The 288358-nt window shown below is 32.8% G+C and overlaps 1 protein-coding gene across 1 annotated transcript; it reads left to right on the top strand.

The window, feature by feature from the left end:
- Window positions 1–5021: 5021 nt before the first annotated feature.
- Cog4 (conserved oligomeric Golgi complex subunit 4) lies at window positions 5022–229414 on the top strand. Its single transcript, XM_085955281.1, has 14 exons — window positions 5022–5145; window positions 7167–7364; window positions 10019–10121; window positions 11099–11291; window positions 12565–12685; window positions 14171–14596; window positions 16050–16183; window positions 16284–16397; window positions 17402–17624; window positions 18796–18928; window positions 20022–20155; window positions 20962–21147; window positions 22614–22822; window positions 227057–229414. The coding sequence occupies exons 1-14, from the start codon at window positions 5059–5061 to the stop codon at window positions 227097–227099; spliced, it is 2304 nt and encodes a 767-aa protein (XP_085811407.1). The 5' UTR covers window positions 5022–5058; the 3' UTR covers window positions 227100–229414.
- Window positions 229415–288358: the final 58944 nt, after the last annotated feature.

Here is a 288358-nt window from a genome sequence, read left to right on the forward strand (position 1 = left end):
ATAAAGTTTGGAAACCATTGACATAACATTTGAATTTTGTCTAAAAAAACAAGACGTAACCTTCATGGATATTTTGTCTAAAAAAAACAAGACGTTCCCCACGTTTATTTTTTTGAAAATGTAGAAAATTATTCGTCACTCAACGCGTACTATATTTTTTGCCGAAATACTATAATTTTGAAGGCACTGTACTATAATTTCACTTTCAAAATATGGCAACACTGAATGGACGTACGTACGCCCATTGTTGAATAGGAGGTCAGGTGACATGGTTATACCTAATAATTAATTTTATCTATCGGGAGAGGCCCAATGATCATGGGTATGACAGTAGGTACCTAATTATAGAGAACAATTTAACCTTGAGCATGTGCCGATGAAATTTCTTCTAGTACGCAGGATTTAGGCAGCATGCTGTGCAGGGCATGTAGGTATATCGATATTATTTTTGACTACATTCAGGTAGGCACCCTACCTACATCACACATTTTTTTTTATTTCCCTTTTGCTGCACCTAGGTATAATAATATGTTGTTGTTTTTCAAAACTATTGAACGTTGAAGTAGGTAAGCAGGTATATAATATTTTGGGCGATAATATTATTATTAAGTATATTTATTTTATAAATAGGTAGGTAGTTAGGTAGGTAGTTAGGTACGCTACTACCTATGTAACGTGACAGAGGAAAAAAAGGAGAACCATATACTTACCTAATTAAATCATATTAACGTTAAGAGTAAGGCCATCCTCCCACGGCGCAACTGAAGTCCGACGGTACTGAAACTAAAATTCCAGCCAGTATCTAGCTAATGTATTTCAATGGCGGCTCGCTGACGGCGAGACTGGAATCTCTCAGCTTCAAAACGGTCGCGAAGAGACGCGACATACTAGTCGCGCGGTCTCTGAAGTTTCCAGTCACCGTAAAACAGTGGTACCAACATCATTAGATTTCGGTGAAAAATCATATTTTATTACCAAAATTGGTTAAATATTAATCGGAAAATTAAAATAACCTTATGTAAACGCTGCAGCGCGCGTGTTGTCAGTTTTTGTACAACACAGCTGATAGTCCAGTTTGCCAGTTTGAGGTTATGTGATTATTATTTCAACTGGGTTTCAGTAGCGCCGTGTGCGAAGCATCACATTGGTCAGTTTATGAGTTCCTTCACAAACCAGTTCCATCAGATTTCAGTTGCGCCGTGGGAGGATGGCCTAAAAGTGAAAGGAGTTTTACCTACCATTAAAACTCTTATTATTCTTGTTGACTCTGAAGTCTCTTGAGATTTTGATCGTATTTTTTGCCTTGTGTTCTTCTGTGCTGGCCCCTTTTAACCCCCTTTTCTTCTCGATTATTTATCTCTCTGGTTGCTCATCTTGTTTAGCAGGCTGGCAGGACTGACGCTTCTATCGGAAGCGTCCTTTGTCTCTGCTTATTCAATTTGATATTTCTCAAGGAAACCAGGTAGGTGTTCTCTGGACTTCAGAGTCAACAAGAATAATAAGAGTTTTAATGGTAGGTAAAACTCCTTTCATTATTCGCTGTTGACTCTGAAGTCCCTTGAGATATCTGTTTGTTATCACCTGGTAAAGCAAGATAGATCCTGCAAGATAGGGTGGATGAACCTAACACGAGAGTTAGGTATAATATTTCCTTGCTTTTAGACTCAGTGCATCGGGCTGAACAGAGAGGTTAACATATTTTGTTCCCCCGCTGTAGAAGTCTGTGTGTCTATCGGTCTCTGGTAAAATGTTTTAAAAGTAGCTTCTTGGCGCCAATTACCTCTCTGCAGGATGTCATCTATGGGGTAATTCTCTAACCAATTTAGAGAGGCGACTGCTGATCGAGTACTGCCTGGTGATTCCTGTACCCCTGCATCAGCGAGTACCGACTTCACCCAATTTCCGATGACTGCTCGAGTCGCAAGTTTTGAGGGGCCTCTTGACGAGATAAATAATGCCGGAATATTACCACCCTCTTCTCTTCTCTCATTGGAAACGCAGATAAGTTTTTGTAGCCAAAATACTGGATCGATGTTTTGGCAACTGGAAGCGCTTAATTTCCATCCAGATTGGCGGTGCTTGATGTGTCTGTCTTGGAACCAAACACTGGCCATAGAATTATATGGTCGCCATTATCGACTAGGCCATTATCCGCTACACTGAGTAGGGTAAGGTCATGAACCCGTCGTCTCGATGCGTGCCACGTGGATTGGCTTTGTGTCCATGTACCTGATAGGTGGTACTCGTCTAACTGCGCTCCCCAGCCTGAATCGGCTGCGTCTGTGTTGAGGAAGTGATTGTAGGTTGCCCTGTGAATCTTTCCTGAGAAGCCCACCGCTCGAATCCACCATATGACGTCCTCTCGAGCTTGTGGTGAAATCAATGTTGTTTGGTGAGGGTGGCTCCTTGATAATTGAGCGCTCGTACGTTGTAGACGTTGGCAATGCAAACTCTCCTGTGGAGTGACGAAGGTTAAAAAGTTGAGTTGCCCGAGGAGGCGTTGGGCCTGCCTGAGCGACCAACTGCCTTTTTGGATCTGCAATTGCAGGTGGTGTCGAAGTGATGTGCACTTCTCTGTTGATAGATATTTCCGATTATTGTGAGTATCCCACGTGATACCTAAGAACTCCCGCTGTTGGCTTCGAATCAGACAAGATTTTTTCTTGTTGATTATTCAGCCTAGTGCCTGCATGAAATCTATCACATAAGTCAGTTGCGACAGAAGAATCTCTCTGGACTGATTTGCCATTAGAAAGTCGTCTAAGTAAGTGACGATTGTCATACCTTTTCCCCGGAAGTGTTCGGCCACCCAGTTTGTTAATGAGGCAAACAGTCTTGGTGCTGCCGATAGTCCGAACGGAAAGCATGTGAATTGGAGGAGTTCTCCTTGGTAAACTAGCCGAAGAAATCGGCGATGTTGTATAGCTATAGGTACATGTAGGTACGCTTGGCTTAGGTCTATTTTTACTAACCAGTCTTCCCTTTGCAGGAATGTTGGGACCTTGAAATGGTGTAACAGTTTGTACGACCTTGGTTGTAGAAAACCGTTTAGGCGTTTTAGGTTGAAGACGGGTCGTTGACTGCCGTCTTGCTTCCTTACTAAAAACAGGGTTGAGAGGAAGCTCGGAGATGGTTCTGCCGATTCTAATACTCTCGATTTCTTCAGTTCCGCGATTTGTGAAGTGACCTCCGGCGATTGTCGCGTTTGGAAATCCTTCTGGAATTGTACGGAAGGCATTATTAGAGGGGGTTTCTTTATAAACGGAATACGGGTTCCCGTTATTATTTTTAATAATGGTGGTGGTGCACCCTTGGCCTGCCAGATTTCCTGGAAATGCTGGAGGCGTCCCCTTGTGAACGTGGTGAGGGAGACCCGGTCACCTGCGTCTAGGGTAAGTGCCCCTCGCACAACCTCGGTTATCTCTGGGAAAACCTCGGTTAGATGGGCGTGGGCCTCTCGGCAAGCCACCCCTAACTTGGTCTGGTATTCTCCTCGTGTATCCCTGCCTCCTAAAGGTGTCCATGTGTCCACCTGACGAAGTGCTAGGTTGACTCTCCCTGCCCTGGTCAACAACTTTGGTGGTCTGATCAAAGACTTTCTCATGACCCCCCACCTCTTTCTAGGAACACCGACAGTTTATCTTTATTGAATATATGTTCGGCGCTAGGTGGGATCTTGTTAAGAGCCTCTCGCGTGAAGGTGTCTTTTATAACGGAGAGGATATTCTTCCGCCTCGTCTGAACCAACTTTAACCGTTTTCCACAAAGGATTCGGGTGACGTCATCAGACACTTTGTTGAGTGCTGAAGAGGTCCCGAACTCCTTTACGACCGTCTCAAAAAGAGCCGTACCGATGTTGTGGTCGCTGACAGAGTCGACCACTAGCTGTAACGCGTCCCGAATACACTCCTTTTGAGCGAGCATCGCATTTTGGAGGCCGGCGATCGTACGCTCCATTAGATGTATAGTTTGCGATGAACGATCGTAGGGGCGTAACTCATCGTTGAGTCCCAACTCAACGAAAGACGGGGCCGCCAAATATTGTTTTTGGGTTTCAGCGTAGCGAACCCCGCCCAATTATCTGTGTCGAAAAGTTGGAGTCTGGTAAGTTCCGCTACCCGAGCTTTGTCTGGCGTCAGAAAATCAGGCTCCTGTACTACGACACTAAATACAGGCAACGGAATTCTGCTGGGTTTTTCCGCTTTCAGGCCTTGCAGGCAGCCGTAAAAAATTTACCGGAGAGTCGATGTTTACCGTCTATCTCTGCGGAGTAGGTACCACTGCAGGCAGACCCTGTTGGGTAAAGATTGAAAAAATCTAAGATACCTTGTTATCCAGTGACATTACGATGCTCTCAGTTCACCTACTGGATGGTCCATCAGTAATTAAAACTCATTCGAGTCGGTCTCCATTGCCAGTCCCTCCGCGACGTTGTTTTCTTCATTTCGTTTCATGTTAATGCACAATTTTCACAATTTATTTTGTACTTTGGCTAGACAAAATTTTTTCCGCTTGTAACAAAGGAAAAATAATCAACCAATGAATTGAATAAGCACAGACAAAAGACGCTTCCGATAGAAGCGTCAGTCCTGCCAACCTGCTAAACAAGATGAGCAACCAGAGAGATAAATAATCGAGAAGAAAAGGGGGTAAAAAAGGGCCAACACAGAAGAACACATCAAGGCAAAAAATACGATCGACATCTCAAGGGACTTCAGAGTCAACAAGAATAATAAGAGAAGTTTGTAGAGTGATTGGTTTCTGTAAAATTACTACATCAATTATATATATATATATATACATACAATATATTATACCATATTATATATAATTATATATCATTTTATTTTATGAACATTCAAAATATAATGGAGGAAATATTGTAATTTAATATGGCAAAATTCTACTTTTATTTTTGCTAAAATATTAAAAAAAAATGTTTAGTTTAAATAGTAAAAATGGGGAAATGTTATTATTGTACACAAAAAGTAGGGACAATATTCCTTCCTGCCTTTATGTCAACTGTGTATTTTGACAAGTCAACAGTTTCGAAGTAAAATGTCAAATATTTTATATGAAAACAAATATGATTTATCCACTGACGATGGCATTCAGGAAGCCTGCGATGAAATTGAAAAAGAGGAAGTAAGTATGATTAATCTGATGTTGTTAATGTGCGCTTCTTTCATAAATTATGAAGATAAATACTTGTTGTCCTGCAACAGAGGTTAACTATCAATACTAGTAGAGTAATAAATTGCACAAGTAGTATATTTTTCTTATTTTAATGATACTATGCCCTAAATTATGGTTTGCTTTCATTGGCTGTTTATTAGTATATGTATGTAGATCTTGGCCGTCTCCCGGTGAAGAAATTTTTGACAGATCGAGAGATTTTTATTCAACAGATCAAAAGATCAACTTATTGTTGGGTCCATGTTTCGGATCGAAACACACATTGAACATGTAAATTTTCCAGATGTGGGATTCAAATTTGCGACAAACAGTTTAAGAAATAAACATTCTGTTACTCGTCCAAGAAATGTGGTATATATTATACAAGTGATGTGAATGGGGCATGGCCCCCACATCCTGAACTGGGCCCCCATGCTAAGGTCTTTGGCGGCCCCCCCTACCTATCTCTAAGGATAAAGGCAGTGTGATGCTCTACAGTAGTGTTTTCCAAATGGTGTACGCGGTAAAATTAATGTGTATATTTAGTGTTTTTTGTTGTATATTTTAATAGATCCATTTGAATTAAGGAGTTGTCGAGTGTCGATACACAATTAAAAAATTTATCGTACAACTACATAATTTTATGTAATAAAATTATTGAAGGAAAATAGCGCCGCAGGGGACTTTTTTTACTATTGAAGCAAATTTGTGTTGTGTGTTTATCTCACTTATCTGGTCGACTTGCCTCGCCGGGCCCCTCCTGAGGCCGGGCCCCCAGGCTAGAGCCCTGTCACCCCCCCCCCCCTTGTGGGGACCATGGAATGGGGTGCCCCGAGGACCAATAATTGTGGTACATACTGAAGTTTTTCAAGAATTAAAAAAAAATTGAAAAAATATTCCAACGTTAGCTGCTATAAATTTTACCAAATCATAAAAAGAATTGTTACTTTTCATGAATTATTTTGATGAATAAAATCAAAAATATTGTACTTACATAATATATGAGTCGCTTAGAATCATAACTCACATATTCCAAAAATCAAGTTTTGAGATAATCGCTAAAAACCAACAGAGCACTATTTTTTGTAATTAGAAGAACAGTATTGAAGTCCCTAGAATATTAATGAGTGAGAGAGTCGAATAACTTTTTTTTTTTAAATATATATACCTAATACTCCTAACGTTGCAGACATACAGCATACTATGAGAAATAGAGCTCCCCGATTGGTTAGGAATGCGTTGGTGACAAAACTCTATTCTTTGAAATATACGACATATTACACCAACAATGAACTTTGTTAACAATTTTCACATGGTTTAAATTGACTTTTAATACTCAACTATTTTTCGGTATATAGATTAATTCATTTAAAATCACTTGGCATATTTAACTAAAAAACGACAAAATTGCAATATGTGAGTTATGATTCTAAGCGACTCATATATTGTTTTACAGTTGGCATGTATAACCTACATGATATTTTTGTATTCCTAAAAGCATGACATGATGTATTTTTTATTTTAGTTTTATTACTTATTGTATTATTAACTCACATTTCTCTGTATTTTTATTTTAAAAATTGTTCAGACTTATTTTATGTCATGTCGTGAACACTTTAAATTTATAATTTGTTATGTTCATTATATGTAAAATAAATAAATTTGAAATTTGAAATTTTGTCTGGGATCTGGATTTTGAGATCACTGTGATAGATTGTCCACATTCTAACATACCGAGCTAACTAGACTATGCTTCGTGTCAAATAGATCACGCAAAACTTTTCTGTGATAAGCATGTTAACATGAGCGTTGATATGTGAAAAATTGTATTTTTTTAAATGAGTCAGTTCAAAATCTCCCATCGTCCCCGAGTTGCACTTTAGGTATTTTTTAACTATCTTCAATGAAATTTGTGCACTACTGTATTATAATTATAAATCTCTCTTTGGGTAGCAAAAATTTTATTAATATATCCATATGTGGTGTTTTAGGAGGAAGTAAATGCAGCCCTTGATGCCTTGGTGCAAAGACAATGTCACCTTGGTGGGAAACTTAGATCTATCAGCCAAGCTCTTCCCAATTTACAAAATCTGAAAGGTGATGCTGAGCGTCTTGCTGAAATGATTGCATTTACATCTAACCTTGCTGAGAATGTCAGTGCTAAAGTTCGTCAGTTGGATGAAGCAAGAGTAAGTATAAATACCATAATGGTAACATCTGAATATTCACACTTTTGCGGCCTATGACTGACAAAATATTCACACAGAATGACGGACAGAACCGTCAGCCGAACCATCCAAACCAGCCAAAGTCAGCTAAAACAGACGTTCGATGCATGCAAATGGTGGCAGATTGATGTCATAGTAATATCCCTGCAGAAAAAAAATCCTTCATCGAAACTGTCCTATATCAATATTTAATAGCACTTTGACCAGAATCCGATGGATACAAGTTCGAGTCAAGGTGTTTGCAAATTATGTATGACTATTATAGCTGCATGTGCGTAATATTTGTCTATCGTAAATATAAGTAAATTATTTGAAGTCGTCACAACATCAAAATATGCTATGACAGTTAAAAAGTCAATGGAGTGCAATCGAAATCTGACTATTTTGTATTTAATTCATTTAACAACATACAGTATAACCCCTATTTAACGTTTTTTAAGGGTCTGAAAAAAAAAACCTAATTGGAGGGAAAATGTAAAAGGGGGGTATTGAAAAAAAGAACATTTAAATTTTATGTTTCTAAAAAAATAACGTTTTATTAAAAAAAAAACATTCAATTAAAATTTTTAGTGAAAATTTTTTTATTTTTTATTAAAAAAATCATGTATATTAGTTTGTTGCATTTTTGTTTTTTTGTTATGTAATTCTCTTTCAAGACTATATAAACATTTAAAAGTGTCATCTTGGATATCAGCAAAGCTTGTAAAGTAGGTTTTTAAACCCTCGATGAACCTCATTGCTTCTTCTTTTGTTGGAATATCAACCTCTTCTTCATCAGACAGTTCTTTAGCAGACAAGTCTGTTGGTGTTAAATGACTGTCAACAATGTCATCAACTTCCACCAAGTCTGATGTCATAACATTGGAGTCAAGGTTTACATAATCCTCCAGGGGTTGGTCTGAAATCCTTTCCTAGCCTTCTATAACATCACAGGCCAATCACAGCGTCGCTCGCCGACCAATCACCGTGCGCCGTTCTAAAGACACGGAGTTTTCCCTCCAAACACCTTACGCCGTTCGAATGTCAAGACCCAATCATTGTCAAGCGCGCGTAACTCGCATATTTTGAATATTTCCGACGTAAATCGCTGGAAAGAAAAACGTAAATGTGGGTATTAAATGTACTGAAATACATCGGGACTGAAAAAATTACACGCAATTGCCGGGAAAACGTGAATTCCGCGCACGAGGTTATACTGTATTATATAATATACGTCTACATGAGCGTTTTCTATTTAATTACATTAAAATTACACGGCTATATGGGTATTTGATCATCGATTGAATGTATTTATTATTAGGGAAAAGACGGCGATATAATGTATATTAACCTTTTCCACTCGAAATTTTTTTTATAGGTACATACCACCCACTCGAGACTTTTTCCCGCACAAAGCATAATTTCAATATAAAACATTTAATTGGTGAAAAAAATGTAAAAAATTTTTTTTTTTTTTTATTCTGTAAAATAAATTTATAATGAATATACTGTACTTATTTTTAGTTTATTTATAATTCTTCATTGTGTGGTATTTCACAAAGCAATCTCCAATATGTAATCCTGGCTTATCACAGAATCGTAATGAAATAGCGGTATGTAGAGAACTGGCTATAAAGTGTAAATCGTCCATTATGACTGTAAATATGATACAAATGAATTGCCTTCAAATACACTTGTAATATAAGCGGCTGTCTCGTAAATTTCCTAAATTAGTTTCGGGCTCATAACAACTCATTCCCAGTGCGGTACACATTATCAAAAGATTTCTCAAAAAATAATAAATCGATACGTAATAATTTTCATTTGACTCATTAGAGTATTTCACAATATATAGGTTCCGAATCGGCATAATATACTAGTAAGTATTGTCATCAAAAACAGTATTCAAATATAAAACTGTAAACTATACGAGACGCCCCTGCGCAAGCGAGAACCAATAAAAAATATAAACACACTTCAAAATCATGCGTGACAAACACTTCACTCTAGTCTGGGAACGTTCAATAAATAAAATTTATGTGACAAAAAAACATTGCTTGCAAACGACGACCTACGAATAAAAAAAGAGAAGATTCCGATAAAAATACTATGTTGAAATTAGGCACGCAGTATTCTTTTGCCGACTTCTTTCTCAGATAAATGTAATAACCTATTATTATTCATTCTAACTTGATTGAAATAGCATTATAAAAATTTCTGAAAATATTACAAAAAATGACTGTATAGGCAGTGCCGCCGCTACGGCGGCACTCGAGTGTTAAGGGTTAATACGGTTATATCTATCATTTGTGAAATAGGTAATTTTTTCTTTTGTAATAAATCATAATTAAAGCTTTCTTATCAACATTAAAGCACTTAAGTCTGTTATGTGGCTATGTTGAATTGCTCCATTCCAAAAACCGGTGATAAGGCACAATATATACCAAACGGTACGAGAAGGCATAATGAATAGACAGGAAAAGTGTATCCCGTGAACATTAGAGAATCCAATGTGGTAACCTCGACATTTTTAACTCATGTATTTTTTACTATGTGAAATATTGATTTATGAATTTAAAAAGTCAAGGGGTTAATGTAATTTTTCAGTATAATGACATTCATTTATTAAATTTCAGAGCCGTGTATCAGAGTGTCAGCAGCGTGTTCACGATTTGATTGATCTGCAGTTGTGTAGTGAGGGTGTTCAAACTGCATTGAAAAATGAAGACTATGAAAAAGGTGAGATATCAAATATGGAAGAATGTTATTTATAGAGATTCTTCCAAAATTCTAATTATTCAATTAGCCAATCAGTTCACTAAACATTTATAACAAAATATTACAAGGTTCTTGCTCAAAACAGCTGTCAACTTCTGGAACTCCAAAATAAACAATATCTTCTACCTTCGATTATCACAGTAGATATTATGTTCCACAAGAATAGACAAAATCTTAATACGATTATTCAAATGCCAGTTCAATCTAAAATTTTACTCACTTTTATATGATTACGAAATTAGATATTATAGTTCGCAATATCAGATAAGGGGAACTAATAACGAATAATTTAATGCTGCCTAAAGTGTTGATACCAGATGAAGGTCTCCTACAGGAGACCACCTCAAAGGGCGGACCGAACCATCAACTTTCCCAAAACACTGCAGCCTGCATCCACCCTTCGCGGTTCTCGCAACCCTCGGCCGAGCGGAGCCCGCCTTTCCTCAAATCCGACTTTCAAATTCGTCCGCGCTCCCGCCAAAATACAGAGACACGGTCTGTCGAAAACGGCCATATGAGATAGCGCCGCCACTAGTCAATCGTCGATAAAACAGAGAGGTTCGTGACCGACAGAAGAACAGCGCCATGACGCTGCGTATCACATTTTAATGCGCACGGAATGCTCTCTCTTGCCTCGGACGTCGAACAGCCAGCGACACCGCGTCTGCAGCCCGCCAAATCGCCATTACCCATGACCGAATACTAAAATACCCTGCAATAACTTTCAACATATAAACTCCTGCCAGCACCGACAACGTGCATTTCTCTCAATTCCACCCCGCTTCTGGCCTGCTAGTGATACGGTCTTCACCATTCTCCTTGACAGTGAAAGGCCGGTATCAGTGTGATAGATTGATTCTCTCACAGCAATTTATAGTTTTCCGCTAAATATAATTTTTTGGTTTTATAAAGCTACATTAAATGTTGTACAACTCTAGGTGCTGCCCATGTTCATCGTTTCCTCTCAATGGACCCTTCCATTCTCAGACAAACAGCTGCAGATGTGTCTGATGCTTCTGATAGCGAAGGTGGGAAATCGGAAATCAAATCAGTCAGCAGTAGTGCCGTCAACCAATCTTGCATCACCTTGCACAATGCAGCTGATAAATTAAGAACGGCTGTAACTAACAGGTAAATTCAATAAGACTAAAAATCCATATGATTAAATTGTGTAGCGGCCATGACTTTAAAAAGAGACCCACAGATGGAGCTGCCCACTTGTCTGGATGTAGCAAGCGTTATGCAGATAGATTAGGATTTAACCTTATGTATCACTTCGTAATCTCCACTCAAAATCTCTCAGTTCAGCTTAGTCTGATTAGCTCTGATCCTTTTAATCATACAGGTCCTCTATTTTGAGACCAAGCACCTTACACTATTGAGATACATTTTTAGTGCCAAGTGTGGTTATCTAGTTGTCAAATGCGATACATACTTGAAGTGAATTAATCCTTTGGCAAGTTCATCTGCTCATTAGGTCGAGCGAGTCATCTTATCTTGTTAATATATTTCCATGTACCTATTGAAGTGAATTGTTAATCAATTTCTGTAAACTCTGAATAAATATTAATACTGGAGGTGTTTCTATTTTTTTAATAAACAATCTTATAATTGCACTTTACTATGACATAATAAAAAAATATGTAAACTAGAATTTTTGACTAAATTATTTTGGATTCACAAGATTTAAAAATGAACATTTTTCTTTGACAATTCTTAACTTTGAACAGCCTCAAAAACATCTTAAATTGAGTGGAATTAGAACTGATAACTATCACTTGCTAAGCGAGTGATTTTCCAATTAAGATACCGGCTCAAGTAGTATTCATGACTAACAACCACAGATCAGAATTAGTGTTTTTAAATTCCGTCAATAATGGCAAACCATCTTTTGTAATATTAAGTCAAGGTAATAAATATTACTCACTTTTATACGATGGCTTTAGGAGTGTTCAAAAATTAGTTTCGATATCCTTGCACTTGTAAATAATTTTTAATGAAATTATTATGTATCAAGATGTAATATTCTTCACTGGAACCAAGTACTTGGAACTGCTCCTCAGAAACATACCTTTTAATTTCTGACGCCTTGTCCAGACCAAGATAAGTATATGTTTGAACAAAATGAACAGTGTATAAAAACTTTTCAGAAGTTGTGTGAAAACTGTCTACGAACATTTAAAATGTTCTGATACAAATGTACATGTTTTCTTGTGTTCTGCCACGGGTGGAAAACATTGTTCATGTAAAGCTATTCTTGGTGTGGGCTAGGTATGAGGCTGATCCAAATTATGTGTTTTAATGAATATTTTAATGTCACTATAGTTCGGGAAGATTTTTTACTTTTTTTAAATCATGTGATTTTCGTTATATTTATAAATAATCCATTATGACATTCTTTCAGATTCAATGAAGCTGTCAAAAAGGAAGATCTGGCATCTGTTGAAAGATTTTTCAAGATATTTCCTCTTCTTGGAATGCACGAGGAAGGACTTCAAAAGTTTTCAGTATATCTTTGTTCAAAGGTAAATTTCTAAACTAAAATTTAATAATGAATCATGTATGAGTTGTCATTATACTATAATTAGTTTGATATCGATGGCCTAATGTTAATATCCCGTAAGTGACTTTTTATAAATTGTGCAGGAAGCTAAAAAAACTAAATATTTATATATATCTATCGTATCTGACTGTTAATAGCACACACAATAATTGTCATGTTGTAAATATATAGTATGCCAATAACCCGTAACATAAAACGTGGTAAAACAAAGCACATAACGCCTAATATAAAGATAACATCTAATAAAGCCGCATTTAGACCAAGCGGGAAAATGTTTGTTCTTCCCCTACTCCAGCGAAATTCTCTTGACGTAAACGTTTTTTGTTGAGCAAGCATAAGAAGAGAGCACGTGATTTAATGAAACATGTATATACCTACACGTAATATATATTATCAAAATGTCAGTGGTTGCTATTGGTGATTGCTAGCTATTCTGCTAGACCTAGCAGCCTGAGGTGGTGTCAGACGACATTCTGAAAGCCAATGTCCAGAATAGATTAGGCATATGACCCCAAATTTATATTGGCAGTGACGACTTGCAAATTGTAAAACTGACAAATCAGCGAAATGTCAAACTGTCTGAGATGAGTGGAAATCCATCCCGAAGGGAAAACTATGGCGCCATCTATGCATACTTCACAATTTTATTAAAATCCAACACCAAGTCATTAAGACGCCAAGCTGTCTGCAAGACCTAGCGAGACAGACTGGCGACAGCCAGCAGCTGACTCAGCTAGTATAAAGATAAATATCCAAATTTGTTTTATTACTTACTGTTTTACCTTTAAAATAATTCGAAAGTGACATTATGCAAAACGCTTGATATATCGTCGCTATAGGATTGGTTTGTCGATTATCCATTTTTGTCGAAATCGACCATTCAATGCAAAATGATTTTTTGTATCCAAATGGACCAGAACCATCCTTTTCTTTAAATTGCTTTGTAATAAAAACAGCATTTATATGCTGTAAAAACAACAATTTAAATACCTCCATGTATTTAAATATAGGATAATGAAATTTGTTTTTTCGTCTCCTGAACATTTGACATTTGGTCTATTCGACAAACCAATCCTACAGCGACGATATTGTGTTGCAGAGAGGCAAGATACGGGATATTCCAGGTTTATTTCTGTAATGTTCAGATATGGGAAATTACTAAAATGGATGTATCGTCTTTGTTAAAATAACTACCGATACAGGAATTTCGCAGTCGATGGGCAGTAGGTATTTTTGTTGTTTTTAGTACGTCGAAAAGTCATTTGCATCATATATGTCAGATACGGGGTATTAACATTAGATCATCGATATGTTGCTTGTGCACAAATGTGCCGCTCAGTTTTGCAATATTCTAGTGTGGTCAAAATTGTTTTAATACTCGCTAAAATTTCATATAATGTAAAATTCTTTGGCCAGTTACCTATTTATAATATTGATTTTATTTTAGATACAAGAGTCGTCTCAAAAAATTCTCCATACTGCCTTGGACACGAGTTCTACAGATAAACGCGCCAGTATTGTCTTTGCCGATACATTTACATCCATGTTTGAGTCAATTGCTAGAACCATCGAAATTCATCAACCCCTAATTGAGACATATTATGGCCCTGGTAGGCTGTTGTCAGCTATAAGTGTTCTTCAGAAAGAGTGTGACAGACAGGCTAACAGAATTATGTTGGAGTTTGCTAGACATCGTCAGTTGAATAAAATCCTTGCACAAATCAATGACTATGCCAAGAATAGCGGAACCACTTCAGGGTCGTCGGCTCGTGATAAATTGGATGCAAAAACTTTGGATGTTTTGATTGGCGAAGTATCTGTTATGCATTCCCGGATAGAGCTATTCTTCAAGTTTATCAAAAGACGAATTTCGGTACGTATTTCAATTAGTATGTATTGTTAGGTACATACATACTGAATAATTGGCTCTATTGATGATGTTGCCATCTTTTTTCGCACAATATAGTATATTTTTTTATATGTTGGTAGTGATTCTGATAAAATTTAATGTGTTCACAGTAAAGTTAGTACTATACTATATTTATAGTATGATTGGTAACACTGTCTCTTGATGAAAGAAATATGTTGTCTTAATAAAATTTCACTATTGCATTCTTTAGTCAAATGAAGTGGTTTTAGTGTATGAAGTTAGCGCACATGCCTTGCAAAGTTTCTAACTGAGCCTTAAATTGGCTTCAATCCATTATTTACCAGACTACTTTGATGAAGATAAAAGAAAACATGTCATTAAAAGTACAGGTAACCTCCCGTTGATCGCGGAAGATTTCAAAAACAAATCAATTCAAAATATTAAAACACTTTTTGTAAATTAAATACAACTTTGCAATAAACTGTAAAAATAACATTATTTTTATTCCACGTTGCAAAAAAGAATGTACACAGTATACCCTGCTTGGCCTATCTGCACTTATTGTGTAAAAGTTGTCGGTAACCGTCAAATGATTTGATCATATGTGCGTGATGCCATTCATTATGACGATTCCTGGCTTGCGGTACATGTCAAAATAAGTGCGACACAAAGAAAATATTATTATAAATTGATCAGGATATAGCAAATTCGCACTCACTGGGGTAGCGATTAACGAGGGTTAGTTGTACATATACACTTTCATTTGTCTGCAAAGCATATCAGTCTATCTTCAGTAATAATTGAGTTAAATTGGATATGTTAGTAATATGGAATATCTACCTGTGTATAAGATTCTTGTACCTATAACAGGTCTGATCATTTCAAAAATTCATCCACAGAGCCTTCATAGTTCATGTCCATACAACAAAAATTGGTAAACCTCGTAAATACCATGAATTATTGTCATTTTGTATACCTAGTGTTTGTTTTTCTTTTGGATTTACGAGGCTTACAAGATAGAATGATATGGGTCTTCACAGAGTTGAGTTTATAATAATACACTTACTTTATAAATAATAATTGTTAGCCATTCACTCAACCTATTGAAAAAAGTATACAATTTTTACCAGATACGGGTGCTTTACCTACTTCTCTATGGGATAGACGTAGTCATATATATCTAATAATATTTTGATTACTTGTAATTTTTTCTATTTATCATAATGGCAAATCCTACATTTCTTTTGTTAAGTTTATTTTGATATACCTGTCTAAAGCGTCGGCTGGACACTCATGCTTTACTACAAGTTTGCCTTTGCAAACCAGTTTGTATCAGGAAGCCCGTGTGTACGAGCAAACCGAAAAGCGCTGTAAAAGTGTTCCGTATTTTTATACCGCACATGCAAGTCGCTGCCGTCTAGCCGGCGAATTATATAAATATTTTGTTTTCTTATAGAACGATCTCGAAGTTGGTGTGAACGAAGCTGATAAAAGGTTGTTATTGCAAAACCAATTGACAGTAATGATTAACAGATCTGAACTAAGCAGAACAGCTCAAGATTTGTTGGGATATTATCTTCTTTTAGAACGGTAACACTATATTTTATATATTGTCATATTCTAATGTCAATACTTATATTTATTTACTCAGGAGCTAAATAAATAATTTTGCTAAATGTTTATGTTGTAGATATTTCATGGAAGAAAGCGTACAAAAGGCTATACAATTGGATTCATTGGAGGAGGGACAACTTACAACTAGTCTGATCGATGATGTATTCTTTATTATAAGGAAATGTATTAGGTGAGAATGCATGATTAGTTTTATTTGTATGTAAAATTTATTCAGTCTAGAAAAGAATATGATTTATTATCCTTATAAAGATATTTAGCATTTCCTAGGTTGGTATGTAGGAATTCATAAAAATTTATAAAATATACAGTATTGGGATTTATCAAGCATTGATACTGTGGTGTTTACCAAGTTATATTTTTTTTTCTATAAAAAATGTAAATATTGCCAAAATGAGCAAGTAAGGTATTGCGCTAGTAATACTGCTTTTCCCTATTACCTGCATATAATACATAATATATTACAATCTTTTATAGGATAACTTTATGTAGTTAATGGTAAACTTTACTGACGATTTAAGAAGAAACCAGAAAAGATTGACATAAAGTTGTTTGACTTTCATGTAGCCGAGAATGTAAAATAACATTATCTAAAAAAAAAACTTTTTCGTAGATAACGTTGTTTGATTTTAAGCACTCATTTTTTAATATAATAATTGGCTCAGAGCATTAGTATTTGTCATATATTTATTCTTTTCTTTATATATGCCCCACCTTCAAAATAAATAGGTGTAAATGGTTAATAAAAATGTAAAAAAATGGGTAGGTTATCTACGTGCCACATTGTGGGGGTCCATTTGCTGTCTCGAGAGAATATTATGATGAAAAAAAATTATCTTTCAAGTTATAATCATAAATAAATGTATTCTGAGTCACATTCTCGAAAACCTTTAATAGTCCAAACTTATGGATTGATTTTTATTAACATTGTTTTACTTTTATCATGGTCCACAGCGGTGTAGATGGTAGAGCGCCTGTTGCTGAAGCTGTAGGTTTAGATTAGATCCCACATCTGTCAAACATTGTATGTTATTTTTTAATGTGTGTTTGGTCCGGAGCCTGGATCCATTGGTTGGGCGAATGCATAGTTACTATTTCAATGTAACTGTAATTATAAAAACAACTAATTATAGTTATATCTGAAGTTTAATATTATTCATTGATTTACTATTTTAGACGAGCATCATCCACTGGCAGCATAGATGGCGTTTGTGCTGTCGTCAACATGTCAAGTGGTATTCTGGAAGGCGCGGTGTGCTCCGCTCTGCGCCGTGCTCTTCGACAAGGCTACCCTTGTGGCTATCTGGACTTGGCTCAGGCGTATTCCGCCATTCACACTACCATACAGCAAGGAAGACTCCAGCCAGGCGATACGGAAACTCAGAAAGCAATGTTCTTGGTAAATTAAATTTATCGATTTATGTTAATCAGCTAGTATTCTTACGTGTTTTAAATGTATTTTCATGTATAGCATTCTTACCTCCAAAACTACCATGTTCCTTATCATCATCAGCATAGGAGTCTTTAGTTTATGATCCGAAAATAGTCATGAATGTTTGTTATATATTTGAGAATGTTATGTGGGTTGAGAATTCTAGATAATTAAAATAAACTTATAAAATTACCATTACCCTTCAGTATTTAACGCGGTAAATTTTTCGACAAATAATTAGATATAATATTTATTAGAAATCGCTGAAGAGCACAATATAAATACATACATTATATGTTTGTTTATGAAACGACTATATTATAATGAATCTACCTCATTAAAATGATATTTTCATTAATTATTATTAATGTTAAGTGAACACTGTCAAGATTAGAAGATATATTTTTTGTATTGCAATACACAATTGAGAAGTATGGAATCAAAAGTAGATCTATCCATAATTCATTATTTAGACCTAAGTAACAATATGAAATGTTGTGTATCTTTATAGTAATTAAGTATCCTTATAAAAATAATAATTATATTATTCTCATTTACGAATTGACATTTTAGTGTGATATAAATATAATGATACACTATATTTTTCATTTATTGCTCTAAATTTTGAAATATATTTTTGATTACATAAAGCTATAGGTTTCAATGTCAGTTACCTCCATTTTAATTTGTTTTGATTATGGTTCTCTAAGTACTTTTCCATCGTAAAATAGTATTAATCCGGAGGTTTATGGCAATGTCTGTTATATTCATCAGTCACTATTTTATGCATATATTTTTATTAATTTTAAAGACTTCTGGGACATTTCATTTGCTATTCGCTGTTTCTAATTATTTGCTAATATGTTTATAAAATGAAGATATTCTATTTTCTAAATGAGCTTGATGCATTTTTGCGATTATCTCAAAATGGTGCAATATGTAGATAACCTACTAATTGGTTTTTCTCCATGATCGTTTACACACCTTTTCCGACCCTTGGTGTTGTATATGTTATTACGCAAAACATTTTTAGGGAACCGGGGCATTCGCAGCTTCCCACTGGTCTTCTTTCTTCTTTGGTTTCCTTGTGAGATCTAATATATTATTTATTACGATTAAAATATGTCATGTTTTCTAGGCTCATTTGAACAACAGCGATGTAAGCGTTGAATATGTGGAAACACTTTGTCAGTCGATGATGACAGAAATAATCCAACAGCATTCTTCCATGAGCGAGAGTGACAGAGGAAAACTGGAGAGTTGCCTATCAGGTACATATTTATTATGAAATAGTTCACCATAAAAGACATCGAAGAAAACCTTCTCTAGAAGAAGTCTAAATATATGAGTTGAAAAAAAGACTTCTAAGACTGATGGTTAGATAGCACTGCAGATTCAGTTGTAGCAAACATAACACTTAGGCTACGCCCACACTAGACGGAAGTTCTTTCGCTGAAATTACATCGCGGTAAATCCGTTACTAACCATTGCAGCCACATTCAATATTTGGTGGCAGATTATCAGTCGACTGCCAACGCTTATTTACTTGCACACGCGACGCCGAATATCCTACGAATATGCTGCGTTGCATTAAGTAACGTACAATGCGACGTTGCCGATCTGACGCTGACGGAAGCGCCGGTGCGCAGAGGACGGAGCAGACGCCGAAGTTGAGCGGCCCGCTAACGGACAACCGATCTTCCGCGTAATGTGCCCGATGACGGCAAATTATATGTAATAAAATGTATTGGCGTTCCGCCGGCGAATATCCACGTAATGTGGCGCTGGCCTTATTGTTCACATCTGTCAAGGATTTTAGATCCAGTCAATTACATGAATTATTAGATTTTTACAGATATAGCCAAGATAATCCTTGAAATTTGAATTTGTTATGAATGTATGGTATTGTTTATAATAATTACCATTCGAAATATGAAACACGTTAATTTGCACCGAAACTAAAGCATCAACATTATAATTTAAATCTAGCTGTAATTGCCTTTATAAGGTCAGACTGTCATCTATTATTCTAAATAATAGGCAGCTAAATGCACAGAACTATAGTTAATTAGAATATTTACATGAAAAATCACAAAAAAACGCTAATAATATCAAAAACAATAATAATATGTTATATACATAATAACAATACAGCAAAATATGCTGTCAAAGATGGCGGCTATAATATTACAATATATATTATCAGAATATAAATTTTTCTATAGCTAGCAATGTAATCACACTAAATATTTTGAAATCGCCAATGAGTGTTGAAATACATAAAGGTTATCTTTGTTCTAGATGCATTTTGATAATAATAATTATTGAGAAATTATATTATGTATTTCTTCTTCTTTCTTTTAGGTTTATCAGGTGTTACAGTAAATCTAAAGAGTGTGACAGAATATGGGCTTCAATTACTGAAGTCTAGTGCTGTAAAACCAAGATTGAATCCATGGATCGATGCTTTCAATCAGTTCAATCATCATCCAAATGAAGTAAGTACATTATATTTTGATGTTACCTATAATAATATAATATGTAGGTACTAGCTGTGTTTACATAAGCATATAATGTCTGTTCAAAGAGTATCCAGCCTTTGGTCAGGAAAAATACAATCACGTGGAGGTCTGAAACTCTAATCTTCTCCACAATCGTCTCCTAGGGATTGCATACACTTCTCCCAGTAGCGCCCCATCATTGTTGGAAACATTCCTGTAACACTTCATTTCTCAGTCTCTATGTGTTTGCAGGAATGGTCCTTCCTACATGACTAAAGTCTGTATTTGGTCTATAATCTCGTCATTTCAACTTGTTCAGGGTCTACAATGGAATATTAATATGTGTAATGACCATGGCGTAGTATCCAAAATACTGCTCAATTTTCCAAATGGTTTCCTGTTGGATAATGCAAAGCTTGAAATGAAATCACTACGGACACTAAGTGCACTCTCTCACTCACAGCTGATTGCTCTTTGCGGGTAGAAAAAGTTCACACAAACGCATGAAGATACCCTCCACCGCCACAACAGTGGAGGCCTTCCATGCTTCATTTGTTCATTTGTTTCCACAGGAAAAACAATTATCTAATACTTTTAGAAAAGCCTTAATCATAAGACGATTTTGTTTTCCTGAAAACCACTTCATACGAATTGCATAGATTAAATAAGTCATGTTTTATTCTAGCCTTCGTAATTGTTGCATGGAAAGTGAAATCGATATTGGCGAAACATTTCATAATTGAATTTTGTTTAGGTACTTTAACTTTTTATAGTATTAATGTTTTAACAATTATTTTTTGTAGGAGGATTTCGGGGCCTATGAATCGGAAGAGAATTTCGCTCAAACTTTGATAATGAACCTGGATGCATTGTTAAGTTCTTTCAAAGATACTTTGACACCCTCAAATTTCGATGCTTTGCTAACAATAGTCACCATAGATTGCAATCAAAGATGGGAAAAGCTGATTTTGAAGTCTACATTTAATAGGGTGAATATTTTTCTATTCTATATAATACTATTATAATATGCATTTTGATTTTGCATGTTTCGAATTTAGAAAATAGTCAAAAATCGCTAAATGATGAATGAAATTAGGCTTCTCAAAAAATATCAAAATCTCCAATAGAACCTCGATTATCCAAATATGGATTAAGATAGTCCGGAACAGCAAAAAATCTAGATAGTCAAAAGAAGAGAGAAAATATATCTAGTATGAATATTGTATATAGATAGCTTCACATAAATTAAATATTATGTACATGTAAATTTGGAGAATGGTGAGGGTGTGGATGTTGACGATGGAGGAGTGAAGAACTGAAGTCTGAGGATGAGTAGATTGCGTGCTTATTTGCGAGATTATCAGGTACAAGTACATACAATTACACAATATAAGATAGCCCGAGGCATAGTGACAGTTACACGATTCAGATACAATGAGAAGTGAGAGATTACGAAGTAAGAATATCGAGTGAGTGACTTATTCCATCGCAATAGCTTTTTATTGAACCCGTCACGATGGAAAATGCTTACACAAAGTATCTCAGGCATTTGGTGAGAAAATACATTTTTAATATAATAAACATTAATAAACTTCGCTGAGCTAAAAAAAGTGCTCATACTAAGTAGTAATTCGATTGTGTAAAAATATGCAAAGAAATTGCATCTACTAAACAATAATTTACCCACCGACCCACGGTGGCCGCGCGGCTTAAGCGTTGGACTATCACGCCGTGGGTCCCAGGTTTGAATCCTGGGTCTGGCAAGTACACATATTGTTTTTCAATTTGTGTGTGAGTCAGGGTATTGACCTAATAGGTTGAGCAAGTGGCTGACATCCATTTCTCGTAAAAAATAAAATCTGTTAATACAAACCTCTACTCTGTGGAGGCCCATATGATCCTATTAGGATCGGACATGGTAGAAAAAAAAAAAAAATTAAATGAATAACATTAATTTGAGAGCTATTCGTATGTCATGGATTCTGCTGACACTGCATGGTTCTCACGAAACCATCGAATTGCCATTGAGCTACTTTTGATTTTCCTATTATAAAACAATTTCTATTTTATTAATGTATTGCACCTGTTGCAGATACAAATTTAATAAGCGATTTTATCTTTGTCTGGTTATTCGAAGTATAAATAAAGTACATATCATATATTATTGTTAACACTACAACAAGCCACGAGGTCCAACAATAGTTGTGTAATGAAACAGTACTGTATTTAGTAATAGGAGAGAAACAATCACAAACGCTTAGACTTTGAGAAAATCACATAAATATTGTCATTCTTTACCAAAACTTCTTGATTAATTGGCAGTAGATTGTCTTTATACGTCTTAGAGATCTTCCTTCTACCTTCTACCTCTGTAACCTTCCAACCTTGTGATATTAACACATTCTAAGAATTGTTAGATTTTCCAGCTTGTGAAGATTATTTAATTTTTCTTTAGCTCGGGGGCCTGATAGTGGAACGAGAGGTGAGATCTCTTTGTTCTTATTTGGGTGGACTGTCATCTTTCTCGGCCAGGGACCGGTTTGGTCGACTAACTCAGGCCGCTGCTCTATTGGCGGCTGAAAGACCCTCGGAAGCAGCTGAATGGGCCGCTGGAGCTGCATGGAGGCTGTCACCACAGGAAGTGCGCCAGATATTGTCTTTAAGGTAGGATTTATAACTAAAGATTGTTTCAAAAGTTATTGTGTATAACATGTTTTTTTCTTGTAATAATTGTCTACAATAATTGTTTATAGTATCTGGCAGTAGCGAAGGGTGAAGGTAGGCTGTTAAGAACCGCTATAAAAAGTGCACATTAAACTTTGTTACTCATACATATTTTTTTTATTGAATTAAGACTACAATTTACAGATGGTATTGATTAGTTTTTGAAAATCAATTAAACCCTCCCTAAACCAAACCGTAATAGTATTGGTATATTTTGGGCGATAAGACAAAATTGTGCACACTTTTTCATTCATACTCATTTATGTTCGTTGGATTAAGAATACATATTACACATATTGTTGGTTAATTTTTTTAATTTCATTAAGCCCTGCCTAAACCAAACTATAATAGATAAAAAATATTATTATATCTATATTTAAAGTTATGTATGATTTAATTGCATAATTTTAGATATTTTATAGATAGAAGAGTATTTTTTGACTATTATCTATTATAGCTTGGTTTTTGCAGGGTATAATTGAACCTTAAAAACTAACCGACCACATCTGTAAATTGTTGTCTTATTTCAATAAAAACAAATACATATGCCCGATAAAAAGTAGTGTGCACTATTTATGGTGGATCTCAACAGCCTACCTCCACCCTTCGCCACTGGATCTGGATATGTGTGAAGTCATCGCACAGTCATTTTAAGCATCTCTTCTACCCATAGTCATGCTTCTTTAAGCATTCATGAATTACCCGAGTACGTGATTATTTATTTGGCTATATGGGCCATAATTCCATAATTACTATATTATGTTTTATTAAATTTATAACTGAGTAGAATAGATTAATGCAGACGGTTACAAAATGTATGTTGTATTTAATACCTAGGCGCTTCATGTTATTCAAAAGTTTTTATAAGTCCAACTAATGTTAATTCAATGCGCTGATGCATGGTCACAATGATAGATTCATTTGCTTTAGTGACTGTTTTCTTTTGGTGATAACTGAACCCTTCACTGAATTCTGTCTTAGAAATAGTAAAATTTATTAAAAGTTGGCAATTATAGTCACCCAAGACCCATACGGGGTATAATCTTCATTTTAAATAAACGGCTGTGAAATAGACTCTAATGTAACTCTATACTTACTAACTGAACAAAATGAAAATAAATGACAACACGACTATTGCAAAATACACTGTTAAAAATACAGTGCAAAATATAATGCAGCCTACACACTGCCTCGAGACCTTTTAATAAACCGTCAGTGAAGTGAATCAGCGCGAACATGTTCGGTACACCGTTTAAGGGTACCGGAAAAGTTCTGTCACATGCTCGGCTCGGACGATGCTCGCGCGTCTATAGGGCATAAGGTTAAATATCAGGAGAGACTCCACTTGCCTATGTTATTGATTTGTTCCAATTTAAAAAATAAGGTTTTTTTCCGTTAGATTCGTCGACAAATTTTAAAATGGCTACTAAGTTCACAAATCACTATCTAAATCACGCATCATGTTATCGTACCAGGGGTTTTTCAATTTGTTATTCTGGCAACATTCATGTACCTACTTAGCTATAAAAATATTCGCTTACATAATATAACAGAGCTTACCGCATTCATATCAAATCGTGCGGGCTGGATAAAATACAAAATAAATACTCTTTTTCAATCAACATGTATTGTTCTAATGTAATGTATGTAAATTACCGTAAAAAGTAGATACTATGTTAAATTTACACCTTTAACTTAATATCGTATCAAAAAAAATTGCACACCTTTACCAATCCGTATAAGACAAGTATTGATACTTGCTATCGGTTTCATATTAAAATAAAGGTATTAAAGTATAGATAAATCCGATCGGAGTTTGACACCCCTATTTGGACCACAACCACTGACATTTCCATACTGTTTTTATGGGACGTTCACACACGTTGCGTAGTTTTACTGAGAGAGCGAACTGCGCCGCAGTTTGTTGGTGCCACTGACATCCATTGATTGTTACCTCGCACACTATCACACTGTGCCCCACTGCTTCTACCACTCTATGATATCATCCCGATTTTACCCCATATACTTCCTCATATCCAGACATACTGTAATTTTAGCGATGAACAACGAGATTGCAGTTATGAACACTGTTGGGCATGCTCATCATGCTGTGACCTGTCACCCACACGTGACACCGTGTGTGCCAGCACTAATGTTCCGTAAGCCCGGTTGCACATACAAAAGGTCTCGACTGTGACATGGCTAGCCAAAACAAATGCGCCGACGAAACATTTTCCTATTCAACATGCGGCCCATGACGAGTAAAATTTAGTACATGCGACTACCAACAAAAATGTCACACCGACGCTATGTGCGGTAGTACATCAAATTGTTTTGTGAATGATAACATCACATCGACAAATTCGACGTATTGCACGGTATATGCGACCGGGCTTATGTTTGATTTACACTAATTGTTTTATATGTAGAAACTGTACGTCACCAAAACCACCACGTCTCAATTATTTTAACATGGTCAGAAAACTAATTGTTCAGCTGAATCAAAATAAACAGTAGGGCCCGCCAGTTTTGGTGGAGTTCGCCGTAACATTATTATAACACATTAAACTACCCATGTCTTCACTTTGAATCTGTGTAAAAATATATCACCGAGCTAATTTTGGTTTTACACCACTGATCCCTTTACAACCCGAACCCCTAATAATAATATCCCATTGAGGCTTATCCTCATCCGCATCCTCTCACGCCAAGTGTAGTGTGTTTTTCAAAGGCCTCTACGCTTTTGTATAAGCCATTATTATCATAGGGCTTGTAATTAATGATTTTTTTCCCCCGCCGCCCGCTGGTGGGCGCACCGTTGTTGTCATTGTGCTCAATCTCTAGCCACCTCCTTTGCATATTGTTTGAAAATGAATTGAAATTAATTTTGAATTATCCGCCCCGATAAAATAGCGCCCGTGATCGATCACCCTCCCGGGACTCAAGGGGTTGAATCCGCAAAGTTTGCTTTGCATATTTTACTCGTGAAATTTTGCACCCTTAAATTATTTTTATATATTTAATATTAGCTAATTTAACCATACTCATAATGCTGCTGCCTTAGAGGAAAAACAAATCGTTTAATATGGAGAGATTTTCTTTATTTCTTACCCGTAAGTCAAGCTTTTTAAAATCCCCTACAAGATTTTTTTGCTTACCTAAGTAAAGTTTCTGAGAGAAACATTTCAGTACAAAAAATCATGACAAGAAGTTCGTATAAATCTTGTTTGTCAACTTCTACATCAGGGATAACTTTCTATAGTTGAGTTCTTTCTCTTATCAAAAGAATATATTCACCAACTCACATAAGTTTATGTTTTATTTAGTATTTTGCCATTTTAGAAGTTATTTTTATTATTTAAAAATAAATAACATATTGAGTATATAGGTACATAAAAATGTTAATTCAAGACGTTCACAACTTGATATTTAGGATAAAAACAAAAGGTATGTGGCTGTCATCGGATACCTATAACCTAGATCTCAATTAATTATTTATTAAATATTCATTTTTCACGTACAATCAGTCAGTACTTACCTATATTTATAATATGATTTCGTAATGTTATGGGATAGCGGATCTGCAATTTCATAACATCGCGAATTAATATTATTTCATAATAATTTCAAAATATTATTTCATAATGCGGCCGGTCAATAAATAGCGGATCAGAATCGATTGGACATCTCACTCGATTACAAGTTTCCGTTAAAGATACATTGCACCGAAATACCGTTTTATTTATTATATTGCATCGATTGTACCATTGTAGTTTTTTTCAACAGTAAATAAAATCTCGCCTCCTCCATCATTATGAACAACTACTACCGTCTTCATTCCGTTCATCCGTCATCTTCTATACTTATCCTCCGCCGAACCAAAGAATACTACAGTTAAATCAAACGATAATAGAAAAACCAACCAAAGAATAATATTAAATAAAAAATTCTAAACAGAAACAACTTTAGATATCTTCGTCTCTATGAAGCGCATTGACAACTGCACACCTTTCGCTATTAGTGCCTGATAGGCCTGGCCTGCCTTGAGGAAAAGGTTTTCATCACGTGTGTAATTGACAAGTGCATACAGATTAAAATTTTTCAGAACATCAGTATTGTTGACGTCAGAGCAGGGAAAAATGGTTTAAGAGCAGAAGTGACCTGCGAGCTTCAAAAGAGTGAAAGACGAGCATGCATTGAAAAAAGATAGTCGGAAAATACTCGTTTGAAAGATTATCAAAAGGAGAATAGTTATAAAATACATATGTTGAAAAAAAAATAATGTCTTCTACATACGCTCTAAAATAAGCTTGTGGGGAACCTCATAACGACTCCAGATATTGGACCCATATTCAAGAATACTCCGACTAACGACACGTATATTGTATCTACGTGAAACATTTAGGTTCTTGCCGCATGATGAACTTGCAAGCTTAGAATCTTGCTTGCACGCAGAGCTTTAGTAATGTCGTATGAGTGAAAAGATAATCTTGAGTCAAACAATATGCCAAAATCTCAGATTGACGCTTCAGTAAGCTATTTGTAAAAAACCTCTATAATATAAATTTAACGCTATAGTACCAGAGCATAAGGAAAGCACAAGATGGCGGTATTTCCTTCGATCTATCAACACGTACCGCGCTTCATGCTACATGATTTTTGTAGCACGTAGATCGCTTTTGTAAGATCGCTGTAAGGTGAGGGCGGGTTAGTTACGGCGATAGAATCCATGTCGCGAATGAAAATAAGATATTTTTCGTGAATATCATTAGAAAACGATTTGTGTACAACCTCAATATTAAAAACGACAAGAGGGCATATATCTCTGTATCCTTTTTTTCTAGATTCGCCAATATATTCTATCCTGAATATATTAACAAAATGGCTCAACAATCTGATCTGTCTTCACGAAGAGATTTCTTAATATATTTGTATTTTTACGAGAAATGGCTGTTGGACACTTTCACTCACACTCAAATTATTAGGTCCATGCTTTGTGTCCAATTAACGTATCAATTTTCCAGACACAAGCTTCGAACCCGAGACCCGCGATTTTGTAAGCCGACATGTTATCGCTCGACCATCGCGATAACACATATCTAATATTGAGGTTTAATAATTAAATACCGATATTTAAAAAAAAATGTCCCCTTTACGTTATATGTAAATTTCATTATCATTGTGCTTTCTGAAAAAAAGCAACGATTTCTATGGAAATTTTTATATTCAGTTACCTAAGTAAATATTATACTAATACGCCAGTCTCGGCATAACCCTCGATATATACGGAACATCTCTTAGTTGTGATGGCACATCAATTTACTTTGTAATTTATATCAATATTTAATATTTTTGGCAACGGAACTTAAATTATTGAAGAGTCATTTTTTGCGATAACTACCTATCTATGTTTGTTGAGTTACTTATAACAATGTTATAATGTTCTCGCGCACTATTTTGTATATAAATCAATAGCTGTTTTTAGCCCCATCTCGTAGCAATTCTTTGAAATATGACAGACAGTATTTTCATCTCATTAATCAAAGTTGAGCCAATTTAGGTCATCTCATTTGAGCTTCGAACTTAACTTTCGAAGTGACTTGCTGATGTACCTACACTGCTTCGGGAAGTTCCCTTAAAAAACTTACGAATATTTGGCACAGCCTCGCGTCACAATGTAAATGTAAAAAGATGGCAACATTGTTATTTATACATTTCAATTTTATGAGGCAGTGGTTTCCATACTTTCTAGATTCACGCCGCCTTTGCATAAATTCTCTCACGGCGCCCTAAAATGTGTGCTCTGATCTGCTAATTGAAAAAAATTCCCTTCAGAATCAGACCCTTTTTGATTTTCCGAGTTGTCAATCTTCAAGATAGGTGGCTCTCGTGGTGCAGTGCGTAAGGCGCTGGCCTTCCATCCCGGAGTTTTGGGTTCGATTCCCGGCGAGGTTAAAATATATTTACATAATCTAATTATGTAAATTCCTCAAGCCTGGGAGTTTTACCACAATTATTGGGCTTCACGGCCTGTTATGGTGTTTAATAAAGAAACAATAATAAAAAAGATGTCAGAATCAGATATTTTTTCAACGTTTTTTATCTGTGTCAATCGATGCACAGTACTTGGTTTAAAAAAAATATATGATGATATGGTACGAATTTAGAATAAACCTAAAGGATACAGCGCTAAAATAAAGAACTCTTATCTAAAATAAAAGATTAATAATTGTCACTGTGTCGATAAGGGAAGAGCAGTTTTCATTATATTATCGCACGAAGAAAACAGCCACCAAAGCATTCGAACATGTCATAACGATCGTGCATTGGAGCTTTGAATTAGACTGTCTAGAATTTATTCTTTTTTGAACTGCCTCTCACACTGGCACACACGTTGCATACTCTGTAAATAAGGGAATGCACACTATATTGCTTGGTGTATAGTAGAAAATAAACAATATATAGAACCTCATACAAATAATATGTCACTATAAAATTTTCCTGAAATTCAAATATAGAACAATAATTTATAGTTCGTCAATACATACGAGATGTCGCCAATGACAATTTTTTAAAGGTTCTGTAATGAATTTGAATATTATTATTTACTGAATGTTATTTTATGTCTAACATAGTGTATTTAGAATTTGATACGTACGTAATGTGGCTGACGAAGTTACTGGCAATGTTTTGAAAACATCACCTTAGTTTATTCATTCACTCGTAAGGCGGCAGGGTATTGGCGACAGCATTGAGATATTCATTAGCAAAAGCATAGTTACTGTAACAGAAAATCACATTGTCAGCACTACAGAGGTACCGGCGAAGCCTCGATCCATGATTGCGCGTTTTCATCAGATTTTTGGATGGAGAGAAATCCTCCAAGAAAGGCATACTCAATACTGTATAATATATTACTGAGGTAATTTTAATAATAATAACAACGTTGCTTTAGTAATAGATATTGCGAATCAGTATTATTGGTTTTAAAGCATTGCTGCTCTATTCTATTAGCATAATCAAATAATGATATAATAGGTAGGTACATATTGTATGAAGTTGAAAAGTTAAGTCAGTTTGATATTGAAATTTTGCATGCGAGAGTGCCCTGGTATAGGTCAACGCTCGAAAACATTATTTTAGATATTTTTACAATTAATATACACTCCGGTTTAATTATATTATACCTACATACCGATACACCAGTTCAATAGGGGAACAACTCATAAAACCTTGTTCCGAGATAATGGCGTTTGAATTTTTTGCAGTAATTCTTATTTTAATTTTAAAGCCTTGATTTCGATGAAAGTGTAAATTTTTTGTATTTGATTTAGTGGAATTCATCAATGCACAATGAAATTGTACATTTTAATAACGAATTAACAAATAAATTTGATTATATAATGGAATTACTGATTAATCTTAGAAAGGATTATTCGATTTTATGACACATTGAAGAAATTTTTAATTATTTTTTTTTGCTGAATTATAAAGAAAAGACCTTTCTACATCAAATGGCATTCTTAACTCAAAACCTTTAAATTTTGAGTTGTTCCCCTATTGAACTGGTGTATCGATACATATAAACTCAAACGTTATAATTTGGTACATAAGTTAGATAAAGATAAAGATTACTATGACAATGAAATGAGTTTCATGTTAAATAATTATTGTATGTAATACCAGTGATAAATTTTCTAAAATCTAACACATGGCTTCCAACATGTTCTTCGAGGCAGGCGCAGGAAACACACGTACAGTGAAAAATGCATGGCGTGAGTTCGACGCCGGTCGTCTATCTCGGGTCTCCCGGGACTGGCTTTGCGGTGGTACCGAGTTCGAATCCCGGACCGGAGCGCCGGGTAGTTTTCCGCAGATCAGTCAGACCACGGAGCTCCCTGTGTGGCGGGGTACTTTCTGCTTTGTAAGTGCGGCAGGATTAGTTGAAGAGAGAGGGGAGCGGGACATGTCCCAGTGATCGGCGGGAGCTTTTATATTTTTAGCACAGTGCCACAGAGGACTGGTGTCGTATCGCATTAATATTATTATTGACATTTATTAAGCGATGTGGAACCTTCTTAAGGGCGACCGTAATGACTCTACGAGTAATGCTGACCGGCAATTTAATATATTTTCCTTATAACTTTCATTTTAAATAATTAACACGCATCTAAAAACATTATAAAACTTTTTTTAGTTGAAACATAAACTAACAATTAAAAAAAAAACATATAAAATGACGTGTGTTATTTGAAAGTCACCGTATCGTATTTTATGAGTATTTTTATCATTAAAATGTAGTACTTAACTATTTCAATAAAGCATTTATTTTATTCAACGAATAAATTAAAAAACACAAAAACTGATAGTCAACATTATGTAACTCAATTTGATAAGCATTTCATGTAAGAACTGCTAGTTATATTTGTCGTAATTAAGTAGGATGCCCGTCGTTTAATTGGTTAAAGCACACATTGGTGCGAATCCAGTGGTTACAGGTTCAAGTAGAATGTCGTATTTTTTCAAATTTTATAGTGGGGATATAGGTTTTCAAATTATGTATGTAGCGAATAATAGTCTGTGTTTTTTTTTATCTTAAAATATTGATAAAATACAAATGTGAATAACTTTTTTTTTTAAATTTAAATTGAACTGAGTTTTGTTGCAGTCAAGGCTTGAATCGATACAAATATAAAGGAATTCACATTATTCACATTTATATTTTATAGGAAAATAGATGTATTTTAAATTTAAACATACATATGTTAACGTTTTATATAAAAAATAAAAATGTGTATACATACATTGGAATTGTTTTCATTTGTATCAAAATCGAGCTTTAATATTGTGACTATGCCAAAATTAGATTTGATATAAATAAAAACGATTTCAAGTTAAAATACATCATTACTATGAATTAGTCAAAACGTTTTTTAACACATTGGAAAAAAAAACTTAATAACATAATTATAATATGGGAGATCCTTTGACGAATTTACATTTTAACGATAATATGGAAGTACCTAAGTGATTATTATTAAGAGAACCTATTTTTTGAATAAAGATTTTTTACTGCATACCCTTAGTATTGTCATAATCTTTTATTTCGATTGGTAGCGCTGCACAGTGGCGTCCTTATTCTGGATTGATGAGAGGACTTTGACTTTTCTGTTGTAAAAAGTAAGCCACGCCGAGAGGGAAGCTGTGCGGTGCCAGCTCTAAAGGGGTCGTTACGACGTATTTTCTATCCAGCTAATAAAGGATGGATGGCGCTAGAATGTGTGGGTTCAGATAATAAGATTTTTATATAGATATCTGATACCTGCATATTACTCGGTACCCGCCCGCAGTATTATGTTGCCTTTGTATACTACAATGGATTTTTATGTTATCTTGATAATAGGTGGTGTAAAAAAAAGTTACGAACTGGCGTTTTTTCACCCCGATAGAAGGTACAAATTAGATTTTTTTTATCTTAGTTCCAGAGTTCAGTATCAGTAAATTTATATTGAGAAAAATAATTCTAAAATTTAAATTAGTTTTGAATGTGTGTGTGGTGAACCATTACTTTTTAAATGAACTGTCACAAAAAAAGTATAAACCGGACATGCGTAAACAAAGCAAAAAATCAACCACTCGATTAATTTATCAGGGATGCACTCGTTTCGTATTAGTGTTACAATGCCATCATTATTTAGAATATTTCGAATTTAGATTTTATAGTTTTTATTGTATTTTCTTTAAAAAAAAATAGTATTTTTGCTTTCGGGTAGGTAGGTGGCCGCGCGGCTTAAGCGTTGGACTATAACGCCGTGGGTCCCCCCGGTCGAATCCTGGGTCTTTCAAGTACACACATTGTTTTTCAATTTGTGTGTGAGTCAGGGTATGGACCTAATAGGTTGAGCAAGTGGCTGACATCCATTTCTCGTAAAAACAAAAATCTGTTAATACAAACCTCCACTCTATGGAGGCCCATGTGATCCTATTAGGATCGGACATGGTCGAAAGAAGGTAGATGTTGAGAATTATTATTGTTTATATTTTTTTTTCTTCTTTTTTTGGGATTTCGGCCTTCGGGATTTCGTCCGGCACCCCGAATTCGCACCCTCGCAACTAAACTGCCACAATCCAAAAACGTCAAACAGAAAAAATCAGCTTTGAAGTTTTTACCTTTCGCATTGTTGTACTGTGTTTTTGAAATATGTTTAGATATTGAATGAAGTTTTGACTTGAATTTGATGACTTAGAGATATGAAATTTGCGGTACATATACTATGAACGATAGACAATGAAACGTAGTAATTAACTCAACACACGTAAATTTGGACTTGTGGCGGTTTAGTTGCGAGGGTGCTAATTAAGCTCTGCGAGATCAATAAATCGATTATATGTAGGCCGAAGCTTTTGTTTACATGAATCTTGAGGAAGCTCTTGATTAAAGAAATACACAATTTATAGTATTTCACCCAGGGAACATAAAATTAATGAGAACTGGCTTTTACCCTATTGGGTTTGGAAAAATATGGGATAAACTTAATCATGTGGTAAAAAGGCGGCTCTCGTGGTGCAGTGCGTTAGGCGCTTGCCTTCCACCCGGGAGTTCTGGGTTCGATCCCGGTCAGGAAACAATATTTATGTGTATTTCTCAAAGCCTGGGTGTTTGTGATTGTTCAAAATTACTAACAACCACCTTGTACGAAAAAGCAAGGACATAATTATTAATAATTCAAAAAAAAAAAAAACACGTGGTAGAGAATGTATTATTTTCAACAGTTACGTCAGTATCATAATATGTATTGGCACGTGAATATGAACGCCCATGCAATAGTTGCAGACAGTCGACTCACCTTGTGTCCCTTGGTTTTATGGGCTAAAATAATAAAGTGGACCCTTCTTCAAAACTGCTATTTAGCCTAGTCATTGTACAAATTATCTAATACTATGCACACGTCATATTATATATTTGTAATTTATATATGCAAATTTTTATCTAATATTTATTATAATATAGTATTGGGTAAGACTGTATATAAAAGGTGTTTTTTTTAGAGGTATAGAACTTTAAGCTGGCAGCACTTTTTTAATTGGCGGCCATTTTGTCAGCTGTTAAGTGATTTATGTTTAGTTTGGTTTGGCATTTCAACATGAATAGACTGACGCCTGAACAACGCTTCCAAATTGTGAAAATTTATTTTAAAACAAGATTGCCGTTGATCCCGATTTTCATAAGCGAATTTTGTTTAGCGATGATGCTCACTTTTGGTTGAATGGATACGTCAATAAACAAAACTGCCGTATTTGGAGTGATGACAATCCTCAAGTGTATGTTGAGACACCGTTACATCCAGAAAAATTTACTGTTTTGTGTGCTTTATGGGCTGGTGGAATAATTGGTCCGTACTTCTTTAAAAACGATGCTGGTCAGAACGTTACAGTCAATGGTGACCGCTATAGAGCCATGATTACTGACTTTTTCGTTCATCAATTGAACAACCATGATGTGCAGGAGCTGTGGTTTGAACAAGACGGCGCAACATGTCACACAGCTCGTGCCACAATTGATTTATTGAAGGAAACGTTTGGTAACCGCATAGTTTCACGTTTCGGACCCGTGAATTGGCCTCCAAGATCGTGCGATTTAACGCCGCTTGACTATTTTCTGTGGGGATATGTGAAGTCGCTAGTCTACGCCAATAAGCCCGAAACGATTGACCACTTGGAGGACAACATTCGCCGCGTTATTGCCGATATACGGCCACAAATGTTGGAAAAAGTCATCGAAAATTGGACCTCCAGATTAGACTACGTCCGAGCCAGCCGTGGCGGTCATATGCCAGAAGTCATATTTAAATTATAATGCCAGAAGAGCATCTTTCGAATAAAGTAAATTTCATGTCAATATAAAAAGTCATCTTTGTTTTATTCCATTTCAAAGTTCTATACCTCTAAAAAAAACACCCTTTATAAGCTTTCATTTTTTTGATAAGCGCGGGTCGAAATCCTTCTGACCCGAAGTTTGAGAAAACACGGGGCAGACAGAATGACAGATGCATAGACAGCTGTGGGGTTTTCTTCATAGGATGTTGTATAATACCTTGATAGACTAAGGGCCAGTGATAGAAATTGAATGGTAAACTATTCTGAATGGGTTGATTCGACCCCTCTTATCTACAATTAATTTATAGAATTACGAGTAGGTATATCATGCTACTGAGAATATTTACCTAGGTAGCATTATGTAATCACTACTTTGATATATATATATGTTACGCCGAATGTGCGAAATTGAATATTACATGAAATGGGCAAAATTTTGCCTAAATCATGAAAAATGCAAGCCCGTTGCCTTATTCATGAATTAGACAAAATATCTGGAGAGTGCGTGAAATCGGCAGTAATTTTTCTGCCTACTTCATGTCTTGGACAAATTAGATAGTAGCGTTACGGTGGTATTTTTTGCAACTAAACTAAATTTATCAAATGCTCATGGATTGGTCAAAATGTACATTTATATTATTATCTATGGTCAAAATAGATGATCGCGCTCCGTGGTGTTTTTTGCAACTAAACAAATGTGTCAAATGTCATTGATTTGAATGACGTTCATATCCATTTACTATGCGCAAAAAAATTCTAGAACTATAATATGATAACGGAAGAATTTTATTGAAAAGTATTTTCGCGATTTGATTCGTGCTTGGGTATCAATTGTGCAATGGTCGATTGAATGTTTGTGATAGTTTGTTGACACTTGATAGCTAACCTCAAAATGGACATTCAGTTGAATAATTTAATTCAGAATTACAAAACCTAACCTAACCTAACCTAACCTAATAATAATAATATTATATTATGTCCAATTATAACTAATAAAACCATCCGTATTAAATTTACTTTTTCTTCTGTCATGTTGACAGTTCAAGAATTCCATACCGTGGCGAATTCATGTACTCAGCAGAAAAATTACCTAATTCATGAATAAGGCAACAGGCTTGACTATTACATGAATTAGCCAAAATTTTGCCCATTTCATGTAATAGTCAATTTCGCACATTCGGTGTAACATATATATATATATATATACTTATATATAATATACCTTTTTCTACTAAACGACAGGTATAATAATAGTACATACTTTTAGTACAAAAGGTTTTCTCCAGTGAACAAGGAGAAAAAAATTCTTTTTAATGTTTGTTTCTTCACCCAGCGGATTTGTTTCAGTAGTTTCGCATCTACTGTTGAACCTAACAGTATCAACTGCGCATGCATATGATCACCCAGGGAACTCGGAAATATTGGGAATTGAAATACCTAACGGGTGTGGAGTAACAGGCAACCGATTTCGAGTGTGTAAGAATATGGGCTAAACTTGAACACGAGCCAAGAATACGCATGTCCCTCATTCGGACAACTGCTCTCGGTTTATGAACTGACGCTCATTCAATATTGATGTATTTGAAGGTTGCAACACACACTGTTGCACGTCTATAATGTGTTCAAAATATTCAAAACCCTGCGTCAACATTTAGTGTATTGGGGTATAGCCTATCGGAATTCTATTTATTGATCTGTTCTGTGGTTTTCTCTGATAACACTTTTAGCCAGGTATGAACACAGAAAGTTAATTTAAGGTCCGGACCGCCCCCTTAGATACGGTAAATATACCTACAATATATCGATTTACAATGTTTGCTGTAATTTTAATATATAACCTGTAATATAATAATGATATAACATCATGGTTTTCAAGTAGAGAGGTATATGGTTTATAACTTTGCACTCGGCTCTAGGATGTAAATGATATATATTACAAAAATACCTTTTTTACGTATATTATCTGTCTATCAAATTTATTGCGTGATAATCAGGAAAAGAGGTGTATCAGTATAGTAAAGAGTGCAAAAAAGTTATAAAACGTATACTATATTTATTATTAAAATTCTTACAAAATACCGCATCGGAAAATTGAGAGTTTTTATGCCATTTGTGAATCGGTCTTGTGGTTTCGGCAATTTTTCCTTTGTGCCGGTGTTTTCGTACATACCTACGTAATGGTTCTTAATTTTCGGAGCAATTAATCTCCCCTTCATGTATTGAGAACTTTGTCGTAGCGATTCGCGGTGCTTTGTCTCTACACAGATCGCGTTGAATTTTTTAGTGCATTCGCCAGTCGCAAGAAACTTTGCAGTGGGTATGTGGTCGCATACAAAGTATCTCATTGTATACCCTTAATGCAATGTAATTTGTATTGTTGAAAGTAAAGGTTTTGTTCGAAAGCTTTTAGTAATGTGATACGATTCGTTGAAGTTTATTTATTCGCGACGCTTTAGAATAAATTGCGTTGTACACCTCATTGTTTTGATAGTCATTTTCGCAAATTATTCTAAAAGCCATATTGAATATCGCTATATTTAAAAATTGGGAATATTTTGAAGGTTTTTTTCACGCAATACAATATTTCTCTTCGATACAAATGTTATCGTAATGAATATAATATTGTCATCAAATGCCTAATTAGATTTTCAATATACTTATTATATTATATTATATTATATTATAATGCATTAAGTATATTATTATATTAAGTGTATTATTAAGTTATATTATATTATAATCCCTAAGTTTATTTTTGTTAAAGCATCTTCATTATTTTTTTTTTAGCTTTATTGTAATTAATTTGTTCGACCTTTGATAATAATATTTGATTAAAAATTATATAGTGATTAAATGATAAATTTAAAAAAAATATGAGTACATAACCTGTATATTGAAGACAATGGACATATTCCAGATTTGAGGGAATAAATAGTTCACAACTCAAACTCTCGTCAAAACTATTAATACGTCTAGATGCTTTGCGCGTTCATAAGCTACCTTCGATAAATACATTGTAAAAATAATTTCAATAATATCATAATATATATAAACATATATTTTACTGAGACCCAGCGTATCATACCCTACAACTCTAGCGACAAAATATACTAAATATACCTCGCAGGACACAAAACATAGCACAGAACAACAAACACGTGTCGCTTATATTTTCATCCACAGAACAGTTTAATAAATATAATTCCGATAGGCCATTCCCAAGATACATCCTCTCCTCCTCTATCCTCTAATTCGAGAAATTTGCAACATCGTATGAGGAGCGGAATAGTCCCGACTCCTCTGTAGACTCATCCATTTCAATTCGTGACACTCAGTATGCGGATACACAGGGCGCTTAACGTCAGCGGACAGCAGAGCCAGTCAAAAAAAAAACTTTCTTCTATAAGCACTACGGTGCATGGTTGCAGCATCAGTCCCGTGCGGCTCCGTCTCGGGACGGAATGAGAACTTAAAATCACTTCTTTCAGACACGTTTAAAGCGTCATGGAAGCCGTGCATATCCACGGCTGTACATATATAACGGGTAGTGGTGGGAACTTTAACGTAGGCCATTCCCAAATACACTATATTTTGATGCAGGGTCTTGAATGTGTGACTGTCCTATGAAAATTAACCACACATTATAGAAGTGCAATAGTGTGTGTTGCAACCTTCAAATACACTACTATTGAATGAGCGTCAACGCATACACTGAGAGCAGTAAAGTGTTCAGAACAAAAGACGAGCGTATTCTTTACACGTGTTTACAAGGCGGATGTACGCGGTCACCACTATGTAGGAGCGACGTACGGGCTGTATGGCTCGTGTCTGGCAAATGTCGGCTGTACTTCGACGCAGTGTCTATGTTTCTACGTGCATCAAAGGGCGCCAACTTTCGCGACACTTGGCCAAACGTGCAATGGAGGCTCTATAATTATACTTGAAAAATGTGACCGGGCGAGACTATCAGAATTTTTGTGTGTAAAGAGTTATTGTTGCGAAAGTTTAATTTGCACACGATTACTGGCAGTAAATCAATGGAATGGAATCAATAAGCTTTTTTGATTTTCTTAACTTGTTTGAAGTCGTGGGTTGTTGTTTATTTTATTCAACTAACGCCTTCTGTTATTCGGTTGTTATTAGTAAAGAAGGAGGCCTACGACATATTTCATCTTCACGGTGGAAGTTTATGCTCAATGCACGTATTTGCTATTTTTTAATCTTGACAGCTCATTTTGAAGCAAAATTAATAATACAATAAAATTCGATGGTACTAAAATACAGCCCGATTAATGCATTTAAAATGATATTAACATTCATTCGACGAAACGACATTTTTTTTCGACCATGTCCGATCCTAATAGGATCATATGAGCCTCCACAGAGTAGAGGTTTGTATTAACAGATTTTGTTTTTTATGAGAAATGCATGTCAGCCACTTGCTCAACCTATTAGGTCCATATCCTGAGTCACACAAATTGAAAAACAATATGTGTACTTGCCAGACCCAGGATTCGAACCTGAGACCCACGGCGTGATAGTCCAACGCTTAAGCCGCGCGGCCACTGTGGGTGATATTAACATGCATTCAACGAAACGACATTTACATTGATGAAAAAGAACATTAAAATTCAAAAAATAACAAGCGCAATTGTTTTCCTTGCAACCTAATACACGGGCAACAATTTTACGCGCATTTCCATCGAAACTTGTGCATTCGCTTTTAGCAATAATCCCGTAAAACGGTAACGTAATTCATACTAAATGTGATTTAAACAGTATTGTTTATTTGAATGGGTGCACTGAATACAGATAAAGTGTACCGCTGTCATAGACAAGTCGTTAAACCCGAGTGTATTGTACCGAGCGTGGGGTATCCAGATAGTTTTTCCCATCGCTAAATTTAGCACAAAGAATAAACAATGGCTGTACAGCGAGTCGTAGAATTTATCGAGCCTTCTGAAAATACATTATCTAATATTATACAGAAACCTTCGATTACGTCCCCGTGAAATACTGATGTAAGATATATACGGGGATAAACAACTCAATCCGTGTCAGCATATTGATCGGCGATATTAAATAACTGGCGCAAATACAAATTCTTTAATATCCATTACGGACACTATGGTCCAATTGTGGCAAACTCAGTAAATAGCTTACTGCAATTATAATTTCCGTAATATCTGTTTTTCCATATAGTCAGCCATATCCAATGACGGAAACTCCATATAGACTAGCTGACTCAATTATAATAATTATTTCCTAAATTTTCTTTTCAAGATAGTATTTTGATTGTGAGTACCTACGTCAATAAATAGCGGAACATAATTCATTGGACATGACACTCGAATATAAGTTCCCGGTCTGTTAGTATCTCAGCATCTGTATCGCTCCGCACAACATCTCATTCTACCGAGACTCCGACCTCGGAACAGTATCATAAGTATTGTAACATAACTACTGTAACATACTCTGTACCGACTGTTAACGCTGCAAATAAAACTCACTCCTCCATCCATCGGAGCAACCATCAAATCAAGACTTCTTCATCCATTACACCATACACGAAACCCACTGTTGTGAAATCCACATATACATACATACATCACCATATTCGATCATAAGAGGTCTACATTAAAAGATTTTTATTTTTACGAGGTACGAGTCCATAATCTGGGTTCAAATAAATATATTGAAAAAAAATACAACATCTGAATTTTCCAGATTCGGGATTCGAACCAGAGTAATGAGAAACTGATTTTCTGAACCAAAATGTGACCCTTATTAATGATATTAAAATCTAGTGCCTCAACAATTACGTAAATCTCGCATACCAAATAGTTATTGACATATATAAGACAGGTTTTATCACAGAGCCAAACTGATATGTAGCGCATTTAGTCGCCTGCATAACTTGTTAAGTGATCTCCCATTGTGCGTAAACCGGTCAACCAATGTAAAGGCTCTTTATGTAAAAGATATTCAAAAACTATGCTTAGTGTAACGTGGCATGGAAAAGTGCATCCTAAGTATAAGGTGGACCACGTGGTCCAGTGCGTAAAATGGACGGGTAAATGCCATCGCTCCGGGTTCGATTCCCGATGAGGACACAATATATTTATATTTTTCTCAAAACCTAGATGTATAATATGTGATTGTTTCACTTTTACTTTACCACTACTGTTTACTACATTACTTTCATTAGACCTCATGGCCTGTTGTAGTGTTAATAAAAATATTTATGTATACATATGAAAGACTACAAAAAAAAACAACGGATTAGAAGGCAGGCAACAGTAAGCGATGTGATATGTCGCCAAACTGTTGGAATAGTGTTACGACTCATGCCGGATATAGTTATACAGTGGTGCCAAAGGGGTATTGGATGCCCACTGAACTGCGCTAAAACCCGCTGGATCGACGAACTCACCACGTTCGGCGGATGTACCTACGTAGCAGTGAGGAACTAGGTACTGATCGAGACGCTAGGTACATTTATATTAATACTTTGTATAGTATAAATACTATTAATATTCCTTCATTTAAAACACAAAAACCGATAGTCAATAATAACGAAATTTAATAAGCATTTCATGCAGGACAGTTTGCAGGTAGTTTAAATTATCGCAATTAGGTAGGAGGCTCATAGCTTAATTAGGTAAAGCATATTGGCGCGATACCAGTGGATATACGGGTCAAATCCCGTCAAGCATCGTATTTTTTTCAAATGTGATTTTTTCTAGTGGGTATAATATATATATATATATCTGAGGTGTTTTCAAGTTATGCATGTTCAATATATTATGGAATGTTACATTCTAAAATGTTATGAATTATTTGTTGAATAAAAGAAATGGTTTATTAAATTTAATATAAATAATACTTTTATTATATGATAAGATATTGCATCAAATGTTGTTTTATAGTAAACTTTAAATGAATGAATTAATACCTACAGAGTGTAGGTATTGACTTTATTCAAGTAAGCTTTTTGTACAGTATGGCTCACGTTACCTGCTCTGTATTTCAAAATATTCTCTTTAAGGACTCGTCTATTAGTTTTAGGATTCTCTGTATAACAATAGTAGTCTTTATCCACCACTGTCTCTCTCAATTCGCTTTTTGCCTCCGGGTTAACAGCCCAACAAATTGCGACGGTCAAAGGCTTTGTTAATATTTGGTTTGCGAAATGAGCAATTACTGTTTTGCATCGTGTGTTGCCGTGTTTATTTTTCAACCGGTTCTTCGAAATTTTCATACACAGAGTGAAAAGTTATCGCTGAAATCCCTCAAAGTGTGACGGGGTAGGCCATTTTGGGCTGACATAACACGTGGGCGCCGTGTCCCATGCGATATTAGTCCTCTATTTATGGACCATTCGGGAAGCCCTTGAGGGCAATTCATTTCCTTCCCCGTAAGAGCACGTGTCGTCGTTAGTTTTAATAAAAGTATTACGGGTTAGTTACAAAACTATACAGCTGGTTGTTAAGATTAAGTAGGTACTAAATCAATGTCTGTCATACGCAATCCACAATACATACATATTATTAATAATAAAGTATCATGTCACAAAATCATATTCATTAATTGTGAAATTATTTTTGTAATATTTAAGTATATTGGTTAAAAATTTCAGTGGTTCTCAAACTGTATGCCGCGGCGAGTTCTATTGCACGATCACAATGGTAGGTCCCATTATTGCACCTGTATGTAACTTCCAATGGTTTTTGTCTTCGTGGTCAAGTGCGTAATGCACTAGGCCAGGGTTGGCGAACCTTTTTACGTACACGTGGCAAAATTTCCCAAATATTATTATTCTATTGTATGACGTGCCAAACAGTTTTTCGTGGGGGAAAAAATGATAAACATGTTTTTTAATTAAAAAAGATTAAAAATTACTATTGCGTTATTGAGATTATATATTTCACCGTGTTTCTAGCTGAAGACACATCTTCTATTCTTTAAATATTTTTTCCTTGTTTTCATGGCTTGCCCCGCCGCCTGATCAGGTCAGTGCGACAATATTATGTGGGACGCATAAAGCCTAAAGACCGACCTATGCAATTATATATTTACATTAAACGTAGATACTTAATGCATATTTTTGAAGAGTATGTACCTGCTATTTTTTTTATAATGCGATCTGTCATTTAAGTGCACGAATTTCGTAGTTTCCGTTCGCGCATCGATTGGTAAATATTGTTAGTTAAAATAATGTTAAAAACCAAAGAAAATACGCATGGCTTTGTCGTCATTATTTTTTATTACTATATACCTATACATTTATTTGTAAAACTTTGTTGTAAAAAAAATATTTTTTGTATTGTATGGTATTTTCATATTCTATTATGACTCTTCGTGTTATAGCAAGTACAAATTAGCTGACCTCTGTTATGAGAAGCGTGAAATACAAATATATATATAAAAATATCGTGTTGTTACTAGATAAAAAAATACAATATGTATTAACCTAGCCTTCTGGATTATTTAAAAATTACATTATTTTTAAATCAAAATAGATAAAAGCTAGTGTAGTGAAAGCACATTTACAAACAGTGCCATTAGATTGTATTCTTGCGATTGTAATTCTCGAGAGAGATGGAAAAACCTTCGGCTGATTAGATCAGCAGTTTTTACAGTTTCATTAGCAACGTTTTTCTATGCCCCCTGATCTCAGACTCAGGAGACTTAGAAAGCTCTCGCGTGTGCTTTGAGGAGCTTTATACTTGTTGATATGCAAAAAATAATATCCTGAGATAATGTAAAATTATACTGTAACGAACAATTGTGTAGTTCTTAAAATAATACAAAAGGTAGCGCCTTTCGATAGCTATAATCTAAACTTAAGTGGTAAAGTTTTATATGATGCTATATAAATACATTTTTTATTCCAATATTTTCACTTGAATATACCTACGAGTCGCTTGAGAAATACAGAAATACATTGAGACATACCTGCGGTAGACTGTTAAGAACTGATTACTTTTGTACATATATTTAATATTCACATTTTTATAATGGCATGATATTCAGTGTTTAGTTTTAGTGCAGCAAAGTTTTCCATTATGTACTAATCGTCTTAATTTTAATACGAAAAACATTATATCTACGGATTTTTTCGGTGAAAACAAAATAACATACATAAGACTTTGATAATCCAATTGAAAAGAGTTTTGTACTATTTAGAAATCGGTTTTAACAATATAGGATAATGCAAGTTCTTTGCATTTCTGAGTACCTATGGGAAATATACTACCGGAAAACGTTAAGAGTTTTATAATTTTCATATACCTTCATACTAAATTAGCATACCTACCACCTAATCAATTAATATCTCGACCTAACTTTCGAATAATCTCTATTCATAAGTATTTAAAGGAATTTTCGCGGTATTTCCTGAACATGAAGGTTTCCAATACCTGGTCAATTCTTTTACTTATGAATCATGCCTATTTTATGACATTTTTATATAGGTATGTTAATTTAATATATATACATAATAACAAATTGTATATATATATACGTTGGTTTTATTTATAATAGATTGATTAGAATTTAAATTGATTTCCATTCAATGTAAGATTCAATGTAATTTAATTTCTCAGTCGATGGTATTAATTAGAACATCTAAAACTGAACATTTTTTTAATCAATGAATTATACACAACATTTGAAAATGTAAGTAACATTAATTATTTAATAATATAATATTTACTAAATATAAATAAATAGTCGTCAATATTTTGACATATATTTGGACGCATAGTTGTTAGTAATAATTTCGGCGTGATTATTAATTATAAGATTTATTGTCTGGAATCCGATGGTTAATGGTTCATGTCTCGGCACATATTTTATTATAAAATAGAGTTAAGTTAGTTGCATACTTATGTATAATAAATTTCTTCATGAAGTAAAAATATCTCTATATAAGCGAAGCTTTGAAAGTTACTTTATATCGGCTAAACTGCAGCTTCTTTGTAAAACTAACAGCATTATTTGCATTTAGTATCCACGCGGCTGCACTGGATGTGCATTTTAGAGCAATAAATAATGCGAATATGCTTTGAAACCTGTCGACCCATAACAACGACACATACAAACTATAAAAATACAAAAATTCGTTCCACATTCGTTTATAACGAGTGTGCACATTTTCTTTTTGATAGCGACATCACGACTCGATGTTGTGTTCAGTGTATTATCTTTGTAAGATAAATTGTCAGGGACACGAGAGTTACAACTTATCCCGAAATAGGACCTATTAGGTTTGAGTGTATTGTTATAGACACGGAAAAGACATTTTGCAGTGTCGTTGGCGATCTATATCATCAAATACGAGCATGTCTGTGATTCCCAACCTTTTTTATTTGGTGGAACTTTTTTTAGTATTCTATGAAATTTCGCTGACCTCCTACCTGGCTGACATATTAAGGTAATGCAGTAGTAAAGTCTAAAGCAGCTTAATATCGCCCCATACTGTTTTTAATCTCAAATATAATATATATTATGTAAAATAGTAGATTTTATTATTTCTAATTGAACGTAGCTATGCAGAATGTAGTCAGTCCATAATAATGTCGAGCTGAGATAATGGCACTTTAGCAACAACATGATTTAAAAAATGTATGTAAAATGTAAAATTGTAAATAGTATTTTATTTCAAGAATATTTTTTTTGCGGCTTGGCTATTTTCAGTAGAACGTAGAGAAAAACCCTTCTCGCATCTGATCTATATCATAACTCATTTTTTTTGTGGACTGGCTACTTTCTGCATAACTATGTCCAATTGGACTATTCCGTGTGAGAAAATCTTTAAACTTCTGATATACACATTCACAAATATATAATATAGTCTGTTAGCGCCGCTGGCGAAAAAGTGTCATTTCCGCAGTATCTACTTTCAAAAGTTAGATTATTTGCATTTTTTCATTAATTTGCCGCCCCTAAGAATTTGCTGTATCTAATTAACGTACGACTTACCAAGATAATTAACTAAAACGTCTAACTATTACATTTCGGATGAAAATTTACAGATATACGAGTCATATTAACAATAATTATTTCCACGCATTTCCACATTGTTCAAAATGAATTTCATCAAAAATTCAACTGCTAAGCGAAAATTTCGCTAGAAATTCCTATTTCAATAACAACTATGAAAAAAATGTAATTGATCTAAACATTCAAAAATGAGAAATATCGCTGAACCACTGACATGGCTCGCGGAACCGTGGTCGCGAATGACTGCTGTATAGCATGCCACTTTTATGTTACAAAGTGAAATGAATCGGGTAAATCACAGATGTTCAAGAAAACCTTCTATATATATACTGAGTCTAAAGCTGCTTTCGTGATGCAGTGTGTAAGCCGCTGGCCTTTCATGCGGGTTCGATCCCGGTGAGGACACAATATATTTATGTGATTTTCTCCAAGCATGGGAGTTTGTAATTGCTTCATTTATATTACTAAATACACTGCTGTTAAACTACACTACTATCATTGAGCCTCTAGGTAGGTATATTCATATTGTAGTGTTAAAAATATTATATATAGTTTCTTAAAATAAAAAAAGAAACATATACACTAGTAAAAGTAATGCTGATACAAAGGTTACTGAAGTTAATTATTAAATTCGTAGCAAGTAATTATATATTGTTGCAGATTCATTAGTATAAAACTTTAGCACGACATAATTTTTAGATGTAACATAAATACAATATATACCAAGATACATTGAAAAAATTATTTAAATAACTATTAATTTATTTCGAAGTGTAAAATACACCAAAGTTGAATTTTAGTCAGAGTTAGTCAGTTAGTGATGATTATTTTGTTCGTGAATAATAAATATATTCTAAAGCTTGTGCAAGTTTCATCAATATTGGTGAAGTAGTTTTTGAGTTAAATAGGCTGACAGATACCGATATTTAATTATTGGCGTAGATTGCTTTATTTCCACCTAGATATTTATATTTTTCCAAGTAATCATTTTATCTGGAACATTTCAAGATACCGTATTGACTCGATTATAAGACGCCCCGATTATAGGTTGCACATTTATTTTTAAATAGTACCACTAATACTGTATAAATAATAATCACATACCTACCTAATATCAAATATATTAAAAAAATTCAAACGACAGTAAAAATAAATACAGTGTAGGTATACCATTTTAATGTCGATTCTTTAAATGTTGACATAATATATCTACAATTGATAATATTCCATCAGACAGATTTGTGATTTAACAATGCCATCACTCTCGTTCTCTAAAGAGTAGTATATTATACTGAACATCCCTAATTCGCACGTCCAAATGTAGTTTGTCAAGTTATTGGAAATAGTTAAAGTATGAGTTTCTAGAATTTTCTTGATATCATTTCTATATTGAGGATCATAGTGTAATAATTTTGTGGTTGATACAATTATTTACGTTACTTCGTATTCGATAAGCCGTAATAGATTTAAAAATATTTCATATTAACATTCATTGTCTCTTAGTATAGAGTTGATTTTTTTAAAACTATAATAGTAAACATTCAAAGTTATTGGTTATTAATCTATACAAACATGTCTATTGTTTCTTTGATACAATCAAATTTTTGAAGTAAATGTAATTTAATGTTGGTAATGGTGCCGCAGATGCCCGCACTAGCTTTTATAACTTTATTTTTAAACCAAGCTCCACGTAACATAACATAACCTAACCTAACCTACCCCATCTTAATATAACCTAACATAATCTTAGTGTGTGATAATTATGCATGGAAATGTATGAAATTATCAAATTTTAAATTAACAATTATTGGATCGAAAAGCATCTGTGCCGACAGAAAGGTATTTAATATAATTGTCTACTATGTCTACATATATTGACTGTTTTCGTAAAAAAATATACAAACGCTCATGCGATCATCTGCGGCACTATAACCTTGATGTTTAATGTATCTTGTCACACTTCTTGAGAATATGCAAATTGAAATAATTAAATTAAAAAGAGCTTTTTATATACCACGTTTTAAAATTTTCTGTTGGATCATATAAACTTGACAATTCTATGTATTAATAAATACTTTTTTTTTGTACTGTTGTAGATATACTGAATAAATATTATAGAATATTGAAATGTCATTTTGACATTTCATATATATATATAGCAACGCACGTATATATTAATAATTTAGTTGCTAGGACCCACTTAGCAATCAATAATAGTGAGTAGTAAATATTACTTTTAATTTTTTTTCCCGAAACATACGAAACAGAATTAAATGAAAATGAATTCAATTCTGCTTAAAGATGGCTAAAAGTATTAAAAGAATGCATTGTCCTCGTGTTCTGATATTTATTCTAAAAGTTACAAATGTCTAGCTAGTCGGGAAGTTAGTTAAAAATCTTGGACAAACAAGAAAAAATTTGTACTGAATACACAAGAAAAAATCTGTACCGGACAAACAAGAATACGAGCTAATAAAAACGTGGTAATATTAATAAAATAGGATTGCAGAATTTCTATATTCGAAGCATTGATGGTTATATTATCTTAAAAATGGCAAATAATAATTATACTTACACTATAAGATTTAATATGTTCACATAATAGCCATAATAATATAGTTATAATTTCCGATCTATTAAATTGTAATTTAAAAAATATAACCATGAAATGATTTTATCTATTGTGGATATTATTAACTTTATTACAAACCAATTGGTAAAGAAGCGAACGATTTCCAAATTGCTGACGTGGAAATGAGCTGAAAATGTCACTTAGCGAATGGATAATCGATGGAAAAATACTGTCATTCAGTCTCTAGACGCGCCAATCACACGGATAGTCGTTCCAAAAAGCCGCTAGATTGACATGCTGATTAACTTCGGCGGAAATTCGAGGCAGCAAGAATATAAAGACTGAAAGCAGTGAGTGGAAGTGGCAGAGGCCTTAACCAAGATGACCATTGAGTCAAATAATATGTTTATATATAAGTATAATTAATATAGGTACATAATTCGAAAACAGATGAGAGAAATATATAACTATAAATAATCTTTTTGAAAAAATATGACGCCCAGCGGGATTCTACACCATGCCTCTGGGGCTCACGCCCATGTACTCTACCAACCAGTGGCGAAGGGTGGAGATAGGCTGTTAAGATCCGACATAAATAGACTATACTAAACTTTGTGAGTAAAACATATTGCTTATCATTCTACAATGTGTAGATAGTGTTTGTTAGTTTTTAAATTTCAATTAAACCCAGCCTAAAAATTTTAATCTTAAGGGGGGACATGCTCGTCGAAGGTCAAAATTGAGTTTTTATTGTATTTTCAAACCATGATCCTGGACACTCCTTAAACGTTGTAGATAATCTATTTATATAATTTTGAAGCCTTATTATCCTTTATAGTTATTTTAAACATTTGATGACTGCATGAAGTATTTTTGTTACATAAAATAGTATTCTTTTAAACCTCTCGCTCTAATGTTTTCGAATATAGTCATATTTCGGTACATAACTGTGCAGTGGTGTTAAGATTTTTTACATTTATTAATTTTTAAACGCATTTATAAAACCATTAGCATAATTTATTACGAGATAATTTTTGTAAAATATTCACGATAAAAAAATATTTTGATAATCTCTGTGATCCCAAATTTTACAAGAATTAGGCATTTTATTATTCAAAAAATCGGCAAGATTAACACATTTAAAGATAATTCTAAAGATACTTATCATAAGCTATGTCTTTGACCATTCAAGTGTGATAAACATCTTATGAATAATGATTGCTTTATAATAATTATTGACCTAAGAATAAGGTAGTGTTTTTTTGAAATACGCCATTTCTTTTGTCATTCCCTAGTGGTTAAGCTACAACATACGGCCGTAGCCATAAATTGACAAACTATAATTAAAGTAGGAAGAAAAATTATGTTAACGCGCGTGTTTGAACATGTACCTAACCGATTTTTTTTTTATTTTTTTTTAAACGGTACATGTTCAAAGACGCGCGTCAATATCATTTTACTCCCTACTTCAATTATAGTTTGTCAATTTATGGCTACGGCCGTACGCTGTAGCTTAACCACTGGGGAATGACATAAGAAATGGCGTATTTCAAAAAAACACTACCTTATTCTTAGGTCAATAATTATTATAAAGCAATCATTATTCGTAAGATGTTTATCACACTTGAATGGTCAAAGACATAGCTTATAATTAGTTTATTTACAATTATCTTCAAATGTGTTAATCTTGCCCATTTTTGAATAATAAAATGCCTAATTCTTGTCAAATTTGGGATCACAGAGATTATCAATATAATATTTTATCGTGAATATTTTACAAAAATTATCTCGTAATAAATTATGCTAATGGTTTTATAAATGCGTTTAAAAATTAATAAATGTAAAAAATCTTAACACCACTGCACAGTTATGTACCGAAATATGACTATATTCTAAAACATTAGAGCGAGAGGTTTAAAAGAATACTATTTTATGTAACAAAAATACTTCATGCAGTCATCAAATGTTTAAAATAACTATAAAGGATAATAAGGCTTTAAAATTATATAAATAGATTATCTACAACGTTTAAGGAGTGTCCAGGATCATGGTTTGAAAATACAATAAAAACTCAATTTTGACCTTCGACGAGCATGTCCCCCCAATTTAAGATATTTTATAGATAGAAGAATATTTTTTATGAATTACGGTTTGGTATAGGTATGGCTTAAAACATTTTAAAAAGCTAACCAACACCACCTATACAGACCGATAAACTTATCTGAAGAATGGGATGGGAGAGCCACTGTCGAAGACTACCCAATCAAGACTCGTAATTGGACAAAATCTGACATTCGAATGAAATTTTCAAAATGGCGTCCTATGGTAGTTTGTAGTTCCATTTTTGGCCATTCTACAGATAAGTTTGTAGGTCTGTAATATGTATTCTTAATTCTACGAAAACAAATAAGTATGACTGAAAAAGTGTGCACTATTTTTGTCGGATCACCCAAAGCATACCTAAACTGTTATGGTTTGGTTTAGGCAGGATTTAATTAAATTAAAAAAAAACTAACCAACACCATCTGCAAATTGTATTAGTTCAAAAAAATAAGTATAATTGACAAAGTTTAGTGTTCACTATTTATGTCGAATTTTAACAGCCTATCTCCACTCTTCGCCGCTGCCAGCCGATATCCGAGGAAGCCAGTCATTTCCTATATGCAGATGACCTGACAATTACAACTATGGGGGGCTCCTTTGATGAGATCAAGACAAATCTATGCCTGGCATAGCACTGGATAAATATTATTATATGGGTCCAAGGTCCAATGCATTGCGGCCCAACCCATGCAGGACCGTAGTAAGCATTTTTCATCTTAACAAAAGATTTGCAGGGAAGGAATTGAATCTCCACCCTTCGCCACTGCTACCAACTGAGCTATGTGTATCCTATCTAATTGCGATGAAATTAAATAGTAGTTTTTGCAATTATTTCTGTACCTAATGCTTTCTAAATTCTGTTAATTTTTGGCAGTCGGCTTTTGTATTTTAAACTAAAGTATGAATTTCTTTAATTACTAACTGGTATCAGATCTCTTCAAATTTTAGTTATACTTGCACATGCTATTTAATAAACTATTTTTGCTACGAGGGTGGGTCAATAATTCCTTAGAAAAAAGCATTAAAACAGTTTTTATTTTTGTATTTTTTGTTTATTTCTCAACATAATCTCCTTGGAGCTCAATACACTTGGTTAGACGTTTCTCATTTTTTTTTAAACCTTCAGAAAAATAAGTTTTCGGAAGGTCCTCAAAATAAGCATTTGTCCGATCGATGACTTCTTCATTTGAAAAAAAACGTTGTCCACTTAGCCATTTTTTTAAGTTTGGGAAAAGGAAAAAGTCACTGGGGGCTAAATCTGGCGAATACGGTGGGTGGTCGACCAATTCGAACTTCAATTCTTCAATTTTAGCCATTGATCGTAAACATGTGTGAACACGGGCATTGTCCTGATGAAAGAGGATTTTTTTCCTGTTTAAATGAGGCCGTTTTTCTTCAATTTCGTTTTTTAGCTGGTCCAATAAAAATGCATAATAATCCCCTGTTATTGTTTTTCCTTTTTCCAAATAGTCAACGAAAATAATTCCACGTGCATCCCAAAATACAGTAGCCATAACCTTACCAGCTGATTTTACGGTTTTCGCCTTCTTTGGACATGGTTTGCCTTTCGCAATCCACTGCTTTGACTGTTCTTTCGTCTCGGGAGTATAGTGGTGTATCCATGTTTCATCTACAGTCACAAAGCGACGAAAAAATTCATCCGGATTGCGTTGCATGAGCGACAACAGGGCTTTAGAGGCCACCACCCTATTGCGTTTATTGTCAACTGTGAGCAAACGCGGCACCCATCTTGCAGAAATTTTTTTCATGCCCAATTTGTCATGTAAAATAGAAATGACGCTAACTTTTGAGATCCCTGTAACCTCAATTATCTCACTCAACTTTAATCTTCGGTCACTTAACACCATATCGTGGATTTTATTGATCATTTCTGGTGTAGTCACCTCTACAGGACGTCCTGAGCGTGGTTCATCCTTTGTTGATGTACGACCACGTTTAAATTCATTTAACCAGTTATAAATAGTTGCAAGTGAAGGAGCAGATATGCCGTGAACTAAATCCAACTCATTTTTTATTTCCTTTGCTGTTAACCCTTTTATATTAAAATGTTTAATAACAGCTCTAAACTCAATTTTCTCCATTTTTGTAAACAAGCAAATTTTTTTTTAAATGTACGAAAATAAAAAACAACAACCCGACCAATCTGATTGAAACTTCGCAGCATACTGAATCGGTAGTGCCGCTGCATGAAAACAAACCGCTTACAGTACTAGTCGCGCCACCTGTCGGCTTTTCTAAGCACTTATTGACCCACCCTCGTATATTATGTATTGCACCATTCCCGATATGTAAAATTAACATTCTTTATTGAAAATACATATCACATAAAAAATATATATTATAGAAAAATCTTAAACAAAACCATGGTTCTAGTGAGATTTGAAAACACATCTTTTGCTTACCGTGCGAAGGCTCTGACCACTAAGCCACCGATCCAAGTCATTCTCAAATAATTAAAGATTTAAAGAATTAATTAATTGAGGTGTTTAAAATTCTAGTAACATAACGCGGAAAGTCTTAAGAATATACTTACAAGTTACAACCCACTGATTAAACACACATATTTTGCTAGATTACAAAATACGGTAGCCATTTATTGACGGTAATTGGAAACACCTAAGATGCATATTTATTTATAAATAGCGCAACTACCAATGAAAGAAAATATATATATTAATAAAACATTAAAACAAAGCACAGAAGATAATAATAATACAATATTAGTCTGGAGTAATTTATTCAACAAAAAATTCAAATAAAAATATAAAAAGTATAATAACACAATAGCAGCATATGGAAATTATTTAATGTAGTTCTTGAGTGTCTGAATGGAGGTATTGAACATGTTAATATAATAACTATTCGAAAGATAATAAATTTTTGGTATTGAGCTAAAACATCGAAGGTTGCTATATTATGTATGTAAGTAGCTATGTTTCTAACCTTAAAAGGTATGCAATATAATAATTATGATTATGTATATTTGTGGCACTATTAAATTTTCGGTGCGAGAGAGATTATTATTCGCCAAGTTTCTCTAAAAGAATTTTCCTTTGATACCATTTTCTTTTGAGGATATCCGTTGTTTCAAATAAAACTCTTTATTCAATTGATCTCAAAACGGACCGTACTTACCAGACACCGTTTTCGTTTAACGAAGAAAGACTGACTCGGCGAATTCGCACCTTTCCGGTTCATTCTAGCGAATGGAGGCTTTCGAGGAGATTCGGCTTTGTGCGAAGTACGTGCGTATTACTATTGCATTGATTGTCTGTCAGTAATGAAGATGTAAAAGATTCTCTCATTGTGTCAAGTGACTGATACGTGCTTCATCAGTGTCAGATCGGACGCAGAACCTTCGGAGGTATACTATAATATATCTTGTCTTATATGAGAAAATATAGATTTAGAACTTTTGAGCAGGTTTTTATTTTTACCTAGGGCCTATTAAATGAAATTGAAATAAGCAGGGTAGTTATATAGACGAAAGAAAAAGCTTGATATGTCTTACAAATTGAAAAGAAAGTTAAAAATACGAAATTGATCATAATGGGCGAGTTGAATTGGCGCAGCTGAATGAGTAAATTTCACACAGAAACACGGAAGTTCTTATACAAAGTTTTCCAAAACTCAATGTTCTTTTGGCTCTTTTGAAAAGTAGTGATTTTAGATTTATCTCCTTTTTCCTTTCGCTCACAGAATTTGTCTGAAGTCAAAGGTATGGCGGTTTTGAATTCGTTACCTATAATCCATTCTGACTACGATTGATCTAAAACGACTATAAAATTATTATTGACTACACAAATATTTAACAGCCATTCAATAATTGATATTATGTTTTAAACAATCTGCACGTATTTTAGGAACATTACATCATTTTATTATACTATAAAATATGCAAAACTTTAATTCTATCATTTTATCTGTCTCTGTGATTTTTGCTTACTATGGTCATTGTTTGTTATAATGACGTTAAAATAATGCCATAATATTGTTATTAGCCGGAAAACTTAAACAAAAACAAAACAATCATTAAATGTTCTATAAGTGACTTATAATACTCGTAGTTATAAGGACTATAACGAAACCTGAAGTTTGAACTCATTTTCTAATTCATATCTAAAATGACTCAACAAAAAATATGTGAGGTACAACTAAATGTTAACGCGTAGATGATAAAATCTGTAGTATTGAGCAGAAAGACTAGATGGTATAATGAAAAAATATATTCAAGTTTTGTAAAACAATTTTCATTTTATATTGTCTTAATTAGTGAATACGTATCTAAAAACATGAAAACGGAAAATATTTTTTATGTAATGTCAAAGATAAACTTGAAATTAAAAAAACGTTACAAAACCTAAATTCGTTAAAGGATCCTATATATTATTATCGTTACTTACATATTATTTTATGGTCATGTATATTATTAAAACTTTGATTATTAAGTTTTCTCTAATGTTGATAAAGACTTTTGACTAATTTATAGTTTTAATGTTTTAATTAAAAAAACATCGATTTTTATAAAAAAAATGAAAATGTGTATAATTTATTTTATTGTGTTAACTGTCGATTCATGGTGGAAATGCATTGTATTATTAATTTAATTTAATAAAACGCAATTTTTTTTAGTACTTATTACACTTTTAATAAATAAATCTGCACCAGTCTTGTCCGCCTCAGAGGGGCATTTTCAACTGAATAATCTTTATAAAACAGGCATTTATCAAAACAAATTCAAAAGGTGACACAAATAATCTATCAATACATTAAATTATCCGTCCAATAATACTTTGTCAATAACATTTAAATTAAAATGAATCTAATTGGATATTAATATATACACTAAACCAAATATTCTAAATTATTAACATAAAAAATCTGAATTATGAAGCGGACGAAACTGGTCCAAATTTATTTATTAAAAGTGGATTAAGTATATTTTTTTGCGTTTTATTATTTTAAATTAATAATAAAATCTGTATAACCTGAAATCCTTTTTATTTATCTTATGCTTAGAAACTACGAATAAAAATTTAGTTATTTTTGAAGATATTCGTTATATACCTACATTTTAAAACTAATCAGGTTTAAATGTGATTCTAATCTAGTCAGTAAATGTCTGCGACTAAATCTATAGTGTTAGATCTCGAAAAAATGGCGGTATATTTGTAGAACGGCGCCTCCACTCGCGGTTTACGGCTCCTGCAAAGTGTCGTTACCTCCTTTATGGTGTAGTTAATGACCCCAATAATGCCCCAGGTCGATAGTCGCTTCCGTTCGCCAGGCCACTTGCGAAGACGCCGTCATTGACTTTATTGAAGAAATCGGATACATTGTAGCAAACTGCGAGCGGCTCGCGCTCAATAGATACCGGCTCGTCGCTGTATCTACTACCGACCTATCCTACACTGTCGCAGCTTGAAAGCTCGATACATATTAGTTGTAACGGAATGGGAGCTTTTGGTTTATGTATTTGGTTTTATTACGATATCTGGGCGAGAGAGATACATCGGATATGAGAGTTGAGTGTAAAAAATGAAAACAGATGTTTGCAACAAATACGACAACGTTACACGCATTGAATCACGACTGTTTACTTTAGCTTTCTTTAATTTTGTAATGCCATAAGAGCCTTAATGTAAAAAAGAATATTATGTAAAATATTAGAGTACTTTACTTTATAACCAACATGACATGCCAGCGATTTTATGGCTCTATGTATAGTGCACAGAACGAAAATGTGGATCGAAGCATGAACATGTATGTGAAAGAACGGGGAGATTTGTAGTTCCGCAGATTGCCGGTAAGACGTTAGCAGACATAATGGTCTATATAGTATTGAAGATTATAGTCTAAACGTTATCCTTTTACAACTGTTTTGATTTCGGAAATGTGCGGATGTCATAAAAGTGCTACATTTAATTTATTTTTCTTTATCAATAAGTTTAAGACGGATGCTGACCGTATTATTTATTATTGTTATTTTATATGAGCTATAGAATATAATTAAAATTTAAGAACCATAGGTAGTATTAGTATTGATGCTATATATTGCCAAGTTATTATTACAAAATATACATTCGTAATTTATAAAGCCCTATTAAAAAATATATTTGAAAAAAATACGACACTGGGCGGGACCCAAACCCGTATTCATTGGATTCGTGTCAATGTGCTTTACCAATTGAGCCATCTGCGTCCTACCTAATTATGTCGAAATTAGCAAAATCTCCGTTTTTAGATTACACCGTTTAAACGTGAAGTGCCAGTTCAAAAATCATGTAATACATTCTGCGCGCCACCACCCTAATACTTATAGTGTCAATTGTTGATGAGATGGAACAATGATTTTTGATCAGGTTGTAGACAAATGTATTGTGCGTCGATTTACTAAAAACTGGCGTAATCGTGATTACGTTCTTTTTCCAATGAGGGGCTTAATTATTTGTGATGTACATAACGTGTCAAAATAAATAGTAAACATTTATTTGAACGCAATGCAAATGACCGAGTTGAATTAATTGATTTAGGTTGAAAACAATTCATCCAGTATTAAATTGATATTCCGCATCTATTCTATACACAAGGCGGCTATAGGCGGTTATCGAGGGTAGTTTATAATATTTATGTACGAGATATTATAATTGCTACAATAAGATATCCGTCTAAACTGTCAAAACTGTCTATCTCGCTCTAAAAGTTAACACAGCCAAGAGAGGTGCTGTTATAACAAACTTCAGACGGTTAACTTATTGTAACAATTAACCGCTCAATACATAAATATGATAAACTACCCTCGATAGCCGCCTATAGCTGCCTTTTGTATAGAATAGATGCGGAAGATTAATCTAATACTGGATAAATTGTTTTCAACCTAAATCAATTAATTCAATTTGGTCATTGCTATTTATTTTGACACGTTACGTACATCACAAATAATTAAGACCCTCATCGGAAAAAGAACGTAATCACGATTACGCCAGTTTTCAGTAAATCGACGTAACATGTAACGACATGTACTGTAATGATAATAGTAAAAAAAATGTTGCTTTTAGTTCTTTTAATATGTTTTCTCTTTTTAGTTATTCAAACATATAGCAGTAAATGGCGCACTATTTCTATTTAATAAATACGCATAAAGTGTATTGACGTAGGCTTTTTGCATACATATTTTATGATGGCATAACACCCACAATGTTGTTTCGCACAGTTTTCTTTAGAGCACATAAATAAAACCAAATTAACTACTTGAGACTAATAAAAATGCTCTATAAAACGCGTGCAGAGTGTCAAATGGCCGACATTAAATTAATGCCTGGAGTAGTGTCGATATTATATTCAAACATAGAATAACTTCGAACGTAAATACACATTTATAACGAAAACAAAAATAATTATGAGGGATTTTATCACGGTAGCAGTTACTCTATGACAGGGGTGGGGAATCTGCGGCTTACACACAATTAATTATTAAAACACAACTTTAATTAACATGTTAGTTACCTTTAAATTATCAAAAAATCCGTCATATATCATATAACTGATATATGTTTATTGGTCCTAGTTCAAATTATATCACACTTTTTTTGGATATTAGCTAGGACCTAAATCTCATTGACGTTTCTTAAATGCAATCATCGCAGATTATAGCTAACTTTATAAGGGCTAACAATATGAAAAGGTTCCACATCTATACTCTAAGACTTTATGTACGTTAGGTATAATTAAAAATGTACACGCTTAGAAACCGGTTTTTCATAATTGTGCAAGAAAATGTTTTAAATCTGCCAACGTTTCTCAAACTTCACGAGTATATTTTAGTATATTTTTTTATAGTATATACAAAGTAGATATTTCACTCATTATCTCGTCGAACCCAAAGCACGCTTCCAAAGACGCATACAAAGACTGTAGCCATATAAGCTTCGAAAACCAGGACATTAACTCCGCGAAATGAATATCGTAGACATTTTTTAAGAATAATTATTTCAGCACTCATGATGGACAATTTTACGAACCGTAGAGCTCAATAATTTTCGTCATATTATTATAGTTATCTAATTTTATGTATATTTTATAAAAATAAATGGGTTATGTTTTTTTTTTATTATATGGCATATTATGTAGCTCATATTGTCAAATTATTTTTTCCACGAAACGGAGCGATAGTTTTGCGGATTTCATGAACCCGAACGGCGCTCTGGTGCACTCCGTTCTTTTTGAGCCCTGAATTGTTTGCCATATAAATACGGCTAAGCAGAGTCAGCAGCAATAATTGGTGGAGAAGATACAGAGCTAAAAACTACGGTCTGTATGAAGATTACATCGCAGTTCAATTAATAAAGTCGTATGCCATTTATCAGCAGAAAAAAAGTGTATAGTGTGCGATATTTTTTCTGATGGAAATTTTAATACTAAAAATTAGAAATAAATACATTTACGTATACGTAGTATTTGCTACATAATATCATTATAATTAGAATCAGTTGTCAAACTGATTTATGTCTCGTTTCAACATACGCATGATGATGTTACAGTTTCACGTTTCGGAATTACCCACACCAACAGCAAAATATAACATATTTAATAAATATATCAATTTATTAAAAAATAATTTTTTTTTTGTGCGATCCGCCGCGTCCCACCAAATGGGAAACACTGGTATATGCCACGAAAGGTTGCATGACGTTTTCCCTTCAAATGAAAACATTACTATTCACTAATACCACAAATTCACAGTCTCCCACCACCGACACACGTAGGTACTAATTATTTATAATAATTAAACTATTCTGTAGTTAGAGCTACGTATTATTTTACCCTTAATCAGGTCTCGTTATTTTAATTATTGTTTCAAGCAAATTCAGTAGACTGTTTAATTAAGTCAGCGGCGTAATTATGTAAAAATCATTCTCCAGTTTAACTAGCTTTCAATTTACGCCGTAATTAATCTAATCTTAATTAGTTGCTAATTAATACGTATTTATTCTAGTTTGTACTTAAATCTATTATAGAGGAGGACACACTTATTAAAACTATTTTCATTATCATCATCAGCCGTGGTTTACTAACTGGTTGATATAGAAGGTATCTCCATAGCTTCTATCACTTCTTTCCGTTTTTGTCTATTTGTGGTACTAACATACAAAAAAAGAGTCACCAAGAGGGATTTGTGTGAGAACACATTTGTGTCATTATGGTGTCCTGTCTTTTCTCATAGTACGAATAAATACACTTGACATGACCGTGCTCGATCCTAACACGTTAATATGGATCTCCACATGGTGGAGGTTGTACCCATTCACTGCTGACCAGATAATTACTAATTAATTACCACATTTAAATATCATGCTAATTATATCTAATGGCCAACTAATGGTTACGCGCCTAGCGCGTCTTTAGCATTGTAAGACTTAACAGTCATTTTTACGAGAAATTAATGTTAGCCACTTGCTCAACTTATTAGATCCATGCTGTGACTCCAAAAACACATTGAGAAACAATATATGAACTTACCAGCCGATTCAAACCCGGGACCTGTGACATTATAAGCCGACACGTTTATTAAAAAATAATATGTTGTAAAACTATTTAAAATTTTGATGATAGCCATTTTTGATATAGGTACTTACTATTTAGAGTAGGTTCTTCATTATTACCGTTTTTTTAATGATACTCTTTTCTCCATTTCGTGTCTTGTGGATACGACTGTTTGACAGTATTTAACCATTAGGTTCTTTTGTGATCCTTCAATAATTATTCTCTGCCCAACATGCACTTTTCCATACCACCTTCCGCTCTTTTAGCTTCTGTTTTAGTGTTTTGTATTGCTTTCTTCTTCTTATCGTGATGCCTTCTTGTTTCAAGTGTTAATCCCCATATCCTGGGTCAGTCTATCAGAACACCAAAGACTTAGACATTGATGCATTTGAATTCACTATTAATTAGACTTAATCATATTTCGCATTACGGAATACGCTAAGATATGTCACTTTTTTGCGTTTGATGATTGTTATAAGATCCCTTGACTTATTGGTTCATTTGGGAAACATCTCAATGCTGAGGCGATCATTTGGTAAAATTGTCAGCCATATCCCGAAAGCCTTCAGTTAGCTTGACATTCTACACTGATGGATGAATATCTGCGTAGCTCCGTCTTCTTTTTTTATTCCTTGATTATCTCTGCAAAATATCCGCCGAACTTGGTAAATTCATCGATCTAGCGTGCTTGGTCGTTTAGTGCCCCTTGGGTACCACTGTATCACTGTATTTTTCCAGCGAGATTGTCTATTCACCGAATGACATGTCTGATCCTTTGGTTCTCCATAATCTTATAATTCTTTTTAATAATGACGTAATGTAATGAGTCGTGTTGTAATAATGAAGAAATTACAAACATCTAGGCCTTAATAAATTCACATAAATATATCGTGACCTCACCGGGAATCAAACCAGGTGTTTCCTTATAAAAAGCCACTGCCGTACGCACTGGACTATCAAATTATCCTGTAAATCATTTTGTTGTCTTTCCGTTGTATGCAAATGTGTGCCAGTATTAATTTCTAGATATCTCTTTCATTAATTCATGTCTTTACAGATACGGTGATTATTTTACGTTTTAGAAACAATGGCAGGTCATCTTTGAAGATAATATTCTAGCACACTAATTTGCTCTATGCTAGTTTGGTTTTATTAACAATTTCATCATATATATCTCCATTTAAAGACGTTACCCGCCAGCTAGTCGCTCATGCTTTACCAAAAGCTTACCTGCGCAAACCGGTTTGTATCGGGAAGCCCGTGTGTATGGACGGGAAAACTGTAGCTGGCGCAAACCGAAAATCGCTGTAAAAGTAGTTTGCACAAACTATAATGTAGCCGGCGGTTTAATTTGTGGTTTGATTGGCGCGCTGTTGATTGCCTTCGGCTCAACTAAGCATTGTATCATTTCAGTAAAAATTATCTATACAATTTTATATTTATGTTATGATAAAATATAGATACATGTACTTAATGGATTATAAAATGTTAGTAAAAACTACTTGAAAGTTTGTCAAAAAGTTTTCTTGTCTGTTGAAATGTACGTACCCATTCTTAAAATAAGTAATCAATTTTCGATTGCCGGAACTCGGCCGGTTAAGTTTGATATTAAAAAAAAATCCCTGTTGTCGATAACAAAAGGCTATCCATTATTTTAATAAAAAATAACGTTGATTTATGCCACTTCTTTCTTTGATCATTGAAAAGTTCAAAAGTTGCGATTGGTTTAAATTTTGAGTAACACCTTTCCAGTCGCCGTCTTATTAAAATCGCCAATCGACGATTTCTCAAGGCTGTTGACAAGTTTTTCCACCTTATTTTTTTTCAGAAAGCTCTCTCATAGGCGTAGAAAAAGTTTAATTTAAAGTTTCATGACGTATATGTTATTTGGTAATAGTTTTACATACTATAATATAAGCTAAGGTAAAATTTAAAAGAAAACGGAAAAGCAATTTCACAGTTTTTTCAGAAAATTCACACAACATGGAAACTAATCTATCGCTAGAATGCCTATATTTTTGTTATAAAGTAATCAAGTTTAATTTATTTGAACAGTTCGGAATTGGTAAAGATTTTTTTCTAAAATAATAATAATGATATTATTTAATAAACTATTTTTTTTTATTCAACGATGAAAATAGTTTATTAAATTATTAGCAAGTGCAACTACGTTATAACACAAAGTTGGAGTGATCTTGATATCGGTGAGTAATATTTTACTTTGTACTTTGATTTAAAATACAAAAGCCAATTACCAATAAGTAACGCAATTTAGAAAGCGCTTCAGAGATATTTTTTAGATAGAGATAGAATCAGTCGGAAGCCAACAGCGGTGGAGTGAGGTTGTACAACTTCGCTTGTGATGCGTGTCGCTAATCGCCTGGTTACTCGCGAACGGTTATAAATACGGGATACAACAAAAATAATATTGTTTGTAAATGAATTTGACAATAAACTCAACATGTGTGGTCCCATGTGATTTTGACAATCAGTGCCAGTGCTTGAGAAAAAGTGAAAAATATTTATTGTTGCACGGATAGTGCACTTTGTGCGGGGAGTGCGTCAAACGCTGTGAAGCGAGGGGTTGTCCACACTGTTTTTTGTTCACACTGTTGCGCGAATCCCAAGACCGCGTGAACGGCAAAAACAATAAAATGGAAAACACCACAATGGAAGTGAATGAAACCAAAAAAACGAAGAAGAAAAGAAACGATGATGAAGAGGAAGTGGTTGGAGAAAAAGAAGAAGAATGGCAGACGGTGACCTCTGGAAAAAAACCCAGAAGAGACTCTGGGGTCACTCCAAAGGGAAACCAAAACATCGTCATGATAGCGACGGGAAGTAAAATTCCATTAAAGTTGAAAATAGCGCAGATGCTGCATAAGGCAGGAGTAAAAGTACAGAAAATTTACAATAAAAATTTAAAGACGTACATCCAAGTAGAAGACGAAAAAGAAGCAGATAAAGTGAAACAAGCTGGAGAACTCAAAGATCTCGGTTTTGTGACCAAAGAGAATGACTCCTGCTCTTATGGAGTAATAAGAAAAGTCGATATTGATATGGACCTCCAAGAACTGCAAATGGAAATCAAAAGTGATGCAAAAGTAATCAACCTTAAGAGGTTGACAAGAAAAGGTGATACAGGAGAGCTGACAAAGACCTCGTCAGTCAGTATTAAATTTGGGGAGAAAATATTGCCGAGAACAATTTACATGTATGGAGTCTCTTTTGCTGTAGAACCGTATGTATTCAGGGTTATGCAATGCTACAAATGCTGGCGATATGGGCATATCGCGAACAATTGCGGACGTACAGTAGAAACGTGCCCTAAGTGTGGTGAAAACCACAAAACCTGCGAAAAAAATGAGGAAATTACGTGCATCAATTGCAAAGGTAACCACGCGGCAAACAGCCAAAAATGCCCAAAGTGGCAAGAGGAAAAGAATTGCAAAGAAGCAATGAAAAAAATGAACATACCTTTCAAGGAAGCAAAAAAAAATATGTTAAATAATAGCTATGCTGACATATTAAAACAAAAAAAAATCGTAGGAAGAGATGAAAGCGAAACAATTCAAAAAACTAAGGAAAACAAAAAGAAAGAAGAAGCGGTGGTAGAAGCTTCAGGCTCAACAATAATATCTACAGGTAGTAGCGTAAAGCCTACAAAAAATAAGGAAAATTCAAAGGGGAAGACAGAGGTTAACGCGATGGGAGAAATTATGAAAGTCTTGCTGAAAGGGGGAGACTGGCAGCAGATCATTAAACAACTAATAATTAAAGCAGTGGACTGGGTATGCAAACAATTCAAAGAAGGACACTTAAAGGAAATTCTAGGGGAGGTTCTGGAGCAAAATGGATAATAAAAAACAAATTAGGATTTTACAATGGAATGCCAGAAGTATGAAGCAAAAAAAGGATGATATAGAACTCTACTTAATAAGACAAAAAATTTCAATAGCATTAATCTCAGAGACTTGGCTGAGGTCTGAATTAGACTATCTGAAATTCAATGAATACACGATGTATCGAAAATACAGAAGGGATGGATACGGAGGAGAGCGATTCTGGTGCATAAAACACTGGCGTCTAAAGAAGAAAGAAAGAAAGACGGAAGAGCTAGACAAAATAATTATAAAGCCATTTAACAGAATAGGAGTGAGGACCTGATCGACGGATCCCCTTCTAGAAGAGAAGAGGCGATATGACAGCGAGTCGCAGTCAAAGCCTCGGTAAAATCACAAAAAAAAAAAAAAAAAAATAGAGATAGAATAATATTTGTCAAATTTAGTATGAAATTAATTATTAATATTATTGTCAAGTGGGTCTATTTCCATAATTTCCTTCTTACTAAAATGGCATTTAATATTTAAATAATATACTAATGGTTATGCCTAAGAACATTAAAACTTGCTAAATCGTGCAAATTATACAGTATTTAATATTATGTTTTAAGGCTATACCTCAGTTGAGGCATGGTCTAAAAAGATCGTGGTTAGGCGATGCGCGGATTTTGCAAATGACGCGTGCCGAACGAAATATAATTTGTCATATAAGTCCAACATGCGTCCATTTAATGTTCTGTTTATTGTTCTATTAGTAACAATAATAATATATTCATTGACATGTTTTCTTTTTCAAGTAAATAGGTAACGTTTTTTAGTCATCTTTACACGATTTAAGAATTAATACCCCCGTCGCCATCACGAAACAAATTGACGTGTTCAAAGCTCGACTTTCGCTCTCCGATTGCCAGCGAGTCCAAAATTTCGTCGCACCTATAGTTAAAAATTATTTGCCGTTTCATTGAAGTATGCTCTTAAACTTTTTGAAGTATTGTCAATGATGTTATAAGAGTTTTCAAAAACACGTAATATTGGGACATTTATTTTGAATAGTATATTTAGTGAACGAGGGAGAAGATCCCGATAAGTAAATACAGATTATTTATCTTTGTGGTCTTAATAATGGTATATCAAGCGAAATATCAATCGACGAATAAATCAACCTGCGGAATTTAATATCATTTTGTACTACTACCAAATAAATGCTATCTCAATAAATAAAACGAAATCAAAAAGTAATGAATAGTAACAATTAGTAGTAATTCCTGTGGTTATACTGCATTATGTTATGTTTAGTTTTTTGACCAGTTATAATTTGACAATAGTACGTACTGATAAATATTCTATACTTAAGCGGTTTTTAACACTACAACATACCACGCGGCCCATTTATAGTATCGCATCACAGAAACACCCACGTTTCAGAAAAAAAGTAGGTATATGTGTTGTGACCTGACAGGGTATATTAGATTACATTCAGGGTAATATTCTTATTTTTGTGTACATATTATTTGTATCTCAGAGCCAGTGTGTATCAACTCTCATTTTGCCAAAAATGAATATCTATGGATTTTCTACAGAAATATCAATACTATCGACTGAAGGTACTTGATGGAATTTGAATTTAAATTCTAATGGATTCAAGCTCTGTACTATTCCATTTAAGTCGTTTTTTGCGACCCGGGATTCGCCTTTCGGCATCTTCAGGCGCCGTGTATACTCACCAAAGGTAAACACACACTGACAACGAACTGTCTTTACTGTAGCTTATATAATAAATCAATACAATAAAGTAGGTAAAAACTCCATTACCTACCTATCAAGTCAAAGGTTACAAAAAAGACAATAAACAAATTATATAGTTGAAGTGTCAGTAAAAAACCTAATTAGTAAAAACCCTATCTTATTAATTACAATACACTCAATAGCATATTAAGCTAGAGTAAAGAGAGTTCGTTGTCAGTGTGTGTTTACCTTTGGTGAGTGTACACAGCGCCTGAGATATCGAAAAGCGAAACCCGGGTCGCAAAAAACGACTTAAATGGAATAGTACAGAGCTTGAATCCATTAGAATTCTACATAAATTATCATATATCTTAGATTTAATTCACTCTATTCTTAATATAAACCTAAAATTCTCAAAACTACTAAGCCGTAAGTCCATTAATATCAATGGCCTGAAAATATAAATTGGGTTTTTCTGAACGTGTTATTTTTGGGCTTAATATACATTGGTTCTCAGGTACAGTAAAGTTATGAAGCAAGTTTTTGAACTTTGCAGTAAAATATTTTTTTTGTACTATTTACCGTTGTATATGTTTTACCGATCCATCTACGTCGCCTTAACTGCATTACGGCGTAGCACTTATTATGATTACACCTGGAACGCATTAACATTCCAAGCGACAATGTGTTCTTGTAATAATGTCCACATTTTATTGTATTTCAAACGTATAATTTGATGACTGTATTATTGAATTGTCGTAGACCCAAATGGCATGTCTACGCCGCTGTAGCACCATTTCAGCGTAGCACTCCTTGATAACATTTCATGTTTATTTTTCGTGTAATCGGTAGTTCGCGTAGATGTAGATGCTTGTATATTTACTTTACTATAACACCGTACTATGCACTTCGCGTAGCAGTAATATAAATATACCTAATGTTAACCGCTAGTGGATATATAATTATAATATAGTATTTAGCTTTTAACAGCCATATTGCAGGCAGTTTCTATTATTATTTATCACATGGGGTACTAAGCCACAGACGATGTAAAGTCTGCAGATACCATTTCTTTCGGTGCGCACGAATTAAACGGGGCTTATTTCTATATATTATTCTGACAATGTTTACATCACTCTTATTTTATTGAATTGTCTCGCTCGCTCCCATCCTTCTCTGTGTCTCTTGTTACCTTTCCGAACTACTGAACCTTTTTAATATGTAGCAAATTTATCCTTATGTTTTTTTGTCGTATGCTCTGTATCGGTCATAGTATAACTGCATTAGCGTAACAGCAAGAAAACGTATAATAGAAAAAGGATTCGGTCTGGATCGTTTTATGTGCATATTAATGCAATTAAATTGCTAACGAAACGATGCACAATATAACCTCAATTAGTCGGGATGATCGGGAAGAACGTACCTACTCTAGATAATGATAAATTCAGAATGTCTAAATTTTTTATTGCAGTTTTAAATTTAATGTTTATTTGATTTTTATTTACCGCATACATTGTTAGTGCAAATAGCATAATCGAAGTCTGCATACTCGTGAATTTACTGTTATTAAAATTAGTATACTCTCCTTTTTTATTTGGTTTGGTAGAGCACTGGTAACTATGATCATACTTCGTCAATTTTAGACTGGGAAATCACACTGTACTATTTCCTGATCCCCAATAAATCAAACATCGACTAAGTGGTTTCACGGTAGTGAATTCTACGCTTACATTTCAGTTTATTTCATATACATGCCATTGTTGTTTATGCTCTGCATAGTGCACGAAGTTCAAATGTATTTCATTTAAAATTCAGGGGTCGGCAGACTACGGTCCGTATACCAAATCGAACTCCTCGCACCTTTTTGTATGACCTTAATTCTTAATCATGTCAAGCTTCCTTATTCATTTTCCATGCTGTGAAATTTGCATATTAAAATCACACAAATTTGCAACGGATGTATGTATTTTGTTTTTACAAAAGCGTTTTTCGGATCTTGATGCCAATGCAAAAAAATATTCCCAAGTATTGACTCACAAACTGTCTAAAACATTTACTACTTGAACCTTTACAAAAAAGTTTGCCGACCCCCAACTGAGTTAGAATTATTCTAATTTAATGTGGGGCGTATTACCGTAATATATGTAGAAGTATAATATATAGATAATACTGATTTTTGTATTCGCAATGCACATTCTTAAGAAATGCATTAACTAAGAAGTGGTTTCGTATAAGACACAATATAGCTTAATGCATTGCGCAAATACACTTTGCTTTAACAGTTGCATTCGTACTTTGTTTACAGTGCAGCGCTTGTATATTTAAAGAACGAATTTAATTTAAACCGTACCCCACAGTATCTCATACAATTCCTATATTTGTATCATATTCAGTCGTGTGCAATCAACTTCTTGACGAAGGCTTCTCCTAGTACCTTACATTATTTTATGTATCTAGTTCTTCGCTGATATACATTTCTACAAAACCTGTCACATCAGGTTTTCGGTCAGTACTCTTGGGTATCACTGTATGACTGCATTTATCCAGCGTTCGGCTCGTTAAATTTAATTAACTTGGCGACCTCTGTTACACCATGTACTTTCCCCTTATTTATTGACAATATGCACCTTTCCATGTTACGTTCTAAATATATGAATTTCCAAATAATACATGGATGGCTAATATAGTATCATTAACCGTCCATGTTTCATGAACGTTAGCACTGGTAGCGTCAGTTGGTTAAAAAATTTGTATGCGATCCATTCCATCTTGGTTTTGTAATAAATCTCATCTGAGATATTGTTTTACATTTTTTTTTATACAAGTAAGTGACATTTTGTTTTCCGAGGTGGTTCAGATGTTCGATTTGATCAGCTGACTTGTGGGTCAGCTATGGTCCCCACAAGGGAGGGCTGATAAGGGTCTAGCTTGAAGGTCCGGGCATAGTGAGATAAACACACACCATACATTACACAGTAAAATGTATGGTTGTATGATGCAATTTTATGCGATATGATTATTGATATAATTAAATGATAATTATCGTTCAGAATTTAGGAAACGCATACTGGCCCTAACCATAGCGATACTGCCGAGAGTCCTGGTACGGGGGTACGCTTCAGGATGTGGAGGCCATGGGGTCAGTTAAGTCGTTATTATACGCTGTTTACAGATTACCTTTATCTTTAAGACATTCATTTTTACATCTAATTTTCGGCTTTTATTTGAAAGATGCTGTATTCTATCCTGGGGGCTTAATCTCGTCTGCAAAGCGGAGAATCCATCTTTTCTCCCGGTCAAGTCATCTGATTATCTTATATGTGGAATAATTTAGGTGAATAATTGTGTATTGTTAAAGTAATACAAAGTAATAATTATTTTCACTTAGTATCGTAGACCCGTGTCTACGCCACTGTAAGTGCCTCATGGCGTAGCACTTATTTTGATAGCACCTGAAGTTCATTAACCACGTGATCGACAGCGTCGTCTTAATGAGTAAACCGATTAGTGCGGCGAGCGGCGTCGAGCTTTTCTGCCGCGCGGAAGACTTGCCTCTCATTACCCCCGGCGGCCCATTTCTCCCGCGTCGTTTTCTGCTAACCGGTTCAGCCCCGGGGAGGTATTCACTCAAGCATAATTAATAACTGCATCTATCATTGGCATAGGCGGCCTCGTCAAACTGAATAAAAGAATGTCCGCTTCTGATGCCATTCGTGTGGTTCGATTCCCGCATTTGGCAGATTTACATGAGTATGAGCGAATGGCTAGCAATATTTTTTTTTTATATGAAATGTCTATGTGAGGCGGGCTAAACTCACATCGTATTGTTGAATCAATAACTATATGTCATTAATAAATATGAGAACTTGGTTTTCCCGACACTATCCACTACATCTTCACACCCGTTATGCGGGTATTACAGGCGTTAGGCGCCCGTCAAAGTTATGCTGAAAGCTTCGTGAGTAGCTTTCTTGACTAGAGTGCATTGGAGGTTGCGTGATTTATATTATGATTTCTTCTAAGTACATGTTATATTCTAATTGTTTTAAGCTCTGTACTGTTCCGTTTGAGTAATTATTGTGACACTGACACAGAATACAGGTAATTGCCGTTTACACAAAATATTAAATATATTATAATTTAAATGAAAATGTCATCAAATATTATAAGTATTATAGTTTAGCATTGATCAGAACCTTCTCGTTCGCCGTATCATGTAGCAAAAGATCTGTAAGGTCTATAAACTGTTTTTATTTATCATGTATTTTTCCTATTTTTTAATATTGGAAAATGTTAATCCAGATAGTGGTCAATCTTTTATTGCATCCTCAATTTTTTCTTGATCGATGATTGCAATAGTCTTGACGTAGAGGCCGATGTTGAGTACGTAACTCAATATATTATATTTGTTGAAAAGAAAGAAAGTATTTTGTGAGTATTTATTTACATTTAGCTGGAATTTAAATGGAAAATAGAAAACAAAATAACAGGAAACCGAATTATCAATAATATGACAAACATGAAAATCAAAGAACAAAAAGAGAAATGCGCAAGAAAAAGATATAATATGCCAGTCTTTTGCATTCGCTATAGCTTTTTCAAGACAAAACAAAAATACATCAATGAAAATTGACCGGTCATAGATCAAAGACCAAAGAAACTTTTGTACTATATTCATTATTGAATACGTTATTATTTTTAGGTAGGTGTATTATATTATATTTTATTTCCATTGACATTTTAAATTCAGAAACAATAAAGTTATAAATTAATTATGTTTATACGAAATAATGAGATAGGATATTTTGATACGAACTTTTTGACTGGTTTATTTGGTGCTCAACACAATCTTGGTCGATGACCGACTGTCATCTCTATTCGGATTACTCTCGCCAGCATGTTACATTGACCCTCGCTATATCCTTCTTCACACCATCAAGCCATTTCTTGCTGGACGGCCCATGGGTCAAGTGTCTCGAAAGTTCCCTCGTGAACCCTGTGGAGATCATTAGGAAGAAAAAGATACCCATACACGATTACATAGTTAGACACATTCAATTAAGCTACTATATGGGGCTTCAGAGTATGACCTGTTTCTCCTAGCAACCAACAAATAACATAATGCCTTTCATTCTAAAATATATATTTCATAATACAAGTTTCTCAAGACTTATATTACCTCATCGTGAGCCCAATTGACGTCTTCCACGTTTTAAAAGCCTGCGGCCATCTTACTTTCTCCAATTTCCGACATGGTTTTATGAACATTTAATTAGGTGACACAAAACCGCGCGAAATATGAAATTAAAAATATCCACGAGTCTAATTAAATCCCGATAACAGTAAAGCTTTGGTTTACATCTCTTACTGATGAATATAATATAATATTAAGCATAGACAAGTTAATTGGGGTGGGTATTAACTACTATACTATTCTTTTATCTGTGACAGTAAATTTTGAAACTTAAAAGTCAAACTGATACCGTAAATTACAACTAATTGAGGTTTAATATTGTACTTTTTATATAAATTGAGCGATACTCTAATATAGTATTAAAATGCTGGCTTTTTAAAAATCATGTGGATTATCGTAATAATCAGCACTAATTACAAGTACCGGGACTCAGTGCGTTAATTCGAATTTAATTAAATATTTAAAAGTCCCCTTCGCGCTCAAATTAAATTCTAATATACTTTTATCGCGACGTTCCCGCGTCGCCAAAATAAAAAAGCGGGTGTCGCCTTTCTTTTGTCGACTTCTTTTTGCTCGTCTCGGCGGGCATTAGAATTTCGCAATCAGCCTTCAGTGTTAACAGTGAATTTAATTTGTTATAAAAAATCCCACTGTCTTAATTACATTTTTGTCTATGCCCCACTAAAGGAGGCATCAATGCCTTTTGGAATATGATCTTTTTGTTTTTTTCTCTCTTGCGATCTGTTTGGATATTCAAATAACCTTTGTTTTAAATAGAAGGGTACACTTTTTCATGGAAATGCAAAAAGATTTATAGGTACGTAACCAAATGAATATTTTTTTTTTATTACAAAGAAGTTTAATGAGTTGTAAAGAATCCTTATATATTTTGTTTTTTTTTTAAACCATTCTGTTAAACTTTGTGCAGTAATCTATTATGCTATCAATTGTCTGATTGTTGTATTATTTTCATTCAATTGGCTATATTACTTACATTGTATTTGTCAATAAATCTGTAATCGAGACGCCATCACACTACGTCTTCAAAACTGATTCAGGATAGACAGTCGTGGAGATCTCACGGAGGCGGCAGATAGTTGTTTTTAGCGTAAAATGTTTGTTATATTATTCGATCAACCTATTCGTTCTTTGCTACACAACTTGCTATACAACATTGAAAAAAGGAAAAATTGTTACACATGCGGCTTAGAAGTTGAAATTCTATCGTTAGTTAAGGGGGGACGTGCGCCGAGTAGGTCAAAATGAAGCTTTTATGGTATTTTCAAAGTATGATCCTGGATATTCCTTAAACGTTGTAGATAATCTATTTATATAATTTTGAAGCCTTATTATCCTTTATATTTTTTTTAAACATTTGATGACTGCAGAAAGTATTTTTATTACATAAAATAGTATTCTTTTAAACCTCTCGATCTAATGTTTTAGAATATAGTCATATTTCAGTACATCCATGTGCAGTGGTGTTAAGATTTTTCACATTTATAAAACCATTAGTAAAATTTATGTTAACATTATTATAGTGAAATATTTACGGTAAAAAATTATATTGATAATCTCTGTGATCCCAAATTTGACAAGAATTAGCCATTTTATTATTCAAAAAATGGACAACATTTGAAGATAATTCTAAATATACTGATTATAAGCTATGTCTTTGGCCATTCAAGTTTGATAAACATCCGACGAATAATTTTTATGTAATGTTTTATAATAATTATTAAACTAAGAATAAGGTAGAATTTTTTTGAAATACGCCATTTCTTTTGGCATTTCCCAGTGGTTAAGCTACAACATACGACCGTAGCCATAAATTGACAAACTATAACTGAAGTACGGAGTAAAATTATGTTAACGCGCGTGTTTGAACATGTACCTAACCGAATTTTTTTTTTTTTTTAAACGGTGTGTATTGTCAGTGAAAATGTAGTGAGCTACAAATCTAATACATCTAAGAATTCAAATTTTGAATGTAGTATAGGTACGTAAATCTTCCATCATAGAAATATTTATGATGGCAGAAATTGTAATTATTTTAATATTCCTACATTAAAAATCTAAAAATTGTCAATAATTTACAGCATAGGTGTTCAAGGATTTGGCCTTTCTAGGCCACATTTAGTGAAGTGGGATTGTCTTTTCCCGCAAATTATTTATTTAATATAGTTAATATACATAACTGATGAAATTTAGTGTATGATTGTATAGTTGTTGTTCTGAACTAAAAACGAAATAGGGAAACATTAAGTTAGTGGGATTGTTTTTTATGATTGCAGTTCTCAAAGTTCTCGTTAGAAATAAATTTTAGTTTTAATTTTGTTCTTTGTGTGCTTCATCCTTGAAATAAATTCCTCACAAATGTACTTGCTGCCAAAAACTAATGATATGAATAAGGCATGATTGTGAAGATAGGAATATTGTTTTCTGGTCCAGCAAAGAGACAAAATTATTTTTTTCTTTGAATTGAATAACTAATTGTAGTGTAATATTTAGCTACTCAATTTGTACGTATTTATGTCGACTATCGATTTTGTGGGTCGCATTGCTGCTGTCGTCAAGCTTGTGGGTTGGGCACTCCTGATTTACAGATTTCTTGTTCGTATATAAATGTTTTTTTCCTTCTTGTATGTTATTTTAATCTATGGGACACATTGCTGTTTGTCGAACGTTATGTTTCTTGGAAAATACCCGTTTCTGCCGAATACAATAAAACTGACCGAAAAACACACATTCTTTTACTAGCAATTATCGTAAGTACTCACAACTTTCGCGCACTAAAAAACTTTCACTATAAAATAAACACATTTATTGTCGTCTTAATCCTGCGGAGGGGTTCAAAAGGACCCGGAATAAAAACAAAAATAGCAGTCGAAGACACACATAAAAACCCTGCCTTATCTTCATTCTTCTTCGCTCTTTGTACTTATATACATAATAATTTCCACAGACATCATAACATACTCTCAAAAAGAACAACAATGTCTGCAAAGGCACCCTTTTAAAGCAGTGCTTTTCAATAAGTAGATCGCGGTAAAAATTCTGTAAATAATTACTATTTATTATTGTGTTACATTTATTGACCAAATTGGCGTTTTTAATAAATTTATAACCGATTAAAATTTTTGTCAAAAATATACAGTTCTACGTGCAAGATTCTAGGATTCGTCATGCGACAAGCCATTCAAGAATCCAAATGTCATACTTACATTTCTCGTTAGTGCGTATTATTTTTGAATATGGGTCTATTATCTGGAGTCTTTATAAAGTTTCCTACAAGCTTATTTTAAAGCGCGTCCAGAAGAAATTTATTCGATGACTTTATTTTAAAACGTATAATTATTATATTATTAATATGTTTTTTTTTTCATTTAAAATTGATCTCTCTTGTGAGAGTAATATTTGTTACAATGTAAATCTCATGTTGTGAAATTCCTGAATTTTGATCTGTTATATCTACAATGATTTGTTTTCTTAAATAGATAAATAATTCTAGTCAGATGCATATTTATTACATGTGAATATGCATAGTGCCGGCAGATGCCGAAAAACAAAACTTTGATCACTAAAAATGATTAATATAAAATAGTACAAAACTTTAATCAATTACAAAGAAGTTTCAACACTAATTACATAATATTAAATTAGGAATAAAAGTATTAACTATTGATCGGTAATACGGAAAAAGTAGACAAATATGCAATGAAAAAATAACCTCACCTGATATTGTTGCTGCGTGCAATATTGTGGAGAATTTTCTTTTGAGATATCGAGAATTCAGTGTGAGGAAATGTTCATCAATATTGTCCCACTAGTTATGCCTGAACAAATAATGTCAGACATTCCAATTTTGTTAATAGTATAATGGTAGAATGAAAATATAAATATTGTATTATTAAGAGTAATAGTATTATATAATATGTAACTAAAGTAGTTCGTGAGTAAAGAAAATGTTGAAAGTCGCTGATTTAGAGTAGAGATAAAAAGCAACATAAACTTGTATGTTTACATGCATTTCCTACTGTATGATGCTACATTAGAAACACCCGCTCTATTTTTCCGGGATTTTTTTCTCGCATAGAGAAGAATAGTTGATTTTCTTCAGACTGTGTCTGGCGCTTCGTAATTACTCCTTATAAATTCTGCTATGGCCGCGGGTATACTCAGTGGGAATTGCTTGCCGAGGTAGTTTTTATAACAATCGTTATCTACGTGTTGACTTCCTAGCCTACATTTTCTTGTATATTTTTCTTTTCTTATAATAACCATAAATTCCATTTAAAGCATGGGTATACCTTTCAGCGAACCAACAATATTTACCTAAATTATTTATCACATCTCATATTATCTACTATAGTTTCTCCAATAAAAAGTGGTATAATCTACATATTGCACATATCATTTCTGTAGAAACCAGAGATTCCCAACTGGTGTGCTATTGGAAAGTGTGCCGCAAAATATATACTACATTTGTATGGGACGTATGTGCACGTTTCGTGGCGTGCGTCAACCGGGTGTGATATGCTACGGAGTTCAGACAGTTCACAGCTAGCCGTGCCAGTAAAGCCGTGTGACCTGGAGTACGCCGATAACGCTGCCCTATTCTATACTGTTAACCGGCTCTCACAACTAAACTCGCCTCGTCTGCCGCATAGCCATAATTAATCGAATCTTCCAAGAACGACGCTCCGATGTTGCATATAAAGACCGCGCATATAGGCACCTAGCGACAGTCGCGCATAACCTCTCGAAGCGTGATAGATTGGGATGCCAGTATACGAATGACCAATTCGTAGGTGTGCATGTTCTGGCGGCTTCTACTCGCAGCCCGAGACGCATGAAACTTGTCAGTTGCAACAGTAGATGTTTTTTCAAACTAAAAAGTCGCATTTGACTAATGTGTGGGGCTCCATTTGGCAACGTGTGTTTTGTGAATAACGATGACGTCACATCGACTTATTCGACACGTTGCAGACATGACGAGTTTTGATGTGCGAGTCAATCTAAGGTTCAATTCAAAAGACATTTGTCATACTGTATTACATTTTATCTAGAGTTAGCCTGAAAATCAACGCAAGAAACAGCATTATGTGAAATAGTTTCCATTTATATCCAGAATTCGCTGTGAGTGATAGACAAAACATTGCGTGTCTGAGAGATTTTACTCTTATCAACTGCCGGGCATGCTGCACACCGCTTATCTAAAGTGGATTTATGCGATGAGAACTTATATTTGAATGTACAAAAATACTAGCTTGGCTATAAATAATAATATTATTTTATTCGATAAGGATTCAGCCAATTAATTTGATTTTAATGATCGAAACACAACGTTAATTTATTTACAATACAAAAACAATGAATAATTTACAAAAATTAAGATGAAATATTATTAAGATATATTTTCCATATTTTATAGGAACAAAATACAGGAATATTCGTAAGAAAAAAAGTATATTGTGTAAGTACCTATATTAAATTATTTGTTTACACAATTTAAATGCGATTTATGATTATATAAAAGCAGAAATTATTGTTGTCCATTTTACAAAATCAGAATAAAAAAAAAAATCAGTAGGTATTGAAGAAATAAATTTAATTGCGATGTTTGTTCGACTTAAGCAGTACATCATACATAATAAGAACTGTGGAACTGGATTTATTATGTGTAAGAATATAACTACATTGCTTTCATCTTCATACACCACATACACGACATATAAAATTGATTTTCTATACTTTAAATAATAACGAAGAGACAAATAAACGACAGAATTAGGTTTTTGAAAATTAAATAGATCTGATGGACAATGTTTTAAAATGAGTCCTTTATAATAAAGGATGTGTGTGTCACCAACGGCGATTTTTTTTAGATGCATATGACGTAATCAATTCGCCAGATGATTTAAAAGGGGGCCTTGAAACAGTTCGTACAATTATTATTAAATTATATCAAAATCTTTAAAATATGAATATAACGTGTCGAAAAACGCCTAATTTAACCCCATACGCCAGATGCAAATTTTGCATGTTATATTCCTATTAAAAAACATTTTAGATCTGGCAAAATACGCCAAGTTAGGAACGATGACTTCATAATGTAAGTTTCTGGTTCACTTAGTTACGTCGCGATATGTAATTGCATACATGTTTCCAGCTCCGCGGAAACTGTCATAGTTCTAAATTTTGTCTATTATTCTATGGCATTCGCAATTACGGTGACTTATCATGACTGTTTTTGGCCAGCGGGCTTGCAAAAATGATTGCATGTGTGCTCACTGCGCGTGTAAAGTGTAGCGTTTCCCCCTGTCAACATGGAAATGTTCGCCGCATAACGTTTTCGATGTAACCCGTAAAAGCCTATATTTTCCATTTTTTGCTCACATTTTTTAGTCATTATAAGAAAAATTTCCACGAAAACAGTTTTCTATTTGTTACCGCTGTTCCTGTACTTGTTTCTGTTCTCTTATCAAATATCATTGATATTTTACGAAGTACATCTACTGTTAAAAGGAAAAAGAACCCACACAAATCAAATTTTACAGATAAGTGCATGAAGATACATATTTTGGTGTTCTATGTTCCCAATATGATAATAATTATTGAGATAATTGAAGAAAAACCAATAAAATGATGGTTAAGTCTTTTTTCCCACTTTTTTTTTTTTAATAAGTATATGCTCAATTTAGATAATAATTCGGCATTTGTAGTAATCACCCTTTGGAAACAGCATATATTTAATGGTGTTCAATGTTATTATCCAATAAAACCCATTTACAGTCATTATGATATTACCTGTGCTAACTTAAAAAATCACACAGACACGGTACATCAGTATGTTGTGCTCATATAAACTTCTATTTTCAAATACTGGTGAACCCACGATGTAATATTTGTTGTAAAAAAATTATTATGATCAAACGTTTTTTTTCCATTGTTTTATATTTATAATAAGAACAACATGGATGACATGAAAGGCACGTATTCATGGAAACAATAATAAATACCCTACAGAAAATTAAATTTATTGTTTTAAATTACTACAGTTTTCAAGTATATTGGTATTATTCTTGAATAGTCCCAAGGTGAGTGAGAGAAATGATCCCGTCTCGTTATGTGAGTTTTCTACATAAGAATAGACAAGTCATTAATTTTTGTAGTCTTGATAATGGTGTTATAATCAAAATAGCTGTTGACTAAAACAACCTATAGAATTTAATATAATTAAATATCATTTTGTAAAATGGAATTATACAATGTAATTGCCAACAATGCAATTGATAAAACAATATTAGCTGATAAATCGTTTAATGCAATAATTAAACATAATATAGTAATCATGTTTTAAACATGTTTCTCGTATACTTTTGGGGAGTTTACATTTGCGAATTTTTTTATAAAATTTGAATGACTCGAAATTATTGACCATCGGAAGCGATATGATCAATATAATATCAACATCAATGATTATACTAATAATGATGATGATATCGTGTATTAGTAGGCATTATCTTCCCATTTTCAATATTGAATTTGGATTTTTAATATTTTTTACAGCATAAATGTATCGATACCCCCCCAGTTCAATAGGGAAACAACTCAAAATTTAAAGGTTTTGAGTTAAGAATGCCATTCGATGTAGAATAATCTTCTCTTTATAATTCAGCAAAAAAAACAATCAAAAATAACTTTAATGTGTCATAAAATCGAATAACCCTTTCTGAAATTAATCAGTAATTCCGTTATATAATCAAATTTATTGGTTAATTCTTCATTAAAATGTACAATTGCATTGTGCATTGATGAATTCCACTAAATTAAATATAAAAAAAATATACACTTTCATCGAAATCAAGGCTTTAAAATTAAAATGAGAATTACTGCAAAAAATTCAAACGCCATTATCTTGGAACAAGGTTTTATGAGTTGTTCCCCTATTGAACTGGGGGTATCGGTATGTTCCAGACGGGCGGTTTGTTTACAACTACTCAATTTCACTAAAAACTGTACACAATATCTATACCCTAACTAATAACGATCACTAACGATCAGAAAGGCATTGACCTGGATAAGAATTACCCTACTTATCATATTTTCGTATAAGCGATCCCTGTAGGCTTTGTCTTCAATATTTTACCATGTGTAATAAATAGATCAAGTTAAGAATTCAATTAACTTTATATATTTTAAAACACATTTTTAATTCTTAATTTTTAATTTTCAATTCTCTATTTTTAAAAACAAAATAAAATCATATTATGAAGTAAAACTACTACTTACATAGTTTCTTAGGTTCATTAGAAGATAGGTATTGAAAAATCCATGGTTTATTTTTAAATTGACAAGCTTTAAAATGATTTTTGGTACCTATGTATTGATTATTTCGATATCCACACATACCGAGCGGGTAACGTGTTAGTCTATAATGTCATGGATCCTGGGCTCGAATCCTGGGATTGGTAAAAAAATCACATGCTGTTTTTCAATGTCCGTTTGGACCTAATAGGTTGGGTAAGTGGCTAAAATTCATGTATCATAAAAAAGAATTTGTAAATACAACCTCCACTCTGTGGAGGCCCACATAATTTTCTTAACATCAAACGTAATTATTTCTAAATGAAATTATCAGAAGACGGATTAAATTTCAGTTTTTAAATTCACTCGTAGATGCATTACGGTCACCTTGTTAAATAATTAAGTGCGTTTTACATTAAGTGATAGTTTTGTGTGGTACAGGTAGGCAATAAATATGTAAGTATAGATAATAATATACTTACATTGTTATATGTGTATTCTTAGGTAATACATGTTTCGTAAAATATTCAGCATATTATCCGTGTTAACATGATAATAAATTGTATGTATCATAATAAATTGCTTGTATATACGAGGGTGGGTCAATAATTCCGTAGAAAAAAGCATTAAAACAGTTTTTATTTTTGTATTTTTTTTTTATTTCTCAACATAATCTCCTTGGAGCTCAATACACTTGGTTAGACGTTTCTCAATTTTTTTTAAACCGTCAGAAAAATAAGTTTTCGGAAGGTCCTCAAAATAAGCATTTGTCCGATCGATGACTTCTTCATTTGCAAAAAAACCTTGTCCACTTAGCCATTTTTTTAAGTTTGGGAAAAGGAAAAAGTCACTGGGGGCTAAATCTGGCGAATACGGTGGGTGGTCGACCAATTCGAACTTCAATTCTTCAATTTTAGCCATTGATCGTAAACATGTATGAACACGGGCATTGTCCTGATGAAAGAGGATTTTTTTCCTGTTTAAATGAGGCCATTTTTCTTCAATTTCGTTTTTTAGCTGGTCCAATAAAGATGCATAATAATCCCCTGTTATTGTTTTTCCTTTTTCCAAATAGTCAACGAAAATAATTTCACGTGCATCCCAAAATACAGTAGCCATAACCTTACCAGCTGATTTTACGGTTTTCGCCTTCTTTGGACATGGTTTGTCTTCGCAATCCACTGCTTTGACTGTTCTTTCGTCTCGGGAGTATAGTGGTGTGTCCATGTTTCATCTACAGTCACAAAGCGACGAAAAAATTCATCCGGATTGCGTTGCATGAGCGACAACAGGGCTTTAGAGGCCACCACCCTATTGCGTTTATTGTCGACTGTGAGCAAACGCGGCACCCATCTTGCAGAAATATTTTTCATGCCCAATTTGTCATGTAAAATATAAATGACGCTACCTTTTGAGATCCCTGTAACCTCAATTATCTCACTCAACTTTAATCTTCGGTCACTTAACACCATATCGTGGATTTTATTGATCATTTCTGGTGTAGTCACCTCTACAGGACGTCCTGAGCGTGGTTCATCCTTTGTTGATGTACGACCACGTTTAAATTCATTTAACCAGTTATAAATAGTTGCAAGTGAAGGAGCAGATATGCCGTGAACTAAATCCAACTCATTTTTTATTTCCTTTGCTGTTAACCCTTTTATATTAAAATGTTTAATAACAGCTCTAAGCTCAATTTTCTCCATTTTCCATTTTTCCATTTTCCACAAGCAAATTTTTTTTTAAAATGTACGAAAAACACATAACAACCCGACCAATCTGATTGAAACTTCGCAGCATACTGAATCGGTAGTGCCGCTGCATGAAAACAAACCGCTTACAGTACTAGTCGCGCCACTTGTCGGCTTTTCTAAGGACTTATTGACCCACCCTCGTATCATTATACTTAATGTAAATTTATCTAATATATGTTATATTTATATATCCGGGTACGTATACAGGGTTATATTAAGTATGTTACATCATGTACTAAGTCCTTGAATGCCTTCCTAGATGATTATATATTTATTTTTGGACAGGATATTACCATGTCATTAGACATGCTAATACAGTATCAAGTAACCGGTTAAACGCGAAATTGAGCTGATTTTTGATTTATCGTAATATTTCTACTGGTAATTAAATGTCAAATTGAGGTGAATTTGAAGTTTTAGATTTTAATACATTGTTGTTTGCTAAATCGCCACTTACCGATGCATACAAATTTACCGGTTAATTAAATTTAAGAAATTTAGAACTGAAATTGATATAAACATTTAAAAATTTATTTGGGAAATAAAATGTGGTTAGGCCTTTTATGGCGGCCCTAATATAATACAACTGTCTTACCCACCTGGATAATGTCTTTGCCAGACCTACTATTAACAGGCAGTTGCAGTCATTCTGCAACCGTGTGCTTGTAAACACATATAACCTGTAAAACAATCAGACTTCATTTACTTGCACTGGTTTTGACAGTTAAGTGCCGCGCACAGGGTGACTCAATAAACAGTAACGCGCGACACTGGTAGTGCGAGTGAGTTACAACCAGACGACGGAGCTAGCATCATCATCATAAAAGGCCAGTGCCTGGCATCCTTGATATAACTCCCCCAGCCAAGTTTAGTGTTATACATAACATACACAATTTTTTTCAATTGTTAATATATGTTATGCATCTTATTTCGTACTTCAGTAAATCACTTGTTATAAAAATTGTAAAATATATTTACTTTAATTTTGCTATCCAAAACTTAGAATATTACTGGTTTAACCTAGTACCTAAGCGATAAAATTCTCAGAAATATCCGAATACCCGGTTATAAAGAAATACGAGCAATTTACATGCTTACATGTTACACGTTCATAACATAATCGTGATTTTATATTTGATTAACCTCTTGTGGTTTATTGAAAATCCTTTAATATCTGCCTGACTATGAACTCCGTAGACAAGCCTAAACATAATGGATATTGATTACATATTTAAGTGAGTATTTAATTTATGAATTATGAGGGCATGCTGAGGTCGTAGTAGGTACAATTTTAGATTCTACACATTATGTTATGCACCTACTATACTTGTGAAAAATACTAGTAATAAGTAACGGTATGGTTTTAAAAACATATTATAAGAATTTTACATGATAACAAATGATACGAGTAAGTAATTCATATTTTAGTAACTGTTTCAGGAGCTCCAATGAATAAAAATAAAAAATAAAAATATTCGAAACATACTGGGCATAAAATTGAGAAGTTAAATCAGAAAAGCTGAATATGTTTTGAATATTGTTGTGACATGCGACACATAATTAATTTTTTCACACGAAAAAAAACGCACTCGATTGGATTCGAATCACCGATTGTTCGGTTATCAGCCGAACGTACTACCTTTACGCCACAATATGATACTGTAATCGTGACGTTTATACAGTATAATATTATAGTTTAGAATTGTTCTGTTGCGTAGGCAGCGAATTTATTATTGTCGGCCATTTGAAATTTCTTACGTAAATAAACGATTAAACGTCAGATTGAAAGTTTGTATTTTAAAAATAAAAACAACGAGAAACCATTATGTAATTTAGTAAAATAAGTTAAAGTGTATAGAAATAAACCAACGACGTTCCAATAAGCGGTCCTTTTCTTGAGTGTGTAATTTAACAAGATAATTAAGAGCTAGTCAAAGAATCTAGTTTATCACAAAGTTTGTTTTTGTTTTGTTACGCCAAAGTATAACTTCTAATGCGCGTACATAATTACACACACCGATTTTTTTAATCTTCTTATTAGTTTTTTTCAGCTTTACTTTCATAATATATTAAGGTTCTATGTTTTCTTTAACTTTTTTGATTAAGACTATGACAATTTATATACCTAATATATTTTATCAGTTTTCCTGACGAAGCGGGTTAAACCCGGTTTACGCTAGTGAACTCTACGAGCGTTTATTTTAGCCCGCAGTACCATCCTCGTACCCCGTTGCACTGGTTTGCCTATTTGAATGTTTGTTGTTTTTTTATTCGACACTGTATGGCACGTTTGATTTTTGTGAGTTAATATTTTTTTTACGGCGTACCATTTTTATGTTCGAAATGACTCTTATTAATTATGTTTAAAAATTTTTAAACATATGTAATTTGAAAACACTATGAGAATATATGTCTATAGCAGTGTGGTCAATGTGCGTGGGCGTGAATCCCGAGAGACACAGGTTCGATTCCTGCTGGGTGTTGTATTTTTTTCAAAATTCTCTTGTCATTCATCAACCGTGCGCTCATACACCTATAATCTAAACTAAACCATCTCTGACCGCCAAGTGCCGCGCACCGGATGACACAACAAACAATACCGCACGAGCCAGTGTCAACAGCATACAAGGTCAGTGCCTGGCAGTGATTCCAACCGTACTATAATTATAGTACAATACTATAATTTAAATTCCGCGAAAAATGTAAAATACTATAATTTTACGCCAAATATACCAACATACTATAATTTTAAAAAATTCAAGAAGAAAAATGTTCCTGTAATATATATTTTTTAGAAATACTATAATTTTTACGCCTTTGTACTATAATCACCATAGAAAAAGATGGCAACACTGGTGCCTGGAATCCTAACATAACCCCCCCCCCCTGCATCCATATCCACCATCTCAATCATTCCATCAAAATCAATTACAGTCCACTATAAAAAAACGCAACCAATATATTTATACAAGTTTTGGGAATCTATAAATTATTCGTAAGTGAATTATTCGTAAATTTATATGAAATGGTTAATAAATTATAATAATTATGGTGATAATGATTTCACGCCTGTTCATTGTGTGTACTGTTAGTTGCTTTTATTATAATTATTGAAATAAATACACACGTATTTAAATAATTAACGCTAAATACGAGCGTGATAATCTGAAATAATTTATTCGTCAGATAAATTGTTTAATTTAACGCAAAGCTTTTTCCATATCCGTTAATACTAATGAAACACGTTGACAGCGGATCGCAGGAGCTAATAAATTTAGTTAACTTGAATAATATCCGGCTTTATTACAAAACTTTACCAACATTAACAATATTTCATGATATTATTGCGATGTTAAGTACTGACGAAAGTTGGCTCCTTATTATTATTATCTCCGTATGTGACATATTCGACGTATTCCATCTACGAGTAGATTTTCGAAATGTCTCACTGCGTCTTTAAATTACCCCGGAGTAATTTTAAAACGTTTCTTCGCACAGTCTATTTAACACAATTTGCCTGAGTTATGTGATGTCATTTTTATTAATTTTGTAATAAAATTCTAGCTATATTATTTATGTATCTAAATTATTCTAAGTACATATATTTTTTGCTTCATTATATGGAATACTAAGAGCTGCTTCTAAGATAGTTATAGATATGAGATACGTATATATATGAAACAGACAACCGAATTGTAAATTGAGTGGCTTAGGATTATTCTCTTCCGGTATATTGAAAAATAACTGCTTGGGTGTATCTTCCATTCTTCGGACGTGGCCTGGCTAACGGAATCTACCCAGTTTTTAAGACAGGGACCACTATAAGTATTATTCATGGTTGTTCTATATCTATATGAGTACCTTGGTATCAAAGTGGGACATACGCCACCTCCCACTAAATTCATGTTTTAATTGATTATGGTAGTGCAAGTGATGCTCTTTTCAAAAAATCCACTAAAAGTATCAAAAACGGTAGTTTTCATAGAGATTTTTGAGTTTAAAGTTGGTATGTTATATGAAAAACAGTCACTTTTAACACATGTTTGTCAGTCTCCTGTAAAATTTTGTAAATGGCTTATGTCCAACTTTGATACCAAGGTACTCATATATTGACATCTACGTTATGGCGCTGGCGATATTGCAACGGTTTTTCGTGTAGGTATGCTTCGATATAGAAGTCACAGTCTAGCTTCCTCCGAACACCATTGTCTTTTTCATTTGTTTTAAAAACTTAGGGCTTCCTTTCACTATTTTTGATAATGAAAATAAGGACCTGTTAAAGGTTTTGTATATCTTTCTTTGATTTTAAAGCGCGAATCAAATTTAGGTGCATGTTACCTATTGTCACGCCGTCGCGGCGACAAATTTAGTCTATGGTTTCGTCATCTTACAGAATATTTTGAACGAGCACCATCTCCGTAAATTCGCTGAAGAATGAAACTGATGGAGAGTGCCAACTATAATGTATTAGTACTTTGAATTATTATTAATTATTCATGCTAATTTCAATTAATTTTAACAGTTTCTACCTGTGCGTGCGTTAAAATCACTTCTGACATGACATCTATAGATCATATTTTTAACAGGACCCAACCTGTATACCATAGATAATACACAACATTCTTATAGAAAATACATAGTGCCAAACGCTAAAAACAAAAAAACGTGATTTTGACATAACAGTCGAAAAGCGTAGGCATGTAGAAGATGATAAAAACTTTCATTGAGTCATGCAGGTGTCGATGCAGTGCAGTTCAACGTGAGGTGACCACATTACTGTTCTTGTGATTTCGGCAGATTTTGCCAACTGGCAATATTAGTTTAAAGGTTCAAATGTGCCATGGGACGGGAGCATCGGTCTGATAACGTTTTAAACACCAAGAAAAACGACATTACACACTTTTTTCTCGTAGCGGCAGCTTACTGTGACGTCACGTGATAGTCCGCGACATGCACCTCAATTTGTTTCGCGCTTAAGTGTCGCTGCAAACTATAGTACGACTTGTTTCCCAGAATATATCATCTTCTACTAATATTATTACTGCTGTAATTATATATTGTGTTTTATTTTAATTAATTAAATGTAACATCTCATCTTTTCTGTGGCGCTCTATAAGACACGGGCGACGGCTGTACTAAAGGCACGTCCCATCATATTAAGTTTAATAAAGCCGTGAATGAAGTAAGTATGTTCGTAGGTATCTAGCTTCTGCTACGGCGTCTAGAGCGATAATTAGCGTCGCACCACAGGATTGCCAGGTAATGGATGCGGCCGGAGATGATGGCTCGGATTCGCCGTGTGTGCTCGGGGCTTTACGTCCTGCTATCAATGCCTATCTATATCTTTGGATATAATTTTTGGAAAATCTTACGGTGAAATAAACAGGCATCCAAGCACGTATCATATCGACAACATGATTATATGAGGATATTAGTAAATAATTACACATCTTAATTATATTTGCATTACCCATTCTGCTATTTATAAACATTCTTATAGGTATCATAATGTGTTAAGTTATCAGTGACTGTATTTTAAAACTCGAATTTTTTAAGTAAACAAAGGCCCAAGCGCCAAATTTATTATGTAGACGAAAGTGTATTTAAAAATATACAACATATATTTTTTTTGAATGCATACCAATGCACTATACACTATCTTAAGACTAATAACATGAATTATGTCTGGAATTGCGTTAATGTTAGTGAAGACAATTAATTTAATTTACCACATTAAAATTACTCATACTGTTAATACAACAGGACTTTACACAATAGTATCGCTGACAAAAATGTGTACGGAAAGAAGATCTGCCCAAGTAAGTTCAACCAGTTGAACTGGACCATCCATGCGGTGCGTACACATTTTTTTTAATTATTTTATATAATCTGCGGTGTCATGTTATTGCCAACGTGAAGATCTCTTCATATAAATTGTTCAGCAGTTTTGTATTAGCTTTTGTTATTTACTACAATTTTTAATTTTGCCTCTACGCGCTCCTCTCTCCCATTGGTATTCTTAATTTAAAGTAATGTAAATTCAGTCAAATCACATTTGAGTGCATGGCGATCTCAATCTTGGGTAACTGCTCCTGATATACTTCCAGTCATAAAAAAATATATGCTTCACGGCCAAAAGTATGGTCCCATGATACGACCGATTACGACTGGGTGTGGCTTGGCGGGGCCATTAACTTAAATGACAAAAATAGTCTGATCTTGCTACAAAACGCATTGACCTGTCTAAATTTGTTTTAGTTTATAGCATACTTAAGTCTTGCTTTAATTCAATTATGAAAATATAAAATACAATCTTTCATAGTATTTTCTAAAATACACGGTTTGGTAAATACCCTTTCAACATATTATATATTGGAAAAAAATGGAATGAGTGAGATTCAAAATCACATTTTTTACTGACCGAATGAGTGCTATAATTCTTTGAGCTATCACTGAGGTTTTTATATTAAATTAATCTTAAATTTATAATATGATGTCTCAATTTATTATAAATACGACTGTGAAGCTGATTTAGATGTCTTTTACGTAACTAGGGAAGATAATAGTCGCAATAGTGGTTTACAGTTTTAGAGCTGGTTTATTTCTTTTTATCCATAAGTATAACTAGTTTAAAGGATTGGTTATCAACCGATCCCATAATTTATTTTTCATTGAGTGAGAGATAAACTACAAGTAAAGAACGGAGAGCATCAGATACCGTGTGACATGATTAAAATTCATCTAGATAATTGAAAAACAAATCGAATTATCTTTCAACAGGAGACACATGTTTCCTATAAATATCTTGAATATAATTTATCAATAATTAAGGTGATGTTTTACACAACATGCCTCTGCTATTGATGTAATATCCACTTATATATTATCATATATATTTTTTTCACTTTAGCCAATGTCATAAACACGAAGTATTAAAAAGTTATACGATTATTTTTATTATATTTTTGAATTAAAGAACCTAGTAAATTTTAAATGCAAATTTTATGGCTTAACTTTTAAAAGTTTTCTAAATATTCTAGTTATTTTTTTTCTTGTATCAAAGATTATAAGTTTTCTCATCAAATTTTTAGTACGTCTTATCAACGTTTAAACGGCTATGAAATTATATAAAAAAGTGAGGGTAAATTACTTTAATGCTTCTTGAATAGTAAGTTAATAGCAAAGTTTTTTTATCGTGTGGTACATGTTGAGAGTCTTTTAAAATACCTATTGAAATTTTCACCACTTGCCTAATGTATTTACGAATTTAAAATACGCCCTAGCAAAATTATCTGTAATAAATATAAACTAATACTCACTAATTAATTAAAAAAAATATATATTAATACTATCGACCGAAGGCACTTGATGGAATTTGAATTTAAATTCTAATGGATTAAGTTTTATAGTATTCCATTTGAGTCGTTTTTTTTGCGACCCGGGTTTCGCCTTTCGGCATCTTCAGGCAATGTGTACACTCGCCAAAAGCAAGCATACACTTACAACGAATACGATGAACTCTAGCTTATATAACAAATCAATACAATAAAGCAGGCAAAAACTTTCATCACCTACCTAATTAAGTCAAGGGTCACAATAATAAATATAACAAACAAATTATGAATAGTTGAAGTGTTTGTAAAAAACCCCCTCCCCTACCTTATCAATAATCTCTCGATTATTAATATTACTAATAATAGATCATTAGTATTTATTTATAAACAATAGAAAGCTATACCACTGATAAGTTATCTATGTTAAATACCTGATAATATAATTGTCTAATAAATTAATCCAAAAAAATAAAATTAATAAAATTAATAAGATAAAATCGTTAATTACTAATTTTGGCTAATTATAGCAGCCCAGTTAAACCGTGCTATAATATAAGGAACTCAAAAACTCATTACAATCGATAGTTGTCCTAGCTTGAAAAAAATAGTTTATAATATGTAGTAGGTATACCAAAAATTTAATTATTAAATTAAAATTTAATTATAAAAATATAATATATTAAAAATACGAGTATAAATATTTTAAGCATTATAGCGATTCTCTGAATTCTCCTATTCGTGCATTTGCGTCGGCGGCGTATTAAGGATCATTTCTCGACTAGTGGACAACCTTAAGTGGAATATAAAACAACAGTAAGCAATTTAAAAAAAAAATGAGAAAAAAGTAATTAAAAAGCAATTACATTGTACAAAGCTTTCTTTGAAATTAAGAAGTAAAGCGAAGAAATTAAAGTTAATCAATGAAAAAATGAAATGTAAATTTTAAAGATAACATTTCAATTATTCGTCGAGCTGAAATTTGTTAAAACTAAGAAAGCATTTATAAACACCAACGTCATGATCACAAGTATTTTTATCATCTTCTACAATGTATCAACGTTATTGTTCTGGTAAAAATCTAAATTTAAACCTATTTACTAAAGGTAAACCTCTAAATTTATTTCACAGTCTTGTTTTGGATGTTTTATAAGTTTCACAATATGTCATAACCGTACGATGTAGGGGATTCATTAGTAGTCGTTTACTTATCCTAGATTGTCAGATTTGGTAAGGGTAGAGCTCTGGATACAAATTCTATTTTGGAAATTGAAATTGAACTAATGATTAACAATCTATCACATAAGTCACTATTACCCTCACTTGTACCCATCACGTATCGCGCAATTATTTGTTTCGGTCAGTGAAATTCGTTACTACATTTGTTTTTATGTGGGAGGTTTAAATGAGTAACATACACATTTATTTATTTTTTGCAAAAAAATATATTTGTGTACATAACAGATTGTGAGTTTAGGACGTTCTCATCATGAAATTTACATTTAAAATGAAGGTTATGATAAACATAACGTCGCTGTAGGATTGGTTTGTCGAATAGACCAAATGTCAAATGTTCAAGAGACGAAAAACAAATTTCATTATCCTATATTTAAATACATGGAGGTATTTAAATTGTTGTTTTTACAGCATATGAATGCTGTATTCATTAGAAAGTAATTTAAAGAAAATGGTGGTTCTGGTCCATTTAGATACAAAAGATGATTCTGCATTAAAAGGTCGATTTCGAGAAAAACGGATATTCGACAAACCAATCCTATAGCGACGATAATATAAAGCAAAGATTGATCTCACACTGCATTTTACTAACAATGTCTGTCTCTGGGTAGTGAATTGATTAGCACGTAGCTCTCGCTATTGCAACCTGATATGCCCGTATCACGTATCATTAACTATTTTTTATAGTAGTTAATACAATTTTGCTTGCCCACTCCGCACGCAACCAAATGACAGCGATATTACATCATCGAGTATTAAGTAAAAATAATGTAGGTACTTATTTCAAAATTGAAATATCCAACGTTATAAAAAAAATTAATCTGAAAATACTCTTATGATAAGTGTATTTAAAAAAAAATGTCCACAGCAATAAACAAATAATTTATTATTTCGTATCCACTTAGCTAAATGTCAAAAAAATAAAATGCTCAAAATGCTAAGGCTTACTATCATTCCCTAGAATTTATATTCCATACGGCAAAATACAGTTTTTCATTTTGCGCACCTGTGCCTTATGTTTTCCTCAAAGCTGTCTCCGGTAAACCAATACGATCCACTTTAGACTTGTGAGTGGAATATTCTCCCCCCGTATTGCAAGTCAAGTAACGGCAACGTATAGTGCAATCGCGGTCAATGCTTACGAAAGCTTGGGCCACTATAACCGACGACACCGTCGACTTTGTACGTTCTTTTTCATGAATATTGCATAGTTGACTCGGCAGACTTGATATTTCACTTTTGAACAAACATTTGAATACATTTCCGGGATCTTAACTCGCGAGCTGTACAAAGGCAGGCAAACGTTAAGTACAATTTCCTTTTAGATGTTTCTTAGTAAAAATGTCGCCTTTCCTTTGAGACACAATGGAAATTGTCGCTCATTTATGTTTACGATATCTTGAAGGGTAACGGTCTTGGTAACTAGCCAGTATTGATGATGGTGCTTACGTTTTATTATGTCTAAGAGGTCCTTTTTTAAAGTCGGTCAGAATCTATGGGATTGAAAAAAGGTTGCGAATAAAATGTTTCTTTACCCCATTTAAATGATTCAGTTAAGATGTTTAAGTAATTTAGCGGAATTAATGGAAATGAATGGCTGAATGCAACGCGCAATGCGTTTTAAATTGAAATTGAACAAAATTACAGCTATATTGTTTTTTAAAGAATATTTTTGTTAATTCTATATTTGAGTATATTGACAGCTGTTTTGGACTATAAAGACATCTTTGGAACGAGTATATCATATTACTATTATAACTCATTCCAAAAATTCGGATAGCAAGTGTTAATCCAGAATTTTATGTACCTATATTAAATTACATAATTTACTAATATAAAGTTCAGTTATCTAATATATGAAAATTAATATTTGTTTGTTTTTTTGTTTGTTCGTATTGTATGCGCTGCCATACAGTTCATCCGATTGCGATAAAACTTTGTTAACTTATTGCTTGCACTTTCGCGAAGAGTATAGGCTATATCTTATATATAAAAATGAATGTCTGTCTGTCTGTATGCCTGTTTGTCTCTCTTTCTGTCTGTCCCGTATGCGTTCCTATACCATTCATCCGATTGCGATGAAATTTTGGTAAGTGGTTGTATGCACACCCGCAAAGGTTTCTGAATTAGAAAAATCATCATTTTCTTCTTCTTCATTATTCTATTTTCTTTTATTCGTATGGTTCCTATACCATTCATCAGATTACGATGAAACTTTCGTCAGTTATTGTACGCACACTCGCAAAGGTTTGTAAATTAGAAAAACCATCTTCTTCTACTTCTTCTTCATTATATCTTCTTTTATTTGTATGGTTCCTATACCATTCATCCGATTACGATGAAACCTTTGTCAGTTGTTGTGGTAACACCCGCAAAGGTTTCTGAATAAGTACAACCATCTTCTTCTTCTTCTTCATCATTCTATCTTCTTTTATTTGTATGGTCGCTATACCATTCATCCGATTGCGATGAAACTATCGTTATTGGTTGTGCCAACACCTGCGAAGGTTTCTGAATTAGTACAACCATCTTCTTCTTCATTATATCTTCTTTTATTCGTATGGTTCCTATATCATTTATCCGATTGCGATGAAACCTTCGTCAGTTGTTGTGGTAACACCCGCAAAGGTTTCTGAATAAGTACAACCATCTTCTTCTTCTTCTTCATCATTCTATCTTCTTTTATTTGTATGGTCCCTATACCATTCATCCGATTGCGATGAAACTTTCGTCAGTGGTTGTGCCAATACCTGCGAAGGTTTCTGAATTAGTACAACCATCTTCTTCTTCTTCTTCATTATATCTTCTTTTATTCGTATGGTTCCTACACTATTCATCCGATTGTGATGAAACCTTCGTCAGTTGTTGTGGTAACACCAGCAAAGGTTTCTGAATTAGTACAACCATCTTCTTCTTTTATTTTATATTCTTCTATTTGTATGCGTTTCTATTCCATTCATCTGATTGCAATAAAACTTTTGTCAATAATTGTGCCAAAACCCGCGAAGTTTTCTGGATTAGAATAACCATCTTCTTCTTCTTCTATTTTATCTTCTTCTATTCACAATGAAACTTTGGTGAGTTGTTGTGCGCATGCCCACGAAGATTTCTGAATTAGAAAATCATCTACTTCGATTCGTATGCGTTCCTATACCATTCATCCGATTGCGATGAAACTTTTGTCAGTTGTTGTGCGCACACCTGCGAAGGTTTCTAAATTAGTATTATATAAAATACAACGTTTGTTGTTTGTTTGTTCCATGTAATTTTGATTTTTTTTAACGCATATTAATAACATTAATAACGCTTGCATATTTTGGATTCGATTTTAATTTAGTGGTCTTTTGTTTGACCTTTACTCTTATTAGAATTATTTTCATATTACCATATTGTATAACACAGATATTTTAATATTAAAAAAATAATTACCCCATATTATTTTTTAAATATCTTAGATAAATATAACTACGATGCGACCCTGTGCGAAGCCGGGTACTTCAATTAGTCTATAGTATAAAAAATAAATATTTGTTTGTTTGTTTGTTCGTGTTTTATGTGCTGCGATACTGTTCATCCGATCGCGATAAAACTTTGTCAACTTATTGCTTGCACTTGCGCGAAGAGTATAGGCTATATTATATATATAAAAATGAATGTCTGTCTGTCTGTCTGTCCCGTATGCGTTCCTATACCATTCATCCGATTGCGATGAAATTTTGATAAGTGGTTGCATACAACCCACGAAGGTTTCTGAATTAGAAAAATCATCATCTTCTTCTTCTTCTTTATTCTATTTTCTTTTATTCGTATGGTTTCTATACCATTCACCCGATTGTGATGAAATTTTGACCAGTTGTTGTGCACACGCCCGCGAAGGTTTCTGAATTAGTACAACCATCTTCTTCTTCTTCTATTCGTATGCGTTCCTATGCCATTCATCCGATTGCAATGAAATTTTGATCGAGTGTTGTTCTCACGCCCGCAAAGGTTTGTAAATTGATACAACCATTTTCTTCTTATTTTTCTTCTATTCGTATGCGTTCTTATACCATTCATCTGATTGAAATGTAACTTTGGTGAGTTGTCGTGCGTACGCCCGCGAAGGTTTCTGAATTAGTACAACCATCTTCTTCTATTCGTATGCGTTCCTATACTATTTATCCAATTGCGATGAAACTTTTGTCAATTGTTGTGCGCACACCTGCGAAGGTTTGTAAATTAGAAAAACCATCTTCTTCTACTTCTTCTTCATTATATCTTCTTTTATTTGTATGGTTACTATACCATTCATCCGATTACGATGAAACCTTCGTCAGTTGTTGTGGTAACACCCGCAAAGGTTTCTGAATAAGTACAACCATATTCTTCTTCTTCTTCTTCTTCTTCTTCATCATTCTATCTTCTTTTATTTGTATGGTCGCTATACCATTCATCCGTTCATTCATTATATAAAAAACAAAGTTTGTTGTTTGTTTGTTCCATCCAATTGTGATTTTTTTTTTACTACATATTAATAACATTAATATCGTTTTCATATTTTGGATTCGATTTTAATTTAGTGTTCTTTTGTTTGACCTTTACTCCTATTAGAATTATTTTCATGTTGCCATATTTTAATATTAAAAAATAATTACCTCTTATTATTTTTTAAATATCTAAGATAAATATAACCACGAAGCGGCCCTGTGCGAAGCCGGGTACTTCAGCTAGTATTAAATATATTGACTATTAAACAGCTTCCAACAGATATTTAAGTTCATAGAAATGTAAGTTTATAGTCTAATAATTAATGTAGTTATCAATAAATGAATATCACACTACTGTTATGAACGAGGAGGAAAACGGATATTAAGATAATACACAAGCTTGTTATATCTAACTGTTTGAGCATGATCGCGTGTTGTCTCAATCTTTAGAAGTAGTTATCGTAAACCGTTCCGAGGATCAGTTTATAGCCCGACACAGTTATTAATATAGTTAATTCAAATATATTTGAATTTAGAAAAAAGTTATCACTTTTTTATATGTGTCAGATTTTATGGTAAATATTTTTGTATATGTGTTGCTAGATTTCAAAATCAGCCAAGTCCATAATAAATGAATAGGAGTAAAACGGCTTTTTGTTTTCTCAAGTATATAGTCACAAGAGTGAAATTTTATATTATTTTGATTATAGAATATTTAAAATTAATCAGTTAGACATTTCGATAATGCAGAAATGTTAGATAGCAGTAGTTCTTCAACAATTCACAAAAAAGTCAAAAATACCTAAAAGTAAACATGGCTGATTTTGAAATCTAGCCACACATATAATCTATTTTTTTCTTATTTCTTATTTTATATAGGTACAGTTACATGAGAGTACCACTTGTAGACACTTGTCACACACACATATATATACCTAGTCGCTACGTACATCCGCCAAACTTAATACTTTTATTGATCCAGGGGACCTATATTTTCGTATGATGCCCCTTGGATATCACAGTACAATGCATTTAACCAGCGGTTGTCAACTGCCATGTTCGGCCCATTGTCATTTCATCAGCTTTGCGATCTATATTACATCGCGTACTATTTTCTGCGTCAGAATACGTTCGTTTCTTGCACCTTTCCATAACACGTTCCATAACTTAAGTCGGGGTTGATTCACTGCTGGGCCTTCTGTTGCTTCTTAAGCTCGTCTAGGTATCTATGCATTCGCTGCTTATTTACATCCGCTGATTTAGTCGGTGAAGCCGGTTTTGAGATAGTGATTTTTCATATAAAAAAATGATTACATTCGATGTAGCTGAATTACAAATATGAGTATTTTCATCAGTTAAAAATTTGCTTTGCAAATGTTGGCTACACCTGATATAGTGATATTGAATTTAGAAATGTACGGGTATATCTTTATTATATATTATATATTTTTTTTCAATGGAAAACTAAATCGTTTTTCATGGAATCGTTTATATGGCCTCAACAATAACGCTGGATAACTAATTAAATGATTTTGAAAACAATGTTCTTATCATTTCAACGATTTCTTTTCAATTGCCTTTCTTTCAATCTCATACTTAAATTAAATTTTCACATTCCCCCAATTCAGAAAGCTCTGATTCTAGAAAGCTTAGAAGCATGAAAGCTTTGTTTTGATTGTTTTGAATGGTTATTAACGCTTTAAACTCTGAGTTAAAATGTTTACGCTTTGTGTAATGAATAAACAAAACTGCCCCGAACAATTTGGAATGTTTTGTTTATTATGTCCACAAATTACATCCAAGAATAACACTAGGTATGTATGTATATAAAATGGCTTTTGTATTGGTACGCATATTTTAATCGTCATTCAGTGCTTTCAGCAAAATACTTTATTCAGCTCTACGTATTAAATAATAAATTATATTATAAAACATCGCTTTCAACTTTGCTAGGCCACAATAATTGAAGAGAAATTCTATTAAGCCGCATATAAAATATATTTTTTTAGATCTTCCTCCCTACAAATATTCTCAATACAGTTTCAGTCAGTTTTCCCGCGAAAAGAAATCCTTTTAGAATCGAGATCCTTTTTTAGCTCTCCCTTCCCTACGAAATAATCCTCTTCGCCTAGATTTGCTATAACAAAAATTTTCTCTCTAGAATACGTCCATTTACTTTTAATCTTCTATATATCTTTCAAATTATACAAAATATCAAATGGTACTACCTACATATATTATATATTTCCGCGAGATACCATAAACAAAAATTTATTATTTATTTCAACTGTGGTGAGTTGAGAAGATTTAATTTCAACGTCAATACCAATTCATTGATGTGGCTAATTCCGAAAACACAATGTGTATATAAATATTATGTATATTTAACTATAACATTAATTCTAAATGCTGTTAGAGAAAAAGAATAATAATCTGTTCTTAAAGTAAATCTATAGTTTAGCTATAAAAATTCTTACTCAAACAATTAAAATACATCTATCTATAGGTACACAAAAACAAAGAATACGTGAGTGGTATACCATCTATAGATTGTATATATTGTACGAGTCTATAATCACTTTCCGATCAATTTAATTATCCTTTCAAACCAGGTTACTGATTTCGATATCAAATAAGTGAATACAATGTTTTCCCTAGACTGAGTTTTTTTATTTATTTAATTGGAAAAGATAGGTAGTGTTTTTTCTGTCTTTCAATAAATGCAATGCAAAATATTGAGACCCACCTGAGACTGTGATACCCAAAACGAGAAAAATATAATTTTTACGATAAGTGAAGAGCTTGGCTAAACCGGGTTGTATTTTCGAAATCTCTTTCATCTGGATAAAATGAAAGGTGAAAGTATATCTCTAGCTTAAGCACTGTACATATACGTTAATTTATTTTCAATCTACTATAATCGGTGACATGATGGGTTCTGGTGGGAAGTTAAATATGTATGTGATGCTTATGGATAATGGTACTAATTATTATAAAATTTAAAATATATTCATTATTTAAAATTAACAGTAATCAAATAATTTTAACTTCTGAAACATACGAATACCTATATTGTTTTGACATTATATCAGTGCATTGAATTAAGACTGCGTGGAGTTATTAACAAAATTGAAGCATTAGAGAATTAACTAGAAAACATATACGCTAGTATCAAATATATATAAAAGTAATTGACAACCAACGGGCAGCATACGGTTCCCCATTTCAGTCATTTAGGACTATGACTACCCACGGTGGCCGCGCGGCATAAGCGTTGGACTATAAAGCCGTGGGTCGCAGGTTCGAATCCTGGGTCTGGCAAGTACACATATTGTTTTTCAATTTGTGTTTGTCAGGGTATGGACCTAATAGGTTGAGCAAGTGGCTGACATCCATTTCTCGTAAAAAACAAAAATCTGTCAATACAAACCTCCACTCTGTGGAGGCCCATATGATCCTATCAGGATCAGACATGGTCGAAAAAAAAAAAAAAAATATGATAGGAGCAAAACTTATTGCAAATCACCATCAAAGTCTTATTGAAGATTTTCAATTTTGGTGAAAATTGTGTTTATTGATGCATTCAATGTCAGCTATCTTATTAACGCTAGTAATGAGTTAGTAGGTGTTATATTGCGGAGAGTAACTGGAGTATCTAGTGTGTACATATTTTATTACAAATAATAATATACAGTACACTTTCAGTAATCCGCGACTCGATTATCCGACAACCACTATAATCCGCCGTTATTTTTACTAGTCGAAAGCACAAAATCAAGCTTTATAATTCGCCGGTATTCGATTGTCAAATTCAGTAGTCCGCCGCGTATAAGTATATATACAACGCAGATGAGACGGGTTTGTTTTGGAAACTTACGGACGTTCATCGCGAAGAAAGTAATGTACCAGGGAGGAAAATGCCCAAGAACAACATCACAATTATGCCGTGCTCCAACACAAACTGAAGCTTTTGGTCATAGGGAAAGCCAGGAATCCTAAGCCATTTAAGAATATCTGCTTCACTGAACAACTGGTTGTGTCAAGTGATTTACTGTTTAATATTTAGTTTAATACACATATTTATAAACTTAGTTTATAAATATGTATAATTTAGTAAATACTTGATTTTGATTATAAATAAAACTGTAATTTGCTAGTACAAATTTCTCAAAAAAACTATTTTTACAAAATCCTGTTTTAATTTTTACCATATTTTGTATGTATGCAATATAATTCGCCGATTTCACTAATTGAACACTTGTCTGGTTTTTGGGGTGGCGAATTACTGAGAGAGTACTGTATCTAGACTGAGGAGAGAATATAACTATCAATGTAATATAATATAATTATTTTCATCGTAATTTTTTTTCTGTGTCGTCTGCTAAATTCATCCGTTTGATAAAAAGGTTATGTATCACTGATGTAGAAAAACAACAATTATTTTGAGGTCGGTATTTAAGAAACAGAATATTAATAAAATAATATTGATGAATTCAATTTTTTTTTAAGTAAAACCTTTTTTTAATGCAGTAAAGCATTTTCGCTGGTAGAGCGATTTCTGCTGACGTGTAACGAAAAATGTCGACGGAAAGTCTCAATATCATGACTCCTGTCCAAAATTCCCGACGAGACTCATGACGTGGTCATACGCCAGTCAAATTATATTTTACCATGCGAAATAATATTTTGGTTGACTATTGAGTTTCGCCGGTTGAATTATGGTGAAATCAGCCACACAACGATCTAAATAGTCTGCATTAGATTATTGAATTCGTGCTAACAAGGATAAGAAATTAAAAAACAAATAAACGATGTCATATAAGACAATGGAGAGCAATGAAAACGTGAACTTTGTGCGAACCTTGAAGTGATTTTTTTGTCTATACAATAGATTTGTTTAGTAGTTTAGTAATCAGTTTAATAACGGTGGATGGGCCAATTATGGTGGCCCTCATTCCTATATTTCCCTTGTACCTCAAATCCTCAATATTGACGCAAGATCAGGCACAAGGCAGGTACGAGTCAGTAGGCGACCGATTATTAATATAAAAACTTCAGTCTTTCAGAAAGCGTGCTTACAAACACCTATCACCTAAATCACCTTTGAACATCAAGTGCCACGCACAGGGTGACTCAACAAACAATACCGAGCAACCAGACATGGTCACCCTCCCCCAGCATCCATATCCACCATTTCACAATTCAATTACAGTCCACTATGAAAAGGGGCAACTAAACGGTAAAGTAAAAAAACATTAAACGAACGGTGAAAGTGGATTTTTATGGTATTTATTTAAATTACCGGCCACATAATGTTCAATAAATCAATATTGTTACATCGAATCGTTAGACTTTTTACCGCGTTTACATAATATTTTTTTTATAAAAACTTTTATAATTTTGATTTCCACCGAACCTACCCAATAGATTTTGTTATTCGGTGTTCTTACCCTTTGATATTCATCCGTACGTACTTCGATATATTATTCCATTGGAAAACCAAGTCACCTTGGTTAAACGAGCGGGCTTAAAAATTTCGGTTATTTTTTTTCATCGCAGATTTTTCTACAATGGAAGTTTAATTTAGCGAAAGAGTTTGTTTGAAGACAGCGGTGCCAGCTGTTCGTATTTCTGCGCGCCGTGGAAGGGAGACTAAAACCCGTCTTGATTTATTATACTATCGGAATTTGCTGGATTTTCCTACCTATTTTAGTATTATTATTTCGGCACCCTTTTCTTTTTATTTTCCCGCCTTATTTTGTATCGCGCATCCGGCCGATGTTTTGCCCCCGCAAGATGGCATCCATCATGCGTGTGTCGCTCATTTTGCATATTTCAAATGCCGTTCGTTTGCGGCGCTGCACAGTGTCTTTATCTGAAACAAATGTATATCATATATTATATATATTTTTTTAACCATGTACAATCCTAATACATATGGGCCTCCATAGAGTGAGGGTTTTTAAATATAAGAATTAGAATAAAACACAATATATAGTACTAATTCCACATGGTTTAATAATAATCATGACCGGCGTCGTCCGATTCAAAGGTCATTGTTAACTATAGCACCCACAATATAGTCTGTTAATTCGCGAATACACATACAGTATAACCTCGTTTTTACGTGCCCGGAATTCACGTTTTCCCGGCAATTGCGTGTAATTTTTTCAGTCCCGATGTATTTCAGTACATTTAATACCCGCATTTACGTTTTTCTTTCCCGCAATTTACGTCGGAAATATTCAAAATATGCGAGTTACGCGCGCTTGACAATGATTGGGTCGTGACATTCGAACGGCGTAAGGTGTTGTGAGGGAAAACTCCGTGTCTTTAGAACGGCGCACGGTGATTGGTCTTTACATAACAAAAAACAAAAATGCAACAAACTAATATACATAATTTTTTTAATAAAAAATTTAAAAAAAATTCCATAAAATTTTTAATTGAATGTTGTTTTTTAATAGAACGTTATTTTCTTTAGAAACATAAAATTTAAATGTTCTTTTTTCAATACCCCCCTTTTACATTTTCCCTCCAATTAGGTTTTTTTTCTTCAGTCCCTTAAAAAACGTAAAATAGGGGTTATACTGTATATCATTGTCGTTTCCTTACATGGATTTTTCGACATAACATTTACGATTATAAATAATAGATTTTATAGCACTTATATTATTTTATTATTAATATTATGCTCTCAGAGATAGACCATTCGTTTCGGCAAGTGACATACTATACAAATTTTACTTTAGTGCAAAATATAGTACAATACTATAGATATTTATATCAACATTAATTTTATTTATTGAAGTTATGAACAATTAAAATTCTCTGTTCAAAAGTACGTACTAATACAATTATTAATCAATTAATCATCAGAATTATAATGTTATCAGAATATTTGTCACATTTAAAGTGATACATATTATAACTTTTTCATTACGCTAAAAAAATCTATTAAATTAAATATGTGAATGCAATAGGACTGGCACTACATTTTTCATTCAAAGTATATCAATAAATTTTTGGTAAGTACATAACATAGTACTGTGTTCTCTTATCGGCAAAATCTTTACGCTTGAAGATCGTGATTACAATTTAAAGTACACATCTTTTGAATGAAAAATTCTTACTCCTTACGATAATCTGCTTCTCTATCTGTAGTAAGCTCCTTTACTTGGTTCCTCCAACTCTTATTCTGCTTTTTATTCCCTAAAGGTTACTCAAAAATCACCAGCTTTCAGATTCTGTGGTTCACGACAAAAATTATATCCGAAAACTTACAGAATGCTTTCAACAATTTTAATGCATTCTTCAGGCATACAGTATATGATATTATGTAATTCATATAGTATTTAAAATAGTTATTTCGTATTCAACTATAGGATGTGAGTCCAATTTTACAGATAGTTAGTAGTACGTAGGTACAATAGGTAGTAGGTAGCGACTGGCCGTCCTACCTGAAGAGGAACGATTGCTCACATGGGAAACGAATTAAGCCTACGAGGATGTCGAAAAATGGGTAAGACCAGCAAAGCATCTCCCCTTGTAGTCAGTCTCGAGTATTGATTATGAAAAACCCTCAATATACTAAGAACCGTAGTAACCACTCACTTTCATATAAAGCATGCACTTGCACAATAAAATGACATTTCAACGAGATGCTGCAAGTCAAGGAAAGTGATTTAGAGAAATATCTGTAGCCATTAAATACATGATACTACGACGAGGAAAAAGAAAGTATCTAATTAAAATAAACAGAGTAAATCAGGTCTACATTCATGTGTGTCAATCACGATTTAATCTATATAGTATCGCAATATTCAGAAAACCCAAAGATGTTGATGATGTAGTCTTCTAATTTGGCGAAGTAAAAGTTACTTAAATATTTATTTTAGGGACACAACAAAAGGCCAAGTGAAGGCAGAATAAGTTTTTGGGAAAACAGATCAGAGTGTATTTTTGGCGTGTGACGAAGTTGCGCGTGCCGATGTAACACGTTTGGCGTGTGACGGAAGTTGCGCGCGCCGATGAAACACATAATTTATTATTATGATTATATTCATTTCGGTCTCAAGGGTACATGCGCATGCGCATATTGTCATTTAGTTCAATACAACCAAGTAAACAGCACGTGTTGTAAACATAACCAATATTGTGTCATAATAAATATATAATATGTTTATAAACAAATTTCTGGAGACTAACATTCTACACTGTTTATTTATATTTATAAAACGTTATTTATATTGAAGTGTATATTTATTTTTCATTGTAAAGATTGTGTATCAAGATTTGAGGATATATTTATATTAGTATTATTTATGAGTAAAATTATATATCAATAAATAAATAAATTTTGTGAATGCTGAGTTGGTAAATAATTAAATAAAAATTTGATTTTTTATTAATTCATCATGGGCACTTCTGAATCGATTATAACCGCTGTATGGCAAAGATGAGTTTTGGTCCAATACAATAATTAAACTACAATTATCATGTCCTATATGAGACACAGATGAATCGCGTACGTTTTCAGCAACCTAATCCACTGTAATATTAATAGACTCAGGTAATTGTTTTGTTATTTTTTGTTTTGCTTTGGCGTAAAGAAGTATAACTTCTAACGCACGTAAATAAGTACACACGCTGATTATTATTATTAAATCTTGTAATTATTATATAAATGCCGAACTTAGTGTGGTTTACTACCCCCATTCAGTCTGTAAACACAATAGATATTAAACGTTTTATATTGATGAAATCTGATCGGTAAGCGGTGCCACTGGTATCAGTGAGCGATGTAGAATCTCTTAAAATTTATTATTAAACCAAATGGCGGGAAACCGCGGGGTATTTTATTTTCTTTTACCTGGCAACCCCGCCACTCCGAGAACAGCGGGAACTGTTCACTTATTTATATGCTTTGTCTTATTTTTCATTCGGCGCGAATACGATTCTCTCGCGCCTGGGGAGAAGTATCGAGATTTCTTACGGACGGGAAATACTACGAAAATATTTCGTGGACATTCTTTCGCGCATCGTTTCTGTTGGTATAATATCGCACGTACACCAACGCTGTGCATTGAATCCGGAAGGGTCGATTCAATTCCGTTGGATAATAATAATTCAGGCCTTTTCATATTCGTTGTATATTTTTAATGAAATCATAAATACGCGAACACATTTTGCTCCTACGTATACATCCTGTGGCGCCTTTGAAACTTTCCGTTCTAATAATGTACTAAGGGAACGTTGCAAAACTTTTTCTTTGATTACAATTTCTATTCACGGAAAACAAGCATTTATTCAATTTTTTCCGCAAAAGTTTCAGTCCGCTTACTTTAAAAATATACGTGCATATATTTATTTATCCATGTAAATACGAAATGTTTTTGCTAACTTTATATTAATTTTGTAGGGTTAGTTATTATTGGCTTTGCTTCTAAAGCCAACCATCCCACGTCATGTATTATTTGTTTTGTTGATCTAAGCCAGTGGTCTTCAATTTTTGTCGACTCACGGAACCCCTAGAATTATAAGTTTTTTTCGGGAACTAACTATTACTACTAACCTACTAACCTATCCTATACGTAGAAAAATATATCTTAAAATAATATTCAAGTAGATAAATGTGTTATAGTTACTTTATGTAAAGACATTTAAAGAAAATTATTGTATTTTTTATAATATTTTTTACAACGTTTTTATTAGTTCGTATTCTTGTTTGTCCAGTACAAATCTTGCAATCGATTTTTAACTAACTTCCCGACTAGTTGACATTTGAAACTTTTAGAATATATCAGAGCACGATGCCAATGCATTCTTTTAATACTTTTAGCCATCTTTAAGTAGAATTGAATTCAATTTCAGTTAATTCTGTTTTGTATGAAAAGTTATTTCGGAAGAAATCCGTAATCCAATCCACTATTATTGGTTGCTAAGGGGGTGGTCCTAGCAACAAAATTATTAATATATACATGCGTTACTATGGAAATCAAAATGACATTTCAGTATTCTATATTTGTTTGTTTTTTATTTACTTCATATCAAGTACAAGTTTGAACGCATATTGAGCATAATAATTCAACAGAAAATTTAAAAACGTTGTATATAAAAAGTTCTTTTTATTTTGTAATTATTTAATATAAAATTAATGTAATATTCACTCACTAGTAGCATCAACTCGTTCCCCAACTGTCTTCTACCCTTGCGCTACTATACTTATGAAATTACATAAGTACAATTTTTAAGACTCGCGTAACCCCCAGAGAGGTGCCGCGGAACCCCGAGCTTCCACGGAGCACAGTTTGAAGACCACTGATCTAAGCTAATACACCGGTTATGGAAATCGGGTAGAATACATATTAAAACGATGATCGTGATTAATTGCGTTTACTGTTATGCACCTCTGCATTGTACGTACTAGTGATACAAATTCTTAGGATATATTTGAACGGCCTGACATGTGTGACATTTTAATATCATTTGAATTACATGGACTGGATTGACATTAGAACGGAAAGTGATTAACGTCTGATCCGACTGAAGTTCGCCGGAATGATTTTATTTTTGAGTTGTTAGGTTGGTAGGATGATTGTACTGTTGTCATCTGGTGGTTCAAAGTCGTTACTTCAAAATACTATTAATTTATAAAATTGTTTAGTAGAGGGTGCTAATCATGGGGGTTGGAAATCATCAATATCCTTCTACGAGACCGCTACCGAAAACAACAATGTTTCGCTCTTATAAAGCTAAGCGAAAATATTATATTTATATATCTGTATTTAAACTTTCAACTGGTTTTCACCTGTAATAATGCTGTAATCATACAATGTACTATAATTTGGGGGCGATCTGGGTTATCCAGAAACGGGGGTCACTATAAAACGTTCTACCTAAAAAACGATCATTTTTAAATCTATCATATTTAGTCGACATTATGACCCCAATAAGAAAAGAAAAATCCTCATCTACTACGATGGAGTACTTACAACGTGTTTATATATATTCATTATCAATTCAATTAGAAAAAAATATTTGTTAGCTTAAAAACTTTTAACTTTATGATTTCTTAATTTCCTTATAAAGTATTTTTTTTAAAAGAAAACTTGTTTTTATTATTTTTTGTATCAAATATAATATATTATATCAAAGTAAAACTGAAAGATAAATTTATGAAACAAACGTTTGGTAAGCGACTCGTACATTCCAATACTTCCATTTGATTATAACCATTTCGCTGATATTATATAAATATTAAACCCATTGAAATTATGCTGGAATTTTCATGTAAGTCTTATAATAAAAAAAAAATATGATAAAAACGGGCTTAAAGGGATTCCACTTCCGTTCATTTTGGCTCAAATTTAATGTTAACGACCGAATACTTCGTTTTACGGAATTTCAACTGCATAATATTATTAGGAATAGCACCGTCACAATTTTATATTAGCACAGCTCGTAAAAAAGTGTTTTTGGATTAGTTTTTATCAAATAACATTTTTATGTACCACTAAATGACGGATTATTGTAGAAATATCTTATTTAGCAATATTCATATATTTTGAAAAATATTTAAATTATTTTTTCATTATCAATAAAAACTTAATATATACAAAATTCGTTTGTTAGTGGCAATAATTTTATAGTATTGTCTATACTCTATAATAAGATTTTCATCATAAAATCACAAAAGTGAACTTTATGAACTTTTAGTTTTACAGTTTTTTTGACCATATCCGATCCTAATAATATCATGTGGGCCTCCACAAAGTGGAAGTTGGTATTACCAGATGTTTGTCTTTACGAGAAATGGAGGTTAGCCACTTGCTCATCCTCTTCTTCTTCGGTGGAGCATATGGATACCACGTGGCGCCTCCAAGAATCCCTGTCGCTCGCCAGTCTTCTTGCATCGTTCCAGGTCATAACAGCATCCCGTAGCCCCGCCGTATAAAGTGTATATTATATATAGTATTTTTATTCGGTTGTCTTGAAGAGCAGGTAAGCTAGGTTGCTCAACCTATTAGGTTCATACTCTGACTCTAAACACAAATTTAAAATCAATATAATTATGTATTTGCCAAACCCAGGATTCTAACCTGGGACCCCTTGACATTATAAGCCGACATGTAAGCCGGTCGGCTATCGTGGGTATTACAGTACTTTAAAGATAATTCTGGAACGTTTTTAGTGTGGTAGAATTGGTACCCACAGAACAAAAAATATAAGTTGGCATTTTGAAAGATGCCACCATCTTTGACAAGTAGTTTTGTATGTTTGACACGTGAGTTTTAATCAGTGGTCACATTTATATGTTGTGTACTTGGTTCCTAATCTATCTGCAACAATATTCCTTTCACGTGATATATCGGTAAATAGTATATAAATGTACAGTTTTAGTAACATATTATTATGTAGTATAATAAATTGACTGTTCGAGGGCATCTAAACTCATTTCTTAAGCTGTATTCAAACACTGGCATGCAATATCTAAAGTCTACTTAAATCTTAATCCACTTTGTTTCTTATATTTAAATTGACCTAATTCACTACACGTCTTTGAGGCAACAGATAACAATATGTTCCACACGGAACGCAGAATTTATTGTCTCCACTCTGTGTGCTGTATACTGTGCTCACTATTGTCGACGTGTTAAAACTTCTTGTCCTTTCCACGTCCACGTGTTAAAACTGTGAACTAAAACCCCCCTCCAGTGCAACTAATCGCACTTCCGTTTTCAAATGAGGAACGCCTTCAAATTTATCATTTCATTTTACGCTCCCGTGGTGTACGGATCTATTAATTTACCTAATTTGAAACTTTTTATAATAAAACTATGTCTATAACGAGCAGGAGTGATGTTAGAATTATTATTAGTAAAATTTTGGTTTATTGCGAAGAAGAAAATAAGTCGCATCTAAAAAGAGAGGCGATATATTATTTTAACACACAAAGTACTTTATCGAGAAGTCTTTTATATGCGACTACAGCGACTTCCTGTTATCTCTGATTTCTTGCTGTCGGACAATAGTGCACCATACTCATGCCTGATATACAACTTGCTTGAGTGGTGCATACGTGTGTCCCTAGTTGAGGGAAGCTTCTCCATTGACAAGTCTTTTTCTGACTTCATTCACTTGTACTGCATCATTCTCTTTGCGAAGGTTGAAACGCTCTAGCAGTTTGAATTTTTCTTAATCGAATTAAACACTGCTTTTGTGTTCCGTACTCATACTTGCATTCAATTTATTATTGATTAAATAATACTATTGATGGCTTCTTGTAGAAAAACCACATATAAACTGGTTAAAAAGTCAAACATAGAGAAGTAGCGAATGAAATAATTATAATAAAAAAAAGTTTAAATAATAATTCACATTATTTCTATAATTAACTGTCATCTACAAATTCGCGATTATTTCTAGTATTAAAATGTATCAGATTATAGAAATATGTAGGTACCTAAATAAAATATAAAATTATGCCTTGCTTTTTTGTGTCAAATCCAACAGCACCATTCCTTTCGCCATCAACTTTTAGGAATCACAATTTTGACTTGTATTTTATGAATGCACAATATGCAAGTTTTAATTTACAAAAGATTTTCAATGGTTTGCTGAATGTTGAATGGGCTGCGAACAAAACGTGTCTATTTCGAAATTTTAAAAGAGCTTTCATGATGCTGCAAAATAGTTTTATGCCAGTCGAACAAATTCGCCGGCTCATTTTTTACCTAGTGAAAAGAGCTTTGGTTTGAAAGCCTTCCTTCCACACTAAAACATGCATGAACGCGTGCCACTTTTTGCAGGCTCTGGAAAAGCGGAGAGATCAGATCGAGTTAAAATGGCCAATTTCCCGTTACGCGAGACCGCAGAGCCTCTCACTGTGCAGCCTGCGGACATCTAAATAATTGCACGCGACTGCTAGGGAAATTCGCTCGCATTAAGATCAAATTTAATGTTTGTTGTAATTTATCCTTTCGCCGTTTTAGAATATAATTTTATCTGTAGGTACCCGGAAAATTTACCACGCGGGTTGATTTACAAGATTATTAAAAAAAACGATAACCTGTATAGTCACATTGATATTGAAAAAACATTATAACAGTAGATAAAAGGTCATTCTTGCTTATAAGTTTCGAAAAGCGAGTTTATTGGTCGATACAAGAATACAATAATACCTTAATAAAGATGACAGCGTGAGAGTATAATCGCGGGTAATGATGTACTGGTAAGATCGATGTGATCAAGAGATTGATTAGATTATATTAATGAACTGAGAGACTTCATTCGAATGGAACGTCGTTTGACTACGTCGAGTGATGGACTCTTGACGATAGTAGTGCGTCGCATGACGGACTATGAGTGAGTGAGGATTCATGGAGTATCTTTTTTAGAATTTTTAAATTTATAGAAATGCAGTAGGTACATATATTATAATAGATATTGTCGCAATTAACAAATCAAAACAGACCCTACTTATCTAGTTATGATTGAGGAAATGTTATATGAAAAATTATCGCTCTATGGTTTTGTTTTGACAAAAAAAAATACATATTAAAGTGTGTCACTCATTTAATGCTGAGCGGTATGCCAGTACCACAACCACCATGATTTCTTTTCTCCATTTGTTCAACAATCCGATGTGTACTATCCTGGCTGTCTCGCGATGGACTTGACAGATTGTGAATGAATGTTGGGCACTTACTCAACCTATTAGGTTCATACCCTGGATCTAAACACATATTGCAAAAATAACATGTGAGTTTTCCAGAAGTGGTATTCGAACCTATTCTACTATTTGTCCATCGCATATGCTCATAAAGTCATATAAAGTCATGGGTTTCGGGCTTGAATTCAGAATGTGCTAAATTCACATATTGTTATTTCAATGAGTGGTTCAACCTAATAAGTTGACCGAGTGTCCATTTTTTTTAAACAAAAAATATGTTAATACAACCCCCATTCCGAGGAGACCCAGAAGCTCCGATTACAATCGACAATATTATTGACAACTTTCTTTTACTACAAATAATGTTTAATAATAAAGATTTGAGTGGTTCCTTAATAGTGTTGGTAATCCAAGTTTACTGCCAACGAAATATGTTACACAGGTGAATTTTTCTTATAATTAATTTCTATATAATATAGCAACTTAAAAGAAGGCAAAAGAATCGTAATAAAGATTCTGTAATTAATGTATATTTTCTACGGCATTGGTTGCGCGTTTTGCAGTGGACTGTAGTTTGAAGATTCTTGTGGATTACGGATCTAGGGGGGGTAGAGATTTAGTGGAGCGAAGGTCGTACAGATGCACTTTGGATGAGTCACTCTGTGGTTAACGACGGCTTAGCTTTGACAAGCCTAGGCGCGTCCGCTGTCTTGAAGTAACTGAATGTAAACATCGTCGACTCATGACCTATGACTGATTGTCGCCTGGTCTTGCGACAATAACTGGAATTTTTGGTAGGTAGAAAAATAGGAATGAGGACCACCATAATTGGCCCAACTATAGTGGCCCTTGCGTGATATTATTTGGAAAGTATTTTTTTTATTATTTATTATAATAGTACCTAAGTACCTACATAACTAAAGGTATTATAATATCTAAAGAAAAGTAACGCATATTATCCAGGTATTAGGTATTACTGACAGAAAGAATTGATAATATTTTTTGTTTAATTATATTGTAGACATTTTCCAAAAGTTTTAATCGTTTCCGTAATTTTATTCAAATTTTCATATCGTTATAGGTATCATGAGTTTGGCTATTCTGTAAAATGCATATTTTCTACATAAACACTGTCTTTATCATTGCAGATGGCCATAATATCCCAATACTGTAGGTGTCCGTATTACCGTCGATTTTTTTAGGTTATCGTGTATATTGGATGTTATAGCACGGTTTGATCAGGCTGCTATAATTAGTTCAAAATAAGTAGTTAACGAGTTTATCTTATTAAAATACTTTATTTGATTCATTTATTTAACAATTGTATTAACAGGTATTTAACATAGATACGTATGTTCGGTATGAAATCAGCACCGTATTATATAGTAAATTTTATTTTTTACATTTTATTTGCGATATGTTCACACGGTCAATGCTTAGCGGAGCTCCCCTTAATTAAATAGATTTTAACACAAAGCATCCTAAATATCGACTCCAGGATATAACATCACAATTTATTATTATTTCCTACAACAAAACTGTGTGAACATGCCTACTCTATAAAATCTCACACAATACCTAAATCTTATCTATAGATACTTATTCTAAAAGGTATCCCTTATTCATTGATTGAAAAACATCCCTTGCGATATTGTGAATATAACATATTACTGTGGGAATCTGGTCAGCTATTGACGTACATTGTACATATTAATTAATTATATTGGTTCACATCTTATACCTAATAATATTTCCTAACATGGAGTTTATACAACACCCATCGTATCGTAGTTGGTAGATTGGCAGTATCTAAATCTAATCCGTATCCAAATATTTCTCATATTTCAATTCTGTTAATATAACCTGCACTCTGTAGAGGTACATATTCTCTGCTTAGTGGAGAACATGTTAATTAACGATTTCAATTTACTTTCTACAACTTATCGCTACACGGGTATAAATATTGTTTTCGCTAAATTACATATCGAATGTTTCAATTCCTTTTCTATTGCCACTGTGAAACATTTGTTATTTATCTTTCATAAAACAAGTAAAAGTATCTATCCAAACGTATAAATTCGATACAAGTCACAGAGTATTTTCCCACAGCTGTCGCCGTCTCAATTCTAGAAGCCAGACTTATTTTACTTCAACGCTCGCCCCATGATTGCAGTTGACAGTCCCTTGCGCCGGAGCAATTTACGGTCAGAGCGCATTTCCTTGAGCCGGACCATCACAGTGGGAGCTTGTTGCCCCCCAAGTTAAGCGTGCTCGTAGCATCACTTACTTACTTGCTTGCCCAGGGCGTTGACTGGTGTCTACGATCATCCTTACGCCTTAGTCGTATACCTCTTCGATAGCCTTTCAGGATAGCGTTCGGTTTAAAAGCGGGTTCACAAGAAACTGGAATGCCATTGATTTAATTTTGCTATTGCTCTTTGTATTACGTAGAGCTTTGTAACCTGTATAATTTGCAGCTAACGTAAGTTTATGAGATATTTACTATATGAGTATTATATCATCAAATATGCGGAATAATAAATTATAAAACCCAACTTCGGTATACAATTATAAACAATTGTAAATAAACAATACATAATTATTGATAACAACAAACATAAAACAAGAAAGATTAATAAAAAATTGGTTCTTTACTTATGTAATATTAAAGTTAAATAATGAAAAAAAAATACAAATTTAACCTATTAAACACGTCTACATATACGAAATAGTTTTAAGAATTTATCAACCCTTGAGTTGCCATCAAATATGCTAATCGCACGATACACACCATCATGAAACATCACATCCGTCCTGCTACGAGATAATAATATAAAGATCAGAGTTACGAATTATTTTGATGGGAAAATGAGCCCTGCTGCATTGACGAACTCATAAAGTTTGATGGATATACGTGTAATCAAAGAACTAGGACCCGGAAACAGTAGAAGGAACTAGGGGAGGCCTTCATCGAGCAGTGGATCGACCCCGGCTGATTATGATGATGATGATATAAATAAAAATTAAAAATTTAGACGTGCCTGCTATATAGATATTGCAGGTATCGAATTGGTTATCGTTTAAGCTGTGTAATTAGTATGTAATCTTTTCGACCTCTTGGTGACCAGCAATGACACGTGCAGATTTGCGAAATAGGTAGGTAGGTAGGTACATACTTCCGCAATTTTATATTTATCCAAATATTTTCGCCTGTCCCTCGCGGGTTTTAGAAGCTGTCAGGTGTATTTTTAAATATGTAGATATATCTAAATACTGTTCGTTTGTAAAATCATGAAGAAAGTGCCAATAGTTCAACTACTGCGTGTTTGTAAACATTAGCATCTCTCCCATATCTTATCTTTACCTATTTTTAAAAGTTTACATATTATAAAAAAATGTGCCTATTTAGGTATTTTTGCTATAAACTATTTATATTTTAAAGATATTTTTATATCCATATTAATTGGTAGATACTTCCAAATATTTCACGAATACCGGTATTCTATAGGAAATACCGAAATATCGGTTCTTCTTCTTCTACCATCCCCTAGCGGAGGTCGGCCACCATCAAGGCGATCTTATCTTTGTCGTCTGCTACCCGGAACAATTCAGTGGAGCTGCACTCGTACCAATCACGGAGGTTCTTAAGCCACGAAATGCGGCGCCGTCCTCTGCTACGCTTCCCATTGATCTTTTCTTGAATGACAAGTTGGAGAATGCTGTATTTTTGTCCTTTCATAATGTGGCCGAGGTACTGTAGTTTCCTGGTTTTGATACTACGTAGAACTTCTCGGTACTTACCCATTCGATTGAGTACTTCAACATTTGTCACCCGGTCAGTCCAAGGAATTTTGAGGATGCGCCTATACAGCCACATCTCGAAAGCTTCAAGTCTACGTGACATCTCTTGGTTTTGTCTTGATATCGGTATTGGTATTTTTATTCGGTATTGCAAACCCTATGTACAATGTAGCCGGAGCGAATTTTATAAAAGGTTATAAGAAGAAGAATTGCATTAAATTGTTGGAAAACCTCCTCAAACTTTTTTGTTTTATTAGCTAAAAGTATGTAGTGAAAGAATGCGGGATAGACTGATTGGTTATATAAGTTTTATCGCCTTAAGTGCAACTTTAAGGGTCAACGCCTCCCACGTATGCTGCACACGTTTTTATCGTCGACGATTCGTTAAACCCTATTTCTCTTTTTCTATGGCGAAGAATATCCTTTTTTTATTGTGCCTAATAGGTGTCCCATTTTTTAAATGATATCCCTTCAGTGGATCAGGTGTCTCGAAATAAAAAAAAGATACTGTATTATACTGGCTGAGTTATTGATTACCACACATAATGCCGTTATTTCTATCAATATGTACATAATATTTTGTGCTATATATTATTCATTCTTGTAAATTGATAAAATAAAATATCCGCATGTAAATGCATTATATATTGAACATACATACTTTGGAAATACACGTATTAGAAAAAAATATGGCGCTGGTTACGATCCGTACCTGCATCCATCAGATTCCAGTTGACATACTTTACCAATTTACCCACCTGCGCTCTACTTAATTACGACGTAATTAACTAATAGTCATGCATTTGAAACGCTTTTGGTTTATATTGGCGACTAGCTTTTGAACTTACCTCGACTATATTTCGAAATTTTAGTTTTAACGTACTTGCACTTGCTAACAATTTTATAAACTATTTTTCTGTTCAAAAGATTTGAGAATGTAACATTTTTTATTAAACATACAAAAAATCCTGCCCTGACCAGTGCCATTCTTTTTCATGTTTTTTGTTGTGAGGTGTTTTGAATGATTAATGTTAGAAAAAGAATTAATAATTAATCGTAGTCTGATTTAAATTTCGTTAAGTGCTATAATCGGATCACGTTTAGCAAGTTATAGATATGCTGTTTTTTCTTTCAATATTTGTTTGTTACAAGTCATTGTATAGAGCATTTAGTTGTATACATACCATATATAGCTGAAGCTGTCGTTGCTAAAATTGACCGTTATGTAATAGTATAAAACTCTTATCAATTAGATTTAAAATTCCCATAATGTACTATAAAGTCAATTATATTAATTTTTGAAACGTTTATTATTATTGTTTTAATAATGATGTTAAAACTGAATTGGCTACCGTCCTAACACTGTACGGATTTTATTTAGGGTCGTAGTCTGAATAAAATTATATTGTTTTGTGAATAGGTATGTTTATGCGGCTCCCAAATAGTTTTTAGTTTTTAATTTGGCTTTCGTAAAAAGAAAAGTTGCTCATCACTGATATGTAGAAATCTCCAACTGATTCGTTCTCTGAAAGAGACTGAAGACATTAAAAAGCTGATGATGTTCAATCTTTAATATAACTACTATTACTATTTAGACTTGTTGTGTAATAACATACAATGCTGAAAAATGCCTCGAATATTACAAGATATATTATTACACGACTGAAACTTTATAAGTATTTTTTTTACTTAGTATACTGGTATCATTCTACAGTAGATCCTGGGCCGATTCACTTTTATCGTAGCAACGGTGCCATTGTAGAACGTTTCCAGTATACGTAGCATGATATATTATATTATAATATGTATATTATAATTGAGAGTAATGTTAAGTATTATATCGTATACTTTTAATTAAGTCAAATAATCTACCTAGATACTAGCTAAGTATTTGCTACACAGCCATTTAATTAAAAATAATTTATATGTTATTTAATATTATTATATTATATTGCCTAAGTTTACTGTGATAATATGTTAATCAGGTGAAATTTATTGTGCATACAAGAAAATTACTCCAGTGTTATATATTGTGTGGGATCATTAATCGTAGATCCTTCATAGAATCACGCGAGATATTGCATCGCCCGGGCTTATTATTATGATTAGATAATTTGCAATACCGCGTAGTTGTCGGTAAATGCCTGGATTAAAGACTCCTTAAGAGGCGGTGAAAACAACTCAAGAATATAGCAAAGACGTGAGCATCCGAGAGGGAGAAGGGTTAGAGAGGTCGAGAGGGAATTACACCGTAGCAGTAGAAATGGAATCGTAAAAAAAACAACTGAGAAGAGGCAATGCTCTCTCAGAAAAACACGGAAAATAGAAAAAAAGTCTTACCCCTCAGCGTTAGACAACTTTTTATAGTGACTTTAGGTAGTTTTTTTGTATTGTAATAGGCATTACAACTTATTTTTATGAAATCTTAAATTTAACTTTATGCTTTGTAATAAATGCGCTTATGATTTTGTTGTCAGTAGATCTACTTATATTTTTCTGAAAATCTACTATATAAATTATATTGACAGTTAATTATTCGTGGAACGATATGTTATCCGAAAAAAACTAAAGATATTTTGTTATTTCTATAACGATTTATATAAAGATACTTCTGAGAGTACCTATAACAATATGCACGCTTTAAAAGCAACTTCTTTCAATTCCAATTCTTCCAATTTTCATCAGATAAAATCACAGAATAGATTAATAAATATAATTCCGATAGACTATACCCCAATACACTACATTTTGACGAATGGTTTTGAACGTATGAGTGTCAAATGATAGTAAAACACACATTATATACGTGAAATAGTGTGTCGCAACCTTCAAATATACAAATATTGAATGAGCGCGAGTGCATAAATCGACAGCAGTTGTCAGAACGAAATACAATCATATTCTTGACACGTGTTTAACACTCAATATCTGTTCTCCACATCCGTTAGGTATTTCAGTTCCCATTGTTTCTGAGTTCCCTCGATATAATCGTTGATTTTCATACATACATTTTTGTCAATTAATCAAAAATTATATATTGAATTTTGAATAATTCCTCTGGCAACACTGAATCGTAGCTAATCGATATTGGGGGAAGGCGAGTAGGCGAGGTACTGCCACACCGTGCAATCTTATTTACTCTACCAAACTCTGGTACTCTACTCTCCAATTACGTTTTCACTGGTAGCATATCTGGTAGGTACTTGCCAAAGTACTCTACCAATAAAAACTGGGCTTAACTATTCTCTATCCACCGATTTTCACGCACTCGTTGGTCCTTGATGGTTTTTTGTTTTGTTTTATTATCGCGCGTTTGAAAAATGAGTGAGGTAAACGATGCAAGAGAAATTCGATCTTCGATGACTCGACTCGACATTAATATGGCATGTGAGAGTGTATTCTATAGGTAGAGTAAAGAACACAGAACAGATAGTAAATAGAATTCCGATAGGCTATATACCAATACAGTGAATTTTGACGCAGGATTTTGTATGTGTGACTGTACTACAAAAATGAACCACTCATTATAGACGTGCATTAGTGTGTGTAATACACCAATATTAAATGAGCGTCAATGCATAAACCAAGAGCAGTTGTCAGTATTCGACGTATAACGTATTATTGACACGTGTTTAAATTTATCCCGTATTCTTCCTTACTCGAGATCGGTTGCCTGCTTCTCCTTACCCGTTAGGTATTTCAGTTCCCATTATTTCTGAGTTCCCTGGTAGAGAAGTTTGGGTAGTAAGTATGTTAGTGTACTCTGCCGCTAACTCTACCAATGAAAATAAGGCTGAATAGACCTAAACCTTTCATATTATTATAACGTGACGAAATATAACAGCAATTAACGAAACGCATATAAATCGTCGCTATAGGATTGGTATGTCGAATATCCGTTTTTGTCGAAATCGACCTTTTAATGCAGAATGATTTTTTGTATCTAAATGAACCAGAACCATCCTTTTCTTTAAATTGCTTTGTGATGAATACAGCATTCATATACTGTAAAAACAACAATAATTTAAATACCTTCATGTGTTTAAATATAGGATAATGAAATCTAGCCTATGTACCTAATATGTTGAAATGAGTAAAATACATTGATAAAAATTCCTCATTTTTTAATACTTAATTAAATAACATTCATTGTTTAATTAAATTTCCTGTTTATTTTGGTACTTACCGTCGAAGAATTAATATCATGACTTCAAATTGTATATTTTTTTCATTTCTGCGTTATAACTTCCGGCTATGATGTGGAAATATAAAAATGAAAAATACGCCATCTCCGATCATCTGGTCCCATAAAACCGCCCTTTCCAATAATCGAGAACATTACCGTACAAATGACCTATTTTGGCGGAATGAGTTCAACCGATCAATCCACTTATCTGCTAATGGAATGCATTAATCAGAAAATAATCATAGATTAGTAATAATACGCTTACGTTGAAATCTTTACAAGGTTCACGTCACTCAAACGGAAACACTCTTTTTTTCGTTCCGTCTTTCTCTCTCTCTATTCTCTTTTACACGTAAGTCCGTTTTCGGATTAGTTCTTGCGGGGATTTCCCGAATCATTTATTTAGAGTTAATTAAATATTGATCAGTCCGGGAGCATATGGACAAACGTGAGAGAATTCACGTGATGTATCGCCTTCAGTTATTCGTAAATATTGGCCACGTAAGATTGCTGTATAAATATGGAACGAAATCGTTAAATCAATTTAACCCTTTTGTTTATGACTATTTATATTAATTCTTGTAATAGTATTAACCTACTATAATAGCAATAAAATATTACTATTAACTGGTTTCGGCATGAAAGAAATTTTATATTTTAAATATATATTACTATGAATAAGGTCACCGCCTCTCTTCTACTTCCATCCTGGCCTTCTTCCAATTTCGTCTGCAGAACTTGGCCTCAAAATTATGATCTGCTATGATATCGCTATATTTATACCAATAATAAAACTGAAGTCTCTCTGTCATTCCAAAATTGTTACCTTTTGACTAGGCTCCGAGGTTACAAAGTAAACCTTCTAAAAAATGACGAACTTCCGATAATAAGCAACGCTGAAGTGGGGTGCGGGAAAATGGGCGCGCGCCTACACCCAACCGTTGTCAATCTCGGGTCTCATTCTAACTCTTAGTCGTAGTAGTCAACATACGTTTTATTGATTTGGCGTAGGGCTCAATTTTTATAGTTCCATTGTCCACGGAGAATTTAGTAAAAAAAATGATTTATAATGTAAAGGAAGAAGGAAGGTTTACTATAAGTAAGTTACCTATCCACAGTAATTTGTATATACCTACTTGAATAAGTAAATAACTACAGTTTCTGTTCTAAGACAACACATAGTATATCTATAATATATAACATATTGTAGATAAACAGTTTAGATAAAAATTTAGTCATCCAGTGGTATCCGAGAGGTACAAAACGTCCGCAATGTAGACCTAGAGGCCGCTGGATCGATGAAATGATAAAGTTCTGCGGAAGTACGTGGCAACGTACTGCACAGGACCAAGAGAAGTTGAATCAGCTTAGAGAGGCCTTCATTCAGCAGTGGATAAATTCAGGCTGATGATGTTTGTAGATATGTCTTGATGTTTACCGATATCGGTTGTTATTCATAGGCCAAAGCGCTGAATCGAAGTAACTACATTGAAGTTGATTTAAAAACAACAACATGTTTACATATTATTAATTTGCCACATTTCGGCCGCCGGATTCGAACCTGCGACCGGATTCGGGGCTACAGTACTTATTACAATTTGAAAATAACAAAAAAAGGGTTTTGTTTTAATTATATTAGGCACGTAGTCTTCTTTCACTGTTCTATCTATGGATGTACCGAAATGTCAAACTCGTGTTGGACGGTCCGCGTTCCCTGTCTAATTTTACGAGATTCTATGGAAATCGCTGTAGCCCGCACGTGTATGTATATGTATGGTATGACTGATTAGTACAAGTCGAGGCTTTTAGTCAAATAAGACGAAAAAGAATTTAACGTGGACAATATTGTTTTTTACCACAGTTAAATTAAAAAAAAAATAACGAGAAATTCAAAGGTCAAGGGCTGGAGAGTTAGTACAGATGGCGGTGTGTTTGTGGTGATGCGTATAATAGTGATTTTACGGGTGGTAATTCTTCAAATTAAACAAGGCTTTGCAGGTTTGGTTTAAGACAGAAAAATATTAGGTTCTATAATAAAAAAAATGTTCTCTTAATGTTAATCGATGAAAACTGACATTGGAAATAAAGGAGTATTATTAAGTTTATATATTAGTGGCGAAGGGTGTAGGTAGGCTGTTAAGATCCGCCATAAATAGTGCACACTAAACTTTGTCAGTCATTCGTATTTGTTTTCATTGAAATAAGACTACAATCTACAAATGGTGTTGGTTAGTTTTTAAAATTCAATTAAACTCAATTAATTAAAAATTATTAGCAAGTACGAGTAAGTTACATCATAAAATATTGGAGAAATCCGTGACGTCGGTTAGTAATGGAAGTAGTAGGTACCTACTTTGATTTAATAAACAAAAACCGATTGCCAATAGTAGCTTGATTTGGAAGATCGCTGATGAGTAGGTACTAAAAGGCCAATAGTTAAAGTTTTTCGTCATTAGTATGTCACCTCGTAGCATAGTGGATAATGCGCGGATTGGGGCGTAAACCCAGGAGATGCAGGTTTGATTCCTGCCGGGTGTCTTACTTTTTTCAAAAATATTTTTTCTATTGCTTATAATATATTTTCTCAGAAAGTGTTTTTTAAAGTTATGTATGTATATTATTTATTATCTTAACTTACATTTGGTGAGAGGCTTACAGTGTTGTTTTGATGCTCCTTTGAAGGTAGCTTTTCTACATAATATTAATATGCATTTATTAATACATTAAATTAATTATACATATTAATTAGTGTTGACAATAATATTTTATAACATTGTGTTTAAACCAAATCCGGTGTGGATATTTCAGATCTACTTATATACTGTTTGAAATTGAACTTGAAATTGTCCTCTTTTTACGAGTGTGCTAAGATTAAAGCTTTCACCGAAGTAGTTATATACGTCACATCCGAATTAATAAGTTATCGTTTCTACAGTGAATTTTGTGTCACTAGTTTCTCGTTTTTATTTTTGTCATTTTGTTTTCAGACATATTTTGCACGTGTTTTTTTTTTGTCTTGCTGTCGCCAAATGATTATACAACACTATATTGCAAAAGTTAATGCGCTTCTGTTGAAAACAATGAGTGTTTATGTTGTTGAATTATCCACTTCAGAGTAAGAACGAACAACAGCGAGCTTAAAGGATCCGACTATTTGCCAATCAGTTACGAAGGCTTTGCGTGTGACTTTTTCAATTAAGGCTTCGTTATCCCGGCCGTCTCGCCGCCTGTTTACTTTTGATTGTACAGCTTTCGATTCTTAAAGCCAATGCTTCAGAGTGATTCGTTTAAAATCTGCGAGCGGTGTTTTCACGCCGGCTGTGTTTTATCTTTTCTCGAAACATTGCGATATTGTTTATTGCATCATTTTCTCTTTACTTTACACATAGAGCTTTATATTTTATGACTTTAAGTATTAATGCAGTGCCTACCCACCCGTCTGTATGAAATATTACTTGTAAAGTATCTAATGCTTATTAAAAAGCATATTTCAAGACAGAAAAAATGTCAGGTTATCTATCATTCATGATATTTTTATTTTATATTGTTTTTAACAAAAAATGAGCATACATAACTTGAAAACACCTCAAACGCCTCCTATCTAATTACGACAATTTAATTTTGTTACTAGTAGGTCATGCATGAAATGCATATCAAATTGCGTTATTATTGACTATCGGTTTTTGTGTTTTAAATCGAGGAATATTTATTACCTTAATTGCTAACCGACGCCCGGCTTTCGTCGAATATTTTATATAACGTCTACTCTACTTGAACTTGCTAACAATTTTTAATAAACCATATATTTTATTTAATGAATTATTCACAAGATTTTGAGAATGTAACATTCCATATATTGATAATTTGAAAATATATATCGCACCTCGCAACTAAACCGCCACAAGTCTAAATTTACGTGTTTTGAGTTAATTACTACGTTTCACTGTCTATCGTTGATAGTATATGTACCGAAAATTTCATATCTCTAAGTCATCAAATTCAAGTCAAAACTTCATTCAATATCTAAACATATTTCAAAAACATAGTACAAAAATGCGAAAGATAAAAACTTCAAAGCTGATTTTCTCTGTTTGACGTTTTTTGGATTGTGGCACTTTAGTTGCGAGGGTGCGATATACCCACTATAAAAAATCATATTTGAAAAAAATACGAAACTCGACGGGACTCGACGCGCCAATCTGTGCATTAACCAATTATGTTACAACGCTCCTATCTAATTACGAAAATTTAAACTAGTAGGTCATACATGAAATGCTTATCAAATTGCGTTATTATTGACTATCGGTTTTCGTATTTTTTTCAAATATGATTTTTTCTAATGGGTATATATCTGAGGTGTTTTCAAGTTATGTATGTTCAATATATGGAATGTTATATTCTCTAAATCTTGTGAATTATTCATTGAATAAAAGAAATGGTTTATTAAAAAAAATAATCATTTTCAAGAGATCAGCGTTTACTCCGATTAGCGATACAGCGATCAGTGGCATGACCTTGCGCCAACACAATCTTTAACCACAGCCACCATTGGTAACTGCGCGCTACTTAGCCTACGTCAGAACTACGTTAGAGCAACCGGTCTTGCAGTTTGTTGGCATGACTGACCGTTGTTGTTACCCCAAATCATACTCATCGATTTAATCCTAAACTTACCCCGTATGGCGTATGCAATCATAATATCCAGAGGCTCTTTATAGTTTAGGCATGTTCGCCTACCAATCACTATGACCTGCCGTATTCATAATAATTTACATTATTTACAATATGCAGAAATTAGCTAGTATCCATTCATCAAGTAAGTATAACACTTATGTTACTTCACCTGTTTCATTCAAATAGTCAGTTTTATTAAGCACATAATAAAATGATCACCATTGGGTCTATTCTATACTTATCGACCGCTAAAGTGATAAAGTGATAAATATTATCAAACTTAAGTTAGGTTTGTATCGAAATATTAGCACTTATTGTAACAATTACACGAAGTTGGTTTTAATTGTTGCAATAAGTGCTATATTTTAACAGCACCTATCCTGCTGTTAAAATAAAGTACTTATTGCAGCAATAAAAACCAACTTATTGTAATTGTTACAATAAGTGCTAATACTTTGATACAAACCTACCCTAAGTTTGATACTATTTATCATTTTAGCGTTCGATAAGTATAGAATAGACCCACATGTAAGGGAAACACGTGTCCTAAAACATTATTTGTATATTGTGAATCACCAAGTGATTAATACATCATATAAAGCAGCCACGTTCCGCGCTTCTTGCCATATTATACACGAGATGCGTGGATCGTTCCTGTAGTAACTCTGAGAGATGAGGCAGGGACACTCTCTGGGTTTCATATACATTAAATTCATTACATTTCACTTTAGCACAATTTACCGTGAGCTGTATTACCGGAAAGATATGACCTTATAGCATTGAGATAAAAAATAACGCATTTTTCGTAGAGCATTGCAAACAGTAATGTTTCAGTTTTATTATATTTAATAAGAACATTAATTTGATAGGTACTATTTTCATACTTATGGCTAGAATTGTATATAAATATATACGGTATGATTATATTTCAAATTTACTGCCCATCTAATTTTATTCGGTCTTCCCCTGTATTCCGGTGATTTTTATTAGGTATTATTAAGTATTTTGTTTAGACATGAATTTGCTCTTAATACTATACGGTCATCTATTTACGATACAGCAGCTTATGATGAACTGTGATACAGCCAACTGCATAATTATGTACATATTTCTGGACACAAACTGTCGTGCGACAACAGGAATGTGATCACATGTGGTCATGTAGGTTTATATATAAAAAAAATATTATATAATATTTTCTTAGTAAGATATGAATTTTAAATATTCCAAAATTTCGATCAATTCAATGGAAATTAAATTTGTCATAATAATACAACATGGAAAATCCGATAACGGGATTATACAGGATTTGTGGTATCTCGGTTATGGAAATATTCATTTAATCCATATTAATACGATTTTCTATAATTTGTCAGTCGGTCTATTTTTTCGTTTTACTTAATACGTACTGTTCAACCGGAAAATTAATTATACGCATAAGGACTTCTATACTGGGTAAAATGTATACATATATATATATATATGTAAATAAATAATATAGTCGATGTATCAAACGTCGACTTGATAGACTATTTAAAGTACGTATTATATATTATGTGGGGTTATTATGTATGTGTAATAAGTATATCATCCAAAACGCGTGGTTTAGTTAATGTAATTCTCATTTTAATTAGAAAGTATTATATTCCTACGTACTAACATCATTCACAATTTAGTTTATGAAAATTAATTAAACTGTACAAAAAACGATCGTTTATTTAAACCTAATTTTATACTTAAAAATAAATGGCCATGCATAATTACTAAAAAAAATCAACGCTAAAGCTTTGAAAATAACATTGTTTTACTGTTAGATGATAATTTGTATTGCATTGCTGTGATACAAAAAAAAGTATGACCTTTGGTAATATAGGTAAACATATAATACATAATATATACGTATTTTACTTGCGTAATTTGAAAGCTGACTTTTTGAAAGTTAAATAGGTACACATATTCAATGTCTTACAATATACCTATTCAGAATTTTCAATAATAAATTGAAACACTTGAAAATAATCAACTCTTAATTAATCTGATTTTTCGTAACATTCTTTGATGTTTTATATTAATTGTTATCGGCTAGAAATTGGAAAAAAGTTAATAATCTATAGCCGTAGTTAATATATTATGTTAATGGCGGTGAGCATTACCTTTTAACAGTGACCAAGAACATTTATACGGGAATCCGCGACGAAATACAGAAATAAATATACATGTGTATTAGAATAATTGAAATATAGCTAAGCATATAAACGGTCCTAAATTATTTTTTACATAATGTTCATTTGTTCAAACACCGATGTAATTTGGTTTCGACTTGTCGTTGACGTTCTGTTACGTCCCCAAAAAGTGGAGTAGTTTAAGTAAGATAGTTAATCACTTTCACTAGTACTTTTAGGTTTCGTAATTTACGAATTTAAATGTTCTTTATACTTGTAAGGTATTATTTGCTATTTTATTATTATTATACAGAGGACTATGAAAATAGGACTCTGTTAAAGTCTCTTTTGTTTTGTCAGGAATAGCGAAAGAGAGCGGAAATGTTCACAGGAGATATCAAATTAAAATAGAAGAACTTTTGATAGATGTTTGATTTATTAAACGGAGATAAATTACAGTAATACAGATTTATTACAATTGACAGAAAGCCAAATTATATACTAGAGAGACAATGGTCGGCGGAGAACTAACAAATTAATTACGTGTGCAATGGTTCATATATGAAAAAGAATAATGTTCTAGAAGTTTCTAATTATCAACACAAATAATATATTTTATTGTTTTGTGGTTTTCTAGAATTAATTAGAATAAATTGAATCAATATTTAATTTGACAATATTATTGATATCAGAGGATGCTATTGTTATCAGAGGAAGTTGCTGTTTTTCTAATTAGAATCTCTTATCTACTTATTGATTTTGTGCATAACAGTTCGACTAGCCCAGGTCTGGGTAAACTTTTTGGATGAAGGGCCACATTAGTGATATAAAGTGAACGGCAGGTTGCAAGTAAAATACTATTTTTAGACATTCATTACTATCGTGAAAAAGGAATTTCAACATAAAAAAATAAATGATTCTCTAATAGCCAACAATTTAATGAGACGAATGTAACTGTTTTACATTTTTCAGAAATAAGATTAAAGCTCACGGGCCGTATTTTGCCTAGTCGTGGACTACCCGAACAGCTCTCACCCCAAAAGCTTTTCACGCCCTGCATTTTCTTTACCAAAATTTAATCTTTTCTAGTATTTATTTATCAAAATATTAGAATTAGTATTATGCTACATATTTTGGAGCACTAAAACAAACATCAAAGTTAAATTTTAAATGAATTTATCGAGTTAGTAGTTTATAAATTTATTTATTTAACCGGTTAAGTGCCCAAAGCGTCTATGGACGCCCTAATTACACCAATTCTTATGTTAATTACTATCAATTAACTAATTGCGGCATAGAAAGGATTAAGAATACAAAACATTGTGGACATAACAAATCTAAATTCAAGACGTACACAACATGAGATTTATATTATAAGTCAAATATTACGCTCACAAGAAGAAGAGAATATAGAAAAAAATATAATAATAATAACAAAAAGATAAAATAAAATCATAACATACTTAAGTACAATTTAATACAGAAAAATAAAGTGGCAACATATTTTCAAGATTTGCGTAGTCACGCAGCTGAGTAAATATAACATTGTGCCTAGTTCAGTTCAAGATACATCTGACTGTGAAAAAATTATACAACTATCTGTCCCAATATTAATATCCGTGCACACAATCATTGTAATTAATGCACACCCACACCTGTGAACATTGCTATCTACTTAAATATAGTTTGGACAGTGTACATTTAAAAAACATGCGCTTTCAAAAAGTATTCCGCGAGGCCACACGTCACTATTATCGATGAAACACTAAATTTTCTCCACCAAACTTGATTGTTTGATAGTATTTTTACATGTTTTCCATCAAAACTCGTGGAAACATCATAATTTTTTTATACAATGTACATTTGTTCACGGACATATTATATAATTATTATTATCTTGGTTAGACTAGGCTATACAAATTGTGTGGACAGGTGCATGAGCCTAACGTCAATAACTTTTCTGTGTAGTTGATCAATCGTATAAAATAAATAGTCCCATGAAAACTATAGAGCGGTCAAATGTGTCAGCACAGTAAACATTTGTTTGTACTTCAACATTCTATCAGATAAATGCTCAAGCTTGTCACCGGTTTAAGAAAAACAAGAATTTTCTACTCATTCTAAAGTTGTCTCCTTTGCAGGATAGTTTTAAATTTTAACACAGTCTAAAGTTTAGTGGTCTTGGCAAAGACGTTTAGCCTTTGAAGTTAGAGTAGGTAGCAAACAGGATACACAGAGACACTTGCTCGAACAATCCAAGTACCTAGGGTTGTGTAGTACCTGATACCTTCCGGACCCATTGCGAAATCTGCGTCCGCCGCGTGGAAAATAAAACGTGAATTAGGACACCTCTGAGCGCAAGCTTTTCAATAATTTTGGCCCGTAGCTGGAATAACCGTCGCCGAGATGTTGTTTTTCTCGGTGTCCCGCACTTAAAAGTTGGCATGGAAAGCGCATTTCCGGCGACGGTTAGAATTCACTGACAAAGTTACTGGAACATGTAAATTTTTCTAAAATATTACCATTCATTATAAAAAGGCAATATAATGTTGATTAAGTATTTGCAGTAACGGTGGTTTAATTTGTAGAGCTCTCGCCACCAAAGCCGTGAATTTGATTGCTTTTAATTAGTATTTTTGATTCAACCCACAGATTCAATGAGATGGGTAACCGGAAAATGGCAATTTTTATTGTAAACAATTTGTTAATATAACCTCCACTCTATGAAATCACATATTATATGAACAGACGTGATTACTTACGAAGTATTGATTGCAGATAACTTAGTAAATATCAGTTCTGTTTTCGGCCCTTTAGCAGAGAAGAACATAGTATTAAAATATTCAGTAGGCATTAAAACTCAATAAATATAATAAGTATTCTAAGACATTTATTTCTTCAAAAATAAATATGAATACTTTTATAGATTGTTTTATAGATTTATATTGTTAAAAAAACGTCATTTTCTCAAATTGTCTATAGAATAGATAAGCACTATTTTGGCAAAGTTCAAAATGAATGCATCTAAAATCTAAATGGTTCCTATGAAACATTCAATTAATGATTCCGTAAAAATATTTTATTTAATTCTTGGGTCCTAGATAAGATAGATAATTTGTATTTTGAGCTAGGCATCTAGCTATCTTTTAATTGAATTTTTAAACTAAAATATTTCGTAGTCATTGTATTAAATTAGTTTTCTTCTTTTCAGTTAATGTTGTCATTAAATTGTTAGTTTAAATATCTGTAAAATGTGTTTTTCGAATCTGTCCCAAATTTTTTACTAGACTGGCGACTACGTTTAATTTTAATTACAACATTGTCTTTCCACGTAGAATTGACAATAATTTATTAACATCATTAAAGTTTAACATTTTTATTATGGGGCATTACGGGGCTATAAATTACTGAATGACGGCCTTATTTAACTTAGTTTTTGGTTCTTCTGTCGTGTCCATGCGTGAGATGCTCCTGGACAATGCCTTGGTCACCATGAGGACTACGTCATTGACGTCAAGCATATCATCGATGGTGTAGCTGGACAGGCTATTACATGTTCCGCAGATTCATCGGCGCCACATTCATAATTTAGTTCACTTATTAAATTGTTTTTGGTCCTAGTTACTCCGGTTTTTATTCGATTCATTGTCTTCCAAACTACGAAGTACTATGCCTCAGGTGGCAGCTTCCTATCATGCACCATTGAGAAGGCTACGTTGTCAGATCTCTTGCTCCACTTTGCCAAGTTGACATAATTTATCAAGCCGATTGACATTTTAGTAGTTGGCGACGATACTTGCATCGTGTTTAGTTTAATATAATATTATCGTCTCTATGCGTCGTACTAATTTCTTATATATTTTCCGATGCAATTTATAGATTTGGATTTGTATACTGGTTGCGCACATTTACTGAACAATAAGTTATCTTCTTTCAAATTCTGTCCACCAAAAGATATTGAAGATCATCATCTTGCATAGAAATTTAGCCCAAACGCATGAAAGTGATGATATAATAGATTACTAGGAACAATAATTTTCTTATAAATTCTCAGTGTTACCGTGCTTGTTCTTTCTTTCTTCCATACAAAAGTGACACTTACGTCAAACTTAAATTGTATTCAGCAGTTTTTATAGGGAAAGATTAAAAAATTTTGGCTTCACCCTTAGTGATGTTCCATGGGGGTAGGCAGGTAATGCGTTGCTTATTGCTATGTGGTCAATTCGTTAGATAGTATTGACAGTTGTCAACGTAAACCACCGCTGTTTGAGAGTAGGTTGGGTGAGAGAGCTCTAATACTGTGTATGTCATCTTTTTCAAGATGATAAAATAAATAGATCGGTATGAATCGAATTTTGCATTTGAGAATAAATATGAAATTGGACAAGGGCGGCACTTTACACAGGGACGTCGCTCTTCTGATTCTGAAATCAATTTAATTTCACAGAAAATATTTGTATTTAATAATATGACTCGCACCTTACTTATAATATGTAGTTAAGGTAATAGAATTTTCTAATGTCCTGTTGAAATCAAATGACATATTCTAATTATTCAATTCTGTAACTACAAAGTGAAACCTTCCGGCTTTCGTAATTATTATAAAAAATTAAATTTTAGTTAAATTACCTAAGTATCTACATATTATAATTATATCATATTATATATTGTGATAAACGATTAATTCTAAAAATAATTTAAATAAGCTGTTTCGTGATCAAATTATAATATATGAATATAAGTTTAGTGTATTTGATCATTTCGTCTATTCTCCATTTACAACAAAGGGCTGTAACCCATTACGATGGCGAGACGCACCCACACATCGGAGAATGTACCTACCAGTGATGATATTTCGCAGAGTTGTTGCGGCTGGACCAAAACGCCTGTACTGGACAATGCGTCTGCAGCCGTATACAAACCATCCCTGAAATATTCACATATACTCTACTGCAACATCTTCTTGGCTACGCTTCTGGGCGCTGTTGTCGACTAAATGGGAGGAGCTTGTTAGTTTATAATGGAAAAGTGGGAGCAGCATGTTAATTCATAGTTTTAACACGTAGCCAAGAAGATGTTGCTGATGAGTAGTTCTTGCAATTTGTGGTTGCGTTTAATCGGCAGCAGGCTTTAATAGAACCCATAAATTTTCCGCAAAATTGAGATATGGTCACTATTACTAAATAAGAAAATCTGATTTGAAGAGATATGGAAACGTGTAAACCTAATGATTTGTAGGTGACAACCATTTTTTTTGATAGTTTTCATGTACTATAATTCTGCGGTTAAAATAATATGAATTTCAAAAGCGTGTACCATAGGTAATAATAATCACATCTTGTGGATTAAATATTTCCGTAATAATCCCCTGCGTCGCTCAACGTGGAATTTATTTAGTTTCCTATTTGTGGTAACACTGGTAACTTGTGGATACTGTAAATTATTCAGAGAATGCGGTTACTTGAACCAGCGAGTGATATAGCCACAAAATTATTTACCACGGACTAGCGGGACTAGCCTTTCGTAGCAGGCAGACGGCGTCTAGCGGTGAATAAATAAATTTAGTTTTTCTTCCCCACGACAGATGGCGCAGATAAATGGCCTGTCGAAGCGTCAGTATTTGTTTCAAACTACCGTGTATTGACTCCGTAAGAATTCAATGTATAGCTTTTAAAGTAACACCGCGTCCTATTTGTTATGTTTAACATTCGCATTACGTACTTTAATATGTTAGCTTTGAACTAGTCATTTCAGAAATATGATAACGACATTTTAATCCACTAAATCACTAAAAATAAACCCATTAACAAAGTGCTTTTTTATTAATTTTATTTTTGATAACTCTGTAAGTGTCCCAAATTTATTCTTTCTTTTTGTTCTGACCTACTGAACGTACTATTAATATATCTTTACTATAATAATTGGTACTGTTGAAAACAGGCCGATTTGAAACCGCATTTTCTAAAAGCTCTCTCTCTCTCTACCCTTCTCTCTATTTCGAATAAAATGATTGACGGTTATTGTGCTTCGATAAATTATATTCTGAATGTGTATTGCGCTTCTCTCTTACTTTCTCTCCATGGGCTGAAATATGTTTACAAAGTTCTCCGTATACTTTTTGGCAATATTGATAAATGATAACAGCTTGGCAATAGAAAAACAGACAAATATTCACATCTTATATTTTTTTTAGCGAGGCGTATTCCTTGCCAGCATGTTATATAAATTTTGATGGATATGTTGTCATATTATTAGAATAAAGTAAACACTTTTGGCATATTTGTTTCTCATATTAATATTTTACTATATGCGAATTGACGTGTATTTTCATATACACAATAACGCTAAAAACCTTTTCAAGATATTAAATGCTTATTTGGTGATAATTAATTATACAATGTGTATATCGTGTACTATTTATTATTCATGTAAGGGAATGTAATGGTAAAAAAGAGAAGGGAGTATTGGTAGAGAAGAAAAAGTAAAGCATGATTATTAAATTGATCAGGGCGTGCGATCGCGCTGTCACGTGGATATGACTATCAGTGAAACTTGAATCTATAAAATATATAAATAATGGATTTATGTAGAATGTAAAAGATGTTGAATAAACAAGTCTTGTAGATATATAATGAAATATTAATAATTGTGGCGCCAAGTGTGTTCTAAATATATGTACATGATGAATTACTGTAGATTTAAAGAAAACACTATAATTATAGGTAAAAAATAATTGTTTATTAGAAGCTACAATACATAATATATTGATTTAATTAAAACAAATGAACAGATAGAGAGACATGGAATTTACTGACAATGGAGACTCGTGATCAATGTTTGCAAAGACAAAGAAATTATAAAAAAACATTATAATACTTATATAAATGTGGATACTCATCTGTTTATCCGTAGATAATCACTTATTTTACTTCAAATGAAGCTACTTGCAATATTGAATTTAAGGTTGGTTACCGGCCGAGCGGTAACCCTCAGGTAAACTCTTTATCAGCAAGATTCTTTCATCTGTGCAGCCAAGGTTAAAGTGAAGAAAATGAAGCTCTTCTCCTCTGTCGCAGCGTTGTAGTTGGTGCTAAAGAGAAGACCAATATTGTGTCCTTTCCTACTTGCTTATCCTTATTACTATTTTGAGATAAGGTATATTTGCAACGTGACAAGGAATCAAAAAAAAAAACTATCCGACCGAACTAACCTAACCGCCTAAACTGGAAAGACTACAAAATAAACCAGTGAGTTAAGAAGCAGACAAGAGTACGCGATAACAACGACGTCTATCTCGGACAACAAATAATTTCAATTGACTGTTCTATGATGCCGAGATTACTCGCAGAACCAAACTGATATGTAGTGCATTTACGTACATAACGTTAAGTGCATAACGCGGAAAGATCACAAAATAAACCATGGATAAGGAAGTAGACGCGATGTAATATAGGTCGCTAATCAGTTCAAATGATAATGAGTGGACAACCGCTAGACAAAATGCCGTCATACAGTGATACACAAGAGGCACTGAACGGATGCCCTAAAATCACTGGATAAACGAATTCATTGGTGAATGTATGTGGCAGCGAAGAACTAGGGACCGAGAAGAAAGGACGTAGCTTGGGGAAGCTTTCATCCGGCAGTGGACCGAACCCGCATGATGATATTAATTATTCATCACATATTTTTGATTTTACGATGCGTATTTCACTCAGATTTATTGATAGTACTTAAAATAACGTTTGACTTATGATTTTTGTCAATGTAGTGAATTACAGGTTATATACTTACACATTGTATAATTACAAAAAATATACATGGATAATGTAATCTGACCCTTTTCTCTTCATCTACTTTAATTATATCTTCTTATATCTGTAAAGAAGTGTACGGTAACCATAAAGTTCCACTGTTTTCCACCCTATAAAACGAATTATAGTTAGTTACCTACTATCCACCTCTTCTGTTGGGATCGTCGCCTACTAAAATTACGGTTTATTTTATTTAAACCTCTTAAAATTCTCCGCTGCCTATATTGTATAATATATATATTTGTTTATGTGGCGTATATAGTGCTCAAGAGTTTGGACTTTAACTAGACTAACTACCAGCTGTGATTATAATTACCACATCAGTAGGTATTATTGATAATTCAAAGAAATACTTATACTTATACTTATACTTTTACATGGGTGGATTGAAACATGGTGTCTACAAACGATTGTTTACAGCCGCTATATTTTCCAGTCTGCATACGTTTCACTATTATCGTATTAAATGCGCAATTTTTAATATGTAACATGTTTTACTTATGATATCCGACGCAAAAGCGTTAAGAAAAATAGACGTACAATAACTATAGACGCGCAGCCCGCCCGCGACCCGCGCTCCGCCCCGTACTTACGCGCGCTGATTATTTTCATTTTACGCTCAATAGCCTACATTCTGTGCCACGTATTGTTCGTCTGTTATTATTACTTCTTTAGTTTTATTTTTGTAATTACATAATTTTCAGAAAAGTAAAATTGTTCGTATCCTTCGGATTCGGTTACTTTGACAAATAAATTTTCTTTCGAATTTGGACAACCAGCATTCAGAGAATCAGTAGGGAAAGCATGTTCCCTGTTTAATAATTTTAGCCGTCAGGGGTTAAGTAACCATCATCTGAGGGGCCCAGGGGGCGGAGCCCCCCACGCAAGGCGCAAAGCACCGAGTTTTTTTTGTGTACACATTAGGTTTTAATCTAAATATAAAAAAATGCTTCGGTGTATTTGGCTATCTATCTATGCACAGTAATTAGGGTGATCTATTCTATCAGAAAGCATTGCACATGACAACTATTAGACGTATTAAAAAGAAACAACTTATATATATTGTATGTACTGTTGTCTTAATTAGCAAATTATGTTGTTGTTTTAATTTAATAAAACGCAATTTTTTTTGTAGTACTTATTCCACTTTTAATCAATAAATTAGGACCAGTTTCGTCCGCCTCAGAGGGACATTTTCAACTCAATTTCAGTTGAAAATGTCCCTCTGAGGCGGACGACACCGGTCCTAACGTATTGATTAAAAATGGAATAAGTACCTACTACAAAAAAATGCGTTTTATTAAATTAAAACAACAATACAATGCAGTCCCACCATGAATTGGCAGTTAACAAAAAAAAAAAAAAGCAAATTATGTATCAAAGTAATCCATCCACTTTTTTTATTTAATTAAATACTGTATTGATTTTTTAATGTCTGAGTAAGAGTTAAATATACGAGAGTTTAAGAGATTTCAGTATTCAGCAGTAATTTTATTCGATATCTACCTAATTATAAAAATAAAGTATTCAAATGTATATACTTACCTATAATTATTGCTAAATAAAACCAGTGTTATTTATTCAAATATATGGCTTCTAATCCATTTACCCTAAAATAACCATAAAAAGTCAGTACCGAAAAACCCAAACAATTCTTTTTGACGTGGGTCCTTTAAACCCCTAAGCCACCGATGCATGTACCGGTAATGCCGGAAACGTCTCCCCGCGCGGTCCTGAAGGCGTGAACACACATTTTCCCGCGTAAACCTGCCGCCATTGTTCGCGAATTATCTGCCAGCCCATCTCAACGACGCTTAAATAAATAAACCGGGCGATCGCATCAACCGGCGAGTGTGTGATGCGACAGGATCGCCAACGTGTTTTTATTTTACTTGAGTGCCATTTTAGCATACATTAAGTGCCAATTCAACATACCTACATTATTTTCTACAAAAAAAAATAACGTGTTGCCGAACGATGTAATAGACTAGTTACAAGAAAATATTATGTTCTCTGAAATGCAATAGAGTTTGTAACAAAATATTTCATATAAAATATATGTGACAAACATTGAACGGTGGAGTACATTCTATTTGAGAGAAGTCTTTTTATATAAATTATACAGCAGCTCGAGAGTAATGTGTAACTATTAACGCTTAAATTCAGAATTATAATCATAATATCATAAATCATAAGATTCAGAATATGTACTTAATATTTTCAAGGTTTTTTTTACTAAATCGGCACTCTTTACATTTTGTCAAACTAATATGTTAAAACAGGTATTATTATAAGAGTAATTAAATATAACACTCCAGATTAATACTATCGACCGAGGATACTTGATGGAATTTGAATTTAAATTCTAATAGATTTAAGTTTTGCACTATTCCATTTGAGTCGTTTTTTGCGACCCGGGTTTCGCCTTTCGACATCTTCAGGCACTATGTGCACTCACCAAATGATAAATACACACCGACAACGAATACAATTAATTCTAACTTATATAATAAATTAATACAATAAAGTAGGTAAAAACTTTATTACCCACCTTTAAGTCAACAAATTATGAATAGTTGAAGTGTTTGTAAAAAACCCCTATCACCAATAATACAATCAATAGGCGTATACATCGTCAAACCCTAATAATAGATCATTACATAATAATCAATAAATAATACTGCATTCAAGAAAGTCTAAAATCGTCAATACTAGGAATTTAATGAAATTATCAGTTATTAGAGAATATTACGATAGAGACATTAATGACGCAATCGTGTTGGAATTAGAGGGACTTACTAAGAAGTAACAGAGGTAATCGTATGCAAATGAGATATTATTTACTTAGGTAGCCTTCCATGGTTGTAATTTGTTGAATTTTGCTGACGTATTGTGATTATTGTAGTACGAAGTCAGAATTGAATTTACATAAATTACCTTTTTGGTAAAGTCTCTTAGAGCATATTAAAATAATCCTAGCAATAATCTTCGACCGCATGAGATCCAAATACCTAGTTTATCGTTTAAATTACTGACTCAATTGGTAGGTACTACACAATAGTAAGATGTTTCTTAGCACCTAGTCACTCAATGTGTTTTAAAGGTCACTCACCCCACAAGCGATATAAATATGTTCGAATTTCACATATTTCTAGATTTTTTCTTATTGATAATAAATAATATGTTCTTAAATCTTGTGTATAATTCAGTCTTGAATAATAATAATATTAATTAAATTCTATGTCTAGTCCAGGAAGGAGAATTTGAAACAGAATTCACGATCTGTTTCCAATCGTCGTACCTACTTACGGGCTTATTCAATTGAGCACTTAAATGCCGTTTCACTTCTAAGTACTGAATTAGAGCCTCCATAGAGTGAAAATTATATCATTATATATTTTAAGCGTCAATTACATTGAGCTACTTTACGAGCTGTTTGTTGGCGAATTTAATAGCGGGCGATTCAGCTACTGCGATTATGATGATGCCACACAAAACTTTCCATTCGCTGAAAATCCACAAGCCAGCGACTATTTTGACAGAACGTAGTTCGTTTTTTTACCAGGAGGTTGCAATTACGCTCTACTGTGCAGACGCAGTAGGCCACACGCCGGCGTGTATCGTGTAAAGTTGACCGGCTTTCAACTTTTCTCGGTAGATTGTTTACAATCTGCTTGTTAGCTTGTTCGATGATGACACTGGGCGACTTTACAGGGAGATTGTAAATTCGCCAACAAACAGCTCGTAAAGTAGCTCAATGTAATTGACGCATTACGAAGAATTTTTGTTACCCATTGGGTTCTCGCTCTTAAGCAAACACATACATACTAAGCAGCATACAAAATGCTGTTTGGTTAAACAAAGTACTACGAAATGATGAACTTCATTTTGTGTAGATACTTATATTTCATTGATCTACTAAAGTGTAACACATTACTCTCGCGTGTCAATCATAATTTGTAAGGCATATGCATGCACGCGCATCTAGGTTCGTCAACCCCTACGCTGTGACGGGTCTTTCTTCTTGCTCTCTGCCGCTTTCGCCTTGTTTGCCGCGTTTTTCTCGGTCCGCCAGCCTTTGCGGAAATTGACTATCGCGCCATCTATCGGTGGCTCCGCTCTGTGACGGCTACGTGCGTGAATTATCTGACGGCCGGGGATTGCCCTCTTCGCCGTTATTTATATTAAACCCAATGTCTTACTGGGGATTATTTTGGCGAACAGATTTGACAAATTGAACGCAGCTTGCGGTTACACACGTCCCTGCAATACATTACGTCTTCAACGTCTCGCTACTATATATGAAACCATAGAGAAAAAGATTTTCGTTAATTGATTTGGGTCAAACGGGGAATGCGGTATTTTTTCAACCGACCATTCAAACCATAATGGATAAGTGCATTTACGATTTCGATTGATAGGTCAGAAGTTTTTTTTATAATAATAAAGTAATACATATACGAGTCCATGTCTTTATATTTTTAACATTATCAAGATTGCTATGCTGCAAGACTCAAATTTGCGGCTAGCAATTTAATAGAAATTGTTTTTTAAAGATTGCTTTACGACACACGTTTTCCTCCCATATTGTGAACTCGAAACTAATTTTATAAATTATTAATTACCAAATAAACGCTGAATCTATAAAATTAAGAATTTTATCGGTTTTATCATATCTTCCACCACTTATTATAACTCTACCAAAAGATAGTCGAATTTCGCTACGAAATAGCTCTTACTAATACAGGCTTGGGACGCCGAAGCTGACAAAACAATCTAACCCCATAAATAACAAATTTTTCGCAAATTAAACAAATTATCCCTTAACCCCTTTTGGCTTAGCAGCCTATCCGTCATCATAATTCGTCGCCCATCAGTCTAGGGCGGGTCGTTGCCTTCTCTAGTTATAATCACCATTTAGACCTTCTAACATTTCTCCTACTGGACGATTTCGCATCAAAACTTTCCGTGCTGGTTGATCCAACCCGTTTAGTTCATCGGACATTTTATTAACATCATCTCGGTATATAAGTTTTGAATCTTTAGATTATGTTGGGTTCATTGGGCTCTAACTATCGTGATTCTTTCTATAAAATATCAGTGGTTAATATTATTATTACAATGGAACAAATGCATATATTTTATTAAGTGGAGTATACAGACATTTTATTCGCGTTTATTTAAAGTAGAATATAGCTTAGTCCGACTAGATACTATCAATCATTGTCAAAATCTTGTGTGATGTCTTGGTCTTCATTTCGTTTTCAGCTTAAAGCCGCGTTGACACGATCCAAGTTGTCTTGGACCGAGCGCACTCGTATGAGACATCTTCATACTAATTATTCCTATCCAAGCTAGCTTGGATGAGCAGGATGCGGTCCGAGTAGCTTGAATAGGAGTAATTTGTATGAAGATGTCCCGTACGAGTGCGCTTGGATGGCGCTCGGTCCAAGTGTATTTGGATTGTACTTGGACAGTGTGAACACGGCTTAAGTTTCTTTGTCATGCTTTACTTATCTATCCTGTATACATGGACCAGCTATCTACGGTGACCAAATTTACCGCAAATAAGCTTATTAAAAAAATACACGCCTTTCGTTATTTTACCAAACATATGAATAATAAATTTCATATCTGGTAAATAGGCTGTGATTTAAAATTATTCGTACGTCAACGAATCTATTGAAAACAGAACTTTCTCAGTTGTGTCATTTGACAGTAAATGGTTAGGTAATGGTAACGATGGCCGCGTGGCTTAAGCGCCGGTCTATAGTGTCGAGGGTCCCAGGTTCGAATCCTGGGTCTGGTAAGTACACATACATATTGTTTTTCAATTTGTGTATGAGTCAAGAGTATTGACCTAATAGGTTGAGCAAGTGGCTGACATCCATTTCTCGTAAAAATAAAATCTGTTAATACAAACCTCCACTCTGTGGAGGCCCATATTATGATCCTATTAGGATCGGTCATGGTCAAAAGAAGATAATATGAAAAATCTCCTTCATAAATACCAAAATACCTCAATAATAGCAGCTTTTACACTTAAAGAACTTCCCACAGTTTGCGTTGTTTTTTAATGTAACGCTTCAAGGTTATGGCTTAAAGCTATCGATCGTCACTTGGGAGTCGTGGCTTTCATAATAAAGCTTCAGGTTTTCATTAACTTAAAATAACTGTCTTCCCGTTTTGTTTTTGCTGGAAGCTAAAGCTCCCGCCGTCTTGAAGTAATTGTTTACTTAGCTTCCTTGCGCCATTTTTAATACTCGTTTCCCCGATGCCATTATTACACGATGGGACGAATCCGATATGGATCATGGATTCAAATTGCGATTAATGATTCACAATATATCTATACTGAAAAAAAACTTGATTGGACAAACAAGTGAATGGCGATAATTATTTCCTTAGTATATCTCAAACATTCGAATCGAAATCGTCTTGTCAATCACCTTCAGCAAAACCTCTTTATTGCATTTGACTCCAAGGGGGCAGGCCAGGCTATGATTGTCATTTTGCATTTCATCATACTAACATGACACATTTTCACCGGTTAAGATATGTCTCTTTTTAGGTTTGTTTTGCATCTCCTTGGCCTATTGACCCATATGGACATACAGAGATATTTTGTATACCGGTCAGTCTTCCTCTGTTGACTCTGACCAAATATTAGTGGGATTAACTGACCATCGTGCGACTTATAAAATGGCAGTACAACCGTTGGTCAATTATCTCACCACCAGCGCATCTATTCTATACACAAGACTGCTTTCGGCCTTTACGGCAGCTAACTAGGGTAGAAAAGTATCGAAATATTAACACTTATTGTAACAATTACAATAAGTTAGCCGTCTGAACTGTCAAAACTGTCTATCTTACTCTAAAATTTATCACAGTCACAATCACAGTAACTTATTGTTATTGTTACAATAAGTGCTAATACTTGGATACTTTCCTACCCTGATAGCCGCTGAAAGCAGTCTTGTGTATAGAATATATGCGCAGAACATAAATATTAGTAATTGGAGATTATCCCAAGGTATGCTAGGTGTAGGTTAATATAATTATACAATTGTACCACAATAAGTAAATGTGTAAATGTACTTTAAGATTGTAATTAAGCAATATATTCAATTATCTATTGATTAATGAATGTAATATATTGAACATAAATATTTTGAAAACATCTCATGCATACACCTACTAGAAAAAAAATCGGAACCCAACGGGACTTGAACATGTAACAGCTGGATTCGCGCTAGCGTGGTTTTCGAGTTTCGTCAGGTTTCTTATTTTTGTATTTAAAGATTTTTTAGTGAGTATATGCATGAGATGTTTTCAAAATATTTATGTTCAATATATAGAATGTTACATTTTTAAATCTTGTGAATTATTCGATAAATAAAAGAAGTAGTTTATTTAATGTAATGTATGTATGTAAATATGAATGAATTGTGCTAGGTTATAATGAAAATATATATTTCTAAAAAAAAATCTACATTATGTATTAATTTGCTTTCATTTCATTATTTGTTGCAGTGTTAAATGGATGTTAGCAATATGTATTTCTATTACGTTTCGGTTTGAAATTTCGCTCGTATCTCAAATATAAGTTATGACTGAAAATTCTTGAGATCATTTTTCGAAATTTGTTTTGAATTTTCGAGGGACCTCACTGGACTTTTTTTTTGTTGGAAAGAATGAATAAAAATGCTCTTAATATTATAATCCGACTCTCACATTTACCAAGTTAATAATAAAACAATTTTCGTTTCCTTAATTACAATATGATATCTGTTTATGATTTAATTAACAAATAATTCTGTATAAATTGTATTTTAAATACGCAATAAAGTGTGAGTATGAAAAACATTCGTATAAAAAATACTGAAAAAATATGTAAATATTACGAGGGTGGGTCAATAAGTCCTTAGAAAAGCCGACAGGTGGCGCGACTAGTACTGCAAGCGGTTTGTTTTCATGCAGCGGCACTACCGATTCAGTATGCTGCGAAGTTTCAATCAGATTGGTCGGGTTGTTGTGTGTTTCTCGTACATTTAAAAAAAAAATTTGCTTGTGGAAAATGGAAAAATGGAAAATGGAGAAAATTGAGTTTAGAGTTGTTATTAAACATTTTAATATAAAAGGGTTAACAGCAAAGGAAATAAAAAATGAGTTGGATTTAGTTCACGGCATATCTGCTCCTTCACTTGCAACTATTTATAACTGGTTAAATGAATTTAAACGTGGTCGTACATCAACAAAGGATGAACCACGCTCAGGACGTCCTGTAGAGGTGACTACACCAGAAATGATCAATAAAATCCACGATATGGTGTTAAGTGACCGAAGATTAAAGTTGAGTGAGATAATTGAGGTTACAGGGATCTCAAAAGGTAGCGTCATTTCTATTTTACATGACAAATTGGGCATGAAAAAAATTTCTGCAAGATGGGTGCCGCGTTTGCTCACAGTCGACAATAAACGCAATAGGGTGGTGGCCTCTAAAGCCCTGTTGTCGCTCATGCAACGCAATCCGGATAAATTTTTTCGTCGCTTTGTGACTGTAGATGAAACATGGATACACCACTATACTCCCGAGACGAAAGAACAGTCAAAGCAGTGGATTGCGAAGCCAAACCATGTCCAAAGAAGGCGAAAACCGTAAAATCAGCTGGTAAGGTTATGGCTACTGTATTTTGGGATGCACGTGAAATTATTTTCGTTGACTATTTGGAAAAAGGAAAAACAATAACAGGGGATTATTATGCATCTTTATTGGACCAGCTAAAAAACAAAATTGAAGAAAAACGGCCTCATTTAAACAGGGAAAAAATCCTCTTTCATCAGGACAATGCCCGTGTTCACACATGTTTACGATCAATGGCTAAAATTGAAGAATTGAAGTTCGAATTGGTCGACCACCCACCGTATTCGCCAGATTTAGCCCCCAGTGACTTTTTCCTTTTCCCAAACTTAAAAAAATGGCTAAGTGGACAACGTTTTTTTTCAAATGAAGAAGTCATCGATCGGACAAATGCTTATTTTGAGGACCTTCCGAAAACTTATTTTTCTGACGGTTTAAAAAAAATTGAGAAACGTCTTACCAAGTGTATTGAGCTCCAAGGAAATTATGTTGAGAAATAAAAAAAAATACAAAAAAAAACCTGTTTTAATGCTTTTTTCTAAGGAATTATTGACCCACCCTCGTATATAAGTTTATTTAGTGTTTATTATTTTTATTAATGTACATTTTTTAAATTGTGAATAGAGGTTGGATTATATTTTATTGCAAACGATTATATCGGGAGTGGATCTCGGTATGCAATACGGCCCACTGCGCTTTTAAGCACCATGTAAAATTATGTTTATGTTTAGTATCGTACCGTTCGTAGATGCTGATAAAGTTATTTTAATTTTAAACCGATTATCTAGATTTACCGTACAACTAAGGTTAGTGCTTTAATATCGGTGGATCACCGGTTTGAATCACGATGCCTGGGTACAATTTACATGTTTTATTTTTATATAAGATTATAATATTTACATTTTATAACTTCACTTTTTGTTTGTCTTTTTTATTATACTGTTCATATTTTGTCTTATTAAAAAAATAGTGTGTTATTGCTTTATATTCTAGTAATTCGATAACTTGTTGACTGCGGACCATTTAATTACTTTTTAATTACCGCATTTAAATAACATGTTAATTATATTGAATGGCAAATTAATTAGTGTATAACAGGTGTACCGTCCGCGTGGAAAGGATTAACACTAGAATTCGTGAGTGTTTGGTGCGAATCGATAGGCATTGATTTTATTGAAAATCTAGGATCTGAATATAAAGTCTGAACACAAAATCCCGCCAAATCCTAATACGTATATATAATACGCTATATATACGTATACGTAATAAGGAACTGCCCTATCTACGAGCTATGTGTTCGGTATATCTCCATTTGAGGGTTTTGTCATAGTAGATTCTTGGAGGCGCCGCGTGGTGTCCATATCCTCCAATTAAGGGGCGGGTATGGCCGAAGAAGAAGAAAAGGAAGTGTGTAGAGAGAAGAATCGATAAGAGCAGGATTAGAATCTCTAACCAAATATCAGTGCATGTATTATTGGAGATGTGTTCTCCAAAAAAGCTTCCATTGTTGGTGGTAATGTATGTGGTTTTACTGTAAGTAATAATATGCTATGTAAACCTTTTATTGTTCAATTTTAAAAGAAGGTTGATGTTGTCAAGACATAATAATAAACCCTTCGAACAAAGTTTAATTTGGTTTTAAATTGAACTGAGAATTGCCAGATGTCAGTCAACTCACAAAGAAAATGTATTCGATTCTAAACAATGTTTCGTCTATGACCCATGGTCTAAGGATTTGTAACCGCAATTTCCATTCTCAATATTTCGCGGCCTGATTGACAGACTTTTAATTAAGCCGTGAGCGTGACAACCTGTTAAATAGTGATTGGTTTTCGGATATTCGATAATTCGGAGATTGATAAACCTTTGGAAAAATCGAGCAATGATTTTAAGGGCCTTCATTTTGTGCCGTTACTAAGCAACCTGAATGGGGTAAAATTATATATTTCGCACGGATCGCGTTACGAAAGAGGATTATATCGAAGGCGGAAGCTCAGATTATGTATTGAGTGATTTCGAGAATTAATACTTAATGCAAATATTTGTTTCATCCGTAAGACAATTCGACATCATATGGTTTCTCAAATTAACTGGATATCCCCCGTTAAGATAAAGACACCTTTATCAAGGTATTATATATCGATATATGAAAATGAATACATATTGTACCTACGACCAAAACAAATTGCTATTAAGTGAAGGCACTATAATAGTGCTAACAATAGTGCTAACAAGAAATTTAGCTTTGATGATATTTTCGCAAATTTTTAACATTTCGTGAAAAAGTACATATTTAATAATATATTATAAACTGTAGCTATTCTAAATTACATACAATTAAAATTCTAATGTATTTAAGTTTTGTACTATTCCATTTGAGTGGTTTTTTGCGACCCGGTTTTCCATCCAATTAAATTAATTTACATGCGAGAAAATTTACAAAAGTTATAAGTTTAATATATTCACAACATGAGATGTAACATTAGAAGCCGGCTTGAGAGTGCGTCGATTGTTTGGGCCCCGCATTAGTTGAAATACGACCTTTTAGTGGAGCGAATTTAAGAGAAAATTTTAAGACTCCTTTATTTGAGGTTGTATCGATACTATCCGTGGATTTATCCAACCGACTTTCTCTTAGGTATACTTACATTCTTAAAATTCTCAAAATATGGTCTACGTAGCTCTTTCGGTGTTCTACTTTCTACTTAAATTTTTTGTACACATTAAGGTGATGTCTCTAGGTAAAGTTGTTATCGAAAAATAGCTAGAAAAGTTTATTAATCGGTAAATATATATTCAAAAGTAATGAGAAAAATAAAATAAAAAATTAAGATGTATCGTGGAGTTCTATATACCAAAAATACGTGTCAAATTCGGTACATTTCTATCGGGTGGTAAGAATGAATGACATAAGATTTATTATCAAAATTACGATAAAAATGTACGTAAATCTATTACCTAGGGAAACGCTAAACGTTAATTGGAATTTATTATATCCTTATATCTTTTTTTTCAAATTTAAAAAACATCGATTTAGAGGTTAGAAAGCATGCAATTAAAATCGAAACATCTCGGTTCAGACGTAATTTATCGCAAAAAACGCTTAGCGTTTCTATTAAAAATATTATTTAATAATTTTTAGGCTAGTTATTTAAATTTAATCTTGTATTTTTGTATATTAACGAATCGATTGTAAATAAAATGAATATTTGACAAGACTTTATCGACATATGCTGCTAACGCGGAAATAAATCGAACTATTTTTGAAACAGTACTTGCATAGATTAAAAAATACATACACACACACATACATTGAAAATAAAGGTTCGCCAGGTACGAAGACAAAAACTGTGTTAATTCTGCTGTCAATAATTTTTGTTTGCGATAATGGAGCATATGTCAATGGACTACATATATCAACCTCCACTTTCTGAAATAGTGTTGTGTAATTATTTCAGATATTTATTACTGTTTTGACGTACCTACCTTTTATAAAGCGATTTTAAAATAAATATAGTTTCATAATAATATAAAGAAAGCATACGAGCGAAAATGCCTAAGATACTTCTGACACACATCAAATTTAATCTTTGTCTAGTAACTGTACAATTTATCCATATTTATGTTAAGTGTTTAAAATGTTATAAGTAAAAAAAAAATCGTCTATTCACGTGGTAGTCGCGAAAATTATGAACAATATACAATGTTAAAAATAATAAGAATTGTTAAAATTTCTAGTCACAATATTATTCAAAGACAAATTAACCCGATCAAAACAGCCTCGACAAACTTCCACTTCACTAACTTTTGTTCTATATGTTTATCCTGGATACAGCGGCAAACACATTTTGAAAATGGCCGATATACTGGATTATTTGTTAGTTTGGGTAAGTTTTAGTTAGATTAGGTAATCCTAACAAATAATCCAGTATATAGGCTATTTTCAAAATGTCTTTGCCGCTGTATCCAGGATAACCGACTTGTACCCAAACTTTAATTACATACATACTATTGTACTATATTTGGGCCATCAAACGTTCATTCCTGTCTACGGCCTTAAAATTATTATCTACGTGCCTATATAACTGTATGCCGTCCTGTCAAAAAGTGGAGGTTGATAATTTAGTATGTAGAAAATAGAAGTTATTATTAGTCTCCATAAAATATAGGGTAAACAATTCAGTGATTGAACACATAAGAGGTGAATTTGAAAATAAATTAAATTAAAAACGATTAAGGCCTATGGGTTCATTCGTAAGAATCAAATTTGACTTAAGCGCCACAACAAAATAGCAATACGCGGAGCGCGCATAAAAAAACAAAAACGCTTCGCTCGGCGTCTCTGTAAGTAGATACGAAATCAGAGGTTTTAAAAGTGTTGAATTAATAATATTTTTTTTCCTAACAAATTTTATAAACATTTTTGTGGTAGGTAGAATAAATTATAAGAATAAAAATAGTAGACCTCCAAATAAGAACCTCATATTATTGATATGCTGAATTTGTGAAGTGACACCTTTTCTTGAACCTATCATATTGTGGGTTCAAATTCAAATATTTTTCAAAAAAAAATCTAATACTTATGTATGTTTCTGAGGTGTTTCAAATTGGTATATTATTTATATATATCGGTGTGTATGAATACAAAAGTTATTCATTTTTTCATGAGCTCACATTACAAATTATAAGTTTAAAACATTCACAAGATGCATAAAAGATTTCTGTTATTATTGCGTTTTTATTGAATTATAAAAACATGACTCATAAAAGAAAGCAATTCAATGAATATTTGTCGAGGTACAATTTTTTTTAAATTTATTACGCAACAATCAAGATTTAAGAAACCATTATTATAATAACGTGTATTTGACGGCAGTACGTTTTGGTCGCCGCGGAGGATTTCGGAACATTAGTGTGTATAGAAAATTAATAATTGGTTCTTTAATTAGTGTACAGGCTTAAGAGGGGGCTCAAGAGAAGGAGATTGAAATATAATCTAGTATCAAAAGGACATCGGCGTCGTTAGGACGTTAATTTAAATCGATATTTTCGCAAAAATCACTAATCATCGGAGATTTTATTTAAAAAAAAAAAAAATATTATTGGCTTTGTCGGCCGTCTTACACATTATTATTTGATAAACAACTGCACGTGTCCGCCGATCAGACAACAGGGCTGTCAAAATATTATATGCATTAATATTTTAAAAATGTTAATTTCGTCATAGTTTTTAACCAAACCTGTATGTACATACTGATAACTTGGGTGGATATCGTAGTAAACATACTATTGATATATCTACGGGTATATTATTATTATTACCTAATTCAAATTGAGCTTAGGTTGATACTCAAATACCATTATAGTATGTTTATGATTTCGAGAAAATAATACGATGGTATATAATCCATATCAATTATTTGAAAACAATACATTTGCATGTAGGTACATGTATAATATAGTGAAAAGGTCAGATACCTATTTAATTTGCAAGATAACACCAAAATTTGTATATACTTACCTAAATGAAGAATGACATTCATGAGTGAGCACGACTCAAAGCTAGGAAAATGTGTTTTTTTCAATTTGAAAATATTTTAATTGTGTATTATTTTATTACAGATTCATAATACATTATATTACTAATAGAACATACTGTTTTTTTCTATGAATAAAAAAGACTGGAAGGAACATATTGTGTCACGGCAATCAAGAAAGACCGGAAAATATGGCTAACAATGCATGATACACAAACATAAAATACACAAAATTACCTATTTAAGTTTACCGCACACGTGCAGACCACACGATATTTGTTTTCGCAAAGTCGTCGCTTTCCAAAATGGCGAATTTGGTTGCCAGTTTTTATGGCGATGAATCAGTATGTTCCTTCCTGTCTTTTTTTATTCGTAGGTTTGTTTACTATGTACACCAAGAAATTTCCATTTATAAAATCGGAAATGAGTTTTGGAATATAATGCAACTAAAACTAGAAAAATTCTATCATGGGTGTTTACTTCTTGAATTAGTTGACCCCAGAAACAACATGTCCATGCCACTACGTGAACCACAGTGGATATTATGCAGGGTCCACATTGGCAACATGTCGCCGGCAATCTCGTTAAATTTTACGATAAGTATGATAATTATCGTAAAATTTATCGAGGTTGTCGAGCGACATGTTGCCAGTGTGGACCCGGCATTAGATGCACAAAACTTGAATAAAATATATTATAAATAAAATTTTAAAAGTACAATACAATTAATTGCGTCGACAGCCCTGGCGTCGCCCGCCAGTCGGATGGATTAATAAAAAAATAATGTGTCTAGTGACTGTATGTTAATAATTATTTTTAGGCACTCATGATATAAATTATTTCGCCCATTGCCTTTACATGCAATAATGGTTCTACCTACCACTTGTTTCACTAGTATAAAAGTGAAGTTGCGCAGTCAATAAAAAGTCACTTTCTTTTTATAATAGGCAGACACTAAATTCTACGTTTTAAAAAATATGCATTAGAATTAAACAATACCTATTATTCTTAATACGTAGGTCCTAAACATTACAAACAAACACTATTCATTAGTAATGTTTTTTGGATAGCACATGAAATAAAAATGTAGGTAGATATGTATGTCAACATCCTTCGTATATTTAGTTCTCGGACAATTTCAGGTTAAAAAGTTATTAATATATTATTAAGTTTATATCGTGGCTAACACATAATCAAAAAAGTTATCATATCCATCATATCAGTTGCAATACTTCACACCAAAGAACTGTAAACATATTGAATTTAGTAACATTTATTAGAAAGTACTATTTTTTGGTCACCCCATAGCTTCACTTGGAGGGAGTTTATTGAGACAACAAGCATTGGCGGCAACCTCTTTATATTAACTAGTAGACCAGTTATTATGGACCACATGTAAAAAAATCATATTTTCAATTCTCAAGGCCGATTCTGTAGAGCTGCCCCTTAACGGTATGTAATGTATTAGAATAACTATTATAAATTATTATTTTTTATTTTTTTTTCTTTTCTATTGATAGCATCTAATATAATTATGATATTGAGGGTTTCTTATATCCATCGACCGTGTTAGTCTAGGATCAATGAGTTCAGGCAATATACAATTCATATAAATCTTGTCAGTTGTGATGTAAAGAGTAATATTGTTTTTATTATTCAATGAACTAGGTTCTTACCTCAATATATTTTTTACTTGTGTTAAATAATTACTAATAAATGCCTAAAGTGATTCCATTCAATTCAACTCGGCATTAAATATATTAAATTCTAATGGATTTAATTTTTGTACTATTTCATTTGAGTCGTTTTATGCGATCCTGGTTTCGCCTTTCGACATCGTCAGGCACTATGCGCACTCATCAAATACACACTGACAACGAAAGCAGCTAATTCTCACTATACAATAAATTAATACAATAAAGTAAGGTAAAAACTTTATCACCTACCTATTAAGTCAAAGTGCACAATGAAAAATTTAACAAACAATTAATTATGAATAGTTGAATTGTGGCAGTATGAAAAAAAAAGATTTTACCACAAACCATCTGAAAAATACATACATCATAAAACATATACGTGATTTTCTGCCCCAAAACACTTATTTTATTATTATTTTGACGATTAGGAAAATTATGACACATGTTTCAGTGGCCATTACTATGACAGCATTCGAAAACGTATTTTACTTTAAATTTTCTACAAATTTACTATTTGTGACATAAACCACTTAAGATCGATAATAAATAGACCTTGAAAAATAATATTATTTTGTTTCTATTGATAATGCCAATAAACATACTCCTGGATACGTCCCTTTGAAAATAACAAAACATGGCGACCCAGGTACATAAAAACTGTATTAAGTACCTACATGCAAAGCTTTTCAAATCGTTTAAAGCCCAACCAAGTAGGTATTTATCAAAATAATTAAAGTCCACCTATATTTTATCTAAACTGCTTAAGTCCAAAATATTTTTTTTTATAAATGTTGCACCGAACGAATACCTTTAGGACTTCTTTGTAGCCATCGTGGTTATAAGATTCAGTTATCTTACAATATCTCACATGCTGCAACCATTTGTATTACAAGATAATAAATAATATAATATAACTACATTTTTCTCAGTTTGACATTCACTGGTATTTTATGATGTTTGATTTGTCAACACAAATTATAACACCTGGTCTACGTCATGTGGTCTTGCCAATTTGATTGTTACTGCAATGCGAGTAAAGGTCATTTTTCTATGAGTTAAAATACTGTTCGCGACGGATAAAAATTTGGAAAAAAAAGACGTCCTCACCCGTTGAAATTTAGAAGCCTACTAAGGTTAGAAATGAGAAATTAGAAAATTTATATGAATTAATCGATCAAATGGTCTCTTTTTGTTAATTTTGCAAAATAATTATATATCTAAATTGTCTGAAAATAGGATAAATACATGAAAACGTACGACGTGTTTTGGTAATATAGCGTCACTAATTGTACCGAATTTATAGGGTTTTATTTATTTTTTCATTGTTAATTATTATTTATAGTATTACGGAAATGTTATATTATAATAAAAAAATATTTTTATTGTGCAGTATATATTATTTTGTGAGAAAAAATCATTCAAAATTGGCTGATGTATACTCAAACTAAAATGGCTTTAAAATCTTTATTTTTCTGAAATTAAAAAAAGTACGTGAGTTAATCAATGAAATGTATTGTTTTACCCATTTCTTTCATACAATATATACCTGCAAAACTATTATTAAGTTCAAAAATTCACTGTGGCGTGACAGTCGTTTTGGCCAATTTCGAAAACAGGACCGACTATTTGTCATTTATTTTAAAAAGTAAAGCGAATCAGAAAATTTTAATGACACAAAAAGTGTTATTTGAATATTATTTATTAGATTTTAAATAAATAAAGTGTTTATTATGTGTCAATTCGTGTTAAACGTCCTTGCCATTTCCACGATTCTGAGAAGACAGGAAAAAACGGGTCCAATGGCCTTAAATGAACTAAGAAAATTATAACAATAGGTAGGTACAATAAATTGTGTATAACCGTGGTATTACTAATTTTATGCCGTGATGCTTTGATAGTTGAACTTTTCATAATATTTGGATCACTATTTAGTTGCTCATTTATCTGCTACATCATAAAGTCGTAAATATTGTTTTTTTATGAAGCAATCATAAATACAAAAAATTAAGATCTACTTTTCAATCATAGTAGATACCTAGGAATATGGTATAGGTGTTGATAATTTTTAATTATTTATTCGAGATCTTCAGGGAATTACAAAAGTCCACACCTAGAAACCTATGGGCCAATAAGGTTTCTTTTTATATCTCCAAATCCATTTCACTTAAACATTTATAGGTAAAATAAATAAAACTATCTTTTATTTTATCTTGCACTGTTCTTTAAAATCGACATTAGATTTTTTCAAAGAAATAACGTTCTGTCTTTTTATTATGTAATCAGTGGTGCACTTACTTCAAATTCTAAATTTTTTTCTTACGTTTTACAATTTTTTTTTTAATTTGTCACTTATTTTGTCCTTGGGTTTGCTTATCAAGATTTGTTCGCATGTTTATTTACGTTTTTTCTTACCTCCAACTTCTTTTTTATTCAATTCGTTGCGTGTCTTACTTTATTCTTATCTCAGATATAGTTAGTTAGTTAATACAAACCGTCCACTCTGTGGAGGCCCATATGAACCCATTAGGATCGGACATGGTTGAAACGAAATGAATTGGGATGTCTATATAATATCGACATTGTCATAATTATAACTACAGTCGAACTCGGTTATTACAATCTCGGACATAGCGAGATCTCGGATGTAATGAGGAAACAGTCGTTGACATTTGGTATATGATTTTCTCCGTACATATTTTTTATTCACTGTTATAACGAGATACTTATCGGATATACCGAGCTAAAATACTGGTAATTTGTTGATCGTTGAAAGACATTTCGACCCTAAGCAATAAAATCCGATCGGACAGGATGCCGCCGGGGACAGATTACGTTTATGACACTAGTTAAGTGTCTAATTGTTGTTTTCGCCGACAATAAAAATACCTATTCTCTGATATAACGAGTACCGCTTATAACGAGCACATTCAGCCGGTCCAACCATCCTAGTAATAACCAAGTACAACTGTATATTCCTTATTTTGTTTAATAATAATTCGAATGGCATTTGTTTTGCTATTCATTTCATATCATTCTTTTATTCCACCTCTAGTAGAAATTCGATGTAATTGTCAATTGTACAAGATTAAACTCAATCTTATAAACATTTGTACTTAAATGTTCATTTACTACTATAAATGAATTTTACTGTAGAAAAATATTTATATTAATTCGTATTGACAACGTAAAAAAATCTGGTTCATTGACTGGACAGGATACCCTTGTATTGCCACTGTAAAAAAAAACTACGGTAAACAAAATGTAAAAATCATAAACACTTTAAATCAAATCAAATAGACATGTTAGAATTGTAAATATTTTATGGGAAAAATATTAATTGTAAATATTTTTACATAGGTAAGTAAATATATAATAAATTTAAATGCATTTTTATCAAGCTTATGATTTTTAATATGTGGCGACACACAATATTTTATTTTATATTTTATTGCCATCTGGTTGCGATCGACGAAAGTTTTTAGTAACACATTTTTAGAAATTCATGGTAGATGCCTGTAGATGCCTTTAGATGGCGTTGAAGTCACATTTGATCGTAAATTGAGGCAAAGAATTCGCCTTAAACTGTTTTCCTTATAATAATTCTTTGTTATTAAATATCCTGTGTTTTAAGAATCCATTACATAACATCCACCTAAACTTAGGTACACTCACATAAGTGAAATATATTAATAACCGAAGCGGTTTAGTTGGCCATAGTTATTGCTCTCCTTTCCCTGTTAAGGCGAAGTCTTCACTGAGCCTTTTTTAAAGAGGCACCTAGCGGAAAAATACGAAGCTTGCAATTTGAGACATTTTTTTGATAATTTACAATTTCAACTATATTAATGAATAAATATGTATCTGAAAACATTAAAAATAAAAAAAAAAATATTTTAAGTCAAAGACAAACTTACAATTGTAAAAAATGTAATAAAATGTGAATTTGTTCTATCGGTCCGCACCCTATTATTACATATATTTTATGGTCATATTTATTATTAAAATTTAGTTTATTAAGTTTTCTAAGCATCACCTAAGCGATTTTTGACAAATTCATAGTTTTAATATTTTTTATATCTATTTTAAAAAACATCGATTTTTATAAAAAATATAAATGTGTATAACTTGAAATCCTTTTTATTTATATTATTATAAATATTTTATTTATATTTATGAAAATAATTGATTTGATATAAATAAAAAAGATTTCGAGTTATACACATTTATATTTTTTATAAAAATCGATGTTTTTTAAAATAGATATAAAAAATATTAAAACTATGAATTTGTCAAAAATCGCTTAGGTGATGCTTAGAAAACTTAATAAACTAAATTTTAAGAATAAATATGACCATAAAATATATGTAATAATAGGGTGCGGACCGATAGAACAAATTCACATTTTATTACATTTTTTACAATTGTAAGTTTGTCTTTGACTTAAAATAAAAAATATTTTTATTTTTAATGTTTTCAGATACACATTTATTCATTAATACAATTGAAATTGTAAATTATCAAAAAAATGTCTCAAATTGCAAGCTTCGTATTTTTCCGCTAGGTGCCTCTTTAAAAAAGGATCAGTGAAGACTTCGCCTTAATGTAACGATAACAGGCTAATTCTGAGAACTTTTGAGAACAAAAAAATTACTGATGTTACTGATTTCTTAGATAATTATCAGGGACACAACTTAATTCTAAGAAATTTGTAATTTTTCTCTAACACAAAAAAAAAATCGGTATGTGTACTTATGTACGCGCGTTAGAAGTTATGCTTCTTTGGCGTAATAAAACAAAAACAAAACTTGTGATAAACTAGATTCTTTGACTAGCTTTTCATAATTATTTTGTTAAATTATACACTCAAGAAAAAGAAACGCTTATTGGAACGCCGTTGGTTTATTTCTGTACCCTTTAACTTATATTACTAAATTATATAATGCTTTCTCGTTGTTTTTATTTTTAAAGTACCAACTGTCTCTGACGTTTAATAGTTTGTTTACGTAAGGAATTGCAAATGGCCGACAATAATAAAATCGCTGCCTAGGCAACGGAACAATTCTAAACTATAATATTATACTGTATAATCGTCACGATTGCAGCATCATACTGTGGCGTAAAGATAGTGCGTTCGGCTGATAACCGAACAATCGGTGGTTCGAATCCAGTCGAGTGCGTTTTTTTTTCGTGTGAAAAAATAAATTATGTGTTACATGTCACACGCCAAAAATACACTCTGATCTGATTTCCCAAACGCGTCTAAAGAAGTATAACTTCAAAAACTACCACAATATCTCTTTTAACTTTTAGACTATCCTAAATCATCTATATCTAAGAATTAAAAAGTGTCATACATTTAATATAAATTTTATATTAAAATCTAGAAGCACTCAAGCTTTAATATGGAAAAAACTACAATTTTGGCCGTTTCAGTCGAAGATCGTCGTCGTATAGTAGTACGAATATAGCTGATATCGTTCAGTCACGACGCTCTAATATTTTAGATTTTTCTCTTAGCCAATTTCTCTCTAAAGGCATTCCCCTGCCGTATAAAGCATGCCCTGAGATAGATCTGTGTCCGGGATTTATGTTAGTCTGGGTTCGCACGCGGCGCGAGTCTCTGTCACGCGTTACTGATATAATTTTGGAGCCTTTCCTGTTCCTTATAACGTCACCTTTTTATTTACTATCTCATTCTATTCTTCTTTCACCGTGAAGAATGAAGTATGGTTGGGTGTACTATGAACAGATTTAATCATGTTTATACGCAATATCTATCAGAGTATTTTCACCAGAAAACGAATAAAATCCGTTTGTATTAAAATGGTCGGATAAAAAATTAAATTCAATATATTATAAATAATTAGGCCCTAATTTGTTGGCAAACTTATTAATAGCATTGCCCGCTTCCTAGAAGGATTTAAATATGCATTTATTTCTCCAATATCAGATGCTGCAAATATGGGACTCCGAATAAACGGAAGTAAAGTAAAAATATTTGCCAGTTCTTTATAGTAGGTACATTAACAAATAATAATTGGTGTAATTGTAAGTGGCGATGCTTTTGAAACTGATTTTTTTTTTAAACTCAGATCTCTTTTCGCAGTCAAAAATAATACAAGTGATGACATAAATTGTTAGATAAAACTCGCCAATAGGTGTTATATTGGTATAAAAAATTAAAAGAACTATACCCTTAATGGGGAAAAATATAACGTGGTACCTATATAAAATGCAGACTGTCCTGGATCGACCACGTGCATAGCATGCCGGAACAGTTACCAGTACGAAATTCTATGCACCTACTTATATATCGCCTGAGAGAAGGAGAAGACCTGACCCGAAAGACCCGAAACTAAGTGCCGAGCCACACCGGGCGACTCTGGTCGGCAGACCAGTCGCCGAGACCAGACCGATGCATGCAGTTATATGGAGCATGCCACACCTGGTCGCCCAGTAGTCGCGCAAGTAATACAGTCAGGCGATCAGTAAAATCACGTTCATGCGCTCGGTCTGGTCTCGCAGTCTCTCTGGTCGGGCGACCGGTAGCGATGTATGAAAATTATAGTCATGTATTGAGTGCTGCGACACTGGGCGATTAGTCGCGAGCAGCTACGCCGCGGAGAGGACGTATTTTTTGCATAACTTGCGTGTACATTCATTATCAGCCATGGCGTTCGATACGGATATGTTCATTATAGAGACACAAATGGGACGTATAGACTTCCGTAGGATAGTATCTTGTTTGGTTAGGTCATTCTTGCACAGAGTCAATAATTAATAAAATGATGATATCGAAATTCTAACGTAGTTGAAGAATTTGCCAAGGTATTTTCTTAAATCATCATACAACGTGATAAACACTCCAGACAGAAAGCGAGCAGCGACGAAAGGATGAGTCCAGATCCCTTTTTTCTTCTTCTTTTCCAAGAATCTTTTATGCCGCAAATACAGCACGAGCGCAACGTCTTCGACGTCCATCTTTAAAGTGAGCGGCAGTGTTGCCAAGTCAAAATTTAAAATTTCAGTAGATTTTGACAAAAAATTCAGTAGATTTCATAAAATATCAGTAGATTTTGGAAAATGTAGTATATTAGATATAATTTAAGACTAATAAGGATAAAAATAACTAATAATATTAATTTATTGTAAACAATGATGATATTAATGGGTAAAATGGCGCTCTTGGGTAGAGTTACAATGCTTTCTTCGTCAATTTAGATGTGTAACACATTAAAAAAGATCGTGCGTAAATCATTTCAAGTTTATTATTAAAATAATCATCAGTAAACTTACAATTATGGAGAAACATAAATATCAGTAGATTTCTTGAATTTCGAAAAAAAATCAAAAATTCAGTATATTGGCAAAAAATATCAGTAGATCTACTGAAATTTTAGTAGATATGGCAACACTGGTGAGCGGATTATCTGCTGCCTCCCGGTTGCCACGCGCGGAGAGAACGTATTTTTTGCATACTTGCGTAGGTACGTACATTCATTATTATTATTATTTATTGGCTGCCTCTCTGGTCGCCTACAAGTCGCCCGAGTTAATCGCCCAGGAAGACCAGTCGCGCGACTGGTCTCGAGACCAGAGTCGCCCGGTGTGGCTCGGCTCTAAGATAGCTTAACTGTGCTACGGGGGGGAGACCAAAATGCTCGTCCAAAGGCGCTGAATCGTCCAAAACTTTTTGGAAGAGGTCAAGGTCCGCTAAGTGTCGTAGTGCCAGAAATGATGATGATTAACATGAAGGGACCACTATACATTTCGAAAATCGCCAAAGGCATTTGATGTAACGTATATATTGACTGGTGTGAATTATTAAATATATTAGGTAGTTAATAAATAGAACAGTTTGAATAATATGTTTTATAAAATTGCCTAATCGGCAACGGATAGAACATGGATAATATTGACAGTTTTATATACATGGGGTTACATATCACGAGTGATGACATAATCATGAATATAATGGAAACGGCTGGGGCAGCTTTTAACTCAGTGTGGAATATTTGGGACTGGTTATTCTCGGTCAGGACCAAATATCACATAATATTTGACGAGAAAACGATAGAATCCAATTAAAACAAACTAAACTCATGAAACCTATCCGAAAAGAGCTGAAAGCGTCTCTTATAAATACTATCTCAATGGTATTATATACCAAACGCTGGCTATGATTAGTATATGTTGGGTAATCCTTATCCAATAAAATAAATTGCTTTAATGTACTTTCACCAATTATATTCTGAGAATCTGTGCGACTAAGCAATTATCCAGAACACGTTATAAGAAAACACTCGTTTAAAAAAAATAATTTACGACCTTCCATTTGCACGGAGTGGATTAGATAAGCCGTTATATTTTTTACGCCCTTTCTCTTAACTTTTAAGCCAGCCCCGGAGAACAATAATGCGTTTAACGCTACCGCAATTTACTTGCGCAGGCGTATTAGATTTATTTGTTTTGTTTTTGTTTATTTTTTTTTGTTTCGCATTCCAAGTGAGTCTTCGGAACAAAGGGGAATAAATATAGAAGCCTAAACCTTCCCTCTCCCGGCGGAACTTTAAGTGTTCATTATACGATATTGCCCAGAGTTGGCCGGCGGTTTGTTGTTTGGATCTTGTTGCGTTCAAAAAAGCAATTAATACATCTGTGAGGAATGAAAGTTTAAAGTGCTTACATTTTAGTACCGGTGAGTGGCTTTGTGTATCTTCTTAATTGTGTTTAAAAATTTCAAACGCCCGAAGCCTCTTGTTTAATTAGACGAGATTCTCTTTTTGCAGTGTCAGTCGTTTTCCCTTTAAAATCGAACCGTAAGCTGCGTACTCTCTAAGAAAGTATAGCGTGCAATGTTCCCTTTAATTTTATATTGCATGCAATATAATACACGTTAGAAAACTAACGTGTGAGTTCTAATTATTTTTCAATTCACAAATCAAAATTTTGTTAATCTACTTTCCCTTAATAGCTTGTATGCTAAAAGCTAAGAGGTACCGCACACGTGCAGCAATTGCATGCCACACGGCGCTGCAATTTACAGCGAATTGATGCAAACCCTCGCCGCGTCGATGCACATTGTAGCAAGCAAGTTCAATGTTCAATATTTGCACAGAAAATGCAATGCACATGTGACAAAACCAAATACCAATGACGAGCATGATAGAGTACATAATATGTAATAATTTGTTATCTAATTAAAGTGACTTGAATAAATGCATCTTTATGTCATCTCGCAGGGCCGAACTAGGGTAAATACCAAGAGAAAAATTAAGTACCTATACTTATCTATTTTTTCACGATTCCTTTAATTTGAGGATAATATTGTTTTATATCTAATGCGCATATTTCAACAACGAATGTTTCGACTGATGTATGTAAAATTGGTGATTTTTACGTGCCGTAGTGTTTGAATACAACGGTGGCTTCTGCACGCAGTGACACTTCATCAATTTACTGTAAATTGCAGCGCCGTGTATCTAGCAATTGCTTCACCTGTGCCTTGGCCCTAAAAAGGATCACTGACGGTGTCGTATAGAATAGAATAAAACCAGATTAAAACTGATAATGTGGGAAAATGTTGACTAACATTATAGCGCCTGTACACGTGGATGGATTTATTTGCACCGATAGTGTGTATTTTAAACTATCGCGATAATAACTGTTTATACGTAAAAGTGCTAACTGCCTCTCTAATCTCACAGATTCGTCACTATCGTTGTACTGTACATGCGCACCGCCGTACAAGTACTAATTACTGCGTGACAATTCAGAAGCTTGTGAACTTTTTTAATCCATGCATGCAATCATGCAAGTTACACGGTAATGTGTTTACACATGTATCTTATTGTTATGGCCGCGATAATACGTACTGTCAGCAGTAAATCCATACGAGGTATTATGTTAACTTACTGTTAAATTATATTATTTCCTCCAAAGATGTTAAAGGAAACCTTCAGAGATAGAGCCTAAACACATAAACGTGAGGTAAAAAAGGACCCCATGTGTACTAACTTTCAAATATACTTTTAACTTTTAAGAGAATGAGAAACTAACTGGAACTTATTTTAGCGATTTTGGTGAGAAATCCCAGAATGATCTGTATTTTATATGCACCACCTTTGGTTCGCTCTCATTTAAATTCAAGATATTAATTACATCAATTAAGCACACCACAAATTATTCACCATTGGAAACTATATCATATGGACTTAATACAATCTTTCATGTTTTTAATTATTATTACTCCGGCCCCTGGTGGACCCTGGCTGCCAAAAACTTTTTCCGCCATATATTCTCGTTTAGGTACCTTAAATCGCTGGTTAGACATACAGTTAGTCTAATGGCCCTTTACCATTACGCCCAGTCCCCGGAGTATAGGTCTATCGTCGTTTTTAGTCTTTGGATAGCTAAAAACTTTACTATTTCCTAGTTATCACAATATTTGGCGATTAAGCCGGCACCACCCCTATGCCGGGACTCCTTTTTCACAGATTGGGGTAGAATTCACGTCTAGTTTTTGTGGTTAATTTAGTGACATAATATTGTATAATTGATCTATACTGAATCAGACGGTTCTTAAAAAGAACCATTGTTATGCAGTTTATCTACGTGTGGCGAAATTAAATTGTTCAACTTATGTGATTATGCGGGTACTGGGTAAAGAGTAACCTACCATGTTTGCTCACTTTGTACGCAGCTTTATATTCTGAATTCGACATGTTTATATCCTGTGGTATAATTTTAAATTCTTGCTATGCAATCAGAGGGTCTTTTCCCAGTCGGGTCATACTTATGTTGATTACGACCTGATGTATGTATATTAATCCAGGCATTGTTCTATTTTTCTTACTTATAATGAAAGTTCATTTAAATATTATGAATTAATTGATTTAATTTACTTGATAGAATTCCGTTTTACAACATGCTTATATAAATTATATTAAACTCATCAGATTGGTTTATTATTCGTAGATTATCAAAAGTATGATAATAATAATAATAGCACGATTAATGTAAATAAATCTTTTTTTAAATTTACTTATCGTCTTTAAGGTCTTTACTTCAGTTGAGGCATGGTCTGTAAAGATCGTGGCTTGACGATGCGCGGAGTGTGCAAATGACGCGAGCCGAACGAAATAAATATCATAAAAATCCAACATGCGTCCATTTAATGTTATGTTTTTTAGTCATCTTTACACGATTTAAGAAAATTTTCATCTGACGCCATGACAAAACAAATCAACGTGCGGACACCTCGGCTGTTGGTGTCCGATTGGTGGTGACTAGTGAGAAATTTCGTCGCACCTATTGTTAGAAAACTACTGTTGAAAATAATTTGCCGTTTCACTGAAGTACGCTCTTAATAAATTTAGTATTAAATTCACCATTAAATAGTAAGTTATTACTGTTAGTTGAGTTCAATTTGACAATTTTCTGTACCTAATAAGATTTTTAATTTAATTATTAACAAATAAAGAAACTATCATAGTCAATCATAATATAATATGTAATATCTTATTACAAGTAAATTTAATTAGTGTACCTACTGTTACCAAATATCATAATGCCTAAATCCCCCATCAACAATCCTCCAATCGACAGAGTTGAGAATATAATGATAATATTATTGTAACTGTAAATGAGTCAAGGCTAAACGATGATGCACAGCGAAACAAACAAAAAGTACGTTACCGTTATCTGTTTCTAGGCAAACGAGGGGTCGAGGGTAGGTACGGCCAGTCGGCTACCTACCCTTCAGCCCTTACGTCTCCTCCAAATACGATTCGCTACCTTTTTCGCGCCACAGCGCGCCTTTAAAAATGTTATTAACAATTAATTGTTTATCGTCAAGCGAAATATACTTACTTAATGTCCCTGAATCGGTGTTTTTAATGAGTGGAATAGTGTAAATCAACACCCTCCGTAAACCCATACTTATCACTACCTAATATGGTTTCCGAAGTATTATATATTCGGGATTTGTCCTAAATGTTAGAGAAAACGAGAGGGAGGAGAGAGGACTTCAGACAAATCGTCGTATTCTTGATCATGGTCCCGTAAGAGAGAGGCTGACAGGGCTCTAGTCTGGGGGCCCGACGGGTCGACCAGATAAGTGAGCTACGCACATCACAAATTTGCTATAATAGTAAAAAAATAGATACTTTATTTCAAGAATATTAAAATATGGGTTTGTAGGATGCAATTTTTGTGTATCTATACGCGATACTCAATAATTCAAGTGTATGTATTAAAAACATATAAAATGGCTAAGACTACACTGAATGCCCTTAATTAATTTTACCCCGAACACCATTTGGAAAACGCCACTGTAGAGCATCACACTTCCTTTAACCTTAGGGTTGGTATGGCGGGGTGAGAAAGTGACTGTAACAACTGGACGCCAGGACAATTGGGCGCCGCACTGTTGAATGAAATAAATAGACGTTCGTTACGATTTTATACAGAAAGTAGACGAGACATTTATTTACTACTTAGTATTTTTAATTCATTTTTATCTTAACGTCACGTTTTTTAATGCGGATTGAGAATTATTATGCCTGAGGCTTTATATAAAAAAGTTGGAACTTAAAAATTTGCACAATTAAATCATTATTTACTTGTTCATATTTAAATTCTCACAAGTATTAAATACTAATATAATAATTTAAATATAAATAATAATATTAAATTTCTATTTATTTTCGAATTTCATTCGATTGCGTGGCGCCCAGTTGTCCCGGCGCCTCATCATCCTAGATCTGTGGGAAAGTACCTGGTACGGGGGCCCGTTTCAGGATGTCCCCACGGTCTTGATAATGGTTTGACAACCGAAATAGATATCGACTAATAAACTGATCTGAAAAAAATCATATATGTTTTATGTAATATATTATTTAATGAGTTGTGTAATAAATTATTTAATGATACATTGTTTTTATTTATTTCATGTAAGAGTTTGTAATACTAATAACACAGGTTTATGGTATTGACCGAAAGTATACCTATAGCGATAATAAAACCAATATCGAATCATTATCTTGTGAACAAAAAGAGAACGCAACATTTCGAAGCAGCTTTGTTGAATCATGTAAGTAGTTTCTTCCTTTTTTCTTCAATAGAAAGTTTCAAGGGCCAGCGTGTCCTAACCTTGAACAAAAAAAGGTTATCCCGGCTTTACGGCCGGCGAAAACTTTCGCAACATATGCATGATTATTTTTGATGAAGTTTGTTTTAGTTGTATCCAGGGGATGTATTCATTCGCACGGTTCGACTTTTACAGTTTAAAAATCTACATAAAACAAAGGGATCCGATGATCACGGAAAGTTATATGGGCAAACTTTGGTTTACTGCCGCCGTATCGTCTCGGCGAGTGACTTCTTTTTTTTTATATTGTCGTTTTTACACGTTATTTTTTTATTTTTCTTTTTCATATTCGCATCGCTAAATCCCGCCACATCTATAAAGTTGTCGCATTCTACGGTTTTATTTTTCCGCACTTAACGGCGGCTGCAGTAACGTTGCTTCATGGCTTTTACTGCCGTATATATAATATGTTTTACTGATACGTGAGAATACGCTTATTACAATAAACAAGAATTCGCGGCTATTAAAAGTTCAACAGTGTATGCATCCCTTTCCGGATTATCTTTTATGGCAGATAAGTCTATTATAAATATAGTACGGATTTAAAATTTATGCCAACACCGGTATTTTGAAACAAAGTATCAAACGTAAAGAAGAAATGTTATTTAAACATTTTTGTATGGAAATCATTTTTAAAGCATACTACCAAGGGTTAATTCTCTTTATAATAGTTCGTATATTGGCATGTTAACTCCTATTTTGCCTATTTACATTTTTTATCTATTTTTATCGTATTACCACGTTTTTATTAGCTCGTATTATTGTTTGTCCAGTACAAATTTTTTCTTGTTTGTCCAATACAAATCTTATTTTAACTAACTTCCCGACTAGCTAGACATTTGAAACTTTTAGAATATATCAGGACACGATGACAATGCATTCTTTTAATACTTTTAGCCATCTTTAAGCAGAATTGAATTCGTTTCAGTTAATTCTGTTTTGTACGGAAAGTTATTTCGGAAAAAAATCGTAAATAGTAAAACACTATTATTGGTTGCTAAGGGTGTCCTAGCAACAAAATTATTAATATATACGTGCGTTACTATGGAAATTAATTTGAAATGTCAAAATGACATTTCAGTATTCTATATTTATTCAGTATTTCTATCAAGTACACAAAAAAAGTATTTATTATTACATAGAATTGTCAAGTTTATATGATTCAACAGAAAATTTAAAAATGTGGTTTGTAAAAAGTTCTTTTTATCTTGTAATTATTTTAATATATATTTATTATTTTACTGTTTATTTGTAGATTTATCGCGTTAACGCCATTGTCATTACCTAGAAAAATTACAGGTGGCCGTGCCACAATGTGCCACAATAATGTTGACATGTCATGTCAACATTATTGTCATTTGTCAATGCTCTCAATTTTAACTAACAATAGTATCATGAGCAAATAAATACATGATAATAATAGTTTAAGAACGCGTCGATTTTCATAGGTACCAATATAGATTGGTATGTATCTATTTCGATGAAGCCAGTGTATTTTAGCGAGTTTGATTGGTGGTTAAGTGCAGCTTGCATGATAAGGATGTCGGTGCTTTATTTATGGACACACACTTTTTTGCATGGACATTTACGTGCTTTAGAGAAAGACAGATGATGCGTTACAGAAAAAGTGACAAACAGATAAATCAAGCCAAATATTTAATGTTATTTATAACCAAACGAATGTTACATTTTTACATCTTATGGATGAATCATTGATTAAAACACATTTTAATTAAAAGCCTTTGAAGTTCTTATCTACGTTATTTTGAACAGAATCTTTAAGATTCTAATAAATTCAAATTCCATCAAGTACCTTCGGTCGATACTATTAATAAATCTTTTTTACGATCATATAATAGGCAATCACAGATTGGAGGTTTATATCAACAAATTTGGTTTTTATAAGGAATAGATGTCGGCCACTTGCTCAACCTATTAGCTCCATACTCTGACTCATACACAAATTGAAAAACAATATGTGTACTTGTCAGACCCAAGATTCGAACCTGGGACCAACGACGCTATATGCCGACGCTTAAGCTGCGCGACCATCGCGGGGTTCTTACGAAGTCGAAATCTTTACAAAGTTAAAAATGTTATTGAATTTTTTTTTACAATATGTGATTTTGTTAATATATAAATTTCACGCGTCTTTGCCAGGGTATAAAGTTAACGTTACATGACAAATAACCTTCGATATTTCATTTAATGGCTTAATAATACCCAGTAAACTTTATTGACGAAATATCCGAGCACATTTTAATGTCACACCCCGAAAACAATACCGAGAAAACATCCCCCCTTTCGATAAATTAATATTATAAGTTGACGAAAGCGAAGTAAGATGGCGGGTCGCCCTCCGCGGAAGCCATTAATTAATCTTACGTGTAAAGCTGGTAAAAACTTTCCGCCGACAGTTTTGAGTAATGGATTTTCTTTTTATTCCAGCCGCGGCAGAAATTTATGTCAATCTACTCCGTGCTCATTCAACCAGACTTCAATGGTTATTACTTATTACAATATATTTCGTGTAATTTAGAACTTATCAAGTGTAACTTCTTTGTATTTATTCATTGTACCTATCGTTCGATTTGATTGATCGTCGAATATTTAGTTACGAGAAGCTCTTCGTGCTTTACATGATTTCGTAATTAAGAAGTGATGCTTACATTAACAAATAAAAATAATACCGATATTAATAATAATATTATTTACAAGATCAAATTTTAATTTTCTTGCACTATATACTATATAAAGTGCCATAAAAATCACTTATATAAAACATAGATATTTAATTTTGAAATACTTAAGAAATATACGAATTAGAAATAAACCAAAGAAAAAAGTGCAAGTTTTGGTCCTATCAGGTACAACATTTTTCTAGGATTTTTTCTTATATGCATGTTTCTCCCACACCGCGTTGGCCTACGGCGTCGTGGGTCCCAGGTTTGAATCCTGGGTCTGTCAAGTACACATATTGTTTTTCAATTTGTGTATAAGTCAGAGTATGGACCTAATATGTTGAGCAAGTGACTGACATCCATTTCTCGTAAAAACAAAAAAAACTGTTCACACAAACCTCCACTCTGTAAAGGCCCATATGATCTTATTAGGATCGGACATGGTTGGAAAAAAATGTTTCTCAGATTTTTGAACGTTAATTATTTTCTATAATAAAGAATCTGACATTCTTAAATCTTATGTATATTCATAATTAAATAAAACATTTTTTTTACCATGTCCGATCGGGCGATCCTAATATGGGCCTCCACAGAGTGGAAAAGATTTTTTGTTTATACGAAAAATAGATGGTAGCTACCTGCTAAACTTATTATGTCCATACTCTGACTCGAAAATGGATTGAAAAACAATTTGTGTGTTTGCCAGGCCCAGGATTCGAACCTGGGACCCACGTCGTTATAGGCCGACGCTTAAGCCGCTCGGCCATCGTGGACGGGTTGCAAACCATGCGGTATTTATTTATTGCTATTCAACTGAAATCACGCTTGATGATTCTTTGCCTAGTGGAAGGTACCGAAATGTGAGGAGGTAACAGTACCTCTCGTGCTCTCGTGGTGCAGTGTGTAAGGCGCTGGCCTTTCATCCGGGAGCTCCGGGTTCGGTCCCCGGTGACGTCACAATATACGTGATTTTTCTGAAAGCATGAGTATTTATGATTATTTCACTTATATTACTTAATACACTACTAATCGATTATTAATCAAAATCAATTAATATAGAAACCTTATGAAACATAATTTTCAAAGGCCTCATTAACAAATTAGAAAAATATACTTACTAAAAAAATAGTTCGAATCCCGCGAAATACAACTTTTATGTTTTTTCAAAGTTATGTATATGCGTAAGAAATATCTAAAAAATCGTATAAAAAGTAAACAGATCCGACTGTAAAGTTGAAGGTGTGGTCAGATGGGGAAGAAAATTAAGTAAATTCCGAAATGCACGCAGTATTGCACGGCCGGCCACCCAAAAAATGGAGAGATGCCTTGACTCAACTCCGCAAAAATCTGAAAAGATAAGAAACTTACTCAATTAAAATGTGTTATATTGATGTATTGATTTCTGCATACATAAACCCTTTTGACCTACTTGTACCGAAACCAAAACATTCATATTTTACTGCAAATACTGTAGCTAAAATTGTCTGTAACATAACAGACTGCGTCAATTTTTGTACATTGATAAGCAGCCAAATACACAGAATCGGCATTATTTTGAATATGTTTTATCGTACGTATGTACCTACATAATACTGTAAAATCAAGATAGCAGCTATAAATGGTGGCTATATACCATTTATATAGACTATAATTTGTTTTCTGATTACCTACCAATTTCAAATATACTAAAAACATTGCAAAATTGCCATCAAGTGTGATACTAAGCATTAATAAGTTAACGTCTCGTTAAAGTTGTAATTATTATTTACGTATGACATGTCACACCAATGTTACCAAAGGAATAACCAAAAAAGGCGTCAGTTACAATTTTCCACGTTACAGATCCAATTTTAAATAATAATATTATTGGGTTGGTTATATGTTTTTCAATAACTACCCACCCCACCATAAATAGTTGTAATTTCGTCATTGAATATCTTGACACATTTTAGGGGCGCTCTAACCCCATAAATAACTCATTTTCGCCAAAATGTCCCTTAAGCCGCGTTGACACGGTCCAAGTACGATCCAAGTAGACTTGGATAGGAATAATTAGTATGAAGATGTCTCATCCAAGTGACAGCTTCATACTATTTATTCCTATCCAAGTGACAGCTCCATACTATTTATTCCTATCCAAGTTAACTTGGATGAGTAGGACGCGGTCCAAGTAGCTTGGATAGGAATAATTAGTATGAAGATGTCACATACGAGTGCACTTGGATGGCACTCGGCCCAAGTGTACTTGGATCGAGTGCCATCCAAGTTAACTTGGATAGGAATAAATAGTATGAAGCTGTCACTTGGATGAGACATCTTCATACTAATTATTCCTATCCAAGTAGACTTGGATCGTACTTGGACCGTGTCAACGCGGCTTTACAGTCTTTTGGTTTAGCAATTTCGAAATGTAGTCGTTAGATGTCAAAGTAGATACAGCGTATTTAGCTTAACCAAAAAAGAATATTTACATTACCACATTATGTCATATATATTAATATATTTATTTATATGTTAGTGCTATTTTATTTCGCATATTGGAATCTAATTTTATTTATTTAACGGTTAATTTACTATTTAACGTTTATATCAAAGGCTTCTAAAAAATAATGTATTTAATATTTGCCGTCACAAACATCTGAAATCAGTATTACGCACAGTACCGAAAAGGCAACGGGCCAAATAAATTGAATGTTAACTTTATGTCATGAACCGAAATATTTTTGCTTTGATAATTTGTATTTATAATACGTTTTGGGCTATGCGAAATGTCGAATGGGTCAGTAGGTATACACCAGTGGCGGATACTACCTTTTAAAGGGAGATGAACGATTCGTAATCGAAAAAAAAAACATAAATAATTATACTCTTGTAATAACGTTATATATAGATTGGTTATTCTTCTCGGGTTTGATTTTTTGGGTCTTTGATGCATCGTGCAGCACTTCTATCACTATACGACTGTTGCAATATGGTACTGTCATTAGGCTTCATGACCTGTTGTAGTGTCATCACAATCAATCGTTTTAGAGCGGACCATTATAATCTTGCCTCATCCCTGGCTCGCTTGGGTATAATAAATGACCCTAGGTGCCGGTGCGGAAGTGAGACTGAGGATGTTAACCACGTTGTTTGGCAATGTTCTCTGTATGATACCCAAAGACAGCGGCTTCTTAAAGATTTAAGTAAACAAAAGTACCAATTGCCACTGGATCTTGCGATATTTTTGGCTCGGCCGAATATCAAGGCGTTCCAGTGTGTCCAAATGTTTCTGAGTGAGTGTGGCCTACATGTTTAAACTGTTTTTGTTCTTTTTCTTTTTTTTCCTATCCTGTAAATTTGTATTGTAATAACTGTATTAGTAATTATTGTAACAATATGTATTAATAGTGTATGTTAAAAAGTAAAGCTAAATAAGACTCAATTGAGACTCCGGAGCTTAAAAAAATAAATAATAATATCTAGAATCTCACATTCCCAACCTTTTTCGAGTCATAGTCATTTTATAGAAACCAAGTGACCCGCGAACCCGATAACATGTAAACAATCTTTTTAATATGGTATAAATAACGCACAGAAAATAGATTTTTCAGTATAATATAATTCAATACAATTTTAACTAAAGCATATTATTGCGATGGTTGAAATTGTAACTCGTTAACCAGCTTCAAAATTCGTGTATGGGTTTTCGTTAATGCCAACCTCATATCATTTTCAATATTTAATCTGTTTTTTGATTTAGGGTTTCAAATGAAGAAAAGTTGAAAATACACTGTCGTAGATATATGTTAAAGCAAATGTTAGTAAAACTCAAAAGGCAAGAGGTAACATTTGGATATGACTGATGCATAGCACCATGCCCCCACATCCTAAAGCGGGCACGCAAACGAGGATGTATCTAGGTTCTAGATACAGTGCACTGCACACAGTATATTCTACGTATTAAATATTACGCTTTTAGCTAGAATTATTAATCATTTACCGTGACATACTGGTATGTCGCGAGTGTACTAGTGTGCCACCACAGTTTTAGATTCAATGAACACCAAACCTTCTAATAAACCACATCTATGACAACGATCAACAAATATGAAACTAGCTAAGCGAAATTAAATAGTCATTGGTTGTCAGCTCGTCTACACATTGTATTCGATTATCATGACGACGTTCTCACGTTTTGAGCATCATAACGACCGCGCCGAATCTCGGAAAAAGGTTGGGACATACTGCTCTAAGTTTTAATTTGTACGGCGTATGGTCTACGCCATACGCCGTACCCTCTACGTTCTATGTCGCGTATTCCTTTTAACTGTCAGTGATCGTTGCTCAGAGAAACAAGTAGACGATTCAATGTGTTATTGTAATGCAATCAATTATGCCAGATCGGACTGTGGATTTTGGTGAAAGAACCGGAAGCTACGACATATTCGCGTATCGCGTCGCCCTTATGGACGTTGTCAGATTTCCGGTATATTTCAATGGCTTCTTATACCAAGCGCGGAAAGGACCTCTTGTCTCGGCCTGTTATATTATTGATGAAGTAAATTCAATTGTATGTGTTTAAATTTAAGTAATTGCTACACTTAATATCACTATAAATATTATTATGTAATTGCTATTAATACGCTATAGGAAATCTATGAATTTTTGAAAAAGTTCTTAAGATAGCATACATTTGGGTCGGCTTTAAATAAATAAACACCCATGACTTTAATCAGAAATTAAATCGATGGTAAATTTTAAGAAATAAATCAGCACGGCACCCTCCATTTGTCTCTCTATAGCAGCTATCTTAATCTGTGCTGTGTTTGCAAGTAATTACTCCGGTGTTTGAAGTTTGCTAATGAGGATGTTGCCATCGGTTTTCATACATTTTAAATGCTTGAATTGTGATTGAAATAGTCCCTAAAATCCATGGAAATGACATTGATGATATTATTTGCCAGCAGTATGTCTAAATTAAAACGTACTGTGCAGACTGCGATCAATAAATGTTATTAATTAAATATTTCTTCACGAATGATAAATTATTAATCATTTACGATAATATTCGCCAGCGTACTCCACTGGGAAGGTATTACTGATAGGTAAACCTGCATATTGTTTGCATTTCTATATCAATTTACTTTACCATCTGTCATGGCCGTAGAAGCGTTTCTCAGAATCCAATTATGTTGTGTAATATTGTAGGCATTGAATTGTAAAATAATGAAAATTTTCTTTGTGCCAGGGTTCGTGTTTCGTTTTCAGTATTTAGACAGATTTCAAAAACATTTAATGATGTAACTAAAACTGTCGAATCATTACACAAATTTGTAATATAACTTGATTTTTGATTGAAAACATGTTCAGCATTTGAAGTGTATTGATTCACAATTTTAATTAACGCGGCACACGTACGTGCTTCGCTCTTTATTTTATGTGCGCATTTATATAGAACATGTTTCATTATCTACGGGGAATGCTTACGTTTGTCATGTCTTGGAGGTAGTGTATAGCTTTTGAGCTTAATTATAATAAACTGATTTTTATAAGCCATTTAATGCTTATCATAATTTTTGGCGTTACAACTCTTCATGAGCATTGACTATATACAATACAAAAAACGTACCTCAGTCTAGTTCAGCCATCTCAGTTTTGATCGTCCATGTATTTTCTTGCCCTCATGAGTTGTGTACATGAATTGCCTTGCTGGCAGCATTTTACACATGTTGTAGATTCAGCGCAGTCTTTGCATTATTATAACATTATGACACATGAGTTTTTTGCCTTCGTAAAGTATGTACAACTTCTCATTGTATCTCTACCTTTAAATGACTTTTACTTTAACATCCCCAAAGATTATTTTTGAGACTATTCTTTCAATGACATATATATTTCTTTCATCCTGTTTGCCAAGTGCCTATAATTGTAATCCGTATGATGATACTGGATTTAGGACAGTTTTATACAGTGTTTTGGCTATATATATATTTTTTTTCTTTATTTTGAAACAATTGAGCTCTTCTCTGAATGGAAGGCTATTCTGCTTTACAATGGTTTACAAAAGTATACATACATTTTTTTAACGACAGACATAAATAGTTACATTATTAATGATACAGAATTACATTTTTGTTACACTATACACTAGAAATTTACGTTACATTTTTGGAGAAATTCATGTACAATTTTCATAACTGAAATATTTGGTTTTGCCAGGAACGAATTAATCGTAAAAGGAGGGTATAACCTGCATTTTCCCAACTTATTCAATAACACTTTTCTCTCCTGGTCATAGGCATCACATTGCCAGACAATGTGGTTAAGATCTTGAGTGGGATGTCCACACTGACACTGAGGGCTATCTACCACTTTAATTTTGTACAATGATTCGTTGAGACTGCAATGCCCTGTCCTGCTTCTAGCTATTGTCACTATTACATCTCGCTTTATTTTACAATGTTTACTAAACCAAGTTTTAGGAGATCTACTATAAAAGTTTTGATAGTAGTGTGTTCCCTTTTCTTTCCCAAGATTTTTACCGTTATTTTCGCTCATTGTTTGTTTAAACTGGGCTTTAAAATCTGCGTATGGAATTCTTATATTTTCTGATGGGTATTTTACAGATTTTTTTGCCAATTGATCAGCAATTTCATTGCCATTAATTCATTTATACTTACTTAGGATATAAGCGTATTCATGAGGGATGCCAGGACGGTTTTTAGCGTCTACTCCCGCAATATCTAGTGCCTATCTGTGCGGGCGCTTGATTGTTGTTAGTTGAATGGACCCGGCCTCGGTGGCTTCGCGACCGAGCGAGGCCGGGTTGGAGATCTCAGTGAGATGATCTGGATGATGATTAAAAAGTAAAGCAAACTTTACGCAGGCGTCCGTCGAATGTGCTGGAATCCAGTATATCTGTATATTTGTACCGTGTTCGTTACTATTGCTAAATTTGGAAATGTTGGTTCTAATATTAAGAATGTAGTCATTAGTTTTGATGCTGAAATTTGGATTTTCGAGCGAGTGAATCAGACTTCAGGAGTCAGTGAAAATGTTGATATTTTTATTTTTGTAATTAAGTGCAATTTTAGTGGCTTCGCATAAGGCTAAGCACTCTGCTGTATAGATGGAAGTGAATCTGTGGACACTTTTGGTAACCGACGTGTTGGATTGGGGGAAGAACACTGCTACACCTACTGAAGGTGAATCGGGAATTTTGCTTCCATCCGTAAAAATTTGGACTTGAATAATAAGTCGGGAGAGTCGGAGTGCGATAGCTCCATTCATATGTTTGTATTAGTTAAAACGATATATATAATATCTTCATAGGTATAATTAAAAAAGTTGTAGAAGTCTCTTTTTAAAATCAGATGATCAATACAATTTACAGCTTGGATACTTTTAAAATTTGAAATCTCTTCGGAGTACTGTTATGTCCTAGTGATGAGTAGCTTAAGGAAGTAGGAGATCTGGGCTCGCAGGTCCTGTATGGTTTGATGATATTAACCTTCCTTAAGTTTCTTACCAGAATTGGGACACTCTGTGAAACTCCTTGGTGTAATTGTTCACAGTTTTCTTGTACATTTATAGACTGTACGTCTTTGAAGGTAATTTGTCAGGAGATTTACCTTCTAGGATGCTTGAGCGGTGGGCGTTTGTAATTGATTGTAAACACGGCGGAGCAAATAGTGTTTTACGTAAAGTAAAACATTACTATTTATTTCAGTAATAATTTTAGTACAAAGTGTTTGACAGACAGAGGTTACGTACTGTACAATGGTTGGAAACGAAAGACAATAGGGGTAACATTCCCTGAAATTTTATACTATTCTCTTTAATGGGTTTTTGACTGAACAAGGTCTGTTTCATCTGCACGTGTTAATTATGATATATGCTTTACATTAACAAGGAATAACATTTATAACATTATTTGACTATGCAGGTGTTCATAAGTGTCTAAACTAATCCAAAAAGATGCACATTTGTGTAATTAATGTAGATAACGGATTGCTTTACTTCGAGTATAAAACATAAGCTCGTAAATAATATTGATGTTTACCAGTTAAGTGCATTTTCTGGTTTATTTCTACGCTTGCAAAAGCGTGAGAGCAATTTCATAATGATGCATTTTTTTAAATCAACATAGTTAAAAATAGGGGTGAGACGCAGATGTTCACCCCAAAAAGGTGGGAACAGATTGCATGAGCTCGTAAATAATATTAATAATTATCACTTAAATGTATTTCTTAACTCGTGTCAGTATTTTAAAAGAGGGTAAAGTGCTATTTGTATAAAAAGATACATATATCATCTTATTTATTTCTGCAGGTGTGCATTCGGTTCAAGACGTTATTTTAGTTAATTTACTGCTTTTAGATGGTGACCTGAATGCTGTGAGATCCCTTTGAACATTTCTTAAGTTGACACAGTCAAGTGGGTGCATAAATGTTTATATTATATTATATTGTTTACTTTAAAAGCTTAAAGTTTGTATGATGCTATAATCAAATAGCATTGTAAATTAAATAGGTGTGATGTCTTATTAGTGTACACAACAGTACGATCTCGCGTTATAGTTGTTTGTATAAATCTGTTGACATTGTATCTCGTATTAGAAGTAAGATTTGACATACATTTTACCAAGAAGTTTTTACATAGAAATTTAGATCTTTCTTCTAGTAATGTTATCTTGGCTTCGGCAAGTAGTATTTTAGTAGGGGTACTTTTTCTTAGGCCAAGAGCCAATCTGATAGCTTGGTTCTGTAGTCGTTCTAACTGTAGCTTTGCTCCTTTATTTTTTGGGAAGTAAATATAGCTTCCATAGTCCATTATGGATCTGATGTAGCTTTTATAGAAAGTTATTAGAGTGGAAGGGTGTGACCCCCACCAAGTACCTCTGAGAAACTTTATAATGTTGGTGGCTCTATTGACTTTCTGGGCAATGTAATTGACATGTTTATCAAAAGAAAGCTTGAAGTCAAAATAAATACCTAGAAATTTGGCTGAGTCAGTTGATTTAATCATCATATCATTCAATTTAATTTGAAGTTCTCCCGGCAGTATTTTGTTTTTGTTGAAATGTACAAATACCGTTTTCTCCGGAGATAGATCCAAACCCAGTTTAAATAGATTATTTCTAATTGTTTCTAGTGCACATTCCATTATATTTTTATCCTGATTGGGGTCTTTAGTTTTAAGGAACAAAGATACATCGTCTGCAAATTGGGAGACTGTTATAGCTTTCGGTATATTGCGAACAATGTGGCTAACGGATATAATGTAAAACAGCGGACTTAAAATTCCTCCTTGAAAAACGTCTTTATATAGTGTCCTCGGGAGATCTATGTTTGAATTAGTATAGATTAATCTCTCGTAGACAAGAAAAAAACAGAATTTAACGAGTTTAAAGGGGCACCCTATTTGTGCCAATATTTCAACGAGAATATCTGATTGAACGTTATTGAAGGCTCCAATCACGTCCAAAAAAATACCTAGCGTATGTTTTTTTCATTAAAAGATTCTTCAATATACATTGCAATTGGCTATATTTGACAAGGCTTTGTTCTTCATAACCTTTTAAAGACCAAAGTGTATTTTTATATAATCCTATAAATTGAACCTTTTTATGCTTATTGTTACTATTTATAAATTATTGCTTATATAAAATTGTCCAATATACGGCTAACAATCGTAGTTGTTTTAAAATTTTCACAAATATTTTCTTATCCCAAAAATTATGACGACACGTAAGTATAGAAATATTTTACATATTTTTTATCATAAAACGGTTGATTTCGAATCCTTCTCTTTATCGACGGAGACTAAGTATATGGATTTAAAGCTTAAAAGGTATAATGATTCAATTAGTTGTAAATTAATTGCAGTAAACTTTATAATATGGCGTTTGTCAAAACTGCATACAGTTTTAGATTCAATCAGTACACCAATAAGCTATTAAACGTACACACATTGTCAAGATATACTTGAATTCGTTATTCGCTTACACGTTCGTCTTGTATCGTAACCAAAAGGCCGATATAAGAATAACAATATAGCTGTAACTGCCTTGAAAGAACATATCTTAACTATTATCGGTAGATACGCAGCCACCTATACGAAATTATCTTAATAATATACTTAGAATATTTAGATAAACATAATATCATACATGTACATAATAATAAAACAGCTACCAAATATGGCAGCTATATACAATTAATAAGGTTCACAAAGAAATGCTTAGGTATGTCATGTGAGACAGCTCCCTCGTGTTATATAAATAAATGTGAAAATACCCCTTTTTATTATTTTCAATTGCAAATGGTGGACAGTGTTTCGTAATAAATTTAGTCACATATTTATTTAACAAGTGCGCCAATTATCCCTATCACACTGCAACTGTATGAAATGCCAAACGTGATTAAAATTCATGGAGATTTAAATTCATTAGCAATTATTACTGAATTAATTTATTAACATCAGTAAAAATTGTTGTGACCACACTTTATTCGAATGATTAAATTTAATGTGGTGTTGGTTGTTAATGAAAGCACTGTAATTTAATCAGTGTATAATTTGTAGCTAATTACATTATTATCATGGAATTTTGTTATTCATTAGCATATTATTTTATATACATTCATTATTTTTTAAACGTTTTAAATTTATTTACATAACCACTAGTAAATTCGCACAGTACCTATGTGTTTATTCAAAAGTATTTATGTTAAAATAACAGAAATACTTTTCATGTGTCAGAGCAAAAATAACTGCTATGCTTTATTTCTGCTGCGAATCTGTTGATCAAATAATATTTCAAATATGTACCTTGAATCGACTTAGCAAATAAAGTGTACTGAAGTCTTTTTCTTTTTCTACGTGAGAAATATACATTTATTTATGTCTGGATAAAAATAAATCAGTGTGATATAATATAGTATATACGTATTTGACGTATATCTGAATATGTAGTAGATTATTTTTTTTATTTAATATACCTACATTGTTATGTATATTCTAATTGATCGTTTATTTTTGTAGTCTTAATAATGTAATATTTTACCTCGAATCCTGCGATTCTGAGATCTTCTTTTGTAACTGTCCAATCATACGAACTGATAAAGACATACTATTATTTGACGCGAGCAAATATAAATCTTGTAGTATGCGGACTGGCGTTTCTTCAGATAAAAATATCGAAACCATCAAAAAGTTTATGTCCGCTTTTAGAGAAACGGTTTATCTACAATTTATTCTTTTATCTAGGTTTAATCCGTAACAGTGCCTAACATGGGTCAATTTTATAATTCTGTATTATTATTATTATTGTGAATTATATCTTAATTCTATACTGTATTATAGTAGGTAGCGGTATTATTAATTATTATTTTTCCCCATATATTTGATTATATAAGATTACTTAAATACGTCATTGAGGAGGCATTGTGTTCTTCAAATTATTGCTTATCAGCGGCTAAAATAAAATAGACGAAGTAGCTACCGACTAAAAGAACAATCTGCAGGGCTTAATGTTACTTAATATACTATACTGTGTCTATTTTAATTTGAATATTTTTAATATACTTAGGTATCATTGAAAAAATTCATGAGTTATTGACAAATCTATGCGTAAGATAAAATTATCTCTACTCGCTCGAAATAGTGATCCAAAAGATATTTTTTTTGAAAATTTAAATAAAAGCGCTTACAAAAAGATATTGTACATTTTTACCACGTTTTTATTAGCTCGTATTCTTGTTTGTCCAGTACAATTTTTTTCTTGTTTGTCCAAGATTTGTATTGGACGATTGAAGATTTTTACTAACTTCCCGACTAGCTAGACATTTGAAACTTTTAGAATATATCAGAACACGACGACAGTGCATTCTTTTAATACTTTTAACCATCTTTAAGCAGAATTGTATGGAAGGTTATTGGGAAAAAATTCGTAAAAATTAAAACACTATTATTGGTTGCTAAGTGGGTCCTAGCAACTAACTTATTAATATATACGTGGGTTACTATGGAAATCAATATGAAATGTCAAAATGACATTTCAGTATTCTATATTTATTCAGCATTTCTATCAAGTACAAAAAAAAGTATTTGTCAATACATAGAATTGTCAAGTTTATATCATTCAACAGAAAATTTAAAAACGTGGTATATAGAAAGTTCTTTTTATCTTGTAATTTATTTAAAAATAAATTATTGAATCTCAAATCTCGATCCGATTTGCAAAGTCTGTTGTAAATAGTTTATTTAATCTCGCAATGATAAGGCACGTAGAGGCGATGGGCTGAATATTCTATTTGTTTTTATCTATGCCAGGCTATTAAATTTTGCGAATTAGAGTCACGATTCAGCTACAAATCTGCCCACAATACTTTATAACTAAACTCTGAACCGAGGTAACCACGTGTATAAATATATATATTACCTACCTATACATAATAAATACCCGAACAGCTTATAAACTATGGTATTTTTAGAAGTCACACTAAAGTAGCTCTGGTTTTGACTTTCAATATGCCATTTTGACATTTACAGAGAATTACTATTTTATGAATAACGTGAGTAATTGCTATTTTTTAAAAGTTTGCTGAGCACAGCTTTTAAATTATCGCATTCTTATTTATTATTATGTACATATTTTTATAGTAACATGTGAAGGGATGATGAAATAAAGTCGTAGTGGCTTGGATGTTTAGAGAAAGGAGTTTATTTATCGATACAAGAATAAATAAATACACTGATAAAGATGACGGCGTGGTGTTATAATCGCGGTCACGAATGTATTGATAAGATTGACTATATTATTGAACTAACTGGCGATGTACCGAGATGTTAATATAACCAAAAGACTGGACTCGAGTGGAATGAAGGTTGACTATGTGAGTAGTGAGCCGAGTGATGAACTCAAGATGAGTGACGGGTTATGGATCGTCCCTTGCTATTTATACAAATGCAGTCCATATATTCCAAGAGACATTGTCGCAATTGAACAAATCATAATATACACATTGATTTAGGTTATGATTGGGAAAATGCTGACTATCGCTTCCGTCACTCTGTTTTGTTTTGACAACAGTGTGTCACCCTTTGTAATGGTGAGTGGTGTGATTGCTACACATGTTTTGTTATACATATTATAAACAATTGCACGACATTATTGATAGAGTGTATATTTAACATAATATGAATGTATCATCGTCATAAGCGGACTGAATTTATCTATTTCTGGATTAAGGATTGTCCAAGGTGACTTTCGTCTATCCAGCGGCATATATGTCTACCTTTTGGACGTTTTCTCTTTCTCGGGTACTATTTTTTGTTCTCTTGTGTTATGCCCAGTATGCGTGTCTCTATATATCCGCGCTATTCTACTCGTAAATTTCTAAGCCTCTCCTTTACTTAAGGTTTATATTAATTTCTCAAACGAATATGATTATGGGAAGCACACATTGGTTGAGTTCTTTATAACAATTTATGTGCAATTTTATATTTAATTTTGATGGTATTTTTTATTTTCAAACTAGTTTTTTGAGAATAAAAAACACATACATTAGCTATTCTTAATGATTTAGTATACTTATAATTTTATTATTAGTTTACATAGATTTTCGCCAGAGGGGGAAGTACTTAAAGAAATATATTTAGAAATGGGCAGGTAGGCCAAAAAGTTTAGGAAATTATGAACTAAACATATTATATAGTCTTCATAATACAATGAAATGAAGCCAAGTTTTGAAAATAGGGGCAGATTGTTTACAACATTTGTCAATTGTTTGAACATATTTACACTGCAAACCCATTGTTAAGTCAAACAATAATTAATTTGTTGTTTAAGATCAATCCAAGTGAAATATATATAGGTGCAGTGAATGTAGTATATGAACTAAAGCAATGAAAATGAGCAGACTGTATTTCAGGTAGAATTAATGGACATTTATTCAGTTCTTTTTCTACTGCAGTAAAATTGGTTTTAGTTAGTGATAATTTCGGTAAAGCTTAGTTCAAACCAAAAACATTTGTACGAGAACAGTGTTTCCACCCGTGGCGATAAACAAAAATACATGGAGATTTGTATTAAAAGTAGGCAATGTTATTTGTTCATCGAACCGTGTATATTTATCTAGCTAGACTGGGCATAGCATTCATCGCAATATAAATTAAATTACCGCACCATTCTCTACACGTATTCCTATTATATATTCTAAGCAGCCTTTTAATAAATTATTAAAAATATTTCTTGTGATTTACAAATAAATTTTGTGGTTTAATAACTAAAATGTTTTATTATTTGAGTATTTATTATTATCAAGAATTAACAGTTGGACATTTTATTCATTTAAATTGTAGGTATTTATTTTGTAGAATTACATTCCGATAGTATAATATTATTGATAAGTTACACGAATTATTTTTAAGTGAATATAGTATATTTCAGTTGTCCCACTACCGAAGTATAATTCGACGAAAAATATATAATGTAAATTTTAATATAAAATGTTATACCATATGTCTCTTCAATGCGAAAATGTGTTGAAATGGGGCTTAAGATTTAATTCTTTTGTAGGATATTTACCAATTGCACATAATCTTTACGTAAAATTACCATGCCTATATTAAGCTTTCATTGAGTGTAACGAATGAGAATTCAAAACAAAGGAAATTTTATCACCAGCTGCCGGAGTCGATTCACTGCTGGATGGAGGCCTTCCATCTCTTCAAAGTCAAGTTATTATACATTATGTAATGTATTCATTAATTAAAGGCTTAGTTCGCTTCACTGACGGACAATGCTTCCTTCAAAATTATTTCATTATACGTACACCGGTGCCTTCGACACAATCAAGCGAGTGTATCACGTATGTACTTGTGCGCGCCGTAGAAAACCACCCGAGACCGCCCCGTGGAAAAACCTACCACTTTAGCTACAGCATTTCCTTTTTAAGCCGACGATTTTCCGGGCGGCACTAACCTCCGTCATCGTGGGCCCTTTCCCGGAGAGATAATATTTCCCTCAGGCGCCATATGGAATCAGAGCTAGATTTATGCCCGGCGCGGTGCCCGACCCCCTCCGCTCGCCTCCCTCCCCAAGCTCCCTCTCATGTCACGTGTCTCTGATATAATTTTGAAGATTTGCCAACCGACACGAGTCTACAGGGCGTATCGGATCTGTTCTGCGAAATTATGTGGCCCTTTGAAGGCAGCCATTGTAAAATGAATATGTGTAGTTCAGCGATGGAACCATGTTGAATCTTGCAAGACTCCCATGAATTAGCAGTAGGAAAACTGCCGCAAATTAATGCGTTTATTCATCTTGTGTTAGTGAAGGTATCGGGAAACTATCCAAGTATTATCTCCTTATTCGAACCATTAGCTTGATATTGTGTACTGTCTCCGTATAAATGTCGGATGATTTTATAAACTTGGTTTGTTTTTGCATTATATTAAGTACATTTATATACAATAATGTGAAAATTTCAATTATAATAATCATCTGATTTGATTACGTTTCAGTTTGGATATATACATTTATATTATAGTATTGAATATTAATCGACACCTCGACACCAAGTCGATTATTCGAAGTAAAACTTGATATTTTACAATTGGAATTCCATAAAATACCAAGGTGGTGGCCAAATAATATTTCTTAAATTACCGTCTGATTTCATTGATTTTCAGTTAAAACATGTATTTTATGGTGCTGAATACTAATTCGAAATTAAACTTGGTATTTTGTATTTGCAAGCTCATGAAATACCAAGATGGCCGCCAGACACCGTATTTGAAAAAAGTCTGATTAGATCGATTATTTTTAATTAATTATATTAGGTTTATAAAAAGGTTTTGTAACTTTTAAAACATTACTTTGTTATAGGATTTTACAAAAAACAATACATTTTCAATGGTTTTAATAATTATTAATTGTCAAGCTGAAGCATAAGCTGGGCAAATCACGAAGTTTTGCATGATGAATAGGCATATCATAAGGGCCATTTATAAGATTTTAAAGGTACTTAATTAATAATACATACATCTATTAATTATTTATTTTTTCATTCAATGAATAATTAACACAATTTAATAATTAGGCATTCAGTCTTAATTTACAATTATTACAAAATATGGTCAATATCATTAACGGCATTTGAAATACCATATCGTATGTACATAATATTGTTAGACAATTTCAGCGTGATTAATGATGCAACGTTAGCTTAATTGGTAAAGCACACCACCGAACTGCGCTGGAAATGGGTTCCAGTCCCATTCGCTATAAATATTTTTCTTTAAAAAATGTATGGTTTTAGGGTTGTTAAGTTGTTTCAAATCATGACGTATAAAATAAATTTATTGTTCTCTTTTACTGCCATCTAGGCAGACATTGTAAACTAATGAAACGATATAAAACGTCGTTGGTATTCCCCGTTCACACTGTACATATTTTATTGCCCGCTATGTCATTTTCGAACCCCCGCGATAGTCTACCCACGATAATGCGAACGGCGATTGCCGATACCGGTTTGATTTTTCCGATTGGCGAATCACACTTTATATCATATTACGGTTATTCTTTTCCGGTTATCTCGCTACAAGAAATCGCGCGAATATCGATCTTGGCGCGAAAAAACGTTGGATCATCCTTTGGCTTAGATTAGACGTTGATCTTATTTTCCGAGAAACCGGATAAATATTATTGAACTTCTAGGAAACGTGTTAAATTGTACTTATCCGAACTTGCTTTTTTGTCCCACTTTTTGTTCACCTATACATAAAACGTGGCATTTTGATGAACAACTTTCAACGAAACGATGGTAGTATTTTTCTCGTTCTTATGAAAGTGTTGATTTATCAATGTCTTATTTGTTGAAATCTAAGGTCATTATTAAAAACACGAATTGAGATAATAAAGGGTAAATTTCTCAAAACAATAAACTGCTTAATCAACTAAGCAATAGAGACCCCAAGGTAGATTCAAGACTACGTTATGCTTCGCTGTTGTACAAGTTTTTTTTTGTGTCGTCGGGTTATGGAAGCTAAACATCATGGAAATATCACGGAGACAATGTGTCTTAAGTCGGTGTTGGTGTCACCACTGTGGTGTTCGATGTGTGGGTTATGGTGTTGAGGATGATGATGATGATGAAGAAGTCGAAGATGTATGCAGGAGCGAGTTTTATTTGCAGCGTAACGATCGGTACAATAGTATAAATACAATGACAGTACATATCTACTGAGATAGTTACGAACCAGGTACTTAGATTTGAGTGACATTTTGATAAATCATTATTCGTTATTTATACAGTCAAAAGTAATACATAAACATTATATTCCCGTACATGATTATATTGAACGAGTCAGTGGTTTAAATACGAGTAGCTTGTGAATTTTATTTATTATTACAGTGATAATATAATATGATACTATGTGAAAGGATTATTCGACTAATTTTCCATTGCGATACCGTATTTCATATCGCCAATCAATCTGCTGATCCAGCTAAACAGTAAACTTGTTTACCGTTATATGAGTCGCTGAGAAATTATTATTGCGGTCGAATAATTTGATACATTACAAATAAATATTTGATCGCTAATATACTGACAGCTACATCGGATTTAGCAAAAATTTAATCAAGTAGAATTTGAGATGGCTAGACTGCTCTACGGGAGATATAAGAATACTCGACCAAAGTAGCTGGAATACGCCGGCGATGGATCATCCAGGATGGATGCTATAATACCCGCCAAAATTTGTAGTACCTATCATAAATTAATGTATGAATAATTTTACTGAGATTATCATATCTTTCAGACCCATTTCACGTTTCGATTTTATGCACAAGAGAGATATAAAATTCATAAAAAATCAGTCGTATGTCTTCTATCCAGTATCAAATCCCGAATCGAAAATGTTTTTGAACTTAATACACTGGCTCTCAAGTAATTGTAATTCCTTGAAGATTACCTAGTAGGTAAAGTGAGTGGACTTCTCTGAAGTCGTGGGGCGCCGGTTTCGATCCCGCGAATGGCATGACGTTCTTTTTTGAGTCAACTTGAGACAAAATTATATGCTCTAGTTAGTCTAGTTAGAAATATTACATGGACAAAAGTTACTCTAATCTAAAACATTGGTAACTTTGGCGTTTACATAGGAAGTTTTCTTCTAAAATAAACAAAAAAATTGAACTATAATAATATATTTTTTATATTAATAGTTTATCATTCAGATACCTACCATAAGAACGTCGCACGCGTACTTCATCCATTAGTATTAAAATATTGGTTTTTTGTATTAGGCAAAGTAAATTGTAACTTTTAAAACTCGAAAACTTTTGACTGGATTCCCCACTTCGCAGCGCTGTTGGACACACAAATTTACTAAAGGCTACCTTCACTAAAAAGGTTTTACTTTCAGCTGGCTTAAACGATATGTTTATTTAGGATTTTTAACTTTCAGTAATTTTATGCGCAAAGTTTTGTGTGCCCGTTTTGTTTTAGAGGCTTTAAATTTAATTTTTTACATACACTTACAGAATTTCGCCCCAAAAGAATTATTTACTTGAATTTTTAACCTTTTGTCGATTAATATATCTTAATCGAGAACATGTTATTTATTGCGTAGAATATGTAATAATTAAATTTCATAGCACCATCTGGTTTCTAAATACGCATACATTGATTTATTTGATATAATGTATTTATGGGAGAATTCGATGTCATAGGTATGCGAAAACTATTCAATGGAGTTGGGCTGCACATATAACAAATATGCAAAATGTCCGTTGAACGAAGGGGATAATCCAGTAGTGCCCGAGGTATATAAAACAGGGATAGTGAAAGTAAGGAAACGGAAAAAGTGAAGTGAGCTTGGGGCCTTCATCCAGCTGCGCATCGAAGTGTAGCTCTGTGAGCGAAATAATTGAGCTGAGGTGAATAATATAATATTTTTATACAGTGTCCGTCCTCGATAACGTTAAACTATATAAACTTAGTTGATTATATAAAATAAATGAACTTAGCAGAGTGACTATTCGTAGCAATGTTCGAATGTAATTAAAAATAATTTCAGTTAACCTATTTCAATGTTTTAATATGCAATCCTGCCACTGCAGCCTTCCGGACAACCCTTAAAAATATACTTAATGAATGTGTTAGATATTAACAAAAAACAAGCTGATGAAGATTGTATAATAACTTACTACCAATAATTTACGTATATTAATAATTATTAGTAAACGGATTCAATGGATGTATACAATATTATATTGGTATGGTATTTGCGTTAAAATTTTCAAATCAATTATTTTTTTTTTCAAAAGACTTTTGGGATAAAATAAAACTAATATATTACCATGTTCGCTCTTTATCGAAACATATGGTTTACGGAATATTAAGGGAAGGTTTTTTACTAACTTATTTTTCGAGGTATGTAGTGGAATATTTGTTAGCCATTCTTCCACCCCACTCTATCAGTTGGCGCTCAATATATCGCAAGATTCTACGCTTTAGCTTCATTTACCTTAAGCTTCCTGGAATCACTAAAACTTAATATCCGTGCATCTGAACCGCAGCACAATACTGATCTCAGTACTATTTTATGAAAGCCTACTTTCGTATTTTTGATAATTTAAGTTTCAAATTGACACAATTATAGCACCTTTTTCACTTATAGCCATCTTTTGTATTTCGTCACTCATAGTTTAGACGAATGAGTTTTTTTAACCATGTCCGATCTTATTACGATCATGTGCTCACAGTGGAGGTTGTATTAACACATTTTTATTTTTACGACAAAGTGAGTTTATGTTAATAAATTCATTTGGATGTGTGTATTTATTTAAAGAAACATATATACTCCGGGTAAGATAAACACTAAAGCAAGTCCAATATATATGAAGTATACTCTAAAAACGAATGAAGTAAATAATGATATGTACTTTGGAAAAGGTAAAGTTAGTGTTACGAGTGTATTTAAAGTTGTTTTGCGATGATGAGTGTATTTTCCATATTCAAACATTTCCCTTGCTTTTCGCGGCAAATTACGATTTCTTGTAAAAGAATGCAGAGCCTTATTTACCGAAATCTAGTTTATTTTTATGTTCCTGGGGCATGAAGAATGGCACGTCTACGCAAGTGCTACGAGCGCTCTACGCCGCTACGCGTAACCTAAATATCAGTGCTTTGCAAAGTTTTAGCACAAATAATAACATTTCGCTGTTTACTCAGGACTATAAATACTACTTATTCTTACGAAGTTATGTAGTACTGCCAGTAAATATATTATTTTAATAAGAAATTTCCATTACCAAAAGGAAACTGTATTTTGAAGTGGATTTAACAAGAATGAAATGTACTTTAGCTGGCAAAGTAAGTTTTAATAAAGAAATATACAATATTTTATTTAAATGTTAGTATTTTATATACTTATGTGTTATTTTTGTTATAATATTTGTCGGCACTTAGTCTATCCGCTAAACTTGATTATCTCATCTATACAAAGGTCTCTTTGTCGCCCTTTAGGTCTTTTAACATCATTTGGGTACCATTATACGATGAGAATTGATCAGGGATGATCATTTCAACAAACATCAAGTGTTTAAGCTATGTGTTTTTCATGTACTAATGTATGGGCGGGTAACATGGACTATATATTCAAAATAGGCTAAATAAAACACAATTAGAAACATAACTCGGTATGGAGAAATTAATGCACGTTAGACATAGCATGGATAAAAAAACAACAACATAATAATTAGTTATATTGCTATGGGACTACCGATTGTACTCGGTCGAAACCAAATGCCGCCTATTCGACGCTTGTATTCTGACGGTGCTGCTTTACGGTAGCGAATTATTGTACCTTACGAATACCATATACTGAGCCTTGAAAACAGATTTTTGCGATGGATACTGGGTGTGCGTATGACTTTAGCAGTAACGAGGAGATAAGATAACGCACCAAGCAGCCTCTCATCACGCTGGAAGTAAAGATGCGACATTGGAGCTGGTTCGGCTACGTGGTGCGGATGCCAGAAGAGAAACGCAACCTGGCTTGCCTGTTTTTCAATACAACTGGATTCAGGCGTCCTGGAAGGCTGCTAAATAGTATATATTAATTGTATACGGTGGAGCTACGGGATGCTGGTAAAACGCAAGACGTCTGGTTTACAATGGGGGTTGTTGGAGGCGCCGAATGGTGTCTATTTTCTCCAACTAGGGGGCATATATGGCTAGATAGTATCATCTTTTGCACTAATATATTGCAGAGTTTCATTGGTTTTAGTTAATAAATATATATCGTACAACAATCATATATAATTAATTTACCACATTCAAGAAAAGCTCTGCTACCTGGGGTAGCTTTTGGTTTCATCCAAAAACTCTCTCCACCTATTTCTATTCTAATTAATTCATAATTTGACACTCCAAGCATAAGTCAGTCATCGGTGGGTCAATCTGGCCAGCGAATTTTTCATCCGCATTTTTTTCATTGACTTATTACATTACTTGACGTTACTTTATTATCTTCTCATTGTCGTTCATACACTTCAAATGACTTAGCCAGCGCAGTCTTTCAATCTTAATGACTTGAACTATGATAAGGAAGTTAGCGTTGTAGTTTTAGGAATTATTGCTGTCATCGATTTAGCTATATATACGACGAATAAAAGCTCATATAAAATGTTTATTTCGCGTTCATTTTAGCAAAGTTAGTGTCAAAGTTTTTAAGATGTAGGTGAGCAGTGGCTTTATTTAGAAGTATAGTAATTTATATTAATGTACACTAGGAACATTTGTTAGCAATACATATTTTTATTTTCTCTATCGACTGTACATGGCGCAGGCAATCGACACCAGTAAATTACGTCACCAATGTAATGTCATTAAAATGTAATATTTATATTCAATTAAAATACACAATGAATATTGGTTATGTCGTACTAATCAACATACTTACAATAGTGTTCACTAATTCGAACGGCCTTTTTTTGTTTTACATATATTTACGTTTACTGTTAATTTTTATAAAAATATAATATTTTCGTTACAAGTGACATTTTTAACTGTCGTCAATAAATTCCCCTTTTTCGTAAGTATGCAACCTTAAAAACGAGATGGTCAATAAGTTTTTGTTTTATGCATAAACTTAGAAACGCTATACATCACTTGTGCTCTACTTTCCCGAAATATTGAGTCAAACTGTAAGCAAATGATATAGGTCTACTTAACAAAAAACTAAGTTTTTATTACATTATTTGGACCATAGCTACTGAAGATTTGGTGTTAGAAATGATATAGTGAATCATTTGCAGTCCTTCGCGTTAGGGGTTAGAATCTTCAGGCCACAAAGGTCAAAGTTTCGCTATCAATATCTTCAATAACATTGTGACGCCAGAACTATGTTTGATATTTCAGAATTAATATCTCGATAATATGGGTCTGGGATGCCATAGAATTTGAAACTACGTAGATATTTCATAAAAAATAGTTAGTTCAAATTGTTATACATTATATTATTAAAGTTTGTCCACAGGCGAGGATAGTTATTTTGACATGACACTATCTACATACTTCTTAGATTTATTGGATAATGATCTTGAATAGTTGATCAATCAATTTATTAATTTGAAAAAAAACGTGCTTATCACTTGGTATTCACGAGATATAAAATTTTTTCTTACGACCCCCTGCTTACGACACGTATTTCGCTCGCATTGTGAGTTTGCCCTCGATAAAACTCACGCTCTGAGCGAAGCACGTATGGTAAAATAATTTTTATATACGGAGAATGCGTAGTGATAAATGCATCTAAAAATTAGCATGAATTATTTATCACGCTGAATCTTTTGAAAATATTCATTAATGAACATCGCTTTTTATTAACCAAAAATTGTTTGAAAAAATTGTAACGCCAATAATTTATAGCTATGCCAAAGTAATTGGCATTGATTGCGTTTTTTTTTTTACTGTATTGGAAATAATGTGTGCCTTTCAATTTAGTGACTTAATGCATAATAATTATGTGTTATCCTTTAAAATATCAGTGTCGTAAAATGTATGTTCCTAATTTAAAGTCTGTAATGAATATTAATTCTCATACATATTTTTATAAAATAACGTGAGCTTTAATGATTATAAAAATATTAAGTCTATTTTACATGTTCATTATTTTTATTTTTGGCGTAAGTTTTTTTGACCAAATCCGAAAACGCAAGTGGTCACAGCTGGAAAAGCTATTTGGAAAAGAATACATGAGCCGTAAATTATAAATAGTCAAAATAACTGAATAAGATTTTCATCTACGACATTATTTGATATGATTAATATGAATTAGTTTATTTTAATCATGTTTGAATGAGGGAATGTTTTATTCAAGACTTATTTAGATTTATTTTAGATTTTAAATAATTTTTTTTGTTTAAAATAATACTCAATCGATATAAGTGCGTCGCAGAATCTTCCGTTGTTTTAATAATAATAATCGTGATTAACATTGTTATAATATATACTCAACATCCTGTTTTTTACATTGTATCTAATGTAAGTTTTGAAGTTTATCCGTCATTTACACGTTAAACATATAATATAAATACCACGCATTACTATTATGTCTACATGTTTAAATTCGTATAACTTTCGCCGACACAGTTATTTGCGTGAATGTTCTAATTTTACCCCAAGGCTTAGATGTGAGTTTGTAGCACAATTTAAAAGTTATATTAGGCACTGAATAAGACGGTAGACAGGTAGTGCGAAGGTATATGACGTATAAAGTAAATGAATTGAAACGCGGTATTATAAGTTACAGGCGATGGAAAGTAATGTAAAGAATCTCGTTAAGTTAATACGTGATTTAATGTTTGACTTAGAAATAAATACTTCGATAAATTATAGAAGGGTGGAATTTTAAAACTCTTGGCGTATAATAAAATAGTTTCTTAAATTTAATGGGTTTCATACTAAAGTTTTAAGAGACATTACACTCCATAAAGCGTAAAAATCTGGAGTATTTCCGATACGTTGTGAAATATACCACCTCCTACAAGTGTATTATACAGGGAAGAAATTATGGAAGAATACACCCAGGCAGAAGTATTTAGGGACATGATTCCAGAAGAGAAGTCTAGTTACGGCTTATGGTATCGGCTTTGATAGTAGTTAACCTTCCTAGAGTATGCAGCACTGAATTTTGAATGAATTTATTCTATACTCTTAATACAGTAATAAATGTTTTAAAACAAAATGATCGCCCGTAGAATAATGTAAACATGTAACCACAATGATTCAATGCATTAGGGTTAGACGAATGGTTAACAACCATTCCTTATAACAATCATATGTATAACCACTACTCTATGAAGGCCCATATTCTCTGCCTAAGAGCGAATATGGTTATTTACTTTTATAAATTTAGAATCTTAACATTTTCATTGAAGAATACTATTATTATGGATAATTCAGTTTATGGTAATTATTGTTATTGACTCACATAATAAATTATAAATTATGTAAGTCATAAAGTATATTTTACTACTATTTTTATTAATTTATAAAATAAATATTATTTTTCGAATAAAACTCACCTTGGTAGGGGCTTATACCCAGCACATTTACCGTCCACATTATGTTCTTTACGAAAGAAGATATACTTTGTTTTTAAAAACTTTTATTTCGTAAGCCTTCCCCGGGGACGAAGCATGCCTGACTTAAAGCCCCTCAAAGGTAAGAAATAAACCGCAAAGAAAGAAAAGCTCGATTGTATTTTTTTCTGTTTAATTTATAATGAAGACATTTAAAAAACCGACTATTCTCTTGCTCCAAAAAACTTACCAATGATCGTTTACGGACTTAAAAAAACAACCCCGTATTTTATATTATTTTGGGAAGGTTCGATTATTTTTTCGTTCAATATTTAATAGCACGTTTTCATGGTTTGCTTCGCTGGTTACAGAATTTAAATCTCCCATTCTATTAAAAAAACAACCCAGACCGAAGTACTCAAGTAAATTAAACAAAAATGTTAGTAGTATCCAGAATAGGACTTTATATTGTTGAAGTTCCAATTGGAGATTAAAAGATTAAGTAAGGTTAGGGTTTTTTGCTTGTAAAATAAATTGATTTTCTGACCGTTTGATTTTGTTTTTTGCCGATATTCCGCCGGTGTCGGGATTTAACTTGTCGGTATTTTCATTATCGGAATTATGTCCCAGTTTATTGGTAAAATTTAATGGTTTTCTTTATTCCTTTACGTAGGTGTTTAAAAATTTCTACATATAAGTTTTTCATTTTACACCGTGTATTTTTTTCACTGTATCATCTTATTTGTTTCACACACTTTTATTTATCTGTTATTAATTTCCACAATATGTAGGTATTTTTGCATTACTATAATTTAAAACGGACTTTAATTTACCTTACAAGTTTTGTTAATACATTATTTGATAAATAAACTATTACATCCTCGGCAACACATTTCTTATATAACAAATGAACTCCTTGACAGCTGGGCGTTTTTTGACGAGTCAAAATAACGGTCAAAAATGGAACTACTATGAAGCCATATTGAAACCATCATTCCAGTGTCAGATTCTGTCCAGTTGCGAGTCTTGATTGGGTAGTGTTCGACTGTGGTTCCCCCATCAATTCTTCAGATAAGTTCGTGGGATTGTACACGAAATATCATTTCATATTAACTGTTTTACGCTTTAGAATGTTAATGAAAACATATTTTACATCGGTGGCTTTGATGAAACAAAATTATTTATTTTAGATGTAAGTAGTGAATATTACAAATTAAATGTTATCAAAACACGATACGGAAAATCATATAGAAAATTGGTTAGTATTAACAATATTTTAATACAAATAAATCAACATAATGAAAATAGTACATAGCTAAATACACCAACAAATACTATTTATTTACTAATACACGACTGTCCCATCACATTTTTACCGCTATATTGATCCCCGTGTTTAGTGTAGTGCAAGAGAGAGAAAAAATATTTTGAATCATTTCATTACAAATGAATCACAATACAATGTAGAGTGTAATTGATTCAGTGCCATTTTATTTCTGCTTAAGCGGTTTTAATAATGTATTTTAAGTATTATGTCTTTCCACCGCTTAAGTAATTTTTTAAAAGATATTCTAGACCAAAGAAAATATATTTTTTTTAAAAGTATAAACGTCTTTTTTAATTTCAATTTTTATAAATATTGTAATGATTGCATTTCAGTCTTAGTTAAATAAGTATCGGGTGAGCTGATTTCAATTTCCATCTACCTCTTAAACGTATTCTTCAGTGTCGCTTTTGTACCGACATTGACCGTACACTGTGGTCTGGCCGAATCCCGCGAGGCTCGTCCTAAATATTAAATTATATAAGCGAAAATCCTGACGACTCATATTATTATAGGATCGCAGCTTACATCTAAAAATGGCGCGAATAACCGTCCAGACAGTGGTGTACAATTAATTAATAATTAAACCCAGCAGTAGCAATAAAACAATGTGAAAATTACCCATTATTATATAATTAGAACAACATACATACTTTCTAATAAGTAAATTCCTAATATATGTAACAAACAGGCATAAAATATGTTGAAAATTACCATACATATCGTCACCTCAATACTGCAACTAGATAACTCTAATTTGGTCATTGTTGGGAAAATAAAATTTAAACTTTATTTCGGCTTAAATTATTATTTAAAATAAAAATGGAAAATGGTGGTTGTCTAATTGGGAACAATTAAATAATATTCAATTGTATGAAAAAATATTGTAAATATATTATTTTATTTATTTAATGCATGTATGGTTTTAAATTTATCTAATATTTTCAAACACAAGATTAATACAATTTCCATTAATGCGATGTCTTTACCTACCAGAGGCACCTAGCGGAAAAATGAGAAGCTTGCAATTTGAGATATTTTTTTGATAATTTACAATTTCTACTGTGTTAATTAATAAATATGTACCTATTTGAAAACATTAAAAAGAAAAATATTTTTTATTTTAAGTCAAAGATAAACTTACAATTTATTGTAAAAAATGTGAATTTGTTGAATCGGATCCCATGGTATTATTACATATTTTATGGCCATATTTATTATTAAAATATAGTTTATTAAGTTTTCTGGGCATCGCATAAGAGATTTTTTGACTAATTCATAGTTTTTTATATTTATTTTAAAAAACATCGATTTTTATAAAAATATAAATGTGAATAACTTGAAATTCTTTTTATTTAATTTATGTAATTACATTGTATTCATCTATTATTATAATCGAATAGTTAGTGATATCAGATAGTTTATCTTCTTGCATAATTATATCGATGTGCAATATAGCAACATAAATATATTTTGATGCAGTCAGATATGTTTATCAATTTTAAGTAGTATTTAATTATTTATTTTTTTTATCCTATACTGGATATACACAAGATTTACGAATTAAACAATATAAGCTAGTGTAAAGACATCAAAGATTACTCCTGACGCTATTTATAAATCAAAATAATAATGTCATTACCTCGATTTAAATTAAAAAGACAGTAACATTCTGTTCACAGCATTTGTACGCCGCTATCGTATTGAATCGCCACAACAGTGCGAGCTTTTCTGACTCAGATTCGCTACCTCGCCCGCAACTGTTACTTAACACTTTAATGACTGTTACACTTGGCAAGTTATTAATGCCTTAATTAGCGGTGTGCGTGAACGAACACATGCTCAGCCTCACCTGCCTAACAAGATAATCATTTGCGACGTCCTATCATGGCCGCATCTCTTCGCCCCGCCAGTCGAAACACGTGTTCTACTTTTCAAACTTAATAATTCAACCTAATACAATTAGAGACTTGATATTCTAACGTAATAAAGTGCGCAGTATTATAAATTATAACTCAATTGGTAGATGAATGAATATAATTATTATTATTCTTAATTACTTAGTTACTTCTCAATTACAATATCTTCTTCTTCCGTGTCCGTACGAGGGATGATTTCCGGACGACGCGTATTGTTTTGGCCATGCCATTGGCTTCAAATAATATATTATCTTCGATGGCTGAGGTAGACGCAATAAGCGAACAATCAATCACGTCTTCCGTGATTTCCTCAGTGTCCGATTTAATATTCCCACTATCGTTTATTATTATATGCATAATTTTAAAACATCTCATGCATATACATACTAGAAAAAAATCGTTTTTGTAGAAAAAACTACGACACCCGACGGGACTTGAACCTGTATCTGCTGGTTTCGCGTCAGTATGTTTTACCAATTAAACTACGGGCGCCTTAGATAATTACGACGATTTTAACTAGTAGTTGATACATGAAATGCTTATCGACTTGCGTTATAAAACGATTCTCCTAGTGTGTATATGCATGAGATGTTTTCAAATTATGTATATTCAGTATGTATATATAATGTTACATTCTGAAATATTGTGTCTTATTCGTTGAATATAAGAAATAGTTTATTATAAGTATATTATTATTGTTGGTTTCGGTGACACTCAGGAGTTACATTGTAGGTATGGGGATAAACAACTCAATCCGTGTCAGGCAATATTGATTGGCGATACAAGTACATTACCGTAATTAAAAATTCTTTAATATCCATTTCCCGTAGTGTCCAATTATGGCATACTCAGTAAATAGCTTACTGCAATTATAATTTCCGCAATATCCATTTTCCCACATAGTCTGCCGTATCCAATGACGTAAACGCCATATAGACCAGCTGACTCAATTATAATAATTATTTCCTAAATATTCTTTTCAATATATTATTTTGATTGTGAGTATGTTAATAAATAGCGGATCATAATTCTTTGGAGATATTACTCAAATATAAGTTCCCAGTCTGTATCGCTCTGCACAACATCTCATTCTACCGAGATTCGGACATCAGAACAGTATCATAAGTATTGTAGCATAAATACTGTAACATACTCTTGTACTGACTTTTTACGCTGCAAATAAAACTAGCTCCTCCATCCATCGGAGACACTACCAATTCTCGATCTCTTCACACACCACGCCATGCTACCCCTAGAGGTATTTACAATCAATCCGATGCGGTTACTTAGCAGAATTTAGCAGACGAAAAATTGATGTTGGCTAACTTCTTAGGACAGTGTTTTGCGGCACACCGGTGTGCCTGTAAATTTTCTTATATTATACACAATAAGCATAATAAGAATTTGATTCAACTCATTTTTTTGTTTGACCCTCTGAAATGTGTAGTAAAAAATTATTTGGTGTGAAATATGGAGTGTAATAAATTCCAATAAATTTAAGTTTGTACTATTCCATTTGAGTCATTTTTTGCGATCCGGGTTTAGCCCCCAGTATTGAAGATTTTACACCTCTTGAATGTAGTAATATAATGTAGTGTAATTGATTAGTATCTAATGATCTACTATTAGAATTTTGACGATGTATACGCCTATTCATAACACTTCAACTATTCGTAATTTGTTTGTTATATTTTTTACGCCCACGATGGCCGCGCGGCTTAAGCGTCGGCCTATCACGTCGTGGGTCCCAGGTTAGAATCCTGGGTCTGGCAAGTACACATATTGTTTTTCAATTTGTGTATGAGTCAGAGTATGGACCTAATATTATGTTGAGCAAGGGCTGACATCCATTTATCATAAAAACAAAATCTGTTAATACAAACCTCTACTCTGTGGAGGCCCATATGATCTTATTAGGATCGGACTTGGTCGAATATAATAATATATATTTTTATTGTGATCCTTGACTTAATAGGTAGGTATACATACTTAATTGTATTGATTTATTATATAAGTTATAATCAATTGTATTCGTTGTCATTGTGTACTTACCTTTTGGTGAGTGCACATAGTGCCTAAAGATGCCGAAAGGCGAAACCCGGGTCGCAAAAAACAACACAAGTGGAATAGTACAAAAATTAAATCTATTAGAATTTAAATTCAAATTCCATCAAGTATCCTCGGTCTATATTATTAATATGGAGTGTTATGTTTAATTATTTTTATATTAATACCTGTTGTAACATATTAGTTTGACAAAATGTAAAGAGTGCCGGCTTAGTAAAAAACCTTGAAACTGTTAGGAAAATATTAAGTACATATTCTGAATCCAACATTGCCCCCACATCCTGAACCGGCCCCCCATGCTAGGATCTTTGGCGAGCCCCCGTACCTATCTCTAAGGATAGAGGCAGTGAGATGCTCTACAGTAGCGTTTACCAAATGGCGTACCTACGCGGTAAAATTAATGTTTATATTTAGTGTTTCTTGATGTATATTTTAATACATCCATTTGAATTAAGGAGTTGTCGAGTGTCGATACACAATGAAATATTTTATCGTACAACCATATAATTTTAAGTAATAACATTATTGAAAAAAAGAGCCCGCAGGCAACTTTTTTTTTTACTATTAAAGCAAATTTGTGCTGTGTTTATCTCACTTATCTCGACTGGCCTCGCCGGGCCTCTCCTGAGCTCGTGCTCCCAGACTAGAGCCCTGTCAGCCCCCCCCCTGTGGGGGCCATGGAATCCAGACACAGGCTAATGTTTTTTAAACAATTTTTAAATTAAACCCGTGACCCTTTATAGCTTACGTGACGACTTTATAGACAGATATTTTACCAGTCTTTCGTTGCGGCCGCTGTGGAAGTACCTATCTTATTTCATAGTCATTATAATTTATATTGAATAAATTACTATTCAGCTCAATAAATTTAATATAGTATAACGTTGTACTTATATTATTTATTTTTGTAGCGCTACGAAAATTTTAATGGAATTATTTGTCGAACAAGCATTCTGAATAATACGCGCATATCAGAAGATGTGATCAAGACAAACACGACGTCGTAAAAGCCTGAAATATGTTTTGAAAGCTTCGAGACATTAGACGCAAAGCGCTGACGGAAAAAAACACAATCCATCCAATCCCTTAAATTGAATTAGCATCCATTTTTAACCCGGCCCCCTTAAGTGCCGTCGCAATAAAACTCACCTTACAAATTGCGTTGTTTACGTCTATTTTTACTTAACATGGTTCTCGTTTTGAGCGTCGATTCCTGCGCCAATAAAGCTTCCTTAACGACTTGAATATATTTCTTATGCCAAGCTTTGGCCACCCACTAAGTACTTAATGATATTTTTACAGTTCGCTTGGTTGTTAATAATAAGTCAAATGTTGTTAAGCACTTAGCCCTTTAATAACTTTTGGTGCCATGAATAAGAATACAAAACAATTATTGTTTTTAAATAACATTTCTATGCGGTGTTATTTATTATAGATATGTAAGAGCTTGAATACTATTTATCTTCTAAGAAAAACTGTAACTTAATTTTGTATTAGTAGTTCAAGTTACATTTTCAAAATGTACGAGTTATGAACGATAACTACTGTTTGTAAAAATATCCGATTAAACAAATAAAATGTAAACAGTCTCTCCCAGGTTTGGGGAACCGGCGGTCTTTTGAATGAATCCAAATTTTGTAAAATAATTCTTCGCAAATTCATTTTAGTCTTAAAATACTAGAGAGTAAAAGCAGTAACGTCAAATACATTAAAATACTAGTTAGAAAATTATTTGAATTGTCGTTTAGGCACGTGGTGGAATTCAATTATTGTTTTGAAACATTTTTTCTTGTTAATTCTACAATATTTTTCGAATTTTAAAAATATCGCCAATAAAAATGTTTTTAATAACATTAGTTAAATATCTTTAAAATAATTTTATAGTTTTATTACGAAAAAATTGCTATCTATTTATTACATTACCTAATTACGCAAAAATGTGGTAATAAATCGTAATAAATTATTGGGTTTCCACCGCGTGCACTTTTTTCCTGTACGTTTCGGGCTCGTTGCAGAGGCCATTGTCAAGAGATATGACGTGTTATGATGAAGTGTAGTGTAGGTGTATGAATGCACAGAAGTACACGCGGTTAAAAACCAAAAATTTATTACGATAAAAAACAACCGCGGAAGTCTCAAACATTATGTAATATAACTAATTTGTGAATTAATTTATTAGTCTAAAACTCAATTAGGTACCTATATCATATTATATATCATAGCTAACTTATTGCGGTCTTTCAACATAAATATATTCTTCACTCTAGTATAGTTTTATTACACCAAATACATAACCAATTATTCCTTTTTTTACTATCCATAATTATGGCATACTTTGCACTTCTACTGTGTATTACGATGCATTGGCCAAAAATAATTCTGCAATAATATTGTTTTTTTATTAGAATTAATAAAAAAGGGTTATGCTAAAACTAAATACATGCTATTTAATATATCTCTACTCATTATGTGAGGTGTCCATAATGATTTTTCTTCCAAAGGTAGCCAACCACCCTTGACCGCCCTCGTTACGGTATGCCCGGTCAGATGAAATAAAAACCGTTCAATTTATTTAAATTTATGAGTTCGTTTATAGGGGGTATCATTTTTTGGGGGATTTTGAAGTAGGTAAAAGACTATAGAGCAAGTATCTGGTAACAAGAGAACGCGAGAGAGTGCGCGAGATTCAAAACAGCAAAATAAATATCTAAATATTATGCATAATTTAACAGGTTTCGCTCGTACACTGTAGGGTTCATTGAATTTTATCCGCTTCAAAAGATAAATCCACACCGTGGTGTACAGAGTGTATATATTACCCCTCTAATAAAATTAAAGACTGTGCTAGGTACATTATTTTCACAGGCTATATTACAGCTGGTTATACAGTTTCACTAACCTTGTAATAATTTTACTTTGGCTGTATGTGTCTATATTTTATATACTTACAATTACGTACATAACATATATAATGTATTTATGGCGTAATACGTAAATAAAAACAAATATAGATAAACATCAATTTAAAAAAATATATGACGATTACTAGATAATATGTTTATTGATGTAATTAGTCGAACAGCACTTGCAACTGGCATCTCATAAGCTTGACGCGATATTTCGATTAAAAATTGCCATTAAACACACATGCTTAGTATGAAAAATTTATAGACTACAAAAGATGTAATTGTCATCATTATATCCTATCTTTTCTCGTTTTAGAAAAATGGTAATAGGGTATTATTGTTAATGTCGTCGTTTGATTTGTAAATAAAAACATATTTTTGTAAACTGTGGTTAAAGGACTTTGTGAAATTATTTTTGTGCCAATTACTTTCGTTTTACACATTAATATTTAATAATATTATATAGTGAAGTATATTTGGAAAACTTTCTATTGGACTTTGAAATTGACTGGAGAGAAATTGTTAATTTTGTTTTCTGTATTTACCATGATAATCGTATACTAATGGTCCACGTTTAAGATGCATACGTACGCATTGGTAACCCATACTGTTTGAATATAATGTTTGTCGAGATTCTTGAATTTTAATAAATGTTTAAGTACCTAACTACTTTTGTCTGCCGATAGCGTCACAGCTAAGTAAGGCTCTGGATTCTCATCTGGGAGCTCCGGGTTTGATCCCGGTGAGGTCACAATAATTACTTTATTATATTTGAGTAATTGTTTCACTTCTACTACAATCTTGTTTTAGTGCCTTACTGTCATTAGGCATCATGGTCTGTTGTAGTGTTACAATATATATATATATAATTATTAATATTATATATATTATAAAAAAAAACTCCACCATTCAATTGGCCTCTTCCACCGCTTTCCTTCAGTCAGCGCGACCTTGGGGTATATTATGGTTCTATTCAACATTAAACCTGATTATCCACACCCACCCTCACACACGGGTCCATTATATCTGACTAAATATTCTCTTCCTAAATGTGTCTCATTATTTCAGTTATTTTCATAATTATTAATGTCCACGACTCCAATACATAATCACTGTATATATTATGCAAGTTTTTCTTTAGAAAAAAAAACTGTGTTCATATAATAAAAAAAACTTATCGAACGTTTGGTTAAATTTCAAATATTTTAAAATAAAAAATAAGTACAAATTCATCTGTTGGCGTTATACTGGTACACCATGCTGCTATATGAATTTTTCATCAACCATTTAGCACATTACCGGTCTTACGAATCGTAATAGAGGTACTCTGTATAAACCGACAGCGAATTTCGCGTTTCGGTTCAACTCACCTCACTCAGAGGGAGCATTGGGTGACTTGGTAAACTCCACATCACGTTATAATGTCGGTGGTATTTGGAAAAAAATATTACATGAAGATTTTCCATCACTATTATTATTATTATTATGCTCTGCCTGGATTAAAATACTGCTGAATGACGGTATCTCCTAGCTACTTTTTGCGCTGTGTCCCCACTTACTTCCATTGAATTAAACTATTTCGTTGACCAAATGACCTTTAAGTTCTACATCTTAGTTAAGCTATAACGTTGTTAGTGACAACTAGCGATTTTACACGAGACTGATTTAAAAAAAGAAATTTGTTCGTCAAATACTCTTCACCTTGCATACCGTCAAATACCATGCCAAAAATAGTTGTGAATTATTCATATTGACGCACTTTTCGGATACTGAAGATGATATTATAATTTTCTAAATAATCTAAGCCCGTTAATAACTAATTCTTGCCATAATATCCCTCATGCATCGAATTATAATGTAAACTCGATTAAATACATATATATATATATATATCGATTAAATTCATTTAATATGTTTTGTCTTTCAATTTCAGTTGAATTTTATAATACACTAATAATAATATTCAAATTATTTCATAATTAAAATAAATTGAAAGTTTATTACTGTCAATAAATATTCAAATATTAAATTTTATTATGTATTCGGTTAATTTGCATTAATAATGGCATAATTTTGTTTACACCCGTGTGATTCGACATTTTATTTATGGAAATGGGTCAAAACGTGCGAATGGTGAGATTTTTGTGTTATATTATGCCCCCGCTTAGTACACGAACGTGCCTACGCTAATGGAAAATTGCTGTTGACAAAAATACTACATGAAATCCTTTGCCCAAATTTGGTATTCGCCGGAAATTTTCCCATTGCAATGGAAGGGAAGCTAATAATAATGCTTTGTACCATTACTACCTTTTCCAGGGTGCCTATTTATCTTTTTATTAATACAGTAACATTTTCGTGTGATATAATATATACTTTGATAAAACTAAATAAATAAAGAAGTAAATGTTTTTTATAACCAATAATAATTAATTCATTTCAGGCATATCAACCTAATGTTAGTCCGCTCCACTCATCTGTGATTGTCGCTAGCTGCCGTTCACTGCCGTAGCATCAGAAATGCTTTCTTCTGTACAATCGAACCACCACAGTATAGGTCTTCCGGGCCTCATTTTCCTTTTTAGTCTTGGTGTCTTCCGTTCTTGAGATACGGCCTGCCCAACGGAATCGATTCATTTTCATGTAGCTATGAGGTGATGAGGTAACATTGTACTATGCATATAGGCCGTGATTGTAAATCCATCACTACCTGCTATCGTAGTCGCATACAGCTTTGAGTCCTCTTCTCAATTTTTTAAAACTTTATATCAGTTTTCTCCAAAAAAAAATTGTTTGATAAAGTCCAGTATTCCGATTCATACAAAAATATGAAAATATAACTATGATAAGAGTTTCGTATAGTTCTAGTATATCGTAGTAAGCATTCTTTACCAGAGTAATTATTCCACTAACTTCGTGGCTAATTTCATGTTAATCATTTTTTCCGTTGTCTAGTTACTAGTAACTACCAACTAAAATACCTACATATATTAATAAATTATCTTTCATTATATGTGATTCATTAAGCTTACAAAATTCGTTCATTCTGCAAAAAGCCATTGAAAATTTTTAAAAAATCTACACCCGCATGCCATTAATTTAATGAAATTATGCTGTGTGTAGTGTAAAACGCGGAAGCATGGGTCAGAAATAAATATGTATGAACAACAGTGTGAGATTTTTAGTTTTTAAGTTAGTGGCTAATACGTCCATAAGATGGTATTATGTGTAATGGCAAATCTACGCTGCGCAATATGTGCATATATTATGCATATGGTCGAAGGCTGGAGAATAACAATGTGAACAATATAATAGGAAGAATAATATTACCGCAATATACCAAACCAACCATTATACTATGGATTGTTTTATTTGTATTTTTTTCTTCTCGGTCGTTAGATTTTAACTGCTCCATATGTCTGCCGATTTAATCAGTTCGTCAATTGAGCGCGCATGTAGTACCTTCCTAATGTCGTTTACTATCCCTTAGTGACGACATTTTTCATTCGTTATATATTCACCTCAGTGGCGAAGACGTCTTGTTATTTTAATCTACATTAAAAATACCTTGATATGAATATATCCTAATTATCAACATATAATGGCGAACACAGTGATTATTCCAGATTGTATAGAAGGAATGGGTTTACCGAAAAGTCTTTTGTCTAGTTTTTTTTTTGCTTATGTACACATATTTATTTTTCGCGTGTTTTGAAAGCCTTCTGTGGTTTGATGGATAAGAAGGTCGTAAATGGAACCGTTGTGTGACAATTGTACGTTAAATACTGATGAAGTCCTTTACATATGACTATCCTAGGACTTTTTGTCGGTTACTCATCGTTTATTTTCTTACAACATGTACTTTTCACCACTAATTCATCGATGATCATTGCCAATCAGTTGCCATTTAATAAATCTACTACATCGTACATATAACATCATATTATACTCTCTTTTTTTACCTATAGATTGGTTTATTTTGTGATGTTTTCGCGATATGCCTAACATGGTCATCTCCATGGTACATTTCGCTACTTTTAATAATATTATCATTTTCTGTATGAACTCATACTCTGTATAAGTACGTTGGTTTACAGATCTATATTATTACATTATATATTTGCTATTTAAAGGACTCATTAAACTAAGCTTGATCTTAATTTTCAATGTCATAAGTAAAATTTTTCTCTTAAAGATTAATTATTTAGTGCAACAGTTGTTACATTATTAATTTTGTTTACTATTAATCTTTGGTAAAAGGTTTTTGTTATTACATAAATAACACAATTTCAACATTATTTATTTCAATATGAACTATAAAATGACAATTTATTTAACGCATCATCAATCTATCGACGGTATTAAGAAGTTTTGAGATTGACCAAGCTGTAAGTGACATAGACCGATCAAAATTATTAATGGAAATTGTCTGCGGGTAGGTACTATTTTTATTTTTAGTGTCTCGTAAAGTTTTCAGTTCAATTGTCTTGTGGTCTTTCTCAGGCGACAGCTATATCAATGTCAAAACTTTAACTCTTTGTCTGAAGAATTAGAATTACAACTAATTTCATTGTTTTTTAATCAATTAGTAAGTATTTGAAAAAAAAATGTGAAGGTTGATTGTAGGTTGGTTAGTAAAATCTTTCTTCTCCTCCAGTTTTCATCGACTTTAATGATTTCAATAATGTATACACTATCACACACAGTTGTTAAGCTATGTCAGTATATGAGGAGGGGCTAAGGCTTCAAGACTAGACTTTCTCGCCCACGATACATTGAATAGATAGATTTCACATGTGAAATTATATTTTTAAACACACTAATAGATTGGAACGTCTTGTTTTTGGTGGGGAAACTCAGAGAAAGCCCATGTTAAGGCCCATTTTTATCATTTTTAAGGAGGGAAATGTTGCTACCTCGATTATACGTACCGACGATTGGGATTTTATGTAAATATTCGAAAAAGATACCGCATGAGAGATGAATTAATGGAATGGAGATATCTAATATTAAATTAATTCACAACCATAAACACACATCCGTTCGAATCTTCTACCCGATATATTAATAATTATTATAAAGCAGACATTATTCGTAGAATGTTTATCACATTTGAATGTTCAAAGACATAGCTTATAATCAGTATCTTTAAATGTGTAAATCGTGCCCATTTTTTGAATAATAAAATGCCTAATTCTTGTCGAATTTGGGATCACAGAGATTATCAATATATTTTTTTATTGTAAATATTTCACTATAATAATGTCGACATAAATTTTACTAATGGTTATATAAATGCTTTTAAAAATTAATACATATAAAAAAATCTTAACACCACTTCACATGGACGTACTGAAATATGACCATATTCTAAAACATTAGAGCAAGAGGTTTAAAGGAATACTATTTTATGTAATAAAAATACTTTATGCAGTCATTAAATGTTTAAAATAAATATAAAGGATAACAAGGCTTGAAAATGATGTAAATAGATTATCTACAACGTTTAAGGAATGTCCAGGATCATGCTTAAAATAGCATAAAAGCTCCATTTTGACGTACGCTGAGCATGTGTCCCCTTAAGTACTTTATTTTAAAAATATTAAGGGGGGACATGCTCGTCGAAGGTCAAAATTGAGTTTTTATTGTATTTTCAAACCATGATTCTGGACACTCCTTAAACGTTGTAGATAATCTATTTATATAATTTTGAAGCCTTATTATCCTTTATAGTTATTTTGAACATTTGATGACTGCATAAAGTATTTTTGTTACATAAAATAGTATTCTTTTAAACCTCTCGCTCTAATGTTTTAGAATATAGTCATATTTCGGTACATATCTGTGCAGCGGTGTTAAGATTTTTTACATTTATTAATTTTTAAACGCATTTATGAAACCATTAGTATAATTTATTACGAGATAATTTTTGTAAAATATTCACGATAAAAAATTATATTGATAATCTCTGTGATCCCAAATTTGACAAGAATTAGGCATTTTATTATTCAAAAAATCGGCAAGATTAACACATTTGAAGACAATTTTAAAGATATTTATTATAAGCTATGTCTTTGAACATTCAAGTGTGATAAACATCTTATGAATAATGATTGCTTTATAATAATTATTGACCTAAGAATAAGGTAGTGTTTTTTTGAAATACGCCATTTCTTTTGTCATTCCCCAGTGGTTAAGCTACAACATACGGCCGTAGCCATAAATTGACAAACTATAATTAAAGTAAAGAGTAAAATTATGTTAACGCGCGTGTTTGAACATGTACCTAACTGAATTTTTTTTTATTTTTTTTTAAACGGTGCATGTTCAAACACGCGCGTCAATATCATTTTACTCCCTACTTTAATTATAGTTTGTCAATTTATGGCTACGGCCGTATGTTGTAGTTTAACTACTGGGGAATGACAAAAGAAATGGCGTATTTCAAAAAAACACTACTTATTCTTAGGTCAATAATTATTATAAAGCAATTATTATTCATAAGACGTTTATCACACTTGAATGGTCAAAGACATAGCTTATAATAAATATCTTTAAAATTATCTTCAAATGTGTTAATCTTGCCGATTTTTTGAATAATAAAATGCCTAATTCTTGTCAAATTTGGGATCACAGAGATTATCAATATAATTTTTTATCGTGAATATTTTACAAAAAATATCTCGTAATAAATTATACTAATGGTTTTATAAATGCGTTTAAAAATTAATAAATGTAAAAAATTTTAACACCGCTGCACAGTTATGTACCGAAATATGACTATATTCTAAAACATTAGAGCGAGAGGTTTAAAAGAATACTATTTTATGTAACAAAAATACTTTATGCAGTCATCAAATGTTCAAAATAACTATAAAGGATAATAAGGCTTCAAAATTATATAAATAGATTATCTACAACGTTTAAGGAGTGTCCAGAGTCATGGTTTGAAAATACAATAAAAACTCAATTTTGACCTTCGACGAGCATGTCCCCCCTTAACGGAACAATTTTATTATCGGGCATCAGGTTGGGTTACGCTAATATAACGTAACCTACACTGCGCTCGGAATGTAAAAATGCCGGATTAACAGCTCTAGTAGTATATTGTGATGGACATTTAAACATGATCGAAATTAATTGAAATACATTTTTTCGCAGATAATGAATACAAAAAAATGACACGGGTATTGAGAACATTTAACTGTTCGGGCTTAATAGCCGAAAGTTAAACACCACAATTTTACAAAAAAATAATTAAATCATTCATAAAAAGTGTAAGTTTTTTTATTCTCCTGTGATTGCAGACATTTTGAGCGTTTTATTTTGTATTGTTATACCAGACATTGATTTCGGCACGTATGGATTTTAGCTGTAGTCATAAGTGTGAACAATCTATATTGTATTTTCAATTTGTGATGGGTATTTTCCGATATATGTTTATGTATTTATATGTAAGCATTCCAAATTCAAAACGCATTATTTTGATATCCACTCATTTTATAGAAAATTAAAAAAAAAACAAGTGAATGGGTACATATTCCATGATCTGTCACTTGCATACAAACTACGTTTATATGACAATTTATTCTCTAATGTCAGAAAATGTTTTTAAAACGTATTTTTGTTTAATTGATTGCTACGAATTTCTGACAATTTTTAAAATGCATTTTCTCTGCCCAATTATAACAAGATACTTCAATGAAATTAAAATGCACTATAGCAGCATATGCAAGTATATTATTTTAGTAATTTGACCTATCTGCCGACATGTGATGGTATTATTTGTCCAGCAGAGAATAACTTGGGCGCCCTCAGAATTTTTAAATATTTTCTCTGTCGACTTATGAAACAATTTTTTCGGCTAGATATCTAAAACCAACCTAGGCCAACTAACATAAATTCGTGTAAAGTGGGCAAAATTAACGATATTAACTTATTTACAAATAAATTTTTAATATTTACGTACTTATAGATATATTATTCCATTATAATGTAATAATACAACCAAAATTTGAAATTACTCCATGGCAATTTGGTTTTTTTGTTAAAAAATCTCCCACATTTGCTCTCATAGGGAGTTGTTCCAGGCAGCTAGTATAATATTATCTTGGTAGATACATAATTTATTTTGGCTAAAATTTGACTAAATACTCTCCAGACCGCTATACAATATACATATTGGTATGATGTGATATTTTACTTTTAAATATTTACTCTCATAAAAAAAGTATGTATCTTATACAATTCGCGTCGTACTAGATATAAATAGCACTTATTTATGTATGCAAATACAGCCAGTAATTTCCATTAGCGAATCAATTCATTTTTTTCTTCGCGCATCTAGGGCAGTTGGTACGTAGCTAAAAGTTTATTATTCAGCGAGCTACTATGGGTTGATTTATTTGACTTAACGTGAGAAGTCAACATTTACCCACCGTGACTTCGCCGAGTTTGGCTCTGAGATAACTTAGATTAAGCTGATCAGCAAAACAAAGCCTGATTTTTTTATATTATTAGCGGCTCGTTCAAGGAGATACTTTGGTTCGTTAAACTTTAATTTGTTTTTATTAAACGGTAAATGTGGTGTTTTTATAATGCATACATGGACCACACGGCATAGAATTAGACTCGAACCTGCATCCATGTGATTCCGGCCAATGAGATTTACCAATTTAGTCACCTGCGCCCAACCCAATTTCGATGAAATTATTTATTATAGATATACCATCATAAATCGTCAGGTGTTCAAATTTAAAACTAAGCTCATCACAGTATAAAAAGTATTGAATGATATGTCAAATGTTAGCATGTGGCGCCCTCACTCAGCTGACAACTTATACTGGTGGATCCTATAGTCATGCGACTGAAGCGTTTCTCTAATTTTATTAATATTGGCGACCGACTTTTTATGGTTTGAATCAAAGTACCGGTAATTGGTACTCACCTTGATTCCTAGTCGATGTCTTGATCTCTCGAAATTTTAGTATCAACGTACTTGCTCATAATTTAATAAATATGTTTTACAAGATTTTTGAGATTGTGATGCACGATGTCATCTTATTTCCCTTAACAATTGTAAATTACAGAAAAAGTCTCCTGCAGCGCAAAGTTATTTCATAAGAATTTACTTATATACCTACATTTCAAAAAAATGTAGGTATTTACACGACACAACATATTTTAAAATTTTACGCGGTTGATTTATTGTATTTTACAACGTTTTTATTAGGTCGTATTCTTGTTTGTCCGGTGGTTGTTTATCCAGTACAAATCTTGCAATCGATTTTTAACTAACTTCCCGACTAGTTAGACATTTGAAACTTTTCGAATATATCAGAACACGATGCCAATGCATTCTTTCATACTTTTAGCCATCTTTAAGTAGAATTGAATTCATTTTCAGTTAATTCTGTTTTGTATGAAAAGCTATTTCGAAAGAAATCCGTAAAAAGTAAAACGCTATTATTGGTTGCTGGGGGTCTGGGGTCCTAGCAACTAAATTATTAATATATAGTGCGTTACTATGGAAATCAATATGAAATGTCAAAATGACATTTCAGTATTATTTCTGTCAAGTACATTTTTTTATCGTTTAAGCTAGTCAAGTCAAGTTTATATGATTCAACAGAAAATTTTAATACGTCGTATATAAAAAGTTCTTTTTATCTTGTAATATTCATAAATAAGTTTATTACCAAAAACAGCTGTCGACATTAATAATTCAAATGTCGTAGAATTCACGAAATTTCTTTAATAAAAAAACTAAATCAGATATTATTTTAGATTTTTAGATTTCTCCTTGATAGAAGAAAATTGTACATACTTATTATTGGTTTTGCAAAGGCGAATAACATTTATAACTATTTCATTTTATTGTAAAAGGAAAGATTGTTTCAGAGTAGGCGGTACTTAAAAAATAGTTTCGTGGGCTTTACATTACATCGAATTTTGTTGGAGAATGTTTTTTGTCACGTATACCTTATAATTACCTTTGAAAAAGATGGCAACACTTTTAGTCAGGTATACGATATAACATGACTGTTCCTAAAATAAATATTCATACCTAAAAAAATCCATTACGCACTTTATTTTTTTTTTATATTAAATTAAACCTTTGAACTTTATGCAGCATTTTTGCCAGCATCTTTTTTGATTTTCCAATTGGTAAAACAGATTGTTTTGTCTATTTTTGGATTTAAATTAACGATATTAAACATGCCTGTGACAAATTAATTAATTAGATTATCAAATCCGGTGATATATGATCGTCTGTAATTTATGCATACGTCTAGTTTGTTATTACTGTTTGTTATAAAACGAACGTGTCATTGTATTTCATGAAAACCATTAAATCGTGTTTACTAAAATAACAAAAATACATTATCTAGTAAATGTTGCAGACATATTATGGAATTATACAAAATGTAATTACCAAACACAACTTCAATAGCGTGAAGCAGATATCACCGCGCCACTCTGGGATGCGAGTTCGAAATTACCGTTACCTATTGGTATTTTTCGGTATCAAATTAATGAATGTGGTTCACGGAAAATTTACTGCAGATGATGTAATTAAATTAAAAAAACATTTTTAAAAATAATGTTTTGTATATCTTATGATTATTGTGATATTTAGGATTGTATGTGACTCATTCAATTGGCTGTAAACTTGATCCATTTAAAATTATATATGTATGTGAAAATCTAACCCGTCCACCTATTATTATACGTTGTTTATAGTAAAAAAAGTCGTCAAAAACCAATTGCAGTACGCTTAGTGATTATGAATTTTCTTCTATTTTAAAATGCGTAATATGTAAATGTTTTTTTGTATATTCTTAACAATCTATCCATGTAACGTGTTGTCCGCTAAGTTGCCAGATGTAGCATGAACCCAATGAGCTTATTGAAAGACTATCATACTAGTTAGTAGGTACTGAGTCTGTCAAGATGTCGCAACACTTTGGAGGTTTGGAGGCTTAGGTAATTTGATCGTACGTACTTATTTTTAATGAATATAACATTATTAGTTGGCAAATTAATTTATTATAATATGTGTAGGCCAGTGGTTTCTATCTTTTTTGACATCGCGACTCTCTTTGATAAAACAAAAACAAAACATCTTGTGTCGTAGTCCTCCATGCCACTGACCACTTTTGGGAGAAGTATTGAATACATACAACTTTTTTATGTGCCATAACCATGATTCTGAAAATATTTTTTCGGCTTTCGGCTACTCCAGATAAGGGTGGAGTGCTGAGTTCAAACCAGTTGGGTCTGAAATTATTGACATAAAACGTTCATTTTCTTCCAGGGCCTCACTTACCGAAAATATTCTTTTATTATTATTATTTTCCCATTTCCGATTCTAATAAGATCATATTATGGGCCTTCACATAGTGGAGGTTTTGTATTAACAGATTTTGTTTTTTAAGAGAAATGGATGTTAGCCACTTGCTCAACCTATTAGGTCCATACTCTGACTCATACACAAATTGAAAAGCAATATGTGTACTTGCCATACCCAGGATTCGTACCCACGTTGGCCGCGTAGCGTAAGCGTTAGCTTATATAACGTAAATATTCTTACAGAGAAGTTAATAGTTCTTAAAATATCATATTGTTTATCCAGTGTATGGTAACTTTCTGTTTATAATTTATTTGATTATTTATTAGACCTTTTCATTCTACTCATAGCGCCGGCTTTAGTAACTTCGTCATAAAATGGAAACGGAGCATGCATCTGTACATCCACATTTCAAGGTGTTTATCTGTAGACTTCCTAAGATCTCGTGACCATACGATCCTTGTTTGCAGTCTTATGTTTATATCATGTCTACACAGTATTCTTTTCAGTCGTGAAAAAGCAGTCTCATATGTCTATTCTAACATACATTACTCTTAACTCTGAAATCATGAAAAATTTAATAAAAATAACACTTTTAACGGCTGTCAACGTTAATTAGATAACTCCACAAGTTGTCATTTATTGTAACGTTAGCGAACGCTCGAAGCCATCAAGAAGCAAGTACGATTCAGAATGAAGGCTGAAACACTGATTCCATCTCAAAGAATCGTCTTTTAAGTAGGTAACTGTTTTTCACACATAATATAATTTTTAACACTTTATAGATATCTCGGATCTCGGACATATAACGAAACGGTGTTATAGGGTTATGTGGTTGGAATACATCTGTTTTGGTCTTCATAATTCGGTACATATTTTACATACATACATGATGTCATATTTTGAGGATCGCACTTGTACTAATATAGGTACTAATATTATTTGAACACTGAACATGCTAAACAATTCAGAGCGCAACATAATGCTACACTTCACGCACTGTAGTGTATTCGGAATTGAGCGTCGTTTTGATTTACTTACCAATATCAAACGTACTCAATTTTGCAGCTAAAATATAATATTTGACTGTGAAGTTTATAAAATTTGTGATTTTATTTATGAAAGAAAGATGTTGAATCTAAAATTAAGAGTGTGGTGTGTCCTATACAACTAAAAAGTCTACGAAATATGACGTTAATTCAACATAATCCGAATAAAAAAATTCTTGACTAGAGTTGCTAGCCATGTCTAATTCTGTGAATACTTATAAGAAAATATAGCCAATAGAATTTTTTTTTTCGAAAAAAGTAAGACACCCGGCAGGGATCGAACCTGCGTCTCTTGGGTATCGCGCCCTATGCATTGCTATTATGCTACGACTGCCATGCTTAATTTCAACAAATTTTAACTAACGGCTTTTAATACTAACTGAAGTGCTTTCCAAATCGAGCTACTATTGGCGATGGGCCTTCATATTTTAAATCAAAGTAGATATTACTTTAATTATTAACCGACGTCACGGATCACTCCAAGATTTTTTGCTGTCACTTACTTTAACTTGCTAATAATTTTTAATTAACTATTTTTTTATTCAACGAATAATTCACAAGATTTAAGAATGTAACATTCTAATTATTGAACATAGGTACATAATTTAATATATTTTCTCAGAAGTGGTTACAAAATTATTTATGTTCAGTAATTAGAATGTTACATTCTTAACTCTTGTGAATTATTCGTTGAATAAAAAATGGTTAATTAAAGAATATACCTACCAACTTAATTTTGAACCAGCCCGGAAAGGTTTTTATGCCAAATCTTTTGGTTGAATGAGTATTGGAAGCTCCAAGTTTCGGTGGTTAGATGGTAAAATCCAGGATGCGCATTTTGGATAGGGTATACAGCAAATAAGGCCAGATCTCACTAGGATCAGTTGCGCCACGACTGCTGGTTATTATAAGAAAATATCAAATAAATTAAACATTTCTTGCCACCAAGAATCGACAGATATTACATGTAACCTAATTTCTTTTCTATGCAATCATACCTAATCTGTTGCAATCTATAACTTTCTCTAACACCATAAACCATAAATAACTTTGTGTTAAGTTTCGTGATTAATATTCGATATGTTTCGAATAACTTTACACGCTGCTATTCGGGAGATGAAATTATTGTTGTTCGACATAGTGTAACTATTTGTAAGTCTGTAAATTAACACGCCTATGTGGCAAGTTTATCATTTATAACAGCTCGTTAGGTTACGTACGCTTTACTGCATTATATTAATTATCAATGTAATTATGGTGGAATATATATATATATATTATCTGTAGTGTACCTACTATTAACTCCATAATGCTGTATCGATCGATCAACAACGTTTTGTAAAGGTGGAAAATGATGGATTTCGGGTATATTTGGAAGTCTTATCATTCTGAATATGTCATTATGATGTCCTGTTTTTTATCATTCTAGAATCAAAAATCAACATTCCATGATCACATATAATAAACGTCGTCGTCTTAAAATTCAGTATGAAGAATATAATATCTTTAAACAAACTTTCTTTCTTTCTTTTAAAGAGAAAATGGACTTATGATTAAGTTAGTTATAAGTAAATTTCGCTAATTTAAAGTTTTGCAAGCCACAATGAAGCTTGAAAATTTTCTCAATAATTTTGTGTACTTACATACCTATTAACAAGAAAGTTATTCATTATGGGAAAACCAAGGTTGTAAATACTTACGCACCCATTTTTTGATAGTATAAAAGTTATTTTCTATAGCTATAGCTATTTCTATTTCTATAGCAGCTATGCCGTTTACTTTTGACATCATTTTCAAAGATAATAAATAGTATTTTAGTATAATTATAAAAAAAAATACTAATTAGTTTTAAGCTCTGTTTTATTCTGAATTAGATATGAACCCACATACGGAAACAATTAAAACCTAGTCTTTATTACAGATTTTTAATAACCACCAAATAAGATGAAATTTAAAAACAAAATATATTGTAATTTATAAATCAGAAATAACATATATAATAATTTTATTATATTCCAAATTATATAAGGTTGATTAGAGGTGATGGAAATTGGAATTAACGTGCCAGACAGTTTTACCCATAAATATGATTTCGCTCCTGTCACTAAATTTTATATAATACTAGCTGGAGTACCCGGCTTTGCACAGGGTCGCATCGTGGTTATATTTATCTTAGATATTTAAAAAATAATAAGAGGTAATTATTTTTTTAATATTAAAATATCTGTGAAATACAATATGGCAATATGAAAATAATTCTAATAAGAGTAAAGGTCAAACAAAAGAACACTAAATTAAAGTCGAATCCAAAATATGCAAACGTTATTCATGTTATTAATATGTAGTAAAAAAATCAAAATTGGATGGAATAAACAAACAACAAACTTTGTATTTTATATAATACTAATTTAGAAACCTTTGCGGGTGTGCGTACAATAACTGACGATAGTTTCGTCGCAATCGGATGAATGGTATAGGAACCATACGAATAAAAGAAAATAGAATGAAGAAGTAGAAGAAGATGATGATTTTTCTAATTCAAAAACCTTCATGGGTGTGCATACAACCACTTACCAAAATTTCATTGCAATCGGATGAATGGTATAGGAACGCATACGGGACAGACAGACAGAAAGACATTCATTTTTATATATAAGATATAGCCTATACTCTTCGCGCAAGTGCAAGCAATAAGTTGACAAAGTTTTATCGCAATCGGATGAACGGTATGGCAGCGCATAAAATACGAACAAACAAACAAATATTGATTTTTATATATTAGATTTAATATGTCAAAATAACATGGTTTGTTTGTTGCATAGCAACTGGGAAATATGTAAAGAAGAACTATTTTATCTTCTATATGCAACATCGGTAAGTGGTTATAGCATTTTTTGGTTACTTTAACTAATGTTTTTTTGAAATTATACTAGTGAAATTATAATAAAAGCTAACGACTAGGGCGTAGAGCGTAGAGTACTGGTATTCAATGAATAAATGTTATCTGAAATTATATATCCGTTAAAAATGGAGCCACTTTCCGGAAATAAAAGTTGCTCCCGTGAAATATTCATAGGAAAAGTTACTTATCTCGCGCTTTATGAGTTTAGATGGTGTGTTTTGAGACCGGACGATTCACTTGCGCTATGTAAATATTTAACTCGCAGTTACAATGTATGCAAATACTTTTTGCCTTGCAAATAATGTTTGCAATAAAATGTAATACCACATCCGGGCTCGCTCGCCGCCATCTCAGAGCGGTATGTCGGTTTTCGATTTACTTAATTTTTTCAAATGCCATTTTCTTATTCTATTATATTTCGAACGCCACTGCACGAATGGCGCGATTCCATTTACAAAGATGTTTTTAAATAAAAAAGCTTCCAATGTGATAGTAATTACGTTCTGTGGTTTGAACGAATAGTTATACTTAACTATTTTTTTTAATCAACGAATAATTCACAAGATATAAGAATGTAAAATTCTAATTATTAAACATACAAAATTTTGAAAACACTTCTGAGAAAATATATTATAACCAATAGAAAAATATAGTTAATTAAAAATTATTAGCAAGTTCAAGTTACACCAAAATATCTTGGAGTGATCCGTGACGTCGGTTAGTAGTTAAAGTAACACCTACTTTGATTTAAAATACAAAAGCCGATCGCTAATAGTAGCTCAATTTGGAAAGGCTTAAAAGTCATTAGTTAAAATGTGTCGCAAGTAAGTTAAGTATGACGCCTTTAGCATTGTGGTCTATGTGCATGGGCGCGATACCCGAGAGATGCAGGTTCGATTCCTGCGGGGTGTCTTACTTTTTTCAAAAAGATCTTTTCTATTAGTTATAATTTATATATTTTCTCAGAAGTGTTTCCAAAATTATGTAGGTGTGTTGAATATTTATAAACTGGTGACCAAGGTGAGTAAATCCACTTAAAGCGATTGTAGATTTTACACGGCTATTTTTAATATAATATGTAAATTAAGTCTTTTGTATATTGATCAATTATTAGGTACTATCCATTTTTTTGTATACCTGCTATTTATTTATATTTTTAGTGGTTGAAAAAGGACACGTCAGGTCAATAATTTAAAATTATATACATTGCTATAATGTAATAACAAAACTATAAATACTACGTCTATGGCATATCTTCTTGTGTGAGGTTAGTGACCACCCTGAAATTCAATCAAATTCTTCTGAATGACGAAGACTCTCCTTCACTCTCGGCCTGTATGCTATGCTATGCTTTCACTAGTATATACTCCTGTAATCGGTTCCCTAGAGCCTACCCAAAACCACAAGGCTCTCCAGGTTATGTAGTCCTTGCCGAATAACATATCCGAAAAACTGTAGAATGCGTCTCAGACATATTGTCAAGATTCGTTTTTTTATCTGGACGATTGACTTTCGTCCTGTGCGCTGTCGAAGAAAAACGAAATATTCGCCGCCAATACCACATTTTGAAGACCCCAATTGCCTCCCACTTCCTTTCCCTCAGAGTCCATGACTCGACTGCGTACGCACATATGGAGAATACTATTATCTGCATAAACATTATTTTTCGTGTCATTGAGATTCGTTGATCCTTTCATATAGTGGTCATCACTGTCATCGCATTTTTCGCGAATCTGCATGTGTCACCTTATTTATGGTTCACAAATCTGCCTTATTTCTAACTAAAAACTATTTTTATATCTTGGAGTGTACTTAGGTACTGTGGGCAGAATTATACCGTAAAAAACACTAATGTTTGTACAAGCATCACTATTAAAAATAAAATTGTTATAATACTTCATACAAATCAGTTACATGTTTAAATCTTGTTACACATAAATATGTGTATATAAACTGCTCATAACTATTTTTTTTGAATTATATTTTAATTATACTCGTTTAATCTTCCGTATTTAAATTAATCATAAAACTATATATACAAGTTTTATTTGTATTTTTATGATATTATAAATACAATCGTATACACATTCTACGTGTTATTTTATCTGTGGTATTTATACCTATGTCACGGTGTACTTTTCCAATAATATATATTTTGTCATCTAAAAATACTTTTTTTTTTTTTTTTAACTTTACAGGGAATTTCCCTCCTTTTTACATCTGTATTTTTCATTATTGTTATTCAGTCTTGACATTTCGAATAAATAAACTCGACGGAATAAATATACCGGCAAGCGATTACGCGAATGACTTGATGGATTATTTATTTCGTGCGTTACCGTTTTGCGAGCGAGTAAATAAAATGATTTCGATGTGTTAGCATCTTTGGGCCGCCATGTTTTCTTGCCATTCTATTCAAAGGGCGATGAATAAAAATTCAATTCGAATGTTAAATGTAAACGTCTACGCCGTAGCATTAGGTACAGCACAATCTTTAACCTGTTATTTAACCATATTTTCATATATAATCATATTTTCCGTACACAGTTGTCATAATACAATATACATACTTGTATTAATTTCCCGATATGGCCAACAAATCCGTAACGATGTTGTTTTTTTAAGTAGCCGAGTCTATATTTTAGTATCTACAGTGGTGGCCAAACCGTGGCGCATTGGGTGATTACAAGTGGCGCATTGCATCTTTGCGCCTACTTATTATTATAGGCATACATGAACAAGCATTTTCATCCGTGAAATTGATTAAAAGCAAAACAAGGTCGCGAATAACTGATTCAAATTTGAAGAATTCTCTGCTGCTCACAGTAACAAATTTAACACCAAACATTGAAAGACTAGCGAAATCCAAACAGGCTCAAAAGTTCAGAGAGAACAGACAACTCCAGCTGATTTCGCTCACAGTGCTCCATCCCGCTCAGAGCCCTCTCTCTCATCACATCCAACAACTGTGGTCCAGAGTTATCTTCACCAAACGAGACTCTCTGGCAGCTGTAGCACCATCAGCGGGGTCCACGACAGCGATCACCCTCTCGTCCAAGAGATTATTTCTGACTATTGTAGATTAGTGCTCCAATAAACATGTGTTTTTGAACTGTCATACATTAATTAATTTAATTTCGTGATTGAGTTATTCCTTTTACTCCCCTAAGCGAAGCAGATCCTACCCCCATCCCTATTTTCCAACCCCAACCGTGAACGTAAGAAGGTAGAAAAAGTGCTTGAGTTGTATGGCGCATCTGAACTCGTCTGTGAAAAAAATTGGCGCATGGTATGCAAAAGGTTGGCCACCCTTGCTAGAACGATATCTTTTAACTGTAATTCAACGTTGTAATTAGCGTGATTTATATTTATAAAATGTGTTTATTAACTGTCGATGAATCCATATGAATGACTATATCAGTAATTATCAACATTTTTTTGGTTGGCTGATACATATTTAGACCCAAAAGGGTAGATTACAAGGAAAATGTGTACGAGTAAATCGGAAGGTAGTGGATACATGTAAATACATATATGATATACCTACCATTTTCCATCCTAAGAAGATCATATGAACCTCCACAGACTGGAGGTTGTATCAACAGATTTTTGTGTTATTAAGAAAAATGAACGACCTGTTAGTTCCATACTCTTGGGTCAAACACATTAAAAAACAATATGTGAATTTTGCCAGACCCGGAGTTCAAACCAGGTTCCTCAACATTATAAACCGACTCGATAACCGCTTGGCCATCGTGTATTGAATGTAAAATAATTCTTAAACAACCTGGCCAAAATGTTCTTATCTCCACAGAACCTACTTTTATGTTGTATAAATTGCTCCATTATAATGTGCTGCCTCTAAATAACGCATGATCTATCTACCTACAATATACGTCACTACTGGTCACTAGTAAAGGATTATTATTAACAAAGACTTAAAAAAGATGTCTTATATTTTGAATTCCTACACGAGTTGCCTTTATGAATGGGTTATAATTATGCCTTCCACTCCACTCCAAATGTTAATTTTCTTTCATTTATTGTTGCTACAAAATTACCTCTCCAAAATAAAATTGTCACTAGGTAGACAGTTTTTTGATACGATATCTCTAGTCAAGATAATTAAAAATACTTCAATGTTCAAAATAGATCATGTTTTACCAAAAAGTTTCCCTGGCACGAATCGAGGAAGACGGCCAAATCTTTCATTGAATCTATCAAGAAATAAATAGAGAAACAACACCTAAATAGGTTCATTGATTTTCATATAATATCTAAAAAAAATACTTATTAAATTTTATTGTTAATTTACTAAATTATTCTCCCAATGAGCTGATTATTATACGATAGGTTTGCTTGAAAATATTAAATATATTATTTAATTATTTTCGTTAACCATAATCATAGAAGGTATAATCAAAATATTATTAAAAAAACGTATTATCTACGTATCAATATTGGTTTGCTAAATAAGAAACATGTGTTTTATTATTTAAAAAAATTTATAATATGTACGTATAATCGATTCATCGGAAGCCTATTAAATTTATTATAATTTAGTGGGAGTTGTGTTTTCTAGACATCTAAAATTTAAACATATTATTATGTACTTATTTGTAAATCGTTACTAAAGTTTTCGAGAAAATTTTGTTTCTCAGCTGATGAAAAGCTTTCATATCAACACGTGTCACATAATATACGCGTGTTGAATATTGTCACATAGACGAGTGTCTATCGTTATTTGTGTAAACTCGAGTGGTGCGAGATGCCGAATTCTATGAGACGCTGTTAGACGTAATAATGCTAAATAACTAGGGCAAACACGTTTAGTAATGGTACGACTTATACAACTTACATATTAAGATACTTCAATGTTATTATTGTATGAGTGACGATTCGATTAAGTTGTAATAAGCTGTGAAGTAAACATAATATACGAACATCAACGGTTTCTAAGCTTTGTGATATTATGATATAATATATTTTGTATATTGTTTTTGCTAAAATTAAAAAGTGTGAAATAAAATGCCACCAACGTCTCTTTAAAGCCACCTCATACTAAAGAGCGAATGCATATATATGACCGACAAAATTGGAAGAATGATTATAATCAGTCCCCACAGCATAGCTTGTCACTTCGCAAAAACTGACATTATTGTCACTCTTCCTATACGAATTGTGTGATGTTACAATTGTAGATATTTTTGATATTAATTTTCGCACAGATTTGAATTTAATGTATTATTTATTATACTATTTGTGTTTTGTAATCACTTTCGATTTGTGTGAATACTTACCTAATTAATAAGTTTTAAACATTCACTTACACATGCACAATATGTGTAAGTAACCAATTATTCACGTCAGCAAATTTACAGCCACTATTTAATATTCGTTAATAATTAAACAATTTTAAAATAAACCTACTAGAGATGAGAAAACTGGTCGATTTTGAAGACTAAGTATACTTACTACCAGTATAAAAAATACTTAGTATATAAACTTGTTCCAAAATACTTAAGTACTAGTATTTGGAATACTATATAGATTGTTTAACGTGCGTATGCGACAAAAGTTTCATACTCAACTGAAACTAAAACCAACTCCATATTAGTATTTTGCAACACGTATAGGCTCAGGGAACTCAGACTGTGTATCGGCTTCAATAGAATCGTTAAAAATACGCTGAGCTCCGCTTGTTGAAAAGTCCCATTTATTATAAAATTTTAAACACTTTTTAAATTTATGAGTTGTTTTTCTGTTAGGTTACAATATTCCTTTTTCGTTAGTTCCCGGTATATAACAAGCCTAAGCCTGTGCGTCATCTCATCACTATTCTGCGACACAAAATTTATGTCATACATTCGAACGCAATAGACTAATAAATTAAAATATACCTATATTCAAATGCTATCTCGTTCGTGCGCATTTAATGTCAATAGTGTTGAAAGTTTACCAACTGGGGAGTGCACAGAACAACGACTCGCGATGATATCATCACAAGTTTTTTGGAATAAGTTTATTGGGTCACACATACTTAGTATGGGTAGTTTCATCCGAAACTTGAGTACACAAACTGGTGACACTATTTCCAACTCACCTCTAAAACCTACCCACAGATAAATGCATCATTTTTAAGAGACGCACACCCAAATTCTTTTCCATGTCAAAATAATCGTCAAAAGACCCTTCACCGGTAGACAGGGACTATAATGATCTCCATAGTCATATTAAATCCTCCAGATTATAAAGAAATACGAAATTGCTACGGTTCAAAGACGTGGACGTTAACTGTCTTTTCCAAAACTGGTGACACTGATAAAATAATGAAGTCTGTAAACTTTTTGATGTGTCTGACGTCGTCAAATTTTTAAACCTGCGACAGACGATGTGAGCCGTATGAATGAACAAGCACAAATAAAACGCCTCATATTAGTGGTCCAGAAGAGAAATGTAGTGCAGAAATACCACTATATCGTTGGTTTGATGATATATAGAAAAATTAGCGTTAGTGCGTTAGAAGTGACTGAGTGGAAAAGAAGAACGGAGAACCGGGTAGATTATAAGAGGAGGCTCGAGCCAGCCAAGGTCTACCCCAAGTTTGTAGCGTGAGAAAAAAATATTATTATTTGGTATATTATGCAGTTGTGTTGTTGATAGTTATTTCTGACCGTAAATCTATATATTTTTTTCTTTGACTATTTGTTGGGTGTAACACCCACGGTGACCGCGCGGCTTAAGGCCGTACATCAGTTGAGGCACGGTCTAAAAAGATCGTTGCTAGGCGATGCGCGGATTGCGGGTCGCGGGTGCAAATGACGCCTGTCAAACGAAATATTATTTGTCATATAAATCCAACATACGTCCATTTTATGTTCTGTTTATGTCATAGAAAGCGGCCGTGCATATCCACGGTTGTGTATATATGACGGGTGGTGGTGGGCACTTTAACGTATGTTCTATTAGTAACAATAATAATATATTCATTGACATGTTTTCTTTTTAAAGTAAATGGGTAACGTTTTTAGTCATCTTTACACGATTTAAGAATTAATTGGCCCGTCGCCATCACGAAGCAAAGTGACGTGTTTCTAGATCGACGTTCTCTCACTGAATTTTAGCGAGTCCAAAATTTCGTCGCGCCTACAGTTGAAAATTATTTGCCGTTTCACTGATGCGTCACCTTAAGCGTTGGACTATAAAGCCGTGGGTCCCAGGTTCGAATCCTGGGTCTGGCAAGTACACATATTTTTTTTCAATTCGTGTGTGTCAGGGTATGGACCTAATGGTTGAGCAAGTGGCTGACATACATTTCTCTTAAAAAACAAAATCTGTCAATATAAACCTCCACTCTGTGGAGGCCCATATGATCCTATCAGGATCGGACATGGTCGAACTCTTTGTTGGTTTCATCTGTGAATTAATATTATAGAGTGGAATAATAATTTAACCTTCAACATGCGCAAATGCGATTTATTCTAGCACACACGAATTACACAGGACGAATGATATTATTATTACTGCAATATCTCTCGCTCTGCGCCGCCCTATTATGCTTAGTTTTCTATAAAAAAAACTATCGAATTTTACGCTAATGTGGTATGTTTATAGCAATTTAATTGAAATTATAAAGATAGTAGCCACTTATTGGCGGAATTCGTAAAATACTTCAGATACCGTAGTTCTTAGAAAATCTCTGAAGGATAGTAATTATGTTGGTTGAAGTACTTGTCCGGTGAGCGAACTTTCAAATTTGTTCCGGATTTTTTCCACGTGTATTATTTTAAAGCTGTATTACACTGTTGGTTTCAAAATCTTTGGTTCATATAGTTTATTCGTTTACTGACTGATTTTTGTTAAAAATTGAAATGCAATCTTTTCCAGTTGAGAAATAAATGGGATTAAAAAAGTGAAAACGCAATTTTCTTTGATAAATAAGCTATCCTTATTCGAAGTCTTGAAACCTCTGATGTTGTAGAACACACTATGTTTATATTATAATATTATGTTATCATGTTGTATATATTTTCGAATATGTAACACTTACATAACGGTTCTGCCAGACAGAATGTGTCATAATTTAATCTAAAACTAACAAACTCCATAGCTTAAATTCAAACTGAACCATAGGCGTTCCGCGAGCCATGTTTTCTCGTTTTTCTTTTGCATATAATAACGAAAGTAAACAATATGTTTTCTTTATAAGCAACGGAATAATATTGAAACATCGCACTAAAAAAACTTATTGGTTGTAGGGTGTTGATTTTACGGTTATGTTTAGCCGTTATTCTTGGTATTTTTAAAAATAAAAATATGTATAAAGTTTTCATAAAACAAAATTGTGTTTAACAATAAGATGAGCCAAACGTGCGAATGATTTTTTTAAATAGCAAAATAGTCATCTGAAGTAGGTAACTGAATTACTTACCTAAATTTTCGATTCAATATTATCAATATAAAGTACCTATCGAACAAATATCATGTACACTCCGTCTAGCAAAATAACACGGTATAAATACCAATTATTATTCGTGGGATGGTTTTGTGTAAACAATTTATCCGACCTTGAAAATGTCACAAGAGCGGCTGGCGGAATCTTCCATTGCCGCACCGCGCAATGTTAACAAAATTCGTGACACCGTCGTTTTATTGTAGATTCTTTCATAGGTGATATTCTTTACATATTTTTGTGTTGCGAATACATTTTTGTAAACTTAACGTAATAACACATTATCGTACATTATTCAGATTGATGGTGTCAACTGTCAACTCATAGAGCGCGATGCTCAATTCGTACTTACCATAAAAGAACAGTAAAAATTGTAAGTGGCCGAAATCCATCTGTTAACTATAGATTATAGAAATAAGGAATCCTTAACCATAGAGCGTGATGCTCAATTCGTACTTACCATAAAATAACAGTAAACATTGTAAGTGGCCGAAATCCATCTGTTAACTATAGATTATAGAAATAAGGAATCCTTAACCATAGAGCGTGATGCTCAATTCGTACTTACCATAAAATAACAGTACAAATTGTAAGTGGCCGAAATCCATCTGTTAACTATAGATTATAGAGATAAGGAATCCTTAACCATAGACTACTTTTGTTATGAACTCGCCCCCTTGCCCCCCTTCCGTATTGCCATTTACCACTGACAGCTGCTGTCAAAATAAATTGACGTGTCTTTAAAACGGCCAATACACTCAAATTCATTTAACAAATGATCTCAATATGGGTATTGAACAACTATTAAATATCCGTGACATTTAATACGAAATATTTTCCTTTACTTTCTTGATTCTGTACATGTCTTAATTTAGTAAAACCGATTATCGAATTGAAATGTCAGTATCAATGAATTATGAATTAACTTTTCTTATTCAGATTTAGATATTTATGTAATATTAAACCAATAGATAGGTAGTTGAAATATATAAGTACTTAGTTACCTACACACCAACATGGTAATATTAGTTTTAATCACTCTATATAATTATTCACATCATGGCATATATTTGTAATAATTGTAAATGACAAAATCTGACATTTCAACGGCAAGTGTTACCGTATCGGGAAAAACATGGTCAAAAAATAACTTATATTATTCACTAATTGCGGAGACATTTAATCATTTTTATTAAATATTAATTGTGTATTTATAGTTATTGAATTTATTTTGTATATTTTTCATATTTTCGTCATCGTTTAACAATTACAAAATAATTTACCTAAATTATGAAAAAGAGAATTTTTATATATGGTAATATTTTCAATAGAAAACAGAACGAAGGTATTGCAGATTTGGTGGACCATAGACAACTCGATCATAACTATGAAAAGCTTTCTGGATAGTGTTTTGTTGTTATTTTGTTGTAATTATGACAGACGATTGTGCATAGGGCTCTAAGACTACTTTTGTTATGAACTCGCCCCCTTGCCCCCCTTCCGTATTGCCATTTATCACTGACATTAAGACGATTGTGCATAGGGCTCATAGTTCATAGTAGAAAAACATATTATTATTATTTAAAACAAATGCTAATAACATGTGGTATTTATATATATTTTTTGTATTACAACACTCATTGTTATTGATTCCAAAACACTTTAAGTGTAGTTAAATTAATAGTCATAGAAAGATTAATATGTTGTACAGTCGCGCATTGTAAATTGACGACTATAAACGGGATGAGTTTTAACATGGAACTTGTTTTACTCATGATCTCCGACTGAAATAGACGTAGAATAACCTATAGATGCGCAGCCCGCCCGCAGCCCGCGGCCCGCCCAGATTACTTACGCGAGCCGATTATTTTCATTTTACGTTCAGTAGCCTACATACTGTGCGTTGTTTTGTTCGTCTGTTATTATTACTTCTTTAGTTTTATTATTGTAATTACATAATTTTCAGAAAAGTAAGATTGTTTGAATCCTTTGGATTCGGTTACTTTGACAAATAAATTTTCTTTTGAATTTAGACAACCAGCATTCAGACTATCAGTAGAAAAGCATGTTCCATGTTTAATAATTTTATTTTGATTTGACATCTGGTTACAAGTTACAATGCACAACTGAAATTTGTGGTAGGTAAGGGATACATTTTGTTAAACGTTAGTGTATTTATTTTCTATTGTATTGCCAAATTATGGAGATATAAGTATTCTATTTTATTAGCTGATAAAATAAATAATGTTAAATATTGGTATTTGTGTATATAAATTTAATTAGTCGAAGTGTTGTGACATGGAAAGCCACTATTTGGATAGAGACGCGTCTAGAGATCGGATTAAATATATACCGACTATAAGTATTAAGTATTATAACACCCACGGTGGCCGCGCGGCTTAAGCGTTGGACTATCACGCCGTGGGTCTCAGGTTCGAATCCTGGGCCTGGCAAGTACACATATTGTTTTTCAATTTGTGTGTGTCAGGGTATGGACCTAATAGGTTGAGCAAGTGGCTGACATCCATTTCTCGTAAAAAACAAAATCTGGGAATACAAACCTCTACTCTGTGGAGGCCCATATGATCCTATTAGGATCGGACATAGTCGAACAAAAAAAAAAGAAAGTATTATCAAGTTTTGCAATGTCTTCATAATTAACAGTACTATGTAATAGAGTTGTAAAAAAGTTATGGTCTTTCTGTAGATGAAAAATGGTGCATATATATTTAGTTGAAGTTGAATAATAAACATTACAAAACCTTGTAATCAATAAATTGTTTATGAATTTTTCAAAATAATCGGATTAAGTTTAGAGCGTAATCATATTTTTCTTTTGGGTAATATAATATTCAATATCCGTGACATGAGTACGGAAAATTTAAAAGATTTCCTCGCTTTGCATGGGAATACATTGTTTTTCTTTGCGCTCCATCGGCCTCCCGTTCGTTGATATATCCATTGTTGATTTTACGATTATTGTCCTCTTTTATATTAACCCGTTTCGGTCCTTTTATCCGGCGAGGAGGGCTTAGCGAAAAATTTGATATACGGAGTGATTCCTGTCTGCCAATTTTATAAAATAATATGTAATTATGATATCATGCCATAATAATTATACTAAGTCAAATATTTTCGCCTGCCATAATATCTGAGTGTGAGATTATCTAAGATGCGCTAGGTATGGGTTCAAATCACGGATAAGCCACGTACGACTAAATTGATCAAGAAAATAAGTCGATGGCCGGATTATTGTATTATTTAATATTTTTCTAAAAAAAATAATGTTGCATAAATCAATGATCTATTTTGAAATGATAATTTTTAAAAATTAGGGAAAGATTGCTTTGAAAAAATGTCACCAAACTGCGTCCGAAAAACATGCAATATTGATTTATGTTATTGTTCCCTCCGGCCATAAGACATAACAGAAATACCTACATCTAATATATCGTAATCACACCTTTTCTGGTACGATAGTGTTCTTCACTACATATTATTTACGTCACGTTTTGATTTCGACACTATCCCGCTGTCTTGTACGACGATGGCCAGGTTTTCGGTTGCCTTCCGGCTTCCCGAATATCAGTTTATTTCGCATGCATGACTCGTACATTTTGTGAACATGGCTCAGCAATATAAGGCGACCCAATTTGATCAACTGTACGATGTGTGGGGCAAACTATCGTATTTAAATATGTAAATACATATATTATTATAAATAATGGTAAATGTTAAATAATCGTTTAGTATTCGGAAATTAATAAGATAAAATATAAGTGTTAGTAACATAAAATATACCAATGTAAGGACTTGGTTTATAACTAAGTATTCGCCTCAAAATATTCATAATATACGACTTGAGTATTTTATTGGAGATTGAAAATACAGATATACGAACTACAAAATCTACTAAATCGTCAGGAATGAATGCTACATGGAATAGAAGTTATTATTTATTAATACATCATGCTCACAAAGAAGTAAATTGTTTCAATACTTTTCAACCAATTAAATATGTTTGTTTAATTCAATACGTATTGTATATTATATATTGAATTTAATGTTTGAGATTGTTAGATTCTTGTAAGAAAACACAATTTAGGAAAACTATAGATTAGAAAAAGTCTAGAAAAAAAGATTTGTACCTCTAATTTGTATGCATCATAGTCAATCGTTACTTAGAAGGTTAGAAGTGAATTCGAGTTCCACCCGGTTCATTGGTTCATTTTTTCCGTGGTTTTTCAAAATTGTATTTTTTTTTAAATTGACTATGGATGATATTGAATTATTTGATTCCCGAATTACTTTACTAGCACCAAATATTTATGTTTAGGACATGCTGTAAATTTCTCATGTTTATTAACAGCGATATATAAAGTAGGTGGGTGGTACTGCAGTCGAAACAAAACGTTGAGTTTAGACGTGGATTTGGTGGGACGTAACAGTTCTTTGATAAGGTTCGCACCAGATTACTAGGAAGCTGTTTCACTCCACTCTGTCCTAACGTTTATTGTCGCGCCGTCTTCAGAATATATCGCGTAATACCTACATTTCATAATAATCTCGACGGATATTTATATGTTTTCTTTATATTTAATCGTCTGGAAACAATATTCGATACGTATATTTTGGGATACATAATAAAATTCAAAAAAAGTATTAAGTTATTCATAATACATTTCAAAATTGAATTTATATCAAATAATACTCCTAGTTGACAATATTAATATTATAGCGCGTATACACGTGCATGTATTTACTTGCACCAATAATGTGTATTTTAAACTATCGCGATAATAACTCACTGTTTACACGTAAAAGTTTTGACTGTCTCGAAAATCTCATTCTTCAAGAGTAAGCGATACGCGATGTTGTCATTTCATGGTATTATTTGACAGTTGTGAAAATCGGTTAACCTCGAAACGAGTCTCTGCGCGGTGTAGTTCGTTTTTTTACCGGCAGGTTCGCCACTAACGTTCTACTGCAAATGCGCAGATATCGTACAAATCCCAACTGTCGCGTGAAAATTCGGTAGCTCTCGTACTTTTTTGATTTATGCATGCAATCTTGCAACTTGCATAATAATCCATGCACGTGTAAACGGGGTATTATAATATTGGTTAGTCAATAAAAAAAATGTGTATTCTCTTTAAACAAAAGTAAGCATAGTGAAAACCTCTTGAATAAACCAGTACCTCATTATGCCTGTAGTAGCCCAGTTGGTACGTCGAGAAGCTGCCTGTAAAGTGGTGGATCGCGGGATCGATTCTGGGGCTAGACGAAAACATACATATTTTTTTACAGTGTGTCTTTGCTTCAGTGTAAAGACCGAATGTGTTAGATGAATGGCTATGAACAATGTCTTGTAAAAATAACCTTTCCTCTATAGAGGCCCATATGAGCGAAAATTGTAATTTAGTTTTATTTTTTTTTAAACTTTAATCTCATAGTGGTAATAAATACAATTTTCGTTTCGAAAACTAGCGCATGAATATTCACAATAATCTAGTGGTAACGCGTCAGCTTTAATGTCGTTGGACTCTGAGTATAGGCCTAATAGGTTGAGCAAATAGCTAACATCCATTTTCTTGTAAAAACAAAATCTGTTAAAACAACCTTCACTCTGTGAAGGCTCATATGGCCTTCTTAACGGCCCACATGCTCGTCGAAGGTCAAAATTGAGTTTTTATTGTATTTTCAAACCATGATCCTGGACACTCCTTAAACGTTGTAGATAATCTATTTATATAATTTTGAAGCCTTATTATCCTTTGTATTTATTTTAAACATTTGATGACTGCATAAAGTATTTTTGTTACATAAAATAGTATTCTCTTAAACCTCTCGCTCTAATGTTTTAGAATATGGTTATATTTAGGTACATGAATGTGCAGTGGTGTTAAGATTTTTTACATTTATTAATTTTTAGAGATAATTTTAGTAAAATATTCACGATAAAAAATTATATTGATTAATCTCTGTGATCCCAAATTTGACAAGAATTAGGCATTTTATTACGATGAGCATGTCCCCCCTTAAGATCGAGCACGATGAGTCAGTAGTGTTGGTATTCACGAGGAATGGTTGTTATTCATTTAACCGAACCATTGGATGAAAATGAGGTATAAAACACATGTGCGTATGATTCAATCGCTAATTAAATAATAAATATTTTTCACAGAGAAACAACTGGAGTTTTAATGAAATTTCATATTGGAAAATACCCATTTCGGTTTCTTTGGTTTTACGAATCGTGGTATCCATTGTTCACAAAAAACTCCAATAATATCTGAATCAATACCAGATTGCACACATTGTGAAATTGAGCGTAGTGTTTTCCGAGCTTATTGATTTATTGAAACCTTTCCCAGTAACAGCCTTTTCTGCCTACATCATAATGTTATTATATTTCTTTAAAGCATTCGTAAAGTTAGTGGTTTTATTATTTTTTGCGTACTTTTATATACTGAATAAAAAGTGCGTTAATATCATATTGAAGATTAGGCATTTTGAATAATTGTCACTCTCAGACGTTTTCAACTTTTTTTTATCCCGCTTCGTAATAAATAGATAAATAGGTATTAGAAACTTTTTTTTCTTTTAAAGAATCGTGGAACAATGTAATTGACTTAGCGTGTTTACGTCATTCAAAAGCGCTTTGAAGTTTATTTAAATTATGCAAATTAAGGAACAAGGGAAAATTTAATTATACTCTTGTTGATATAACGTTGAGACAAATTTTAAATCTATCTGCTTTTAAATAATATTTTCCCTATTTTAAAGTTTTTTTTTAATTTTCTAGACGTAGAATATTGTTGTTTTTGCCACAGTTTATGATCCTTTTTTCTTGCAGTTTTATTTTTTTTAACAATTGAATTTTAAAATGGTTCATGAATATTCAGCGATTATTTTAATATTTTAATTTCGGGTATCTACTTTTAGCATATACCTTAATTTTTAGTACAGATTTTTAAAAAAGTGTCTTAATAACGATTTTTTTCTGTTACTCATCACTAAATAACGTGTGTTTTGTAATTACTTTTATGAGATTTTTAAAACTATTAGATATTATTATATATATTTTATGTATAATTTTATTTACTGTCATTTCTTTATGGAAATATATGTGGTTTATGTTATTTTTACAATTTGTACATGATTAATAAGATAAATCATTACTAATAATTATGAAACTTAATAAATTATCAAGAATTAATATCAAACGCTACATATCATGTGAAAATGTTTTTATTTTATTATATATTAGACATTTTAAAACTTATTGTTTTTCATTTGCTGTGCAACCCGATGCGGATCTTAGCCGCAAAAGTTTCTTAGAATTTTCTTATAGGTTTATTTTACTGGAAATTGATGTAAGCCACTTGCCCATATTTGCCATACTTCCTTGTTATAGGTACTTGCGCCACCACGTTAAGTCCATTCTCAGGGTGCAAATTCACATTCAAAATAAATGTGAATTTTCCAGATTCACGATTCAAACCCGAAACCAATGACTTTTACGCACTTTCGGACACATTACCACTCATTCATCGCGGGAAATCTAAAAATAATACTTGTTATATTTTCCCTCATATTGATAGATTATTTTCTTTTGTTTCAGGAGCGACTTTCGACTGGAAGACATCAAACGACTGAAGCTTTAAGTTTTCTCTCAACAAAAATTTCATTCCAATTTTACTCGCTATCCCCATCAAGCGTTTGCAAATTTTACTACGATCAACTGACCATCAAAGTTCATTTAGTATATATTTCAACAATTTATTTATTTGCCTCTATAAAGAATACTAAAATATTCAAAAACTCCACCAGAAAGGTAGTAGATTTTCATGTTAATTTAAGTATTTTTTTTTTTTTATTAAACAATCATATATTTTTATTTAAAATACCCTACTAATAGTTCAACTTAGTGATTAGTTTTCAGATTTTGTTGAGAAAGAAATAATTTTTAAAAACATAGAATTTATTTTTATAAAAATAAAACAATTGACACAATCCTAAACAAAATACAAAAAATATTATTTCTACAGTCATACCATTTTTTTTTGATAATATTGTAATTATTGTTATTTAAGTATTATATACTATAGCATAAAGCAACTATTTAGGTTATCGCTTATTATAGCGTATAAGTTTATTTGTGCAAGTGATACTTCTATGATAGAATGTTTCAATGATAATTGTAAATGTTCTGGTAATGATTTTTAATCACTTAAATTGTGTTTACTGTAACTCCATAGACGAAAGATGTTATATTAATTTCAATATAGCATAATATATATTAAATCCTTCTTTTTCTTATTTGGAACCGTAGCCCAATGTGGATCTTGCCCGCGTCAAGTAGAGTCCTCCTCTCTTCTTATTTATACTACATATTATTACATAATATCGTTACTGTTAAAACCTCCGATGTGAAAAAATTAAAATTTTACTGGATTGATACTCGTAAATAGCTGCTCGATAAGCACAACATTGAAAGTAGACGAAAGATACTCGAATGTCACCCAAATCAAAGGGGTCTATAGGTAAGATTTTAGTCGTAGGTGTATAAAACATTGAGGGTTTTACATTTTTTTAAAATTGTTTAATTAAAGTAATTTTAAAGAATAAAAAATATTAAAGAACCATTTTGATGTCACATCGGATTGAACAGTTCATCGTCGATATACTTACTGAATCCGTATAATAATAATAATAATGATCACGAGTTGTTTCGTCCATGTACAGAAATATAGTTAACTCATACAGAAAATATATTTAAATTATTGAATTATATCATTAAGTACTACTATACTATGTTTTGTTTTATTTTACCACGTTTTTCTTAGCTCGTATTCTTGTTTGTCCGGTGGTTGTTTATCCAGTACAAATCTTGCAATCGATTTTTAACTAACTTTCCGACTAGCTAGACATTTTTGAAACATTTAAAATATATCAGAACACGATGCCAATGCATTATTTTAATACTTTTAGCTATCTTTAAGTAGAATTGAATACGTTTTCAGTTAATTCTGTTTTGTATGAAAAGTTGTTTCGGAAGAAATCCGTAATACAATCCACTATTATTGGTTGCTAATGAGGTGGTCCTAGCAACTTAATTATTAATATATACGTGCGTTACTATGGAAATCAAAATGACATTTCAGTATTCTATATTTGTTTATTTGTTGCAAAATAGCAAAGAAATGATTTGTTGACAATTGCCTTATTTGTCCTAAATTATTAATACATATAATTGTCAAGTTTATATGATTCAACAGAAAATTTAAAAACGTGGTATATAAAAAGTTCTTTTTATCTTGTAATTATTATTAAATAAATAAAGTTATCATTAAATTTATCACTGATAATGTGATGAATACGTATATTATTTTACAGCTCTGTTTATTCCAACAACAAAAAATATATTTTAAATCTCATTTTCGGAAAGGTGTCATTTTATGAAATTTAAAGCAGTGAGCTGACGTGATTTTTTTTACAATTCACAAAAATAATATCAGTTCCCGGCGGAGGTAATAACGTTGAAAAATTGTTTTATTTTACCCATTAAAAGGCTACGTTTGTTTGACTGTAAAGTGATGATTTTCCTCTGAAAATTCACCAGTGAGCGGCGAATGTTAAACACAGACGTTTGCTCAAAATGTTTTTTTTTTTTGCATTTGGTCACTTTTAGCGGTAGCCGTAGTAAAAATTTATCACATAAACGTGAGTTGGACCCTTAAGTGCTATTCGGTATAATACTTGTATGACGCTATCTTGGCTTAATGGTTATTGGCCAACCGTATTGTATTGGAGGCAAATTACATTTGGTGACATTTAATGTTTGCGTTATTTGCTTTACTATAATTATTTATTGTGCAAACAATAAACAAACACTTACCCATTAATTGTGTGTTCATAAGAATTGTAAAGCATATATTTTATTGTACATTAAAATGATAAATAAACTCTTTTTAGATTTTTTTTGTCGTTTTATTCTTTATTTTGTTTGTTAAAGTTTGTTGTATTATTCTGAAAACTTATGATAAAAAAAATACAAAGAGTTGATGAAGATTCTTTCTTTTCGTAACGGATTACTGAAAAACTTTGAACATTTAAAAAAGCAAATTTTTCATTGAAGTTACGAAGGCATCATTAAATTAACATTCTTTTGTAGTTTTTTTGTTTAATGTATTCATTTAATATTCACGAACAAAAATCTTTTTTACTCATAATTAGTTTCATTTCCGCATTATTCTATTATACTGTTTGTAGTTACTTTTGTATCAAAACTTTTGCCTACTAGCTACCGTAGTAAAACACAATGAAAACATATATATATGTACACGTATATAATTCGACTTAAGAAAGGAAAACGGGCGTAATCCTCATTTTTTAAAAATAGATTTTATTGCATAATAACGTTGTACACTACTAAATACACGTTGTGTACACCGTGTTCGGAAACTTGTACGTATGCAGTTCGCCGTGTCACACTTCATCGTGAAATGTTGTATCGGAAATATATGGCCGTATATTAAAGACCGTCCAACCTCTTTGGGTCGTATAGTACTGACATAGAATTCATGTCTAAATAAAACACGGTTCTTGTCGGTTTACACTTTACAGGAAGCCAGCAGCAAACAAATTTTAAAAATAGCCGATATACTGGATTGTTTGTTAGGTTAGGTTTTCATTCTTGAATTCATGAATGTTGCCAAAATCAGAAAATTGAATCAATGTTCATATTGAATCTAATAAAATTGGAGACCGTACGGTCCGCGACGGTCATTTCTTTCCGATAAGAAAGCTCATGGCGAACTGTGCCACGGTGAAATGTTTTACGTAAAATTTACATGTAACCTGTGTCCATTGATGAAAATGCCGATTTATTATCTAAATTTAGCTAACAATTAAAAAAAAAGAAAAGAAGTTTCGTGCGAAAAAGATCTAACCATTTTATTTTGTCTTTTTTTAATTAACTTTATAATTAATATCAGATTAAGGATATAACAATCATATTATTAATTATCATACACTTCAAGGTTATGTCTATTTTGTATTTTAACTTTGACCGAAAACCATAACAAAAACGTTTTTGTGCCTACTGTAAATTTTGATTTGTGTGGATTATGCCTTTTTTCCTTTCTACATTTGAATTAATTATTAAATATATATATGGTTGTTACATGGTACTACCTACTTCCCGTGATACGCCCGATTAAGATCGAGTGTGGTGCGGGGAGGGTTTGGTTTGGAGGGATTAACTTCAATGGTAATACCTACTTCTACAGTGTCTGTTTACCTACAAAGTTTCATAGCTATATCAAAAATTATACTTCACAAAAACGACGTGGATTTTGTCTAATTTATTTGATAAATCTATTTCCCTGAATTAAGTAGGTGTAAACCTATTCACTTGCATTTATTTTCGGATTTCAATTTCAGAAGTATCATCTTTTGGGTATGTTTTCATCACTCAAAAAATTAATAAAATTTTTAACTTCATTGTGTAAATTTTTTGTCACTTTTTGCGTCGTAAAAGTTTTGTCCTGAATCGTGAAAACTTTCCAATTTCAGAATGGTCCATAAAAAATTACACCGCAACCAAACATCACTCAAGAAAAATGGCATTTTTAAAGTGTCCTAACAGTGATGCGATTCCATTACCATTTTTATTACGAATGAATTATAAATTTTCTTCTTTTATGGGTTATAAAAATTCTTACGCAGTACATACCTAAATGTTTAAGTGTATTGATATGCAAAAGTACTTAGAAAGTAATATTGAACGACAAAAAGCTTTTAAAAAGCTTTGTGTTACATACTCAATTTCACGTAAGTGTGAAAGATTATGAAACTACATAATTTTGAAAATCTTAGAAAACATACACACTAGAAAAAGGTAAAGTAAAAAAGCATCAGACTGTCCATGACTCATGATAATTAAATCTAATATTTACGTCATTAGAGGTGTTTCAATATTCGCCAAAGTAAAACGACCTACTTGTTTAATTTTAATAAAGCATCCGATTACGCAAATATTTGATTCAATTCGCATGTATTATAGGTGTAACGATAGCTCATAGGATAAGAGCGCTCATTCGGACAATGACATGTGAGACTTTTGAGTACCACTCGGCCTAATTTTTCTATGATATTTTTTTTAATAGGTATGTTTTGATAATATTGTATTTTCAATGATAAGAATCCAACATTCTCAAATCTTGGGTGTATTCAGTATTGAAATTTATTGATTATGATATATTTATATGCAAATCTGCAAAAACATACCCTTAAAAAATGTATTTTTTTGTAATTTGTTAGTAAACAAAAAAAAATGCATCAAAATTATATTACAACTCCCTATATACTAATTATCATCACTCGTGATATTTACTGATATGAATGGTATTGACCCATATCCCAATATTGCAGTTAATGATTGATCTTGAGGTAAAGATGGTCAAACTACTGTTAGTTAAACCACAATATCCAGGTTGTACAAGTGGTTTAAAAGATCAAACGGGCTACCAATAGCCTGTTGGATTGGTGAGATAGTCAAGATTAGATGAAGTACATGTTAACGAAAATCATTGGTTGGAAAACTGACGATATGACGAGGCGGTAAGGCCTTCATCCATCAGTAAATCAAAAATGTATGAGATTATTATAATGAAAAGTATTACTTATTTTATTTTTGTATAAATGTTACCTAACAGGACAAAATATTCAAATTAAATAATAAAAACCAATTAATGATAGACCAATCATCCAGAGACTGAAGATAAAGGAACGGCTCTCGACGATATGTATGAGAAGAATTCTGCAGTTTTTTGGACATATTGTCAGGCGCGGACTGGACAACCTGGAGAGACTGGTAGTTTTGGGTAGCCTCCAGGGAAGGCGAAGCAGAGGAAGTGCGTCTGCCCGATGGAGCGACCAAGTGAAAGAACTGACTGGGGGCACCATCCATTCTGCCCTGAGAGAAGCGGAAGATCGAGAAGGATGGAAAGTCTTGGTCGCTCAAAGGATGGCGAAATTTAAATATTGTCACGATCCTCAGCCATGAGTGCACGACCAAGAAGAGAGAAGAATGATAGATGGACACATACATTATTATCAAACCGTTTACACATAAATATTAAAGGGTGGGCGATAAAATTCAAATGAATGAAGGCATAAAACAATAAAAATCGATTAGTGACACAAGTAGAAAAATACGATTATTTAGTTATTGTAAATGATATGTCAACTTGTTTTCAGAGAGACAAGAGAACAAAACAGTTTCATTTGATCTTTATGATAATTCATAGATATGCAGAGTCGAACCACCAAATTATAATACCTATTGAAAATGTAGCAGTAAAAATATTATGCGTGGCCGAATATTTTCTTTTGATGTTAAATTTATTTTCAACAATTTAATGTAGGTAATACGGACTTAGTTTAAAGATAGAAATAATATTATGATCAAAGATCACTGGTTTTCTTATTATTGAAAAAACTAAATATTTGTTTTAAATAGATGTTGTTTCTTTGTTTCGTCGTGTTTGTCCGTGCAGAAAGTACATTTGCTCATTTTGCAAATTGCGTGGTTTTATTTGAGTGATGTACATACATTCCGTTTTGATCCACGCCAAGTGCGTCAGACACATTAAAAACAACTGACGAACTTTTTTTTATACCTTCACTCGTATTCATATAATCATACGAACGAAACGTTTGAATTCATACATCAAGCCGGCAACAGAATCGTGTTACTACTTATTTTTATTACGCCAGTGACAAATGATAAGTCTCCTAGTTTATTACATTTTTTGCACAGGTACAGGCCTGGAAGAGCGTAATTTATAACGAGATTTTTTCGAGTACGTGTGACAAGCTTGTTTCGCTTTCCCGTAATAAGAATTTTATTGTACTGAAAATATTACAATTTCCCGAGTTGTTTGGCTTGTTAAAAATGATTCCACGAAAAATTAAACTATTTACGTTATATTTTTGAAACATGTTACCATGCACACCATTCGTGGTGCAATAGCCAGGCACTGGTTTTGTCTAGTTTCCATTCCATTTTCCAGTAAGAGATATCGATTTCTTATACATCTCAGCTATAATCACTAAACTTCCCTCCAACACTCTTCCGACCTTGAAAAATGTTACCTTGAATTGGTTTGAAAATACTACAATAATCCTACTACATGCAAGGAAACATTAATTATGAAAACCCAATGTCTTAGTTCCATACTTCGTTGGCAAGATTTTTCACACAATTACAGTACATTTTACAAAAGTAAAAGAAAACTATACTATTATTTCTTTTCTTTTTTCTTTCGACCATGTCCGATCCCAATAGAATCAGGCCTCCACAGAATGAAGGTTTGTAATAACTGATTTTGTTTTTACGAGAAATGGATGTCAGCCACTTGCTCAACCTATTAGGTACATACTTTGGGTCCAACGACATTAAAGCTGACACGTTACCACTAGATTATTGTGAATATTCATAGGCTAGTTTTCGAAACGAAAATTGTATTTTTTACCGCGCATGAGATTAAAGTTTAAAAAAAACTAAAACTAAATTACAATTTAAAAAAACAATATGACGTATAGTTGCCAGACCCAGGATTCGAACCTTGGACCCACGACACTATAGGCTGTTGCTTAAGCCGCGCGGCCATCGTGGATGCCGGATATTATTATAGTACAAAAAAATATTGTACCTACATGTCTGCGGCATATTTATAAACAGTTCGGCGTTTTTTACTGAAAATTTTCTCATTTGAACCAAGCTCGTGCAGGTATCGCCTTTTTCCTTGAAAACCATATTTGCCACTTATATTTATCTATTCTGAGCGCCCGGGCTGTTGTTTTTAGAATCGCATGTCACAGTTTTTTACGAATTTAAATAATATGTAGTATTTTTGGTGTAGGTACTATCTATTTTTTCTATCTCACACAGTACAAAGACCAAAATTATAGTATACATACTATATGTGTAGTATATACAATGGTTACCAGTGGCGAAGGGTGCAGGTAGGCTGTTAATATTCGACATAAATAGTGCACACTAAACTTTGTTAGTTATACGTATTTGTTTTCATTGAACCAAGACAACAATTTACAGATGGTGTTGGCTAGTTTTTAAAATTCAATTAAACCCTGCAAAACCAAGCCATAATTGATAATAGACAAAAAATACTTGTCTATCTCTATAATATCTAAATTTATGCGGTTAAATCATACATAATTTTGGATATTTTATAAATATAATGATATTTTTCATATATTGTGGGTTGGTTAAGCAGGGCTTAATGAATTTTAAAAAACTTTTAGTTCAATGAAAACAAATAAGTATGATTAAAAAAGTGTCCACAATTTTATCGGATCGCCCAAAGTATACCAAAACTATTGTGGTTTGGCTTAGGCAGGGTTTAATTGATTTTTTTTAAATTAACCTACGCCATCTGTAAATTGTAGTCTTAGTTCAATAAAAACAAATACGTATGACTGACAAAGTTTAATGTGTACTATTTATGTCAGAACCTAACAGCCTACCTTCACCCTTCGCCACTGATGGTTACATATTGAACAAGTATACCTAAACAAGCACATAGCTATTTAATATGAAGATTAATATCGACTGATTTAGGACTTGCTTGATCTTTTTCCAGCCCTACCTTAAGACTAAATAGTTTATATATATCGAATAAATAATATCTTTTTAAATATGCGACAAGTTCACAGATAGGTATCTCTGAATTATGTATTATTTAGTGACCGCTCACCGAAGGTTGAAGAGATTATTTTTTCCTAGACAATATAAAGACATGCCGATCCTGCCAGGCAGCGTGCGATTGCATGTAAGTAGTTAAAATAAATAATTTATTACGATAATTATTATTTACGATTTTGTTTTATAGTTATTTTAAATTTGGTTCTGTTTATGTTTGGGTTTCCGATGGGGAATTCAAGCATTAATTTCAGGTTGTTTTGGTTTTACAAACCTATGTGGATATATACCAGTGGCGAAGACTCCATACTAGGTTATTATTTAAAGCCTACCTTCTTAAGAAAAATATTTTTTAATTGCATATTGACATATTTATATACTTAATTACTTCATTATTTTATGTTATATAAAAACAATTTATTTTGCCAACGAGAGATGTCGTATAATGTAGGAATGTATTACAGTATTACACAGTTTACAAAACAACTGCAAAGGTATTAAAAAATATACCACAGCGCGCCGTAAATAAATAATAAACGCCGCGACGTCTCGACGTAAATAAATCTCCGATTATGTGTGAAATAATTCTGAATTTTTTTCGTATGGACTTAACGTCTCGTAACCTCAGCAAGTCTGCTGATTTGTACGAAATAAGGTAAGCTCCTATCGCAGAGCCTAAAACATTCGCGCATAATAATGTTGTCACGACTGCGCACTTTGTCCAAAATCATTAATAATTAGATAATTAAAAAAATAATTTCTACGGCGTTTAATCGAATATTAATAAATAAGTAAGTATAGATTGTTTTTATAAATAAAAATAAATTTTATCTAATGATTTTTGATGGGTATAGATGTTTTGAAAAATACGTAATTTAAACACATCGCTCATTTTTATGTCGTCAATGAGTTTTTGAAGTTACATTGAATTAGTGTGTCGTTGTCATTTACTAGTAGTGTACTATTCATTAGTAGTAAATATCGTACTATTCTCGTAAGTATACCTGACAAGTGTGCTCTTTTTATCAGATCTTCACAGCCTACCTTTTTCCAAAAGTCACCCTTCGCCACTGATATATACACAATAATCCATTACAAGTTACCATCACGATTATTTTGTATTGTGTCGACTCGTTTTATATTTTGATTCTGACTTCCATACAATAAAAACATTAAGGCATCCTCTGGATTTTAATTTCCAGTAAAAGATTCCTCTCACTAAAAAAACCTTCACGTATTTTCGTCAGATTTGCATTCAAATTACGTCGTATGATGTACTTAAATATTCATTGGTGACGTAACAGCCCCCAGGCTTTAAGGGTAGGGCGCACTATTAAAAGTTTCCCAAAAAGCTTTTACTTTTAATACGTCATGTAAATTGCAACGTGTTATTTTGTCCAAAAATTAGAATCTCTACTGTTGCAGTGCTGATTTACTATTCTACTTATTCAAACTTGGATAAACTTAAATTATGAAGATTATAAAATAACTTCCTTAGGTTGGTACTTACTTTACGCAATCATGCTCCCGCCTATAAGAATAGGGCAACCGTACTTCAATTGTCTCTAGCCTTGTCAATCATGCAGGGTGTTGATTGTTTTTGTAGTCATAAAATGCCGGATGAGTTTATTATTATATTTTATTTTAGCATATTCAAAATTCACTGAACATCATTCTAATCTTATATAATATAGCTGACACTGTGCAACGAATAAGAAAAAATCTAATCCGTGTACCAGTAAAACTTAAATTACTGATTAAAATATTTAACTGTATTATAATGTTAATACTATCGACATTACTTGATGTAATTTGAATTTAAATTCTAACAGATTTAAGCTTTGTACTGTTTTGAGTTTGTTGTCTGTTTGTATTTGAGTCACAGTAATTACTATTTTACGCATATCGATTCTGTTGTTAGTGAGTAGGTATCTAATGATCTATTTGTAGGTTTTTTGACGATTTATAGATTAGAATGTATTATTAGTAATTAGGTAGGGTTTTTTACAAACACTTAAACTATCCCTAATTTGTTTGTTATATTTTTAAGTGTGAGTCTTGACTTAATGGGTTAGTGATAAAGTTCTTACATTCTTATTGTATTAATTTAATATAAGTTAGAATTAACTGTTTTTAATATCAGTGTGTATTTACCATTGGTGAGTGCGCATGTGCCTGAAGATACCGAAAGGTGAAACCCGGGCCGCAAAAAACGACTCAAATGGAATTGTAAAAAACTTAAATCCATTAGAATTTGGATTATACTCAACCAAAATTATTAAAAAATATTTAAGATAATTTTTATTTTTATTTTATATTTATTTAAGAAAAATAGAAATTCTTAAATTATAGTGAAACTTCAACGTATCATAATAGTTAATATATTATATTTCTCGTAAAAAAATATCCGTTAGCGAACCTACTCGTGAGGCGACCAAGATCGGATTGTAAAGGTAATGAAAAATCAACTTTCTTCATTTGCCTCTGCAATGGAAATAATTAAATTTAATTATCTTTAATGGACTTAATAAAATTACATTGCCAATATATTATATGTCATTTTGAACTAAAAAAATATTTAGGGCTTGCATTCGCATGATTCCATTTGATTTATTGAGTAATACTTACGCATAGTAATTATAAATTGTATTAACTTAAAGTAAGCGTTGGTTTTGTGCCCCCAGTATAATAACATTTTCTTCGTAAAATATATTTTTATGTTAACAGCTCTAAATTTGTAAGTATCGAATTATCTGTTAAAATGTGGAGCCAAAAACAAAACCATTTAATTATATATATATATATATTTCTAAATACTGGTTTTCTTATTTTTCACAAAATCAAGACTTTTAGTTTAGCTGTCTTGAAACCATCAATAATAATTGAGTTGTTTATGTTGGTAGCCGTTTCGGGGTCATGAACCCATCTTCAGAATGATACTAAATAAACGTAGCTTTATTCTGGATATGGATTTATAGCCTAAAACAAATCATTTATTTTAGAATTGACAATAGGCAATTCAAATCATTGTATTTACTTATGAATAGGGATTCCAATCCTGGGATCCCGAACTATTTTAGATACCTATGAATCCCGTGATTGGTAAACATAATCCCGAAACTTTCGGGATTGATTTTTTTTATCAATTTTTATGGAAAATAAAATAAAAACGAAAATATAACAGAAAAAATACTTTAATAACATAAAAGAAATAAACTGAGTTTGAATGAAGTTTGAGTTATTACCCATGTGCTACCAATTCATTCTATTTTTTCACATAAATTAATAAAAATGAGAAAGATTGGAAAAAAACAATGTTTCGCATTTCGTGATATGAATTTGAGAAATAGAATAAATTAATCAAGAAACAATTAGTTAGAGACATTTCTCCCCACTAATCATAGGGAGAATCACCAGATAACCATTTTTTGCTGCCTTACGTAATCGTAACAACATCAGAAAAACTAAAAAAAACTAACACTTCATTTTAGCTTGTATTTAGTGTCAACACAATGTTATTTTTTTTATTTTAATTGAACTTATATTTGTATTTGTTATCTTTTCATAAATAAATAGAACTATTTTACTCTCACATTATTATTTATATTACAATATTATGAACTCAATTACACCTATGTATTTCCAAGATCGAACATGCACAATGTTAACAATAAATGTCTTAAATAGTATAAATTGTTTATTTATCAATTTTTGACCGATTTTATCAATGTTTTTTGTATATATAAAATTTTTATATTAACTATCAAAAAATGCCAATCCCGGGATCCCGGGATCGTCAAATTGTAATCCCGCATTCCCGGGATCGAAAATTTGGCTCGGGATTGGATTCCCTACTTATGAAGAATATTGGCCCCAGCTAGTTTTTTGTTATATTTCACTGGTTTTTGTTTATTCCTGGGAATAATAAAGAGAGAGATTAAAAATTGTATACAGGGTTACAACCCCGAGTTCTCACGGGTGACAATGTTTTAAAAGAATTGGATAACAATGATGTTAAAATTTTCGCATAATTATTATGAGCAAAACATTTTACTTAACTAAAACGAAATGTCCTTGAAAGTGACAGTGTCTCACATTTTCTCAAAATGAATTTATCACATCTCCGTTTGACGCGGCGAAGGATTCATTTCAGAAACATTTAATTCCGAGTTTTTTTTCGATTAAGACCTGCCAGTCAGGCGAATATATCTTGAATTTGTCAAGATGGAGACCTTGCTGGTGAAAAATATTAGCGTGGGGGAGAGTGAGCTCTCAAAACGGCCTGAATCTGTTGACATCCCATCTCACGTTAGGTGTGTCTACCCCCATATTATGTCATATATATAAGCGGTATTTAAATTAAACCCCGACAGGCTTCACTTAAAAATGTATTATCCTGCGTGGTGCGGAGCAGTCGCATTATCAACAGACGGCGATAAAACGAATTTATTTATTTGAAATAATAAAAATTCCTCATCCCGATCGAACTTAAATACATTTCAACATTCATGAAAAAAAAATAGTCAATGATGTATTGAAATTGTTGTTTCTGCACTACATATCATGGAAATCAGAATGCGTTTTAATATGTTATATATGTTTATATTTATATGTTAAATTTTTGTCAAGTCAAATTCTGATTTTTAAATAAATTATTTTGATTTTTTAAAACTTTTTGAAGATTTTTTAAAACAAAAAATGAATGTAGCATTTATTGTCATTCGCATCACGCACTAGTGTAGAGTAGTCAGGGAACAATTTATTAACTTAGGTAGGTATTTAAAAATTATTTATTATTGTATGTTATGTTCTGGAGCCTTTAATTAATTCGGCATTATGTATAGGTAATACCCAGACAAAGTGATAAATATTAAATTTGATTTATTTCCTTATTTTGACCTACTATTTTTTATAAGTATTAATTGTATTGTATTGTAACGCCCACGGTGGCCGCGCGGCATAAGCGTTGGACTATAAAGCCGTGGGTCCCAGGTTCGAATCCTGGGTCTGGCAAGTACACATATTGTTTTTCAATTTGTGTGTGTCAGGGTATGGACCTAGTAGGTTGAGCAAGTGGCTGACATCCATTTCTCGTAAAAAACAAAATCTGTCAATGCAAACCTCCACTCTGTGGAAGCCCATAAGATCCTATCAGGATCGGACATGGTCGAAAAAAAAATGTAGATATCTTATTTGGTTCTGCCAAAAATTAAATATATATATTTTTATATGAAAAATAATAACCCAATATTTAAGAAAATGTTTACGAGAAATTTTATTTTATTTTTTCTTTTTTATAATAACAGCATCTACTCTACAGTTAACTAAAGAGAAAAAGTAGTATTTATGTTATTTTGTTATATTATGAAATTAAATTATATGGTAACAGAGGTACAGCTTTTACCGAAATTGAGTTGTCATACTATACACAAGACGTTCATCTGTAGCATACCTTTATGATATTAAAAAATTATATTATGCCAAAATTATTAATTTGAAAAGGTATTTCTATTTTGCATTCATTTCTTCGAATCCTTTAAATTAAACATTTCTCAAAATGAACAATACTGGACATGCAATATATACTTACTAATATATTGTATATTTCCACATTACGCATGACATAATTTTTTTCCCAATACAATTATTATTAACAGCAATATTTCGATAAACTTTATATTGGAAAGGATTATTCTAATAATATATTATTAATGATTTTAACCTCAATGTTCTTATTATTTATACGTATTGTTGTTTTAATTTAATAAATCGTCCGCCTCAGAGGGACAAAACCGGTCCTAAACTATTGATTAAAAGTGGAATAAGTACTACAAAAAAAATGCGTTTTATTAAATTAAAACAACAATACAATGCAGTTCCACGATGAATTGATAGTTAACAAAATAAAAGATATTTATACGTAGTTTAAACGATGTTAGTAAAATATCAAGTTAATACGTAAGTCGATGAAAAAAATCATTATAATAAGATCAAAATATAATCCTATTTAATCTAAAAATTACGCTGACATAATTGTTTTTGATAAATAATATGTTATAAAAATTCATATGAATGTGGTGATTAAAATTTTCAACGTACGTTTAATTGTCTCGGAATGATAGGATTTTCAAAGTGCATTTAATTGCCATCCATTAATTATAAGAGAATATAAATGCTTGCCGTCAAATATCATTTTCAGCGTGCATACGTCCGAGTTGCATGATACTGGCAAGATCAGGTTGAACGTTATTTCACTGGACTAGACTGGTAAACGACAGGAGTTCTTGAAGGCACTGGGTGGTTTCCATATTATGTTCCAGGTATGGAGCCTAAAATAAAAAAGGTAAGTGGATAGCTAAACTACACTTTAGTAAGTCATAGTTGAGTGTCATAATAGTATTATGTCGCTTGTGGTATAATGCACATTTTTATTTTAAATTGCTTAAGTATCGTCAAAATACGTTGAAAAAAATCTTTTTCTATATGAAACATCTTTTTTGTATCTTTAACTGAATTTAACTAAATTTACCAAATCTGTTTACTTTTGTTAAAAAGAAAATAATATGTTCCTTAAATTGGTAATTAAAACTTATGTCCAGTTTTAATAAATGTAATGGAATCATTTACTAGTGCTAGACGTAGAAAATGTTGAGAGAAGTAATTTTCTCGTTTTAGGATAAGCAAACATTGCGTAGGTAGAAAAATATACAGGTTGCATGATACGATACATTTATATTAAATATATGTGTATATACGAGTATAATAATTCTTACACAGCTTCTTTACGAGCTGTTTGTTGGCGAATTTATAATCTGCCTGTAAAGTCGCCCAGTGTAATCATCGAACAAGCTAACAAGCAGGTTGTAAGCACTCTACCGAGAAAAGTTGAAAGCCGGTCAACTTTACACGCTACACTCCGGCGTGTGGGCCTACTGCGTCTGCGCAGTAGAGCGCAGTGGCAACCTCCCGGTAAAAGAACGAACTACGTTCTGTCATAATAGTCGCTGGCTTGTGGTTTCTCAGCGAATGGAAAGTTTTGTGTGTAATCATCAAATCGCAGTAGCTGAATCGCCCGCTTTTACATTCGCCAACAAACAGCTCATAACGAAGCTCAATGTAATTGACGCTTAAGATATATTTTTTATACCAAACTAGACACATAGAACAATACTAATAAGATAAAATTACCGTATGTAAATCATTATAGTCATATCATAATCATATAATATTACACAGTTTTATTTTTACAGTATGCCATACGCTTATAAAAAATTGCTTAGTTCACCGATACAATTTAATATGTTATTTATTTGTAATATCATCGGCGTATTTGATTAGATTGTGTATCCGTGAAATAGGTTGCAATAATCGTGAAGTTTCTATAATTCCGAAAGATTTCACTGAATATTTAAATACACATATAAGTATAACATGTATACTAATAATTTTATTTTAGTGGTTAATACATTGTCCTAATTGAATGATTTCATTACAAGGTACAGTTAAGATGTTAAATTTACTTAACCTTCGCCACTGGTACACGCTAGTCTAGTCTTCCGATTAAAGTATCTAAGTCAAGTTGCATCCTGCAGTAAAACGTTAATATCCTTTCTACGGTAATGTAATAGCGTATTAGTATGTCAGTGCAGCGACGTCCCTCAAGTGAAAGATCATATTATACAGTCGCTTCCCTTAATTTTAATCGGGCAGTAATTTTGTGTTCTGGAAACAGTTGCTCGCAACGTAGAAGTTAATTGCCATGTGGCAGAGTTTATTCCAGGCTTTAACGATATCAAAAGTGTCTTACTCTGTTACAATTACATACTTTCAAATGTATGTCTGTATTTTCCTGTCTGTATCACTATTTACATGTTTTCTAACATGACCAATAAACTTCTTACCTAGCAACATGCATGCTTTTGAAACCAGTGTTCGTTTAAACCAAATTAATATTTCTTAATATTCCATATCGTTGATCCATTTATGCTATTGGAAATGTGGCACCTGCAGTTGGCTATTTTGTGTGAAGAACGATAACGCATTTATTTTATTTTACAAACTTTACATTAAAAACTCCTAAACCTATGTTTAGGAGTTTGAAATTTTTTGCGAGCATAGAAAACATGCTTTATAACAAAATGCCATCAAAATATCATTTTTCATCAAAAGTGCAGTTAGTTGGTTCGCAGGCTAAGCAGTTGATATGATATAGCTAAATTATGGCATTTTTATAGTTTTTATTTTTTTAAACATTTATTTGACCTCTCATTCTCGAAATCAGCCCAATATTCATCACTTTAACCCAAAAAGTCTTATGTATTTAATTTGGTATTTTGAAAAAAGAATGTCCTTTAATCATAAAATATATTATATTATCTAAGTTCGTATATTATTTTATCAGACGTAATGGATACTCATATACATAACTATTTTGTAATGTAAAAGAAAGGGATATTTGTGTTCGTAAACAATGTCTGTAAATTCTTATTTATACAATCGTTGCGGTTATTTAACTAGAATTGTTTATTTACTGTCTGGGCATAAAAAAACTCAAGGATTCAATTACTTATATAAGAGTAATATATAATAAAAAAAATACTGAAACCCAACGAGACACGTTAAATTATATGAAAACTATATTTTAATTATTTTTAATTTGAACATCACATTATACAACTAGTAATTTCGATCAAAAAATACATTTTTTGTACGAGAAACGTTTGCAGTTATTAATTTAATTATTATATTTAATTAATATTATAATAATTAATTATATTATTTAATACTATTTATTTTTCAAAACATCTAGATATTAAATATATTTGAACCAGAATTTTTGTTACTATAGGCCTTGAGTGAATTGAAAGTGAATATATTGTGTATGTAAATGATATCCTTAGGTCTTTCGGAATAATGTCAATTTTAAAAACAATTTACAAAATACACACGTACGTGTCCAATATATACTACTAACGTTTTATGTTATATGCTGTTTGTATTTGGAAACACCTGTAAGTATTATTCAGAGCCTTTATACAAGTAGAGGAATTATTTCTTTCTTGGAAAGTAGACTCTTGGGTGTTCTTTACGTTTTTTTTTTAACCCTTTTTTATATGACCGGATACTTAAATGAGTTTGTTTAGTGATAGTGGGGACCTCATAGATACGTTACCCCCCTTTTTAAGAGCCTCATTCTTTTTTATTTGATTTCAATATATTCTAAAAGAGTTATATAGCAGCTGCTAATATTCAAAAAAAAATCATGCTTTTAATTGAACTGGCATTTATGTAGTAGAACTTTATTAAAATGGGTTCGAAGCAAACTTATTTTGGATAATTCTACATTAATTGAATCATTTACGCTGACCAATGTTTTGGGCTTTAAACCCAGAAGTTATTGCCGAGCGTATCAAAGATGAATTTATAGTCAAAAACAGCTGTCAATGACTTAAATTATACTATAATTAACAAAAAATATGCATTAGGTTCAAATAAAATTATTTACGAATTTAGTTGGAAATACTAAAATCGAACAAGAATATATATTACACGGTTTAATTATATAAGACATTATTGCAGTGAAGTGTTTTTTTATTCAACTATAAATAATTAGTATTATTCGGTCGATTTTTTTTTTACAAACCCTATAATAACTTAACTTGGGAAGACAATATATATATATATATATATAATATCCGTAATAGTCAGCATTTTTTTGCCTATTTACCACGTATCCGTTGACTTAAAAATTTTGGACACTGAAGACGCACCTGGCGCGTAATGACCAGGCGGTCGATCGATGTAATTAACGTGCATTTTAAGTTGGTAATTAAAAAGTCATTATCTAGTCAGCAGTGAATCAGTTTGGGAAAAAAAAATATTTTAATGATATATGACTAGGATGTTATCTTCAGAGTCCAACCAGTTTCTGTATATTGTTTTAAAGGTCATAAAGATTTCATATTTTTGTACACAAAAATACGTTTTTCCCACTCCCACATACGGGGTTTTAAGATCATCTGTAGTTTTTTTTTTACATTCAGGAAGATGAGAGTTCATGTTCTTAAATTTCTGAAAGTATCTGCGCAATGTTCTATATTTTGTTATTTTTAATTGCCTAAATTTATTTTTATTTTTACCCCAATTTGGTGAATTTGTTTATCGACTTATCTGTATAAGTACCACCCTAATAATAATTACAATTTGATAATATACATATTTTATTGTCCTATAATGGAAAATTATAGAAACTTTTTAGGAAAATTATGAATTAAGAAAAGAGAAAACACGATCTAATCAACATTTGCTTGCATAACAAACTTATTGAAATGCTTTATAAAGTTCTTTATTGGCAAGTTCTATTTCTTGACACGGAATTTCAAAAGCTCTTTGTAACATCTTAAATATGCACCGTAGAGCCGGCGGCTTTTATGACCATTTAACTCAATAGCAAGGGTCGGTCCCACTTCTCTACTATGGCATCACAATAATTTACACTTTCCTGAAAATAAGACTTTATAGTCAGAACGTCTGTAATTACAGCGTCCGGTGGTGCGTTGGCGTCACGGCGTCGCTTGCCTTTCAAGGCTCGATGCGTTAATTTGCCTATTAGAGGTTTGCACGGTAAATGCTTTCCGGTCTTTCCTTTGATACTTTAGTACCTGTTTAATTCCACTTATGTACTATACCTATATACTCGGATTTAAAAAAAATATAAAATGTTAATTAAAATTTCATATTAAGTAATTATTATTAATTTCAAATAATGGTTTTATTTTGATTGACTTGAACTAAAATCCGATGTGAATCTTAACTGTCTTTCTAAAACTTTGTTTCTCAATATATTTTGAAATCCACTGAAAAAGATGTGATATTTTCAGACTTTATATACAAATCCACGTCCCAAGGCTTCAGAATGAATTATTCTGCCACTCCGCTAGAGTAGAGTAGCTAGAGAGTAGCTAGCATTTAAATAATATATAATTGCTATTATTATATTTTTATTTATCATTAAACTTATAATTTAAAGCGATAAATCACTCCATGATTTTTCATAGGGTGGTTTGAAAATTCGGAAAAGAAAATTCACTATTTTATTGATATGGGTAGTTAATTTTGTAAAAATGAATACCTACCAAAGATGTTGAACCTTCTTCCATAATGTAGGTTTCTTTGATTTTTTTATAAAAAATCACTGACATAATATCATTTTTACATAAGTAGTGTCATTTTTTAATAAAAAAGTCAATGATTGCGATGCTGCCTATCTGCAGTTTTTTTACGAAAATTAGAAAACCCAGAGGTAAAGGTCCTTTTTTATTAGTTTTTATACATTTCTATAAAATAAGGTATTTTTAAACATCTTTATTACATACGTACTTTATATATATATTACTCTATTCCGTTAAAGGATTTTGTCAAAAAATATTTAAAATATTATGTCTTTGTACAAGGTACAAATAAAAGTCTTTCTTTCAATAACCGTCTATTTTTTGTTTACATTTTTTGATATTACAAAATCCAGGTAAACCTGTATTTACGCTGTTATCCCAAAACAACCCTAACGTGTAGCGCAATTTCCAGATATGTCTTCAGCTCATATTAATTATACCTATCTCTTTCTTATAATCCACACTCGATGCTGCGAAAATGAGACGGTTATACGAACGATACGATTCCTCGGTATCGCAATGGAATTATATAATTAAACACACACACTGAAATGATTTAATTAAAACGCGACGTCATATAAACTCCTCAAATATGAATTTAATCTGAAAAGTGGTTAAGTATTATTTTATAACTCTGATGTAATAAGTGACAGCTTTATATTAATACGTTGTATGTTTGTGACAGTTTACTTTTAAAAAGTTTTTTTTAGAAAAAGATTGTGATGTAATCTGATTTAATATGTCTCAATTTCAGAACACTATTAAATGACTAGAATTATTATTATATTTATTATTGACACGAGTGTTTATAAATACTTTTTTTTATAATAAAGCATATTTACAACAGAAAACCTTAGAAATAATGTCAATATTCTTTTAATTCATAACCATAGCCTTTCTTTTTCGTACTAGGTGAGAATGTTATTTCATTGACATTTTAGGGGGAATGGGACGACTGGACAATTGGACACCGCACTGTCGTAGACACGTATACAGAACGTAGACGAGGTATTTTAATCAGTTTCTATCTACTACTTGGTAGTTTTAATACATTTTACTCTTAACATAATGTATTCTTTATTGCGGATTGAGAATTACCATGCCTAAGGCTTTATATAAAATAAAAAACTCTTTTTTCGTTGGAACTTAAACATATGCATGATTAAATCATTATTTACGTCTGAATATTTACATTTTCACCAACTATTAAATTATAAAATAATCATTTAAATATAAATAATACTATAAGTACCTAACGTCTATTTATTTTCGAATTCCGTGGCGTCCAGTTGTCGCGGTGCCAAATCGTCCTAGACCCATTTTAGGAGTATGTATAGAGTACTGAATACCCACGATGACCGCGCGGCTTAAGCGTCGGCCTATAACGTCGTGGGTCCCAGGTTCGAATCCTGGGTCTGGCAAGTACACATATTGTTTTTAAATTTGTGTATAAGTCAGAGTATGGATCTAATAGGTTGAGCAAGAAACTGACATCCATTTCTCGTAAAAACAAACCTCCACTCCGTGGAAGCCCATATTATTATCTTATTAGGATCGGACATGGTCGGAAGAAGAAGACTGTTAATACAGTTTTTGGAGGTCATTTTCGTGATTGCTTCGTCTGGACAGCACGAGCAAGAGCACATTACTCATTTTTTGGTATTAGGCAATCGTTAATGACATGCCAAACTGAGACGCGTTGCCGTCACATGGATAGTATTAATTCATCGTACCTCAGTTTGAAACTATTTTGATATGCTATCGAGTAGAATTTTAACAAACATAATTTATATATTATTTATATTATCCTTTTTATTTTTGTAATCAATCCTTCAATTGTTAATGCGAATTAATTCTAATAATTACGGATTTCGAAGTATTTAAAGCTTTATAATTATTCATCTATAAAACGGTAACATTGGTGTCAGTAGTTATCTAACTATATTTTTTATGATATTGTATGCTTGCGAATAAGTACTATTTTTTTGTTTACAAAGTTAACGATCCTTAGTAATGACGAAACGGTTGAGAACAGAATACTATATCGTATTATTTAAATTTTGTGATTAAATCATATAAACTAAATAAGTAATTGTAATTGTGCAGAGCTGATTCACTAAATGCATCTTTTCTGTAAGTAGGTACCTATTATATACAAATGGGTTACTTCCAACAAAAATGCATTCTTTGCATTGGTTTCCATTAGCGCTCCGTTATACAGTGACGGTAATTTAATCTACATATTGTTCTCATAAAAATGGATGCCACTAATGATAAAAAAGTACAATGCCAACGTAATTGGGGTTATGCTTGTAACTTGTAACCACACAGGCTTTGTTCCAATTGTATTGATATATTAAACGAAAGGGATGCCGTTATAGACTATTTATTTTTTATGTTAGACATTATGATAAATCTTGGTATTCTTAACACTTGTGGTTAGGAAACATTTCTATAAGGAAAAATTTCAATTGCATATTTTAAATTTCGATTTTATTTTTATGTGTAGAATTTGATCTCATAATGTTATTGTAGCAATATGTTTTGCATCACTAAAATGAAAATTTTCCCTTCAAATGCCATAATTTTATTGTTTAATTATTTTAAGTTGATTTTATTTACACTTATCTTAGGGTTTTTGTGATCGTCATTAGTTTTTTATGAGAGTTAGCTATCGGCCAATAGTTTAATCCCTGTTTTAAATGAGAGGTAAAATTAAATTAAATCAAAAATTAATATTAAATACCTACTTCACTTTTTCCTCCTTTCTTAGAATTTTTCATATAATAGAATAATAAGACAGAAATCCATAGACCAAAAATTTGAAGGCAGTTTTGGTTTACAATATTGAATGCGCGTTTCGTTTATGTGACAAACTTTAATAAATGTTATATTGATACAGACGTAAATATTTAAAATAATAACGAGGCAGGGGGAACAATCACACAAGTCGAATTTTAAGATATTTTATTGTACTTATTTATTTAATATTTTATTTTTCTAATGTTGCATAAATCAATGACGTATTTTGAAACAATAATTTTTAAAAATTAGCGAAAGATTTCTTTGAAAAAATGTCACCAAACTGCGTCCTTAAAAACATGCAATATTGTCTTATGTGATTGTTTCCATCGCCAATCGAATATTTTTTAACTTCGCATGTTCAAGTTTAACCCACATTTCTCTATACTCGAGAATCACACCATCACACTATCACACTCGAAAGCTCCACTTTCTTTAGTTTCCTGGAATTTTCTAAAGTTGTATTTACATATTAAATCAACTTTACAGTAAAGAGTATCAACTTACGGCTCTAATGTCTGAAATAAAAACTGAATTATTTGTTTAAGTATTATTAATAAAAAGTTAGATATATTATGTAACAAATAGTGTCACTCAATAACCTCTGGAAAATGACGTTGCCATTAAAGATCTGCGGAAATACGTACGTGACAGCAAAAAATTAGGTAGAGAATTGAAGAAACTAGGTAGTTTATGAGGCTGTTACAAATTCTATAATTTAATTTATGGTTGTACCAAATTGCGGTAGCCGTAATTCTTACTTCCCCCCTCCCTCAAATACCAGTATTATTGTCACAAGACCAAGTGACCGGAATTCATGGGTCATGAGAGACCGTGATGCAAATAACATTCAGTTAGCTCAAGTAATAGGCAGCAAGCGGACGTGAGCAAGTTGTTAAACTTTACCGTCGTTTCTAACCTAAAGTGTGACTTCAAGACAGCCGTTGCGCGAAGTCTGCTCAAGCGAACAAACGAGTGCTTGTTGCCGTATCCATTAAACAGACTGATTCAGAAGTTGTTCGTGGGCCACGGCCAGGTCAGCTTGATATAGAATGACCGTCGCACAAGCGATACTTCTGAAACCATGATACCGGCTCTCATCATTCATACAACCTATCATCATCATTCATTAATTTCGCCTATCACTTATCATCCATAAACGGTGTACCGTCAGTGTCGCGCACCGGGTAACCTAAACAAATAATACCGAGCGAGTGATAGTACAACCAGAACATGGAGCTATCATCAACATCATAAAAGGTCAATGTCTGGCATCCTATTAAATTGCCCCTTCCCCTAGATCCGGAATTCACATCACCCTTAAATTATACAGTCCACTGCAAAAACCGCCACCAATTTATAATTATTGCATATTTTGTGTGGGTAATTAATTATTATCAAATAGTTACAAAGCGTCTTTTGTGTCGCCTCTTCTCGGCCATTATTGTTATGTTTGAATGAGAAAACATGAATTTTCGTTTTACATTGCGAGTTTAAATAAGTGTCAGTGGCGTCGCCATTGTAAAACGCCTACACATGTCATGTCCTTCTACTGTTTTAAAAATAAAAGCTGAAAAGCACTAACAACACTTAGCAGCAAGAATTCTATGTTAAAAGAGTTTTGTTTAAACTTGGAATATTATATACTTTTGTGTACTATTTGGTAATCTATTCATTTGTTTTATCATGAATTTACTATTTATAAAATTGCTACAATAAAAATGTAAGTAAGTAATCTAGTTTATTGTGTTATTTTTCAAACCATTTGGTAATAAGTACTGACTTCTGTGATTATCTGAAAAAATGGGAAGTGTAATAGTTTACGAATTTGGTTATTGGCAACCATGTTCATATATATTATATATATATATATATATAGATAAATAATCAAATAAAATATATGTGAGCTTTTTAGTAACAGAAGTGAAACAATCAAATAAACACCAAGGCTTTGAGTAAATTACTTAAATATATTGTGACTCACCTTGAATAAATCCGGAGCTCCGTGATGAAAGGCCAGTACAAATGTTAGATGTAATGTTGTAAGATCTAGTTAAAAATCGTATTAAATTGATATTTGTTGTAAATACTTTATATACTGGATTTATCACTTAACATTTTGCCAGATCTAAAGATTGCTTTATGACTCGTGTTTCGCTCGCAAAGTAAGTGCCGAATATGAGTACCGAAATTACGTTTGAGTATAATACCATGTCATGTTTTAATATTTATTCTCAATAATGAGTGTAAAAAAAAGTTAAGTGTGTAATAATATATGGGAAATTTCTAAGTTATTATTGAATCGAGAGGGTAGGAACTCTTAATAAGAAAATCTTGAGAAATGGCTAGCAATTAGGATTTTAAATGCTTTTTTTAGTAATTGTTATTGCCTTAATTAATTGTCTTACTTATTTTTTGGTAATTATAGACTATTCATTATTAAACCGTCATTAAGTAGTTAGTACATTAAGTAAGTATTAAAATGATTTTATAAATTATCATGAATTACAACTAAGCTACTATTGAATTTCATGAAAAGGAATGGCATTTACTGTTTAGAATATTATCTAAATTATTCCCATGAAATTATTAACATCAATTCTTTGGTCAAAGGCTATTTCGGATGTAACAATATTATCGAGAGTATCAAGACAATAAGAAAAATCGATGTAACCTTGTTTTTATAATATTATGTTTAATATAAATATTTCTGCCCACTTGTTTTTCGCCAATACTTATTCACATCTACTCTATACACAATACTGCTATTGGCGTCTATCGATGGATATCGAGGGTAGTTTATCATATTTATGTATTGGGGTATTATAATTTTTACAAGAAGTTAGCCGTCTAAACTGTCAGAACTATCTATCTCGCTCTAAAAGTTAACATAGCCAAGAGAGACTGTTAAAACATAGTACTTTTTGTAACTTATTGTAACAATCAACCGCTCAAAACATAAATATGATAAACTATCCTCGATAGCCGCCGATAGCCACCAATAGCAGCCTCGTATATAGAATAGGTGCGCTGGAGCTCGTAAAACTCTTCCAGATCTATACAGCGCCTATAAAGGAATGGTATCGCTTACATTGGGAAATTATGAATTGTCATTATATTATATGGTCAGTATTTAAATATTGAAAACACGTTGAACTGGGGAAGATTTAAATTTATTAAAAAATATATATTTTAGTAAAATGCATTTATCACGAGTAAAAAATGATTTTGTAGTGTATGTCCACATGACAGATAAAACCAATTTCTAAAATTGCATATAAATCTTTCCCACCATGATGAATAAAATGCATTTCCAGAAAAAAAGTCACCAACGTTTATCAGCAAAAGTCCTGCATAATTCATTTTTACTGACGTAATAAAGACCGTTGATTTAGAGCCCCTTGTACCTATTCCAAAAACAGCGATATTGATAAAGCTGTCGTGTTAAAATATGCATTTCAACGATGCACTATGGAATATGGATGGATATTATTTGTTTGGAGACCGTTGCGATTGCGAGTGATATTGCATGTGCGTTTTTTGAAATACTCGTGACACTAACGAAATGTCCGTTTGATCAGATTCAAAATAAAACGTGAATATCATTTTTGTTGCTCCATGTAACGCGATATATTTTTTCGAGCGTTAGTTATAAATTCCAAAATTGGAAATGAGAGTTTTTACTACACTGATATTTTTTCTGTACGAAAAATGACTATTTGCTTTCATAACACACGTCAAATAAAAATTACACGATATTTGCCTAATGAATTTGTGATTCATTAAAGCAGATTGAATTTTGAAAATATTATTATTTGGAACATTCGTACCTTTTGTACAATATAGTTTTGGAGGTATGATGAGGTGGTGGTAGATATAGGGTCGTTGTTGCTTGGTTGTTGAGATGAGAGTTTATTGGTTGATACAAGAATACACTGAATACAATAATAATGATGATGACGTGAGATTATATTCGCGAGATAATGATGTATTGATGAGGTCGATATTATTAAGAGATTAATTATAAAAATGCACTGAGAGACTTGATTCGAGTGGAATAACGGATGCACTATATCGAGTGAAGAACTCGTGACAATAGCAGTAGGTACTTACGTCTCGTGAAGGACTCGATGAGTGGAGTGTTAGTTCGTAGATTGTTCTTCTCATTTATATTAATGCAGAACCTATATATTATATTACCATAGATATTGTCGTAATTCTCAATTAAAATTAACCATACTAGTCTAGTTATGCTTGAGAAAACGCTGACAATTATTTCTAATGTTTTGTTTTAATAACATAACCTACATATAAAAGTGTGTCACTAATTTAATGCACAGTAGCATGATCGATACATGATATCTATATTTATTTATGGTATTGACACATCGATCATAAATTACATAGGAATACGTACATAATATTTATAAATTTAAAATGTGATTTTGGAGACGCAGTTCAGTCGGTATGGAAAAGTTTAGGCATTTCTCTCGTAAAAGAAGAAAAATTGTCCAATAGGTTGGAGATGGTTGACAATATTGTTAATTGTAACTTCTAGATTAGATATACGAAGTTACGAAAACGCATATAGTAATGACATGCTTGAACAAAGTGTGCTATACAACAGTGCCTTATATCATCAAAATATGCCAAAATTGACTGTCTCAAAACTCAGGGTTTCATTGTATTACAATGATTTCTTGAAAAATAATTTTGGTTTCAAGAAAACAATTTCTATAATATGTATGAATTACTTTTTGAAATGATAGTTTCAGGATTTTTTTTTATTTTATGAAAATTCAACATTTTTTTACCAACTAGCTTATTTTTGTAAATCACAGTTAGCAACATTGTATATCAAGAATTCAGTAAATCTTTCATTTTCAGCCTGTCACGCCCCAGTATTAGGGTGTAACATGTTAATTGTACGAAAAAATTTCACCGTGGCACAGTTCGTCGTGAGCTTTCTATCGGATTCAATATGAACATTGATTCAATATAATTCATTATGAAGCAAAATTCATGAATTCAAGAATGAAAACCTAAACTAACCTAACCTAACAAATAATCCAGTATATCGGCTATTTTCAAAAATTGTTTGCTGCTGACTTCCTGTAAAGTGTAAACCGACCAGAACCGTGTTTTATTCAGACATGAATTTTATGTCAGTACTGTACGACAGAAAAAAGGTTGGGTGCTCTTTAATATATGACCATATATTTCCGATACAACATTTTACGGTGGATTGTGATACGGCGAACTGCAGACGTACAAGTTTCCGGACACGTTAGGGCATAGGGTAAGCGTAAGTTCGCGCCACCTTCCTCCATTCATCGCCAACTCTCTTCCTACGATGCCTGACATGCAACGCGACGATCACTTTTGTAGTAATGGTGGAATCATTGAGACTGTGCCACAAGGGTACGAAATGTCGCACTCTCTGGCGGCATCCAGAACACATGTCCCAGCTACGTGAAGCGTCTCTTTTTGATTACCTCAATCACCGAGGGCTGCTGTGTCCACTGACCAACTCGAGTGTTTGTAATGCGATTGTACCGATGTACCCCTAAGATTCGGCATGGACATCGATTCTCAAAGTTCAAAAGCCGAGACCTTTGAAGCTTAGTAAGATGCCATGTCTTACAGCCATATAAGAGCACAGGTAGCACGCGCGCGTTGAACAAACGACATTTTGTCTTCACATAAAACAGCCTTGACCTCCATGTGAATCCAAGTTGGCTGAATGGAACTCCACCATACCCATGCGGATATGGATAGTATATAATTCATTAATATTTCTTTCAGTTTATTGATGGTATTTCCTTATTGTTTTTATTCTCATCGGATATCGTTTAAAAGACAATGGTTATTAAAACTTCGAATAGAATGTTACAAGTCCCTAGTCAAAATAATATTATAATAATAATTTTAATGATTATGTCATAAACATAAGAAACAATCTTTGAAGAATAGAAAACAAAGACTCAAATATTTAACAACATTGATATTTTGACTCTGTTATGAGTTGAACGATTTTTCATTTTATGTTCGGCTACATGGGTATTTGAAATGTAAACGCCAGGCGCAAACTACGCCGGGAAATTACCGTCTACGAGCTAGCATTGTCTATGAAAGCGAGTGCTTTTGTCAGACGACATTTGGCACTTGATACCTTACTCCCTACTAGACAAAAGACTATTCCTTTTCAATACGTCTCCATAGATTGAGAATAACATCCGTTTAAATCATTGCCAACATTGAAAGGATTTTACGTAGCAATTTTATAGTAAAATAGGAGACGGAGTTTTAACCAACACACAGCATAAATTCATAAATTCATAAATTAGGTCACCTCAGAAACAAACATATTAGCAAATATTTTTTGAATAATTAATATTGGTACGGAGCAGACCCATTAGATTCCGACCGATGTGGTAGATTAACATACATATAGATTTTGGTAACTGGGACTTCACTCGGTGGCATATTAATGCTCTATATTAGGGATGACGATGCTTAATGTAGAAATACGTCAAATTAAATGCAAACATATTGAAATGATATGTCTGTTTTTGCACAATGATTGGTATTGTAAAATGGTGACATTTGTGTCTTTAATTGCAGAATATTGTAGTTCTTTTATTCACTCTCGTCGAAGTAAACCATTTGTCGTTTAAAATAATATCTTTTTTTAAGTTATTATGCACAACTACAAAATTTGACTATGGATAAACACATATTACATTAAAATAGGGACTTACCTTGTATGTTGATTTTATTATTTACTGGTGGTTCAGACATTACCACGATACACTGTATATTTTTCGAATATCAATTTTATAATATAATATAACAATATTAATTAGTTTTTACGTCGTTGCGTATGGACAACGTCTAGTTGCACTGACTGTTGTGTTTTTATTATCGCCCGAGATAGTTAGTTTTATTTGCTGCCAATAGATGTTACTGTTATATACTTCCTTCTCTTGTTCACGGTAATTCGTGTAAGTATTACATAAAACCTTATCTGTTATCTATACGGTGCCACATTACGTATTGAGATATATTGTATAGTTTTGAAATTATCAGCGTTTTAAATTACTTCAAATTTCATGATGCGGCCTCGTCGGCCATGGCCATTCTCTACATACTCCAAATAAGATGTAGAGATGTAGAGTAGAGTCACAATTCCGAGAATATTAATATTTTATTGTCAAAAAAGTAAAGTTGATGATTAAAAAAAAAGAACTAGACAAAGTTTACGAAATGAGAACTAAGCCTTAATAACTAAACGTTTCAAAAATTAAAAAAGCTACTTAAAATAACTTTGAAGACGTCAAAGGTAAAACATTAATTAGGCAATTTATTATTCTAGAGGAAAACTTTATTTCCTAGAAAATTATAAAGGTTGTCTTCTTTTGTGAGAAGTTTTCTTTTATAAGAATAAGCTTTGTTAAAGGATAAAATATAAACTTTGGTGCCATTTACAAAATGAAACTGTCACAGAATTTTGCCGACAATTACAATAACTATTATTGTATAAGATTTAGAAAGTTTTCCACGTTTTGGCCAAAAGGGTTCAAATGAGTCGAAAACTTTTGTGGTAGAATTGCAATATTTATGAAATATTATTTTATTGTGATACGAGTACCATAATATTATAATAAACAAATGTTAAAACTATTATTATAAAAGCTCGTTATATTTTAAGTATCGTTATTTACAACTTATTATTAATTTAAATGAATTAATTGCACATAAATATAGTGTCTTCTATGCAATTGAATATTAAATATATTTGTTTAAATTAATAGGTTCATTAAAATTTTAAGATATTTATTTAACAGAATTTAGCTAGGAATAACGAAATAATAGTAATAAATAAATTAAATATATTTATTTATATAATCGACGCAAAAACATATAAAAAGGTAAACTAAAATTGGCATATTATTATGAAAAATACGCTGAGTAGGCACATAATAAAGCAATCGTTTAATGCAGTGTTTATGTGTTAGAACGGAGGTATTGATCATGATTGAAGATTATGAATCTTTAGTCTTGATGAATGAATATAAGTTTGCTTCAAAAAATCAACATGAAAAGATCACAATTTTTTGTCTACTTAGTGGAAACTCGAAACTAGAGTATGCTCAATAATGGAGGGCAGTCAAAGATTGAATTTACAGTTTTAAACTTAACCAAAGACTATTTATCTTCTTGATATTAACGTGGATAGATTAGTTACCTCTAACAAATTAATTAATAATATATTCAACTGAATTACAAATTTTTAAGTTAATGAAACATATGAATTTATATTGACATCTTTCAATAGTTTTAATGTGTATTTTATAATAGAGAGACCATATCGTCTCTGTTCTGGCAGAACACACTAACTGGAGAATACTAGTTTTGAGTAATTTGACTTTGAAGTTGTTAAAATGTTTGAAATGGTCTATCATGTGAGTTTATTAAGTAATCGTAAAAAGGATGGCTTTAAAATAAAGACTGTTTATTTATTAAGAAGGTTTCCAGACGGTAAAGTTTGAAATAAGGAACATTTTGGTATAACTAACTCAATATGTCATTTTTTCGAATTAGTGTCTTCTGCCAGAACAGTGACGATATTATGTTATATAAAATTAATGTATTACTAACAGATATGAATTAACTATATTTTTAATGTGCATTACAGCAGTAGTAAGAAATAATATATCTGGGACATGTGTTCCGGATGCCGCCAAAGGGTGCGATACTTCGTACCCTTGAGACACAGCCTCAAGGATTCCGTCATCGTGGCCGGTCTTCCCTCGCCCTGCGGCGGTGCTACAAAAGCGATCTACGCGCTGCAGGTCTGGAGTGGCGGGAGGCGCAAGAGTTGGAAATTGATCGAGGGAAGTGGCGCGAACTTGCGAACGATAGAACAAATTCACATTTGATTACATTTTTTACAATTGTAAGTTTGTCTTTGACTTAAAATAAAAAATATTTTTATTTTTAATGTTTTCAGATACATATTTATTCATTAATACAGTTGAAATTGTAAATTATCAAAAAAATGTCTCAAATTGCAAGCTTCGTATTTTTCCGCTAGGTGCCTCTTTAAAAAAGGCTCAGTGAAGACTTCGCCTTAATATTCGGCCGAGCCAAAAATATCGCAAGATCCAGTGGCAATTGGTACTTTTGTTTACTTAGATCCTCAAGAATCCGCTGTCTTTGGGTATCATACAGAGGACATTGCCAAACAGCGTGAATTTTTTATTTCACTACCGCACCGGCACCTAGGGTCATTTATTATACTCATGCGAGCCAGGGATGAGGCAAGATTACAATGGTCCGCTATACAGCGATTAATTATGACAATTGTTTCCATATTTATAATTTTATTGGTACACCATGGTTTGGTTTCAGAACTGTAAAATCTTTGAAAGTACTTTTTCCCTTTTGTTACAATTGTTTTTTTACTATAATTATTATCTGTTTCAGTTTTGGCTCTTCTCTTGAGTGTTTCAAAAAACTCTGTGTACGGTATGGGGAAAACATTCCTCCTATTTATAGAAATGTGTTTTCTTGCAATATTTTGAATATTATTATAGTGTGCAACAAAAACTAAACCAATACATACATACCAAGGCAGTTTTACCCACTACCACATTTACAGTTATCTCGGCTGAGTAAACCTTTCACGCAGCCTAGTCTACGGGTAACGTAATTCAATAAGCCGAACGCCCTCCTACACTTTCCTAACTTTAAACTATTTTTGTAGTTATTACCGATAAAAGCTACTTAATATGTTTCAATGTAGGTAAAAACTATGTTTATTTATATATATTATACAGGAAGATATTATACGGACATTAACTTTATATTTTGGATAATTCTTGATTATACTAATATATTGATACGGAAGGGTTTGTTTTGATTTTAATTAAACCACAGATTCGGGGAAATTGATTATGAGGTAAATTTTAATTACCACACATGATGTATGACATAATATGCTTATAACAAAAACATGGAAAAAGTTTAAGATCTAATAATTATCAACATGTTATTACACTCTTTATTGTTATGGGCGAAATACACTTAATATATGCACTCATTTTTCTTTTACATCAGGGTTAAATATTTATAAATAATTAAGATATCTGTATTAGCGAGAACTGGCGTATTAAGGTTTTGTGACGCAACCTAAAAGCAGTTTCAAGACTAGTTACCGACTAACTGTTATATTTTTTTCAAGCCACGCAGGAGTAGAAGTAATTGTACTTCTTCCGTTATTTCAAAAATCGTAGAATTCTTTGTTTTGATATTGTGCATCCCGGTATAGCATTTCTTGATTGTTTCATTTAAAAGTTATCATTACATGTTTAATATTTATTCTCCTAATTCTGTCAATCACAGGATTTTTGAAATATATATATGGCTTGTTGGGATGATAGCCTGTTCTATCTACCTTAAAAGAATTCCAATAGTACCGCTTGTTACAACCACGTGAAGGTGTCAGCAAGATTTGTAAACCGATCCATTATTTCGTTTTGAGTAATTAAGGCGTGATGTTGGCTACTTGAAGAAAACCTTTTTTATAGTAGAGTGTGGACAGCGCGGGGGTGTTGTCAAACACTGCGCCTACATTATTATTTGCTCATGACGTATATCCATGAGGTACAATGTGTTTCCCACAGTAAATTTTGTAGTAATGTTTTTGTGTTTTGAATAAAAAAACCTCATAACCATGTAGTAAATTCTGCTTTTAAATTAATTTAATATACTTCAAAAAAACATTCATTATTATATTACGAACAGTTGTTCCGTGTGCTCGGCGACCGTCGCACGTCACCAAACGAGATAGCGAGTGTTTACAAATTAATAATAACCAGTTGTGCGCGCGGCGTAACAATAAATTATTGTTACAAAGTTGTTTACATTTAAGTGTCTCTGACTACAGGGGCGCTTATTAAAAATCAAAAATACAACGTTGCCAGCAATGGATCACCAAAAAGAAACCCAACAAACAATGTCTTATGCATCAGTTGCTCAAAAAATGCAATTTCCGAAGAAGGAGCAAGCCATCGTTTTAGATGCTATCGAGGGCATCTCTATACGAGAATATACACTGTCAATCGGGAATAAGGTAGGTCCATGTCATATAAGATATGTATCTAGGATTTCCCAGGGAAGAATATGTATATACTTGAGTAGTGAAGAACAAGCAGATAAATTAACAGTAAATAAAGAAACAGTTAAAATTGGAAACCACGTACTAGAAATCAGGCCGCTGATCACCAAATCAAAGAGGATAATAATATCAAACGTGTGTCCTATAATCCCACACAGCGTTCTGGAATCAAAACTCAACGAATTAAACATAAAAACTACTTCACGTATTACAAGCATCAGAGCTGGTATTAACGAACCGGGCTATGCACATATTTTAAGTTTCCGGAGACAGGTTTATGTAAACCCAGAAGACACTATTAAACTGCCAGAGTCAATGCAAATAAATTTTGATAATACCCTGTACTGGATTTACTTCTCCACCGAAAAATTGACATGCTTTATATGCAAAGAAGAGGGCCATCTTGCCAAATATTGTAAAACAACTGGAAATAATGATCCTCACACTGTACAATTGCCTGACTCGTCGCTATAGGATTTGTTTCCCGAATAGACCAAATGTCAATTTTACAGGAGACGAAAAACAAATTTCACTGTCGTATATTTTAATATCAGTATATGTAACAATCATTCTTTCTATACTGTATGATTGCAACATTATCTAAGAATAGATTCCAAGAATAATATACTGGTATAAATCATTAAATGAACAGAAAATGCGTCTTATTTACAAGTACTCACTGTGGATATTCGGGAAATTTTTAGCGCTCTCTCAGAATAATGGATATTCGGGACAAAACATGGACGTTCGGGATTTAAGACCGTAGCGTATTGCTGCACGGCCCACAGATTACTGAGTGGTCAAAAAGTACGCGCCTCAAATGTTATATTTATTTACACGATAATTGTTAATAATTACCTCTACTATTTAAATACTTAATGATCGTAATTACCCAAGTTCGTATGTAATAATAACACGTGGCAATCGCTTTTTTAGGTTTTTTTTTCGGATTAAGTAATAAAATAGTTTTTAAGTAATTAACTATTTTTTTATTGAACGAATATTTCACAAGATTTAAGAATGTACCATTCTAATAATTGAACATACTTACATATTTTTTTTAAATCACTTCTGAGAAAATATATTATAAGGTATCTACTACTTCAATTACTAACCGACGTCACGGTCATTTCTCTAATATTTTATGATGGTACTTACTCGTACTTGCTAACAATTTTATATTAATACTTTTTCCAAAAAAAAAAAATCTATTTATATATATCTGTATATTATTATATATATATATATATATATATATATATTTCTATAATTGACAATTATACTTATTACAAACCACCAAATAAATATTATATATTTACTATTGTAAGGAACAACAACACAAAATATTAGCATGTATAAATTAATTACCATTGGCTGCTAATATTAGGTAGGTACCAATATCCTAAGTATATAATATCCACCAAATAAATAGTTACTAACATACATATTAAATTAAAATATTAATTATCAGCGCATTCAAAAATAAATAATAGCATCGCCTTTATTTTCATAGAAATACCTAGATTAAAAGTAAAATAAAGACAAACAATGTTTGATTAATAATAATTTGAAATAATAATTATTTTTTACGTCATAGTAGTTGCCGGGTCATACTGTAGAATTCATATAACCGTTGGGATTTTGTGTCATTTATCAAAACAAAATGCAGTTATTTAGGTTGAAATACTCACTTCCACAACTCTATTGTAAGTTCAGGGCGAACTGGTGATGTATCAGCTATGAATGATCTCTTCAAATTTGATGAATTCACTATTAAAACAATAGTAACGTTAAAAACAATATCAATAAGACGAAATTTGAAAGAAGTCTCCAGACGACGGAAAAATATGAAAGTGGGCGTGATTGTTTTAGAGCTAGACAGCGTGAATGTGGGAGCGAGATGCACGGCGTGAGCGCGGTTTGATTGGCTAAAGTCATATTCGGGAAATAAACACTCAGCCAGAGATATATTTGGACCAAAATTAACTTGGATATTCAGGTACGAATAGTTGGACATTCGGGAGAAAACCACGGAGTAATTGTAACTTAACATGGCGTATTAGGGTTTTTAAAAAAATATCTCTGTTCCTAGATAAAAATATATTGTTTTTATAAATGATTTCGGTAGAGTTCGATAAAAGAAATTGAACTGCATTAAAATGTCGATTTCGACAAAAATGGATATTCGGGAAACAAATCCTATAGCGACGTGACTCTCTCAATGTACCAAAAGTGTTAACCTCTCTTTCGTTAGAGAGAAAAAATACACTCCAGGAGGATGAACTAGCCGCAGATATAGAGTCGGACAACTCTATTATCAACAAGGATACGCCAATCGGTTCAAAAAGGCCGTTGACCAGTCCAACTGATATCAGCAGCGTAGAATTTGAATTTGAAGATACAGTGAAAAATAATGCAATCTCACGCATTCCTGCACTCCAACAGACACCAAAAAAATCAAAAAAAGAAAGAAAAAAAGTATCCACTGAAGATACAAATGAACTTTTGTTACCTGCCAAGGAACATGTTGAAAGTAATCGTCATAGATTTCCAATCGATTATGAAACATTGCTCAGTTTCCTTGTGAAAACACATGGAAATCCCAATACCGAAATGATTGCTAATGAATTTACTACTGATATAGAAGCTCTTAATAACATGCTAACAGAAATCTATAGTCATTTAAAAGAACGCAGCATTAAAAGTCGCATAACAAAGATCAAGAAAAGACTCAGTAATCCACAATTAAAAGTTTCCAGTGAAGATATTAGTTCGTTGGAAGGACAAGAGGAACAATAACATAATGCATAATTCCAGCAACAAAGTTAACCAATTTATTCAATCTGATATACGTATTGTTTTCTGGAATACAAGAAGCATTCTTAATAGACTAGAGGAGCTTAGAGTGATGCTAGATGAAATTGATATTTTTATAGGCGTGGAAACATGGTTAAACGACACCATTCCTCACATAGTTATTAGCTTCCCAGGTTTTATGGTGCTTCGGCGAGACAGGACGTACGCCAGAGGAGGAGGTATAATTTTCATTATTAGAAATACTATAGCTTACAAAGCTATTAACAACCTCATCATTCCGAACATATCCACTGAAGTTTTGGGCATTACACTGACTAACCTTAAAGATAAAATTAATATCATTGCAGTTTATAGGCCCCCGAGCAATAGCGGAAATAATACAAATCTGTCGCTTCAGGAATGGGACCAAGTTTTTAGTAATACTCTATTAGATGATAAAACCATATTGGTGGGAGACTTCAATGCCCACAATGTCGCGTGGAATTGCAATAGAAATGATATAAATGGTTCTAGAATCATCTATACTTTAGCTGATTACGACTTAATTTTAATAAACAATAATACTAAAACCCGTATTGATCTGCGACGAGGTACAAAATCAAATATTGATTTAGTTTTTTCTTCTCCTAATCTTCTACAACAGATTGTATTAAATATAGATGAAGACCCCCGGGGATCGGATCACTATCCAGTGCGTATTAATTTATCTGTACAAAAAGCAATTTATTTCAAAAAGACTTTCAAGTTGCAGACCAAAAAAACCAATTGGGTTAAATTTAAAAATACAATGGCTGAAAATATTAATGAATTCAAAACAGATTCTTTTCTCAGTTTAAGTTCAGTCTCGCAGTATAAATTCCTCATTAAAAAAATCACACAAGCAATCATAGATTGCACCCCAAAAAAAGGGAATAATCCCCAATTTCGCCATAGCAATCCAGTAGAATGGTGGGATTCAGAGTGTGATAAGGTAAAGAGAAAAAGAAAAGCTGCCTTAAAAAAATGGGAATTTACCTTAGATTTTAAAGACTTAATTGAATACAAAAAGAATGCTGCCATAGCTAAAAAAACTTTTAAAAAGAAAAAGAGTGACTGCTTTCGAAAATTTGCAGAGACCATCAATTTTAGCACAGACCTTAAGTATACATGGGAAAAAGCAAAAATTTTTAAAAACAAATGGATAAAAATTAGACCCGATAGTATTGAACAAAATATGCAAAATAAAGAGAAAATTGAAGCTGCTCTTGAAAGACTATGCCCACCGTGGGTTCCAAGTAACCCTAACATTTTCCCTGTTACCAAAAATAACACGCTATTCGACACTCACTTTAGTTTCATAGAATTCAGCATAGCATTAAATTCTCGTCAACATAATTCCGCACCTGGAACGGACGGGATAACGTATGAAGTCATTAATATGCTTCCCACTCCAATAAAACATATATTCCTTGACATTTTTAACCTCATGTTTCATAGCATGGAATTCCCTGACGAATGGAAAAGCATATTTATACATTTTATTAATAAACCTAATTCGGATAGCTTAAGACCTATTGCACTGACCTCATGTGTCTGCAAAATCTTAGAAATCATGGTCGCAAATAGATTTCGCTGGTGGCTGGAAAGAGAAAAAATTATCCCAGATACACAAACCGGATTCAGGAAAGGTTTTTCCTGTGCGGATAACCTAACAAATGTTGCAATGTATATTGAAGAATCTTTTAATGAAAAAAAACATACGCTAGGTATTTTTTTGGACGTGATTGGAGCCTTCAATAACGTTCAATCAGATATTCTCGTTGAAATATTGGCACAAATAGGGTGCCCCTTTAAACTCGTTAAATTCTGTTTTTTTCTTGTCTACGAGAGATTAATCTATACTAATTCAAACATAGATCTCCCGAGAACACTGTATAAAGGCGTTCCTCAAGGAGGAATTTTAAGTCCGCTGTTTTACATTATATACGTTAGCCACATTGTTCGCAATATACCGAAAGCTATAACAGTCTCCCAATTTGCAGACGATATATCTTTGTTCCTTAAAACTAAAGACCCCAATCAGGATAAAAATATAATGGAATGTGCACTAGAAACAATTAGAAATAATCTATTCAAACTGGGTTTGGATCTATCTCCGGAGAAAACGGTATTCGTACATTTCAACAAAAACAAAATACTGCCGGGAGAATTTCAAATTAAATTGAATGATATGATGATTAAATCAACTGAATCAGCCAAATTTCTAGGTATTTATTTTGACTTCAAGCTTTCTTTTGATAAACATGTCAATTACATTGCCCAGAAAGTCAATAGAGCCACCAACATTATAAAGTTCCTCAGAGGTACTTGGTGGGGATCACACCCTTCCACTCTAATAACTTTCTATAAAAGCTACATCAGATCCATAATGGACTATGGAAGCTATATTTACTTCCCAAAAAATAAAGGAGCAAAGCTACAGTTAGAACGACTACAGAACCAAGCTATCAGATTGGCTCTTGGCCTAAGAAAAAGTACACCTACTAACATACTACTTGCCGAAGCCAAGATAACATTACTAGAAGAAAGATCTAAATTTCTATGTAAAAACTTCTTGGTAAAATGTATGTCAAACCGTACTTCTAATACGAGATACAATGTCAACAGATTTCTACAAACAACTATAACGCGAGATCGTACTCCGAAGAGATTTCAAATTTTAAAAGAAAGTATCCAAGCTGTAAATTGTATTGATCATCTGATTTTAAAAAGAGACTTCTACAACTTTTTTAATTATACATATGAGGATATTATATATAACGTTTTAACTAATACAAAAATAGGAATGGAGCTATCGCACTCCGACTCTCCCGACTTATTATTCAAGTCCAAATTTAGCAATCAAAATGTAGTCCAAATTTTTACGGATGGAAGCAAAATTCCCGATTCACCTTCAGTAGGTGTAGCAGTGTTCTTCCCCCAATCCAACACGTCGGTTGCCAAAAGTGTCCACAGATTCACTTCCATCTATACAGCAGAGTGCTTAGCCTTATACGAAGCCACTAAAATTGCACTTAATTACAAAAATAAAAATATCAACATTTTCACTGACTCCTTAAGTCTGATTCACTCGCTCGAAAATCCAAATTTCAGCATCAAAACTAATGACTACATTCTTAATATTAGAACCAACATTTCCAAATTTAGCAATAGTAACGAACACGGTACAAATATACAGATATACTGGATTCCAGCACATAAAGGAATTAATGGCAATGAAATTGCGGATCAATTGGCAAAAAAATCTGTAAAATACCCATCAGAAAATATAAGAATTCCATACACAGATTTTAAAGCCCAGTTTAAACAAACAATGAGCGAAAATAACGGTAAATATTTAGAAAATCTTGGGAAAGAAAAGGGAACACACTACTATCAAAACTTTTATAGTAGATCTCCTAAAACTTGGTTTAGTAAACATTGTAAAGATGTAATAGTGACAATAGCTAGAAGCAGGTCAGGGCATTACAGTCTCAACGAATCATTGTACAAAATTAAAGTGGTAGATAGCCCTCAGTGTCAGTGTGGACATCCCACTCAAGATCTTAACCACATTGTCTGGCAATGTGATGCCTATGACCAGGAGAGAGAAGTGTTATTGAATAAGTTGGGGAAATGCAGGTTATACCCTCCTTTTACGATTAATTCGTTCCTGGCAAAACCAAATATTTCAGTTATGAAAATTGTACATGAATTTCTCCAAAAATGTAACGTAAATGTCTAGTGTATAGTGTAACAAAAATGTAATTCTGTATCATTAACAATGTAACTATTTATGCCTGTCGTTAAAAAAAAAAATGTATGTATACTTTTGTAAACCATTGTAAAGCAGAATAGCCTTCCATTCAGAGAAGAGCTCAATTGCTTCCAAATAAAGAAAAAAAAAAAAAAAAAAAAAATTATATAACGAAGTAGTCTTTACATATTATATTTTTAGTATATGAAGACGTAGTTACTATTCTTCCGTCCTGCGCTCACCTCCGCTATAATTATCACCATACAATCGGATGGACCTTTTACGCGAATTAACGACCGAATGTGAGTAAAATCTCTGTGGTTCGCATACAATTATATACAGAAAAATAAATTTTCAAACACAAAATACATAGCACGTCACCGAATATGTCTACATTTTTGGGAAGCGCATTGACTAGTCTTGAGCCCCTCGAAAATGGTGATTGTCTAAAGGCTTGATACGAGGAAATGGTTCCGATCCAGATTAAATTATGGCTGCGATCACGTAGATAATTGACAGGCGCATGTAAATTCAATTCTTTAGGACACCAGGATTGGAAACCATCCCCCGCGATAACAGGCAAAAATGGTTCAATAGCAGAAGAGACCGACGAGATTCAAAAGAGTGAAAAATAAGCATGCCTTGTAGAAAGGTAGTCGGAAAATTATCATTTGACGAATTATCGAAAGAAATATGGTTATATGTCTTAAAATATCTTCTTATTGTGCCATCCCCAAGTGGAGGTCGGCCACCATCAAGGCGATCTTACCTTTGTCGTCTGCTACCCGGAGCAGTTTAGTGGAGCTACATTCGTACCAATCACAGAGGTTCTTAATCCACGAAATGCGGCGCCGTACTCTGCTACGCTTATCTTACTTAAAATATTTCGAATATAAAAATAAAAATAAAACTATATCGATATATAAATATGATTATTACTTGCAATATTAAAAGTATGCATCTTTTTGACTATCTATCGAGTTAGGCAACTAACAAATAATTGCCAATTATTTTTTAAATTTTTTTGAGTATTATATTATGTAAATCATGCTTACGTTGCGCACAGGTGGATAACTCACCAATCAATTTACACACGTTCTCCAAGTATGAAATGTATTAAGTATATAAAAAAACAACATGGTTGATCTCGTGCTCGTAGGAAAGTGATATTTTATACACACAAGAGAAGTGTCTCGTTTTTCTCCATAAAGACACTTCCAAGTCCCCATTTTGATACACTTCAACATTGTGTGAGTTGAAATGCTGAAAGCATTCCGGGCTATTTGTATTTTGTTAACACTTTAAAAATACATCGCGATGTTTACCTGCAAATGTAGGTTGCGGTAAGGCTTTCCTCCGTGTAAATATTGTTTACAAAAATATGTATATTTAAAGTCATATCTATATTATAATATGTTTTGGAGTAAGTTATATATTAATTTAACTGACGTTGACATAGTAACAAACTTTGCATGTAAGTTTTTTAATATAATTTTTGTTAATAATTAGAGCGATTTTTGGCTACAAATCCTCTTCCAGAACAATTAACTAATGTAATTAATTAAAGTAATACCTACATCGATTTAAAATACAAAAGCTGATAGCTATTAGTAGTTCAATTTAGAAAGCGTTTCACAGGGTATTATAAGAGCCATTAGTTAAAATTTGTCGTAATCAAATATGGTGCCTTCAGCATAGTGGTTTATGTGCGTGGACACGAAACCCCAAAAATGCAGGTTCGATTCCTGTGGGTGTCTTACTTTTTTTAAAAAGATTTTTTCGATTAGTTATAATATATTTCCTCAGAAGTGTTTTTATAATAATGATGTATGTTCAATACGATTGAAGATCGCAGTTCTCACACAAATACTTGGCGGGCCGCATGCGGCCCGCGGGTCGTTGTTTACCCAGAGCTGCTCTAGGCTAGGATTAAGGTCTTATAACTAACTATATTGTGAAGTAGGATTATAATTCGATTGGTACTAAGCTACTGATTATATCAATATTGTATCACTGTCTATAAGAATATTTTCATGTAAAATATATTATAATATTATATATGCAGGTAGGTATCTGAAAAATTGAAACGCAATTTTCTTTTAAACAACGTGAAAATGTCGTTTTGATGTATACAAGTAAGTTGCTGCAAGCATCTTGTGATGCAAATTTTATATCATTCGTGCAGGTTTGTCATTACAGTTTTCTTCAGTGCATATTTAACACAACTTTATAAACGACTTGAAAGAACGTTCTATGATAGAAAAGTAAAATGCTCTTTGTTGATACAAGACAATCTGTAATCCTTTGTTTATGGCAAGATATAACAATACTTTGTGTGAGATTTATGAAAGGATTTAAATCTAATTTTTCATATTTTATTTATATGAAAAGGACCATATTATTAAAAAGAGATTTGGTACTGCTAAACCATATTATATAATATTATCAAAAGGATTTATTGGTTTTAGAAAAAAAATCAATGACAGTAAATATTATATTAAACATACATACTTAATATTAATACTATAGACCGAAGGTACTAGGTGGAATTTGAATTTTAATGGATTTAAGTTTTGTACTATTCCATTTGAGTCGTTTTTTGCAACCCTGATTTTGCCTTTTGGCATCTTTAGGCGCTGTGTATACTCACCAAAAAGCAAACACACACTGACAACGGATACTATTGACTCTAACTTATATAATAAATCAATACAATAAAGTAGGTAAAAACTTAGCACCTGCCTATTATGTCAAAGCTATACTTAATAAAAAAATACATAACAAACAAATTAATAATAGTTGAAGTGTTTGCAAAAAACCCCATACCTTATCAATAATAATACACTCGATAAGCGTATAATAAATAAACCTAATATATCATTAGTAATTAATTATATACAATAAAAAATAATTTATTTAATACAATATTATTTAGTTTGATCGTTTTTCAACTATATTATAATATTCGTGAATGTGTTAAATACGTTAAATTTACAATTTTTTATCATTTTACTTTGTTATTTACAAAATACTCTCTCTTCTACTTTCTTGTTATTTTTAATTAAGTCATTTTTATATTTTGTATCTATTATGATTGTATTATGGTGCATTGGCCAATCGCTCTAATGTCACAATACTCTTTTTTTCTAACTAAATAAATTTATTATATAATATTATATAATTTATTATTAGTATATATATATTATATTTTCAACAAAAAAAAATGTACTAGGTACAGATGCGTTTAAAAACATTCTAATAGCAGTACATAGTAGTACAAATATAATGTTTTTCTTAATTTATGTCTTAGTCTTAGGTAGATACAAAATACAAGTCGCAAATTAGAGCTGTATTCCGTGTAAGAAATTAATTAACACGAAAAAGACATCGTTTTTTAAAAAAACAAACAGAAAACAAAGATTTAAATAATTATTTTAAGTTTATATAAATAAAGGAAACATAAAGGATTTCTGCAATCATTGTAATTAATTAAAATGGTGAAATAGCTACACGTGTATAGCAATAAGAAAGTTTTATAAACTCCATCTCAACGTAGAAAAAATGTTCTTCAATCAGGGAAAAGTTTTTATTCTGCTCACGTTTTGAAAGATTTTTTAATACTTTTTCCAGGACAGGATTAGCATATTGTTAATTTACAGGTTTGTGAAAATGAGAAAAACTTTCAACAAAACAGCGCGTTTTCGACAAAATAGACAAAGCTTAACCGTGGTTGGCGTATAACCAGTTACAGGCAATAAAATAGAAAAAGCTCGCAATTATCAAGTATCCAATGTAATTACAACAAACTGAATACTGCGTACGGGAAACCCTTTAATTGTATTCCGAACGAAACAGTCAATTTAAATACAAAAGAATAAACGTATAAAATACTAGTGGTGAATCGGATTTTAGCTTTGTTTTCTGTCATGAATAATACAATTAAATTGACTAACAAAGGCAGAGAAAAAAAGTTTGCGATAACTTTTTTAATATTGCATTTTTTTTAAATTGATGAATATAAAAAATACTCTGATCTATTTTTTATATTTATGTATCCATTAGTTTTTGGCCAAAACAGCGTATTATAAAGTTGATACATTAATAAATAAAGAAAAAAAATACCTGAACAATATAATATTAAATAAACAATCATGAACTACCTACATTATTCCGGCAGAAAAATTGGGCGGTAATTAATAAAATGAATGATTAATAATTAATTATTACAGTACGAAAATACTATATAAATTACAACTACTGTGCTGGCTCTGTATATTTAAGACTTCAACATCCATGGTGATAGCAAGCGAAATATGCCGCATGATAGACAGCATCATGGAACATGACGCGTGTCTGCTATAGAGTAGGTATTATAAAAAATACAGAATAATTATGAAGAACGAATATTAGATAATTATTATTGAAAGTGCAGAGTGCTTGCGAAGACATATAAATCTTATTTCTAGTAGGTAATATTGTAGCTTTCGGCTGTCCGCCGACGATGAACCACTAACCCAGAGTATGAACCCCGCTCGCTTGTCGGCCCTAAAAGAGGGCAGTCGGCGAGGTATTTCCCCGCGTACCTATACCTCGCTGACCTAGATGACGCAGTTGATCCATTAGAAGATTTAAAAGGGGCCTCGAAACAGTTTATGCTAGTCATACAATGATGAATATATACCGAAACCTTCAAAATATGCGTATTTCTTACCAATTCAGTGTGTTATATTACCCAAAGAACAAACAATTCATGCATCATACATAACTAATTGTACTTGTTGTTACTAATCATGGCGAATGGCTGATAACCATTACTAGTAAAAAAAGTCTATTCAAATAACCTCCACTCTATAGAGGTTCATATTATGGTCCGCATGGGGAAGGTAATTAAATTCTAAACCTACAGACCATCAATTGGTAATGCGGCACTCGTGGAGAACATCTCATGCATCCTCAGTATTTAAAATTCCCCTCTAACCCTTTAATTCAAGCCTTTAAATATTTTTCCTTGATTTTTCTAAATTCTAATACAAAGATGTTTGATTTTCCTGTACTTGTTCAATATGCAGTAGATATGTCATAATAAATAATAAGCAATATTTACATATTGTGCTTGCTTATCAGTAAATATAACATCATTACCATCAGCCTGCATCTATCCACTGCTGGATGAAGGCCTCTCCAAGTTGATTTCACTTCTCTCGGTCCTGTGAGTTCTGCTGCTACATACTTCCGCAGAACTTAATCATTTTATCGATCCAGCGGCCTCTAGGTCTACTTTGCGGACACAGAACAGATAATAAATAGAATACCGATTGGCTATATTCAATACGCCGCACGTTGAAGCAGGGTTTTTTAATGTGTGAGTGTCCTACAAAAATGAAGCACGCATTATGCACGTGAAATAAAATAGTGTGTGTAATACACCAACATTAAATGAGCGTAAATGCATAAACCGAGAGCAGTTTTCAGTATTAGACGTACAACGTATTCTTGACACGTCTATAAGTTGAACCCGGATTCTTCCTTACTCGAGACGGTTACCTGCTATCGCCTTAGGCCATTCTACCACAGCGCAACTGAAATCTGATGGAACTGGTTTGTGAAGGAACTCATAAACTGACCAATGTGATGCTTCGCACACGGCGCTACTGAAACCCACTTGAAATAATAATCACATAACCTCAAACTGTCAGCTGTGTTGTACAAAAACTGACAATACGCGCGCTGCAGCATTTACAATTATGTTATTTTAATTTTCCGATTAATATTTACTTTTGACGTCTCTGGTTGTTTTGGTTTTTACGATATGACGCTAGCGGCTTTACGAAGTGCTACCAATTTTGGTAAGAAAATATGATTTTTCAGCGAAATCTAATGATGTTGGTACTACTGTTTTACGGTGACTGGAAACTTCTGAGACCGCGCGACTAGCATGTCGCATCTCTTCGCGACCGTTTTGAAGCTGAGAGATTCCAGTCTCGCCGTCAGCGAGCCGCCATTGAAATACATTAGCTAGATACTGGCTGGAATTTTAGTTTCAGTTTCGACGGACATAAGTTGCGCCGTGGGAGGATGGCCTTACCCGTTGGGTATTTCAGTTTCCATTATTTCTGAGTTCCCTGTTTGCGGACGTTTTGTACCTTTCGGGTACCACTGGATGCTTTGTGTATATCTATATATTATTATATAGATATACACAAAGGATTGGATTTTAAAAAATTGGACTATTTGCTTTATGGGGAAAAATTCCCGACCTCGGATATAGACTGAAAGGGGACTTATATACCGTAGGAAAAAAGTACGCAGACAAATTTGTAATTATAACCAAAGAATTAAATAACTAAATATATTATGTACATTATATATTATAATACCTATGTGATTTCTGGATTTTTTACGGACGGGCTCTGTTTAACCATTTTTATGTGAAAAAACGAAAGTTTTTTTTTATTTACCGCGGTTAAATGGAGAAAATTGGCGGTACTTTTGTTAAAACGTTTTTCGGTATATTTGTTTTATAAATTCTCAAACAACTTATATGTTGTATACCTGTCGTGCGGTGTATTCAAAAGGTTTATTTCCTGACACGACATTGAGGTGGGTTTCAAATTCGAGTACAACGGGGAATCCGTTCAAAACGGCGCATTTTTAATCAGAGGTCCTCGATAAATTCTCCCCTCTACGCCACTGCGATTCAAGGTGGAAATTCAACAAAAAAAAAACAAATTTTCACCGAAATAAAAGCAGGAAAATATCGAAAGCAATTATTGTCTTCTTAAATGAGAATTTTGCTTTAAATACAAATATATTTAAAAAAAATTCTGATCGTGATTCTACTTTCACCATTTTGTATATATATAATTATATATAAAATATATCATTATATTCTTCTTTTCTCTTTGTGTTAAGGTTGTTGACCAAATTCCAGTAGGTGATACCAGTGGCGAAGGCTGACTTTTGGAAAGAGGTAGGCTGTGGAGATCTTGTCAGGTACACTTATGAGAATAGTACGATATTTACTACTAATGAACACACTAGTAAATAACAACGACACACTAATTCAATGAAACTTCAAAAACTCATTGACGACATAAAAATGAGCGATGTGTTTAAATTACGTATTTTTCAAAACATGTGTAGGTACCCATCAAAAATCATTAGATAAAATTTATTTTTATTTATAAAAACATTCTATACTTACTTATTTATTAATATTCGATTAAACGCCGTTTAAATTATTTTTTTAATTATCTAATTATTAATGATTTTGTACAAAGTGCGCAGTCGTGACAACATTATTATGCGCGAATGTTTTAGGCTCTGCGATAGGAGCTTACCTTATTTCGTACAAATCAGCAGACTTGCTGAGGTTACGAGACGTCAAGTCCATACGAAAAAAATTCAGAATTATTTCACACATAATCGGAGATTTATTTACGACGAGACGTCGCGGCGTTTATTATTTATTTACGGCGCGCTGTGGTATATTTTTTTTTATACCTTTGCAGTTGTTTTGTAAACTATGTAATACTGTAATACATTCCTACATATACGACATCTCTCGTTGGCAAAATAAATTATTTTTATATAACATAAATAATGAAGTGATTAAGTATATAAATATGTCAATATGCAATTAAAAAATATTTTTCTTAAGAAAGTAGGCTTTAAATAATCGCCTAGTATGGAGTCTTCGCTACTGGGTGTTACAACTCTCTACCCTAGATTTTGTTCATTGAACCATTTTATGAGGTTACCTGTATAATATCTTGTTCTCTACCATTCCCTGCATTATAAAATTGAGTAAATCATATTTCTCATATTGAAGAATGCGATATAGTAGTGACAGTCTGGACAGGAAACCAGAAAAAATGGCGAAACAAACGGATACAACAGGCGTAATAGAGAATACATATCGCACACTGAGATCTATAGGGTCGTAACTGCAAATAACATAATCTTTAGTAATTTGAGTTTGAATGTTAAATAATTAACTACAATTTAATTAATTGCAGTATACTGCTGAAAATTGTACCATGTTAGAATAATTTTGTGTACGTTATCCTACTGTAGTTAAATACATATAATCTCTATATATATAAAAATCTCGTGTCACGATGTTTGTGGTCGAACTCCTCCGAAATGGCTCGACCGATTTTTATGAATTTTTTTATGTATATTTGTTAGGTATGAGAATAGGTCAACAAGTATATTTCATACCGCTAGGTGATTAGGGTATCTCTATCCAGAAAAATTTTTCTTTTATTTTTTTTGAAAATTTATTTTTGTATTTTTTTTATTATTTTGCATCAAAAAATACCTATAACCCGAAATTTTTACTCTCCTACCCCCACCCTCCCATTTTTTAATCGCGATTTTATTATTTTTGTATGAACAAATTTAATCGTCGTTCGTATTTCAAACAGAACAAAATTATTTATGTTGTTGAATGACAGATGGCGCTACGTCCGAGAAGAATTCAAGAAAAGCGTCGCGTCATTTTGACATTTCATTCGGCATATCACAACGCAGTGCGTGCAAAATTTTGCACGATTTATTTTAATTTATCTATTTTTATGTGCGTGTATTACAGTGCACAATGCCAGCAAGACGCAAGGGGGGCCATTTGGGCCGTCGAACGAATAAAGCAACAAACATGCAAAATAGTAGAGCAGAAAGAACAGACGAACAAATCCAACAAGATAACAAAAACGTGCGTGTAAGCATGTCGCAATTGCGTGCATCCCAATCACAAGAGGCACGAGCTGAACGAAATAAACAACGACAATTGGAACGGAGCCAAGCGCGCCGGTTTGTAGTTAACACACGCAGAGCAAATAACCGACAACGCCAACAAGTACATCGAACATTTACATCCGTTTCATTCCTTCGTCTCGCATTCGAGTACGAGCCAGATATTGAATATTCCGCTCATCCGAAAGTGCTGATTGGTGCTATGGACAAAGAATGTCCCCATTCTCATGCGCTCAAATTCAAACATGAGTCAGCTGGGATGTGTTGCGCATCAGGAAAAGTGCAACTACCAGAAATTGAGATACCACCAGAATCATTGAACGGCTTGCTCATCGGCACGGTTCCAGATTCAAACCTGTTCCTGAAGTCCATTCGCACATTCAATTCATGCTTCCAAATGACTTCGTTCGGAGCAACAGAAATAGTTCACAATACTGCGGCAAATGGTCAACAATTCCATTCTACGTTCAAAATCAAAGGCCAAGTATACCACAAAGTAGGCTCATTGCTGCCAATGCCAAACAAACCACATACATTTTTACAAATCTACTTCATGGGCGGTGAGGACATCAATCATGTGGATGCACGTTGCGGCTACAATAGCCTTAATTCGCCTAATGCCAGGCGCATCGTCGGCGAACTGGACGCCCTGTTGACACACATGCACGAATTGCAAAGTGAAACTCACGCTATTGTCATCAATCCTGATAAAACACCAGCTGGAGAGCACATGCGTCGGTTCAATGCGCCTGTTGTTGATGACATTGCTGGAATCATGGTTGGCGACCGCACATCGACGCGAGAAATCGTGATTCGAAGAAGAAACAATAATCTGGAGTTCATCGCTGACACACACCGTTCATACGACGCTATCCAATATCCGCTAATTTTCTGGAAGGGACAAGACGGATATTGCATAAACATTAAACAACGAGATCCTGTCACAAGTAATTCATTCATTATGAACATCATTACTCATTTTGAACTGAGAAAATGAATGGTGGATGTTTTTTTGTTTTTATCGGCGGTCATCGTCAACAGCGCTCTATTCCTCTTTCTGTCATATATCCCATCCCCACACACTTACGATACATTCGTTATTTTTTATTTAACAACCAAAATATTCACTAGAAATAATTTATACGGCAGAACAACGTTTGCCGGGTCAGCTAGTATACATAATATGTACTGTGGAAAGGCAAAAGGATTTAACCCTCACTTTTTGCAAAATAGGTTTTATTGAAAAATAGCATTGCACACAACTAAATACACGTTCTGCCTAAAGGATGTAAGCTGCAAAATGCCAAATTATTATCAAATTTTAGCTTTTAATTTTTAAAAAAGAAGGGCGTTCGAAATTTGCGTCCAGGTAAAAGGATTTATTCCACATCAATGACATTATTAGTCATTCAAGTAATCTTTTACGGAAAGGAAAAAGGCGTTATGCATCTTACGTTGCAAATGTATGAAAAAAATGGTTGTTTTACTAAACTCTGCCGGCCGACCAGGTAAGTTATGAACCAGAAGGAAGACTTAAGCCACATACATTTCTCGGTCGGTCGTTTGACAGTTAACATGGATTTCGACAGTCTTTTCATAAAAAATCATTTAATGTTTAAGCATTGAGTGAAAATGGTAACAGAACGAAGCAAAATGATTCTTGAAATGTGTGGTGTTAATATGGACGCAACAAATAATCCCGATAAGAACTGTTAGTGTTTAAAATTACATCTTGAAGTTTTTATATCACACACGAGAAGAGCTATTGTAAATTCTATCTATATCGGTATGAAACGGCCTGTTACAACTTATATTGTGTTTTAATTATCGATTATCGATTAATTGATTTGATGATTTCATAATATCTGAGAAAAGTAATACAATATTTGCTAATTCACTTAAAACACCGCCATGCGATTTATAGGTTATGTGATATGTCAAAAACACTTCTCAATTGAAATTGTTTTCAATTCGCTTTAATTTACGATTAATATCATTGTAATAGACTAATATCATTATTATGCACTGTTTTATGTTAATATATTATAGTAATAACATAAATCGCATGTAAAATGTATGTGTCTAAGTCCAAATATGTTAATACCTACCTAATTTTTAGTCAGGTAAAATGACTTAACCCTCATTTTTATTAGTTTTTCTTCAATAACTTCATTATTTAATTATAGATTGGGGGAAAAAAACACCAAATTATTAATCATCATGCACTTCAAGTTTGTGTCTATTTTATATTTAGACTTTGGCCCAAAATCATTATCAAAACATTTTTTGTGCCTCCTGTAAAATTTGATTAGTGTGGATTAACTCCTTTTGCCTTTCCACAGTCGAATATATTTTTAAATTATATTGTGGATTTTTGCAGTTGCACCCATATAGTTTTAAAATTAACGCACAAACTTCCAACAAACTTGCAGATGTGGCTTCATAGTTTTAATAGAAAAAAATAAAATGCACCTTCTTCATACAAAATGTTATTAAAATTAGCGTTTTATATAATGTAAAATATAGAGAAATAAAAATAACTTAAGCATCAGTATGATACGAAATATAATTTATTTCAATATCGGACAATTAAAAAAAATATATGTGCGTATGTACTTACTCGATCAGAATGCAAATCATCTGCAAATACGGCGGTCTAGCACAATAAAATAAATATTGTACCAAAGATGAAATATTTTTAAGGCAAAAGGGACTCATGATAATACGAGTACCATATAGCTCTAAATTAAAATTTTAAATATAAAATCACCATATGGACACAATTGTGCAGGAGGCCACTGCTTCCAAGTAGCATCTAACTCCGTATAGCATTACAAATATTTTTTTTCTATCGAACTTCATTCATAAGTATTTTTTGGGGATTTTTGCAGTTACGAGCCTATAGATCTCAGTGTGCGATATATCAGCCCCGATTCCCGAGAAAAGAGCGAATAATAATCTCGCTAAAAACGGTATTAATATCTTACATTAAATATATTTTTTTACCACACATCTGATATAGTTCTTATAAGATGTGATTAGGTTAAGTTGTAGGCGGATCGATAGCTCAATTAACAAGAGCGCTCATTGTAAAATTAAAATCTTGGCTTTAACAGTTTTTACCATAATAATTGATATGATCATTGTGACTGATTTTACAATTAAAAGGCGTAAATACAGAAAGAGCTTGGTGAAAGTTTTACGTCTTGCGAAAATCCTGGACTAAACAACCATTACTTTTTATAATGTATTCTCACTCATGTGAGTTTGAATTATTTGGTTCAAATTTTGTCCAAGATATTCTTTAATTCTGTATTTTCGGTACTATATTTATTATAGCTATTTTTCACTTTGGTTAAGATTTAAATTTAATTTATGATTAAGTAATGTATATTATTTATTATAACATGCATTTAAGTGTATTAATTGATATAGTTCATAACTGTTAGAAATCGATTTTACAACAGTTTAATATTCTCACAATTTAGTTTTATGGACAATTAGGTTACTATATTATTATTTAATGGACATGCAATCAATACGTGAGTGAAATAATCCCATTAAATTAGCATGCTAGTAATTATTTATTTGCTTTAGAACTGCTTTGTTGATAAAAAGTAATCATTCATATTTAAAAACATAAAATTATCCTCTACTGAAAATTGATCACGCCACCAATAATAAGTGCATAATAACAGTATATGAAAAGAGAAATGTTTTCACCAAGCATTTCCGTGTTCATAATTCATTATGCTATTAGGTTGCATGCTGCCCAGCGATTAGTTCTCCTTCCTGTGTTGTATTCCTAGAATTAAGCTGTTATCTGCAACTGATTAGATGCACTGATAACAATTACCGTTATCGTGCTAACACTTTGCAAGCTCTGTTATCATATAATACAGTTGAATTAGCATGAGGCTATTGATTACGTACATTTAGCTGGTTAGCTTTGAGTCGTCTATCATTATATTGTGTAATATTCCATATTAATCTAGTTGCTATCTTGTCACCAAAGGCTAAGCAAGCCTAATACCTATGTGATCGGAAAATTATTACATAGGAAAATTTGATCATATAATAGGTGAGTCAGGGGTCGCAAAACTTTTTAGCATATGGGTTACATACGTTTAACTTTTAGTTTTAAAAAAATATATTTTTGAAGTATTACTTCTTTTGGCGCGTTTAGGAAATCAGATCAGAGTGTATTTTTGGCGTGTGATATGTAACACATAATTTATTTTTTCACACGAAAAAAACGCACGCGATTGGATTCAAACCACCAATTGTTCGGTTATCCGCCGAACGCACTACCTTTAAGCCACAGCATGTTACTGCAATCGTGACGATTATACAGTATACTATTATAGTTTAGAATTGTTCCGTTGCCTAGGCAGCGAATTTATTATTGTCAGCCATTTGCAATTCCTTACGTAAACAATCGATTAAACGTCAGAGTGGCAGTTGGTACTTTAAAAATAAAAACAAAGGAAACCATTATATAATTTAGTAATACAAGTTAAAGTGTATAGAAATAAACCAACGGTGTTCCAATAAGCGGTAATGCTTTTTCTTGAGTGTGTAATTTAACAAGATAATTAAGAGCTAGTCAAAGAATCTAGTTTATCACAAGTTTTGTTTTTGTTTTATTACGGCAAAGAAGTATAACTTCTACCGCGCGTACATAAGTACATACACCGATTTTTTTTATTATTTCAATCTTTATAATTTCAGACATTTTACAAAATATAAAATTACGTGATATTAAATAACCATTAAGTATTTACATAATATAAAAACGAAACCGATTGTCGAAAATAATGTATTTTTGTGGTTGTTTTCCTTTAGCAAAATTATAATTTACCCATTTTAAAATGTGAAAATCGGAATAGAAGCAAGCAGATTTTCATCAGCCAGTCAGATCAGTCAGAAAATTTATTATTTCTAAAACTCCTAGCGAAACGTATTTATACGCCAATGTATATGCTTCAAAATGCAGATTTCGGCGTTTTTAATAAGCATAGAATATAATACTATTTTTGATTTCCCAGCGAAAATGTATTCTTCGATGTTTAAAAATGCCGTAGTTCTAAAAATCTGTAGTTGGTGTGGTGCGCCATTGGTGTACCATTACATTAAATTGCCTAAAAAAGTATATACTTTTTTATAAATATCAAATATTGAAAACCTTTAATGATATCAATATATTATATGAGTAGGTATCCTTTTTTGTTTGCTGTATAGCTGTGGATGTAGACTAATAAAATAACGAGGTGCACTAAATTAGTATTTATAGTCAAACATTCATTGGCCGCATGCGGACTACGGGCCACCGATTACTGACATCTGCATTTGGCCAACGTATTATACAATTTTTGATAAAAATCGAAACAATGGGTTTATTTTTCACTTATATAATGAATATCCATGTAGCATCCTGTGCAGTTAATTGCACTTTATAAGGGTATAAGTCAGGGCCAAGCTGGCCCAAGGTTAACTGATTTGTTTGAGGCCGCGTAGCGCCTTATATTCCCAACCAGGCGACCCTCTCCTCGCCATCCAGCTGAGACGCCGGTGCGCTCTGGTAGGGAACACCTCGATAGCGGGGACGCACTGTGGTGGGGGACGCCCGCGTTGACTGTAGGCGACGGCCGCGGTGCGAGTGAGAAAGTATTTGGTGCGAGTGAGAGGTCCCGCGCTACAATCTCCCCCTCTAGATCTGATAAGCGTCCCGCTGAAGATCCAGAATCTGTCTCTTGATGTTTGTTCTAAGCTGATCCTTTTTTCGGTCTTCCCCGTTTTTGTAGAGGAATTACTGGTCCTGGTAATGGGGTTGCCATCCCGTCATGGAGCAAGCTTGGACCTGAAGCCTTTTGATGCGTTGCTGAGTACATGCGACGCAATTCGTACGGCGTCTCCCAGGTCTGGCCTACGTTTGTGGTCGGCATATTGCTTCCTGATATCATGCTGATTGTCATGCACTGCCTTAGTGCATCTGGGACTTCCGGTGAGTTGGAGTAGATTCGGCGTTATCTCGGGTATAACATTCTCTGACTCCGTTATCGAGTAGTTTCTCTCTGTGTGTGTGAGTAGACAACCAGCATATTCTACCGGTTGCTCTTCCTTACCCTCCCCCTGGAGTGAAACAGCCCCTGATACATTTGATGTAACCAGTTTGGTGGTGGTGTTGAGGCAGTGTTCTGTTTGTCTGGCAGGTTGTGGACTGGCCTCAAATACCAACTTATGATCTTTTAATAGTTTTTCCAGACTTTCTTGCTGGTCGTTTGAGAGATTTTCTATGGAAACCATTGCCAAGTCTATGCTTGAGAATCTCCTTCTATTAGCTTGTTGTGGAGTACCGGTTATTGGGCTCAGGAGAATGTCCGGTCCGTATACTCCAAACTCTTCACTCGGTATTGGTTTCTCTGTAGAGAGGTCGGCCATCGCCATCTGAGTGTCTGCGGTTGTTGGTCGGTAGCGGGCCTTGGTGTCACATGGTCCTTGTGCATTAACTGCACAGAAACTTAGCTTTATCGGTGATGATGGTTGCTGTTTTTGGCATCTCGGGCAGTTAGATCTCATTACGCCAGGCTTGCCGCATCCGTAACATGCAAACTTGTCGTCGGCTATGCGTGTCTTGATGTTCTGTTCGGTTGGGTTACTGTTATGTTGTACCCTTTTCTGGCATGCATCAGTTTGGTGTCCCTTCCTGTAGCACAACGAACAGAATGGAGTTGGCGTGTGATGATTCTCACCCGGTTGCGCCTTGTATGATTTTTTTTTCAATTTGTCCTCGATCTCTCGGGCCCTCTTGATGAGATCGTCAAAACTTTTAATAATATTTCGCGGCATTCCATCGCGTATTTGTATGTGCAGTTGACCAATCTGCACTGATTCCGCGTATGCCGGGGCCGGGAGTTCTGCTAACAGAGCTCTTTTCTGGTTGATAAATAAATCAGTCAGTTCGTTTGTTTTCTGACTGATTGTGCATAACTCCGTATACACCTTGTATGCGTGCCTTTTGGGTGCAAAAGCGTGCCTAAGCCCCGCCATTGCTTCCTCCCAAGAAGTGATGGTTTCCTTTACTTCCATCCACCATGTAGCAGCATGTTTTTTCAATAGAAGCTGTAATCCAGTCAGTGAATCATTCTCGTTGATGTGTTCGATCGTCCTGAACACAATCGCGGTTGCGATGAATGCTTCCACTTGGCTGCTATCGTTAGTTCCATCGTATCTCGCCGTACATTGCGCAAAACTTCCATGTTTTACGTCTTTTATCAGCTTCTTTATCAAATCTTTAAACTGTGCGTTTGTCAGATTCACGGTTGCCATTGTCACTTTCAGCCACTAGTTGGGGCGCCAATTTATAAGGGTATAAGTAGGTACTTCTTTAATAAATAAATTCGTAAGGGTTCGTTGTGTTGTTGAAGGCGAAACTATGGTGAAACCTGAGCTCGTACCTACCTCACTGTACACTGATAGAGTCACGGAAAGCCGTGTGTACCGTTGTCAGTATAAGCAAGACTACTATGTTGAGATGAGTTTGCAAGAGTAGCTCACTGTACACTGATAGAGTCACGGAAAGCCGTGTGTACCGTTGTCAGTGTAAGCAAGACTACTATGCTATGTCAGGGCCAAGCTGGCCCAAGGTTAACTGATTTGTTTGAGGCCGCGTAGCGCCTTATATTCCCAACCAGGCGACCCTCTCCTCGCCGTCCAGCTGAGACGCCGGTGCGCTCTGGTAGGGAACGCCTCGATAGCGGGGACGCGCTGTGGTGGGGGACGCCCGCGTTGACTGTAGGCGACGGCCGCGGTGCGAGTGAGAAAGTATTCGGTGCGAGTGAGAGGTCCCGTTTTAAAATGAGGAACGTCTCCAAATTTATCATTTCATTTTACGCTTTTGTGGTGTACGAATCTATCAATTTACATAATTTGATGATTTTTATAATAAAAATATGTCTAAAACAATCAGGAGTAACGTTAGAATTATTATTTGTAAACTTTTGGTTTATTGCCAAGAAGAAAAGAAGTTGCATCTAAAAAGAGAGCTGATAAATTATTTACGTTGCCGCCAAGACAGGTACATCACTGAGAAGTCTTCTATATGCGACTACAGCAACTTCCTGGTTTTGACGAGATCTTCTTGTCGGATAGTACCTAGTACCTGAGTTCAAACTAAAAATCAAGGTGTTCGCAATAACATTGGAAATAAATGAATAATCTTTTGTACAATCGGAAAATAACTGTAGGCAACCTTAGTTATGTAATTTATTTATTATACAGAGAAGAACCATAGAAGCTTTATTCAGCTATTACCGATATAAGCTTCAGGTATTATGAAATATTTAGAATCGTCGAGATATAGCTGCATTTTATGCCTTTTGGACTTTTATAAATACCAATGGATGCGAGTAATATATAAGTCCATGAACTTTCATCTTGCTTAAAGCACAAGAAACTTTATTCTTCAAAAACACATAAGTTTGTAGGAAGGGATATAAGCAATATATAAAATGAAAAAAGGATACCTTTACTATGAAACCATTTACATAATCTGAATGTTTACAATGTAATGATTGTTTTTATCAAAACTGAATATACATTAGATTTAAGAATGTGGTATTTTATACATAAGTACATAACAAGAAAAGCTACAGAATATCTAATAGAAAAGTCTTTGGTAAACTATTGAGCTATTTTCGGGATACACCAACATTGGTTTAAATGTTTTATTTTGAATTAAAAATAAAGAGTATGTTATTTATAAAAAAATAACATAACTAATAATAATAATATAATAATAATAAAACAATAACATTGTAAGTGGCATCATCATTTATGACTAATATGAAATATTGAAAAGTTCTACCAGAATATGTGGGAGCGGTATATACACATTCAATACTTCATCACTGTTTTATGTAGTCAAAAAGTTATTTATTTTCTTCTTACGACATATCAATGCATAGTGTTGATATTGCTAAGATATAACATAATTTTTTTTTAAGCCATGTCTAATCCCAAGAAGATCATAAAATGGACCTACACAGAGTGGAAGTTATATTAACAGATTTTTTTTTACGAAAAATGGTTGATAGCCGCTTGCTTAACCTAATAGGTCCATATTTTGGTTCAAATAATCATTGAAAAATAATACTTAGGTATAAAATAGAACAGTGACAAAACAGAACAACGATAAATATAACTATGACCTTTCAGGAAAAATATAAATTTAATATTGAAATTGTCCTATCTCTATTATGTTGATAGATTTTTAATAGCACAGATTTTCAATACGCCATAATAAATCAAATTATATACTTAATTTCTGCATTCCTAATCGCTAGAAAGCCTCAAATAAACGGGACTCGGTGTTGCCGGCAAGTTTAGGATATCTCATCTTAATTAATATAATATCTTCAAAATGATTGGATGACTAGGTACAACGAAATAATGACCTAACTTAACCTAACCTAAATAGATTCCACAAAAATTAATGTTTCATTTTTCCCCTGGCTGTTCTGTTTTGTCATGTTCTGTTTTGTCCGGTTACCGTAAGGATCTTGGGTTAGTAGTTTAATGGTCACAGTCGATAGTTTAATGGTTAGAGTCCTCGCCTGAGTAGGTATCGAATAAAGTGTGTGTTAAATCCTATTCGGTTATTTCGAATGTTAGTTCAACTATGTTATTTGTAGAATAAAATTTTAGTATAAATAACACAACATGAGCCAAAATCAATAGTGTAATTTCAAAGGTATTATTTTTTAATCATTTTTTTCATAACAAACCTAGCTTTGGTTGAAATACTCCAAAGACTCGTAACAAAAAAGCACCACTGGCGTTGAAAATATTCGGTGAAATGAAATGAAATGTAATATTTTGTTCTAGAAAAAACAGGGCTTAAAAAACGTCATAAAGGAAATATGCAGCTTATTATGCAAAGTGCCAACACTGGAAGGAGGCCAAGTCGACTTGTTTGTAACTATTTTCGCAAAAGTTATTTTTTTCGTCGCGAAATAACATAATCTGCTAAGGAACTCTCCAGAAATATGACTCCGTGATAAGGCATCATTCCGACAATGAAAAAAGATTTAATACCAGGTATAATGTACCTACCAGCACTACCTGTATCTACGAATACAAAGGAAAATGTAAAATAGTGACACGTATCAGTCATGCTATATTATAATCCTCTCTGCGTTGTATTTTATTCTCTTGTATTTTTGGGACCTTTCGAAAAATGTCCTCTGGTATTAAATGGACAAACGGTTCATCTTTTATATAATGTAAATGTAATGCTGATATATAAGTGAAAGTATGCGACGTGCGTATAAGTATAAATATCACTGCAAACGCGCATCGTAGTTTGCGCATTCCCACTTAAGTACATAATATCAAGTTAAGTGCGCATGTCGTGTGCATGGAATGGTGTAATGTGATTCCAGGTTAAGATGTTTGTATCTTGCATACAAAACTAGGATAGTTTATGGCATGCTCGTCAGTTGTTTGTTGGATGAAAAAATAATCTGTTCGCATGTTGCGTGTAATTCTCGCAGTTGTTAGGTGCGTTCTCACAATAATGTGATGACGAAGAAGTTAAATCATAAATCTATCAAACTAGAAGGACGTTCGTAATATTTTTGGGTTTCCACCGTGTGTGCTTCTTTCTTCTTTCCTCGACGTTTCGGGCTCGTTGCAGAGGCAAGAGATGATATGTGCTATAATGAAGTAGTGTAGTGTAGGTGTATGAATGAAAACGTCGCTCTAAGAATGCTAAAAGGAATCCGAATAGCTAATAGGGATGATGGGTTATGGTTCAAAATGATATGGCTTCCGGCACTGTCAGCAAAATCCAATATTCGATCCGGTATCTCTGGTCGTAACGATTGACACATTACTCCGAGCAACGTTTGCTCTTAGTTAATCGGATTCCTTTTGTGAAAGTCTCAAACATTATAGAAGGACGTTGACATCTACAATACACAGATGCCAAATACATATAAAAGAGCTGAAAGATAAAAAGAGAAATGTTTATATTATTATAATTATTGATGTATTACTCTATGTATATGATGTATAAGCAGAGTTCGAAGTAGACCCATTGATTGATTGTGAGCACCGCTCTTCATTTTATTGAGCGGCACAAAGATAAAAATACATCCAACACAACCAAATATTTTTTTTGCATGCCTGGATAAATATTATACGAGTCGATAGATTTACTTCTTATTATCGTGTCATCTCCATTCTCAAGCACAATCAATGTGATATTTTTGCTCTCTCACTCGGCACAGTTTGATGGAACTGCACTCTTATTATTCAAGGAAGTTCTTAAGGAATGACATGACGTGTCGTTCTCTTCTAATTTTTGAAATTTTATTGGATAGCAGATTAACAAAATCAATAACAAAATAACTAACAGCAACATTGACAAAAAATGACATTGAAGTTAATCCCTCCAAACCAAAACCCGCCACGCACCACACCCGGTCTTAATCGGGCGTATCAGGTGGCCCTGATGACAATCACTATTACCTTTCTTTAATCCTTCGCCACACTTTTTCAAAAAATCTTTTATCACATATATAAATTATGTCATAAATTGAGTCGCCTAGAGACATAACTCACTTTTTGCAGTTTTGTCATTTTTTAGTTAAATATACGAAATGATTCTAAAAGCATTAATTAATCTATAATATAAAGAGAAATAGTTGGCTATCAAAAATTACGTTAAACCATGTGAAAATCGTTAACAAAGTTAACTGTTACTGTTTTAACTCACATTTTTCAATGAATAATGGAGTTTTGTCATCAATACCTTTCTATCCAGTAGGGATCTCTATTTTTCTCATAGTGTGCTGTTTGCAACTTTAAAAGTGTAATATATATATTTAAAAAATGATGTCAATCGACTCACTCATTAATATTCAAGGGAGTTCAATAAATTTCTTCTAATTATGAATGTTCCAGTGTTACCAGTGTTCTGGTGTTTTTTTGCGATTATCTCAAAACTCGAGTTTTGGAATATGTTAGTTCTGACTCTAGGCAACTCAATTATTGGATACCCTATAAATTTTTTCAATGTAAAATTCGATGAAAATGATCGATTTTATCATTGGATCATTCTCATGAAATATTTTAATCTCGGAAAGAAAATATATTTTTTTGTTCTTGCGTTAAAATGTCTACCCTTTTGATAGAAATCAGCATATTATTATCATTTTTCCCCCACCGTACAAAAATAGTTGTATATTATATAATAATATATGGACTGTAAATTTTATCCTGTAATACTGTGCCTAGTACCAACATTGACATAAATTGTTGTATCTGTGTTAAAAATATAAAATTTGTCGGCCACTGTGTTTTTCAGTGTTTATTTTTAAAATTTTGGTGTTAATTCAGTGAAAACAGAAACAGCATAATCACTCAACCGGGAAACTAAAAATACAACTCGTAATTATTCGAACGGAAATACGAATTGAAATTGGTTATTTTTATATATTCGTAATGAAAGCAAAATGAGTGCAGATTTATCAAGTATTTTTTTGATTCTTTGAATAATTCTACTATTATAATGAGTAAATTATCAAGCTTATTAAAATAATAGGTACAGCAGTCAACCATTAATATCACGCTTTGAAATTAAAACTATTGAATAAAATGTTTTAGTACCTACCTATATAAAAGTT

The sequence above is a fragment of the Rhyacophila brunnea genome, unplaced genomic scaffold, assembly GCF_057557595.1.
Source record: "Rhyacophila brunnea isolate RB1 unplaced genomic scaffold, BYU_Rbru_1.0 scaffold_5, whole genome shotgun sequence".
NCBI lineage: Eukaryota > Metazoa > Arthropoda > Insecta > Trichoptera > Rhyacophilidae > Rhyacophila > Rhyacophila brunnea.

Coding starts and splice junctions, on each gene's coding strand:
- Cog4 (XM_085955281.1), top strand. CDS start 5,059: ATGTCAAATATTTTATATGAAAACAAATATGATTTATCCACTGACGAT. Junction 12,686..14,170: donor CAGTATATCTTTGTTCAAAG/GTAAATTTCTAA, acceptor ATTTTATTTTAG/ATACAAGAGTCGTCTCAAAA. Junction 14,597..16,049: donor TTATCAAAAGACGAATTTCG/GTACGTATTTCA, acceptor GTTTTCTTATAG/AACGATCTCGAAGTTGGTGT.